Source organism: Prunus avium, chromosome 1 (assembly GCF_965620075.1).
Source record: "Prunus avium chromosome 1, drPruAviu1.hap1.1, whole genome shotgun sequence".
In the NCBI taxonomy this organism is placed as follows: Eukaryota; Viridiplantae; Streptophyta; class Magnoliopsida; order Rosales; family Rosaceae; genus Prunus; species Prunus avium.
The window spans coordinates 61,441,602-61,684,638 of NC_142284.1; the positions used below are offsets into that span (position 1 = coordinate 61,441,602).

Here is a 243,037-nt window from a genome sequence, read left to right on the forward strand (position 1 = left end):
TTGGGCCTGTTTTATTTGTTGGTATTGGGCTGCATTTAATTTGAGCTTTCCTTTGTAATGTTTTCCTTTAATGAATAGAGTTCCCTGACCCCAAAAAAAAAAAAACAACTAGCTGTCATGATCATAAAGTATTAATTAATTAACAGTTAATTGACAAGTAAAAATTTAAAAGTAAACTACTTTTGCAATTTGTTATTGCAAGAGGCAGATCCACAAAGGCGCAAGTGCTTGACAAATACTTGAATATTAAGTTTGTAAAGAATATAATTCCTGCTTTTTATTCTTTTATCATATTCTCTGTCTATGACCAAAAAATATCATATTCTCTTTATTAATTGCATTTTGATTAAAAAATTAAAGTTAGGGAGAACACATTATGTACAACATTGTGTACCACCTCTCTAATAAAAATAGGTCTCACCAATATAAATAAGTCTCGCCTCTAATAAAAAGATGGTACATAATAGTAACATTGTGTACCACATCTCTAATAAAAATAGGTCTCACCAATATAAATAAGTCTCGCCTCTAATAAAAAGATGGTACATAATAGTAACATTGTGTACCACCTCTCTAATAAAAATAGGTCTCATCAATATAAGTAAGTCTCGCCTCTAATAAAAAGATGGTACATAATAGTAATACGGGTAGAATGTTTATTTTATGTGAAGTATTCGCTAGAGAAGTAGCATCCATCAAGCAAAATTTTCAAACATTTCAAGCTCCTATTCGTTATGTTGGGCACAACATCAATGCCATCTGCTTCCTCTGGGGATGAGCTAAGAAGCACGACATACCTACGTACCTACTGACAAAAAAGGAAAACAAAACATTCAGCCATATAAATTATAATGCATAAGACTCTCAGTTCAGCCATGAATGATGTTTTAGTTGCGTCAAGCGTTTAGTTCCCACGAGGCCCACCTAGTACATAAAGCTTTCAAGCTTTTAGACCAAAGCCCTATATTCTACCAAATTCTGCAGCCCAAAGAAATTAAAAATTCGTTACTTCAATTATTTTTACAGGTTTGTTCCACTCTATTCGTATTATATGCATTCACAAATCTTAAAGTTATATGTAGATGGTTGAAATTTTTTTTATTCCCCACATTGGACAAAATTATGGGTCCGCCACTGCTGAGAAGACACGACGGACCCAAGGGGTATCAATCTCAAAATAATAAAACTAGACGGGTTCATAATTCATTACTATAATAATAAAACTTCATGAGCCAACATTAATTGTAACCATGTTGTATTTTGGATGATATGTACCTGGATTTTAAATATTTATATAAAATTTAATACTCATCTAAATAATATGTATCTGAATAAAAATTTTGGGAAGCCCTACCCGTTTGGTAAACCATGAGAAAATCACTTATTGTTAAAAATTGTTGTGAGAGAAAGCTATAAGGGAAAGCAGCTAATGAGGTGCTTTCATTTTCTGATTATGCAGAAATTAGTTTTGAAGAGGCACTGAGTTTAATGATTATGCGGGAATTATTTTTTGATTATGCGAGAATTAGTACCAACAACACTTTTAACAAAAAGTTTACCAAACGCCAAACTGCTTTCTCTCACAGCTGATTTCTCTCACAGCAAATTTGACAGCGATTATTTTCACAGCACAGCAATGCCAAACTGGCCCTAAGAATATGGAGTTGGAAGAATTTCTTTTTGTATTTGGTTTATGCCAATATCAATTCTAAAAGCTTAAAAATTCAAACCATCACCAAATAATTGAAAGAAAGAAAATAATAAAACATATGAAAGGATCAAAAGAGAAGTGGCGAAGCTCCCTTCGTGTAAATCTCTAAAAATCCATCAAACGTCATGAGTTTAAAAAAAAATATTTATAATTGAAAAATTTATTAAAAAAGAGGATAAAATGATAAAAAAAAGTTGGTAATTTTATTTTTAATATTCAACGACACGAACAACATGCCATATAAAATGCAATGCATTATGAAATCAACAAGATCAAAAGATTGCTATTTGGTACGTAAGGGTTAGATTGTTCAACCAATGACAGAAAAACATGGTTATCAAGAAGTCTCTTATATGAAGTGAAGTGTTGCATATAAAGTCAATTAGTCAAGCATCTACAACTTCTCACATAATATCAAGTTTGGTTGGACACAAGATCCAAAGGATTGTGTGAGACAAGTGGAATGACATGCAAATGACCAAGTAAGGTGCATATACATGACAATGTATTCAGACTCCATAAAGCACACACGGATTTTGATGCTTACTGATTCTTCTAGCCATATGCCTTGGTTCACTCCTAAGAGTTTTGCACCTAGAGACTCACTTATAAGTAACTCTCAATTTTACACTATGCGCTTATGTGGTATGTATGATGCATGTAAGTGTAGTAGTATCTTCAACAGTTTCAGAATTCTAAAATAGGTGAGTCACGTAAGAAAAACTCTCTCTAACAACCACTTCAACCTCAATCATCAAAGCTACTACTCTTTCTCTCTTTTCATGACTGATAAGTTGACTTTGACTCTTCAAACATTGAATTTTACTTTGGAAAAACAAAACTTACCTTGAAATTATTAAAAAAAATGCATTTTTTTTCTTTTAATATAATAAATACGTAGACATTTTTCACATCCTTTCATATTTTTCATTATTTTTCATAATATTGCATTAATGGAATTGAAGAAAAGAATCTATTGGAGCAAAAATTATTTAAGTATCCAATAAACCTTTTCAAATTGCTGGTCAACAAACTTTAGTTTGATTAATACATTTTCTGATTTAACAAAAATAAGCTTTAAAATTGCAAATTATTACACCACTGACCATTGAGTCAGTTAACCATTTTCTCAGCTCTCTCACCATCGTTCAGTTTCTACGACATCGGAGAAAAATTACAAGGAAAAACGAAAAATGGCTCCGAAGAAAAAGCAGACGACGAAGCAGAACAGCAAGCCTAAAACGACGTCGTCGGGCCCGAGGCTCCAGATTTCGGCCGAGAACGAGAACCGGGTCCGCCGACTCCTGCTCAACTCAGGCCGGTCCGCGACGCCAGCGGCTCCGGTCGACGAGTCCCTTTCGAAAGCTCAGAAGACGAAGAAGCTAAAAGCCGTGTACGAAAAGCTTTCCTGCGAAGGCTTCACCAATGATCAAATTGAACTCGCTCTCTCTGCTCTCAAGGTAAACATGATTCTATATTTATTCAATTTCAAACCTGTTTGGACGCCAGTGAATAATAATAGTTTGTATAGTAATAATCGGTCCTTGCAATTTTAGTTGAATGCTATTGATTTTAGGTGAATTTTAGGGTTTTGCATAATACTAGCATTTTAGAGTTATTGCTTCTACTAGTTTGCTTATGCATATTTTTGAACTCAGTAGCTTGTGGGCATTGTATTGAATGTAGGAAGCTGCTACATTTGAGGCTGCTGTAGACTGGTTGTGCTTAAATTTGACTAGTAATGAGCTGCCACTGAAGTTTTCTAGTGGGACTTCTCTGCATGGAAATGAAGGTACGTTTAAACTCATTCTTGATTTGACTTACTGTGGCAAATGTGCTATGGTGGGTATAGAAGTTGATTGTAAATTTAATTTTTTGGGTTTGATGCTACGGCCCTGTGAAAATGTGATATGTTAGGTGGTTCTATTGGCATCATATTGACTTCTCGGGATGACTGGACTCCCTCGGTGGATACATCTACCAAGATTGATGAGGATGCACCGGGAATTTCTATCAGAACCAAGGGACAGTGGGATGATAAGACTCTTGATTCGTTTCAACCGTCTCAGGCAGATTGGATCAAACAATATGTCGAGCAACAAGAAGAGGTAACATAGATAGAGCCACTAACAGATTCACCTCCTTTTTCTTTTTATTTTTAAGAAGAAACAAACTTTGTCAATACTAAAAAAATAAAATTACACCCGGTGGACAAGGAGTCCACCTAGAGAACAAGCATGAAACAAGAATGCTAACAGACAGGTTATCAAATCGAATGTAGAATATTTTTTTTATCCAAAACCATCCTAGACTTCCTAACTGTTCTGCTCTAACGCACTGCAGCATTCCAATCTAGTAGAATAGCAAGGAGAGAGCTATCTTTAAATTATGTAGAAACTGAAGCCAATAAAAGCTTACCAAAATCTGGTCTCTTCCTAAAGATCCTCTAGTCCGCTGAAATATTAAAAAGTTATTTTCTTTCCATCCATACAACCCAAAGGATGGCTAACACAGTGCATCGCCACACAGCTTTGTTTATTTTTTATTTTTTATTTCCACCTTTGAAATATGTCTTTCATGTATCAAAGAATGACAGTCTTTTGCAATTACCCAGCTCACCCCAAACTCTCTAACCCGATTTATCCACAACTTCAATTCTATTGGGCAATGAATAAAAAGGTTCACAGTTGACTCCCAATCATGTTTGCACATGATGCACCATTGTGGAGAGAAGCACACCGATGGTCTTCTTTTCTAAAGCATCTCAAACAAATTGAACTTAGCATAGGCTACCAACCAGCCTAGTATCATTACCTTCGGTGGGGCCCTAAATTTATAAATTACTCTTGCTGCTTGAATATCTGAAGCATCTTCATCATGGCAAAATTTTCATTCAAAAGAGAAAGTTCAACAGGGGATATATTGCATCCTTCACTAGATGATGCAAAAGGTCTAATGAGTAATGATTTTCAGGATGAGTCAACCACGTGGGAAGATGATGCAGCTGATGAAAGGGCAGAGAAGGTATTTCATTTACTTGTGGTAATTTTAAGTTTATGAAGGAATGGAAGTTTGCATAATTTTTGTCAGCATTAGTAAATGATTGGTCTGCTTTGTTAATAGTTCTTTATGCTCTCTCTCTCTCTCTCTCTCATGCGCTTATTAAGTAGTCATCAAAGACATTGTAATAATTGAATGGTGAGTGATAATAATTGGGGATTGAAGGAATTTTGTGGCCCCAAGATTTCTGCCACAGTGTGCAATAGGAGGCAGGACTGAAGATTCCACCAACACTAACAACCAAATTTTGGATTGAAAGAGACAAACAACAATCTGTGAGCGTAGTCATTTTCAGCTTGGTTAAAATAGCGTCCAGCAGCTCTTTTTTTTTTTTTTTTTGCTTTTTCTTTAAGACGGCAAACTTAAAAATCAAATTCTTATGATGGCAGGCCTACATTAAGAAATAAAGAAGCATAGCCTGGAGTAGCATTGGCAATTAAGTTTTCTTGACTGTAAATGATCTGGGTTTAGAAGTTCTGTTCAAAATTTTATATATGTTATTTTTTAACCGGGTGTTTGTTATTCGGCTTGCGTCTCTTTGCTTGGTTGTATGCATATTTGTTCTAACTGTTTTTCGTGTAAGAATTAGTGTTCCTTCGACACATAATTTTTTTTTTTAATCTCTTGTCCTGCAGCAGTTTTTTTGTTTTTGTTTTGTTTTTTCAAAATTTAGAAACAGTTGTGAGGTTTCTACAGTTTTTGGTTTACTGGTGGAGTAATTGCAAGCATGCTCTTTTCATCATGATGCTAACAGTTCTGGCCAAACGTCAACTATTTTAATAGGTCCTTAAACCAAGGTCTTATGATGTTATTGCCAAAGAGTATCATGCTGCACGGTGGGAAGCTGCAAATGCCAAGCAAAAAGGGGACAAGAAAAGCCAGGAACGGGCAGGCAGCATCATCCGCAATCTCAAGCAAGAGTTATCTGCTCTAGGTTAAACTTTCACTTTTCTTCTGATTCAAGTTAACCTTTCTGGTATGTTATAACTTCTCTTATATACTTCTTCAACTGATGGATCAGGCTTATCAGACGACATCTTGGCATCAGAATTTGGGAAGGATACTGCTTTTGAGGACACATACACTAATCCTTACAAGCATTCTGAAGAAGTCCATGCTGATGAAATAACAGTTGATGGAATTGATGTGGAGAACTGCAGCTCCGTTCATTTTCCAGTCAATTCTACTCTTTCAAGTGAACCTGCACAGGAAAAGATTATTGCAGAAGAAGAGACAATAGATATAGAAATTGGTAATTTCTTCTTAGAAGATGGGCCATCTGGAGAAGTTCTGCCTCCTGAAGTTTTGGAACTACAGAAGAGAGAAAGGATGAGAGAAATCTCTAGTGAGAAAAATTTGGAGAAATTAGATGGTATTTGGAAAAAGGTAGTGCTTACAATAATTTTGTTAGACTTATAATAGTGCACCTACATTGCTGGTTAAATTATGCAATATCTGATGTCTTCCTTTTCTTATATTTCTTGTTTTTTGATTTGACTTTTTATAGAAAAAAATCTCAGGAACATCTAGAGTACAATAAATTGTATGCTTATCTTTTTGTTAAATAATTCTGAACTGTGCAATACTGAATTCATAATTCCTAAGCATCTGCATTCAAATACTTAATGTTTTCCGTTGTACTTTTTATGTGGCTTCATAATGTATGCTTATTATTAGTATTATTATTGTTTTTTTAAGTAGGAATCATGTGTTGCTGCTATTAATAGATGGCTGAATTGGTACCCCATGTTATGCCATTTCACGATATGGTCTTATAATTACAGGGGGACTCTCGAAAGATTCCAAAGGCTGTTCTTCATCAATTATGTCAAAGATCAGGGTGGGAAGCCCCAAAATTTAATAAAGTGCGTGGAAAGGAAAATAATTTCTCTTATACTGTCAGTGTTTTGCGTAAAGCTAGTGGAAGGGGTAAAAGCAGAAAGGCTGGGGGCTTAGTGACCCTTCAGCTTCCTGATCAGAATGGAACTTTCGATTCGGCTGAGGTAATCACATTCTCCTTTTATATTTTATAATTATGCACTTTCTTGAATAGAATTAGTAGATGTTGAGGTCGATAGTTATGAAAAAAATATGTACAGAAACATAGGACAAGAAATCTACTGCACTACAGAAATCCTAACAAAAGCTAGAAAACGAAAAAGCAGAAAACAAATCCAGTATAACAGAAAAATCACTAGGAAGCAGCAGCTCTCGAATAAATAAAGATAGCAAAGAAAAAACTGGCCCTAAACTCTGAAGATACCGAAGCCCAAATTTGAGCCCTCTTCGACAAGTATTCATTCTCCTCCCTGTAGAACCATCAAACACCCTTCTATTCCATTCCCTCCAAAATAACTGTGAAAACAGCAATTAAGGACATATCCCCAGGACCACTCCCTCTTGTGCCTTTGACATAATAAATTTTGTTGTATGAATCGTGAATATTGACCTTTAATACCCTTTAGTTCCCTTAAATCATGTTGGAAAACATGTCTACCATGTGTTATTTAATTATTTTCTTTTATTCATGTACTTTATTACCCTTTATTATTCTTTGACATTTAAGGGAATGTTGGTTTCAGTCATTCAAATATATTTTATATTTTTATTTATGTTCTCACAATGAGACAAGTTTTAACCAAAAATTACTTACGCCACTTTCAATTAATTACATGATTTTTGTATCATAGGATGCTCAAAATAGAGTGGCTGCATTTGCTCTTTGTCAACTGTTTCCGGATCTCCCAGTTCACCTACTAATTATTGAGCCTTATGCTTCTCTGGTCATTCAATGGAAGGAAGGTGACATAATTATGGGTGTTTTTCCATGTTCTCTAAATCCTAACTCATTTATCTGATGATTCTGTTGTAGTTACAATTTTCCATGATGTCTAAACTCAGGAGAATCATCAACGACTGTAGAAGACAGTCAGGAAGATCGAAGGGCTACTTTTGTGGACTCTCTATTGAGTGCTGATGGTTCTGCTTCAACTTCTGCTGCTAATGTTATGTATGATATTCTCCCAGAAGAGGTTCAAGAACTCCATGTTGAAGAGCCTATAAGTTCAGGTGTTGCTCGCACTGATCCAGTAGCTCAAAGTATGTACTTTCACTCCTTTATTTGTTGTATTGTTGAACAAACCTCGAAAAAAGTGTAATTCTATCTACTGTTTGATTTTCCCCCGAACTTTTTTCATTTCTATATTGCAGGAGTACATCATTTCAAAGAAGTGGAGAGCTCTTATTTGAGACAAGAACTTGAGAATAAACTGAAAAATCCGAAATTCAAGGTTATTATATTTTTGTTGCATTTTGTTTCTTTTAAAAGAGACTGGCATTCATTTATTAATTTATGTTTGTCGCCTGGGAATAGGTGGTCACTGGTGTCAGTATATCACTCGTTAGAAATAACTGAGGTTTGGAGTGGGCCCTCATTTGAATAAATAGAACTGTTCTTTAAGTACTTAACTGCTGTTTTTAGTATATCACGGACCCATCAATGGATGAACAAATTTGGTGACCCTATTGTTTCTTTTTTGGTTCTGGTAGAACTGTTGTTTAAGTTCTTAACTGCTGGTTTACCTGTTCTAGGACATGTTGAAAACTAGAGCTGCACTTCCCATTGCTGGTCTGAAGGGTGATATATTGCGATTGCTCCATGAAAATAATGTTCTAGTTGTTTGTGGTGAAACAGGTTCTGGAAAAACAACTCAGGTGGAAATTTATCTTTCATTGGTTTTTTGAAAACTTTTTAGTTACGTTTTAGCATATTGTTTACATACATTCTAATTACTTTTGAATTTCTAAGGTTGTGTATTTCCTCCTTTTTTGATGTTCTTTTATGTTTTTCTTTTAGGTTCCGCAATTTATATTGGATGACATGATCAAATCAGGACATGGTGGACACTGTAACATTATATGCACGCAACCAAGGAGAATAGCGGTGGGTACATAATCTTTTTTTTCTTTTTTTTTTCAAAGCGGGTACATAATCTTCTCTGCTGGAAAGTATGGCACTGCATTAGGTTGCTTGTGTTTAAACTTTAAACCAAGATTCATGTGACATAAGCGGGATGAATATCACTTGCACTGCACCAGAAGAATTATTTTTTCATTGCAGATCTAAGTAATTATCATTAGGCTCCTGGGTTCTCCTGTTTTTTTTTTTCACACTAGGCTGCGCTGCAAATATATCTGTCTTGTTATCCTAGGATGTTTCTAAAACAAATGAGGTATTATTCTAGTAGTTTGTCCAGAATAAACATTTGTAAATGGGCAGATAGATCTTTAGACTAAAATGACCACAAATATGGACATTTTCGCTGATAATGTCCATCGAGATTCCTAAGTTTCCATTGAAGTTTCCGTTTTTTGAAGCCACTGATATTGATTATAGGTGGAAGGATTTCACCGAGGAGTTGATTGACTTTTGTGTCAATGTCTTTTGTGTTGGATAATATTCCTTATTTATAAGATTTTAATCTATCCATTTAGGATGAGTGTCAATGTTTCATGAAATTAACAAATACAAGTTATGTTTTTATAAAGGAAAAAATTGATAGAGCTTGAAAATCAAGGTCAGTAAAAACATGAATTTCCTTCATACAATTAGTCTGTATTTTCAGTGGATCCTGCTGATACCATGTTGTGGAGCTGCTGTGGCAAAATTTAGAAGATATAATGGTTCTAACCACTTGCTAATGTGAGTATGCTTTGTTTCTTTGTATTGTAGGCTATTTCCGTGGCTGAAAGAGTTTCTGATGAGCGCTGTGAACCTTCACCTGGTTCAAGAGGTTCTTTGGTTGGTTATCAAGTTCGTCTTGATAGTGCAAGGTGTTCATTTTTGTGACTTGTTGCTTTCAAATCCTCTGCTTGTATGCCAAATTTTCCATTTACTTTAATTTCCTTATTATTATTTGTATATTGGTGAGTCTCTGTCTTATCACCAACATTTGCATTCATGTTTTATGTTATCTCAGCAATGACAAGACAAAGCTTCTGTTTTGCACGACGGGCATTCTTCTGAGAAAATTGATGGTAAGACTGTTTATTTTAGTTTTCTTATTTAGTATGCTGCTGCTCATGTAGCAAACTAGAGGACGGTGACTTTCATTGCAGAATATAGTTTTCAGTTTCTTTGACATTATCTGAGATAAATAATTATGTACTGGTTCTAAATTCTTGTTACTTTTCCTGGTGTTCAATCCAAGTGCATTATTATTATATTTGGTTCTGGTTTCTAATATTTAGTATTTGAGATTTAAAGTAAAATTTTTTGGTACTCCAAGAAAGATAGTTGTACTTTGCATTTGTTTATGTGTGTAATTTCATGAGTGTGCGTGTGCACTGTGCTTGTATGTGTGTATGTTGGCTTTCCAAAAAAAAAAGGAAAGGATATAACAGAAACCCGTTCAGTTTGTTTCAAATGGGATTTCAGTCTTGGATCCAAAAAGGATCCCGCAAAATCATGGGTTTGGTTTCACAACTGAAACCTTTCAAGTCAGATTTGAAGGGCTTTGGTTTGGTTCGCATATGTGTGAAAAGTGGATTTTGGTTTGGCCCTCAAATTTGCAAACAGTCAACACCCGCCTAAGAGATTTTTTGTTTATGTATGTTTGAATCCTACTTTTGTCTCTTACTCGTCGTGACTACTAAATCAATGGTCACCAATAATAGGTTCAAAATCCAGTGGCTTATTTTAAAAATCCTGATAAAGTACTTGTATTTCTGGAATGAATGTCAACTGTTGGATTTTGAACCAATGGGTCATTGAGCATTTCATGCTCATTGGTGAGTGCGACATGATGATTATTTATGTATCTTAAGCATTACACTTATTGTGTGGCATGACTTGTGAAACTTGTTTTCAGTCAATGCTATATCTGTTGGAACTCTCATCCAAGGAATCTAAGCAAATCTAATCCTTCTGTTTTTTCATTTACAGGGAGATAAAAACTTGACAGGTATTACTCATGTCATAGTTGATGAAGTACATGAGCGGTCTCTTTTGGTGAGTTGTAGATTTAGTATTTTACAGTCACATCCGTGGGCGTTTTGAAAAACATTTGTTGGCATGATGGAATGCAGGAATATTCTGTGGCCAAAAAAGAAAAGAAAAGGAAAAGATGTGTTATAATGATTTTATTTTATTTTTAAAAAATATAAAAAAAAACAAAAATTTAATAGAAAAGAGAAAGAAAGTACAACAGAGGCTCGTCTCTTGGCTCCTGTGCTATAATTTCTTTTTCTTTTCAATGAAGATCTTTGTTTCTTATTAAAATGTACAATAGGTGGGGTGGGGAAAGGGGAGATGAATGATGGATAGGTGTTATAGAAGAGAATATTTTCATTTTTTTAGTTTTACTGGGTTTTACAAATCTTTTTCCCTTACTTACAGTGTTGCAAGAATTTCATCTCCTGGTAAAGGGGTTAATTAAGAAATAAGGACTAACAGATAGCATTGCATATATTTTCTACTTCCTAAAAACAGGGTGATTTCCTGCTCATAGTTTTGAAGAATCTGATTGAGAAGCAATCAGCTCTTAGCACACCAAAACTGAAGGTTATTCTGATGTATGTCTGTTCTTCAATTCCTCGAGTTTGTATACAATTTTTTTTTTTTATATGTATAAATACTTTTAAAAATAGTATTAATTACTTGACCTCCTATTTGTTCAGGTCTGCAACTGTTGATTCAGATTTGTTTTCAAGATACTTTGGTAATTGCCCTGTGATTACTGCAGAAGGCAGAACACATCCTGTCACAACTTACTATCTTGAGGATATATATGAAAGCATTGATTATCGGATTGCTTCGGATTCTCCAGCTTCCTTGGGATATGGACCTTTGACCAAAGAGAAGGTGACCCAAAGTTGTACAGTTCTCTTTCGCGCTGTTCTGTGTTCTATTAGCTATATGAGAAGCTTCTGTTTTTACCAAATTTATCTTTTGTCTTTAATTGTCCTCCTATGAATTTGCATGCAGTAAATTCTTAGAATATTTGAAATATCACATATTACATAGCTATTTGGGTAAATAGGATCCTCTACTGATCCTTTTGGTGCTAATCTTGTGCTTACGATCAAAACAACATTGTTTTGGGGTTTAAGGGTTAAGAATTTTGGAATCAGGGTTTAGGATTTAGGATTTAGATTGGAAAATAATTATGTAGAACAATGTTGTTTTAGACATAACCACAAAATCAACACAGGATTTGAACTCCTCTTTGGAAACCATGTTCACAAAGCTTTAGGTGACTTGGTTATTGTCATTTACTATTATTTGATTAGGAGTATTTTAGTCAGTCGTCCAAATATTTCTAATATTAATATTTACACTTGGTCAAGTGAAATAAATGCAGCCATATGATTCCACAATTGTTTTTTGAATGTCCTTGAGATTATTCTATGGTTAAGTTAAGCAGTGACATTTTGATATTCATTACCTGATTTTCGTGCATTTTGAAAACACCAGGCTGGTGCTGTAAACAACCGCAGGGGAAAGAAGAATCTTGTTTTATCTGCTTGGGGTGATGATTCTCTACTCTCTGAAGAAAATATTAATCCTTACTACGTTCCAGATAGTTATCAATCGTACAAAGAGCAAACTCGACAAAATTTGGTAAGTGCCTTTGAGATTTTGCTTCTGAAAGTAGCGTGGTTTTTCTTCATTTTCTTAAGGGGACCCTATAATATGGTAATCAAAATTATCGTACAGAAAAGATTGAATGAAGATGTCATTGATTATGATCTTCTTGAAGACTTGGTGTGCCATGTTGATGAAACTTGCGGTGAGGGGTCTATACTTGTCTTCTTGCCTGTAAGCCCATCCGATAGTCTCTTCGCTTTTTTTAGGCATGTTTGCCTCACAAATAATAATAATATTGTTCTTCTTGTACTTAAATAATGTATAACAGGGAGTATCTGAAATTTACACATTAGTTGATAAACTAGCTGCTTCTTACCGATTTGGTGGACAAGCTTCTGATTGGATTCTTCCACTACATTCATCTGTTTCATCAACCGATCAAAAGAAGGTGTTTTTACGGGCTCCAGAGAACATACGAAAGGCAAGTTTTTCAACATAAGTTGTTGAGTCTATTGCTCTAACTTTTCAATTTATTCTTTTGTCCTTTTGTAGTTATACATTTTTGTAGTGGTTCTTCATTCGATTATTGTGTATTCAACACTTCTATTTTACATGCATGTAGTTGTTATAGAAAATTGCATGCAGTTTTTTCAGAAACCACCATTTAAATTCTGCATAAAAGCTGAAAAGCATTTTAAAATAAGGTAATGATGGTTGAACTGTATGTTAAAAAGATTTTTCACATATACCCAAGCGAAATTTCTGTTTTCTCCTGGATTGACTGATACCTTACTCTCATAACTGTGGATAGCTCTTGGATATTAGGGTTCTCTGGTTTTGGGAACTTGGTATTATATCTCTTGCGCTATGGGATTGTAAATTCCAATGGGGATGTGATATGGAATGAATTTTCCTTTTTTGTTAGTTAGCATAAAACTTTTCAGATAGACTAAGTTAACTGGATCTTTTCATTAAAAATTGGATGACTTGATGTGGTTATAAAAAGTTCCTCTCCTACTGCAGATAATTCTGCCACCCCCTGAATCCAACCGAAAGGATAAGAAAAACTTAAGGCGAACCCCTTTTCATGGAAATGGGAATTTGAAAGGAAACTTGAAAAGGAATAACATTAGAGTTCAGCGCTTATACCCTGCAATAGCTTTTCGCATTGTAATGCATAAATCCTTAATGTTTCAGGAGTGTAACCCAAGTAATTAAATTAGTGGAGAGAATGGAGTTGGAAAAATGATTGTGGGTGAAAAGTTTGTGTTCATTCATATAGGCTTGCTGATTATTCCTAATGAGGAAGGCAGATGTAGATGGATCGTTTCACTTAGATTAATTTGCTCTTTTTTTTCATATAGGAAATTGGAACTTTATTATTGAAAAAAGAAGAGTTACAGAAATACAAAAGGCAGTCAACCTAGGCAAAGCCTGCTATAAACACATAACAAGCTAAACAACAGTTAACACAGAGCGCTGGCTCAGGCAAGATGAACAACAATAAAAGTCTGTAAAAGGCTTACATCAATTTACTCATGGATAGATAGATATGTACATAATTCCTAGTGCCTAATGTTTTTGCTTTTTGTTTGACTTCTTGCAGTAAATTTCATTGGTATTTTGTTTCAATATCTTATGTCCCAGGTCATTGTAGCCACAAACATTGCAGAGACCAGTATAACAATAGATGATGTGGTATATGTTATTGATTGTGGAAAGCATAAGGAGAATCGTTATAATCCGCAGAAGGTTTGTGCTTTTAGTCTCTCTAATGAATGATAACGTGGTACTTTTCATCCTTTTCATATAGGCTGTGACTGCTGTAGTATTTATAATCAGATAAACATTAGGGCTTTCTCCATATAGTAATTTCGGCACTCTGTTAGATCCATACTTTATTGTATACTTGTTTCTAGAAACTTAGTACTGTATGGAAGGAACAAATATATATATTTTTTTTCACGCTGAACATTTCCATTTCCATGGAGAACGATTTATACATTCTAAGATTATTGGAATAAGTTCTGTGTTTTCATAGACATCGTTGCTAACCTTGAATTTTGAGACTGAATAGAAGACATCTTTACTTGTTCGTGTTCAAACTGTTATTGCAGTTATCTGATCTTTAATACTTAAAAAGAAGAATATTAATAAGTTGGATGGTGACCTCAAACTTTTTCTTTCCAGCATTCTTGTGAAAATCCTTCTTTTTCTCTGTTCCAACCGTCATCCATGATTTGAAAGGCTACTGTACCTCTATACCTCCTAAGGTACAAATACATGCTTGGATAATTGCTCATGGAAGGGCTAACACCTGGGACTTGATTCATAGGAGAAGAATAATGTTTGTCTGCCCCCCTCTTGGTGTATTATTTGGGGGCATTGATCATTTGTTCCTCCATTTCCCAATAGCTTTAAAATTGTGTCGGTGGCTGTTTAAGGATGCTGAATTAATCTGGATAGTTCCAGCGAATGCATGGCTCTATTTTGTGAAAAGCACAAGGCTTTTGGTGGGGGGATGAAGGCTAAAGTTTTATGGAATGTATGTTTTAATGGTGTTTTGTTTGATTTGGTTGGAGAGAAATAAAAGGATTTTAAAACTATTGTGGGGAGGGCCTGCACATTTGCAGTGCACATTTTATGTGACAAAGTCAGATCTTGGATTATGGGCATCAGTTTCTTCTAATTTCAGGTTATACCATTCTTTCATTTGGCAGATTGGAAAGCTGCTGCTTGCTAGGAACGTTTGTACTTACTTTTTTCTGTTTGAGGGACAGAGTATTGTTCTATTTTTATTGATGTATTGTTGAAGTGGCCATCTTGCCCACTGTGATTGTTCTCTATTATTTTTAGAAATAATTTTTTTCTATAAAAAACAAAAAAAACACACACACACTTGAGTGACCTAGAACTTCATTGCACCCCTTCATTGTATGTTTGTATGTCCACCTGATTTATCAGCAGTTACCACATTGTAGATGTTAGAATACTTTTGGTGGTTCTGGGTCTAATACTTGGATTGGTAACAACTGCAGAAATTGTCAAGCATGGTTGAAGATTGGATTTCTAAAGCAAATGCTAGGCAACGACGTGGAAGAGCTGGACGTGTGAAACCTGGAATTTGTTTTTGTTTGTACACACTTTATCGATTTGAAAAGCTCATGCGCCCTTTTCAGGTACTTCTGCCCAAAATTGAATTTTAAAACGGGCAATTTTCATGTGTTTTCTACTGTTATTCACTTGATCATTGTTTAATGTTTTATATATAAGAACAGTCAACTATCACTTCATATAATTTCTAATTGTTATGAATGCCAAGGTTCCAGAGATGCTTCGGATGCCATTAGTAGAGCTGTGTTTACAAATTAAGTTGCTTTCTCTGGGTTACATAAAGCCATTATTATCCAAGGTAAGTAGTGTTATATTTGTATAACATGTTTTTTAACTTATGATATCATCTGGTCGGTTTGGTTTGTTAACTTTCTGTTTATCAGGCTTTAGAACCTCCAAGGGAAGAGGCTATGACCACAGCAATTAAGTTATTGTATGAGGTATAGTTTTTTCTCTTAAAATAAGAACCACAATGCATTCTGATGATTGAATGTATGAATAATTGCCTAAAACTCTTCTTTTTGTATTCATATCTTGCTTTCTAACGTACAAACACTATCAACTTTATCTTGGTTCTACAATGATGTATTATTTCATACTGTTGAATTAGAGATAGAGAGGAATAACAATCTCTAGGCCATAAGGTTAGCAACCCCCCAAATAGGTGAAAGGGCAATGCGTGAACACGTGATCTTGTTAAGAATTTTAAAATTCTTTGTCCAAGACCGTACAATACCAACAGAATAAAGATGAAGAAGAACAATAATAAAAACACACAAATTTGTTAACGAGGTTCACCTCAAACTGGGCTACGTCCCTGGTCAATGATGATGACGACGCCCCACTAAGAAGGTATCAACTCTACAATGAAGAGGAAATAGTCTCTTCAATCACACACTTCAGTAATTTCACTCCTCTTAACCCCTCTCAATAGTGAGTCCCCAATACACCCTGACACTCACAACTCAATCTCTAAAGTTCGCCCCTTAGTTGGTCTATCTCAACCCTCAAACCACACAGGAGAAAACCACGGGCCTGACCAACTCCACTAACCCCTCATTGGTTCTCATGGATCAATATTGAGTTCATTGTTTTCCTTTTCTCGTTTTTATTTTATTCTGGAAATAGGTCAATCTGTCATTTTCTTTATCTCTTTTGTTGCCATTGATATGTCTTTCTCTGTGCTCTGTATATTGATATTCGCAATGAGACTCTTGTATTTGTCATTATTCTTCATACTCTTTTTTTTCTTCTTTCTATAGGGAACTACTATGTTTTCATTATTCTGTATATCTGCAATGAGACTCTTGTATATTTCTTACTGTGTAACCACGTTTTCAAAAAAAATATTTTATCTCTTCAGTCTTTTTTGTTTGATTGTTGTACTAAACTGAACACTACAAGTTTCTCTTTGTTTGCGTTCATCACTGTAACAGGATAATCGGCCTTTGTGCATATGGTGAAATTTCTTACAGTTTATCTTTGTGTAAGCTTGTAATTATGCTCATATACGTAGAAACAGCAAGAAGGAATGCCAACTTTACACAGTAAGCTGATTCTGTACAACCGGGCTTATTTTATAGGTTGGTGCTCTTGAAGCGGATGAAGAGTTGACTCCTCTTGGGCATCATTTGGCAAAACTCCCTGTTGATGTATTGATTGGGAAGGTATGCATTTGATAATTTTCTTTTCCTTCTCAATTGGATGCATGCAAAATAGCTGCAGCCTCAAGATATTTTTTTTGTGTGGAAAAGATACGATTTTCGCAGCCTCAAGAAATTAAATATTAAAATTATCAGTAATACTTGTGTAGTATTGGGCTTGCCAGTTTTTTGACTCCTTCCCAGGATTTCAATACTACTTGTGTTGCCTTAATTCCTTAAACAGATAGAAAAAGCAATTAGATTGGCATTTACATTTTGTATTTGTCTCCCTTCATTTAACATTTAGCTAATGGGGTGTTGGCACACGTACATGTGCAAACCCTTCATTAGGTTAACTTTCTTAACATTAGACTGCTGAAACCAAGATCTTGTGAGACCAATTTATCATGCTGCTTTCTTTGAAACTGCAGATGATGCTATATGGGGGAATATTTGGTTGCTTGTCGCCCATTCTCTCCATTTCAGCATTCTTGAGCTACAAATCTCCATTTGTCTATCCCAAAGATGAGGTCCCTCTTTCAGTGCTGAAAATAAGTTACTGTTTATTTAATATTTCTAAAGAAGAGAAGAACTTCAGTTACATACTTATTCTCTATCACTACATTTAAATTACAGAGGCAAAATGTTGAAAGAGCTAAACTGGCACTGTTGACTGGCAAGCTAGATGGCCCAAGTGAATCACATGATTCTGACAGGCAATCCGACCATCTCATAATGATGACTGCTTACCAGAAATGGGAAAAGATTCTCCGGGAGGTCAGTCATCTATTTCTTTGCGTGCAAGCACTCAAGTATGCATGTGCACACACACACACACACACACGCGCGAGTAACTTGGTTCATGAGGCAAAGACTAATTCCGATCATATGTTAAGATACTATTTGGTTGTTTCATGCCACTATCATACCCATATACTTGTTACAGTCTGCCTAAAGCAAGTATGTATGCGAATTCATGCTTTCCATCAGAACGCACCGCATTGTGCATTCTTATACCATTACCAGTGCAACAAAGTTGTTGAATGTATTGTCACAATTGTTATTGGAAGAACACAATGTTTACTGATGTAGAAAGTTTGATTGTTGCAGAAAGGGGTTAAAGCTGCGCAACATTTTTGCAATTCGTATTTCTTAAGCAGTTCAGTTATGTACATGATAAGGTGCAGTTTCTATTCTCTAGATCTTATGTACCAATGAATCTGTAAGTCAATGTTGATTATGACTTAATCTGGAATGGAATATGATTAAATTCTAATATTTGATTTTCTTATAGCACTGCCCCTCGAGGAATATCCCATCATAGTGGAAATAGTAATTTTTATTTCCTATGGTCATTTGATTAAATGGTGATCATGGATCCATTGGATTCTTGAGATCAGTGAATTTTTCAATTATGATTAATGGGAGGCTGGGAGGGAGATTTAAAGCTCTAAATCTTAATGGGATCAGTGAAAATTTCATTTACTTTTTAAAATTTCACCTTGAAAACAACTATATCTGAAAGTGTGTTGGTGGACGTCTTGAAGATAAGATTTTGGACTCCCTAGCTAACAGCCTAGAGGAGTGGTTTATGAGTCCTCAGTTTTTAAGAAATTGTTGGTTGGCAATGAGACTAAAATTTGTTTTTTTGGAAAGCATTTGATAGATGACTCATCCTTTCAATCTTTTTCATGTCTCTACTAGTCTTCTTTGAATGACCATATGGTAGTCTCTCCTAGCTTTGTCTACACTGTTGAGTTATTTCTTGGAATTTAATCTTTAGAAGGTAACTGAATGGTTAAGAATTCAGAGTTATCAGATTTATTGTCTAAGATAATAATATCTCATTGAATCCTGTTCAGTTCAACAAATGAAACCCCACCACTATTCATGTATCAAGGATCTTTTCTTGTATAACCTTTTTTGTATCTATGGTTGAGAACCCAAGTCTTCCTGTGTTCCATCTGTAGAAGATGTGGAAGACTGGTGTACTTACAGATTCTTTCTTGGCTTGTGGCACATTTGAAATCAATTACTTATGTTGCACTACTCAAAAGAAGAACTTATGCTTCCTGCTAGAATATAGAACAGTTGTTGCCCACATCCTAACGACTTAAGCTTTTAGGAATTGTGGTAAACCTAAAAACTTTATCATGTCATTAGAGCAAGAGATCTTGTGTTCGAAATTGCATTCCCCTGATACAAAGTAAAATTTCGCATGTTGGACTCTAATACTTGGAGAGACCCACATGTGCGGGGGAGTGTTAGGATATAAAATTGGTTGTCCATGTCCTTTCAGCTTAAGCTTTTATGAGGAGTGAACCAGAAAACGTTATCACTTCCTAGCATCATAAGTTTTAAGAATCATTTATACCGTACGGAGAATTGAGATGTATAATGTTTTTGGTCCCATTGTATAATGTTTTTGATCAGATATTCACTCAATTTAATCGATTGATATTAAATCAGAAAATAAAAAACAAAAAGACATGACTGGAATATTCATTTTAGTATTCAAACTTCAGTTCAGTTAAAATTCAGTAATCTAGTTGATTTCAATATTTTGAACAATATTAGATGACCCTCATCATGAAATCGTTGCAGGTTCATATGCACCATGACATCTATTTAAGGACCTTTTATCATCGTTTGCTCTCCTTTTTCTTCTTCTTTGTTTGGTGTTAATTATTTTGTCTTTAATTTGTCATAATTCATCAACTCTTTTCTGCTTATCCTTGATTTTTCAGAGACATGAGGATACAGTTTGGAACTTTGCTAGCAGATATTGGGCTCATTGCTCTTCCAAAACAATATCAGGTAGTTTGTGTCATTCATTTAATGTCAATTATTGCTTCACTTAGTATTCACATCCTTTGTAATTCAGTAGTCACAGACTTGAATGATTTTCTCTCTATCTTCCTCTCTAAAACTCTGCTTATAATAATCTGTCTTCTTATTCTATTACCATTATTCTATCTATTTCTCCTTCTTCCCCTTCTGTTCTTCTTCTCTGGAGCCCTCATTCCTCTTCTATTCTAAATCCCTCGCCAATTTCTAGATTCTTGTTACTTGTTTGTTCTACATCAGTTTCCCTCCACCAAAAAAGCACAAGGTTTCTTGAAAAATGAAGAAATACATGAAGTTGGAAGTGATCCAATTCAACCTTGAGTCACTAAGTAGTTTGTCCCACTATCTCAAATCTATGGAACAGTCTTTCTCTATAAAACTTCAAAGTTCTACTGATGTCAAGATGTAGATATGTTCTTCAGCCTGTAGGCTGAATTGTGCTCCCATTCACTGATTGCTGCTATGCAAAGTCACTAGGTTTCTATGTACAAAGGTAAAATAGATAGTTATAGTAATAGATATCTGCCAGCCAAGGGTAGTGTATACTTGTTTCCTGTCAGAAACTAGAGTTCTTTCGAACTTTTGAGTTCAATCGTGGAAATGTGTTCTTATTTCAGGTTGATGGAAGAAAGAAAGAGAATCTTGACACTTGGTTTTCAGATGAATCACAACCATTCAATATGTATTCAACCCATTCATCAATTGTAAAGGTAAAACTCAATGGCTTTAAACGTATGTGATTTCAATGAAGTTCTTTCTGGCTTGATTGTGAGAAAGTGATACATTGATTTCTGTCTGCTTACACATTGATCTGCACTGTCTATGGTAAAGTTTGGTCATTGCATCGAAACTTTTATCATAAAACCAGTAGAAGATTGTTTGACACTCCTCACTTCATGTCATATATCATGTTCTCCTTATTATTGTAACTATTGTTATTATGTCGTTTCTGTCTTGAGTGTGATTTCAAATGATTCTTAGGGACTATTCACTGATTTATTTCAACACTTAATCATAATTCAGGTTTACAGAGCCGTACATCATTGGAAATGAAGCCTCATAACATTTGTAAACAAGCAGGACACTTGGAATATAAAAATCATCCTTTAATTTCATAAGATTTATCTTTAAACTATTTTTGTTGGAGTTAGAATTTAAAGTCTGACCCTACTCACCCTACGTAACTCCATTATCATTTAAGCTAAGGCTTGTGGTGAAATTAAATTGAACTTGTTAGACTACCACTGTACCCAAAAGCTTAACCTGCTATGGGATAGGCCGACAATATATATCAAGCGAACAGGCTCCCTCACAAGCAGTCTCATCACGTGGAGAATTATATACATCATACATGCAAGAAGAAAAACATTGTGCAGCCTATCTGATACTGCATATAATTAACAAATAATTGGGAAATGGAGCTGAGTAGATTCAACCCCAGGTCCTCTTCGAACGAAAGCTCTGAAACAATATTAGACTACCATTACAGACCAAAAACATAAGCTGGTACGAAATTGGCTAAATCTGTAGGTTAAACTAACAAAAATTGTCTCAACATCCTGCAGATTTGTTCCATCCTATGCTTTTTCCTTCAATACTTATATGCAGTTGTAAGATCTTATTAGTGAGATTTTAATCTCTGTTATATATGCAGTCCTGATACATATAATGCTATTATCGTTATTCAAGTGACAATCTGCAGTAAATTATTGCCTGTCGCATAGATAACTGAGGAGTTCATATCAAACATCCGATTTTAAATTGATTGCTACCACTTTTCCCTGTTCGAAATAATGAATCTAAAAGTATTTTTGCAGGCAATATTATGTGCAGGTTTATATCCCAATATTGCAGCCACTGGGAAAGGCATTGCTGAAGCAACTCTTACTAACCTTAAACAATCTGCCAGTCTGGTAACTAAGGAACGTCCAATCTGGTATGATGGAAGAAGAGAAGTTAACATACACCCTTCTTCTATCAACAGTACTTTAAAAGAATTTCAGTACCCCTTCATTGTCTTCCTTGAAAAGGTTTGTGCACTGTTACTTGTTTACCTTTTCTCACAACAATACGATGATGGTGATGACAACAGCAACAAAAGGAATAAACTAATAATTAATATTTCATCCCCTTGTCTCTCACTAAGAATTACCAACTGCAAAAGATGGAGTAGAATAAAGAAACAACTATTTACCGTGTGCTGTGGTTGCAGATAGGAAAATAATATTTTTTGCCGCATACCTTTCTAATTTCTCTATTAAGTGTAGTGGCACACAGTAGAGATAGATATAGAAAGTTATGGATTGATGCAAAGTTATTACATAACTTCGGAACTTTTATTGTTCAGCCTACTAATTCATTATTCTTAGGATGTCAGTTTAATATATCTTATTCACAGGTCGAAACAAACAAAGTATTTCTCCGAGATACAACAGTCATTTCTCCCAACTCTATTTTGTTGTTTGGTGGCTCCATCAACATCCAGCATCAGGTATCTTTTTTATTTTTCATGTCCTCCGAGTATAAAATATGTGCATTTCAAAGCCATGCATTTGAAACGTGTGCATCTGAAATGTAAATGCTGCCAACTGTTGTCAGTTGATAGGCAAGTGTTCTTTCTGACCTTGTCTAATAACATAGTCTTCTTGTCTATTTTATGCATTTGTCTAATTGAACCAAAGTATAAATGGCCAAGTGATCCTTGTTCAAAGAAGTCCTGGCTTCTATAATCCAATAAATAATCATTCAGAAAAAGTCCTGCCAAACATTCCCTTTGTTTTAACTTTTAATAACCACCTATCAAAAGAGAGTAAAAGAAACAGAAAAAGAAAAGGAAGGGTGCAAAAAACAAAGCAGTACCGTTAGGCATTTGTATGGCTGGCTTTTCTCTAACCGTTTTATCTACTTGAAGGGAAGTTTATGCCTACATCCTCTGAGGAAGTGATGTGCATAATTTGTTAACTATTGTATCAGGTTGTTTAACACGACATTTACAGTTTGTGCTTGATGATTTTGATGTGTTCATGTGGATCTGTCTTCGTATTCCAATTCTTACTCCTAGTTCTTGGCTATCATTATTAGGTTGCAGAAGAATTAATACATTTGCTACAAAATGAAGCATAAGCAGACCCAGTTATTGTGTTATATATTGATGTTTCTTCTTGCAGACTGGACTTGTTATTGTTGATGGATGGTTAAAACTGACGGCACCAGCACAAACTGCTGTCCTGTTCAAGGAACTCCGATTAACTCTTCATTCCGTTCTGAAGGAATTGATAAGAAAGCCAGAGGTAACTTTCATGTTGCTTCTAAGTTGCAATAATTTTTGACTTGTCAGTTGCTACAAATGTATCCTTAGCTTATTTATATCTTGTCGTGTCGTTACTTTTAACTTGTCTCTAACATGCTTCTCTGATGCATCAAGAATGAGTTGTATGTCTGCAGCTGGATTTCAATGTCCCATGATACCAAAAACGCATTTCTCTAAAGTCAAGTCATAGCATCAATTTAGTTTGATTTATGCTATTGTATATTTATTATTGTAAAACAGTTGATCTTAGAGCTGCTGCCCTTGAAGTGCTTCTTCTGTTAACCAGAATATTTTTGGCATCTCATTCTTTGTTATTTTGCGTGAGACAGATGTCAACCTATAATGATTTGTTTTTGCATTTTAAACTGTTTCTCAGAACTCCACCGTTGCTTATAACGAGGTTTTAAGGTCTATTATCCATTTGTTGTTAGAAGAAGATAAGCCCCCACAGTAATATGTTGACAGCAAGGTATGTCTTAATGTCCTTTCTTCAAACAGTTGATCGATCGTAGATACACTGTTGGGATACGTGCTTTTCTCTTCATGATTTTGTGGCTAATTCTTTTCTGATTTGCACAAGGAGTGTGCTTGACTGCTCGTCACTCAAGTAGTCAAATGTGTGTCCTTTAGCACTTTGTCGATGTTTGGTGTTCCCATCCTATTCGGCGGGTATTCACTGCATCTCTGGGTTTATGCATCATTGCAAGGTTGGTTCTTTAAGGACAAAGAATCTGTTAATTGACCTTAAATGTCTGGCTGAATATTATGCTCAATAGTCATTCAGACAAGGAATGTTGCCGTCGACTTTGACGAAGTGTTAGGCTTTACTCTTATTATATGAACAGGTTGATTTCATTTTTGTTCCCTCCTATATATACTGTATGTAATGTGCTAATATGGTTGTAGTCAACGGTAGCTGATTTGGCCTTGACTAGGGCCAACACAGGAAAATTCAATTTTATATGTAAAAGTCACCTTTGGCCTTAACTAGTTATTGTCGAATGTAATGATAATTTGCCACATAAACTTGCCATTTCTTCTCGAAGATGTTCCTTCTCTGCACTTGGGACATTTACTGCTTCCATTGTAGTGTTTTTGGATGGAAAAAGGAGCGTGTCTTATCAATGGATAATTCTGGGAATATTTCATTTTTACCGAATACGTCCAAAACGTTATTTTAAATGTTTGAATTCTTGGCGTGTAACAAAATTTATTAATAAATAAGTAAATAAATGTGGTCGAGTGAATAAATGAGTAGAGCCCTAATTATGGTTCCAATTATACGGAAATAAAAGGTAACAAGCTTCTGTTATGAACACATGGGTCTAAGATTCGTACCTCTATGGCACCTTAGTAATATGTGTGAGAATGCCCCTATTCCTTCCTAACTTTGGCCAATAAAAATAAAAATACAAACAAACTCAATAAATTGAGATTACAAACAAAAATTAACTCAAAAGAAAAATAAAGGTGAAATTATGAAGTTATAACAATTATTTAAATAATTAATAAATTTGGGATATATAATTTTGGGACAAGTGATAATTTAAACTATACGGGAAGGGGGTTTCTCACCACGCTACTAATGCCACAGGGGTTCGAGTATGAGACCGCTAATCTACAAATCAAGTCCCTTTTTCACTAGATTAGACCCTATTGACAAAAGTGTCACATATTTGCGTATACATGAATAATTGTATTTGAGTTTGGCATTTTTAGAATTGTAGGTGGTGAGGTGATCATCAATCCCATTTAGTATAGGCGGATTTTTAAAGATTCGAATCTTCTGCTATGATTTTCTTTATATGCTTGACTTTCATTCTTCACATGTCCTCTCATTTTACAAAAAAAAGTAAAAAATTTGAAGTTATAACAATTATTTAAATAATTAATAAAACTGGGGATTTAAATTTTGAGATTGCCAGATTAGGGAAAAAAACTCACATACTTATATACATGAATAATTGCATTTTAGTTTGACATTTTTTTTTTAGTAGTGGAGGTGGTGAGGTCATGATCAATTCGATTCGGTATAGGTCGGTTTTCAAATCATTATTTTGCGGTTCAATTTTATGGTCAACCAAACCAAAGAGTCTACTACAATTCGGATTGGCCGGTTTGATCAGTTGGACCGGATTGCACTCCCTCGTATTTTTTTTTTTACAATAATAAAAAAATTCTAGTTATTTGATTCCTCTTTCGTTTCTAACTCGCGCACACTTCGTCCCTTCCCTTCCTTCATGTAGGCTCTGCAGCAGCAACAGCTACCAGCAAGCAGCAGCATGGCCTCACTCTCTCTCCTTCCTCTCCTCTCTCTCTTCCTCTCCCTCTTCCTCTTCTCCCATCTCTCCTTCTCTCCCACCGTCGTCTTCGCCGACTCCCACTTCGAAGGCTTCGAAGACGCCGACGGCATCGACGACGCCGACGACGAAGACTCCTCCCTCCCTCTCTCCACCCTCACCCGCCCTTCCCAAACACCCCTCACCACCACCCCCTCCCAGCCCGACTCGCCTCCCTCCCCGGATCCCTCCCAACCCGACCCGGATCCCAACCCGACCCCCAATTTGGACCCTCCGCCCACCGATCTTCCCAAACCCTCCTCCACCAGCTTCGAGTATTGGGACGAGGACGAGTTCGAAGGCCTGCCCATCCAACCTGAGCAACCACTTCAACAACCGCCCCTCGACGACCCGAAAATTACCGAAAATGCCACTCCCTCCTCCGATTCCGATCCCAAACCCTCCGGCGACCCCAAACCCCCTGCCGCAACTAGATCGTTCGTCGTGGAGATTGCGTGCGGAGGGTTCCTGATCGTCTTCGCTATCAACTACTTCACGGGAAAGCGGGTGAACGAGAACATCGCCCTAGCTTGGGCTGCGAAATTCGCGACGAAAGACTCGATCTTCGAGAAGAATTTCAGCCTTTTGGGCGTCGGAGACGGCGACGACTCGCCGTTGCTGTTAAAGGAAGGGCAGAACGTGTTCAAGTTCTACGCAAGTGGGCGGAGATGCTGCCAGGGACTTTTGGCGACGATGGAGCTCAAGAGCCGCCACGATTTGATCTCCTCCATTTTCAACTTGGTGGTGCCGAGTAGGGACGAGATCAATCTCGAGGTTTATATGAATGATGATGCGATGGACCACGTGGTTTTCGCCGTGGCGAGGAAGAAGTCGGCCAAAGCAATGCAGAAGGAGGTTCCCGACTTGCAGAAGTTTGCCGGGATCCTGTCGCCGCCCACTGGAAGGAAGTGGGTTGCTGAGGACTTGGCTGTTATCTCGGAGTCGAAGGAGGTAGCTGGGGATTTGATCACCGAGGCTGTGCTTGATCAGGTTGGTTTATTTTCTTATTCATGGCAAATTTGTTATGGTTTTTTTATTAATCTGGTTTATCCTTGCGTTTAGATGTTATTTGGTTTGAGTGGTTATTGTTTAATTTGGGCTTTGCACTCTTACTTGCTTGCAATGAGTGTGCTTTCAAGTGTTTAGTTTTCTTGATAGTATGAACTGCATTCGATCAAGTGATTATGTGTTTGAATATATTGGGTAGGCTGTATATGCACATATATACAGGTAATAATAAGATTCTGTTTTACTGCAATGATAATGCTGAAGACCATATAAACTGCAAAACTGAAGAATCACAAACAACTTATGCTTATTATAACAGTTGTTTTTGGGTTCCTTGTGAATGGCCAACCATAGGATTGAAGGCCCATGATAGGCCACTATCCTGAGTATTTCGCATGTATGGGGTGGTCGCGGGTTAGTTGAGTCCTTAATTCTTATCTACTGTTCAGTTCATGAACTCAGTTGTTAGTGTTAAGTGTTAATGTCTCTAACTAGTGGTAGTTATTGTTATATTTGTATGTATATATATATATATATATATATATATATATATATATATTTTATTCGTTTGGCCCAGTTCATTAGGCCAATGATTGATTACTCTCTATCTGATTACATTTACAGTTTTCTTTGTCAGTGATTTTGTAAATTGTTTAAGGATTTTCGACCATTTTGCCCTGTTTGTCGGGCTTTAATGTGTTGTCTGGCCATGAGTGAATGAACTCTGTTTTAGATTGCTCTCATGTTGATGCCTACTTTTAATAGAAGTGTGCTCTGAACTAAATGTTTTATGCATTATGTGTGGGAATGCATAACTGTTGCAGAATCTCTGGATAGGTATTATTTCTCCTTTAAGGTTTGATATCGTAATTAGTACCGATGAAGGTGGAATTTGTTTTGTTGAGTCAATTATGGTGGCTGAGAATTATGTAATGCGGATGAGAAAGTTGTATTACTTTTGCATTACTCTCACAGAGTGTTGGATTAAAAGATGGTATCTAAGCCAACCTTTCAATATAATGGGGGCACAAACTGGGTGCTTGTATAAGTGTGATCTGCTGGCGTTTCCAAAATCGGATCAATCTTTTTAATCTAGCGGCAGATGAGAGATGCGCAAGTAATGTGCAAACTCTTATATGTCTTAGAGAAATTCTGTTTGGTTGTTAGTCACATTATGCTTTGTTATTACTTGCAACTTTTGTTTGTAATGTGGGGTGCATTCCTCATGGGCCTTTGTAGGAGAGGCTGTGAGAATGATAAAACACCTTTCCTCTATCATAATTGCTATGGAAAAGTGCTGTTCTTTATTTATTCTTCTCTCGTAATCAAATTTGTTTTAGTTCTCTCTCTCTCTCTCTCTCTTATGTCACTGCTGGTTTGCACTTAACAGGTTTCAAATCAAAGAAGAAGATAATACTCTAGGAACAAAATAAGCCCCAGTCATTTTCCCCTTTAATGAGTCAATCCCCTCTCTTATCATAGTTTTAGCCTAAGATCCAATTCGATCTTCCTGATTTCTAGGAGATTGAACCTGGATCCACTTTGAATCCATATTTGAGTCTTGATCCGGCAAGATTACAGGGCAGGGCAGGGCAGGGCAGGGCAGGGCGCTCTAGGTGCCCTAATTAGCCAGTTCAATCCCATACCTAGATGCAATTGGGAAGAAAGGAGTGTTGCATATTTTCTCGGTCCTTTTATCATTAGGTTTTCTTGTGCACTGATTGACTTCTGTATATTTTCTCGGTCCTTTTATCATTATGTATCGCATGATCAGGTTGCTGGGGAATTTAAAATCTTATTCAACCATTTAACCAGAACATCCAAGTTCATTATGCTTCTTAGCCCTATAACATTGTGCCTCTTAAGTCCCAATTCCGTCTGAGTTGTCCATTCTGTTTCTTGATTCCCTAACATTTACCTTTTGATGTGTGGTTTCTTGATTAGCTGTTACATTTCTTTCCATTCATTCATTGTTTAGACATTGTGTTGTTGATTCTAGACTTATACAATATTTGTTGGATCAATCAGAGAGTCGGCAGAAATATTTGATACATCTGGTATTTGCAGGTTTTTGGTGAGAAAGCTTTTCAGAAATTCGGAAAGGGGTTCGTCTACATGCATTTTTCAGATCAACATCCAGGGACACACAAGAAGATGCTTTTGTTCAAGTTTGCCCTACCAGATGCCAGTAACATGGCGGATATGACTCGTTTGGTGGCTCTGGTACCTTATTATATTGATTTGATTGGGCGCTACAAACTAAGTAGTCAGGTTGGTCAGCTTCCAGTTATATTGTGGAATCAAAGTTTAGAACAAAAGTTGCCATTTGGTCTAATTTCTAATTCTGAAATGTTCTAATGCAGGCTCGATCAAAAACAGAAGCAATCAGATCAAAGGCTGCTCAAGAGGCTTACAAGGAACTCCAAAATGCTAGGCAAGAGGCCTTGCAAAGAAAGAAGGCAGAGAGGAAAAAGATGATGGAGGAGGCTGAGGCTAAGCTCAGCGCAGAGAGTATTCGCAAGAAAGAAGCAAAAGAGCGAGCTCGTCAGATGAAGAAAGCAATGCCGAAAATAAAAATGACCCGTGCTAGTTGATTCTTGAATTTTACTTGTCATTGGTTCCTCTTCCTCCTCATCTTCTATTTAATATCCTTGTGATATTTAGCTGAGTCTTGCCTGCCATAAGTTTTGGTTCCGCACCCTTGCAGCCTTGTACTTTTAATTGTCTGAACAAGTTTGCCTCTAACGTTATCACATCAATAGGTTTTGAATGTACCAAAACTCAATGCCGCAAAACTCCCAGCATTTCTTTGTTGACATTTTTCGGAGCCACTCATCTTTGTGGGTTAACAGTGTACCCAAGTTCATTGCTGCAGACTCTTACGAAGGTCTTTCTTTACTGAAAATGTTCATTTCTGCACTCAAATGCTGATGGTGGCAAACAGAGACCGACGACCAAAATTTGAGATAATTTTGTGTCAAATTTCCTGCTACGAGGGAAGAAGAATAACTGGATTGATTTGATGTTATCATCCCTTTCCCAGCACAAAAAACAAATAAACTCAAAAAATTGAAATCAATCAAACTGCAAACCACCAACGTTCTACAAAGGAGAGTGCTCTCGGGGTGCAGTTCAAATGGGCGTCAAATATGGGTAATTTGAAGGTGGACCTACGTATGCTCCTTTCCTTTTCTCACATGGGTGCATTTTTGCTCACCACTTTAATCATAGGTGGCTCCTCACCACCATCCTCAATGCTTGACATGTGTCCATAGACATAATCATGATTCCATAAATACAAAGCAAAAGTTAACTATGGTTATATCTATGGATACGTGTCAAGCATTGAGGATAGTGGTGAGGGTACACCTATGGTTAAAGTGGTGAGCAAAAATGCTCCCTTTCTCACATTATGATATTTATGAGGTATTGTTGCGCGGCTATACTTTTGAAACCCTTGAATATACTTTTGAAAATTTCTATTTACAAAGTATAGCCCGGCTAGACTGTTGAAAATTCTATTTATGGCATATAGCCGTGCGGCTATAGAGATTTGTTTTAAAAATAAATATAAACTTAGTATCTTTAGGTCAATAGATTTTTTTTTTTAAAAAAACCTTTCTTTTTATTAATTGAATCATATCTTAGCCTTATTTAATTACTTTCATAAATAATTATGTTTTAATTATTATTTCTTTAGTGAATAATTAGTATCAAATATTTTAATTAACTTCACAAATTATATTAATTAATAAATAGTAATTAATTTTTTTTAATTTAATAAAATATTTAAATACTAATTATTCATTAGGTAAATAATAATTAAAACATAACTACTAATTAAAGTAATTAAAAAAGAGAAAACCACATTATGATATTAACAGAGTTTAGCCACGCGGCTATACTCTGTAAATAGAATTTTCATAAGTATAGCCGCGCGGCTATATGCTGTAAATAGATTTGAAGTGTAGCGGCCCGGCTATACTCTGTAAATAGAAATTTTCAAATGTATACTCGCTCGGCTGTACGCTGTAAATAGATTTGAAGTATAGCCGCGCGGCTTTACGCTGTAAATAGAAATTTCCAAAAGTATAGCCGCGCATCTCTACCCTAAAAATATCATAATGTGAATAATTAGCATTTTTGCTCACCCATTTAAAGGGTGCATACTCACCAGTCACCACCACTGAAGCTTGACACATGTCCCCTAGTTAACTTTTATATGTAAATTTTAAAAAGAAATCGAAAAAGAGCCCACAGCCCGATTCTCTCCCCCTTTGTCCTCCTTTGCTTTTTTTTTTTTTAATAAAAAATTTATTTCCTCCTCCTCCCCTGACCCTTCTCTCTCTTCTCTGTTCTCTCCTCTTTCCCTCACTCACTCTGTATCTCTTTCTTCCTCTGTCTAAATTTTGATTACAGAGTCCTTCATGGTTGATCTTATTGAGGTTAAGCTTTTTGTGATCTTAGTATGATTAGATTGATCAATGAAATTTAAATGCAGATTAGTTCATATAATTAGGAACCAACGTAAATCAAGTAAATATGTAATTGCTAATCGAATACTATAAAGAAGTTGCATATGGATTTCAAACTGGAAACAAAATACAAAAGCTTCGCTGTACTAATGGAGTCTCCAATTTCCTTCCACGATACTAATAGTAATTAATTATTAAATTGAAAAATTAAATATGATTACAAGAAAAGAAAAATTGCAATACAGCTGATGATGAAGAAAAAAAAATTAAAGGCGGATTCTGGAAATCCGAATGGAAATATTCAGGCGGAGAGTGGGGAAGAGGAGGAGAGAGAAGAGAAGAGAAGACTCGGGGAAGGAGGAGGAAAGAAATAATATTACAAAAAAGGAAAGGAGAAAAAAGGGGGAGAGAATCAGGATGTGTGCTGGGCTGTGGGCTCTTTTACATTTTTTTATTTTAAATTTTCATATAAAAGTTAACTAAGTTTAACCATAGAACATGTGTCAAGTTTTAAAAGTAGTGGTGAGTATACACTTAAGTTCAAGTGGTGAGCAGAAATTTTCCCTTCTCTATAATGTTGCTCCTTAAAATCCCTCAGAAATTTCCTTGCTCCTAATATCACGTGCAATAATAGTACACCGACTTGCATTCATGTATGGGGTCCCTTTTTCGTAAATGAAATTAACTAGGAATAGTTTAGACTATCACTTGTAAAAAAAATATCACTAATTATTCCAACTTTCCATTAGCAATTTATGTGCGACATAAAATGATAGTTCCTTAGTTAATGGTTATGAATAATGGAATGATAGTTTTTAAGTGTTACTTTTCTTTGTTCCTAATAGTGGAAGATGTTTCAAATTTGAATTCGCAATTCTAAAGATGTCCTAAATTTGAATCCGCAATTCTAAGTAATTAGAAACAGAAGAAAATAAATGAGATTCAAAACGACTCAAATGAAATATGGCCCTTTAAATTTTTGAATAGTTCAAACTATTTGGCCTTGGTTGGCGTAAACGAAACTCCAATGTGTTGTGTTTTTTTTGGTAACATCTTTTGGACAAGAGACTCGAGCATCGCCCATTTTGAACTCCCCTAGACAGAAATAGTTACCACCGCCACCGGACCAATCAAACTGGAAAGAAGCATAAAAAACCGTACCCCCTTTTTATCTTTCTTTTTTATTTACGGGCCCACCTTGAACACCAGTAAAATATAGAAACCATATCAATTCCGTCACTGCAACTCCGAAGCTCAACATGTCTCTCTCCCTCTCTCTGTCTATGAAATAAAACCCAAAAAAAAATGCTTGATGGCAACGAAGAGCCCTCGAAGCCCAACAAGGCCGAGAGCCCACCACAGCTCAAGAAATCCCGGACCGTCATCACCACCGCCACTGACGACGCGGGACCCACAACCCCAATTTTCCCAGGCCCACTCTTTCCCGCTGTCCGACGCATCTCCACCGCCGTTGCCTCCCGCCAGTGGCCGCCGCCCGATCGCCGCGCCTCCAATGCTGCCGCGGACCACCGAGACTTCTCCGACCGCGACTGGGTCTTCCCTTCCTTCGTCGTCCCACAGAACACTTCCAAACGCGGCAAGAAGCTCGCCTCCTCTGATTCGCGTACGGCTGCGGCGCATGGTAGGCTTGTCGACGCGTCGCACCGGATCGCGTCCCAGTCTCCGCCTGCTGCATCGGTGCCGAAGCCGGAGGCTGAGAGGAAGAAATTGAAGGTGGTGCCAAGTGGAGCTCCGGCCTCTTCTTCGAGTGAGTTGGCTCGGCCAATTTCGAGGCGGCCTGGGGAACGTAAACGTTATTTGTTACTAGTTGTGGTAAGCCATTTGATTCATTTTCAGAATTTGCATCAATTTTCGTTCTCTCTAACTTAACTCAGCTGAGCTCAACTACTAGATTTTCTGATTTCTGTTGAAACGAATGTAGGCTTTTGTAATATCTACGATACCGTTTTTCAACTTCCCCTAGATTCTAGGAAACAAATGCTTTAAAAACAACGTTTTTTATGTTCTCATATACTACTATTTTTAGGGGAAAAAAATGCATATCCACAATTCTATACTAATTTATGTTGAAGTTTACGTATGTATAAGGTTTTCAATCGGTTGAATGAGCTACTTAAAATAACATAATGCTAATTTATTTATGACCCAAGTCCTTCCAACAAAAAAGAGAGAAAAAAAAAAACTTTAGTCCTTGCAATCACACTGTTCCCATTTATGCTGCAGTTGTATGTTCGTTTCATCTGCTGTTTACGGAAAGAAGCTGTTTCTGTATTAAAGTTACCGAAAATGCTAAAATACTATGAGGAGAAGTGATGTGCCTATGTCTACGTCATATAATAAGATATACTACCATTGTCTTATTCTTGAGTTGTTTAGCTGCTCACTGATTACGGGAATTTTTGGGATTTTTAAGAAGTAAATAGTAAATGATGTTAATTTATCAGCACATCCTTTGCCTTTCTTTGTGCAAAATCTATATAAACCAGATATTGCTTCTGATGTTGTACTTTTGTATTGTTGAAATTACGAGTTTAATAATTTTGTATAAACTTCTTCTGTTGCAGCTTACTTTCACTTGTATATTACCTGTAACTTATGTATTTTATCTGCGGCAGAGAGTTGCACAACTTGAGGTATGTTTCATGGCTTCAACCCTATTTTGGTTCTTGGTTTGACATTCTCTATAGCAGTCTCCCTAATAATCAATTATGCTGCTTTCAGGAATGGTGTACCGAAAAAGATATCAGTTCAAATAGCAGCTTTAGTCTTTTTCTGGCTGAGAAGAATCCCTTTTTTTTCCATTTTGCTAATGCTGAAAGAAGAACTGTTGCTTTGTATGCTGTGGTCATTATACTTACTATGCCAATTGCATTGTACAAACATCTTGATTATCTTTCCCAAATAAGGAATCTCTCAAAAAGGATGAAGAGTAACGAAGAGGAGGTTCCCATAAAGAAGAGGATTGCATATATGGTGGATGTGTGTTTCTCTGTCTATCCATATGCGAAACTGCTTGCGCTTCTGTTTGCAACAATATTTCTTATAGGGTTTGGTGGATTGGCATTGTATGCAGTCAATAAAAATAGCTTTGCTGAAGCTCTTTGGCTCTCATGGACTTTTGTTGCCGATTCTGGAAACCATGCCGACACAGTAGGCCTTGGGCCAAGGATAGTTTCTGTCTCTATAAGTTCAGGAGGCATGCTAATATTTGCAATGATGCTTGGGCTTGTTTCTGATGCTATATCAGAGAAGGTTGATTCACTGCGGAAAGGGAAGAGTGAAGTCATTGAAATGAACCACATCCTAATTCTTGGATGGAGTGACAAACTGGTAAACTCTCGACCATTTTTAAATTGGATACACCTCTATCTAAAATTCATGGTTTATATTCAAGTGAAATCTCAATCTTGCTTTCCCTTTAAACTTTTTTCTTCTTTAGATCTCTAATTTTGTTTTAGATTTGGGATGTGATTCACAAATTCTGGGATGCCATACGACTTGAATTTCTTCAAAATTGTATTGTTGGGCATTTACTGCATGATGTGAAACATGAACTTAGTTGTTAACACATACCAAAAAGAATAGGGAACTTAGCTGTTTGCATGACTATTAGTCTTCAAGTGATATCTCCATCTTGCTTCTTGAATATGCTTTTAGATTTGTACTTTTGGCAGTTAGTACTGTATGGGTAATTATAGTTGTCTCTAGGGACTCATTTTAAGTTCTTTGTTGTTTCATTTCTTCTGTATTCATTTTAACTGGTTTCACAGATAGATTCTTGCAAGTTCATGTTTCTCTTGCAATTGAAAAACGATCCTTAAAGGCCCCTAAACCTCTCTTTCCTTATCGTCTATGAAACTAAGCACCATTTAATCTTATAAAAGAAGTTCTCTGTGTGAGCTTTATAGTTAAGGACTCAAACAGGAAAGAAAGAAGGGGAATTCAAATTTTCGTTTTTTGCTGCTTCAGGGTTCACTTCTAAAGCAGCTAGCAATAGCAAACAAGAGTGTTGGTGGTGGTGTTGTTGTTGTACTTGCTGAAAGAGACAAGGAGGAAATGGAGCTGGATATAGCAAAGCTTGAATTTGACTTCATGGGGACCTCTGTTATATGCAGAAGTGGCAGCCCTCTTATACTGGCTGACCTGAAGAAGGTACGTTGGGTGTCTTTGATATTCCTCTTATATACTACTAGTACTAATGATTGTAGTTTTGTTCGTTGAAGGGTTCAATACTATGTATTTCATTTTCTCAATTGCTGGTAGTATTATTTTGATTGGAACATATATTTTTCAAGATAGTTATAGGTGCTTCATCCTCTTTTCATATTGTTTTTGTCTCTCTCTCTCTCTCATGGTTGCTGATTCAGATTGGGTTTTGTTTTGTCATTTGCAGGTCTCAGTTTCAAAAGCACGTGCTATCATTGTATTGGCATCTGATGAAAATGCAGATCAGGTTATTTCTTATTTCAGATGTCCTCTTACGTTTCTCAAAGGTTTACATTATTGCACATCAAACTTTAGTTACATTGGTTGTATTATGTTTCCAGAGTGATGCACGTGCTTTGAGGGTTGTGCTCAGCCTAACTGGGGTGAAAGAGGGTTTGAGGGGTCATATTGTTGTAGAGATGAGTGACCTTGACAATGAGCCTCTGGTGAAGCTTGTTGGAGGAGAACTCATAGAAACAGTTGTAGCACATGATGTGATTGGAAGGTTGATGATACAGTGTGCTCTGCAGCCTGGTCTTGCACAGGTAACTCTAGGGAGCTGAGCTTTAATTACGCTTCTTAAAACTTGTGCAAGTCATATAAGACTAGTTCTTTCCTTCTGTGATTAAGTTTGTTTTCCTGAGTTCTGATAATATTTTAATTCCATTTAAGTATATATTTGTCTGGTGAGACAAGGTTCACTGGGCTGAGTAGGGCTGGAAAATGGCCCAGGGAACAGTGTGCCAGCCAATTTGGCCCATGTTTTGGGCCATGAATCAGCATGACCTGGCCCAAAACCTAGCCCGAGGCTCACACTTTATACTTAAATAGTTTTTATTTTGTTTTATTTAATATTGTTAAATATTGCTTTATTATTTGCATGAGTTATGTATATATTTGGTAAGAGCCTAGTTACATTAGGGGTAGGAGTAGCTTTCTACAAGGAATTGATATAGTTTACCACAACGATTCTACTCCAAATAGGAAACATTATTTGTGCAGAACCTGTCAATTCTTGCCACATACTGAAGAGTGAAACCTATGTGGAAAGGGGAAAACCCAAGGAAAAAGTAATGCCATTTAATGAGCATTTTAGGAAACATTCTCAATTATCAAGTTTACAGTTGCTGATCATTCCAATTGTATGGCTGAAAATCACTCTTTGTTGAGAACAACAAGAAATATTTTGAAGAGTTGAGAGAAGTACAAAACATGATGGAGAGGGATTCATCAGAATCACGTAAAGATGCAACCAAAACAGCAAGACCCCATACCAAACCAAAGCAAACAACCCACAGAGTCTAAAATGGCAGACCAATCCGAAGGATAAGGCAATTGGAGTGCAGAAACAAATGGTTCACGCTTTCTGCGCCATCTTTGCACATCACATACCAATAACATTAAGGAAGAAGACAATGAGGAGTTTTTATTCCTTGAACCTTATAACAAGCTGTAACCCTAACATGAGTGACCATCTGTGCTAACACCCAAACCTTAGGAGGTACTTCCGTCCTCCAAAATGCATTTGAGGGGATGACAGGAGAAAGAGAAGGGTTATCCATCAAATTCCTCAAGTAGGATTCATGCGAACATAGACAATATCTCTCTTACATTATTTAAACCTTGCGATTCTATATTATCTCTTTTGCATATCCAAAAACCCATATATGCTTTATATTTTTCAATAAATTCCTTTTTTAACTAATTTATTAATTTTCTTTGGTCAGATATGGGAGGACATATTGGGGTTTGAGAATGCTGAGTTTTACGTCAAAAGGTGGCCTCAATTGGATGGTCTTCGTTTTGAAAATGTGCTTATTTCATTTCCTGATGCAATTCCTTGTGGAATTAAGGTTGCTGCAGATGGTGGGAAGATAATCTTAAATCCAGATGATAATTATGTTCTGAAAGAAGGGGATGAGGTTCTAGTTATAGCAGAAGATGATGACACTTATGCTCCATGCCCCTTTCCAGAGGTTATCAATATTTTCTTTATGTGCCAACAATATACTGTAAAAATTGGAAAGTTTCAAAACTATGTTTTGTGCTATACTGCTACTATTATGCTGATAATGATATCATTCTCAGATTTAATAGTGAAGTAAGCAGTTACATTAAGCAACTCACTCGTTTGTAGAAAATATTTTTGATTCGTAGTTGATGAATCCCCATTATACAGGATTAACAACTGAACAAGAAATTTTTAAGGATTAACAATCAAACTAGGTTATCTTTGTTTGCTCTGTCTCTCTGTCACTCTTCCCCCTCCCCCCAATTTGTATGGGTTTTGGGTTCACCTATATGACATGCACCTGGCATAGTTACTAGGTATAAATTTGCTGGTTTAGAAGCACAACCAATGGATTGCTGTTTAACAGGAAAGCAAATGGTTAACTAGGTCCATACACATTCACTGTTTTCTCGTTATACTTCTTCCTTTTCTTTTGTCGTCAGACCCGCATAGCTTTCCAAAAATTAATGTAAAATTATCTGCTAAGTTTACTGGATGCCTTGGATGCCATTATTATATTTGCCTGAATATGTATAAGAAAATTAGGAAATGATGACATTTGACATGCATGAGCTCATGTTGTGTCCTTTGTGCAGGTATGTGTGCAGGTATGTGCAGGCTCTTGTCCAAAGACAGTTGAACCTCCCAAATACCCTGAGAAGATATTGTTTTGTGGCTGGCGTCGTGACATAGACGATATGATTATGGTAACAAAGTTAATATTGTCTCATAAACATGATCTTTTCTGGTAAAAAAAGTGTAAAAAGCAACTGTACTAGTCAACAAAAATAGCATAGTAATCAGCAATATCCATGGGGAATAGAAATTAACTACATTAATTGGCGTTCGGCGTACAAAGGGAACAAATTTTTTTTCATTTTACTTGAAACATGCAGAAGTTTTCATTTACAACAAGACTGACACAAAACCTATGTCGAATCTTGATACCTCAAAGTTTCAGTTGAAAAGGTGCCATTTAGAACAGTTTCCTTAAAAAATATGGTGCTTCCACCAAAATTGTGGTGTTTCTGTGGATTCAGTGTATTGTTCTACTTTATCCGGGGAACGATTAGTGGCAGAGTTGAAATCTTAGCTGGATTGGACAATGCTGACTAAAACAATCACACATCTTCCTCTCTCTCTCTCTCTCTCTCTCTCATTTTTCTCTTTCCTGCCTCTTATTAGTAACCTTTTCTCACTTTTGGTTGGGCTGTCTGGGACTTTTGGACTATAGGAATGGTTTCGTCTGTTCCTTTTTTTTGGTGGGGGGGGGGGGGGGGGGGGGGTGGCGGGGTGTGTGGTGGTGTGGTTTCTTCTTTCCTATCTGTTAATTATGAAAGCTCACTAATAAACTAGTAATTTGGAATCTCTGCATAATTCAGGTTTTAGCTCCAACTTGATTTGTTGCTGAATTCTGCTTCTCAGGTTCTAGAGGCATTCTTGCCTCCAGGTTCAGAACTTTGGATGTTCAATGAAGTTCCTGTAATAGAAAGAGATAGGAAACTTACAGATGGTGGACTGGATGTTTCTAGATTGGAGAACATAAAGCTTGTCCACAAAGAAGGAAATGCTGTTATCAAACGGCATTTAGAGAGTCTTCCTCTGGAGACTTTTGATTCTGTAAGTTTGAATCTCTCTCTCTCTCTCTCTCTCTCTCTTGTCTGTATTTTCTTGTACTTCTTTTTTCCTTTCTGTAATCAAAGTTTATATTTCTGATGAAAAAAAAAGATAGAAAATGAGATATCACATCTCATATTTCAGAATTTGGCCCTGACCTTCAGAATGTTTTAAGCTGGTGCATCACTGCTGAATCTAAATTTATTGGGGAACGTACTTCGTATCCCTTGAAACCTAGTGATCTAATAGGAAGGACTTCACTAGAAAACTTCTTTCCCCTAAGCCACAATGCCAACTTATTTGAGTTAACATAATTTTTCGGAAGAAACATAAATTTTATTAAGAATAATAAATCTGTACAAAGGGTGGGGCTGGACCAGAAATCCACCTGAAAGAAACAATACAGAGGATCTGATTCTTGACCATAATGAAGACACAGCTTCCCTCCAAGCTAATTCAATATTAGAAAAAGAAAGGTCATCAAATTATGCTGTAATAGTAGCCCAAGGAGCTACTTTAGAAATTCAATAGAATTCTATTTTGCTTGGACAAAATGAGTCGCTTTGAAACTTTCTTGTGTAGACTTTCTTCTTCAACTGGTTACTAACTCTAAGTGGACAGATATTAATTCTTGCAGATGAATCACTAGAGGACTCTGTTGTTCATTCTGACTCAAGATCCCTTGCGACTCTTCTCCTTATACGAGATATACAGGTGACTTCAATTGCTGCATCCTGCCTAGGCGTGTAAGAGTGGTGATAAAAAAATCTGTCATCACTGATGTACGTACATGCATGTATGCATATGTAAGGGAAAGTTCAGACAATCAGGCATAGACTGAATCAGCTCTAGTCCTGATGACTCTTCAAAAATTGATTATCCATCACCACCACTTAAATTAACTCTTGCATCTTCATTCTTCAGAAATTCCTCCCTATTGATCTGAATTATTTTGTCAAGGTTTTAATCCAATTTGTAAACCTGTCATTCCTAGTAATCTAATGCTTTGGGACATTCTTGCTATTTGAGATAAATCCTGTTTTCTTTTGTTCTCTTTTCCTTCGTTTGTTTTGGTCTTTAGGTTGCTGTTTACTTTTGTTTTGCTCTTGTGGATTCCTTATCCACTTGCTTGTTTCTTTGTTTATCTCTGAGGGCAGTAACATATCAGATTAATCCTCATGAAGCTTATTGATTTTAGGATGGTCAAGGGTTTTCTTAGGCTTAATTACACCTATTCCTTCTGAACTATTACACCTCTTTATGCCTCATTTTATGCCTTAACTTGTCCTGGTATTTTAAAATGCTCCATTCGTCAACCTCTGTCACTTTGTCCCTTGTATTGCTGATGTGGCCCCAATGTGGCTAACATTTTGGTGGGCTGGGACCTGTGTCTCACACAAACCATTTTCCTATCTTCCGCTTTTTTCTTCTCTTTGTGTCTCCCTCTCTAAACCTGGAGGTATAGCTTTGGAGCTCTCTCTAATGGCAGATCTTTAATTTTAACCGAACCACTCGTTGAGCACCTGAACAAATGAAAAAGAATGAAGCCCCACAAACTCGCAGTACCTCTGCTCTAGATGCTCCTTCCTAAACGTGTACCCAACAAAAGTCTTAACCTTCATTCCGGAGCTTTCATCATCAAAACAAAACCAGAAATGCTGGATTTCTAAAAGAATAATCTGAGTTCTATTTTTTGACCTGATCCATCTGAGTGCTGATTCTTTTATTTTAACATTTCCTGACTTCCTCAGACTCAACACTCAATTAATTGTGGTTGCCAAGCTTTGATTTTAGATTTCAGATATTATATGTATCTCCTTTCTTTTGTTCATAGGAAAAATCAAAGTATTCGCTGTTCTTGGGTTATGAATCTGGTGCATCTGATTTTGCATTATGGTTAATCTTTTAAAATTTCATGTTTTGGTTATGATTTTGGTGCATAGAATTTCAGATCATGGCCTTTTCTGTTTAGGGATTGGATTTGCTTTAGATTTTAAGTATGATTATGTGGAAGTTGGATTATGTAAATTTGGCATTGAAGATGTTGCAACTCAATAATGACTACTAATATAAGCTACTTCTTCACTTTTGGATTGCAGTCAAAGCGTCTCCCTGACAAAGATACAAAGCCAACTTCTTTACGGTTGTCTGCATTTTCACACAGCTCTTGGATCCGTGAAATGCAGCAAGCTTCAGACAAATCAATAATAATTAGTGAAATTCTGGATTCTAGGACTAGAAACTTGGTCTCAGTGTCTAGAATCAGTGATTATGTGCTATCAAACGAACTGGTTAGTATGGCACTGGCAATGGTGGCTGAAGACAAGCAAATCAATCGTGTCCTTGAGGAGCTATTTGCTGAAGAGGTATTCTTCATACTCTGTTTTATGTCATTATAAATGTGTGATGAATGATTTATAATTACATTACAAAGTAGGGAGCAGTTATTGGCAATCCAAAAGAGTCATCACACGCTCCTCCATTCTAAAAACACAAGGGAGAAATTGCACTTGGAGGACTGTAGGATGATTATTTTGGAGTGCCAATAACAGTTCCAAAAAATATAATTATAATTTATGTAGGAAAGAATGTAGATATTCTATGTGGGATAGATGAAGCAAATAGGATTTGAATAGAAAGAAGTTATCAAATATAATTTGGCTGGATTTGTCTCCTTGAATGGGACCTTAGAAGTATACAGTTCGGATGAATCACATTGCAGGATAGACCACGATACTGGTCTTTTCTTTTCTTAAAAGAAGGATCCCTCTTCCGAAGTTTTATCACCCCCGCCCCCTCCCCCACCCACACACATTTTCTTGACATTATAGTCTGGATTTTATTCTCAACTCTGCAATGCTATATTATATGTAGTGTGTATTGGTCATATGGAACGCTGAGCTTCTGAGAGGATATAAATTATTTGTGCTAACTTCTGTAGAAGAGGTGTTTTTCCAGAGTATTTACTCTGAAATTCTAATAGTTATTATTATTTTCAGATATGTTTCTATTTTAATTAGTGATTGAAATTAAAAACTAAAAGACTAAAGCTTCAGGTTCTTTGTGCTTGGACAGGGAAATGAGATGTGCATAAAACCAGCAGAACTCTATTTATATGACCAGGAAGAACTCTGCTTTTATGATATAATGCTTAGGGGTCGTCAAAGGCAGGAAATCGTGATTGGATATCGGCGTGCAAACACAGAGCGGGCCATAATTAACCCATCCCCAAAGTCAGAACGAAGAAAATGGTCCCATGATGATGTTTTCGTGGTCATCTCCATAAGTCAATGAACCTAATTTAACAAGGGAGTGCTAAACTGGTCTACGCTTGACATCTGCAGTAATCAGGAGTTGCCCTTCTTTTCCCTCCCCAACCTCACTAATATTACCTATGCATGGCATTAATAATTGTGTGCTATAACTTAGAAATATTTTGTATTCATTGGGGAAGCGGATTCAGCCATGATTCCGGGAAAGTGCTGGTTCTTGCTGAGGAGGATGACATCCCTTTCCACCTGAAAAGGTAGTTGTATTGTATCAATGGGTGCCTGGTGACTTAAATCAGAATATGAAGTTAGTTGGCTGGATGATTAAATTATGATTTTGTAAATTCAATTAAGTTTGACTCCGAAAATGAGAATTCAATTCATTACAGCAAGAGTTAGTTCATGTCAGTTCAAATCCTTTGTATTTATTTGGATACATTTTTGTAAGTTTTGATAATCCATTATGTGTGGTTTAATCATATCTGAGATTCATGCCAGTTCAAAAACAGCATTAGCTCTGCCCTTGTTGTATGGTAGATCAGGAACGTGTTCAAGTCGCACTTCTTCCAATTATATATATATATATATATATATATATATATATATTATTTTTTTTTGGTCAAAACACTTCTTCCAATTATATTAATAAAGAAAGAGGTAATTCCCCAAAAGGAGATGGTGGGCCTCTTTTACTCGTAGCTAGATTTTAGGCTTGATAAAAAGAACAAAGGAACTTGTTTTTTTCTTTTTTAAAAGGAATTTTCTTTAATTCATTTTCTATAATTAAATTTGAAAGGATGGATGCAAGTGATAAGCAGAGGCTATTATTAGTATGTAGCATATCAACAACCGAATCAAAAAGAAAAAAACATACGAAAAACAAAAGCAGAGTATAAGCCTCCTGTTACTCACCATTCTCTCTCTCTCTTCTCCTTTAATAGGCGACACAAGGAGAGAGATAGAGAGAAGAGAGCAATAACACGATGATAAATCCTTCTATCTCTCTCTTTCTTTGATAGGCGACATATGTAACATAAGAAGAGATATAGAGAGAGGAGGGATATGCCGTAGAAACTTGCATATCACGAGTTCATGCAATTCTTTTCTCTCTATCTCTCTCATCACGTAATGAGCTTACTATTTGCTCATCCTAGAAGCTAGTCCACCAGCTAGTATTACTGCTAGGGCTTGTCTAATTCTAGCATTTAGGTTGTAAATGAATATTCATTAAAATAGAAAGTTCCGGTACAAGGCCCAAAAGAGGCAAAGTCCAAAAAAGCCAAGGCCCGAATATAATTGCCGACAACAAAACAAAGCATTAATATACAAGCAAACCCTAGCAGTAAAAGATTAAAATAATAATAATTTCACAGCCAACGTTGACATCTCCGTAATAAGGGAAGCAATCGATGGCGTTTGCAGAAAGAGGAGGGCCAACAGAGGAATCTCGTAACAGAGCACCACAAATACACCCCAAATCAACCAAAACAAAATCCTAACAATGCAACAATGCTCTCACATGGAAATGTTCATGACGTCCATCACTAAGCCTTCCATCATCAGCGTCGCAGCTTCTCCAGAACAGCTCATCTCTTGTCTTTGTTCCCCTGCATTTTCTTCTTAATTTTAGCACTTTTTATGATGAAATGAAAATTACCTCAACCGTTGATTTAAAGACTCTTATTACAGTCAGGAGATTATGTACAAGGGTTTTCAATTTAAAATACAAGCGGGGAAGGGGAATCAAATCTAGGCACCAAAGTAGAACTTCACCCAAATTACGAAGACCAAAAATCATATACCATATTAAAGAGGCAGACCTACCATAAAAGGATGATGATGATGATGTATGGTTTGCGTTGGTGTTGGTAATAAGCTTGATAGGGCATGAGGAGATTGGAAGAACTGGGAGATTTTGACAATTGCAAATTTCAACCATGTAGCCGTCTGGATCATGAAAGAAGAGCTGGTCCACAATAACACCACCTTCTTCCACCTTGGCTGTCACATACTCCATCTTCATCTCCTCCATCTTCTGCATAACCAGCCCCATATCTGAGCACTGGAATGAAATGTGGTTGTCCTTTGGGTTGATCTTGCCTTTCTTTTCTGGGATATTTTTGTCTGACTCTAGCAGATGAATACCAATTCCATGGTTGAACAACCTGAGATATGATGATGATTCAATTAGCATTAATCTTATATTATTAATTATGAAATAGTAATTAGGAAAAGAATAAGCTGAGCAAAAGTTCCACACATGGAAATAAGAAAAAAAAAGAGGTTAAAATGAAGGGTGAGTGAAATAGAAGAGAGGTTAATTAGTGGGACAAGGGTAAGGGCGGCGTACCAAGCTCCCTCAAAGTTGAAGGAAGAAGGGCGTTTAATGAGCACAAAACCTAAGACTTGCTCATAAAACCTCACAGACTTGCTAACTGACTTGCAAACAAATGACACGTGATTTAAACACAGCTGAGGCAGCTTTGAAGATGAATTCCACCTTTCTGTATCCTCAAACTCTCCTGCATTCCTCATCCTCTCTCTCTCTCTCTCCCTCTCTCTCTCAGAGTTTATTGTGGTGGGGATATATGTTATGAGAGAGTATACTGGGCTTATATAAAGGCAGTTAAGCAGAGAGGGAGATGGGGTCCATATATAATTGGAAGGAAGATTCCAGAAATTCAACGAAAAATTGAAAAACAAAACTGTACCTTTCTTTTTTCTGATAGGTGAACAAGCATTTTTATACATGAGAGGGAATACGTACGGTACAGTGTAGTCAACAAAAACGAAGATAACATGAGAATATAGCATGAAATGACCAAGATGCCCTCCAACGTGACACAACTTTATTTAACGGCATTTTGGATTAAAATACTAGGACTCTGACAATGGCTAGATTGATTGAAAAAAAAAATAAAAAAGGTTTGGAGATAAATTCACACTATCGAAATAGTGTGAATTTTCTTGCTTGAAAAGGTTATTCTTTATAAATTGAAGAATCGGACATCTCTGATCACTATGTATTTAATTTGTGTATATAATATGAATAATGCTACTCTTACTATATTTGTATACCACATTCACATACTATTTTATATGGTAGATGAGGTGGACAGTTACATCAATTAAAATTAATTTAACATTTTCTTTTCTTTTATGATTTATTGATACTTTTTAATTGATGTGACTGTCTACTTCATATGCTATATAAGGTGATATGAGAATATAATATGCAAATGTAGTAAAAATAGCATTATTTAAATTGGAAAATACATATATACTGAGTAACATGAACGTTAATTAATTAACTAACATTAATGCCATCACGTACAATGGCCATTAACTGTTTGAGATGCAATCTCACAACTATTTTCAAACTTGATTGACTTAATGTAACGAATTATATGTGATAAAAAAAACATCTAGCAAAATATGATAGCATGTGACCCTCATGTCAATTTGCGTCAAATAAAACCAATCGAAAATAGACCACATGGTGGTTGAATAGGCAATTCGTTTTTAAAAGGAGAGGTGGGTACGGAGTTCATCAATTCGTTTTTAGAATTTTTGGAGGACCCTACTTATATCTATGATGAATCCCATTAAGTAGAAACTCAGAGATATTTTTATTTAAAAAATTGTACTCTCGTATTCTTTTAGGTGGGGGGGTTTTGGTTTTCAATCAAGAATGGTTCCTGAATTTTTTTTTTTTCAAGTGTTCGTTTCAGTCCTCAAACTTTTTTCGAATCAATCAATGTGACCCTTAATTTTTTCATCAACACATCAATTAGTCACACGATGACAGTGATCAACTTTAAAAGGATGTTTTTATTAAAATACAACATATTTACCCATGACAAAAGTAAAGCTTGCGTTTTTTGCTTAACGTGGCTATCTGCTTTTGTTGACCCTAAATGGTGAATAAATAACCTTATTGAGAATATAAAAAACATACGTTTAAAGACTCAAATGAGTTATATTTTGATGAAAATGCTTGTTTAAAGTTGGTCAAGTGATGACACATAACCAAGTTTAACAAAAAATTAGGGACTCAATTGATGTTTAAACCAAAAGATTAAGTCACATGACCGAGTTTAACGAAAATTTAGAGAACTCAATTGATGTCTAGACCAAAAGATGAAGAACTATAGTGATCGATTTGAGAGTTAAAAAATAAAATGAAAGACTTCTAAAAGAATTCGGGTATCATTTGTCATACAAACCCTTCTTATTTCACAACAGTCTTTTATATTTTTCTGGTTATTTTCCTATAAAATGTGAAAGGACAGATGATAGTGAGACAAAAACCAGCACGTCTGGATCCAAGAGCCAAAAACAAACAAAAAAGACAGGGTAGGGTAGCATGTGCAACTTGGTGGGGTTGTAGCACGTGAAACAGTCCCAGAAAAATAAATAAGCACATGTTTGGTGTAACACCTGGTAAATACTTGCCACCTAAATTCTTTAAGTAGAGAGAGACAGGTGGGACCTTTTCTTTGTTGAGAGAGAGAGAGAGAGAGAGAGAACAGCATTCACATAAACATTTCCATTAAAAGTAGGTTTCAAACCTACTCTTCTACATTGCTATTAATTGTAAACGTTTTAATCGATTGGAACGTTTACTCTCAGCCACAGATGCTTTTGTTGACAATTAAAAGTAGGTTTCAATCATTTATCCAGAAATTCTCATGTGCGTGATATTTGTTGTAGGATATCTTCTACTCACATCCCCGCAACATTTATCCAGAAATGTTGCTTTATCTTCTTGAAAAATCTTCTTTCACATCTAAAGTCTTTTTCCGGTGGATTAGTGCATCCAGTGTATAGTGTGCCTATAGCCTACTACATGCTCATCCCAGCCAAAATGCTGCATGTTACAATGTTTCTAAGTTAGAATCTGACCTCGTTTATATATCTTTTTACCTGGTTCTATCACCAGTCGGGCACCGTCCAGCTTCACGTTTCAACCTAGTATCAACTAAAAAACACAACAAAACAATCTCGTGTTTCACTTGTGACTGATTATAATAGCTTAGTGGACCGTATGAACAAAGGAAGGGGAGGGCTCAAGATTAAAAAAAAGGCGACGAACACCCGAGTATGGTTCGTAAACTGTCAAAACTTGCTTGCAAGTTTCAAGTCACAATAATGTGCAGACGTGAATCAATTCTATGCACAAAAGGAAAGGTTTTGCAATAAGAATTGAGTGAAAACCCCATGAGCTTCTGCACCAAAATGTTGGCAATTTAAAAACTTCAAGTCTAGAAACTTGTTATAATTTATAAACTGTTGCATATGAACTTCAAATTTCATTCCCAAAAGTAAACACGGTAGGATAGTTAAAAAAAGGACTTCAAAAATCTGATTTCTAATACTTGTACTACCCAGTACCCACAGAAGATATGACAAGAGGTAACTGAAAAATTAATCATTATAATGAAATCCAAACCTTAGCATACACAAGGCAATCTTTTTTAAGACATTTTAACACAATTTCATTTGTTGGCACAGTTAAAATTATTAAGGTGATAAAGCATCTGAACAAAACCATGTCAAGGAGCAGAAAACACTAAGAAATACAATCATCGAATTCCAAACCAGAGAACACGTAAATTCAGATTAGGCAGAGATTTAACTCCAACTAGACAGAGACTTAAAACCCTTAATGGAATAATGTGACAACCATGGGAAAAGAATGCAAATGGTATGCAGAAAAAGGAAACAAGAAAGGAAGAAAGAAAGATTCAAATTGATGCAATGTCGATGCTTATTATAATGCCACCTGCCACTTTTTTTGGTCAAGACACTCACCTTCCACTATTACTCGAAACTAACTGCTGAATTTCCAACAACTCACATCCTCTCACCGGAGGTAATACCAGCTTGGCTTGCATGAGATCCCGATCAGCATTTCTTACTTCTATATATTATCCAATAGATTAACTCGGCTTCTCAATCAAAATACTCAGTTGCCTTTAGCAAAACATCAAGCCTCCTAAGAATTATACTGATCACATCAAATCTCCCTACAACCTCCCTCATATTTCCATATCATCACAGCATTACAATAATCTTAAAACGCAGCATCTGAAGAGCCATTCCCACTCTGCTCTCCTAGTTCTTCTTCTATACCGCCACCATCAGCAGATGGAAATCTGTTTTCAACCACCAGAAGGCGAAACAAGAGTCGCTTCATCCCTTCTTTGCATCTTATTCATTAGGTGAACGTATCGATACCGCATACCCATTAATGGGTGCTTCTCAATCAAGAAGTCCTTCCTATATGCCTCCCTTAGGACCACAGTTTGTGTCCTAATTTTATTTGAAACATAGAATATTCCTGGGTGATGCACCACAGCCTTTTTTAACCTCGACCTTTCGAACCCCAAATACTCTCCCAAAACAAACAAATTTTCCCTCTCCGTCTTCTTGGAAATCATAAGCCAAAGAACCTCATGAAGCATTGCCACCATCCACTTCTCCGCCTGATCGCTATTTGGTGAAAGATGGGTTGCATTTTCATATGGCGAAATGTATGGCAATGCCTGCCATTCCTCAACCCAATCCTTCACCCTCTTCTCCAAATCAAACCCTTTGGGAAAATTCATTGGAAACCCAATGTGCTTCGATAATTTTGCATTCGGGGCACAGCCCATTATTGGCCTTCTCTCCAATTGAGAGAAAGCAAGCTCCTTTCTCCAACAAACAAGACCCAAAGCAATCTCTACTTTACCAGTTACTGCATCCCCAACTTCACAAGCCTCAAAGTAGTCAGGAAAATCAGCAAGAAGGGTACCCACAATATTATGAGGAAGACCCAGATCCCATTTCAACCTGTTAATCAGGTGCATGGGCAATTTGGTCACTCCAGCGAGCATCAAAAGCTTAGCAAGTCGTTCAGTGGCGTTGTATTTGTTAGACATGGAGGTATGAATGGTTGACTCCTTTTTGTGGAGAAAGAGGGTTTGTGGAGTGAGCTTGACATGGGGTGGGAGACCAGGGGAGGGCTGGAATATGGAGAAGAATGAGGGGTATTTCTGGAAGAATTTGGTGGATGTGGTAGGGAGGTTGAGGTGGGGTTTGAGCAAAGAGGCTGCAGAGAGAGGGAGGGACTTGGAAGGGTTGGAGATGATTTGGTTCTTGAAGGAAATGACTTGTTTAAGGTCTTTCTCTCTTTCAACTGCGTAGTCCAAGTATGGATCTCTGACCCATTTTACCTTGGCGTTTACAAAGGCCCTGATGGTGTTGAACCGGTGGGGAAGCAACCTAATCAGAGGCAAAGCCATGACTGTGAATCATCAAACCTAAACATCAAAGCCCATATCAGAAATAACTCATACAATAATTTATTTATTTCTAAAAGCAACCATCCATAAAATACAATAGCCTACAATTGAAATATAGAACTCATATTCTCTCCTTGGCACTGATTATTATTCTGCCTCCTTATTTTCTAATTTAAATCATCCCATATTTTTAAGAAGAGAATCCCAAGAGTGAAAATGCTTCATACAAATCACACCAACTCAAGAAAACAGTCTCTCCACTCAAACTCAACCACCAAATTTTCTAAGATTCCATATCATTTTCCCTGTATTGCATTGCAGCAACCACCCAAAAGACAATTCTAATTTTACTTGAAAAGAGTGAAGAGAAATGCCAAAATTAACACTCCAACTGAGAAAACACGTAATGTAGAGCAAACCAACAGCAAACCCCCGAAAGGAAACTTTGATCAGAAATATAAACATAGAGGTTACTGCATAGGAAGTTGCTTACCCTGCACATGGAGGAGCAGAGCTGTGGTCGTCACACCTTCCACTGCCTTTAAACTTATAAAACCTTCTGTTAACAAATTAGGTGAAGATGGATCAAAGTCAATTCTCATGTATACTTTGATATCCCAGATTGAAAAAGAATCTTACACTAAGCAAAATACAAGTTATGACAAATGGTGGCTATGCCAATAAGCATTTGATGAAAATAACCTTAGCAACAGTAAAAGAACAAAAGGCAAATACATATGGTTCGCCCATTCCTCTCAAATTCAGTCATAGTTCTCATTGCATATTGAAAATACATCCTATCACTAGTATAACTCCTGTTTCAAACGTCATAACATAAGAAGGATGAATAATAGTATATCCCCTCTAAATTTCATGATGGGCAACATTTTACATAGCAATGGGTATTATAGTCAAGCAAACATGCCTTCATTGGTAACAAGCATAAAAAAGAAATAAAATTCATCTCATGCTTTCTGGTGATGGTGTTGGAGTTTCCATACAGGTAGAATTTTTCACTCTCTCAAAGTGACCGGGAAGATGAGCTTGTTTCAACTTTCCAGAGATTTCAAATTTTGTACCAAACAAAAAACTACCAAGCCTCTCTTTCAATATAGGAGACAGTGCATCACAAGAGGTCAAGACATCAAGTGAACGGATCACTCCTTTCTTTACACATACACTAAATGATGATGACACACCTTTAACTAGGATATCATAATGTTCCACATCATAGTTGTCCATCAAAAGGAACAGAAATTCGAGAAGGGTGTGTGTTATATCAATGTATCTGGGTATAGAGTATACCATTAACAGCATTGCAGGTTCAATATTCATAATATTGTCTACTCTTTCTTCAAAGAATAGCCAATCATAAAGTAGAGCCAGTTTCGCATTAGCCTCAACATAATTCTTCGTACAAGATTTCAACAGCCAACCTATAACAGCCCATCTTGGAATGACATCTGACTGAATAATTTCATTTGGCGGGTGGTGTGCACAACATATAAAACGAACAATGTCGACTATGAGAGTCTCTCTGTTTGGCTCACATAGAAACTTCTTGGCAAACCATGCCTGGTGACGCTTATGACTCCCAAACTTCACATGCGTGAGTAAAAATCTCAACTGCGCCTCCATTTCTGGAGTAATCCGAAGTAACATATACTGACTTGGAGTCCTTGTGATATAGAGCTGTGCAATACCAGAAAATCCCAGAGTCTTAAACTCGCCCCGGTTCAGTACTAAATCCTTCCATATAGCTCTAAATTTGGGTAAATGGACCAAATCTTGTAGGAGTCGAACAAGATCCCTGCCAATCTTCAAACACAAAGGAAACTGCTCCTTTAAAACTTTAATACAAAAGTCAATCTCCAATTGCTTTAACGCCTCTAATTTTGGATTACTTAACTGCCTACAGTGATCAGCTAATAACCGAAGATATGCATACAACCCACTCGTCAAGATCATCGATTCTACTTCTAAAAGACAATCCCATTTGGTCAAAAGTATGTTCACCATCTCAAAACACAGCCACAAATTTCCATCACTAAAATCCCCACCAACAATTTGCCTCAACAAACAAACCAACAAACCATCAACGCCTACTGCTAGAACATCAATCAACTCCTTAGTAACCCAAACGAGTTGGCACTTCTGTGGTTCAAGAAGTTTCACATACAATTCATTCACAACCTTGGTAAGGAAACTAACAAACAAGCCATACCCATCAGTAACAATGGCATGCAAGTGCTTAATATGTGTTTTTCCGACATGGCATTCATATAAAACTCCATAAAGTATCGCTTTGTTGAGCACCGAGTATTCTTGTGGCTTTGGAATTGTTAATGAAAACGGGGGTCTTAGTTTTGGTTCAAGAAGCTCAAAGGCTTGCCTTAGAGAGAGCTCCGTTGGGTTTTCGGCTTCATGGGGAGCGATTTGCATTAGTTTCAAAGCCATGTACGGTTCATAGGGTACAGCTATAATGAATTTGTGTGTGTGATTGAGGCAGGTATAAATGGTAGAGAAGCCTTTCTGCTTATTTTCAAGAACCCACCTGCACGACTAGAAAGTTCACTTGGGCATTGGCTAGCGGTCTCTTGGGTGGCGCCATTGCTCTTAGTAGCTCTGTACCCACCTGCACGAGTAGAAAGTTCACATAAGAGCTATCCAATGAACTCCACCACACTCCAATTAGTCAGGCAATAAACCAGGGTGCCATATCCGGTACAGATACTACGAGTTAAATTAAATTTGTACCGCTCTTTGTATTATCTTTTATCTTTTTGATTTAAAAAAAAAAAACTTGCAACAGAAAGCAGACTACCAAAAATACTTCAGACACTACAGCATTTCAATCAGACCTCTCCCACAAATTATGCACCTCCTGCCCTCTAACATCGTAAAAAATCCTTCTATTTCTTTCCCATCTCAACTAACCATCTTCTTTGCCATCTCTGTAATAGAGGTGCACAACATGATGAGTTGAGGTGGTACAATTAGTTTTTTTTATAAATTAAATTATGCGATTATAGATGCAATTTATGATTATGACAAAAGAGGCATTTAACAAATATAGCTAAAATATAATCTCTAAGAACAAATTTATTCAATCCTAAATTTACCATAACCCTATAACAGTGTAGTGTCTGTGTACAGCCTCATTGATGTTTTTCATTATCAAATATTTAGAATCCTATATTAATAGAAGTAAATGAAAATATACATTATATGAGACACCAATTTATAACGCTAATTATACAGTTATGTATTGAGGAAAAAAAATAAAAACACCCAAATTCAAAAACCAACGAATTTTTTTATTTTTATTTTTTCCAATTTGTTGGTTTTTTAATATGCAGAGAGAGGGGGTAGAGAGCGGAGAGGAGAGAGAGATACAGACCGTCAGATCTCGCCGAAAAGCGTCGGGCGACGGCGGGAACGAGCTCTGGAGGATGGAGAGAGAGTGGTTGGCAAGCTGAGGTTGGTAGGTGGGGACTGGAGTTTGGGGTCGGGGCAGGGGGAGAAGAAGTCGGGGGAGAAGGGGAGGGAGTCTGATTGGTTGCGGGCTGGGGGGTTGGAGGATGGCTAGGGTGGTGGTCATGGGGAATGAGGGGTAGAAGAAAATCGCAGGGGGTTTGGGGAGGATTTTTCCCTTCTCATTTTCTGGAACTTTTTTCCCAAAAAAAAAATATTTTAATCCATTTAAAATTAATAAAAAAATGAAAAATGTGAGACTCATATTGCCACGTAAGCAACAGTCATATTTGATGAAAACCCTAAGAGGGGAATCACACAAATTTAAAAGATCGAGTATCTAATTATAAAAATTGAGAAAATATGGACTAATATGTCTTAAGATATAATCATAGGGTACTAAACTGTAATTAACTCATTAAATTATCCTTGGAAACAAAACCCACCAACATAACATAATCCGACAACAGCAAGCACAAATTAAACCCTAGTCCCAATTCAATTTCACACAAAACCCTAATTCAGTTTTATGTACAGGCTACCAATAAAACTAGGCTATAAAGCCTTTGAAATTAGCTCAGAAAACTCCAACAGCCCCATTAAAACTGAGATTGAGCAGCTGCTGTTGCCGCGCGTCGTTGAGTGAAGAAGAATAGTGGCGGAGTGACGCAGAAGTCACTTAATCGGGTGCGGCCGATTTTATGCAAAATAACCGGTTGAAGCACCAATCCTAAAGCGCCACGTGTAATAAAATTTAAAAAATATATGTATATAATCATGCCGATTTCCTAGAAATTCGTTCATCAGTTGGTCTGTTTTGTAAAGTGATTTTCCCTCAAATTTGTTCCGTGAATCAAACAGGGCCCAAGAACTACTGCACTACGCCTGGCCTTCGGGGTAAGGAAAGGGGGTATTTTAGACTGTAGCCTACTGTTTAAGGCGAGTTCAGCAAAGGATAAAAAACAGCAAGCACATGGCTTCCTAGCGGTGTTGCAGCGTTTTTCCCAGGCCGTTGCCTATGGACAGCTCTTTATTTAGACAATTGCCTTGCTACCATCCGGGGGAATTTCTCACTACTGACAATTGAACAATGACAAGCTCACCCCGTAAATGCCATAAGCACATCTTATGGATTTCTATTTTTGAAACCCAAAGGCATTGAATATGCATGGGTCAAGTTTCAGATTGGCAAGCGCATTGAATTGCATACAATTATATTGGATTTTTGGCTCAGTTTAGGTCGCATATTGGTGTCCCCATTTTTTCACAAACATGATCCAATTGGTATTTGGTACAACAAACACAAGCAACATATACAAGTTTTGGCATGCAGCATACCAAATTCACAAAACGTAGGTGGGGATAAAGGGAACCAAGGTCCCAAAAAGGAGTTGTCCAAAAGATGCAGCTCTCCACAAAACTCTCGTCTGGGAACTTCGGGGATTTCTGTTTGTGAGGTAAAATACCTCTTGGCTTGGACTAAAGTACAAATGACCGAGCTGAGCTCTAATCCAAGTGGTCGGGTTGAGTTCGATATCAATGGACGAAGTGGGCTTAAGCCTAGTCGCTATGCATTTTCTCCACCTTAGCTCAGGTGGGCTTAAGCCTAGGCGTTTAGATTTAACTTTTCTGGTATAATTTTTCTCAAGACTATAAACAAAGAAGCAATTTCATCAGTTCTCAATTAGTTGTGCAGTGGCTATATGTCTCCGGAGTATGCCATGGGCGGGATGTTTTCTGAAAAATATAATGGCTACAGCTTCGAGGTCTTGGAGATTATTAGTGGCAAAAAGAATACCAACTTCTATTGCAGTGACCAACATATAGGATTCCTAGCTTATGTAAGCTCACACTCTAAATCTTAATGCAAAATCGCATCTTTCATACAGCTTAAGCAACCTATATAAAGCAAAATGCAGCACAGTTTAACAATTCTAGCTAACATACATGAAATTTTGTCAGGCATGGCACTCATGGAATGAAGGCAGGGGTTTGGAGTTGGTTAATGAAGTATTGGCAGATTCATCTTCACCTTCAGAATCTCATGGATTTCTATTTTTGTAACCTAAAGGCATTGCATATGCATGGGTCAAGTTTCAGATTGGCAAGCACATGGAATTGCATACAAATTATATTGGATTTTTTCCTTAGTTTAGGTGCACATTGATGTGCCCATTTTTTTCACAAACATGATCCAATTGGTATTTGGTATAACAAACACAAGCAACATATACAAGTTTTGGCATGCTGCTAGCATACCAAATTCACAAAACGTAAGTGGGGATAAAGGGAACCAAGGTCCCAAAAAGGAGTTGTCCAAAAGATGCAACTCCCCACACAATAACAAACACAAGCAACATATACAAGTTTTGGCATGCTGCTAGCATACCAAATTCACAAAACGTAAGTGGGGATAAAGGGAACCAAGGTCCCAAAAAGGAGTTGTCCAAAAGATGCAACTCCCCACACAAAACTCTCGTCTGGGGACTTGGGGGATTTCTATTTGTGAGGTAAAATACCTCTTGGTCGAGCTGGACTACAAATGACCGAGCTGAGCTCAGGTCCAGGTGGTCGGGTTGAGCTCGATATCCATGGACAAGCTAGGCTTGAGCCTTGGGCAAGATGTCTCCGAAGTATGAGTGCATGATAACTTTTTTAGAGTTCCAACTGTTCACTTTTTTTTTAATAAAAAATTTCAAAGAAATATTTATCACAATAATGAGTCTAGCATAAGGAACAGGCCAGGAGATTTTATAAATTTCAGTTTGTGTTTAAAGTATTAATAGAACAACATGTCGAGGCAATATGGAGAATTGGAGAAAATTTCAAAAAACACCATTTATAATATGATTCATATTCCTCCTCAAATAAAAATACAATCTATATCATAAAACATATAATTTTTTATTTTTAAAAAAACATAAACAACATCTAACTGTATATATAGCCAGCCAATGAATTGGTAATTGTGTAGGCAAGAACGTAAGGTATATAAACCCTAATATCCCCTCAACACGAGCCTTGATTAACTGACCTAGGAGAAAAGTATCCTAAACGTGAAGGGAATGGTAAAAGTGAAAGTTTATTGCTTTCATTCGACTCGTTGTTTACAATTGCCTCATAATTGTCTTCCTGTTTTTTAGAATGAAGGACATAAGGAGAATTGTTGATGATCCTGCAAAAACATAAGTCATGTGTAAAGTGCTATGTAAATTGATAAATTATAATTAAATATCTTATGTGTTTTGAAAGAAAGAAAAAATCAAATATTTTGTGCCTTCAGAATAAAGAAATAGAAACCATGTTAATCTTAAATTTTTATTCTAGGGCTACAATGAAAAGGCAAACTCTAGCTATTGATGCCAATCAATTTGCTCATTATATCTCCTTTCATATTTTATTTTTGGGGGTTTCACTAAAACACCCAAAATGGGGGCTGAAATTATAAAAAAACCCAACACCCAAAACACTTTATAAACACACCCAAAACCCATCATTACACACACTCAAAACCCATTTATAAACACACCCAAAAAATATATAATTGTTTATTTTAGAATTGATTTTGGGTGTGTTTCTATATTTAAATAGTGTGTGGGTTTTTTTATAAATACATGCCTAGAATTGGGTTTATTTATAATAATCTATTTATTTTTTCCTTTCTTTTCTTCTATTATTTTGTCTTTTGTCAAACAGTAAAAAATTTTGTTGACCATCAATTATTTGTGCAGGTATAGTGAGCAAATTTATGGGTACCAACATTGTTTTCTCTATGATTTTGGCACTGTAGTTTGGATGAAGTTCCAATTTGGTAAAAGTTTCCGTTCTTGCGATATAACACTATAGTTTATTACAATCTACGTACAAACAAAGACATCTTTACCTGCCACGGCGCTTTTCAAGAAAACACTGCAAGGAATATCTTCTTGCCATTGGAAGTCCTGAAATAGGTAAAGAAAAAAACTAGTTAGGGAAGATCTGTTCAGGAAAAACTAGAGCAAATGTGATTAACATTCCTTTTGTGAAGACTAAAGATCAACTAGTAGTCATTTGAAAAAAAATAAATAAATCAACAAGTAGATGTTTTTTTTTTAATACAAAACATATTGGGAGAGTTGGGAATCGAAGTTAGGACGATGGATGCAGGGGTAAATGCTCTTAACAACTTGAGTTACAAAGCCCTTACAACTTGTAGATATTCTAAATAAAGCAATGTAAGACGTTTTACAACTCACTTGTGACGTTGGGCATTGGAGATATTTATACACCAACTTGAGGAGGAGTGTTGGCATGTGATTATAAGGGATTTGTTATTTTTTTGTATAATTGACCTATATTTGAGTGTAATTAATTAGGTTCTAATTAGCTTTTGTTAGGCCCCCAATGTAATCCTATATATTTGCCTCTGCAAGAAAGAGAATACGTATCATAGTTTTACCCTAACTTGAATATCTTATCGGTTTCCATATTCTAACCCTTCAGGACAAGGATGATTTTGCAGGGGTGGGTAAATTTAGGAAACTGGGGTATTCTCATTGTAAATTGTTCTCTTTTAACCTTTTTTTTATGGCAAACCAAAAGTCACATGATATATGAGCAATGTTGAGTATTCAATACGCAAATTTTCGGGTATATGGTGAATGCGCATAACTAATTGAGGTACATCTCGAAATGAACTACTCATACCTGCTCTTATTTTGGAAACTAATAGTGATTTGGGTTTGATAGGTGGTTTTTGCCTGTCTATTTTTAACCTTTCTGCAACAAGAGGTTTGACCGACGAGTTTTCACTGGCAAGACGCATAATCGCTTGTGCCTACAATGACAATATCTATGGGAATCAATATAGCAGATAATTTTGTATAATTATTCACAATTTGGTAAGATATAACATTATAATAAATTGTTTGAGAAAATTATTTTCAGGAAAAAGAAGTTGAACAGTCAAATATGGCAGTCACAACATAGACTTCATGGATTTCAAGCTTTGGGCACATTATTATTTGCTGAAAATTAAAAATTTGTATGCAACTGTTAAAACTATTCACCTTATCAGCAGGAATATTGTCATAGACATTGATAATCCCATCATAAAATATTGTAAGTTGTTCTGAAGTCCTGTTGGATTGATCATCACATCTGTGTATGTACACACACAATAAAAATTCAAGAGGACTAATTTCAAAAGGGAAACTAATGTTATAACACATGAAATAATTAGGGTAACGATTTTGGCACTCCTTGTTTAGCTTATAGAAATTCAATTTAATTCCTTTTAAATACTCTCAATGGACGTTCCAGAAGCTTAAACGGAGAGTGCCAACATCGCTACCCAAACATAATAAGCATATATAACAACGAATATAAGGAAAACATACCGCAATCCAGGAAGCAACTGTTGCTCTAGCAAAGATAGCCGGTGTCTTGGAAAATTATTACTACCAAGAAATTTAGGTGGTAATAAAGTGCGGGGTGATGATTCAAATTCAGCTTCCATGCTGGTTTTAACCACGTTATTTTGACTTCTTGTAAGAAGATACTTTCTGAAGAACCAAACACTTTGACACATATTATTCTCTTCATCCATTGATCTTAAGCTGATGTCTCTTTGCTGGTCATCTGGGGTCCTTGCAACTTTTTCAAAACCATAACTATTTTTATTTTTATCTTCTCCATACAGTTCTTGGTCTGTTTTCATGAAGAAGTCCTTTGTTATAATTGGAGTGTATATATGTTGCTCTCTCCCAACTTATTCCCAAGAAGCGAAGAGAAGTCTTCAAACCTATATATGTATATATATACACACATGAGAAAGAAAAACAAAATTGCTGAACATCGAACCCATATAAAGGAAATGAAAATTTTATATATATAGCCAAATTCCCATCATCCCATGACTAGCACAAAACTGAAATGGTATATATCTCAAACGGGCCCTAAGGATATGAAGAAACAGTTCAAAAATGCATACCAAGTTATATAGAATATGCATATATCTTGAAAGAGAGCAGATGTGTACCTGAAGAGGTTAGGGCTGGTTTATGAGTATGTGCATAAGCAAGCTCAGTTGATGGATATATATATATATATATATAGAGAGAGAGAGAGAGAGAGAGAGAGAGAGAGAGAGAGGCGTCTAACAAAAGTTGCTTATTGGGGGTTGATTGGGAATAACGCCTTGGTAGACTTTGTTAGTAATTTACAAATCAAGCAGGCCAGGCTTTCGATGCACACGAAATCAAATTTAACCCCCACACATGTTTGGACATAAGTACTGGAAATCCAAAATTTGAAGTTGCTGGCAAAAATGAGTGCATGCCTTTTCCATGCAACTCAGAGAGCTGCTGCCGACACAAAAATTACCTATTTCATGTTCTTACATATTTTATCTATATTTACCTATATGCTTCTTCTCTCCAAGAAAATTTACTGAAATTTTCCTATATCTAATGATGCCAATATTAGCTTCACTCAAAACATATATATTCATATATAGTAAGTGGTTTGTAACTAGAGTTATAAAGAGCATTTACTCTCTTGTTCGCTTGATATATATGTCTTGTGTTCGATTCTCCCGTTCGCTTGATGTCTTGTGTTTGATTCTCTCGTTTGCTCCATGTCATGTTTGATTCTATTTCCTGTAATAGTTTTTGTATCAGGAAAAATACATAATACTAATATAGCTCTATTTTATGAAAACAGTGAGAAAATACATTTTCAAGGTACATAAATTCATCTTATCTTAACGTTGAAGCTCCAAAAGACACAACTTTCATGCATTTGCTGGTCATATTGCAGCAATGTTCTTGTCATTTTGGCTACAACCCTTGCAAATGGAATCAAATGAGGTTGGAATTTCTTGTCAATTGTCACCATCCATAAAAAATAAAAAAGAGAAAAACAAACATTCTAGCAATTTTTTTATAAAGCATACACGCACGTGTATTGTGATGTATACTCATGTGCTTTTCATGGCCCATAAAAAAATAGACCAATGAGAAAGACACCTTCAAATAGACCAAGAGACAATTACAAGTATTAATATTATGTAGTTATAACATATCAGTTAAAAAGGAAACAACAAAATCTCTCTCTATGACCAATATAAAAGCACAAGAAAATAATGCCGGGCATTGCAAGGCATGTCATTAATTTATACCAATTTTTTAGAAACTGTTATTCACACTCTAAGAAAAACTCGGCATGCATTCTCTTCTGCAAGTGCAATTTCTGTATCTTGTCTTTTTATTAAGCAGGTACGATAACTTTTTTAGAGTTCCATCTAATAATGTCTTACATTTTTTTTTTTTCGAAAATTTTACATTAATGTTTACCGCAAATCTATTTTATTAATGTTTACCACAGATGAGTCTAGTCTAGCGTATCATGAATATCCCAGAAGATTTTATTTGAAGACTAGCATTGCTTTATTTTAGTAGTGTTTAGGTTTAAAGTACTTGGTTTATTAAGTTTAATGACTGAAGTCTCAAGTTATTATCTTTTTAATTTTTGCCACAGTTAGGAAGGAAGAGGGGTATATCGAACTGCATATTGCTAGCCTGCATGCCAACATCTCTACCACTGAGCTAAGACCCCATTGGCAAAGTCTCAAGTTCTTATCACAAGGCATAAAAAGAGAAATATGCTTTTGCCTGGCCACTGGAGAGAAACAACCAAAACAATGTCCATGGAAAAAAATTTCAACAGAGGCGACAACAATGGAAATCCAAATGGTTGGTTGAATGTCGGCAAAAGCCATGGCCTGGCTATATTGATAAGATTGAGTTCCTAAGAGGGTTCAGGAGCCCTGGTTTCACACTATTTTCCGTAGAAGAGTTAAAATATGGCTAAAAACTAAGCACCACAAGATGCTAGAGGAAAGACCATGAGATTCTAGAGGTACATAACATATTAATGATAAAATAGGATGCTTATTCATATTTGAAGTATCAGTGTGACCTCAAACGACATTGTTTTAGACTATCAGTTAACAATATCTTCACATAAAAAATAAAACAAAGAATCTGAACTCCATAAGTATGCCGCGCAGCTATACTCCTTTAACAAATCCCGACTATAGCCGCGCGGCTATACCAATTGTTTAAAAAGAAGGACCCGCCTAGCTACAAGCGCTCAACTAGCGATTCGGCGCCACGTGTCAAAGAAGTATAGCCGCGCGGCTATACTGCGACTTTTTATTATAAAAACAGTGTAGCTGCATAGCCGCGCGGCTATACTCTTTGAGTATATTATATTTAGAATGCGTATAGCCGCACGGCTATACTATTTATTAAAAAATTAAAAAAAATCCCGAGTATAGCCGTGCGGCTATACTATTTTCAGTGGAAGAGTTCAAAGTCGGCTCAAAACTAAGCACCACAAGATGCTAGAGGAAAAGACCATGAGATTCTAGAGGTACATAACATATTAATGATAAAATAGGATCCTTATTTATACTTGAAATATCAGTGTGACCTCAAACGACATTGTTTTAGACTATCAGTTAACAATATCTTCACATAAAAAATAAAACAAAGAATCTGAAATCCATAAGCATGCCAAGAAACTTAGAAAAGGCTTTTACTGTCACTTAACATCAACTGTTGGAGACCTAATGGAGCCAAAAGGATACATATCTCCAAGGACACCCAAACTGCTGCTGCCCATTGTATTCATACTCACAGCAGATATTGCCGGGTTAGGGAAAACTTCAAAAGGGTGCTATAGTTGTCACTTAAGATCAACCGTAGGAGTCTCCTTGGAGTCAGAAGGATCTACATATCTCCAAAAGAATGCCAGACTACTTCCCATTATATTCATAATCACAGCAGACAATGCTGCGGGTAATGCAACCATCGGCGAGGTGAAATGAGAAGTGGCCAAAACCACACCCAAAGAAGAATTTTGCATACCAACCTGCAAGTGTCAAACATGTAAACGAAGGTTTAGTGTTGCATGCCCACCAAAATTTATGAAAGTTTCAACATTTCAATCTGAGTATAAAACAATGAAGATCTTCTATGGACTTACAATGAAGTTTAAGAAGAGAATTTTTATATCTTTATTACCAATTTGACCGAAGCCGAAACAAAACTGGAACATAAGGATTCACAGAAAGCCAGATCATGTCTTAAGGTTTACATTCTATTTGATTAATACCTCAATTGATATTGCTCGTCTTTGTGCTTCTCTAAACCCGCAAACAGCTGCTGATATATACCTGCAAATTAAGACTCTCCTTGATCAAAAAAGACTCCTCAAGTTGCACATTTGCACCGCAAAAACTCCAAAACAAACTAAACAAACAGTCCCAGCACCACAACCTTAAAGAATATTTGTATGAGTGCAAACTCTGCCAACAATGCTCGTATACAAAACTAGCTTCTATCTTCATATTTGACAAAGAAGATTGAATATATTCTTTCTTACTGCAATAGCTTTTATGGCTATGAAGTCATAATGACAGCAAACTAAAGTTTCTCAACTGTTGCTTACAAATTATGAATAGTTCGTTTTTTCAAAGTATACTTAACTTCACTCTATAATTTATATATCAAACTTGACAGAAGCTAAATCAAACAGCAATAATACATTAATACAAGGCTACAACGTAAATTTTTAGAATTTTTGAGCTAAAATTAGAGTGAATCTTTACATATACATACTGAAAAAAAATGTATACCTTGAGCTTTTTCCACAACAACACACTTAACAATAAAAAGTCACCAACAGTTAAAGGCAACTTACCCCACAAAGAAACCAGCAATATGTACTAACAGCACAGAAAGAATAACCACCCCAACTTCTCCAGATAAAATTGTCTGAGCACGAGCCATTAGAGACAGATCAGCTGGCAGTGTTACAGCAACCATTGAAGCTTTGAGTCGGACAACATTCTCAGAGAATACACTGGCCCACAAAATAAAATCTAGTAGTGTGAGAAAGAGAGCATATTTGGAAGGAACCACAGGCAAGACAATCATATTTTACATATAAGTAATTAAAAAGATATTTATATGCATAACAAATGTACCTGCATGCAAGCAGTGAAGAAGCTAGAACAGCAAAAAGTGGTGCAAAAGGTATCACAATTTTAACCACTGCAGGAAATGCACTCTGCATATAAGAACCTACCAAAATTGGAGCAACAACGACCTACAGATGACAGAATAGAGACCATAAGCCCCAGCTGATGGATAATATAACATTACTGAAGTTTATTATATTTAACTTAACCTGCATGGTGCTGATTGACAGTTTGGCAGCATCCACAGGGACGTAAGTCCCTGCCAATATCTTTGTTAGTAGAGGAGTCAGGGCTACTGCCCCAAGAGTTGTGCATACCGTCATTACAATAGACAGAGGAACATCCCCTTGAGCAATTAAGGTCGCCTGAAAAGCTATCATGAAAAGCATTGAATGGAGTATCTCACAATTTGAAAATATTAACGCATTGTGTTAAACAACACTAGATCCATAACTAATTTCAAGTCTATATTAAAAAGAAATACAAAGTTTCTTTTGGTAAGATTGCATTTCCAGTTTAGAATCACTTTTGTATTAAAAATAAAAACTAGAGAAATTTGTTCAGAACATAAAGGTATTGTTCAAAGATTAATGTCTTTTTCTACTAATGGTGATTAACCAGTAAGGGAGTGACCACAAAGAAGCACAGAACTTTGAAAAGTTTTCATTCAGCAAAACAGGAAGGGGGAAGGCAATGACTGAAAAATATAATAAATAAGAAAACCCTAATGATGCAGAATGCATATGATTAGTTTTCCTAATTCTATTTGGATGAATTATTATTAGCTTTCCTTATTCTATTTGGATTAGTTATTACTTCAGTTAAGGATTCCTTGTTGTTGAAGGATCTCCTATTAGTTAATTTGCTTTCCTATTTCTTAAAGTTTTCTTTTCCTTTTCCTAGAGTACAAAGGGTTGTGCCTCTGTAAATAGAGCAGTTTGTAATCTTTTAAGGCAGACTTGATTAATGATAAATTTCCTTACTTTAAACTCTCTGATTCCTTCCCTTTCCCTTCGTCCCTTCGATCTCTAATTCTTCTCCTCGATCTCCCTTATCCTAGACGTTCTACATTACCTAAATTAGGAAAGAATTTAGAAAAACACAAAAACCTAACCTAATTGGCCACCTGGCATGCAGTCTGTCATACCACCAAACACATGATTTTAGGTAATCAAAATTTTTTGCACAAACCAAGCACAGCCGAGACTATGATTTGTGATGGTCGGTAATGGTGAATTAGAACGGAAGTTAATAAGTTAGAAACAGAAAGAGTTGAGGAAGAGATGGCAAAATCGAAAACGGTCAGCCTGATAATTTGACTATACAAAATGGTACTTCTGGGAGTACATCAGAAAAAAAATGATGTCACCAGTTTGTCATCGTTAGCAGAAATGGTGAGAATAAAGACCATTAACCATTGTGAGCAAAAAGATGGTACCTTAAGCATTAAAGCATGTCCAAGGTAGAGCAAAACAGGAAACCGGAATTAAGAACTGAATTGTACAGATTTCTGTGTCATTGAAAATGCTTCTTCTTTTTTTGGTCCCTCTACACCTACTTGGGGGAAGAATTCATTCATTATATCCAGAAAATTTAATATACTTCTAATAGTTATAGCATACCTACTCATATCATTTGACAGATTCAAATAATTAAGCCTATGTTGATATAAGCGGTAGCAACTATCTCTAAATGTTACCAACCAACTGATCATTCTTTTGGCTTTAAGAATCCTTAACCTTGCTTCAGTAAATTGTAAGCATTCAAGTTCAGGAACAAATTAAGAGGAAAATAAACAAGTTCATTGCCCTCTAAAAAGAGAAGTTAAAATGCTAGAAAAGTTTATCCTGCTGGATATGCTCCTTAAAGACAGAAAATCATAATGAAAATAAATCTATTAAATGCAACCAAATACTTTTACATTCTGCACGAAAATAAGATGCATCGTCACTAACTACATCGAATTGGAAAATTACTAATAGAGCCATATCATTGTCAATCAGAACATCAAGAACTCTGGAAAATGTGCTTTATATGAGTTAGGAATGGATGTAAGCTGAAGAAGAAACAAAACTTACCACATTGGAGGCAGTACCTCCAGGGCAGCAGCCAAGCAATATTAAACCAACTGAAAGAGACGGTGGAAGCCCAAATATTTTAGCAACAAGTGTTGCAAACAAGGGCATAATAGTGTACTGAGCAACACATCCAAACAATATCTGAACAAAAGTGACAGATAAGAAACTATTAACAGGAGTACACATTTATATTAGCACCTCTTTGTGGAGCAAAGATAGAGTTACACTTTCTTCATGAGCAACACAATTTATTTGACAAAAACCAATATTGGCAGAACCATCTTAACTAAAAAGTAATTAGTCACTTGAATACATAACTCACAATAAATATGTTAAAGCATCAATTGCAAACTGGGAAAAGTCAATTTGTTAACAAAGTTTCTAAACATAAAATTGAACTGTATCTGATTAAAAAGAGAAAACAAGGTCCACATAAAATGCCAAAAGGTAAATGAAATGCAAACAAACTCTAATAGATCTTGCCACAAACACATGTGTAACTTCCCCCAGTAAAGCATTCCCATTATCAAATCAATCTACCAAGAAACCCCAAATTAAAATGCAGTTCTGTTCAAGACAAGACTTACTGAAAGGGGCCTTTGGCGGAACAAGCCAAGCAAGTCCTTATACTCCAAAGTGAGACCCATTGACAACATTATCAACCCAAGAGACAAGCTATATGAAGCTGGGCCTCTCTCAACAAACCATGAAAAAGCAGAGGGTTTGAGGCAAGCAACAACACCCCCAGCAGTCACATAGAAAGGGTACAAGCTTGCTGCAGTGGACAGAATGTTTTCCCATCTGGGCTTTGCTGGAGACACAGCAAAGTGTTCAGAATTTTCTTGAACAGCTCTGATTGTTGGTAAAGTTGTGAGCTTTGGTGGTGGAAAATGTGAAGGCGTTTTGGGTCTAACAGAGATTCTTTGGTGGGTTAAGTTTGGAGGTGAAGTGAAGCAACTGAGCCTGAAAGCGAGGGACATGGTCAACTTAACGTTATGGTTAATCGATCACTCAGTCTATAGACTAATTTTGGAAGAAAAGAAAGAACAATGTGGTTCTAGTCTTCTTCTAGATTTTGCATTCGGTGATTTTTGGTTGTAATTCTTCAGAGTAATGATTTGTGGCACTCACAATCAACGGGACAGGCAAAAAGGCTGATTCCTGCTTCTGTCTTCCTGGTTATGGCCGTTAGTGGCTTGGTGGGCTCCTCTCTGTTTCTTATGCGTGTGATGTGGGTTCATTTGGGCTTTGTACATTAATTTCAGCTGGTTTGATAATCATTTCAATTTTAATTTTTAAATTTTTTTTTTTTGTGCTATAGTATAGAGGAAAATGAGAGTGATAATGGGAGTGACGATGAGAGGGGTTGATGGGAAGGAGAAATAACAAAAGTGAAAAGAATTTCAAATAGATTTCAGATTTTAATTTTTGTTTTCACTTTGGTTGCTCCTCCCACCATCATTTCCTCTCATCTTCCTTCTCAATCTCATATTCGCTCTTATTCTTCTCCATTTTTTTCCCCTATACTCTAGCACAAAAAATGAAAACTAAAAACTAAAATTGAAATGATAATCAAATGGGCCCTATAATTTTTTAGGAGGCACACGTGTCTTTCGTTCTTTATTTTTCTTTCTCAAAATTTTCTTCTATTTATTATTATTATTTACCATTGAGAAGTACTAGAGATCTTTTTTTCTTTTTTCCTTTCTTATAGGTCCGTCCTTTCCTACAATTAATTTAATTTTGTGCCCTTGAGGGTTGAAGTATAAGCCATTTTTTACCAAGTATATAGGTCATTCTTTTACTTTGGTATATGTCCTTTCATCTATAATTAATTACATTGTGTATTTTTTAAGGCTTAAAAGTATACTTTATTTTGCACACTAGCCTTGAAGTGTAGGCCTTTTTTTTATTTTTAACTTTGGTACAAAGTCATTTCATATAATTAGTTATGTTTTCCACCCCTGAACCCGAGAATATTTCATTGTTCAACCCAACACTTGTGGCATATTGGAATGTTTCCCACCCTCAAGTTTTTCGTTATATAATTTCGCTTGCATGGCAGATTGCACATTTTATGCTGATGCAGACAATAAATTTGCACCAAATGGAAAATTAAATAAAATTAAATCATAATGAAAGGCCAACCATTCTTATCCAAAAGTGACTTGTTCAAATGGCTAATTACATAGTGAATACCAACTTTGCCTGGAATGGTAGATAGCAATTATAATTTACCAAAAGTCATGCAACTTCTGAGATGCCTTTAAAAGTTGACCCTTGTTTTTTTTCTTTGACCAACAACATAGAGATGACAAAAGGAAGCAGTTGCAATAGTCTTGAAGGAATCAAATCAAACTACACATGTCATTAGTTTATTCATGATCTGCCAAAATGGACAATTGTACATGTTCCTTGCACTTTCAGCTAAACTTAATTAATAATTCAATTAAGAGAGATGTCAACAAAGACTAAACAACCCTTCCACGCAAAACAGAGGGGTAGACGTAATTAAAAAAAAAAAATTAAGTTAAAATAACAAAACCAATGATAATTTATTTGCCAGAAGTAAGAGGGTATCCAATTCCATGTCTTTTGGTGGGGAAGACCACAAACAGCAAGCTGCAAATAAGCCCAATACCAACTGGAACAATGTTCAAAACCTCCTGAGTCTCATGCCCAGGCGTAGGGTAGAAGCACCCCACAACATTCTTGTCCCTCATAGCCACAGCCCCAAACACAAACACAGACAAAACTGCATGAACCAAATCCATGAACCTTATCTTGTACTTGCTCAAATCAGGCAGACCTGAACCTGAGGCATCCGGGTAGTCAAACAAAAATAACCCCTTGGTCGTTGCCAGGCCGTAGTAGACTTGTCCATCAGAGGCCTTGACGCTGTCGGTAAGGGACGCGACGAAACACGAGAGGGCAAAGAGGAGGAGGAGGATGAGGGTCATGGGGCGCGTGGCGGAGTCGCAAGAGCCGTTGCTGGTGAAGATTGGGGTGAGGAGTTGGAAGGCGAGGAGGGTGCCTGTTGGGAGGAGGTTGGCTAGGTTTGCTGTGCTTGTTAGGGTTTGGGAGATGGCTCGTTGGGAGAGGGTGGGTTGTCGTAGCTGAGGGCTTTTCAGGGTGTCAGGTTCCGATTCGGAGCTGGTGGTGGAGGTTGGTGGGTTGGTAGTAACGGAAACTGCATCTGATATCGATGGTTGCTTGGTAGGTGTTGGTCTTGGTCTAAGAGACATGTTGGACTGTGGCAGCGGAGGTGGCGGAGGTGGTGGTGTTGGCGGCGGCGATTGTGGTGGCTTTGAGAATTATTAGTATTTAGAGGAGAGACGCTTGGCGTTTATGGGGGGGGGGGGGGGGGGGGAGATTAATGGTTTTGGTGATGGTTAGGGAGAGCTATATTATATAGAGAGAGAGAACTCTGGTTAGGTGGATGGAAAATGATAAGAACGTTACGTTAGTTGTTGTTGCTTGTCTTGGAAGGTAGTTGTTTCCATGGAGTTTCCTGTTAGGTTAAGCTTTTGACATCTTCAATGTTCAAGGGCTATATATTCTCACACGTTCATATGCGTGACGTTATGCATCTGAATGTCATTTTAGTCATGTTCACCAATTTTGACAATTTATTTATACAATCTTGACAGGTCATTTCCCATCTTTTAATTAAGCTAGCAAGGAACCTTCTGCTGTATATTATCTTAATATAAACTTCGTGGTCATTAATTTTTTTTTTTTTTTTAAGGAAGAGGATACCACTTGATTACAACTCAGAAAAAGAAAATTAATATCATGGCTTGTTTCTTGCAGGATCTACTTCCATGTATAATTGTGCTTTCACTAATCTTAAGGAAGTATAATTAAAGGGAATTTTTTTGAAATGTCACTTGAACTTTTACACCAATTTTAATTTGTCACTTCAAAGAAAAATTTAAGAGAAACATCACTTTAATTTTTCAAAATCCATGAAATATCATTTGACACTAACATACCATCCAATTTTTCATCCAAAATTTTGAATGTGCAAAGGGCCGACATATTAAACTTTTCAAGACCCAAACCTTATTTCAAGCTCCTTATTCGAAAAAGAGGGTTGAAATTGGGGATTGAGGCATACCGATTCAATAGTGAACACATTTACCCTAGGGTGAAATGAGTAGACAGAAAGAAAGTGGTGACTAGTCTCACATCGAATACCATTTAAGGTGGATAGAAATGTCCAATCGCTTTCCATTTTGGATATTTTGAAGATGTAGACCTTAGGAACAAGTTTTATGAAGACACTTCAACAAGAGAGGAGTCAAAACTGCCATGCAAGGACAAATTCGTGCATAACACAGAACACAAGGTTGTGATGAACAGCTTTCACTCAAACTGTATTTGAGGTAGCTATACTTCTTCGATTGGGCTAATTTTTGGATATGTTCTATTAGTCCCGATGAACAAGTTTGAAGAAGAAAGTATTTTGTTTTGATTTGAGGAGAGTGGGGTTCTGAAACAGTCAAAAAGACTGATGTGAAGAAAGAGAGTTGGAGCTCTCAACTTGGAAGAGAATGAGAAAAGTGTTGTGTTGTGTGAGAGTTATCAATGGTCAAACTTAGGAATCATAAGGAACATATGTGGGGGACAAAAGATTAAAAGCAACCTAGAGGCTGCTTTTAAAAGCTACTATCAGAAGATCATTGCTTTTAAAATAATAAACATATTTTATTTTTATCAAACACCTTAAACTGTTTATCTTTAAAGTGAAGCCAATTTTTAGAGAAAAAGGCAAATCCCAAATGGGGCCTAAATGATCCATGTTCTAATTTTTAAATACTACTTTCATTAATAACTTCAAAATTTTAAAAAGAGTAATGCTAATCTTATCACATTTGTATACCATATTCTCATACCACTTAATGTGGAAGATGAAGTGGACAACCACATCAATTAAAAAGTGTCACTAAATCATAAAAAAAACATTTGTATAACACATTCTTATACCACCTTATGTGGCAGATGAGGTGGACAACACATCAATTAAAATTAATTTAACATTTTCTTTTCTTTTATGTTTATTGACATTTTTTAATTGATGTGATTGTCTATTTCATTTGCCACATTAGATGGTATGAGAATGTGGTATACAAATGTGGTAAGAGTAGCATTACTCTTAAAAAAAAATGTATTATTAGAAGAGTCAACAACTTTCAATTCCTAATACAACACAAAAGAAAGTGACATTTCTTAATACTCATTTCTCAACATTCCAAACATGAGAATGAATATTTCCCATTTCTATCTCGTGGGATTAGACATGTGCGTTTTATTCTCAAAAAGTTCATTTTGTGAACCAAACAGGCCCTATGGGAGAATCGAATATAGGACATTAATCCATTAATAAACACTTAGTGCCTGTTTGGCATTGCTTATTTTGGGTGATAAGTGAAAGTGAAAGTACTTTCTCTTTTATTAAACACTTTAACAAAAAAACAATTTCAACATAGTGCCTTTCTTAGTCATTATACATAGCTCACCGCACTTTCATAAAAAAAATTTTTACTAAACAATTAAAAACTGATTATTGTACCAACAACACTTTTAACAAACAGTTTACCAAACGTCAAATTGCTTTCTCTCAAAGCAAATATGACAACGATTATTTTTACAGCAAACCAATGCCAAACTGACCGTTAAGCCCTACAATAAGCACTTCCATCTTTAATGACAATAATGTTGTTGGTTGGTTACAAAAAGTAACCATGGTTATTTGCCTTTGGTGGCCACTATGGTCGCCGCATTACCATGGTCAAGGAAAATGCAAACTAGCATTTAGCAGCGGCATGTTCCGCACACACTTGGAGCCACGAGTCTGTGTGCTAGTCCCTGCAAACCAAAATCCCAGTGAAAAACAAAGTAATCAAAACCCTAATCCCTAAATGCCCAACTATTCCCAAGCCTGATCTCTACGATCCATTTGATTCCAGCAAAGGTAACTTTCTCTGTCTCTGTCTCTCTCTCACTCTCACTCTCACTCTACATACACATGTGTCTTCGATCTTTTTGCTTCAGATAAAGGAAAATCGTTATATATCTATGTGTTTGTATATTTGTATGGGTGTGAAGTGAAACGGCTGCGGTTAAGCTTATTATATGCTGCTCCATTGTGACTAAGATAATAACTTTTTTGGTGACAACAAGAGTTTTTTCTTTAATTATTTTTTCTGACTGATTTTCGTTCTCTTATTTGAACGAATTTAACAAACTTTGAAGCTTGTAAGCATATAATTACTGCTTATATTAAATATTGTAGTCTGTCTTACTTAGAGAGCTTTTCGAGTAACCCAGTTTGCTCTGACTGATTGGTTTTCTTTTTTAATTTGTGAAGTTTGTTAGTAGATCATGAGGCGCAAACAAGCATGCAGGGGAAGGGGAAGGCCACGAAAAAAACCCAATGTGGTCAGTGAGAGACTGGTAAGTGAGAGAGTGGTCAGTGAGAAGGTGGTCAATGAGAAAGAAGGAGCGTTCTTGAATTTTGTGAGTCAAAATATTGAAGGAAATGATATTGTGTGGAATCAATCTGATGACGAAGACCATAACGATGAGGAATTTAACCCTGAAATGGAGATTGATTCAGGCAATTCTTCTGCTTCTTCAATGGGGAGTGACTGGTCGTACGGGGATCAAAATGTGAGCTCCGTGGATAGGACAGTGCAGAGGTTGATTAGGAAGTATGGTGAAGTGAATCTCCAGATGGAAAACTCATCCAAGAAGATTGATGTTGCACAAACTAAGCCATTGCAAGTCTTTGGTTCTTGGAGTAGATTCCAGCATGAGCAAGAGGCGCCTTCTCATGATCCTCGCTGTAACAAGAAAGAATTGAGTGCTTCTCTGTCGGTATGATGGAAATTCTGTAATTGGTTTCTGTTGTGACATTTTAGTTTTAGATTTAGGTTCTGTAGTCTTTTGTATATTCATAGGAAGGAACAAAATGTTTTCGGTTTTCGTAAACAATTGAAGTGCTTTTCTAACCAGACATTTTGTTGCGATAGCTTTTCTGACCATATTATCCATAATGTGATTGAACTTACTGCTGTTCTCGAATTATTTCACCTTTCAGGTTATTAAGAGGGTTATGAGAATGGATGCAGCTGTACCTTTCAACATTCCTGTGGATCCAATTGCTCTGAGATTACATGTGAGTGTGAAATATGCATATTTTCTAAATATTTTTCTTGAGTGATAACATGATATGGTAATCGTTATGATGCAGCATGCTCCAGAATCTGTCTTATTGTTCTTTGTAAAAAGAGTAATAATCCCTTATTTCTTTTGCGGGCTTCTAAGAGGGGATTGTGGGTTCTATCTTCAAGTTTATCGAGTTACAATGTCAAACTATTTCTTTTGGGGTACAAGCTTGACTAGCCACTAAGCTTGTAAATTTAGTGGAAAAATGACTTGGTTGAATTCAAACATCATTTTTTTTTGTAATAATGCGAGTCTTCTGCAATGAACTGTTATATATATGTAAATATTTATATTAACTTTTTAATAACATACTATAGTAGTAATTCCAAAATTTTAAGGTGCCCTTCATGTCCAGAAACTCCTACCATATATATGGTATAGCTGTTTTATTTTGATGATCTTATTTTTAAATTCAATTCTCTTTTGATCTGGACTAGAGAACAAAGATCTGTTATCATCTTATTATACCTATCAGTTCCGGTTTTAATCTATACAAAGAAGTTTTGTGCATATTTAATTAGGAACAAACTCTGCTTTGGTTTTAAATCCATAGCTTTCAAGCTATATCTATATGTTGTTGGGTTTGCTGTATCTGTTTGCACTACGATTAGTATGCTATTTTGCAATTTGCAATACACCCAGACTTTGGATTTTAGTGAAAACAAAACCTTTTATTTTCATTCACACACACACACACACACACACACACACATATATGACTTCATTTAAAAAGCTAGTAAAAAACCTGTTTTGTTTTCATTTAAGTATATATACACATCACTTTTGATTATATATGTAATTGTATATACATATATTATTCTACTTTGTCTATGTTGCAAAATATAAGTAATACCTGCTGCATAGGACAAACGTTACAAAGCCAGGGTCAAAAGTACCAAAAATGACCCTGCATTAAATGCCTGAAACGCACTTTATTCTTGTCGCAGATGCAATAGTGTGTTCATGGAAGATTTGGATATTCTATAAGGATTGTACGTCTCTGTTTTTCATGTACATATATATATCTGCAAGTTAATGCACATTTGGTTTCATATCATGTTCTGGACATTCTGTAGCATATCATGTATTTGAAAAGGAGAAACAAAGCCTTTATGTTAACTTCAAGGTTTTAAGGTTCTGTTATGTTTCCTGAAACAATAAGTTGGAAATATTGAATTTCTTAGGGATGATTTTAATTCTTCAGCTGATCTAATTAGACAGTTCCACAATGCAACATTGCTGTCATAGATGTCTTATCTATTCTGAAATGCATTGCTATGTTCCTTTCATAATTCTTCTCTCCCTAACTGTTTTATCTTCTACTTTCTTTATTTGTTTTTTCCTTTCTGGGGTGTGTTGATGGTTGGAACCAGGATTACTTTGATGTCATAGATACACCAATGGATTTTGGAACAATATGCAACCATCTTGAAAATGGTACTAAGTATACGAACTCGGAGGATGTATTCAAGGACGTCCAATGCATTTGGAAGAACTGCTGCAACTATTACAATGAGGGTAACTTTGTTTTGGACCTTATGGAAAGGGTGAAGGAGAAGTTCATGACATATTGGACAGCTGCTGGTTTGTGCAGTAAAGAACCAGGGACAAGTAGTGGTAAGGGTTTCACATTACTTTTGTTTTGTTTCTTCAATTTGATAGTTGTTGTGCTAAACTTGTTGGTGATAAATTTTCACTTGGGAGGCAGTTAGCATAGATAAACTTGATGGATGTCATTTTTGCATACAATACATGCCTACTTGCCAACATATCAAGATTTTGGCCACCAATATAGATAGAGGGGGTGAAACCATTTCTTTCCTGTTCCCAGATATCTTGCCACTGATATTTGGACAGAATCAGTGACAATTTGCTGAAACTGAAAGAAGAATAGATAAAATTCCACTCTAATCCATGTTAAAAATGCTGATTAAGTCAAATCATTTCCGTCATATACAAGAGTAACCCTCGATAACGGTATATGTAGTTCAAGTTTTATTTTCACATACATATCATTTACTTATCATAGGCGTAGTATACTATAAAATATATTTGTTTATTAAATGCTGTAGTATATGATAGACAAAGTATATTATATGATTTAACATTTCTTAATGTTTCATTTAAATTTCCATGTTTTAAAGCCGATATCCGTCATTTTCATTGACAGTCACTGATATCGGAATCTACATGGAAATATCAGTCAATATATGTTTACGTTTAAGTACGATATTGTTTGCATGGTTGATTATATCATCCTTGGTTGTCCTTGTATGTAAGATATTGGTTTGCCTTCTCATATTTCATTTTGTCTCTGTTACTGTGCATTTCAGCATGGCCTCTTTTGATTCTGTGATCACCATCAGGAGTGAGGTTTTGCTGTTATTAACCAAAGAAAAGAATTCAAGAGTAGGTTCTATATCAATTGGTAAAGTTACCAAGATCCCATTATGGTTGGGTTTGTTGGGTACTGGGAGGCGGCATGCTCCTATTCCCAGTATGCAGTACTTTTAGAGTTACGCCTAATTTGTTTGTTTGTTAGGTTATAATTTGCATACATGGGTTTCTATGCACGGTATAAAAGAAGATCCATTCCTGCATGCATAAGCACTTACGAACAAATAGACTAAATTAAAAGATTACAGAGTATTTGAATCAGCACATATTTCATCTTGACTTCTCAAGTTCTAAAATTGTTGGCTATGAGGTATTCTTTAGTTTCACCTTTTATTTTTCTTTCCTATCTCATATATCTTAGATTTTTATCCCTTCTTTATGTGATGATTAAGAAAATCTTCCTATAAAAAAATAGTTAAGAATATTCAACCACTGAGTGTTCGACAACGGATTGGAAAGACTTGTGATCTCGGGGTAGAGGCAGGTTGCTAGAATGTCTAGAAGAGAGCTGACCGTCTTCCATAAATAATCGATAAACTATGCATTTCATACATACATTGCCTTCGATGAGTTTGAGCTCTGATAAGCTTATCAACGAAATAAGTGGTCTTCAAATGATTACAAGACTTTACAGTTGCTCGAAGCACTTATCAAGAAAGACTGCATTTATTGAATTGTTCTATAAAGTCCTCATAGGTCTCGTGCTAGAACAATAACTCTTTTGTCATTGTGTGTTTCATGGTTGTGGTTTAGATACAATACGTATTGGCTTTGATCAATTCTTCAAAGTTCAAACGTTGGCCTTAAGTATATGTGTACAAACAGATTTATTGTTTTTCTTTTGGTTGTAAAGGAGCCAATAGGGAAACCATATTGTGTTGGATTAATTCTTCTTTTCACTGCCCTTAAGATTGCAGTATCTTCATAAATCCTTTGAACTTTTGTATGTATCATTATTCAACTTTTTCATAATGTTGTTCTATTAAGATGATAGTGTTTATGATGAAAAAAATTTATATTTGAGTTTATTTTATTTGTTAATAATTATTATTATTATTTAATCATTTTTTTCTGAATCAGTATCTTCAATGCATTTGAATTTGTTTAGGCAACTAGAGGTCTTTTTTTTGGGGGTATTTTCTTGTAATGATTTATTAATAATTCATATATGCTTATATGTGTCTCACTTATTTTCAAGAGAAAGTAGAGGAGTTTCCATACACTGGTGTATGAATGGTGAGCATATATACTTCGAAACTCAAATTGACAGCAAATCTTTTAATTTTCCATTATGATAGTTCCTTAGGATGAGGCCTGCATATTATATTTTTCATCATTAGTGTAGGTTACTTCTGATTTCAATTTCATTAAGTTTTGGTTTTTTTCTTTTTTAGTTTTAACAAGCTCTAACATGGGGAAAAGGAGAACACGAGGGCCCACCCGTAACCTTAAACTAGCTCAAATTCCGATTGGGGAAAGATTTGAAATCAGCTGGAGGAACCGGAGAGCTGTAGGTGAAAGCTCCACGTTTTTCAAAGCAGAGTGTACAGCCCTTGTTAGGCAAACCCAGGACCTACCCCTTCAGGTCAAGTCGTGGAAGGAAATCCCATTTGATATTAAAAAGAAGGCATTTGAACATATGTTGGTTAGTACAACAAAAGATTTTGAAGGAAGTAGTTCCCTTAAATCCTCATTTTTGCATGTTTATTTTGTAATATTTCTTCATACATGTTCTCAGAAGCGTTTCAAAGTCGAAGATCACATGACATGGGTATTGGATCAGATTCATAGATCCTACCACAATTATCGGCATCACCTCAAGAAGATGTGGTATGAAACGTGTGAGACAACTGAGGAAGCACGGAAAAAAGTACCACCAAATGTTGTGGATGATGATTGGCAGTATCTTATAAACCTGTGGAGCTCACCTGAATGGCAGGTACCATGAAATGTTGCATATGAAAGAAAATATTGAGGATGAAAGAAACTTTACATTTTTTCCTATTTTCCTATTTTCCTTTCAGTTATCTCTACTCTGTTTTCTCCTTAGATTTTTATACATTCATGGTCTTCCTTGAATGCAGTTAATGAGTCAGAAAAACAAGGAGAATGGTTCCAAAAATAACATAATCCACACATCTGGTTCCAAGAGTTTCTCGCAAATCCGCGAGGAAGAGGTATGACTATTTACTTCTTGAGTAATATTTTATTGTGTTTCTCATCATTCTTAGTTTTTTATGTTTGTCCCATGGTAGAGAAAGAAAACTGGAAATGACCCTGGACGTACCCTCCTATGGGAACTCACCCATGTGCGGCCTGATGGACTAGCTGCAAATCCAGCTTCACAGGAGGCATTGGTATATATTGATCCCGAAATTAAATTGAATATGCAAGCGCACCTAATTTTCAGTTAATTTAATAGCATGCTTCTCTTAAAAATATATATAGTTTTGGTTCTCTCTCTCTCTCTAAGTTTTTTTTTTCATTTACCTATTGGTTCCATTTTCTGAATGCAGTCAAAGCTCAAGAAACTCTATACTCAAATATCTGCGGAGAACTCACAGATGACTGAAGACGAGATTTTTGTAAAGGTTTTTGGACCTGAGCGTTCAAGTCGGGTGCGTGGTTACGGGGATGGTGTAACCCCCAAAGAGTTGTGGGGCCCATCATCATCATCATCATCTACTGTTAATGAACTCAGAAGGCAACTTGAGGAATCAAAGCAGCGACAAGAGGAGTCTGAACAAAGAAGTGCTGCTGAGGTACAGGGCTTGAAAGAGCAACTTGGTCGGGTTGAGGGTTTGCTATCAGCTCAAATGAATCGCTTTGAAGGTTTGCTAGTACAGTTGACGAGTCATATGCACTCCCCGGCCCAGATTGAGAGGCGTACTGAAATTTCACCCTCCCAAAATGGTATGCATCTTTGATTACTTACTTTATAAAGAATTCTCATATAGGGTTTTTGGAAAAATGGAATTACAATCTTTGAACAATTTATATTGAAGTGTGACTCATTTGAATTGAGAATTCTGCGTTTGTCTTGTTTGGTAAAAGTAGGGAAGAAGAATATGAGTCAGGCACCACAATATTTTGACTGTTTCATAATTCTTCATTGAGAAAGAAGTATACCCAATGCTGGGGCCTCAATGAAGGTTGAGTTTATGTGTGTTGTTTTGTTCAATGATCTCTTTATGCGGAGAAAAAGCCTTTCGAGTTGCAATGTATTGTGGTTTTTGTCCATCATAACTTTTGACATATATTTACTAATAGCTATTGGTCCATGAATAACTCACCCTCCTAGAATCAGTGAGAGCGGTGATAGGAGGTGTAATTGTCATCATTTTCCACTGTTTGCTTCCTCTTGTGTAATTAAAAATGGAAAACTTTCAATTTCTGATTTGGTTTAACAAATACCATAGTTCGCACCAGCATGTGCGTGAAGAAAATTTGGCGGTGTATACTCTGTCTTTATCACTGTGCTGTGTCTAAACTGCATGAAGATTTGTCCCTTACTGTCTCCGTACATTGTGAAATCAAATGGAAGCAAATATGCCACTAGCTTCTTCTTGATGCACCCTCAAATTAGTTTCATGTTATTTCACTTGGATCAGGATTGAAGATATGGTAATTCTAATAATGTCCTACTCGTTGTTTGGAGGTGTCTGAATTGGTATTACTAATCTTTTAATACAAAATAGGTATTATTTGATCATGTGGGTATTTCAAATTCCTGCTAATTTCCCTCAAAGGCATTTGATTATGTGGAAAATTGAACTATAAATATCAATGTTATTGCTTCTTTTGGTCCAATTCCCTTAGTGTTGGATGTTGTAACTATTATGTTTTTTGTTCGTTTTCAGGCCGCCCACGAACGACCCGACCTAGAAGATGAAGTACATATCAGCTATGTTTATGTTTTGTTTTTCGGCAAGAAGTTGATATTTGGTTGGTAGTATTATATTACATTTGATGCATCAAATGTGTTGTGTGAATGAATTACATGGACATATGTTCCACTAGTAACTGATAAACTCAAGGGATATAAGAGCATCGGAGCTTCTCCAGTACGGAGTCCAACAATGCGAATTGGTTACGGAATTCTATTTTTGACCGTGGGATGATTTTAACGCTTCGGATTGGATATCTATTCTTCTTTCTTCTTTTCTCCTCTCCCCGAGTTCACTCCTCTTTTTCCTTTTTCATTTTTATATTTATTTTTTATTTCCGTTCCTTCTCTCTTATCTCTCTCTTTTTTTCTTCTTCTTTCTCTTCGCCAGTTTTCTTCTTCCTCTTGTCATGGGGTGATTTTTTTCTTCTTCTCAGCAGGAAAAGTGGGCGTTTCCCCCCCCTCTCTCTCTCTCTCTCTCTCTCTCTCTCTCTCTCTCTCTCTCTCTCTCTCTCTTTTTCCTTCATTCTCTGAGAATGATTTGGCCACAGTATGCTGGGGTTGGGGAAAATTGTCATGGCGTCGACTTCTATTGGCCTCTTCTTCTACCTTATTTTGGAAAAAATTGAAGAAAAAGAGAACGAAAAAATAGACACAGACCCATTCGCTCCCCCCATCCCCTCTGTTATTTCCCCCCATGGCCTAAAGAAAAAAGAGAACAAAAAAACCCACTGTAATAATGTGTTTGTCCTCCTTTGTAAATAGTCTGGGGTCTGGGGTTTTTTTTGGGGGCCAGAGAGGTTGTTGTGTTGCAGAGCAAGGTAAGAGAATGTGAGTGAGTGAAACTAACTGGGACACATTCAGAAAATGAATTGTAGCTCAGATTGAGCCTGTAAAGCTTTGTAGAGTTTGCAAGACTATCTGGGATTTTGTCAGTGAGAGAGTTGTTGCTAAGATCAATGGTCTGAAGCAGAGGACTTAAACCCAATGAAGTAGGGATTGAACCAGAGAGCCTATTGTTGAATAGTTGAACTCCTCTGAGGCTTGGAAGGATGCCCAACGACTGAGGGATCGGACCCTCAATCTGGTTGTCGTGGAGGCTGAGCTTTCGAAGCGCCTGAAGTTGGCCCTATTTTCTCTGTGTGATTCTGCCACCCAATCCCTTCAATCCCAGATTTCGCTTCTGACTGGCCGCACGGTTATACTGCGGTCCCTTTTTTAATTTTTTTAATAAATAGTATAGCCGATCGGCTATACGTTAAAAAAATATTAAAAAGAATTGGTGGCTTTGCTGTCAATTTAGGGATTGGGCAGGTTTTGGAAGCAGAGCTGTGGGGGTTGTTTTTTGGTCTCAAAGCTGCTGTTGGTAAAGGCCTTTCAAAGATAATTGTGGAAATGGATTCTGCTATTGCTGTCCATCTCATTCAGCAGCCTGTTTTAGCTACGCTCCATCCGCTTGCTGGTATTGTGGCTAGTTGTGGTAAGCTCATGAACCAGTTTGATAGTTGTGCAGTTATACATATCTACAGAGAAAAGAATTGTGTCGCAGACGGATTAGCTAATTGGAGCTATAACATGGGTCTTGGCGTGTGTTATTTTGATTTTGCTCCAAGTTGGATAGGTTCTTTAGTTCTTGACGACTTGATTGGGGTGTCTCGTCCCCGTCTTGTTTGTGTTGATTTGTTGTAGTTCTTTTGCTTGGGGTTTTCCCCCCCAATTCACAAAAAAAAAAAAAAAAAAAATATTAAAAAGTATAGCCTTGCATACGTCGCGCGTGTTATGAGTTACCGTGTATATATATAATAATAAAATTCTTCGGATAATCAACCAAATTCTAGCCCAATTAAGGCCCAGTAGCAGCAAGCAACATTATAGTTCTCATTGCAATAATCTCACCGCCTCTCTCTCTCTCTCCTCTCTCTCTCTCTCTCTCGCAGACACCAAAAAGGCTCGCGCTACACTCGTTTTTCAAAAGTTTCTCCGGAACAAAACGACAACGAAACGTTACCTTCAATCAGCGGTACGTACCTCTTTGCTTGTCTAAAGTTTAGTTTTATTTTTTCGTTTTCTGTATTCATGGCTAACCGATTGCGATTGCATTCGATTTCCGACGGACCATTCAGTTCTCGCTTAGCAAGATATACCACTAATACTTTCTTTGTATAAATTAATTCCTTGGTGTTGATCAATCTAGGGTTTTCTACCGTTGTTTGTTTGCTTTTTCAAGGAAGTTTTGTTCTTTGTTTTACTTGTTGTTAGGGCTTAGAAAATTGCTGAAAAAAGAATAATTTTGTCCTTCTTAAATTATTGAAATTCTTGGAAAATTTGAGTTAAATTAAGAATTTGTTTATATCGCAGACCTTTTACATTTTTATTGTTTTTTTTAGTTGATCAAATTGTTGGGAACTCTGGTCATTTTGTTTTCTTCGGTTGTAATTTAATTTATGGGGGTTCGTTTTGTCAGTGTATCCAAACGGAGACTCGGGTTGTTTATTAGTTTTTTGTTACGACGAAATGTCCCACATTGGAAAAATAGCATATCTTGGGATGGTTTAAAAGACCCCCTTCTCTTACAAGCCGGTATCCACCACGCTTCTGTACTCAACCTTTGAGGCGGCTTCACTCATCTACGAGTATTTTAATGACTCAATAATGTGCCCATGGATAATACTGATCATCTTTACCCAGGTACCCCCTCTCGCAGAGTTTGGCCCAGTTGCATGGCCAATGCTCTGATACCAATTGATAAGAGCCCATTTGTAGAACTTGCCCCTAAAAACTGGCTTGTAAAGTAAGAGTGCTCTTAAACCATCATGAGATATGCTATTTTTCCAATGTGGGATATTGGGTCCTCAAATTTATGCTTAAAATTTATGTTTGTTTGTTGCTTTTAATTTTTTATTTTTCATATGAAAATATTTCATGACCTTTATTTTCTTTCATGGAATGAATTGGAATGCAAATTTAAGTACTTCAGCTTACTTTTGTGGTTACAGGCAGTGTGAGGTGTTCAGAGTTTAATTTTAGGTTAGAAAATGAAGCGGAAGCGAAAGAACAAGAAGGGAAAGCCTAAAGGGTCTGTGGCTGGTGGAAATGAGGCACTTTCAAGTGGGGTTATTGTAAATTTGGAGGATGATGCAAATTTGGATGAAGACGGTAATTACGACAATAGATCCGAGTCTGCAATGGAGGTTGATACCCCTTCTTCAACTGGGACAGATCAACATTGCAATCTTGCCAATATTAATCCTGATGGTTCGATTGATAGGGGGGCCGGGAAATCCATGGGTAGAGTTAAAGTGAAGCTTAGGACTTCGAGAACAATGGAATCTCAGCCTACTTCTTCTGATGCATACACACAAAGTGATACAGATAAGAGTAGCCAACAAATTGGTTTGGAAAAACAAGGTGTGGTTTCTGAGAAAATGGAGGATAGTGCCAATTCATTGGCTGAAGTAAAAATTGGTGCTTCTGGGAATGTGTCAAAGAAAGTTGGGAGTATAAAGATTAAATCATCGAAGGCGTTGGGCTCTAGTGTTAACCATAGTATTGATCCTGTACCTGCACGGAGTGAGAGTCCATATGACAGAGAACCAAAGATGTCTGATCAAGATTCTCGATATAATAGGGAAGAATTAGATACCGCACTGATGGTATGTTGAGAATTTTGAAATGCATCTTTGTGATTATTTTGGGTCATGTAAATCTTTAATCTAGTGTCATGCGTTTCTGTTCAAAGTGTGCTTAAATGCCTGCGTACTTATATTTATCTTCATTTATCACTTCACAGATAATAAAGAAGGTAATGAAAATGGATGCTGCTGAACCCTTCAACGTCCCTGTGAATCCTGAAGCTTTGGGAATACCGGTAAGTACAAATTTAGCACGTGCATGCATGTTTTTTGGTGCAAAAAATATGTTATGCTATCATTGTCGTTCCAAATAAAAAACAAATTTTCTTTTCGTAGAGGAAGAATACAAAGTAAAGAAAGTGAGACCATTAGCCCATCCTAGGGTAACAGAACAATGGGAATGAAAACGATGCGATGCCACACATTAAGGAAAGGTAAAAACAGTAACAACACTCTTCCAATTCCCAAAAGAGAACTAAAAATTCCTTCATAACCAGTTGGGATTGAAGCTCATAACAAAGCCAAATTGATGCAGGACTTGTAGGACCTAAATTTATTAGTTTCCTAATGTATTTGTTAGTTTCCTAGATTCTCTAGTTTTCCAAATTCTAGTAGGATTTCTACTTTTCCAGATTTCCCAATTTCTAGTTTTTAAGTTTCCTATTTTATTTGGGTTAGGATTTCTGTTTAAGCAAGGGATTTTTATCCTATTATGTCTAGGTTTTAGTTTGCTATAAATACCTCCATGTAGTTCTTTAAAATTGAGATTTGAATGTTGAGTAAACCTTTTCTAGAACTCTCTGATTTCTGTCCCTTTGATCTATATTTTCTTCTCCTTGATCTCTGATATTCTTCTTGTTCTACTGTTCTGCCCTTTCTTTTGCCTTTTTGATCTATATTTCCGTCTCCTCGATCTCTTATATTCTTCTCTGTTCTATTGTTGAAGTGCTTAATGTAATACATACGGGCTGTACTACATCAATTGGTACATCACAAATACATAATTCTCCTTCAAAGTATTTCTAAATCTTCTTCATTTTGTTCAAAATTCAATTATTTCTCAGTCCACACGACCCATAACAATGCTTGCTCTGCACTTTTCCATAAAATTGAACCCCTCTTGGTCTTTGCAAAACCTCCAAAATCCATGCTGAAAATATGGGGAGCTGATTGAGATAAAACCCATTAGTGAAACCGCATTCCGACAGCTCATGATGCATCCCCATGTTTCTTACAAAGTGTGGACCAATGGAGAGATAAAAGATGTTTCGCCTTCAACAAATCTTATGTCAATTTCCTTTTCAAAAGGTTCCAATTTGCTTTAACGCTCTATGCTTTTCAATCTCTTTGCTTTTTTCATACCTTTTTTTTCTCCCATGAAGTAGGTTTTGTAAGTTTTTTTTTTCTTTTCTTTGTTTATAATTTTTGTGATGTCAACGGCTCTTTAGAGGGTTGTGGCACTAGATGCTGTTGCCTTGGCTGGAAAACAATTTCTGTTGTGTTATGACTGAGGCTTAATTCATTTCATTTGGTCATTACTGGAATGTGATTACAAGTGGGCATGATGGAGCTCCAACTAAGAAATGATTTTGTATTTAATATTGTCAAAAAAAAAACCATGCTTCCCTAATATACAAAGCATATGTATACCAAAAACTCAGTTGAATTGATTTGGCTCTGCTCTCAGTGCTTCCTAGACTTTATGAGACTCAATTATATGTTTGTGATGTCCAATATACTATACAGATGATCACAGGACTCCTAAAAGTTCATGCTGCTACTGGAGTGCTTCATTATGAGGAGCTTTTTTTTTTCATAAGAGTTTTGGGAATTGATTGTTTATGTTTATTGCATGTGACTCTTGTCACTCACGCATTGAACAAAGATGTGAGCTTGAACAGTGCCTCTTTTTTTCTTTTTTATGTTTGTTGCATGCTTTACTTCGTCTCGTTGAGCATTTATATCTGTATGTTATGCTATAAATGTTGCATCATGCCTATTTTGTTTGTCTAATGTTTTGATTCATTACGTGGTTTGTCTGGAGTCAGGATTATTTTGATGTGATAGATACACCAATGGATTTTGGAACAATATGCAGCAATCTTGAACAGGGTGTTAAGTATTTAAGTTCTGAGGATGTATTCAAAGATGTTCAGTACATTTGGGACAACTGTTATAAGTACAACAATAAGGGTGACTACATCTTGGATCTTATGAGGCGTGTAAAGAAAAATTTTACAAAATATTGGACAGCAGCTGGGTTGTATAGTGGACAACCAAGAGGAACTAGTGGTGAGGGTTTTATAACTTTGCCTTTTTTCCTTAGTCATACATTTTAATAGTCTTTTCTTTCCTGAATTTGACAACCAATCTCCTGTTTTGATGTGAATACTATAGCCTTCTTTCGGAATTTATCCATTACCTGCACATGTATTATTACAAGATTTCCTAGAGTCAATGACCAATCAGTAATTGAAAGAACTACAAGATGCACTTACGGCAATGGTTGTGTTACCTTATTGGAAGAAGGAGATGGAAATAGTGAGCATCCCTTGATGGGACACTAATTATAGGTTGATGTTTAGAACCACTTTTGTTGAAAAATATATTGTTTAAGTTGAGCATAAGGGATGCTTAATGTTGAAGTGTTTTACTCTGACTCTAAAAATTTATTAAAATTTAAAGCAAATCATTTACCCTGGAAGTTTATACATAGTTGGTTGTTTCCTCTGCTTGTCTTATGGAAAGATATGCTAAGTGGTGCATTCTGATTCAGATGGTTTCTTTTCTGAAAATGCTGGTTATACCAGATTATCACCTGAACTTGAGTGCTTATGCAGCTTGTTCAGTGCTTTATTATGGCTTATCATGCTCTTCCCTTGCTGTTTTGGACTTTGGAGATGCTAGTGTCCATGTTTATAACATCAATCTAAGCATTGTATCTTCTTCATGCTAGGTGTTGAAAGCACTCAAGATACTATGGAACCATCTGATCAGGGAAAAGTACATCTTAAAGGTAGCCAATTAAAGCAGAAAACACGAAAGGGTCATGGGTATGTTTTTGCATATTAGTCTGTATCGATTTGTTGTTTGAACTCTTAATCCATATAGTTTGGAAATTGTTTTGAGTTTCTTTTCATTCCATAGACTCCCGTGTTTCAAATTTTAGAGCACAGTTTGTAATTCCTAAAATAGAAACATTAATCAGGAGAAGGAAAGGGATTTTGCCCATATTATTCTATCTAATTACAAGTGAATATTGAATGGCTTTTATACTAGCAGGCAACCACCATGATAGTTGTTGGCCAGTAGGTTTCCGGACCTCATTTACTGGTATCTTTATATTGTAGTATAACTAATTAACTATGAGCCTCTTCTTTTCCGAGAATTAGTTAAGGCTTTCAAACCCTTCCTTCAGCTAGTAAATGATTTCCCCTTGTTAAGTTGGGTTAACCAAGTATTGTGGAAGGGGGAATTTTTTTTTAGCTGATGATGATGACATTTGCTTTCTCATTAACTTCATAACTTATTTCCTTGTTTCATTTTCTTTTCATCTACAAACAATGATTTCTCTGTGCATTCGTGCACTCAAGTTTACGGTTAATTTCGTGCTGATGAGCTTACATATTTGTATCATTTTTTGACTGCATTGTTAGTCTGCAAAAATACCATGACGTTTTTATTAATTTCTCTGTGTTTTAAGGCAGAGGGATTTGTATGTTTGAGAATTGATAAGGTGTATTCCTGAGTGGAGACATTCTCCATATGATGAAAGTGCCCGGAAAGTTGATCGAAACTGTTGTAATTGCTTGTTCTTCACTCGTGTACATCTGGCTAGATAGTGTATGTAGGTACTATATTCCTCAATGTTCTATATTACAAGAATTTTTTTTTTTATCTCTGTTGTTTTTTGTTTGAATGTTGACCTTTAGAAGCGAACATCATATCCTGTACTTCCCCATGCAATCAGCACAAACGCAGATAAATTGCATGTAATGTTACAACTTCAAGATGACAAATGTATATCATTTCTTCGTGCCTAGAATTTTTGGAAGTTTTTGTGCTTGATGCCGCATGTTTGTTGAAACATGACAGAAGTATGTGTTCCACAACACACATCTTTTCATTTTTGGATTAGTTTCTCCTCGAAAGCATTTAATCTAGATAGCTCTCGCATTTCTAGTGTTTTAGTAGAAAATTTGTTCTTATCTTTGGGGTTTCTTCAATTTGCAGAAGGCGTCATAAATCCGATTGTTTATGTGCTATTTGTGTTCTAAAGCGCCGTAGAAGGGAGCGCGAGGAGAATGCTCGAATTGCAAAGAGCCAGCATGGAGCTAGTGATAATAACCTTACTCATGAGTTAAAGCAAGAGGTAAATTGGAAGTTTTATCCAATGATTCTATTGGTCCATTTGGAAAATGATTATTAAAGTAGGTTTTCACTTTGAATTCCTGCAATCAGATGCATTGCTCAGCAAATTATTAACTAAATTATAAAAACATAAAGACGATGAGAGAAATTTTAGGAGATTGCATGAACTAGTAAAATCTTTTGCTAATTCACCGTGAGCTCTTTGTATAACATTTGAAATTTAAAATGCAATTTTCTTTTAGAGTTAATACTGAGGTCTTATGTGAAAAAGACTGCCTTAAACAGTGGCTTTTACTTGTGAAAAGGGCCTTTAACTGTTAAATTTGCATGTTTGGTTAACCTAGTTATTATTACTATTGTTATTTTTGTTGCTGTTACTGTTCTTATTGTTACTCGGGAATCTTCTTTTGATGAATAAAAGTGTTCTCTCTTAAGGAAGCTTCACTTGGGGAAAGCCCATCTGGTGAGAATTCCTCTTCCGATATGGATGGATCTTTGGACCCCAATCCTGATGCTGAGGTAGAAGATAAAGGAGAAGAGGTGAAAATGGGGGTATCCAAACAGCAGTATGGCCCTTCAGGGGAGAAGCACGAGGAAGAGGATGATGTTGATGAGGGGGATGAGGAGGAAGACAGTGACACAGAGATGAAAGATGAAGGTAATGGTGAAGCACTAGAGAAGTTTGACAAATCCAGAGAGGAGCCTAATAGACAATCACAACCAATAACAGCGGAGAAGGTTGCTGCCGGAGACCAAACTAATAGAAATGAAGAGAATGTGGTGATGCAGCATGAGGAAGAAACTGTAGCAGATAAACCTAAGGTATAACATCTTTGGCATCAACCATGTGTTTTTTTTTTTTTTTTTGAAGGGGGGGGGGGGAGGGGGGATAACAATGGGTATTTTGCTATAATTAGATGTCACATCTTGCATATTCCTGACGTAGGGTGGGCTTGGTTATAACTTATAACTTATCAAACTTTTAAATTTTACCATATTTACAAGAGAAACTAGCGTGCCCAAAATTAAAATTGAGTGAAAAATGATTAAATTTCAAAGAAATATTTTTACATAATAGTAGATAGTATAAGAATATCGGAGAACTTTTTCATAACAATCTAACTGTGGAGTTTGACAAATTTCCTACTGCAAAAGGTGCACGTTTGACATTTCATATTTTTATGAGGTTTCAGATGTGTATGTGAAACTTTACTAACTTAATCGCCTAATTTAGTCGCAGGAATCTCAAGAGAGGCATAAGAAAGTTAAAGCTTATGAACACTTGCAATTTGAAAATCCCATGCTATTGGATCTATGTGGGACTCTCTTCCCTAACAATAGTAAGTCTATCTGGAGTGGTCCCCATTCACTGGTTCAGCGTCGCAGCTCTCATACCAGTTCCATTCACACAGCTATTAACATGCTCATGAAGTAGTTCCCATCTTAAGTACCTGCTCATGAGGTAACTTAATATGTCTTTACTCTTTTTATTACGCAAGGACCCATTTGATGTTTTTATTTTTGTGGTAGAAATAAAAGGGAATTACATGGGAGAAATGAGGGATGAAGAGTAAGTATGGTTGAGGGATGTAGAAGAAATGTATATGGGTACACAATGAAAATTAAAAACCGAAAACTGAAACTATTCAAAGTTTTTTTGTTTCATACATCATTTCTTCCTCCATCCCCCCTTTCCCCCCATATACTTTCCTCGAATCTCTAGCATAAAAAATGGAAAAGGAGTTTGAATTTTGATTTTCTTCTGTACCAAAACTACCTTACAAAACACATAATAGATTTTTGCAAATTCTTATACACATGCATGCTTGTGCACAAATGCAGTGTTTAATCGTTACCTATGTGTAATCTCAATCAAGCAACGGATGGAACTCGGCTTTATGGACAAATTGCCTATATTGCAATCTTCCATTTCCGGTGATTCTCTACTTTTGTTCTGGTTGTGTTTAGGGAGTAAAGAGATTTTACCATTGTATATTTTGGTCAGTTCTTTGTCAACAGAAAGGGAAAGGTTTATGGTTCTTTCCCATAAAGGGTGACAAAAACCAAGCCATAGAACTTATACTTTATTTAGATATGTAGTAGCAAGTTACTTCAAGGAGTATCTGGAAATTCCTGTTTCCTTTGTATATGTATGTTTATTTGACATCGTTTGACACTCCATCTAGTGGTTCTAATAAAGCAAATTAAGTAGATTCAGAATGTAGACATTGTTTGTTTGTATGTTTGTGGGTTTTTTTCCTGTAGGGAGCAAGAATCTTCTAGCTTCTATCACATGCAAACAATCCAGAGAGAAATACCACTTAACCAATAGCTACTTGGTAAAATCAGTTACATAGCTTCAGTTCCGTTTTCATAATACTGTTTTTTTGGTTACAAGTGATGAAGAATCTTTACACGAATGGTTCGGGGAATTTTTACAAGTCTTCATTTGCGTGGTTCAGTTTTCAAATCAGTCAATGTAAATCTTTCGGTCTGCATCAAAATCTTTCATCGCATTTCGTCAAAATCTTCTATTGCATTTCGTCAAAATCCTCATTGAGATTATAATGGATTTTAAAGTAGTTAGTATGGATTTTATTTGCCTTTCTTGAACTCCATTGAATTTCATAAGAATTTTGATGAAATTTGTTGGAATCTTATCAGAGTTTGATACAACTACTTTCTTTCGACACTTGAGCAGTAATCTTGCAAATATCAAACTTGCAGTAGTAGACCTCCCCTACCATAATTTAGGGTCCTTGTAGGAGTAGATTTCCCCGCCTTAATCGGATTAGTTTATGATCACTTGAAAGTTGAGTCCTAACCCAAATCTAAGTGGCATGTCGGGATTAAGATTCCATCCCTTGACTTTTGCGGGCTAAAAAGCCGACTTGGATTGAGTCAACACTCTTATTATTGAGCTGATCTGGACCTTCCCCGCAATTAAATGAGGGCAAACTAGTATTTTCACTCACTTTTTGTTGACGTGGTGGCAACCAATTGTTTATCCTCCCACATAAAATACGTAATCTTCCACAAGTATTTCAAATTTTGTAGGGTTTAGCAGGCAGCTCGGCTACAACAGAATCAATAGGTAAATGACATAGGAATTTTTTTACTTCATCTCTCTACAACAAGATACAAAAGGATGGTGAATGTTGTGGCCAAGGCAAGCTAACGATGCTGCACATTACTAATAGTGGTTGAATGCTGGAGTAGCAACTATAATTTGTCTTTTGTATTGCTTGTTGATTGAAGCTTTATTTTATTCACAAAAAGGTGATTGGTACATGGAAAGCAGATTTTCTGGCATTGTTGTAGGTAAAAGCAGGCCAGAGTCCATTTGGGTGCCTTCATGAATTAATCATGAACTCCGACTATACCTTGAGGTCATGTCCCTGAAGAACACAATGATTTAGTATGATCAAAGGCTCACAACGCTTTGGATAAAGGTGTCAACATGCTCATCATTGAAATGGACTCTGCACTTTGTGTCCAGCTAATCCAGCAAACTGTGGCATACCGCTTTCATCCTCTGGCTGGCCTGCTGCATAGCTGCGGTACTCTCCTAAGGCAGCTTGAGAACTATCAGATTCAACATGTCTACAGAGAGAAGAATTATCTTGCTGACTGTCTTGCAAGATGGAGCTACAATCTTGACTTGGGCATTTGCTTTTTTGAAAATACCCCCGTGTGGGCTAATGATGTACTCGTTGATGACTTGATAGGGGCCCCTCGAGCCCGTCAGATTCCTATTGATAAAGTTTAGTTGTTCTTTGGGGTTTTTTCCCCCCCATTTCATCACAAAAAAAAAAAAAAAAAAAGGCTCACAACGCTTTTCATGAGATCAATGTGGAATGGTTGCAAATTGTATTTTCTGATTGGTGGAAGATGAAAAGTTCTAAAACCTTGATTTTACATGAAATTGTTTGTTTACATGAATCAAATTATTATATTGCAATTGGTTCGGTCGTGGTGTTGAGGTGAAAATGATCCAATCCATACTGTGCCCACCCATGGGATTCTCGAATTTAAGAGGGAAGGAGGGTCAATTTTTGGTTAAGTCTATTGGGGTTTAGGGTTGAGTAAGTTTCCTTATTTAAGTTACTTCACCTGTGGTTTTTGGAGTACAAAAATGTACAAGATGATCTTAACACAAAGTTTACATGCAACCAAAGTACAAAACAGGCAGCATGTTTCTTTGTTGCGCCGACGCTGATAGTATTAGCAATGGCAATCCATACTTTTGGGACATAAAACATAGTTTACCTGCAATTGTTTACAAATTTCCAACCATTAAATTGACATCTACCGCTTACAAATGCTTCCGGTGTTTACGAACTCAGTTGAGAAATTTGAATCACCAATGTCTACTGTAGGCTGTGAAGTATTGGCGTAGGGTATAACCCTTGAAATTTGGATCACAAATATCTACTGTCTGCTTTGAAGAATTGGAGCAAGTGTCCGTCCCAAGAATACTGGAACTGGTTCAAAGATAGAAAGTTTACCCTGAACACAAGCCCTGATTACGCATCTTCTTTAAGATTCCGCAGAAGTCCATTGTAAACATCTGACAGAGTTACAGTTTTCCTCTCAGGGCAAATCGTATTTTACATGTCCAAGATATAGACCACAAGCAGGCGCCATGGGACTAGCAGCAGTCACTGTCTTTGCATTCAAGATTCTCTCAACTGAAAATTCCATTTTTATCAGGAAAGAAAACTGTTAGTTCATTCATCACAAGAAAACAATCAAAATACAAAGAATTTAAAAATAATAATAATAATTTGATGCACCCCACCATCAGGTACTTTTAAATCTCCAGTCCCAACAGCTTTCAGTACACCAACAAGCAGTCTAACCTGCATAAATCTCAACAATCTCAGTAAAAGGTCCAGAACGACTTGAACTGAGGGTAGGACGACGGACTACAATAAGACTCCAAGATGAATTTCCAATTACTTAGAGCTACAACTCTGAATTTTAGTTCGCATCAGTTGGAAAGAAAAAAAAAACCTTGTTCCAAAAATAATTGAACCGTTGAAGCTAATTTAGACGTTTCTGTAGAATTCATACCACGGTGCCAAATGGGGCACAAATACCCCAAAGACCAACTATGAATGCTCAAAGTTGCATAGGCATTTACAACATAAAAAACTAGAGAACTCAGGAATGAGAAAAGGATAATGTTTAAGCCAAAGTAAACAAAATTCTATTTAGATGTATACTGCAATTGAAACCCTGTTAATTATCTGTTCACAAGTCACCTAATGAAAAATTTGTAGGTAATTTTACGGGGTATGGTGGTACAGTGATAGGGGACCTGAATACTATAAGAAGCTATAAAGTATAAACTCAAAAGTAACCAAAAACAAAACAAACTCAAAAAACATGACCGTCACCCTAAGGGCGGAAATCTAGAGAACGTACTGCAGGCCATTAAAATAATCATTAAAAATTTGACGTTTAGAAAGCAGAACCTCGACCTGGTGATATAGAAAAGCGCGTGCTCGTGCTGTTACCACAAAGCAACGTTGTTTTTTTCTCAAGCCAAATCCTAGATCAGCCCCTCCATTGAAACTAGGGGGTGGGTCAGTCTCAGATTTGTTCGTGCTGGCATGAGGATCTTCCTCTAAATTGTTTTGTTTCCTCTCCATTATTGATGGAAAGCAAGGAGTTGACACTACCTCAGACACATAAAGTTCATCTAATGTTCTGATTGGTGATTTTGCCTGTAAATAACGTAGTTTTAAAACATTACAAAAGTCTTTTCCTTATAAAATAAAATAAAAAAGGATATTTAGAGAATGTCCAACCGACAGGCAATAAAACCAAAGAATATGCAAGACAAGCTAGATTGAGTATGTTATGGTATAATGTCAAAAGCAAGGCAGCCAACATGCGTTTAGATATATATAAAGATGTCAACTCATAGAATAACATCACCAACAAGAACAAGGGGAGAAAAATTATTAAATCCTAACTAATTAGGAGGTAAGGAACAACCTGACAACCTGCTGCCCTAAAGGAACTAAAATCATGATGTCCAACCAGAACTTTGCATGCTTCCTGCATAAATGAAATTGCATTGGACATGATAATCTAATGACCAGATATATTTGAAGCAAGCATAATATTTTGAAAACTGTTAATGAACCTGCATAGCTCGAAGATTCAGCTCTTCTGGTACATGCCATGCCCGGTCTTTTTCAAAGGTTGACAAAGGCTCTGCCCCAGACAGCAAGCGGTAGAAGTACCTGAAGAAAATTCGAACGAACCAAATCAAACAATTTCCCTATATGGTTCATTAAATATGATCATACATAAAGCAGGCCTAACTACATCATTATTACTGTCATGTTAAATATTTTAACAGTAATAGCTTACTGTAACTCAACCATTGGAAGGTAATGATTCATTCTACAGCATTTTCTCTGGTGGATACCACCATGCTGTGTGAAATGGCACCTAGCTGCAACCTAGTTTACATTTACCAGACTAACTTCAAAGTTATACACTCAAGTCAAATGTGTATAGAAAAATCTGCATGCGTACCATTAATAACACAGATATGAGTCCAGGACCTTAGATTGTACATTATTTTTACATAATTTTAGATTCATGAGTACCTACGTGCGCTCTTGGGCTTTATATCGAGCATGAAAATTAACTGGCACACTTCGAACATCAATCACCATTACGTCACCTTCATTCTTCTGATGGAACAAAACAAAGTGTCAGAATCTCATCATTAAAGCAAAACTTCAAGTATCAATTGGCTGTGGTTTCAGATCCGCAATTCCAGATATATAGTCAAACTGAGTTTCCAATCTGATATTTTTGTGTTTCAACAAATCAAAACAAACCACACCTGTAAGAAATGATTCACAGCTCTTTTGACTACTGCAGGTTCATGGGGTTCTAACTGCACTTCAACAGAAATAAAAGTAACTTTTACAGCAACCAGAAGTGTTCAAATACAACATCTTCATAATTCTTCTACCTTATCCGGCAGACACAAACTACAAAGAAAATTTAAATTTTTAAAAAGTGACCTGAAATAGAAAAGAATGTTTAGCAAAACTAAACTAAAATCAACTTAAGAACGAATACAACAAAAAGTCTTCAAAATGCTTTGAGATTTCCTTGTGGATGCATGTAAATTCATACAAACGATCATATCAAAATACAAAGCCGTTGGTAAAGTGATTCAGGCAATGGCATAAGGAGAGGGACACAATAGGACAATTCAACAATCTTATATCATGGCAACAGAGCCAAGAGAAACTAGAGAACAAATGCTTCAAAACCTTATGTTAAGTTGCCAATAACTTGGAAATCTGACTATAATAATGTCAATTATGTAAAGTGTTGTTGACTCATAATATAATCACGGTTTTTGTTGTTTTGATTTTTCAGAGGATGAAGAAAGCCTGCAGGAAATATGAGTAAAAGTCTCACATAGGAAAGAGAATAAAGATGGATTAATTTATAAAGTGACACCTCATACATGTGGTACTCATGAAATTTTGTGTGCAGTCAATTATAAATATTTGATGTTATCACCATGTGAATGCATGATAATGCCGGATCAATATTGTGACCGTCAATTGGACTAACCCTTGTGGCAAATTGGACAAAGGCAACAGATTGTGATCATGAAGATGATCTGGTGCTTGAGATCAAATCAAGTTGGGATTTGATGAAGGATTTTTTTAAAAAAAACAGGAGATTAACTAACGATCTGACTGCCAATCATCTTGAATTTCGAGACTCAAACTTTAAATGATAACCACAGTGACTAGCTACATATTCAGTCGTGAAATAATTTATCTTGTAGTAGAATGTTGTAGTGAACTAACTGAAGGACTCAAATCAAAGCTACATCTACCAATCAAGATTCAAATGAGATTTGAAAACCAAAATAAATAGGAGTGACGTTGTTCAAACGTAGAATCAGTTGCATGAGGAATTGTAGTGTTAAAGTGCACATAACCCTGTTTAACAGGTACCAAAAGTCTATATGCCCGTAGAACTCCCCATTGCAACACATCCTCAATCAATTCTCACTCTCTAGTTCATAGAATTAAAGTCAAAGGCTCTCCTAAACTACAAAAAAAAAAATGCTCGAAAGAAAGGTTCCCTCTGGTCCAAAAGACACGATATGCAAAATGCCTCTAAACTACCCCATTGGGACCTGCACATTCTCAAACAAACAACTATTTTTCCTTTCCTTTCCTTTCCTTTACACAAGGGAGCCATGAGCCAACAATATCTAAACTCCCTACTAACTTTGTAAACCCTGTAGGACCATGAGAAGTCTCTTGTTGATCTAGGAATGACCCACCACACCATAAAAGGTAAGGAAAGAACCCCACAATTCTATGGTCACCTGGCAGTGTAACATGAAGTGGTGAACTGATTCCTCTGAATTTTACCAGATGCAACAAAATGATCCTCCCCTTCTCCAGGTTATCAGAGGCAAATATTCTACCCCAAGCCGAATACCAAAATAGGGATATTAAAAGACAAAAACTATCATGTACACACTTTCTTCAACTAAAAAGTCTTTGAAATTTACGTGCAATTCATAAGTATGCTGCTTCTGTAACAGATTGATCAGACAACATCAAATTTAACTGTGACCTCAATGGAACGAGACAGCTTCACCACGAAGTGATTATATCACAGACCTTCAAATCAAAACCACCATTTGAATCTTGAAGGTAAAAATAAGAAAGAAATGGGACTTCTCAAATTGGTTAACTCAAACTTTATTTTTCTTTATTTGTTAAGAAGAGGAGTTTTACTATTTCCTCACTAACTCCATAAATCTAAGAAAAAGTTCAAACTTCATTTGTCCTATGATACGCAGTGCATAGATAATATAATATACTAGTTTTAAAAAAGACATACCACTTCACCAGGCTTCCTTTTGCTTATGCGCTCAACATCTACATGACAAACATTCGACAAGGCATGGACTCCTGCATCCTACAACAACAAAAAACAGAATGCATCCACCTCATTTCCCACTAAATGTAATGCATGCTAGAAAACAACCGCAACAAAGTGGCACTTAATACTAGTAATCCTATATACTTTAATAAGATTAAAAGGAGAAGAAAACAGTGGTAATACACCCCAAATACAAGAAAGTCACCAGTAAATACAAAATAGACTTACAGTTCGACTTGAACAGAATATTGAAACCGGCTGGCCAATAAATTTGTGAAAAGCCTCCTACACAAATAAAAGAACCACTTGATTTGGAATAAAAATAGCATTTCGAATAAAGCATAAACCGCAGCTCAAGGATCCCATTAGTTGCAGAGACAAGGAAGGAAATGAAAGGACAACAGAACTCAAAAGTAACGAAATTTCCACTAGTAACCAAAAACATAATATTCATAAATGTAGTTTTCTAATTTATTTTTTTCGTATTTTCTATCATCACCCAGACGGAGAAAATAAAGTATCATAAATATTAAATACCTATGTGTTTAACTTCCTCCATTTTCTCACCAACCAAACAGAAATCAGAGCACATTATTATTTCATGAACTTCTGTCTGTTGATTTTCTTTTTGCAAACAAAGATAATAAAAGTCAAACTTCATTGAATCACCTCAAGAACGCCAACTACTGTACGGCAATTGGACTGTTGCTGAGACCCCGAGAAGCGAGTCCCAATGTACTCTATTGCGAGTAGATACCGTTGAATTCCAGGGCGTTGGCTCATCGATTCGGGTTGTTGTTGTTGTTCGTCGTCGCTGAGATCGTCGGTGGTTTTGGAAATCTTTGAAGGCCTATGCGGAGAATGGGAGCTACTAATACTATCTAGTGGGTGCTTCAAATTTTCTGTCATTGATTTTGGAGCAATTTCTCAGGCCCCGAACAGTAAATTGAAGTCTGCTAGGGTTTTGCGAGTGTGAAGTTTCGAACGTTAGGAAAACAGGGTTTAAGGGCTTTTAGCTACTGTTTGGATGGAGGACTATATCAAACCAAAACCAGGATTGACAGTAAACAAGAAACCAGTTAATTTCTATAAACAAACCCAAAAAATAATAATTGACCCTATTAAAATTAATTTTGATTATTAAATTACTTTGATGCCCTTAAAGTGCAACTAAAACTATAAATAAACCATACACCATTTAATTTCTATAAACAAACCCAAAAAATAATAATTGACCCTATTAAAATTAATTTTAATTATTAAATTACTTTAAATTTTAATTATTAAATTACTTTGATGCCCTTAAATTGCTTGTATTGCATTGGACTGGAGATGATAATACTAAACCAATCCAACAATGTGTTCGGTGCTCGAATCACTCAATTGGGGGCGAGTCCAATATGATTTGGGCTTTCTAGCCAAACACAAATCGTTATGCGGTTGGAGGGGCGTAAATTTTGAGATTCAAGATACGGTCATTGTGAGACGAGCAGTTTGTCAAGTTCAACTGCAGTAATATTAACTCAGATAACCACCAAAAAGGAATCAAGAAAATTAAACTCAAATGGTTGTGATTTATAGACATCCATTAATTATGATATAGGAAAAACAAAAACGCAGACACTTCAATTAATCTGTTATAAGAGTGAGGGAAAAAAGACAATTGTTCACCAGAAATTTAACTTGAATCACTACTACTCACCATCTAACTGACACAAGAAACTAAAAAATAAAAATAAAAATAAAAACTAAACACGCACACCAGCTAGATAGAAAACCAGGAAAGAAAAATATAACATAGACTGAAAAACAAAACAAAAAAGAGAACCAAGGAAGAAACAAAATCTCTAGACCTAAGGTGCTTTGACTAACTCACAAAATGCCTAAGTGCAGACAAGGAATGTATATGCAGTCCTTAACCCATTCTTCATCCATCATGGGCAACCATTGAGGGATAGATTTTTGGTGAGTGAAATGAGAGATCCTCGATCGGAAGCCATCCTTATTCCAGCTGATTCATCATCAACGTTTCTCCCTCCTGCATTTATATGTTTCTGCAAAATGTGGCAATGAAGTTAGAAATTCAAACTCTACTTTAACAGCTATTTAGATGATAAAGAAAAGTAGGAACATTTAAGCATTAACCAAAAATAGTGAACAAAAGAACATTTCACTTCCACTATTTTTTGTCTGAGTGGTATCTCCAAAACATCTTTTAACTTTGGAGGAAAAATATCTCAAAGTGAAAACGCGCTATTGTTCTATCGTTCACTATTTTTTGCGGATGAAGATTTCATCACTAACCACAACCAACCGAACAAGCCCACCCCTTAAAAACATCGGCAAAATACCATTCAACCCTAATCTACCTTTTTTCTATATCATTTTATTTTATTTTTTTATTGATGAATGGTAGCTTAAACCTTAATCTTCAATATAATTGGAACAGCCTAAAATATGCCAATAAAATACAAATCAACCAAATAATAGTCATACGACACATAAGCATAAGCAGTGTTTACAGTGTCCTGGGTTTAGTGCATTGCTTGCAAATAAGAAAATCTAATGAAGGATGTAGATGTAGTGCCCAATATTAAACCAGGAAAAACAGAACTTACATTAATATCATTATTGTCATAAGTTTCCATCTTCAAAGTTGCAGGCTTACTGCTCCTCTTGGCTTTCAGAGACTTTTCTCGATCCTCATAGAAATTAAAATCATCTAACAATGATGTTTTAGCTGTGTAGCTTTTAAATATGTTCAGCATTTCCAAACCTTGCTTCAGTCCAATCTGAAAATTATAAAACACAAAAGAACAGTGTCTAAATTACAAACACAACAAAAACAATGGAGCAAAGAACAATCTGAACATCCAACAGAGAAAACAAGGAAAACAAAACATAATTTACACATCATGCGTATAGCACAACCTTGACTTAAGGACAAAAATGCATAATTTAACAGACTTGTAATCAATGTGAACTATGTTTCAATGCACAAAATAAAAAGAAACACTAAAAAACAAATCCAAAGCAAGACCTGAACGAAACATAATTTACACATCATGCGTATAGCACAACCTCAACTTAAGGACCAAAAATGCTTAATAATTTGACAGACTCGTCATCAATGCGCATTATGTTTCAGTGTTTCAATGCACAAACTAAAAACAAAATAACAAATCTAACCAAAGCAAGACCTAGCAAACTTTCATTAGTATATAACATAAAGTTATTTAAAATACAATGTAACCAATGGAAAACAAAAAACAAAGTAGTACCTCTTGAGTGTCCCGGGTAAAAGTTACAGGTCTGTTATCATTATTTTCAAGGATAATATGCCGCAATTGAGTGTTAGGTATGTCCTTTATTACATGCCATTTTACTGGGAAGAAACCACTCCACTTGTCAACTTGCCAGAAATCCATATCTTTATTGAAATCCACCTGGCCAGCCATCTCAGCTAGGCCAATAAACTGTCCACTTCCATTTACCTGAGAATGAGAATAAGAGTTCAATCTCATTGTATTACCGAGCATACCACATAACAAAAAATTCAATAACCCAAAAAAGCAAGACATATTAATGTGAAAATGTGTGACATGGATCCCACATCCTACAATGTCAACTCATATCAATTATTGCATATATCAAACTCACCGAGAAGAAGAGGAAGATGGGGCACTGGGTGCCTGTCTCCCTAGATTTTGATTCAGCATCACGAAATGACGCATCTAGTTTTTTATTGCCGTTTGGAGTGCTGGCCCAAACATCATATTTAATGGACTTATGGACGTCATCCTCACTGTAAGACTTGATGACATAAAACTTCGCTTTTTCATAACCAGTATGAAAATCTGGTAGATTATATTGATCTCTATGGACTGTAAACGATAGTTCGTCCTTCTCAATTGCTGAATCTAAAGGAGGACTCTTGTTTCGGGACCTTGGACCACGTGTCAGCTCAGTTGAGGATTCAAAATCTTCATTCCTGTTATAGTTTTCCCTGGACTTAAATCTATCATTTCCATTCAAAATTCTCGCATTAGATTTGTAGTTCAGGTGACCATTTGGAGGAAAAAGACCATACTTCTGGTTAGCAAATGATGAGAACCTTCCAGCTGGGTTGTACCCCTTCAAAAGACCCGCTGAGAAATCATTGCCCAAATGAGGTACCTGTAGAATAAGATTCAAAAGTTCTATATCAACATTTCGAAGGCTATTCATGTCAAGCAAATACAATACAACACATAACATCCTATTAATGGTCTAAAGCAAATGCAGGAATCTTCTCTAACACTTACACAGCAAAGCCACCCACTACAGTAACAAATAAAGTGAAGCAATAAGTTGAGTGATAACGTGAAAAATTATCAAAACCATAATGTTACCGAATCAAAGTTGCACAGAAAAATTATGCAAACTGCAAACCTTGTTTAATGATTTCAAGGGTTGTGTATGAGGGAGAGACTTGGAAAATCTGCTAGGAAGATTGCCATTGGTTTTAGTTGAGATAAAGCCACCCGACTTAGACAAAGCAGCAGAACCTGGACCGACCTTTACATTTCCAAAACCAGAATTCGCTGCAGTAGAGACGTCACCAACAAATGTTGTATCCCATGAATAACAAGGCGCAGCTTCTGAACCATAGGAAACAGGAGGTTGCATATACCCTGAGGAAGGAAAATACTGCTGTTGACCAACACCTTGGCTGTCAATTCCCATAAGAGTTCCCGGGGCATATGGGTTATAACCCGGAAGATAATAGACCATTGAACCATTGTCTGACTGCACACCCTGGATCAGCATAAAGGTGATAAAAATAAAATCATTTCATGTTCAACCACAAAGGACAGATTCATGATAAAATTTGATCTTCCAAAACCTGATTGACATATAGAAAAAGGAAGAACATACCGTATGCTGATTATTAGCGTGTAAATAACCATGATCATCCATCTGTGTAAACGATCCATTATAGCCTGCTAAATATACAAGAGTCTCATTTTTTTTTCTAACGAAAATGAATATACAATGAAGAATTCATAGGTAGTTTAACTAAAAGTACAACTTTAACAAACAAAACTGTACTAGATGCACTCTTCTTAAATGCTTTCAAGTTTTTTATTGCATACACTTCCCAAAAAGGTTTTCATGTTTTTTATTGCATACACTTCCAAAAAAGGTTTTCATGTTTTTTACTGCATACACTTCTAATAAAGGATTTCATGTTTCTAATGATATATACGACTTGAGAGTTTCAACAAACAAGAACTGTATTACATACACCATTCATAAAGGGTTTCATGTTTCTACTGTATACTTCAATCTCAAACTGATAGCCTTGTTACACTAGTCCAGACTAGTAACAGCCAATTCACCCCTTATCACACCCCAACCTGGGTGGGGGAAAATCTGACTGAGCATCCCAAACTGTCCAATACGAATATTCAAAAAAGTATGCCAATTGACCTACTGATATTTACCACCCTGTCTAAGACAAAGTTTACTCTTCTGCCAAGAGTAGATATAGGGGGATAACAAAACACCACAATTTTTAGTAAGGTAGTATAGTGTTCCTTTAAAGGAACATATTTTAGTATAGCAAGAAAAAGATTATTTCGTTTGCATGCCATAACTACAATGCTCTTTCCATTTATTGACTTGAGGTTCAATTAGACACTAAATATTTCTTTTTTCAAAGGAAATATACAAATTCTCGAGGCTAACTAGAACTATATACCATTATAAAAATCAGATTAAATACAAAAAATCATTTTCACATCTAACCTGGGTAATAATAATTGTAACAGCTAGTAGGTTGATAGTAAACACCATGCTCTCCAACTGAATCTTGATCAGTCTCACCTTTGATGCTAGAGGTGGAATCCAATAGAGAAGACATGGAGGGGATTGAATCAGATGGTATTCCGTCTTTTCCAGATACCTGCAAGAGAAATACAAGAAGAACAATGGCAAAGAAAAAAATTATAGTTGAGCGAAAGTCCACACATTAACTTAAACATGAGCTCTCACCGACAAAAATAAAAACAAATATATATAAGGAAAAAAAAACTATCTTTTTGAATGAGATAGAACAATCCAGAAGAAAAATCGATACACAAACCCAAGTCAGGTCAGTTGTATTCAGACCCAGACCATAAAGTATGCAAGAAAATCCAAATAAAAAAAATTCAATCTGTTTGGGTTCATTCAGGTCTTCAGGTACAAAAGATTAAGAATCCCAGATGGCAGCTTATAATCATTTAAGCCAACAACTATACTTCCAACAACCAAAAGTAAACTCTTCCCTCTAAAGCTCTACCCTTCTCTATAACACAGAGAAGAGAACGAAGTTTCAGCACCATAAGTATAAACATCCCGACTTACAGTCTGAAAATTTCATACTTTAAGCCTGTGAAACACACTTTCATGCACATCAATGACTGCAATCTTAGCAAAGTTGGTACTAATGGACAACAACATCAAATCAATTTACGAAACAGTAAGCACAGCTAGAAATAACGGGAAAAGATGGAGGGGACACACATGATCAGACAGAGAGAGAGAGAGAGAGAGAGAGAGTGAGAGAGAGAGAAAAGGTGAAAGTTAAAACACTAAGAAAAGGAAGATTTGACATACCACTTCTTGCTGACTCAATCCAGTAACAGAATCTGCCGTCAGTACAGTGGATATAGGCTCTCCTGAAAACAGACAGTCAAGAAAACAATACAACTATAAAAACAGAACACTTGTTGCATCCAAAGGAATATTTCTATCAAGTACGCAGAAATTGAAATCAATTGGTCCATCATACTGAACAAAATTTCAAACCAATCATCACATTGCATAACTCTGGAAAATCAAAAACCTGATATTTTAGTACAGAAATCATACGAAAAAGACATTCAAGTGTTAGCATCAATGCACCAGAAGATTGCAATATGATAAACAAAAATTGCAACCTTGCAACTGAGGGAGAAAAACAACTGTTTTTTTTTCAGCAGTACCAATTAAATACAACTGTCGGAGCAAAAGAGAGTTCTGCTGCAATACAACAACCAATGAACTTTTTTTCATGAAAGCTCATATCTACAGCTTTGAAAATTATTTGCAGCAAACACTTCATTGAATGAACCCCGGAAATTCTTTCAACCTAGGAACTATGCAAACATGACTCTCTACCAAAAGTTCAAACAAATTGCACTAAGGACTTGGTGAATAAATAACTAAAAGAACAAATAAAATACCTTTCTCAATTTTCTTTTCGCCAGCCATTACCAATCCTTAAAACACAATTCAAACCTAGAACCGAACAACAGGAAAAAAAACAAAAACAAACAAACAAGGGTTAGTAACAAGGGAAAGCACTATTCTCTCCTCCTTGTGCTTATAGAAGCCCAGCTGTGTTGCCCTAACTGATTAAACTTTCCAATTAAAAAAATAATAATTATTGTAATTATAAATTCACTATGAACTTAACCCTTAAGTTTTCTTTATTTAAAATTTGACCGAAAAATAATATATTTCAAAAGAGATTTAAAAAATGTGAGGGGCAACTTATGCAAGAGGCGCACAGTAGCAAAACCAAGAAATATTCGATTTGCCTTGGAAAACATTAGATTCCCCTTTTCCTTCAGATAACGACATGTGGGTCGTCTTCCTTTATTTTTTTTTTTAAAAACAAAATTGGAAGTTTTACCAAAAAAAATCTCAGCGGAAAGTTACGAGGACAAAATAATTAGATTTTTAAACGAAATATCTCAAAGTGAAGATATTTTTCAGAGAAATTCGGAATTCTTGTTTTCCAAGATTTGCTAAAATCAATACAAATAAGAACAGAAATTTTCAATTTTTAAATATTTCTTTCCTTCTTTCCCAAGAAAATTTGTTCGGTTTCGACGATACTACAAGCAGAAAAGCCAAAAAGAAAAAAAACACTAAATTAGGTAAAAAAAGATCCAACTCTAAATAAAGATATATAATTTATCAAGAAAAGCACCCAAAAAAGAAGCGAAAATGATTTATGACAATAAATTTTCCTGAAAAAAAAAAAAGAGATATGCAGTCGAATTTAGAGGCTTCCTTCATCTGTTGAAACGAAAACTGAAACTAGTTCCGAATTTCATAGAGAAACAGACGCTTATATGATTCAGAACGGCAAGCGTTTTGAAGAACCAAAAAACCTTAAAAGGAACTAAAAGAAACTAAGTGAGAGAAGAAACGAACCTAAGAAACGCGGATCGAAACAGCAGAAGCCGATCTGCGATAAAGGAAGAACCGCTTTTGCGATTGAGAAAAGCGCCGCGGTTTTTCCAGAGAGTGAATTGAGTGAAAGGACTGTGTTTGTGTAGAAGAAGTGGGAGGGGAACCGGCACTGACGCACTGTGTGTTGTAAGCCCTTAAGAAATAAAGGAAAGATCTGACGGTCACGATTAGTTCCTAGTTTTTTGAAGAACGCTTTTGGACCGTCGGATTAGTGAGGTCAAAGAAGCGGGTGCCGACGTTTTGGGAATTGGGCCTTCTCATTAATTTCCCGTTTGTTGTTTGGAGGGATTTGAAAATTTGTTACTTCGGGTCGGTTTAATAATTTCTCTTACTTCGGGTCTCCATTTTTAGCAAGGCTTGCCTTTTGAACCCAAAAATTTGATGTGATCCTTTAACTCAAATTTGTTGTCAACAAAAATTCTCAAATTTTAGCAAGGCTTGCCTATTGAAAAAGGCGATAGTATACTAAACTCACACACACTACACGCATGCTAAGACTTGAACCCAGAACTTTGTCTGAGGGAGCCAATTTACCTTTACTATATGAATACATTTAAGATACGACGTAATAACTGTTTTTGCAATTTAACATTGAAAAAAAAAAGGGTTATAGTTCATACTTCCGTAAACTTATGAGTTGCACCAAATTTTATTTATTTATAAAAAGACTTCACTATTGCTTTGCCTCCTCTACTATTTGTCAAATCTTTCTTTACTCGTATACTTTAGAGAGTCTCACTTTACTCCCTATACTTTTTACTTTGTGTCTCAGTTTACACCATTTCGATAACTATGTCAATGAAACTGTTAACTTCTTGTTGTGCCATGAACATTTTGGTAATTATGGTCATTGAAAAAATAATTAAATTAAACTCATTTGGTATTAACTTAAGTAATATTATTTCATCATGCATATTACAAACTTAAGCACTTATATTAAATCAGTTTGAATAAGATCTAAAGTATATTCGGAGAAATTTCATTAAGTATGCAACAACTTATGCATAAAAATGTGTGCGATCGCAAAACTGTACTTTAATAATATCCATGGAGTTTGATACAAAATTCCATATTTTTCTTATAAAATCCGTCTTGTGTTTTGATACAATAATGTTGAGTTCCGTTATTTAATATTTTATACCTTACTCTTAGTTTAGCTTTTTTTTTTACTTTTTGCAATGATAAGTTAATATGTGTCATCCAAATATCTCAAGCCTCTATATTTAGCATCGGTAAATTCATACGCATTTAAAAGAATCTTAATCATTTGATTAATCTTATGGCTAAAATTAAACCACATCAACAAAATTGTATTAAGTTAAAAACTCACATTATCTATTGTATCAATCACCCATGTCATCAAGATCGTCCAGCAAGCATGTACTTATGCGTAATCTGAATATAGTAATTCTGATTAAGTGCTTGACATGATAATTTGGCTTAATATGTCGGGTCAGTCCGAGGCCCGTCATGGGTCGTGCTGCCTTAAAGCCCAACGAGCCAGCCCTATTAAAGGCCATTGATAAAATTATATTTGTTTTAGAGAAAAATAATACATAATATTATTATATTTATATCTTAAATTCAAGTCTATTTGTTTTTTAGGTTTCAATTTTTAAAACCCGAACAATAATCTAGCTAAAATCTATTTAAATGTACTTCAAATAATGTTATTGAACTTTTTTTAAAACAAATAATAAATATTGTTAGTATGTACAAAAAAGATTTAAATGAAGTTGTACAAAAAAGATTTAAATGACGTTGTAAAAAAATTTACAAAAAAAAAAAGAAGAAAAAAGCAATACATTCAAATTTGGGGCCCATTTAGTGGCCTAACACGAGCCTAGCATTGTTCCATATGGGTTAGGGTCGTCATCTTAGGCCGGGATTGATGATTTTCATAAATAGGTTATCCCGATACAACTAGTTTATTAAAGGGTCAATTCTAAACGTGTTAGCCCGGCCCGACACTACTGGTGTGACACCTCTAGTGTCGAGTGAATCGTTGTGAATCTGTAGAAACTTTCGAATTGGAGATCAGAGGTCATGAGCCCCACATTGGCTCAATAAAGACAAAATGGTTATGAGGTGTTTCTGAGTGGCTTTGGTTTCTAAAGGGTTTTAATTAAATCTTTTGCTTATTATTACTTGAGTTGGTTGAGGATTTGATGCAATTAGATTTCTAATAAACATGTTATTTGTTCCATGTAAAAGTTTTTGAGATGTTATTATTGGTTCTCATACTTATGTCTTAGTTCGGGATTTGATTTGAATTACTTATGAAGGTTTTTCGATTTTATTTAATTAAGTTACCTATATATATTTATAATTTATGTTGAAAGTTGGAGAAATGATTGGTTTCGGTCTTTAATACGTTTAAGAGAAATGAATGGTTTTGCTCTTCATTTGTGTGCATGAGCTTTATGTGAATTTTGAAGGAAATATTAAAAGTGTTTTATGAGCTTGTTTGTTTTTATATATAATTTACGCAAGTAAAATATAAGTTGACTTATGGATTTGAGGAAATTCCTTGAGCAGCCTATTTATTTGCAAGTATGAAATGCTTTGAGAGTTGGGAAAGTTGGAAAGCATTGCTTTAGAGTTTGTGAATATTATTGAGCATATCACTAACATGAGAACTTGAATTGATTTGCAAATTACATTGAAAAATAATAATAATTGATAAAGATATACAAGTGCAAATTAAAAAAGAGAACGAACATTGAAAACTAGTTTTAGTCAGAATAATTTATGTTTTCAAATGTCATGCTAAAAGAAGTTTAGCTTTTCGTGGAGAGAATGAGAAAATGTTCAAAGATAATCATGGTAACTTTTGGGGCTGCTTGAATTGATTGTATAATTTGATGTGGTAATGCAAGAGCATTTTAGACGTATTCAAAATAATGAGATTAATTATCACTATCTTAGTCATAAAACTCAAAATGAGTTTATTGGTACGTTAGGCTCTAAAGTTAAAAGTGCTATAACTGAAAAATCAAATAGGCAAAATATTTTTTATGTAATACTTTATTGTACTCCAGATGCAAGTCACCATGAGCAAATAACTTTAAAATTCGATGTGTAGATATGTCAAATGCTCCAATAAAGGTAGAAGGGTATGTTTTAGAGTTCTTGAAAGTGATGATACATCTGGATTGGGGCTTTTTAATGAGTTACAAGTTGTATTTAAAGTATTTTAAACTTGATATTGATAATGTAAGGGGCTTCTTTCAAGATCATGTCCACGGATTAACTCTTAAACCATTGTCAACAACAAGATGGGAAAGTCATATTAATAGTGTTAGAGCCATAATAACCCAAATTGATGATATAAGACAAGCTTTGTTTGAATTTTCTACAGTTAGTGAAGATGCCAAAACAATGATTGAAGTTAAATCTTTAGCAACATATGAACTTGAAAGTTTTGAATTTTTGTTGGGCATGACTATATGGCATAACTTTTTGAAAATAATTTGACTTTGTTAGTCAAAAATTGCAATATGAGGATATACAGATGTTGCAATAAAAAATTTGAAGGGCCTTGTTTCTTATTTTGTAGACTATAGGGAAAATGGGTTCACATCTTCCTTACTTTATGCAAAATAGATTGCACTTAAGATGGAAATTGACCCTGTATTTCTTGAAAAACGTCAAATTTGTAGGAAAAAACAATTTGATGAAAATGATCATGAAGAGACTTTTCAATCGCTGAAGAATATTTTAGGGTTAATTATTTTCGTGTTGTAGTTGATACTGTTATTTATTCTTTGAGGAGTAGATTTGAAAAATTAGAAATTTTTTTGAAGGTTTTTTTGGTTTTTTGTTTGATCTTAAAAAGTTATTAGAAATGAATTATAATAGATTGCATGAATGTTGTGCCAATCTTGAAGCTGCTTTAACATATGGCAATGAATATGATATTAATGTTGCTTATTTGTTTTATGAATTGGAAGTGTTACAAATGTATTTACCAAAAGAGACAAAGACAGTCATTCAAGTTCTTGAGTTTGTAAAAGTTGTGGATTGTTTTCCAAATGTCTTAGTTGCTTATAGAATTATATTGACTGTGGGATATGCATAAAGAAGTTTTTCAAAATGAAAATTAATAAAATCTTACTTGCGTTCTACTATGTCACAAGAAAGGTTGAATGGATTGACAATCTTATGCATTGAAAAGAATATGTTAGAAAAGCTTGATTTTGAAGACGTTATTGATGATTTTGCTTCTCAATATGCTAAAAGATAAAGAATTTTTCGGTGATCATTTGTACTTTTTAATGTTATTGTTTATGTTTTTTGGTTTGTAGATGGTGCAGAGGAATTCAAAGCAACTATTTGTGTGCAATTATGCATTGAAGAGCAACTGAGCCACGTGAGAACTTCTATCAAAGAATATGTTATTTTGTTGTCATGTTATAAGCTATTTGGCTAATGGACCTAAATATGGTTTTTGTTGTTTATTGTTCATGTACTTTTGTTTTGTTAGTTGAATGAATTATTATTTTTAAACCAAAAAGAATGAATGAGAAAAAAAAAATTCTTATTATGCTTTATTATATACTAAAGGAAGGGCCTCATTTAATTTATCGCCCTAGGCCACACAAAAGTAAAGAAAGGGCCTTATTTAATTTGTTGCCCACGGCTTAGGCTACCCAAGAGTCAGGGTCAGTCCTGACGAAAATAAGAGATTGTTTAATCATCTAATTGTAAGAAAACAAATGGGCGATTGCATTATGCATGATAAAATGTTGAAATGATTGTGAAATGACTAATGATTTCTATTCATAATTCAATTGTGTGGTGGACCGTGGACCTAAAAGAGTGATTAGTGTGGAAAAAGGTGAAATAATACTCGTATATGCACATATACACTTCATACAAATTTACAAATGTAACTAAAAATAATCTTTAATAAGTGAAATAAAAAGCGATCATATTAATCATATGTAAATACTATATATTATGATACAAAGAGCCTGATATGGCTCCATTAAGCATGCATGCGCTTTTCTCAAAGTGCATACCCCTTGAAAAGAAGTGCATCCTTTAATTATTCTCCTACATTTGTTAATTGACCAGCGTTCCCTTCCTAAATGTAACCAAAATAATTAAACCAAAAAATAAATAAAAAAAATCTAGTTTCCACATAGCACGGCCACAACAAAATCGAGCCGCTTTAAGACACCATATATTAATTAAACTCTAAAAAATTATGTAGAAAAAAAAATAAATTCATGTTTGCTTCATATTAAACCAAAATATCTTGTTTGAACTTGGCACGTTTTGTGTCTTTCTCAGTATTCTTGGATTGTTGGGAAGTGGCTAAGGATGAGGAGGACTGGAAGTAGTCCGGGGAGTGGCGAGGAAACTCCGATAGCATTTGAACAACTTCTCTCATTGTTGGCCTCTCCACACTGTGTTCTTGGATGCAAAGCATTGCAATGAAGAACAAGTGCATTGCTTCATCTTTGGGCACAGATATTGCTAGCCTTGGATCAACAATGCTTGTAACATCTTCTTTTCGACAATTCGTCGCTTTCTTTGACCACTGCACTATGTCGACGCCTTCCCCGAACTCTCCCACTGGACGACGCCCTGTTAGAAGTTCTAACAGAACAACCCCAAAGCTATATACATCGCTCTTCTCATCCACCTTCAGTGTATATGCGTACTCTGCAACACATGCATAATAAACATCAATTAATATGACGCACTGCAAGATTTAATGGTCTGAAAGAATGAACAGCAAAAGAAGGCCAAGGTCCAAACTAGTTTTTGAGCCAGCTAAGTGAAAGCCCAAACTAGACAAACCGAGCCATAAAAAGGCGATAGGTTTAGGGATGCAAGTTGCAAGGAAGAAACCAAAAAAAACAAGGGCGAAGCAGCTGAAAAAAGAGAGAGGGAGGTGTTTCTCTTTCCACGTAAGACCAAACCCACTTTGTTGCTCTCAAACAAAAGCCAAAAAAGATTGCAGTGGTGGTGGTGGGCGTGTCGGGTTAGCTTTCACGACACTCAACGCTCGTTGTGTTAGACATCACTGTCAGACTGTTGTGTTTTGTGTGTCATATTGACCTCTCATATTTCTGATATCAGAATTGTACATACAGCATACAATAAATTATTAAATCAAAAGTTTTGAAAAACGATAAAAAATGGACCCCCACAATAAGCTGAGGATCGAGAAGTCCTCCAGGCACAGAATTTAGAGGCAGTTTGTGTGTTTTGTGGTTACCAAGAAAATTCCATGCATCATCATCTTCTTTGCTTCTCTCTCTCTCTCTCTCTCCTCTGTGGCTGGCTCAAATCATGGTGGTTTTTTTTGTTGGCATGTCATTTTAGCAAATTGGATTTTGTGCGTACTGCAGAGAAAATCTTGGTGCATGGCTTATGGTTATGGAGTTCAAGAGATTGTGTAGTGCAGGGCTTTGTTTGTGATATATATATATTACACATTTACCAAAAAAGATAGATATTAGGGAATCACAACTCAAAAATCAATGTGTCAATGGAAGCAATACATGAATCAATCAATAAGATTTTGTTATATGTACTGAGATAAAAAATACTTTTCACATTTTGTTTTGCTTTCCAAATTCTTTCTGTATGGAGAGAGAGAGAGAGAGAGAGAGAGAGAGAGAGAGAGAGAGAGATGTAGTAATAATTTATAAGCATAAACAAATAGTAAAACCATTTTGTTATATTATAATTTTTTTGGAGATTAAAAATTTGCAATGAATTAAAAATACTCAAGGCCAGCCACCTCAGTGGACCCATATACTTATTCAAATGATTACACAGATATGCATATTTCTTATAGAAATGATGAAGCCACATAAAAAGAAATCATATTCAAAGGAATTTTTTAAAATTATTCTATAGAAAATAGAAGACTAGTACTAGGCATGATAGTATTTACTAGCCAGAGTTTAGAATCACAAAATTTATAACATGAACCCGAAAACTAATTATGTTTGATTTTTTTTTCAGCAATTCTTAAGTTTATGTATGGCTATTTTATGATTTTTTTTTTGTTACAATGACTATTTTCATCACCCTTTTTTTTTTTGGGAGCTAGATTGACACCATCAGGCTACTTTGTTCGTCTGATCGATAATCTGAAACATAAGAACTGAAAACTGACGGCTATGATTGTCTAATGTCATGACCCCCAAAGTACCAGAAATTCACAGATTAACTAACTTAACTACCATACCAACTAACTTCTGACTCTACCCAACCTACACCAAAAAGCTTGGAAAAAAATTCACAAATTGGTAAAATCTATAAAGAGGGAGAAATAATGTACGTACCAGGTGCAATGTAGCCATAAGAGCCTGCAATTGCAGACATACACTCAGATGTTCCACCATCAATCAAGAACTTAGCGAGCCCGAAATCAGCAACGTGCGCTTCGAAGCTCGAATCGAGCAAAATGTTGTTTGATTTTACATCCCTGTGAAGTATCAATGGAGAACAATCATGGTGAAGGTAGCACAGGCCTTTGGCAGCTTCAATGGCAATTTTGTACCTCAAATTCCACCCCAAGAATCCTCCCTTTTTCCCATGCAATGCCTCCCCCAGGCTTCCATTTCTCATGTACTCGTAAACAAGAAGATTGGTTTCTTTGTTTGAGCAAAATGCCAGCAATCTCACAATGTTTCTGTGCCGAATGTTGCCTAAGGTTTGAATTTCTGCTCTGAAGCCGTGATCATGGCTGTTTGGTCCAAAACCAAGGAGTTTTTTGACAGCAATTTCAACCCCATTTGGCATTTTTCCATGGTAAACAATCCCTGCTCCTCCTCTTCCAATCACATTCCCATCTTTCACGCATTCGAGGATGTCGAAGATTGTGAATTCCAGCTTCTGGAAGGAAGTCATTTTCCATGAATTCGGGCCGTTTCTTTTGAATGATTTGGCTTTGATTATAGCAGCAGCAGCAAACACCAGTGAGCATATTAGCAGGCCTAACGCGAAGATCAGCTTGAAATCCGCGGGGGGTTTTCGCGGTGTGTTTGTGATTGCAGTGAAGTTGCAAGGATTGTTTAGGAGTGAACCGCAAAGATGGGGATTGCCCGCGAAAGCAGAGGCATTAAAGAAGGCGAACTGCCCTGATTCGGGTAGCTTTCCCGAGAAATCATTGAAGGAAAAATCAGCAATTGTGAGGCTCTTCATGGTGCCTATTGATCTGGGAATGTTTTGGTTCAAGTGGTTTCTTGATATGTTCAAGTAATTCAGGATGTGAATGATGGAAATTTCTGGTGGGATTGAGCCAGAGAGGTTGTTCTGGCTCATGTCAAGGTAGGTGAGATGGAAACAGTTTCCAATTTCTGGTGGGATTTCACCAGAGAGTGAATTTCTGCTAAGATCGAGTTTTAGTACTTGATGGAGTTGGCCTATTGAAGGTGGGATTGGACCAGAGAACTGATTTCCACTAAGTAGGAGGATTTGGAGGGAAGAGAAATTCGAAAGCGAGTAGGGTAAAGGACCGGATAGGAGGTTGTCTGCCAGATTAAGCTGGCCTAATTTGGCCGGCTCCAATGAGCCATTTGAATTCTCTAGCAACATTCCAGATAGGTAATTGTTTTGCAACTCTACTAAGCTCAGCAGAGGCAAGTAAATTAAGCCATTTGGTATGCTACCATTTAAGTAATTCTGCCCCAGCCTCACTCTAGTGAGACTAGAACATGCCCCTAAGGCTTCAGGGATTGGTCCAAAGAGAAAGTTTTTCAAGAGAATTAGTATTCTCAGCTGATTTGATGAACACAAGTTTGGTGGGATTTTACCGGTGAGCTTATTCGATGACAAATCGAGCAGTTGAAGCTTCCCATTCTGGCCAAGCTTCTGTGGAATTATTCCAGTGAAGTTGTTCATCCACAGCCCCAGAGTTTCCAAGTTAGGCAAATCTGCAACGTAGTCTGGGATTGAGCCATGCAATCTGTTCATGAAGAGGTTGAAAAGCTTGAGTTGTCTGAGATTGGCAAACTCAAATGGGATTTCACCAGTCAGTGCATTGTTGGAGAGGTCAAGATTGACCAAGTTTGTCAAGTTGCCTAGCTGCCTTGGGATTGAGCCTGAGAGCAGATTGATGTGCAAGTAAAGCGTGTCGAGCGCCTTCAAATTCCCCAGCTCCCGGGGAATTGGCCCGTCTAATTCACAGCTTGAGAGATCCATGTGAACCAGATTGACCAATTTCCCGAACTCCTTTGGAATCCCACCTTCAAAAACGTTGTAGTAGCCCAAGTAAATCTCTCTCAAGTTAGTGAGATTGCCCAAGTCACCTGGAATTTCTCCATTCAGATCATTGCCTGCAAGTGACAAGTACTCCAAGCTGGCCAAATTCCCATATGATGCTGGGATTTTTCCATTGAAAAAATTGCCTCCAAGATCCAAGTACCTGAGCTTCTTCAAGCTAAAAATCCCAAGTGGAAGAGCAGCAGTGAAGTTGTTGTTATAAGCATCAAACACTTCCAAGTTGGCAATGCTTGAGTAGTTCCAATCCAAGCTCCCACTGAATTGGTTGTTAGATATGTTGAGGAACTGAAGGTTTGTGAAGTTGGCAATGGCAATGCTGCCTGTGAAGTTGTTTCCTGCAAGAGAGAGGTCGGTGAGCCGGTTGAGGCCTGAAATCAGTGGAGATACAGAGCCAAAAAGATTGAAATCTGTCAAGTCCACTGCAACAACTCTTCCTCTATAGCATCGAATTCCAGCCCATGAACAAACTGATCTTGGAGATGAAGAATTCCAAGTGCTTAAAGCCGGTTCGGGGAATTGGAAGCCGTGCTTGAGTGTGACCAAGACATGAAAATCACTGACCAAAGAAGAAGCAAAGCAAGAGGTGCCAAGAAGAGAGAAAAATGTCAAGACAATGAAAGGAAGGACCATGATGGTTTTTTTCTTGGGAAAAATATTCAAGAAAATTGGGTTTGGAAGTATTCAAAGAGAAGATGAAGGGATTTAAGCATTTGGGTAGTTGTGGATTTTCCGGAAAAGGAAGGAAAAGTAAGAGGAATCTGAGAAACTTCAAGTGAGTATGGGGTTAAGGAATCAAACATCTTCACAAAGAAAGAGTCTTCAAATACAAGGAAGAAACTATGCCTCTGCTTTTCTCCTTTTTCTCTCTTTCTTTTCTTTTCTGTTCTGTTCTTTTCTTTTCTTTTCTCTCTCTGAGAGAAGAGAGGAAGATTGAAATTCTGCTGGGACTGGACTGGTGTGTATGTGAGCTCCCTTTCTATATTTCTCTAAGTTATTAGCCTTCTTCTTTAGACAAAGCTAAGATAGAAAAGTGGAAGAAGGTTTGATCAAAACATTATTAAAAATAAAAATAAAAATTTGACAATAAGATGGAAAATAAGAAGGCCGTTGGATAACAGAAATTTAAAGTTAAGATTTGGGGAGGAAAAGTAAAGTTGATGATGCTCTCTCTTTCTTTATTCATATGACAAAATTGCCCTTTAGCTTTAATCAAAGAATGGTCTTTATTGCTTTGAATGAGACGAGTGGCAATGGAGCTGCACTTTCAATCATTGAAAATGGTTCCATTGTCTTGAAGATTTTGGTGACTATCAGCTGGTAACCTCATTTTCCAAGCACCATGATGTACTTGTGAGGGGAAAATGAAAGGTGAGGAAAGCATTTAATGCCTGCCAATACTACAAATGTTGTTTTTTTATTGCCTCGAAGATGCAATTTGATTGAAATTTGAGGCTATACTTCTTGCCTTGTTGGTTTATTTGGACCAAAAAATAATCAAAATCTTTGGTATTGAGATTTCTCACTCCGATGAACAGGATATGGACGCTATGTATTTTCTATTACCCCTCTCTGCTTTTCTCGTTGTTTACAATGACATGCACATAATAATAACATGTGAACATCTGGATGAGAGACTTTAGCTTGTTAAAACCTCATGGACTATAATTTTTTGCATATCACTTTTGCCACCATATAAAATAAAAGATTTCCAAATTGCTGTCAGGATGTTTTAAGAATGTAGAAAAAAGTACTGTTTGGATAATTTCCAGAAAGCAATAGTACAGCTAGGTAGCATCTTTTGTTGTTCATCTTGTTATAAAATTCAAATGTGCATCAGTGTGCCATGCATATAAACACTTGGGCCATGCATAAAGAACCCATCAAATCAAATAGTTATAATACAAATACAATGTATCAGATATATAGCAGTCCTGCTCGCCTCATCATGTCATGACAATCTGTAATTGTGTTTCATCAATCAGTCAAACCCAACATTGGATTTAAAAGCTGCAGAATATACCATTGTGGATTTGTGATGTGTAATTTCTTATCCTAAAAACCAACCCAAGAAAAAAAAAACTAAACTAAAAACAAAAAGAAGGGGTAATTCCCCATATAGACTGATTATCTTGAGGTTGGAAACATGTGCCTGCAAGATGTACAGTGGTTGTAAGAAGTAAAAGATGAGTGATTATTAATATATCATTACCATGTTGTTGTTGAATGATCAATATATAATTATGTTGCATGGAATATGAAACCACTGGAAGCTTTTTTGTGCAGCTTTATTCCTTCTCCTTCTTTGCCCTACAGAGGCTGCCTGGGACCATACTCTCTATGTTAGATGGTTTTTAAGGGCTTTATTAGAAGATGGAATAGTCTTAAAGAGAGGGCTGAAAAGTAAAAGCAGAGATGTATAATCTGCTTTTGATCTTCCACTTCAAAAGAAAAGCAAATTAAAGAACAGAAAATAAAGGAAGAAAAAAATAATCCATGACCCCTCCCTCCCTCCTTCTCCTCCTCCAAATTCACATGGAAAAGAGTGCTATTGTATTAACTTGAAGAACTCATAATCTCTCTCTCTCTCTCTCTCTCAAAAAAGAAAGAAAGAAAGAAAAATCCATGGCCCCTCATGCATGGGAAAGAGCGCTCTTGTATGAACATGAACTCTCTCTCTCATGTGGGCTTTGTCATACAAATTATAATACAATAGTGTCTGTCTTGGCTTCATGGCAAGGAGGGGGCTGATTGGGTGGAAGAAAGAAGAGTGTGTGCTCTTTTTGAGGTGTCTCAATCTGTCTTATTAATGGGCAGGCCTGCCCTATTGAAGGGTCACTATCTTGTGGCCTTGGCTTTACAATAAACCCTAATGTGGTCACGCAAATGTGTAGCTTGGTAATGGCATAGTTGGAAGTTTCATGTTTTCTAGTTAAATTCCAAGAGGGAACATCTCAGTACTTTGCTTTTGTCTATAACCTTTAAATTTTTAGAGACAATAATACTAAGATCCAACAGAGGGATTTCATTGGTAATCAAAGATTTGCACAATATTGAGATACTTTTTTTTGGTGATAAATTCAGTGCCTACCGTCGATTGGAAGACTATGGGTCCATTGGTACATCACATTTGTTAAATTTTGTCAATATCTGAAAGGAGGAGTTACATTTATCAAATGTTTTTTTTGTATCTTACCGATTAAGAAAATAGATAATTCAATTTATCCGAAATAGTTACATGTTATAATTTGATTAGAAAGAGTATTTAGAAAGTTGTGTAACGATTTATCCAATATAGTTACATGTTATACTTTTGGTGAATTAATAATACCAATATAGCAGTGCTACCGTCATATATATAAAAGTATCTCAATGATTGTTTGTGGAATAACAATATAGAGTACTTAGAATAGATAGAGCAGCTCCTATATAGCAATAATAACTGAGAAGAAAACGTGGGACTGCAAATTTTCTGATAATTGACTTTCTGTGGCACTACCAAATTGCCCAAAAGAAAGAATCATGTTCTCTTCTTTCCTTTACGGAAATTTAGTAGCTTTGTTATCTCATTATCTAGCTGAAAGAATGTATCTTTGTTCTCTCATTTAATTAATGTTTTTTTAACAAATATAAGTTATAGTTGATTAGGGTACTGTGTCTACTCATTTGCACTCAAGTTTTGAATTCCTTATGACGTACATTATGATAGTTTAGAGTGGTTTAGACTATCATATATATAAAATATAAAAAGCTAGACTAGATCCTTGGCTATATTCTAAAACCCTAGCCCCCTTTTCTCCTAAAAAACACTCTAGAGTCGTTTTCACTTTGAGGGGGGAGGAAGCCACTGTTCTTCCTCCCCTCTCCCCTCCTCTCTTCCTATCATCTCCCTTCTCATCTCTTCCCCTATTTCCAAAGGCAGAAGGTTTCACCTATTTGTCCTCGCTTTATTGCGATTTTCCTCCACCCATCACAGGCGATTGTGTCTCAGCGTCGAATCTCCACTTGCATTTTAGTGTAGGATTTCTACCACCATCCTTTTTGCGGTTTCTTTAAGTTTGGAATAAGTCGCAAAGACTCGTTGAATTTTCTGTGTAGTTTTCACATCTCCTTTTGTGAGAGTTTTTCACCTCTCATTTTGTGAGAGTTTTCCACCTCTCTTTTGTGAGAGTTTTATTTGTATTTTTATGGTTTGGTTTTTTCAAGTTTTATCCCTTTTTGGTTGTTCTAAGTTTGTAATTTTAGTTGGGATGCCTATGCATCAGTTCTTCAATATTGTGTGATCGTTAGTGGAGGCGCACCAAATTATCTTAATTTTAAAATTTCACAAAATACTCCAAAAATCCTATAAAGATTTTCTAATACCATTTCCAATATGGAGGGTCCTCAACTCAAATTTTGGGACCCTAAAATAATGACACAAAGGGTCCTAAACAATGTTTCCTCCAACCCAGCAGTCCTAAAAAATTTGGGATCCTAGCTTTATTAATGGTTTAAACTTTTTTTTTTTTATCGATGAACTCTTTTTTGAGCCAATTTCAGTTTAATTCATGTAATTTATTTTTACATTTTAACCAAAATAAAACACAATTTCTGAAATAAAATTTATTTCATAAAACGAGTACAACAGCAAAGTAAATAAACACGATTAACAACAAGCGCAAGATTGCTCGAAAAGATATATAATTAATTTACTTCTTTTTCGACGGACACACAATGTAACCCTTTGTTTACCTCGTCAAACAAAAGAATAAACTTTAAAAATATATATATTCAAATGAGCAATTAGATTAAACCAAATAGTGAAATGAATTAAAGTGTTTGGTTAATTAACTCTTATTTTGAGCAAATTTGATAGATACCAAGGATGGTAAAACCAAAATTATTCCGAGTCAAAGAAGCACCTGAGATTTTCTTGTATTAACACTGAGATGAAGAATATGAGAAAATGATTGAATATATATATATATGGGGACAGTCAAAATGGTTGAAGTTGGTGCCAAGTTGAAGTTTGAACTAAATAAGGGTACACGACAGCATGATTACAATCTCACATATGAAACCAATGTTGGGACGGAAAGAGCATCATTGTCCTTTTTGACTAGGAGGGAGGGAGGGAGGACCCAATTCATGAAAGCCATGGCAGCAGCAATCTTTCTTCACGCTTGTAATCCTTTCATTGGATTTGGAAAAACCACTTTGGCGATGCCCCAAAGAAAAGAGCTTTCCTCATCAAAAGATAGCGATCTTGTGTTTTACTTAAAGGAACATCTTCGTTATAATGGGGCAAACTTGTCCTGTGGATCGCTTGTCTGCATTTTCCCTTAATAAAGGAAATTCAAAATTAAAGGGAGAATAAAGAGAATAAAGGGGAAAGATAAAATGGGAGCTAAAACATCTCTGGCCTCTTTTTACACACTGGATAGTAGCTAGTAACTTCAACAGTGGAGAGAATTTTGAAGGATAAAGATACCGCGGCTGCTCGTTTATCAAGCAATGACATGAATGTGGCTCGTTGTCGACTATATTTAGAGCAACAACGCTAAATACGATTGACAACGAGTAATAAAAATGAGTGAAGATTTGAAGTTTAGAACTAGCTAGGGTTACGTAAAAACTCTGTAAAATCATATATATATATTGAAAACCAAATATGGCAAAGACATATTTACATTGAAAACCAAATTAAAGACTCCATTAACATGCCAAGGATAAATTGTGTTGTTTTATTGCTGTTAATTTCTTTTATTAAATTTTGTTTGGTATTAATTTATTTTTATTCTCCAACAAGGATCCTCTCCTATAAAAATCTCAAAGGTAGAAGCCAATATGAAAAATTTAGTGGAAAAGACAAAAAATTATGTACGTGGGGGGAGCTCTTTCGGGATTTGTCACTAACATCCTCAAGCACATGCAAGCAACAAACTTAATATGAGCAGAGCCTTTGATGGTTTTTTATAATCAATATTAGACAATTTCAAGGCCCTGCCATTACCCCAACAAACGACCAAGATTATGTAGCAAAGATACGCAAATTTCTTTATGCAAGATTTTGTGCAAGTTTTTTGTCCATTGCATGGAAAAGTTGCTTGTTCTTAGCGTATTCAATTGATATATGCATGCAAAAGCTGTACGCGCAAAACCTCTTAAATCTGCAAAATTTTGTCTTCATTTGGTTAAGCTTGCTTTAAAAAGGTTTTGCTTTTCTTTGTTTTTATCGATAACAGTACTTTCAGGACCAACATCACTAGCTTGGAAGGTTTCAAATTGACTAGCTAAAGTGAGTGGGATATGTTGCCCGCACCTCTCTCTCTTTCTCTCTATGTATGTGTAATATATATATATGCTTTGCATATGAATGATAAAATCTGATCCGCACTCGTTATCCGATCAGATCCCGAGTCTTTATGTTTAAAATTGGGATTTTTGTAGAAATGTCACATGAACTTATATATCAGTCATATTGACGTACTAAAAAAAATACTAAACTATACCAAGTCAATGATTTTTGTTTGAGTAGATTGATAGTATGACAACATAACAATATTTCATATAATTAGACAATAATTAAATAAAAATACTATAAAACCATTCCCTTATAATTCCTTTGAAAGAATACGCCATTATAAGATTCTGAGCAATTCTATATATTGTTTGTATATGTCATTTAGGATGATACATGAATAGAAGGAGGGATGAAGGTGGAAGGATATGGTAGAAACTAGAAGGTAGAAAGCATTTATCTTCTTTTGAGTTTATGATACTTTATAATGAAAGTGGTAATAATATAAACAACAACAACACTAATAATAATAATAATAATTAATTAAGAGATATGCGCATGACATATATACAACTTAAACTTTATAATTAAATTTGCCCCAAAGTCAACTTGCATGATAGTGAAAGTGAATACAAAGGTTATATTCTTGAAAAACAACTACATAACATTGTAGTGTGATAACATAATGCCAATTGCCAAAGTAATATCCTATGTTTGAATTGGATTGGCGTTGAATACAAGTTACTTCTTATTAGTCTCGTTTTTTTAGATGAAATTTGTAAGATACAATAAGTTAGATTGTTGTTCAATTTATTAAATCGAGTCCTAACATGCCGAACAGCGTTCATGACACTTATCTAAATTAATTGAAATAGAAGTTAATTTGACCAGTCAAACATAGCCTAGTCAAAGGCTTTAGCCATACCTTGAAATTTACAATTCTGATTGCCATTATTAATGTCCACTTTCACGAGAGGCGGGAGATTGAATTTGATAAATTATTATTGTTGTGGCTGAAACAAGTGCTATTCGTGTCATTTAAGTTGTTAATCATATGTGTAATCTTATCGTAATATTCGTGTCATTTCCAAAGAGAATCTAGTGACATAAGATTTGAAAAAGAAATAATTAATTAGCCAAAAGAGGGAGGATGTAGTCACTGACATAGATTAGCTAGCTAGGTAGCTAGTGGATGACATATCTATGACAACGAAATGAAAGAAAAGAAGCCGAACCCTAATAATAAATTAATAATAAAATATTCAAGGTCTGCGCCTAGGTGGATCATGCGGTTCATAATAATTATATTTCCCATTTGGAATTTGACATCATGGCTTTGGATTGGGGCTCTCTTCTTCTCTCAACCTGGCGTGGCACTGGTGGAATTCCAAGTCATATTGAAATGGATTTAACCATCTTTGTCGTCTAGATATCATTGCCACTCATGCTGGCTCCTGTGTCAGTCATGACTCATGCATAAATATATATATATAATCAATCTGACCCTATGCTGAAAGCATATATTCAACGATCTCCCAAAATTCAGATTTGATTACTTCTTATTAGAAAGTTTTAGCAAGTGGACACCTCCAGTAAAGCAATTGTTTGTATTTTGCATCTAACTAGAGATCACCATAAGACCAACTCCAATATAAATATGTAAATTTGTGATGTAAAAATGACATTTACATCTCATGCATTTTTCTTTTTTTGAAGGAATCGACTTAAAAATTTCGATAAGGTATAATTTTCTCCGATATGAACCATTATATCGTAAAGTACAATGGATACAAACTGTTGGTTTCTGATCACAAATTTGCATTAATTTTGAAATTCCAATAAAATTTCATCAACTAATTAATTGTTGTAGTGCATAAAGTATACTTAATATCATTATTATCTCATCGTAAATCGTTAGATTAAGTTGTCTCATCTCCATCTCAACCCTTGGATTCTTATATTTGACAACATCCCCTTATTCACAATCACTCAAGTAAAATCATTCATCTCTTATTTGAATACTCTTATCCTCTACCACACTACAATGAGCCAACAAAACTTGTTTGAGTCCGATTCGAAAGATTAAAGAATATTTTTGTGCCACTCTTGTGTATAATCTATATATAAGTTTCAAAGCCAATTTTGAATGAGACCCTTGTTGTTCAATCGAATCCTGAAAAAAGTCTTCAATTTCAACCGTTACTTCTAACAACGACCAAATGCTCCTTGGAAACCTTGGTTTAAAACCTAGGCCCGGTATAGCCCAACTCATTTGGGTATGACTAAACTCAAGCATTGGCGGGCTTGGGCCGACGTAATGAAACCCAAGCACGGTCCAGCTCAGCCTTAAAAGAATGACTAATACCTAAAAGTCCAGCCCAAACCCAACAGTTTAGGGCCGGGCCTGCACAGCAAAGAACCCTAAGTCAACCTTGCTAGGTCTACATTTACCATTTCTTGCCTTTCTTGAGAGCACAGATCCGACGGATTTAATCATATAATCAATCAAATCGTAGCCGTGGGCTTCACTTTAAAATCAGTGCATTTAGGGTTTCCTAGTCTCACTGAAACCAAAACATTCCTGGTTGCGGCTCTTGGTCTCTGCTATCTTCCCTCTCTTATCTCGTTCCATAGGTAACATCGTTTAATTCCTCTGGAATTCTGAGCACAAACTTACTGAATTACTTCTTCTTATTGTTTTGCATCATATAATTGTTCTTATAAATCATTAAGATGGGAGTTTTTAACTCATTTTTATTTCTCTCTGTTTATTCCGTACACTGAATTTGGGGTTTGAATCTTAACTTAAATCGTATATACATAGATATATGATGTAGTCAAGGAAGTTTCATATGTGTTAGATGTGATTTTGAATTTTACTTGTTGCCCTTATCCTTGAATTGAGCGTGTGTGAAATACTACTATTTTTCTCTGTTGGTGTTGTGAGATGGCTTCCCCACGAGAACATTGTGAGTAATCAAGGCTGGAGTCTCGAGAGGGCTCTATTTTTGCCAAGACCCTAATTTGGGTTTTGGAAAGAAATACCACGGAGCCCGAGAATTGGCATTGTTTTGGTGCCATAGGCCTTTGGTTGTGGGGGGCATTTCATGTCATCTACCGAAGAAGATGGTAGTATTTTACATCGTTTTCAGTTTAGTGGTACTTGAACAATTTTTGTAATGACTGTAAAAAATGATTTGATCCTTTTTCCTTTTAAAAGGGTTTTTAATGGTAACAATCCTTTGGATAGTTTATTGCGGTTGATGTCTCACATCTCCCCTCAACATCCAATCAGAAAATCAAATATTGCTGCTATGTCATTATGAGTTTTGCTTTTTGATATTTCAAAATATTTGATTAATTCTTTCAACTTGAAGATCCTTGAATTTGTTTGCACCATGGTAAGAATATCTGAGGTTTTGGAGTTTTGTAGACCTTATTTTAAAGAGGAAGCATGTCTCATCGCAAGTTTGAACACCCAAGACATGGCTCTTTGGGATTTCTTCCAAGGAAAAGAGCAGCCCGCCACAGAGGAAAAGGTTTATACTGCTTTAGCAGCTGTTATTGTGTTCTTCAATAGTTTTATATCCCTATGGAATGCCATGAATTACCTTTATCATATTTTAAATTTTGTTATGCTAAGATTACTATTATGTGACTGTATAGAGTTGAAGTATAGAACTCATGTGGTGTAGTATGGAGTAGAATTTAATTAGAACCTAACTTGACGACTTGTATCTTAGACATTAGATCAGATATGGATATATGGGATTCATGGTGGGTAATGACGGGTAATATTCCCTGTAGAAGTTCTAAGTTCCTCAACATGTGTCCACATTGGAATGCTACTGTAGGCATAGTTGGCTGTGTTTGTCGATTAGGTGGAGGAAGTTACATAATGAAATTTTGCATCTTCTGATTTTTTGTTTTTGTTTGTGATAACAGTTTTCCTTTATGTCACTAGTCTTTGTGAAATTATAAGATCTGATTGACCAAAAGTTTTCACTGGGATTACATGGTTACTTTGCAGTGAAGGCCTTCCCAAAAGATGATCCAACCAAATCTTGCAGTTTGACTGCTTTCCTGGGATACAAAGCTGGAATGACCCATATTGTGAGAGATGTTGAAAAACCAGGATCAAGTTAGTTTCCTTATCATTTTACGATTGTGATTTAGCCCCCAAATGGGTTACTCTGAAGAAAAATTTTCTGATGAGAAATGTTAGAATATGATGCTAACATTTTTCACCATTTAATGTCTGAAAAGTGCATTGTGAATGGATGTTTGATTGGTACAAGAAGCATTTATTTGGAAAACGGAAATGACATACACATGCCCCCTGGAAAATAATGCATAGATGCCTTATTTATTCATAGTTTCTATTTGCTTTCAATTTTCTCGAATTGTTGTCCCTTCTTAATGTAAAGTATACACACTTTTTGTTTTGGAAATGTAGTTTGTAGTGTTTGAAATCGAAATAAGATATACATGCCTCACAGAATGATGCATGGATGTCCTATTTGCTGTTTTATTATCTATTTTCTATATTTGATCATGTTATCTTTTTTCTGTATTTATTCACGATTACACCTCGTATACTAAAATAAAGTATCATAGTTCTTTTCTCTTTCTCTTTTTGGTTTGAAATAGTGTTGTGACCAGTTCTTTGGTTAACGTTACAGCGTAGTAGATTACTTTTGCCCATTCATCTGTGGCCTACTTATATTTATCTGATTTATCTATAGTGCTTATGTTCTGAACCCACCTTTCCTTGTAGAGCTACACAAGAAGGAAACATGTGAAGCAGTTACAATTATTGAAACACCGCCAATGGTGGTGGTTGGGGTTGTTGGTTATGTGAAGACTCCCCGTGGTCTCCGTTCTTTGGACACAGTGTGGGCTCAGCATCTGAGTGAGGAGGTGAAGAGGAGATTCTACAAGAACTGGTGCAAGTCTAAAAAGAAGGCATTCACCAAGTACTCAAAGAAATATGAGAGCGAAGGTGGGAAAAAGGATATCCAGGCTCAGTTGGAGAAAATGAAGAAGTACTCCTCTGTGATTCGTGTTTTGGCTCACACTCAGGTAATGAGTTTTGATATTTACTTGGCTCATCTTATGCTATCTTGGAAAGTGGATGTGATGTGACTACTTATTCCAAATAGAAAGGATGTGACTCTGTCGGAAATTTACCACGTTCATATGAATTTTGCTGAAATATGTACCGTTAGTTGAACTAATCTTTGATGGCTGTCTTTTGTAGATTAGAAAAATGAAGGGATTGAAGCAGAAGAAAGCCCATCTGATGGAAATTCAGGTGAATGGTGGAGACATTGCAAAGAAGGTTGACTATGCTTACAGTTTGTTTGAGAAGCAGATTCCTGTTGATGCTGTTTTCCAGAAGGATGAGATGATTGACATTATTGGGGTGACCAAGGGGAAGGGTTATGAGGGTGTGGTGACACGTTGGGGTGTGACCCGGCTTCCACGTAAGACCCATCGTGGGCTGCGGAAGGTAGCCTGTATTGGTGCCTGGCATCCAGCTAGGGTTTCATTTACTGTTGCCAGGGCTGGGCAGAATGGTTACCATCATCGTACTGAAATGAACAAGAAGATTTACAAGCTTGGAAAGGCCGGGCAAGAGTCACACTGTGCAATGACTGAGTTTGACAGGTTGGTGCTTCTTCCTTTACATTTTTCTTCTCGGTGAAGATTTTACTAGGGTTGAATCTGGAATAAACCCCTTGTCCTTGCAATTGTTCTATTGTAATGGTTAGTCTTGTCCAATCTGCAATATTTAAACGTCTTGCACATTATCATTTTCTGATCAGGACTGAGAAGGATATTACACCAATGGGAGGTTTCCCACACTATGGTGCAGTGAAAGAGGATTATCTTCTAATGAAGGGCTGCTGTGTGGGTCCTAAAAAGCGGGTTGTTACCTTGAGGCAGTCACTTCTGAAGCAGACATCTAGGGTTGCTTTGGAGGACATTAAGCTCAAGTTTATTGATACGTCATCCAAATTTGGCCATGGTCGTTTCCAAACTACCCAAGAGAAGGCTAGGTTCTACGGCCGGCTGAAGGCTTAATTTGGCATTAGTGATAGATCAACAGTTATCCCTTTTTGTTTGTTTGATCATTAGTTATTCAAATACACAATGCTTTTGGTTTAGTTTCCAAGTTTTGTGAGCATTCAATTTTGGGAAAGATTTATTGGCTGTTTGTTCCGCTTATTTGACATTGTTCAAGTCCGATGTGAGATTGAGTTTTTATCATAAATAGCTAAAATTTGACCCTTACTTTTAGAAAGTGTCGGTTTTTATAAAAGGGATTTTCGTAGAAATATCACATGAACTTATACATCAGTTTCAATCTGTCATCTTAAAGAAAAATTTAAGTAAAATGTCACCTTAAGTTTTCAAAATCCATGATTTGTCATATGACTTTAACATCATCTAATTTTGACATTACAATACAAAAGGTCAACAAGATGATCTACAAAAGAAAATAAAAATAACCATTCATTCATTAGAATTCATAAATGTAAACAGTAAAAGGTTATTCCAATGTGTCTACAAAGTAGGATGAAGTGCTACTGGATTCTTGCAAGTTTGTCGATAATGACCAGTTGTAAAACTTACAAGTTGATGATTCTTTCGCCTACCGTACCTTGTTTGTGTAATTACAATTCTATCTTGTACATCATCAGGCCACTGCCAGCAAAATTATCAAGTAACAGGCATCTTTTGTAACCACCAAACAAAACTAAAACAGATTGAAAAACTAAAATGCAAAACAAAAACGAGAAGAAGTCAGATTTTTACCTTAATCAAGCCTCAAAAAGCTCTTTTGCAAGTCTCCAAATACAGATGAATTCAATTAAAGCTTGAGCATCAGTCTCCCTCCTTTTGAAGTATTTACATCAAAGACCATCCAAGTCTAAAGCTGCATTAGTCTCTGTCTGAAAGGGGGAACCCTGCTGCTGCTGGCATATGCATATATTTATGATGAGGTTAGGGGTGTAGCAACCTATGCCCATTTTGGTGAAAAAAACTCTGTGCTTTCTGCCACTGCCATTTTGGTGAAAAAAAACTCTCTGCTTTCTGCCACTGCCATTTTGGTGAAAAAAGCTTTCAATACTCTCCCCCTCCCCATCTCTTTATTGTCTTCTGGTTGGTTGGCATTGTTGCCGCTCAGCTCAGCTCAGCTCAACTCACTTGAATTAAAACACCCCCTTAAAATTGAAACCACAGCTGCCCTCTCTAGAATAATAGCTTTGTCTTGAACTTTTTCAAGTACTTCCTCCTACAATGGCTGCAAAGAAAATTCCCCATTTCATGAAGACGATCACGAACACGAATGCTAGAGACAAAAGACTTGTAAGCAACCCCAACTCTACCTTTAACTGCTGCTCTATGAATGAAATAGGAGGGCTTTGTTTTCTATTTTAACCCGTTGTGCTCTGTCTGAGATAAGATCCGCTGTTTCATGCTACTTTTCTTGACCCATTCAATCCATGAAAGAGGTCGGAGGCCTGGTAACTCCAGAATGCAGAGAAAGACAAACGCCTGCAGAGTCTTGTCCTAAAGTCCCACACACGCCTGCTCTTCGTAGAGAGAGAGGATTCTCGGCATCCTGCCTTTAAAGATTGTTGATTCAACATTGATTTTGTGCTTGCGGGTTCGAGCCCCGTCAGTCCCGACCTAAGATCCGATGAATCGATCTTTCCTAACTGGGCTTGTTTTGGACAAGTTTAAATGAGGGGCTTAACTTAATTAGCCCAGCAGCCCAAAATTGGAAGTGCGAATTCGGACTTGGGTTTATTCTGATTAGTCGAATTTGGCTCTTGCAAAATTGAATGGCTTTGTGTTTGGGTTGATTTTACATTTCCTGCAGTAAGGAGTAAAAAAGTGCACATCTTCCCCTTAGTCCCTCTTAGTCCAGCATCCCACCAAACATAGGATAGGACCTAGTCCAAGCCAAGCCTATCCTTGTGATTAGTCCTAGCCTAGCCTATCCCATGTAAGAAAACATGCTGCCCCGCCCCTATTTGACTTTAAAAGAACGAAAAAAAATGGAAACCCTGTGTTTTATGAGCAGCAAAATGTTTTTATTTTATTTTATTTATCATGCCGACCTAGTTAGCTATCTAACTTACTGTGAATGACTTGAATTCTTCCTTTGTTGTTGAATATTTTATGAACAATTGAGTATTTTATATTTTGGGATTTATTATTGTGATGTTAACAATCATATTTGATTATATTGGATTGATTATTACGATTGCATAAGAATTAATATTACAATTTAATTATTTAATATTTTTAATATTAAAATCAAGAAAGTATTTCAGGAGGCCTACGCCTCAACGCTTTAAGACTTACTTATAAAACACTTCTCTGCACTACATATAGGGCTTTGTTTTTCTATTTTTTGTTTTGTTGGCTATGGAGAAGTTCTAGATTGCTTTATGAAATAGCTCGTTGACAAGTTTTTGTTTTGTGCAGAGGGTGCCAAAGACATTTATGGACAAACATGGAGAGCATCTATCAGATCAAATACACCTTAAGCTTCCAGGTGGTTTGGAAAGTGAAATAAAACTCAGAAAATGTGTTGGTGAGTTTTCGTTTGAAAAGGGTTGGCCAGAGTTCTCTAAGTTTTGCTCCCTTGATTTTGGTAGCTGCTTAGTCTTCCGATATGAAGGGAAATCCAAATTCCACGTCTTGATATTTGATGAAAGCGGCACAGAGATTGAATATCCAACAATGCCCCATATTGAAGAAACCGATGAAGAAGAAGATGATGATATGTCTATAAAAGAAATTTTAGAGATTGAAGATGATGAAGAAGATAATGATAAGTCTGTAGAGAGCTTAGAGATTGAAACTGATGAAAGTTTGGAGATTTTACTAATTGATGAAGATGATGATGATGATGTTAAGTCTGTTGAGAGTTTTGAGTTCTTTCCTCCGCCTCAAGAGAAAAACAGAAGAAAGCCACGCTCTTCATCAAAGGCATCATCTTCTTCATCTTCATCTTTGAGGGCTACTGTTAAAGCTGCCAACAAGTTCGTCTCAAGCCACCCATTCTTCAAAATCACTTTGGGGCCATCCCGTAAGGCGGTAAGGGATTTATACAACTTCATTTGGTTCAGACACTGATTTATAACATTCTACATGTAGCACTTTATTCAAAGTCTAGCTCTAAATCATCTCCACTATATATCATTGAGCCATATTTACCATATGTTATATCTGCAGCATGTTCCAGCTAGTTTTCGAAAGCATTTCACTCCAGGGAAGAATCAAACCGCGAGGCTTCTGGTCGGACATAGATCGTGGCCTGTGACTTTGATTTTTCATCCTCGAAACTACCTATTTAGTGCTGGCTGGGGAGCATTTGAAAAGGCAAATTGGTTAAAAGAAGGAGATACTTGCATCTTTGAGCTTATGGACAGAAAGAACCTTGCACTGGAAGTGAACATTTTTAGATGCTGATTATTATTGGATACTATTGGATATGTTAGTTGTAGGTTGTCTTATGAACTCTGTGACTTGCTGGGCTCTCTAGGGATCTTTGTTAGAACCATTTGGTAGGCCTTCTAGGCCAGGTTGTTGTATGGAGCTTTTTTTATTTTATACATTTGGTTCTTGGTTTAATTTGTTTTATGGGGTTGATGGTTGAATTTGGTTCTTGCCTTCTCATTAGATTAGATTTGGGTCAGGAGTAGATTTTTTAATCCTTATTTGCAAGGCTTGCAGAACACTGGAGAGAAGCCCAAGTTCTGCTTAAACAAGAGTTGTGTTGTATAGGCAGAAGAAGCTGCTATAATTTCTCAACTAGGCATTAACCTATAGAAATGCTTTCTTGCTAGACTGAGAATATTTTTGTTTGACTAAAATATATGTGACAACCTTTTTTATAGAAGCACTCTTGGCATAAGTGCTACTAGTATAAGCACTTCCAAACGAGCCATAAGTAGATTATTGCCAACATGAGTTTAAAGAAAACACAAATAAGGGTGCACCATCTTTGTTTCTTTTTTATCCTTCATACGTTTCCTTATGAAGATCATGAATAAAGTGGGGGTCATTACTGAGTATGCCTAAAGTAAAGAGAGAAAATAGCAAAACTTATGAAGGTGATATGAAAAAGCAAAACAAGTTGTTTCAACTCTTTTCCCATGCAAATTCTTTGTGCATTCATTTCCTTTTGACTGTAGACTCTATGGTATGAGAAGATAATTTTAAATTGTTTTGCTTGCTAAGTCTCCAAGGAAAAGAAAAACTTATGCGTTTCAATCTATTTTCAACTGTGCTTCAGTGTGCTTTTTCTTCATGGGGGTCCCTTTGCTTTGCTTTGTGGAAATGTCTTACATGGAAATCAAAAGTAACCATCTTTCATGTGATGAAATGGGTAATTTCATTAAAAAGGGAATCATACTTCATTTCTCTTTTTCTGATTTGACATGGCATTTTAGCACACTTTTAATTTAACTGGTCTTTGAATTCATAATTTTATCTAATTTTGTTTATTATAACTTATAATTAAATTGCGAGGAAGATGAAGAGTTTATCAGCAGACCTTGGATAAAAAGAGTGAAAAAAATCTAGGTAAGCAAGGGGCTCCCTCACCCACCCCAAGTCCTTTGTTCGAATCCCCATATTCCAATATTACTTGTATAAAAAATAATAATAATAAAAAATAAAAAAAAAATCCGGCCAGAAGGTTAAGTTATTGGAATTAGTTGTGCACTTTTATTGTTTGCTCTGAAACTTTTATGCACTGTTTAAGTTAACAAGATGTTCACTTTATACTGTTGTTGTTTGCATTTGATTGTTTTTAGATAAAAATGATGGTTCCTTTCTCAATATTAGGAATATGAAAGAGTAGTCTAGATAGCCTTTCACATCATTCTCAGACATGGTGATGGCCTTGTTGACAAAAGCCTCGCACTCAATGGGTTCACGGCAACAAACAAAACCCCCCTACTACCAAGGCAAAGCTTACCCCTCTTCCTTTTTCTCTGCATATACTTTAATATATTCTTTATGTGTAATATGTATGTATGTATGTATGAATGTATGCACTCTCTAGGCTTACTTTTTTCATTATATTTTGATTTCTTCACTTCCAGATTTTATTTCTATTTTTTTTTGGGTAAAGCATTCTTGGATTACAGGTAATTTAACAAGCCCATTTCCCCGTAAACTTATAAACTAGTTCTGATTCTTAGTCTGATGATAATGTTGAAAGAGATTTTAAGTTCGAGTCCTGGTTGTCTAAGTTGGATTATCGTTTTTTTGTGATTGAGAGAGTGACTATTTACTTCAAATTTAGCTTTGAGTGAGACAGTATGGTCCTTTCCTGCAAAATTTTGCTTTGAGTGTACTGGGATTTTGCAAAGAATACAGGTATTGGCTTTAGTGATTCTGACAAAACAAAAGTCATGGGTTTAAGAAAATATGATGAACAAATAAATAAATGTGGTATATATCACCTCTTTTCTGTAGCTCTGTTCTTTATGTTTGCTATGCTTACCCCTCTCACCCCATTTCTTTCTTCTCTTGAATCATTCCTCATCTGGTACAGCACAGCTGTAAGTTATCCAACATTGATTCTCTCTCCACGTTTCTTTCTTTCTTTCCCACCCACCTTAAATATTTATTTCATTTCGAATTCTTTCTCTTTTTCTGGTATTTTCATAACCTCTGGCTTTGTTAGGTGTGTGTGCTTTAGCCCAAAACCCTATTCAATGCCAATTTGGCAAAGCCATCTAAAAATCAATGCCTATGTCTTCTTTCTTTCTCTTTGCAAATTGCAGCAGCCTTTAGTTGCATATAGGTTGTTTTAATAATCTGTAGCAGCTTTTTCTTTCTTTTTATTTCTCTCTTTCTTTTATTTAGTGGGTAATTATTGGAGATTATGTGAGATATTGTCACCTTTCCATGATTACATTCAAATGTTAATGTTGGATTTGAATTGGGTTAGTCATTGATGCTATCTCTGTGACTTTTGAACCAAAAGAAAAGTTCATAAAATTGGTTCCACAAAAATGAGTAATTTTTTATCAACTCTAATCTTTGTCTAGCTGGCCTGACCGTGTGGATTTTCTCCTATTTGTTATGTTGAATCTAAATGATAGTTAGAAACTTAGAATGATCATATGTGTGCATTGTGCATGATGGTTAAGCACTTGATGCATATAATCTTTTACTAATTCATAAGTTTATGAAAAGAGAATGCAGTTAATTATGATCAGAATGGCTGAGAAATCATAGCTTCTCTGCTAGTTTCCACCAAGAGGCAGATGGGTTCATGTGGGTTAATGAGTTGGGGTTAGAATTACAAATTGCGACCTAAATGAAGATTTAGCACTTAAAAAAAGTTGTCAACTTTTAAAAAGCACCAATGTGCCCCACTCTTGTTTTTGGCTACACAGACAGGGAGGCCCATTCTTTTGATTTCTTTAAGTTTGCTTCTTCAGACAAGGTATAGTATCCATTAAGCTAGGCATCAGGATCATCAACATCAAACCATAAAAAAGAAAAGTTGCGCCAATGGGATTTTCATATAACTTTGTCTTTACATTTTCTATGAGATATTATAAAGCTGGGTGAGCTGCTTCCTTTAAGTAATGCATTGAGAAGTGTTGGTGTCTTGTTTTTTCATAGCAGCAAAGCTATGGAATCGTAGACTAAGATTATGGTTGCTGCTATATGTATGAACCAAAATCAATGGCTTTAGTGCTTCTAAGACCAGGTAAGTCTAGAGGACTCATTAAACATCAACTTTTTGTTGTTGAAATTTTTTCTTGGTATGTGTTATTTTTTTCTTTGTGTTGATCTCATTTGCATTTTTAAGCCCAGCTTATGATCTATAATTTCTTATACCCTCACCTCACTTCACTCATTTAACTTAACTTGCTTCTCCATTAGCTTCTCAAAGAATGAAAATTAGGAACAAGTGAGTGAAAATGGTGTGCTGGGTTCACTCTTGTCTTCCATTTTAGAACCCAGGTCTGTTAGAAATGAAGTTGAACTGATTTTTACCTCATATTATAAGCAGAGTACACTCAATTAAGTCCATTTTTAGAGTCACCCTTTCTGCAATGAATATTTTTGTGTGTACATTTCTTATTTGGAGATGATTGTGATAATTGCCTTCTTTCTACGAGTGTCCGGAAGCAGGCTTGCTTTGTTTTAATTGAGTAGGCTGGTTATTTGGGTTCAATGTTTTTGGACCAAGTATAAATCTTGCCAAACACTTCTATGAATTGGTTTTTAAATTTCAACTGAAGGAAATCTGTCCTTTTTCTTGGTGGAAAAAATACTCAAAAAGTGTTGATGATGACTATCATAAAACGTGTACTATTTAAGCAGTTTCCAGAATGCTACTCAACATTTTTTCTGTCCAAACTGTACTTTTCATTCTCCTTCTTCCTGTGCCCTGAAGCAGTCAAGTGCCTTTAAGTTAGCAATTGACACGTTTAGACTTCTTCGTCTGTTTTCAGGTTTTCTTTGACCTGTTTTGGAGCTTAAGCATAGTATTGTTTTCAGCTGAGTGTCGTGAAATTTTTCCCCAGAGAAATATAAGAAATTTGAAGATACATTGACAGTCTGGTGATCGTGAAAGGCCTCATGGTCAATTATCTTTTTAAGCGTACAAATATCACATGTTCCAAGTTATGAAAGATTATTTGTAGCTTAAATTCATGATATCGACTTTGAAGAAATCCTTAAACCGTTTGAACTATCATACAATATTCTTCCAGAAAATGTTTCAATTCTTTGCTTATTTTACTGCTTTATGAGTGGTTGTCCAGAGTTCCGAAGTTGATTTTCTAGATCAGAATGGTAATGTCATAATCTATGTGGATTGCCTTCTTCACTACTCATCCCCAGGAAATATAACCAATATTGTGCCTTTAATGGTACTTGACATAATCAATGCATTTGTACGAGTCTAGAGCTTCTCTTTTGTTGGTATTTAAAGAGGCAATAGCTACATTTTTCTTTTCTTTCTATTTTCTACATCTTTACTGTGATTTCTTGCAACATTGGTTTTGAATCATCCTTATATCAGAATGTTAAAGGTCTTTTTCATGTTTTCTTTTTCAGCTTGAGGCGTCAACATACATGTGCAAAGAAAATCTTATAGAAGAATCAAAATGTTAGCAACATCTGAATTAGCTAGAAGCCTGCATTTGATCACTCTCACCAATTAGTTCTTACAGCATCCATAGCAAATACCCCAACCCTCTTTCACCCCAAAATTAGCTTTAAGGAGGGGAGAAGCAAAAACCTAGTGAGTGGGACTATGAACGAGATTGGTTCTGCAAGAGCAAAACCATGGAACATATATACAAGTTCAGACTCAAGCCCGTCTCAAGCAGGAATTGATCGGCAAGTGCAATGGAAAAGCTCTGGGACATCCATGAATGCCATTTCTTTTGGATTTGTTGCCACAGCTATCTTGATATCTATGTTTCTTATCATGGCCATCTTTGAACATTTGTTCAAGCCAAGTCCTTCCTTTTCCACACCTGAAGGCGCAACTCATGGTTCCCTAGAGTCGGGCACTTTTAAGAAGCATGGAATTCCACAAACTGTAAGTTCCTACTTCATATTGCTCTTGAAGTAATTACATAAGAGGAATTTTATGTTGTGTTTAATATGTTCCAATCTGATTTCAAACCCTCGTATTTTTAATGTTCTCCATTCCCTTTTAAGTACTAGTTTTACTTCCATAATTGGAAGAGAAATCTGACTTCTAATTTTTCTGATGCAAAAAAAAAGAAAGTGCTTTCTTATCATGAATGACAAAATTGCTAGCATTCCAAGTTGTTATATCTTCACCTGCATTTCACCTTTTTTTCTTCTACAAGAACAGGGGAGTTTTTAGATTGAGTACTTTTTGCACTGTCCTTTCTCCCCAAGTTATGCCTGCTTCTGCTAGATCTCTGTACTTCAAATGATTGAGATTTCTCAATTTTCTGAGCTCAACCTAGCCTTAAAATGTGAACTCTTCTAATTACTTCATCTACTTGTTTGAGCTGATCTTGATTGTTCATCTTACAGGTTTCGACATCTTATGCGCCCGATTTCTCAGTATTGATGCCAGGACAGCAGTATCCTACCTACCTTGCCCAGCCCGCTCCTCTCCCCTCCTGCTCTAGGGAAGGGATTTGTTGGCCTTCCCATGAACATAAATTTGTACTTCCTTAGGACATACATACTTCCATTGCGGCATTATAATTACTGGGGCTGTTTGTATATCTACAAAATGGTCATATTTCTTCAGTTCCATACTAAATTTTTCTATTAAAAGCCGTCTTCTGCAAGAACATACTATCCTTCACCAGATAATCAGCATTCAACTATGGACTGTTGTCAAAAATCAGATATTTCTTGCTGTATTCTGTGGTTTCCCCTTCTCTTTCCGAAGAATATTATTGCTCACTTCAAATTTGTGTGGCAAAATAGTTGAATTAGAAGGAAGTAATTGCATAATTGAAAAATTAAAACTGGAGTCCAAGTGCGCAGAGTTTGATTGAGATATACAGATAATGTAAGATACAAAAATAATCCACCTGGTATTCTGTAATGAGGGCCTTAGATGAGGTTGTATCTATTAATCATTGGATTAGACAAAGATAAGACCCTCACTACAGAATTCTTGGTTTTTATTAAAAAGCTAGCATGCTAGAAGAGGGTCAATGGATCAAAACTGAGGCTCTCAGCACACTGAGCAGCCAAGCTTTGGGCCTTTTTTATGAACCTGACTTTTTCATTATAAGCCTAAAGTCGCACGAGGGGTGCACAATATTGTAGATTTATCCAAGAAATTTTTGTAGAAACACAAGAATTGAAAATTGTCTTGCGGAATAACTCAAAGGCGTAACTGATTTAGGAGCTTAACTTGTAAAATGAGATTATTTTCAGGAATGTCAATTCCATGCAAAAATGGATTTTGATTCACTTTCCCTATATGTTTACAAGGAAGACAAACCCCCTCTTCTGTTATGGTAAATTCATCCAAATCTAGACACCATGGCAGAAGCCTACCCAACCCACTAACCATTGAAAGCCGAAAGCTCAGCTCATATACCCCACCCAAAATTTTACATCAGATAAATTTGCAAATGACAGAACCCTGCCCTGTTATGAACTTGTGATGATCAGAAAAATCTACATTCAAAACAAATGACATCAGAGGTGAGAAATGAAATATACACGAATCCTAACCCTCCGATTTCGAATACCCTCACCCTCTCACATCCACACTGTTCTTCCTCCTCTTAGTAACCATACATCTATACCATGTAACTTCTTTTCTTCTTTCGAACTTTTCCATTTTAATTTGACAAAAACCAGAATGAGCTAATGTCCCTCCAACTCTTCATCAGGTACTATCACAGTCAATAAAGAATACTTCACACGGAGTGATATCCTGCCCTTTTCAACCACTAGCCTTGCCCCAGAGACAACCCAATAACCTGGAGTCTCTTGTGGCCCTCTTGTCATCTCTGTTGTATCAACAAATTTCCGAAGCTTTGGAGCTTGGATGGGAACCGGAGGACCCCCAGGGTAAACAGCAGAATTTATGTTCACATCTGCTGGCCGCGGAGGTGGCTTTTGAACTGTTGTAAAATGATGGCTGATTAGTGTTGATATGAGTCCAGATTTATGTGCCAAACCTGGTGATCCATCCCATTCAGGATGCTTTACAACTGTAGCCCCGAAAACAGTAGAAAACCGGAGTCTCAAGAAGAGGATATTCTTTATTCCATAATTCTCAACCTGTAACTGGGCTCCGGTTACTATTGAAAGATCCTCATCAGACTCCACAGGCGCAGTGCAGACATGAGAGAAGTTCTTCCATTGGACTTTCTCGTAGTATTTACGATCATAGGAATCACGACGGAAGTTTCCATTTGGATCATCTTCGAGTTGGAAGATTTTTGGAAGAGAGGATAGGTGTTGTAAGTGGATGGCCAAACGGTTGCTTCTTTTGCCTTCTAGGTACAGCCGCAGACCAGTCACTGGCCTCTTTCCTACGTCAACCTGATATCAACGTATAACAAATAATAATTGCCAGAAAGAAAACTGTTTTCAGCATGCCAAGTACTCACATCACATTCTCTCTCTCTATTTTCTGCTCAATAATCAGATGGTATAGTTTATGTCATGGAATTAGTGGAGCATCATGACAAATGCGAAGACAGTAAATCACCACTCAAACAGAGGCCATTATCAATTCAGAGAATTGCAGAACTTATATACGAGAACAGGGATTGACCAAACAAACAAAAAAGATATGAGAACAGGGTGACAAAAGTTTTCTATTACCTTCTGTTCTAAAAATAGACAGAATAAAACAGTTTCTAGAGTTAATGGATGAATGACTGGTTTAACTTCAACACGATAAAAAAATTGTCCCATGAACATAAAAAATGTATTTTAAACCACTCAGTCGCAACAGATTTTTTCTTTTCTATCTTTCTGAAGAAAAAAAAGGTAAGCATGGGGATACTTTACCAGACTGGTGTTAACGTAAAGTTTGGGCCCCATTAAGCTAAACTGTAGAGATGCATTGCTTTGTTGCTTCCGCTGTGGACCAAGAGGAAGTTCACTAAAAACTGGTGCCCACTGCCTTGGCAGCTGGAATTCCAAAAACTGATGGAGCTCTTCAATTGGTGGTTTATCTGCAAGATAGGAGCAGAACTGAAATTTACTCCTGTTTCTTTTCTTTATTAAAAAAAAAGAAAAAAAGATGATGTTTTGAATCTGTTGCAAAGCTAAAAAATTATCCTGTAATATTGTGGACCAGCCCTACAGATTATAAACTGCTTAGCTCCAGAAGGTGTTTCTCCATTAATGGAACAATTGTGCTAAGTTACTCTTAAAACTTGATTCCTGTTTGCGCACGCTTTCATAACAGAAATGTGCAATATCCATTAGAAAAGCACAATCGGTTTTGGAAGGTGTAATCTCCTCTTAGTCAAAACAAATTGGCCCCAATATTCCATTGTAGTCAGTATATGCATGGCCACTACATTCATATGCTAGAGTGCTTCATCACTTAAACAGACACCTCTTTTTTTTTTTTGGCATCAAATTTCCCAATAGCTCATATTTTATTCTTCTAAAAGTAAAGAAAACAAAACATGGTGGAGGATACTTTCCTGGAAACTACAAATAAAAGGTTTTAGAAGCTACACATGAAAATCTGAGATAGTTTCACTTTAGGAAATGATGCTTTCAAAAACTCAAAATCTCGGTAAATTAATGATCTATATTTAGTTTCTTTCACAAACTATAAAAAATTACAAATCAATACCAAACAAAGTGAATTTTTTTTTCCAAGAAAGTCATATTTAGAAAAACGTTTAGGAAAGACAACTGCAGTCTTAGAGATTTGGCTGGGATGGAAAAAGAATTTAGCTTGGGGCTTTTAAGGGCTGTAAAGAGTGCCGATGAAGTTAAGTTGGCTACTTGTAGATTCTAGAGTTTTTGAATAGGCTGACTCACAGTTTTTAAGGTAGGAATTAACAGTTCGCGGTGACAGGAAGTTGGAGAATTTGCATAACTTCGTCTAGTAAAATAGATAGAAAACCACTGACCCTTGTTAAACAGCAGTGCCTTTCCCCTTAAGAGGGAGGTTGTGGATTTGAGTCCTAGCACCAGGGACGGGCAACGGGTATACAAAGGTCACACAACCGTCACCATCACCGCCACCAATTCCTAACACAAAATGGGTACCCATTGCCCATCCCAACCTATGGCATCTCAGATTAGGATTGCACATAATCTTGAACAAGCATCAAAGGCTAGAAACCTGAAATTAGACCTACGGGTCACAACAACAGCCCATCTCCAGCAGAAGAACTCCCGACTCCTAAAACTTAACAAACCATAAATAAATGTAAATAAGCAGCTTCCTATGGCATGTGCAAACACAAGTCCATGTTCTCTTTCCAAATATATGACATGCTGCCACACTGTGAATCTATACCATGCATCCAAACAAGATTCTGCCTCATCAATTATTTGGACTGAAACTCTGGCAACCTAACATACCAAACTATCTATAGATATGATATGCACAAATGAGAGTCAAAATTTTTAAATGCAGTAAATAGAAAATCAAATGCAACAGTGACGCAAACAGAATAATTTTTGCTTACATCGTAAATAAAGATTTATGGCATGGCTCAAGAATCCACTCCCAGGAACTCCATTCAGCAGAGAGGTAATTGGTATAAATGACATCGCGATTACATCAGGTTCAAACTGAACAGTTTGCAACCATTCATTATGCGATAGATCTCTCGTATCACTTCCACCCCTCCTCTTGCAAATGCTTACAATATCCTGCAACTAAAGTAATTTAGTGACAAAATACAAAGATGCACAATTTAAAAAAGTAAGATTTACAAAGATATCTGATAAGATAACCAATGAATTCAGTCAGACAATGAACGAGGTTTAATAAAACGCACTTCCTTGCGTGAATAAGAACTTGATGGACTAGTATCTGCAAAGCGCAACCTCTGCTCCCTGATTTCAAACTGAGAAAAAAAGAAGAAGATAAGATCTCCTTTTGAAGGGGAAAGAAGGATACGTAACTAATTCAGACAATAACTTTTTAAGGCAATCCATTGTTGATAAAAAGAATTATATTAGGCAATCCAAAATCAAATCCCACAAGGACAAGGAAACAATAAATCCCCGCCAAAACAAAATAGCAATAACTATTACTTCAGCACCTATGCCTAAAAACACCACAACTCCCATCAACTTATGCTTCCATATAACCTAAATCATCCAAAAGAATAATTTTATTCAACAATAATGACCATTTTGCAAATCTTTGGTAATCCAGTTTCAACAGGCTTTTTCTTCACTGAATAATGTCACATGTGTCACACAAATGAAAACTTTAAGAAAATGAAATAGATTTTCAAGTCATAATCTAATATGAATTACTATGAAGGTTTTCTTTTCAACTCATTATATCAACTCAGGAATTTTGACACATCTAGGAAAGGATACATCCTTGTATCTATCCCACATATAATCACTCGAAACTCTGGAGTACCAAGATTCAAAATTATCCAGAACAAAGGATATTAACCTTTAACCTTCAAATACTTTGTAATCCATTCTTTTTATAAACAGGTCAGTAGATTCAGAACTACTTCATGCCATCTACTAAGAAAAGCAATTTTATTGTCTGACCAAACAGACAGGAATCCTTTGAAAGAATTAAGAAATAAAACTAATAGTTATTTAGCAGTCCAAAGACCAAACTCACTGTAAGGAATCAGATTGTAGGTATAAATATACTACTGATTGAAACAATTTAGATGCTAAAATTAAAACATTGAACTAAATTAAGTACCATAGATGCATTACGAACCTTGTAATTCTTGTAACCTTGTTCCGAAGGCATACCATACTGACCATTTGCATCTAAAAACCTTTTATCTGCCATATCCTTTAATTTTTTCTGTATATCGGCTGGTTGAAGAGTTGAAGAATGCTGCTGCTTCATATATATAACATCCTTCCCACCCATCTTCACACCAACAACAATATGGGTTCCAAATGTCTCTATAAACCTAGAATGAACATGAACTATAAAAAAACACATTCCAGTTTTCAAGTTTGAATACAGTAGACTTGGATAAAATAAAACTAATAAAAGAAAGAAGATATATCATAACATTGTGTTCATCAAGAGACATAGAGATCATAACTCTCGACGGTAAGAAGACTCAACCCCACCTATTATGCATTTTACAGATGCCATACAGATCAAACCAGTAAAAACATCAACATGAAAATTGGTTATTTCACTTGACAACCGTGAGGAATATGCATGACCATGAAACATAATTAAGGTCCCTTGCATTGGATGCAATTTAATTTTGGCAAGTCTTTTAATGAGGTGTTTCCTTGGCAACGTGAATACTAAAGTTATTTCTTAGTTCCAGAACATAATCTAGATCCTCGGGCAACAGATGCTCATTAATGTAAAGAGGTTCTTGCATTCCCTAGACAATAAAAGCTCTAGACATAAACGGCAATAAATAAGTCAAAAAAGAAAGGAAAAGTTTACAAAGCTGTTGACACCTCTGGTTATACATGAGAAGATTGTTAAGAAGAGTTCTTTAATAACAAAGCACACTTGTTATTTCTTGAAACAAAATGTTTGCCATGCAAAAATATTTCCTAGCTGGCACAGAACCAGAAAGAAGAATCTTGTCAGTTATTTGCATCATTGAATATGACCAACCCTAGTGTCCACTTTGTTACCACATAACCAAACACTGAAGTGCGGGAGTATGGTACAAGTACAACAGAATTCTGCTAAAAATGAATTGATGAAGTATGGTTCTTACCCTAAATATTTCACAAACAAATCAAATTCACTTGCTTGGAAAAACTAAATAAATATTTTGGACAAGCCTTATGAGCCATGGTTCTTACCCTTTTTCTCTTTTTATACCTCCTTATGCAAGGCACGTATGTGCATGGCATAGGCAAATCAAATAGCATTTGAAAAGTACATTACAAAGACAAGCTTCCTATCAGAAGTCAATAAACTGTAGTAAGAATTAAAGACATGAAGCTTTAAAGACTGAGCTTCGCGTAGATCAGCGCTAATGTTATCATTTGCTCAAAAACTCTGTAAACCCAGCATGTAGATAGACACTAATGTTATCATGTAATTCACCTTGCTAATGCAGCAGGTTCCCATGATGATGGGACTGCTTTTTTAACGTTATCAAGTAGTACCATCTGAGATTTTTCCAGTGCAACGGTATAGAGAGTGATGAACACCCCATCGAAAGCAAGTGTCTTAGTGTTAGCTGCATCTTTCTGCCAACAGCCTGAGAATTCAAACATAGAATTGAAAAGACCTGAGGGTATTTTTCCAGTCAATGAAATTTCCTGGTTGAACTGCTCTGACATCTGCAAGGGAGAGAGAAAACGAGAGAGATAATAAATAAATAAAAGGCAGCAAATTCACTTTCTGCTCTACGACTTTACATGCTTAAAGCAAAATCACAATAGACAAATAAAATTTACTTAGGAGAATCTAATGCAGTATCTTAACATAGAAGCTACTCTGGTACTTTTAAGGGTATGCAACCCAGCATTCAAATATTTGTTCATTACTGGAAATCCAGCCTAACACCACCCAATCCCCATGACCAAACAACAAGGAGCCTGGATTTCGCACTAGGACTTTTTTTGTTCCTTTCTTGGGGCAGGGAGGACTGGGTAATCAGCATTCAGCTATCTCATGGTTTTGTCCATTTTTGTGTTAGTTAAACTACTATAATCATCAAACGAGCATAAAAGACTGTATACAAATAACATTTTTGCTAGATTGTATTGTATCCATGTGTACAACTGTTTAAAAACAGGCCACACATATGAAGATTAGACTTTAGATTTTAGATAACAAAACTACAATGGTGGTATGCACACCGAAACATGTGAGAATTGGGATTGAGAACAACTGAAGATACCTGTTGGAAAGAGAGAACATCGGACCTGAAGCGTGTGCGTTCTCCTTTATCGCATTTTATCGATTTGGGAACATTGGGGATTGTAATCCCACCTGGAAGAACAATCTCACGACCCCCATCGTCATCGATTTCAATCAATCTAGAAGTGTACGACTCTCCTTTGCAGTACTTGAGCCTTAAATCGATGGATATATCATATCCATGCCCAATTGATGCAATCGCAATCTCAGCAGCTTTTGGAGCTGGAACCTTAAGCGCCATCACTCAGCACATCGCTATTTTTCACCAAACAAAGATCCAAAGTCTGCATTTTTCACAATATAAGTTTATAAAAACTCAACATACAGCTTCGCATATGTCCTAATCCAGAAGCTATCATTAAAGTCCATAAATTCAGCTCAAAAGTATTGAAAAGTTGACAAATTTTACACAGAAACCAGATCCAAGCTGAAAATATAGCTCACATTAAACAATTCAAGTTCGAGCTAACCAAAAAGTGTAATTAAATGAGTAAATGTATGAATATTTTGCAGAAATTACGCGGATGCAATACATTTTTTTAGCTCAAACTAGAAATGGAACTAGCAGGAAACAGAGCTGAAACGTAGTCGTTCTACTCGGAATTCTTGCGAATTGTGCAATGCCAGTGCGAGATTCGGCTTCGATTATACAAAACCCTGGCTCGAGGACTAGGGTTTCGGAACCCTACTCGGAGAGAGAGAGAGAGAGAGAGAGAGAGAGAGAGAGAGAGAGATGTATGTCAAATGTGCGAAAAGCACGGGAGTGAGTGAGGGCGAGAGATAGAGAGAGAGAGTTTGTGTTGTGCGGTTTGACCGAATTTGAAAGATTTTTTTTGACTCGTGAGTTGTTGTTATGAGAACCAGAAAATGTATGGGGAAGGAACAGTGGGCCCCCAATGTATTATTTTTTATTTTTTTTTGGGTCAAGAACTTTTAATTGCTAGTTGACCAACAAATACAAATAAATTGTCCAAATCTCAACTTGGCACACTTTCTATTTATATTTTCACCAAAATTTTAATTTTAAGAATAATTGTCACTTTAAGTTTTTTGGGACAAAAAATTGTCACTTGCCTGAAAATGAGTATATTATAGAATGGTTTCGATGGTATAATCTTTCACCTTCCTATATAATTAAATGTTTTATTGTTTGCTGGGAACAAAGCAATCGCCTAGTCTTTCAAAATAAGGCACCACAAATACGTGAGGCATTTGGTTTGTAATCAAATAGGGCTTGCCTTTCTTCTACTAATTCAATTTGTATTTCTCTCTCCCTGCATTATGTAACTCCACTTATTGAGTTCGATACTTGTAGATAGGCATGTAAAATGGGCTCGTCGAGCCCTCTTGAGGGTTTGCTCAAGTTTTATCTAGTTACGGGCTTCTTTGGCTCTAAGGATTGAACATGTTAGCCCTATCTAAAATAGGCTAAGCTTAGGCCCTACCCAAGGGTCAAAAAATTTCGGGCTCAAGAACGGCCCTATATGGCCCTATCAAATAGGCCACATATATAATTAATTAAAGTCTAAATGTCGTCAGAATACGAAGTTAATATGAAAAAAAACCTAATGTAATAAGCCCATAATACCGAGTTGGGCCAGCCCATAGCCCAAAAAGTAGGGCCTAGTTTAGACTAGCCCATCAGGCTTGGACAATTTTTACAAGACTAGATCAGACAGCTATTAAGGACCCTCATTATAACCCCTCACTATAACCCTTCATTCTAGCCTCCCTACAAATGTAATACCAATGGGGTGCTAGTTGGATTAGCCCAGACCCTTGGTGCGCTCCCAAGTGGTCCTGGATTCAAGCCTTCATGGTACCCGTATGTGTGAGTTTTTTCCTTTTCCCCTTCCTAACTTCGGAAAAAAAGAAAAAAAGAAAAAAGAAATCCGAAACCTAATCACCACCATATTGCACCACCACCAGTCACTCTAGATGGGATCTTTATTGGCAACTCATCTTACCCCAATTCAACCTTTCACAAATTCGTTGAAGCATCAAAATAGTTGTAAACAAAATTTTAGGTCAACCATTCACTTCCCATTTGATTTTGGTAAAAGGGAAGGTTCTTCATCATGATTTCTATACCTAAAGCGAGTATGAGAAAGAGTTAAAAAAGAAAAAAAAAAAAAAAAAAGACATCGCATCTCGTCGATTGAAATGGATGAGAAATGATTTGTTTGGGCATACTTTTGTCAAGTCTTCTTTGGTTAGAAATATGTCAAAAAATTGTTAAAAATCAAAGTGTATACTGGATAAGTATTTTTAAACTCGGAAGTACTTTTAACTGTTTCAGCTAGACGCTATTAAAAACGTTTTTAGCACCAAAAAAGCATTCCTAAACAAAGTCAAAGTCTAACCCAAAAAATAAGATAAAATAATAGAACAGCCAAGATGACTTGGGCTGATCTTTAGCCCTTCTTCGGCTTCATCACTTTTAAATTAAATATTCTCTCAAGATTTATCAATTAGCTTTATCTATAGTTTTAAATTGGATTGAACATTAAACCATGAGTCGTTTCAAACCTTCCAATCTTAAAGGTTTTATGTTGTTTTTGTAATGTATACTCCATTAGATTCTAACAACCGTTCAACCCTGACTATAATGCCAAACTCATTGACAATTGGGAGGAGAAGCTGTGAAAGTGTTTTGTGTGTTTAGTTGGGGGAATCGAACCTAAGATCTCAAACTACAAGTCCTTACGGTTGATGTTGTTTTTAATTTAAGTCATGTGATACTCGTTTTCATTTTCAACGTTGTTGTACGCGTTTTCATTTTAAACGTTGTTGTACTTGTTTTCATTTCAAGTGAAATAAAATTATGTTTTTGGAATTTCAACTTCTTTAAGTTAAAATGTTATAAATAAAAAAATCCCAATGTTTTTTTTTTTTGGGGTCAAAGATCAAGATGGTATAAATGCATTGGAGATGGTCCAATACCAAACTTCCTACACTATTTATCATAAAAAGAAATGCACTGTTTTACATACATAATAATAATAATAATAATAATAATAATAAACCTACTATCAATATGTTGCCAAATCTGACATCTTTCACTTTTGAATGCACACCAGATGGTTAGGAATCTACCCTATAGCTATTTTCAACTCACGAGTCTTCTCATCCACATCATGTCTCCAGTTTCTTCTCACCTTCTATACCCCATCCTTTGGACCTTCCCACACTCTCAGGCCCCACTTTCCAAAGCTCCATTGTCTTTATAAGCAAATGCAAATTACCATCTACCTCCGCCAATTCAAGCTCTACCTCTAACTTCTCTTCTCTTCTCTTCTCTTCTTCTTTCTCTTCTCTTCTTCTTTCCTCTTTCTGGTGTATATACTTCTAGCTAGCTAGCTAGCTATCTGTATTCACAAGCCACACCTCCATTTTCAACACACACCAAAATGGATAGATATTCCAAGATCAACATCATGAGGCACTCCCAAAACTCAAGATCCATAGACTTTTCAGATCTTGTATCATTTTCCCCAACTCAAAAATCCAACACCACAAACCCCACCCAGAAAACCCAAGAAACCAATCTCCAGATCAAGAAAAACAGCACAACCCAAGATCAGAAAGGAGATGAAGATGATGAACAACAAGACAACAGTGTTGGAGAGAGCTTTGGTAGTGTGGTGGTGTTGAAAAGGAACAACTCCATCTCCTCTTCTTCTTCTTCAGCTGCTTCTGGATTTCAGTCTGCATTCAAAGCAGCATTCTCAATGAGAAGATCTTCTTCAGTGTCAGAGAGGTATTGCAGGATCCATGACCAGTCTACAACAACATTAACATCATCACCCATTGATGATGATGAAGATCAAGCTGCTGCTTGGGGGACAACAAGATCTATGAAGAAAAAGCACAAAGGAGGCAAGATCCTTAAAGCCTGTAAGCGCTTTTTTGGACTGTAGTTTATATTAGCTTGTAGCTCACTTTCAGTCACATACATTATTAGTAACAGACACATACACCCACCAGTGCAATGCGTTCTGTTTCTTATTTTTTTGGTTGAGACTACTCCTGAGATCCTCTTATTATTTAATTGTTTGAAGAGGAAGAGTGAATTTTGGATGCTGCCATTATTGGACAATCAGAGCTTTATATATTATATATAACACCACTCTACTTTCAAATTTTCAATTCACTTTTGTATATAATTCAACCCAATTATTACCTAATTAGTGGCCTTTGAGGCTTTTGACTCCAACTAACAAATGGGAGACAGAGGGGAAAGAACACAAGCAAACACCTTCCAACTTTAATATTCATTAAAGAGATGAGATGAAATATGAATATATAATTCTTTGTTTATGCAATTCATGCGTTGGTATTGTACTTGACCCAACACTATCACCATGTCGTCTTCACTATGTCATATCGATTTGCAGGGACCTTGCCCCTAAAACCCTAAAATTGTCATTTTGAGTCCAACCCCTAGAGTTTTTCGGAGTAATGGTTCATCAACTTATACATGATTTACGTTTTAGTCCTCCAACTTGAATATTGGCTCCTATAGTCCTCAACTTCACTTTCTCTCACACCGTCCAGTTTTTGTTAAATCTAAGGCCAAAATGTTCATTTTATATAGTTTTTACTTCCCACCGGCTTCCCTCCCAAATTCGTTGCAATCCTTGACAAATTGAACCCTAATTCCTTCCCCATGTCCAATTGATTATGGTTTCAATAATAAGCATCAACCTAGTGAACTACCCCACCCACTAACGACAAGCCACCCTCCCCTCCTTATTCCCAGCTGAGCTGATTTATCAGCAGAAATAATGGATCTATGGATGAAGTTTGAAAATAGGGGAGAAGGAGGGAGGGTGGCTGAGGTGTAGGGGGCAGGAACAACTCCTATGTACGGATTACTTAGAATTTTCCAATGTAATCAATCCTAATTTCAACTAAATTTATGTTCTTATTGCCCTAGATCGTTGAAGGCATAAAAAGAACAATCAAGCTTAGTCAGTTCCTCCACTCAGATCATAGCGGCTTGGTTGGTAGTCAGGTTACTTAAAGCACAAGTTATTATTCATCTTTCTATTAGGCTCTTTGCAGTACTAATAGTGGCAAGTTTGCAATTCGTACAATCTTCTAGTCTGTTTTTGGGGCTGGTGAGATTGTGGGTAAACATGCTTATGAAGTTATGATTAACAAGCCAGATTTGCATAAGCACATATCCAAGGGAAAAGTTAAAAACATATAAACATAAATATCTTGTAGTGACGTACATGGTGATTCTAAAATCATCGACAAGAAACAAATATTCAACCAAAACCAAGCTAATAAAGTATGTAGGGTTGGTTGCATGCATTAATTTCACATATTAAAAGAACTTGTATGAATGGAGCTCCTGGTTCGGGCACGTCACCACCACCAATCTCCGTCTCAAAAAATAAATAAAATAATTCTGATGCACGCATACATGGGGTAGGGATCTCATTACGCAAGAGCCTTTTGTGCTTTATTCTGTTTCAATTAAATTCAATTATGTAAATAAAATCCTACTTGTTTTTTATCTAATGATAATTGTCCCCACTTGTTTGAGGATATCTCATGTTCGATTTCCATGAATGCGAGAATGACGTATATATGTGGTAAACTTGATATTTAGTATTGGCTAGTCCATTTTAGCGGCGCTTGACAAAATTGACTAAACTAATGAAGTGGAATAATGCATGATTGAGAGGTAATTTCACCTAATTTAATTTTATCCAACTTACTCTCTTACATGAATCTTACTTTCTTTTCTCACACTCACGCTGTGTTCATCTAGTTCATTTGAATGAAAGTAATTAAAATGATGGATTTTGGTGTAAAGTGCTTTACTAGAATTTAGAAAATATTATTCTTGGACTTCATGATCCTGCATTGTCCTGGTCATATGGTGAGGTGGATCTTCATCTTCAAATGTCACGTTTTAGGTCTGGAGCTGATGGTAACTGTCGTTTTTCGCGTCAAATGGTCAACTTTAGACATGCTTTTAACCTTTACGAGACGAGTCACCAACTAACTCTTGATCTAGTGATATTAATCTTCCACGATGTTGCAAAGTGCTTTAATGACATGGTCACGTGGCTATAACGCTGCTTAACCTTATGTGCTTTGTACTTGACTCCAACTAAAGGTGTACAATCCATTGTCACTACACAAATCTCACGAGCCTTGGACAGAACAAAAAAAGAAGAGCCAAGATGAAAGCAAAACACCTTCCTTTCAAATTCTCTTATTTCAGTCGCTGAATCAAATTGAACCAAGGAGAAAAAAGGAATATCCTAGGAAATCTAGTGGATGACGGATATATATATATTGACAATTAATCTTTCTGTACATTTATACAGTAAATGCCTTTCAAAGTGGCCAATAGAAGATGCCCACCCCTCTTGTTTTTAATAACATGGCGAAATTGAATTGATATGCAACCTACCTATGACATGGTATTGGCTTGTGGAACTTTCAAATACACACAGATATGAAGAAAGTGCTCAGGGTTCATTAAGTTGTTTGCCACCCAAGAAAATGGTATCTCCAATTTAGGCTGAATACCTTGGATACGAACTAGCTTGATTTCAGCATCATCATGTTGATAGCAAGACGTGATATGTTCGCTTGAGTTTTCTACTTCCTCCTCGGCCTTTCTACCGCTGCTTGCATCTTCAGAGGAAACTCTTTGTTCATGCTCATCACCTACAGTCAATGATTCTTCATTGGTCAAGGATTTGTCAAGAAAATACTCCGGCAGAAGGCTCTTCACTGCATCATGTAAAGTGAAGCATCTACCTGCAGTGCAACATAGGTGAACCTGGTCAAAACTTAAAAGCTTAGAAACCCTAATATTATTTGTCAGACATGCTTAGTGGTGCCAATTTCATAAATAAATTGACGAGGCCACCAATCCATTTATACCTTGACCTGATGTACATTCTCCCTATCTAAATAAGTTAATTCAATCAAGGAACTACAGCTACCAAAGAATAAGCCGCAGTAGCCAGGAATACATATAGATTTCCGTGTAAGGCACCTTGGAGTTCTTAAGTAGGAAATACTCATAAATAAATAAAATAAAGAATACAAGACCCTTTGATTCATGAACTTGTATCACAAATAGAGTGCTTAAAACCAAAAAACAAGTATCACACAGAGTAACAAAGACATCTTTCTTTCTCACTTGTTCAGATATATATATATATATATATATATATATATATAATGGTGTAGGGAAAAGGCTTTAGTGATACCATGATCGGCATAGCAATCACAAATCAGATAAACCCTGCCAGCTTACCCAGATCAGACATGAAAACTAAGAATACAAGATGTGGAATGCAATTCCAAAACAAAACACGTCATGGGAGTACTGCAGAAACACTATAAAGCCTTCCACAAGAAAGTTGATGAAAGGTTTCCTTTCTATTTTTACAGACCATATTAATAGGTAGCCAAGTCTATTTTGTCTTGATGAAAATATCCTTGTCTCTTACTAGAAATAGCATTGAATTAATAAAAATTAATAGGCAAAAAAAAAAAAAAAAACAAAAACCATGAATTTACCACACATATTTCTGAGGTAGGTTCATATGAGAAATAAGAAAATTCTCTTACCTCCTTCTCCTCCTTGTATCTCAACAGGCCGGTTTATGTAAGAAACTTTATCCCAACTATCAATCTGAGGTGCATCTTCTAAATCTTCAAAGTCCTCACTGACACTCCAAACGTATAAGCGAACTGGAACTCGGCCTAGGAAAGCACCATCATTTGAAATTTAATTGCAACATTATAGGTGTATCCATATACATAAGTAACTATTTCAGTTCAATTCAAAAGTAGGAAGCTCTTTTGAGGATTTCGTCATCCAATTTTAATTCGAGCTGTCGGACAAAAGGAAACTTAGGTGAAAGGCTACAACCCCTATATCTACGTGAGTCTTTACTTGATTAACACTAAGCCATAACCAGAATTGCTTCAAACAACACAAACCAATGTTTTCGTACTGTTCTCAGCCCCAGATTGTCTCCTAAACTGTCAGTGATACAGGAACATGTAAGAAGCTTTCCAACCCTAAGTGGGCGGCCCACTAGGCAACTTGGCTTGGTTCTAGTTAGTTTGGGTTTATATTTGTTTCCTTGTCTTTTATTTTTCTTGTTTGAACTTTATGTCATATTCACTTTAGCAGTTGATTGTTATGTTCTTGGTCTTTTTAGTGAGGTATAATGCCAGGGCTGCTGTCACCCTAGAATAAATATTCTTTTAAGAGTCTTTCTATGCAGTTTTATGCAGTTATTTCAGAAATTTCAGATTGAGTATCCCTTGGGTCTCTTTGCCCTAAATGAATTATTGACGTTCCACCCATCTGTCTTTAAACCATTTCGACACTAGGCCCTACAAATTCTCCTAAGCCTTTGAAAAGCCTAGAACTCCACAATTTTCCTAAGCAGAACAAGGTAAAACAACCTCTTGCTGTATCTGAAAGCTAGAACGGCAACACATCTGAATTTGACATGGGCCAGCCCGAACAGAGCCTGTATATAAAAAGTAAGGAACTGATATCAGCCCTTTTATCAGGACAGTGGTGGAATTGATGCTGGGCAGTACCTTTAAATAGGGAATAAATCTCTGTGACTGAGTTTGGGTGGGCTAGAAGAAAGATGTGGGCTGAGTGACTAGGGTTTAAGCTAGGAAGACAATATGAAGTTATAAAGAGATTTGACAGGAAGATGTGGACACAATTATCACAAAAACAAGCTACAAGATTAAATAATTTGCTAACCTGCCTTCACTTGTCCAGAAAAATCAGTTTCACCACTTAAATTCAACTTTGCTGCATATTCATCCCCAACTGTCCCAAGCTTAAGTTTAGTAGACACCCGTCGGTAGGGTTCCAAATTACCTGCACCAAAATGTGTGTTGGAGAGTGATTAAGCACAGAAGGTTCATTGATACAGTCACATTCACAGCGGAAAAGAGAAATAAGATAATAACTACAACCCCAACACGATGAAACTAAGGTAAAAAGAAGGGAGGAAAAGGCTGCATGGGGCAATGGGGTACCCATACATAAGCCACAAAATTACTAAAATACCACCTTAACTTCCATGTGTTTTCACAAAGAACCTACATGCATGCATGAAACTCTCAATGCAAGTTAGCGTCATGTAAAAACTTAAACTTGATACTAATATTTGATGAGGAATGCTCAGAATTCCACTCCGAAGCAAAGTTTATCCACTCCGGTGCAAAGTTTATCCACATATACAAAATGTTAAACTGATAATATCCGCCGAGTAAATGTTTTCCCAATGTAAGAACAAAACAGAAGTGTTGATGATTCTGTGATGAGAATAAGCTGGATTGGTTCATCTTGGAAATTGTTATTTCATGACTAAAATGAAAATTGATGTGAAGTAAATCAGACAGTCATATTCCAAATATAACTACATGTGGACTCAGATAGTGCACTCAGATATATGTGGACTTTTGTATATCCCTTCCGAAACATAAATAAGAAGCTCTACTAAAAGTTAAGGGGTTATAAGAGCATGGCAGAAATCCAACTCAGTAAACCACACACAAAAGGTATTTCTTGCCATGTATTTGGCTGATCATCTATGCTTCACTGAGTATAAAAAACAGGCTGGCAACATAACCGGCCAAATTGTCTGGAAAGACAGTATTATTTCATATACATGTTATCTTTTTTCCTGTATCAATACATACATGCATTCACATTTTTTACTCTTTATGAAATGATCATAATAAATCTTATTTTTCTCTCCATGTTGAAAGAAAAATATGGCAAAATCCAAGTGTAGTTGAAGATACTCTAATAGCTAGTACAAATGTACAAGAGTTATTTATCAATCAGCATGTGACCACGCAACTTCAGATGATTAGAAAGATAATTATCATAAATAATGGTCAGCAACATCACCTATCTTTGCATTGCCTGATATTTAAGATTTGAAAGGATTATATTCTATCTACCTAGAGATGATTGAGAACTGCCATCATATTTACATTATTTACTTGCTTCTTGGCTTTGCAGCTGAGGCTCCATTAATAGGTATTTTTTTTCTTCTGGAAGTAGTAAAGGAACAGGGTTTGGTATACAGAACATCATAATTGCAGTGGATAATGGAGGTTATTAATGGCTAACGATTGAAGAGTTAATCAAGAACATTATCTTTGTTTGGAGGACAGAAGACTACGTCACAATCTCATTAGGTCCTGATCAGAGGCAAGGCAGCTAACAGTAGTCATTGAAAGGTGACCACCAAGTTGACAGAGCTTAACAGAGGAACATCATACGTGATACATTGCAAAATATACTTGCTTGTATTAAGTGCAAGATGATAAAAGTGACATTGGGAGGAAGGAAAGATGGAACTGTGCAGTGGTATGCAAAACAAAAAATGTACAAGACTATATTTTATTTTTCACAAAAGTTATGTTTCCTATCCAAAATAAAAATGAACACCCATTTACATCTTATAATGACTGTCAATCAAGAAACATTTTGCACAAGATAACTGAAATTTTCTTTTTAGCAGGTATACCATTTAAGACAGAGCGCCAGAGCTCCACCTGATCAGGTTGAGACATGTTCATCACATTCTTGCAATTCCCATTAATTATATATGCAGCCTGCAGTTGTAACAGATACCATTAGAAATTATTTAAACTGACATCTACATTGTGAGACAAGCATTTGCAATGAATATTGTCACCAGATCCCAGATTAAGCAGTAAAACCAAATTGAGTCTCATGTGATATATGGCAAGAAATGAACAGTTTTATCAAGAAAGATATGAAACTAACAAAAAGTAAGAACCCGACCTCTTTCAATGAATTAATAAAGCTCCACTTTACGCTATCTTCACCTTCACAAGGAATCAATATGTTCCCCGGATATCCTGTAAAATGCACCTGTACAAAGAACCAAAAGTTGACTTCCAATCCACAAATGTGTAATGTAAGAAAAGGAGATCGATCAAGAGCACAAGAGTCGAAAGATCATTAGAAACTATTCATAACATCATTCAAGTCGATGTATACTTTGACATCATAAAATGCTTGTACAGCATTTTACATGGTCCAAATCTCATCCTCCACACCCAAATACATAGTTTGGTGTATGGGAATCCTTTATCTAGTTGAGATTAATTAACATGTTAACCAAACTAGTTTGTTAAACTCAAAATTTTAGAATTTAAGATATAACCTTTAGAACATTTTTCTTTTTTGATACCCAGAAATCCACCAATCCGCTTCGCAGACACAAGTTTGAAACTGGGGTTCCCCGCCACACCCTACAATCTTCAGGAGGCAGGAAACACTAGCATATAGCTAGGTAGGTACCTTTTGGGGTTTTGAACCACAGACCACATGGGAGTAAACCATGGGCCTGACCCATTCCAACTAACCCCACGTTGGTTTATAACCTTTAGAACATTACTCCGACCAAAATAATAGAGCATTACCCAAAAAATTTGGAACATTACATATCATATAAATAAAATCTTGTAAGTCTTAATTAAAAAAGCGACTGTGGTGTCATTGGTGGTAGAGTGGCATTAACAGCTGGTGATGGCAGTGCTAGCAACATGGTTGTGGTAGTCACAGTGGCTTAATGGTGGTGATGGTAGTACCAGTCACAGATACAGTGTAGCAATGGAAATGCTGGTGATGGCACCAATGGTAAGTGGCAGATCAAAGGGGTGGCAGTTGCAATGATGGTGGCAGCATGGTAGCAGCGTAGCACTTGTGATGGTTGTGGGATGTTGGCACAAGATGAGATTAGGAAAAAAATAGGGCATCATAGAAAACTGGATAATGCAAACCAACTCTTTCTAGGTTTGTTTTTGAAACAGTTTGGTCTCAAGTTTGTTCAAACAAGAATGGGGATTTTTCATTTCATTACAAATTTCAAAGCAGGCCCCACAAAACACGGCTGACCAATTGTTGAGATTTTCCAAACACCCCATAAGCAAAACAAAAGACACATTCTTGGTGCTACATAGCAGCCTAATAAATTTTTGTGAAAGTAATTTCTTATTTATTAAGTTTGAATTAAATTAAAGATTCCAGAATATTCAACCTTATTAAACTCTACTTCTGCATTAAAAGCTCCAATGTCCAAAATTCTTTACAAGAATAAATTCTGAAATAAAATTATGCATGTAATTGGGCAAGACTACATCAACCAGAAACAAGTGAACATCACGATTCACATACTAGCTGCTGTACAAAAAGTACCGAACTTCAATGGAAACTTTTTTCTCCTAAGCTCCTAACTCCAAGAAACTAATTGCAGTCTCATCAACTTGAAAAATGGAGAAAAACAATTTTACCGTCAGATTCCAAGGCCTTTCTGGTTCTGCACATAGAAGATCAAATAGAACTCCTGTTGGTATATACCTGCAAGAAGCTCTTGCCATATTATGAAACAAATAAAACTAACAAGGACCTATTAAAATAGGAAAGTACCAATGCTATTTATTCACTATTTTACTCCATCAGTTACATCACTGTGAATTCTAGATACAAACGTTTAGGGCTAGCAAGATCATATATTGAACAAAAAGTGGAATACTTAGAAACAAAACTGAAAATCTACTGTACACTACACTGGCACATAACATCCAAATCAAGTGGCAGATCATCACACTTCGTTTTATAGACAAATATGCTAAAAGAGGGCATGAAAAAGCACCCATGATGAACAAAACAATAGAAGAAATAGGTGCTAATGCAGTTGATTAAGGTACAATAGAAATTTCCGTTATTATTTGAAGTTGGGTTTTTAGAGTTTGACAAGCCATTCAGTGAATGATCTAATCAAGTGTGCTGTGATGGAATGAGAACAGTGTTTGATAATACAGAGAAGCATTGAGCATGAAGAAACCAGTGCCTACCCTTGTAGTCAATACAAATCTGATGATCATAAGAGCATATTACATACCATTTCAAGGGCAAGCCTTTGTACTCGAACCAAATAGTATCTAGCCGAGGAGGAAGTGCACTACTGAAGTGAGATTTTAGATGCGATGCCAACAATGGTAGGTACCCAATTCGAGGTGCTAAGATCTGAAACAAATTACAGCAACAGTCACGGTAAATGAGAATTGGGTCGCATAATTTGAAATTAAAGAAAGAAGGAGAGAGAGAAAGAGAGAGACGTATAAGTTTACCAGGGCTGGTGGGGGAGCAGGGAGAGTGGCGACGTCGGATTCATGGAGATGAATCTGCAAAGGAATTGCTCCGTCCCATACGTACCTCTGTGCTTCCATATCCATTCTTCTTTTCTTCGCACAATTCCCTTATGTCGTTTTGCTGCAGTCGAAACTGAGAGACTGAGCTTTGACGATATTTGAAACCAGGCAATCAGCCCCAGCGAGATTGCGGGAAGAAGGTGGAGTCCACACACAGGCCACTCCCTGTATTCTTTTGGGCTTGAGCGAGAGAGGGCCTTGGGTTTGCGATCAGCCGCGCAGCTATACTCGGGATTTTTGTTTTAAAAAGGCATAGTATAGCCGCACGGCTATACTGTTATTGACACGTAACGCCAAATTGCTAACGGGTCTTTTTAATAAATAGTATAGCCGGCTATACCATTTTTGACACGTGGGCAACGAATCACGGGCGAGTCTTTTTTTTTCAAAGAACAAGTAACGCCGTGCGGCTATACTCGGGATTGTTGTTTTTTTATATATTTATAAATAGTATAGCCGTACGGCTATACTCCTTTTAAATATAATATATTTAGAGAGTATCGCCGCCGAGCTATACTACCCTTTTTAAATTATTCAAAAATAGTATAGCCGCCCGGCTATACTGTTATTGACACGTGGGCGCCGAATCGCTAGGCGGGTCCTTTAAAAAAAAAATTGTAAATAGTACAGCCGCACGGCTATACTCGGCATTTTGTTTTTCAAAAAAGAGTATAGCTATACTCGGGATTTTTGTTTCAAAAAAGAGTATAGCCGCGCCGGATCCCTAGGCGGGCGCAAGAGTTGTTGATTGGATCAAGGGCATTATTGGGTCAGTTTGAGTCTCTGCCTCTCACACCAAAATCTAGTTGGACTAAAATTGAACGATAGCTAAATGTTAACCGGAGAATAGAATTATCTGAATTTTTTTTTTGTACAAAAGGTCAAGGTGAGTGAGTGAGGAAGAGAAATGTGTGTACCAAACAGAGACATTTGAGGAAATCCGTACAAACAGCAAAACCTAATTCAATTCAATCCATCAATAAATAAATAAACCCCAACCACAGCAAATGCCAATTCCCCTCCTCCCTTATTTCCCGCTATTTTTGGATTATTTTCCACTCTTCAAAGAAGAAAAAATCACTCCCAATTTCATCCTTCTTCCCCTCCTTCTCTTCCACTGCGGCTCCCCGTCCGTACAAGTATTCTCTAAAATCAAAAGAATAAATATCTATCGTATTGGGTTTTTGAATTTAAATTTAATATTAAAATTGGATTTTATGTTCGACGTGCAGATTGAGGGGACTTTTCTTGACAGTGATTCAAGGTCCCAGAGAAAGAGAGGGAGGGGGCTGCAGTTGCCAAGTCGTTGAGCTAGTTATCATTTTCATTATACAATCAGCTGCTCATCATATATGACACATTTTGATATGAAAAATGGCGGGTGAAGTTGGCGGTGCTGGTGGTGGTGAAAGCCGCACATCATCACCCAAGAGCAGGGTGAAGTTCTTGTGCAGCCATGGTGGGAAAATCCTTCCCAGGCCCGCCGACGGCCAACTCAAGTACGTCGGCGGCGAGACTCGAGTCGTCTCCTTGTCTCGCGACATCTCCTTCTCCGGTACGTATTTGTGGGTTGGTTGTCTTGTTATTAGAAGCACGTTTATAATAATGTTGAAATTTTTGTTAAAAATCGCTTAGATGCGTTTTTTGGAAAAACATTTGAAAGCACTTCTTGGAAAAGCACTTCCTGAAGAATAACGCGCAACCTAAATGCACTTCTCCAATAAGCGTTTTTATAACCTGTATGCGCTTTTAAGGGCTCGTTTGAGATTGCTTCTCTAGGAAGTACTTCTGCTCGAAACATTTCTAACAAAAGCACTTTTATTATAAATATCTTGAATTTTCATAATAAATAAATCAAAGCGCTTCTAAACTTTTCCGTCAAAAGTTGTCAGAAAGCACTTTTGGCATTTCCAAAAGCACTCCCAAATAAGAACTAAATTTTTCTGTCACAAGTGTTTTTGTGGTTAGAAAACACTTTTACTCCTTCACAAATCACATTTAATTCAGCAGAATGTTGTAAATGAAAATGACATTAATTTAAAGAAATTAAAATATTTAGATCGTGGGTTATTGCTCGTATAAAAAAAATGAAAATATGTGTATGTATTTATTAATGTTACATTGTGTTATATATGTAATACATTACAGAGTTGATGAAGAAGCTGAGCTCGTTGTTTGATGGGGACATGGTGTTGAAGTACCAGCTAATGACAGAAGACCTGGACGCCTTGGTCTCCGTGAAAAGCGACGAAGATCTAAAGCACATGCTGGACGAATACAATAGGCTTGAGAACGAAGGGAGCTCTAGGCTAAGAACCTTTTTGTTCCCCTCAAAGCCGATCATGATCGAGAACCAAACGGCGGCGTTGGAACACCAAATGCTGGAGCAGCGTTACATCGACGCCATCAACGGCATCGTCCGGTTGTGGCCAAAGATGCAACCCCAGCAGCAGATGATTCTCGCTCCTAACATGATCATTGGAAGTAGCCCCATGGCCAGCATGAGTATATCCTCTACATGTTCGTCTCCGAAATCAGCGTCCCAGGAACAACAGTTGGTGTTGGCGGACATGAACATGGCGGCTCATAGGATCACGGTGTCGCCTCCGATGCAGAAAGTGCACAGCTCTCCTAGTATTTGCAGCAGCAGCTTTAATATTCAACAGACGTACCAAAACCATGTCCAGGGGCGTCACCCTTACATTAATAATTTGCAGCACCATCATGCCAACCAATCTTCATTTAGTGCAAGAGCACACCACAGAGGGATTAGGACTCCGCCGCCTTTGTTGTCACCAGGTAGGTTGTCGCCTGGTAGGTCTGAGTCCGGGACTGGGAGGAGCTCGTTGATGGGTACAACTAGTACTGCCCACGTCCAAAACCATTACAACAACAACAACCACCACCACCACCACGCTGCTAGTGGTAATAGTAGTCCTAGATCAATATCATCTCACCACCGAGTAAGTGGAGGCGGCGGAGGGTATTGTAGTAAGTGCTGCTGTCACGACGAATGTCCACCCTATGCTTGTAACAGGGCTGAGAGTCTTCCTCGAAGTCCTAGATAGATGGTGTTTGTTGTTACCACCAAAATAATATATCCTACTGCTCCTTTGTCAACAATACATTTATAATATATACAAATTTCTCAACTTTGCTCATGGTTTGATCTTTTTTCTGTTGAATGTACATGGTGCCTCTTTCTTTTTCAAAGGGAAAGTAGAGAAAAAAGAAGAATGAGATACTAATCAATTGCAAATCGCAGTCGAGTTTTATAAACAAGGGAAGACAAGAGACTGCTTTGATGATATGGTTTTCTGCTAATAAGCTAAAGATTAGAGATAAATGACCATCTAACACGGTAACACCAAGATGACTTGATCAAGAACATATAACGACAATGTCGAAAGAAACATTCTTTCCTGGGGAAAAAAGGTACTGGATCAGGTTCATTGCTCTTCTGCATTTTTATGAATTGATGCTTCCTGGTTAAGGCAGCGATGGCATCTTTTATAGCTGGAGCTGTACCCCCTGAAATAGCTTCCTTGGGCTCTCCAAGTTTTGCCTCAGCCTTCTCTTTAACTGGGGCTCCAAGCTTGTCTCCCAGCTCTTTCAACTGATAATCAGCCTGGTTCTATGTGTCAATGGTATCTCTCTTCTCTTCTCCTTGTTTAGGGTAATCACCGTAACGCCAAAGAACGTAGCCCAATTTTGTGGGTGAGTGTCTACATGTTGTATGTTTTTTTGTGCTTGCTTGTTTCTTGATTAATTTGGTTATTCATTGTATTCATTCTACTTGTTTGGTTCGATCTTGCTGTGAGGAGGAACTATGAATGTAGACGACATAGAAAAGCAGGTCGACAAGTTCGACGATACAGATTTTGTACTTTGGAAGTCACAAATAATCGACTATTTGAATTTCAAGAAGCTTACTGCTCCTTCGGCTGGTAAAGAGCCTGATGGGAAGAGCAAAGAAGATTGGAAAGAGCTGGACAAGATGACTCTTGAACTGGTTGACAAAAGCTCCATTTTCGTCCAAGCATTTGAAAGATTTTATAAACGTTTATTCTAAACGTTTTTCTTAGTTGTCACTTGAATCACGACATGTTGTTCAAGATGGCTAAGAAGGAAGAAAATATTGGATTTTCTGCAACCTTTTATTCTTACAAGACTTGAGTGTCTTGACATGATGTCAATGCATCGACAACAGTTACAGAGGGACAACTATCCTTATAAAACTATAAAATGGTAATAACCCCACAATAATCTGTATAATTCTTTTTGAACAGAGAATTATTTGGTCTGAAATTGAGCATATATTATACATGTACCCCAATAGAAAAAGATTACCCCTCAAACTTTTCCAGCAAGCATAAAAGCCTTGTAAGTAAGAGTTCTGACCAAATCAACCCCACCCCAAGCAGTTTCAAGCTCTTCAATAACCTCTTTTGATAACAAATCCACACCTTGACCCTTAGCTGCAGTGACTGCGGAGGAGGATCTTAACATCCTTAAGACCCCTTCAAATGACATTTCCTTTGGTATGTCTAGTGGCAGAGGCTCACCCTCAGAACCCAAACCAACACTTTGAAATGGAAATGGAAGTGTCCTATAACCTTCCCATAAGTACTGCCTCTTCCGGTCCCAAAAGGGTTTAGATGTTTCATAAAAACGCTTAACTACACCATCAAGCGTAGGGCTTGTCACACTAGCATTGTAGCCCCAAACAGCGATTATGCCTCCTGGTTTACGCAGAACTCGCTTCACGAGTGAGTAGAACTTTGGGAGGTCAAACCAGTGCACGGCCTCTGCCACGGTTACCAAATCAACTGAATTCTCACCCCCTAATAACGCAACCAATTCGTCATCAGACATGGAGACCGGAGTGTGAATGTAACGAACTTGAGGATGTTGAAGTGCCTGCTTCAGTTGGGACTCACTTATATCAGTTCCTATCACTTGCTCATAATGCTCTCCAAGCTGTACACATACAGTACAGAGATTAAATTTAAAACATATTTGAGAGATGGCTACAACAATAAACCTGCCTAAAAACAACAAGTAATTAATTAATAGTTGAGAGATATGGATGAAGTAAGAGTGATACTAACGGAGAAAGCAGCTTGGCCATTGCCGGTGCCCACGTCCCAAGCTAAAGAGTGTTGCGGGGTAAGAGCTGCCAACATTGAAAACCATTCCTTGGGATAAGTTGGCCTTGCCACCAATTAATCATCTACCTGCTTGTCGAATAAACCTGCCATTTTTTTGCCTTATATCTCTCTACAAGAGTGAATTTTTGTGGGGTTTTATACACAGATGTGGAATCTGTGAATATCTCTCCTAGTAGTCCTAAATTCCTAATTTTCAACTGCATGCTTTGCAGTTTTCTCCAGTCCAAGGCCAAGAAAAGATAATATGCTTGTAGAGTTTGACAAGGAAAACTAATGTTAGAAGCCAAGTTCAATTTCGTTTCAACTATTCAATTTGAAGGGTGCAAGAAAGTAAAAGCAATTCTCTTTTCTCTTTGACTAGTCTAAGGGGTTTATGCCCCAAAAAAAAGAATTAATGCCAAGGGGTCTGCAGACTTTGTCCTGCAACTTGTGCATACAACTGGTAAGAGAACAATGTTGCATGAAGATTGATTTTATAAGTTTCTTTTTATTAAACTGTAAATAACATTTTTTGAATTATAATGGCTTTCATGAGCCAATGCCATTGCTCTGCATTGAAAGAAATGCATAGAATAATAATAATCCACCAAAACAGAGTTTTTATTTTTCGGATAGAACCACCAAAGCATAATTAAAAATAAAGAACAATCAATCCTGCTTCATGATGGATGGTGTCATAATTTTGGACTAGTTATTGCTGGATTGGACTGGACTTGAACTGTTATATCACAGGCTTGGCAGCCGAACTTTTCCAGCAAGCATAAAAGCCTTGTAGCTGACTGACCTTACCAATTTGGAACCACCCCAAGCACCTTCAAACTCTTTAACCACCTTTTCAGGTAACAAATCTACACCTTGGTCCTTGGCTGTAGTGACTGCAGACCATGACCTCAGCATCTTCAAAAACCCTTCAAATGAAAGCTGCTTTGGAATGTCCAGTGGCAATGGGTTCCCCTCCGATCCGAAACCGACACTTTCAAAGGGAAATGGAAGTGTCTTATAGCCATCAAACACATACTGGATGTTCTTGTCCCAATAGGGAAGTGTTGTGTCATGAAATCGCTTCATTATAGGATCAAATGTTGGATCAACTTCAATGTCATTGTAGCACCAAACAGCAAATACACCTCCTGGCTTCTTCAAAACACGTGAAACAAGATTGTAAAACTTTGGTAGGTCGAACCAGTGCACAGCTTGAGCTACAGTCACCAAGTCAACTGAATCTTCTCCCCCTACCAAGGCTATTACTTCATCGTCAGTGATGCTTAACGGCGTGTGGGCATATCGAACCCGAGGATGCAGCATTGCACGCTGCAGCTGGGATTCACTCACATCGGTTCCAATTACTTGTTCATAGTGCTCAGCAACCTGTTTAAGTAACAATTAGTGTATACATCTATATATACGTTTGTTCATGAATCACAATGTTCTCTTGTTAGATGTTGACATGCTATGTTGTTAGACTGCGAATTTAGACAAAATATTCATTAACCAAGATTTACGGGATCAATGATTAAGTATTATGCTCCATTTTGATGAAGAGATGCCAAATCTATGAATTTAGATGACATTATGAGGTATAATTATTTGTCTTAAGACCATTACAATCTATGTATGTCAAGATTTGGACAAGAAAAAAAAGAAAGAAAACAATGAATTTCAAATGATTCCTGGTATATAATCATTCCTAATGAACTATATCTAGTTATTTCAAATACTTCAATTTAACATTGTTCTTGTACTTTGTTGTCAAAACCGAATAATTTCTTTCTAATTCCTCCATCCAAATCCAAATGGAGCATTAATGTCTTAATTTTAGAATTTCTGTTTGAGTTAAGAAAAAGAAATTGATTTTCTATTCTGTTCTATATAATCTTAGATAGTGTTGAGTAAACAAGCTAGAGAAATTAAAAACAATCCTCCAGAGAGAGAGAGAGAGAGAGAGAGAGAGAGGTAGTGATGTAATACTGACACTGAGAGCGGCTTGGCCATTGCCCGTTCCAACATCCCAAGCGAGAGTGTGGTGAGGGGTGAGAACTGCTAATTTGGAATACCATTCCTTGGGATAAGTTGGCCTTGCATCCAAGTACACATCTGCTTGCTTGTCAAACAAACCTGCCATTTCTTCCTCTCTGCTCTGCTGATGATCTCTCTCTCTCTCTCTCTCTCTCTCTCTCTCTCTGTGTGAAACAGGAGAATCCTTCAGCAAGAACAAATAAACTATAAGAGAAGAAGAAGCTTTCTTTTTTAACTCACTAAAACCTGACGCATATACATATGTCATCTTTCTGTCTTAACTCCCCACTCGTGAATTCTCTAAACTTTCTTGTTGGACTATCCTACTTCTATTAATAATCCATAATTAATTTATTCAAACTTCAACAATTATAAAATATACTATCTCTCTACATAAAATTTAAAAATTAATTTTTTTTATATTGATTGTAGAAACAGGTACACGGAAATCCTGACAACACCAATTAATTTTGTTAATTTATGAATTTGTTTTTTCATTTCTTTTTTGGGTTGTTACTACTGACAAAGACTTATAATCTACTTTTCCCATTGTTTTAGGAACTTTAGAATTTATGGTAATACTTAACCCACCAAGTTTCTTTCCTATGCTAAAGAAGGTAAAAATTGCAATTTTTCGGAGTTCTTTCTCTTACCAATAAAAGAAAGTGGGTTATGACATATAGGCCTCATTTGTTAGGGAGGGCTACTAGCAAAATGTCTACATTTTATGTGCATTCAAAGCATAATATGGATATTGTTGTCTAACTTGCATGATTAAGGAGGACTATTCGTATGAGTTTGATAACTAAAACTTATCCCTCCTAATCCCACAATTTTCAAGGGGATTAGAGGGGATAAGCTTTAGTCATCAACCTCTTATAGATAGTCTCCCTTCATTTTCCATGTTAGACAACAATATCCATATTATGCCTTGAATGCACATGAAATATAGGCATTTTGCTAGTACCACACGTGATAGTGATTCATTGGAGTATGTTGTGGAGCCTATTAAATATATTCAAATATTTTAATAGTATATTCGTGCGGCTATACTTTTAAAATATATTAATATTAAAGAGAATATTTTAACAGTATAGTCGCACGACATGGATCCAACAAAATTTCTCCGTGAAAGATCTATCGTGACATATATTCGCCATGACAGAAGTTCGTCGGGGTTGTTCTATCCATACAAAATTCGTTGAGATGGGTCTAGGTTAGGTCCGGTTACGTCATACTAACCCAAGACCCGAGTCTATGAATATTAATTATTAATTATTATGTATATATAATCCAAGCCCAATTAAAAGGTGAAGCCCAAGTTCCACTCTACTAGGCCCACCTTCCATATAGCACGTGAGGGAAGACTCCCACTTACAAAGAGTAGAGACTTTCTCTTCTTTTCCAATGTGAGACTCAAGTTTATGTATTTCATTCAAATTCCAACAAGTAGTTAATATTATTGAATCACGTTATAACTTGGATTAAGGGTTTGGAGGCTAAAAATCGGTTATGAAATACTAAGGACTCGATTAGGCTCGGACTTGTAAATAATAATAGTCAAGCATATCCAAACAGAGAAGAGGATCCGAATCCATAAAAAATTGCACAACACTAAAAGTTTATAATTATTTAAGTATATAAAAAGCAGCATAATAATAGAGGTGGATATTTGACTTGTATTTGGATGTTTGGTAATTGTATAAAGAACCTAAAAATTACCTTTCCCTTTGTTCTATTTGGTCAACCCAACCGAAGTGCGTAAGAACACAAGGTACTCACTAGCTAAAAGCCAAGTATGCTCCTAATCATTTTCATGTGTCTAAACTATTTGTTTTCTTCAAAAAACTTTGTTCAACATCTTTTTTGTGGAAATTAATTATACACTTCAACAGTTGGACTTGGTATTCTGTTTGTAGCAATAGCATTTCCATAGTTTTGAATGATTATTATGCCTATGAGATTGACATATTCCACAAAATGAGCCCTCGCGTATGCATTTTTTGTTGCAATTGTTTGAGTTTATACATTGTCCATGAAATGTCTTGCTTGGACGCGCGCATTTTGGATTGCTGAAACCGCATTTGAGCCAGCCACGTGGCCCATAAGAGCTACCTGCAAGTTAATATCCCAGTAGAAATTAATCCTTTCTTACATCGAAATTATTAACTAGACGAATTCTTATTTGAATATGTGATGCTAAATTCATAAGATATATATATATATATATGAGAAAACCTAGTTTCAAGGAGAAAGACTTTCATGAAACGGAAATATCATTATTTTGCCATCTCCGACTAATAATTTTACGACACGTGTAATAACACTTCCACGCATTAATTATGTTACATATGTGTAATTTGTCTACGACATACATACGTCCATGAAGTGAAAAGTAAAATATTTCATGCATGTCCTGAATTGAATATATAAAAGGCTTATTATCATAAAACGTCCCTGACGTTTGCGAAATTATCACATTGCATCCCTAATGTTTTTTTGTATCATTAATGGTCCCTAACGTTAATACATGTACTCTTAAATAGTCCTTCTGTCAAAAGAACCGTTAAATCTAGGGGTATAATCGTCAAATCAATCCAAAATTATAAAAAAAAAATTTCTTCCCTTCTCTCTCTCTGTTTCTCTTTTTTTTTCTCCTCTCTTTCCTCCTCTTTTCCTCTTCTTTTCTCTCCCTTTTTTTTTTCTTCTTTCCTTCTTTGTTCCTCATTTTTCTTCTTTACTTCTTTCTCTCTCTTTTTTTTTTCTTCCCTTCTCTCTCTCTGTTTCTCTTTTTTTTTTCTCCTCTCTTTCCTCCTCTTTTCTTCTTCTTTTCCTTCGCTGTTTCTTCTTTTCTCTCCCTTTTTTTTTCTTCTTTCCTTCTTTGTTCCTCATTTTTCTTCTTTCCTTCATTCTTTTTTTTTTTTCTTTTCTTTTTTCTCTTTTTTCTTCCTCTTTCCTTCTCTCGGGGTGGTGATTTGGGTGGCTAGAGTGCTGGGTTGGTGGGCTATGGAATGGGGCAGGGAGAGAGTTGCAGAGAAAGTACATAGAGGGGGTGGTTATGGAGGTCGAGGTGGTGGTTTGGGTGGCTAGAGTGGATGGGTTGGTGGGCTGTGGGAGGGGGCAGGGAGAGAGTTGCAGATAGAGTGGTGGCTTTGGTGGTCGGGGTGGTGGTTTGGGTGGCTAGAGGAGACAAAAAGAGAGAGAGAGAGAGAGAGAGAGAGAGAGAGAAGGGAAGGAAAAAAGAAAGAAATAAGAAGAGTGAGCAGGGCCAGGCGGAGAGAAAGAAGAAAGAAGAAAGAAAAGAAGAGAGAAGGGAAGAAATTTTTTATTATATAGTTTTGGATTGATTTGACGATTATACCCTTGAATTTAACGGTTTTTTTTGACAGAGAGACTATTTAAGAGTACATGTATTAACGTTAGGGACCATTAATGATACAAAAAAACATTAGGGATGCAATGTGATAATTTCGCAAACGTCAGGGATGTTTTGTGATAATAAGCCTATATAAAATTAGTTGCTAATTAATGTGTATAATTTACCAACTTTAAGCTTTAGATGGACTTGAGAGGACCTAGTAATGCCAATGTTTAATTGAATATTTTAAATTAAATCCATGCCCATTTGGCCCAAAGTCTAAATCCTACTCCAACCCCATAGGCCACAAACCCACTACCACCAACGAGTTCAATTTTCTATGTGTCCACATGTTTCCTCCTTATTCTTTTGACATATGTCATTTCACTTAACAGAACCTTAACTCTGTTAAGTCTATTAATTTGTATTAAAATTAACTATAATAATTACACAAAAGTGATTTCTTCATCTTCTCTACCACCCAGCGGCGACCACCACTGCCCCCACCGCCCCAAGTCTCCCTTTCTCTCTCTTAAAATTGCCAAACCAAATCAAGATTGTTGAACTAAGACACCTAATCTCCACTTCGAGTGCATCATCAACCGTGACCCTTGCTTTCTCTTCCTCACCAAATCAAAATTTTCTCTCCAAACGACCACATGCTCTCCGCCTTTTTAATTTCAATTATTTTTAATTCAATGATAAGTTAACATAGTTAGATTAATGATAAGTGAAAAAGGATAGGTGTCACAACAATAAGGAAGAAACAGGAAAAATGAACTCCCCCACCAACCCATATCAATAGCTTTAGTGGGGTTCCATTCCACGGCCAACCATTGCAATTATGTGCAAAGCCAACAAAATCATTCTCTCTGCCTTTTGGCGTCGGTGGAAAAGTTGACAGTGATTGAGGACAGGAGTCAAAGTCCAAGTGTATAAGGACAAGGTGTCAGCGTAGATGTTTTTGTACTGCGTGCGTTTCATCTTTTTCATGGTCGGGGAATAACCATCTACAATGCATTTGGACTTTTAAAAAGAAAAAAACTTCAAAAAATTTCGAAACATAATTTTATTATTACCTTTTCATCTTGTCTTGTCTGTTTCATGGTAGGGTATCTTTTTTATCTCTTGGTTAAATTTGTCTCCAGAAATATCTTGTTTTTTTTATGGATTTGCTATTGCCCCTTGTCTTCTTTGTATTATTTCTGACTTGTAAGTTGTAACTCATCTTTCTTTATTTTTTGAGTGAGATATAGAAAGGCTATTATCCAATTATGAGTGGAGAGGCATATGAATCCTTTTCTAAAAAGCTGCAGTTAAATCAAATTTAAACCCTAATAGGGTTCACAAATTATTTTAGCAACCAAAAGATATATGAATCTTCAAAGGGATGCTAGAGCGTTTTCCTCCACATGATGGTAATACAAAAAGGAAAATGCTAGGGAGACCAACTTGGGATACCAACTCTCTAATAGAGCGTGAGACCCATTGTATTGGTGGGCTCCATCTCTATTAGAGAGCTGGTACACAAGTTGGTATCCCAAGTTGGTCTCCCTAGCATGACCCATAGAAAAATTATGGTTCTTTTAAGGTAGAAGATAAGGAATATTATTTCTTCAAAGCATATTATTGTAATTTGCATGGACTGATACAATACAATAGTTAATAAATGTTTTGGAAAAAAACATAGATGCATGAGGATACATGTCGGTTCCAGGCAGCAAAGTGATCAATAAATATAATACAAATAACGTTATTTATATAATAATAATCCAACCATAAGGATAATTAAAGATATTGAAATACTTAAAATAAAAAGCTCACACTTCATAAGAAGGAACTAATTAACTTATTAGATTTCTGCGGCCACGCGCTTGCACAAGTGCGAAGGAAGCCTTGGTGTAGGCACGGCTTGCAATGGGGTTGTCATGTAAGTGACAATCCCTGGATTTTCTGACATCTCAACTTCCTTTGAATTAACTCCTTCAGCTAGAGCCCAACTGAAATGGTGCAATAAATGCCCCAACATGGACGCTACCAAATTCACACTAAGTTGTGCTCCGGGGCATACTCGCCTGCCGGCTCCAAACGGAAGTAGTCTGAAATCATGCCCCTTCATGTCAACATCCTCCTCTAGGAACCTTTCTGGTCTGAACTCATGCGGGTCTTTCCAAACAGCCGGGTCACGCGCTACGGCCCAGACGTTTACATGAACACTTGCACCCTTGGGGATGTCGTATCCACCGATCTTGACATGGGAATTGGCTCGGTGGGGGAGCATTAGTGGCGTTGGAGGGTGCAACCGCAGCGCTTCCTTTGCTACACAAAGGAGGTAAGGGAGGTTTGGGAAATCGTCTTCGGTCATGACCCGTTCGAACCCAATAACCCGGTCTAGCTCCTCTTGTGCCTTTTCTTGCACCCTAGGGTTCTTGATTAGCTCGGCCATAGCCCATTCAACTGTAATAGCTGTGGTGTCTGTACCTGCAGTAATCATGTCCTGCATGCACAAATATTATCAAACAAACATGATTATGTGCTTAGATTAGTTTAGTGGTTAAGATTTTTTTAAAACACCGATGCTAAATGTAAAAGGCTCCGGAAAATACTTACCCAGAGAAGTCCGATAACAGTGTCCTCACTAAGGTCATACTCGTCCTTCAATGTAAGCAATGCATCGACGAAATGTTGCTTGGCATCGCCAGTCTTGGTGCGAGCCTGTGTGTGCTCTTCCATGATTTCCCTAGTGAGCCGGTCTCTTCGAGCAAAATGTTGAACAAGGGCCTTTTCCTGTTGAGGGAACATCCAAACCAACCAGGGAATGTACTCGGTAATTGAAAGAGATCCCCCCATCTGCACTCCATTGGAAATAATTTCTTTGAATTCTCGGCCTTGCTCATCGATTTCATCCTCTGAGTTAGCATAACGTTTTCCAAATGCTAGCCTTGTTATGTTGTTGAATGCCACTGTTCCTAAATACTTCCTCACTAGCAAACTTTCCCCACTGCTTTCTGCTGCATTATGGTAATTAATTAAAGTAGATTAATAACAAAATGGTAATTAATTGGGATGAGCACGGTTGGAACATATAAACTCCTCTATATATATGCATGCATGAGTTGCCATAGTTATCAGCTGCAGCAACAGACTTCAAACAACACCAAACCATGGCAGTGAGATAACAAATATATATGCATGCATGAGTTGGAAACATATAAATGCATACCATGATTGGTGCAGTCATTGAAAATGGACTCAACCATGGCAGTGACCTCATCTTCCCTAATGGGTCTGAGAGCTTCAATCCTCTTTGCAGAGAAAAGCTCAAGAGTGCACAACTTCCTGACCTTAACATAGTGGGGCCCATAGTCAGCCCAAATGAGGTCTTGACCGTCCCTGCTAAACATGGTGGTTGATCTATTCCTATGCCTGTCAGCCAGTTTCTGGTCATGCTCTTTGAGCACCTCCTTTGCCAATTCTGAGCTCGACACTACTACGTTCAGTGTGTATCCAATCCACACTGAGATGATGGGCCCGTAAACCTGGGCCCACTCTGCGTAGCACCGGAACCTCACGGGCTTTATGTGGTAGAGGTTTCCGAGGACCGGCCACGGACGTGGACCTGGGGGAAGCTTGAATCTCAGCCGCTGGTAGAGCTTGTAAGCAAGGAAGATGAGGATGAGAAGTGATGAGATGGGAAGTAGTAGTCCAGAGAAAGCCATGTGTAATATTAGAAGAGAGGATTACTATCAAATAAGGTTATTGGAATGGAAAGAGCCCTTGTGTGTGTGTATATATATGGGCCTCGGTCAATAAAAACAAAAATTGATACATCATAGATATCTATAATAAAGAAGAAGATATTTTAGATCTAATATATCCAAGAACTCGCTGTTAGGTATGAATGGTGGTAGAATTATTTTCTGGAAGTGCTCGCTGTTATTAACTCATTATATCCAAGAACTCTAGGGAGAGGTTAGGTTGCACACGTGCTTATCTGCCCCCAAGCCTGATTTAGGTAAATACGTGCTTAACAAGTAAACCCTACTCACTATATTTAACCGTAATTAAAGGTACGTAGAGAAGTTTCAAATTATTTTAAGGGCCTTGATGCTTCAAAGGCTTAGAGCTTCTTTACAAATATGGTAAAAGACAAGTGTCGGCATTTCTCCATGTACTTGATCCTTCAAGATGCAAAAGATGGGCAGCCATATTTGAATGAAAAAGTTTGTTCCAGTCTGACTTCTTAGCTCAACAGCATCCATACAATAAAGTTAAAGTGGATGACTTTAAAATCCCAATGTATAAACTTTTCTTCTAACTTAGAAGCATCCAAAATTCTCAAGGATTTCGGACCAGTGATGATGCAGTTCACTAGTAATTTGACAGAGATGTTTGAGTCCTCTCCACATATTTCGAAGGAGTTAGAAAATCTACTCCCACAACATCTTACGAAATTAAAGATTTTGATGCGAACCCAAAATCTGAAAGGAGGGCACGACTTCATGTAAAAAGAGAACATGGTTTAGGATTGGTATTAGGGTGTTGTGTGATAGAGTGTATTAGGGTGTACCAGGGGTATTTTTGGTAGTTAAATAGGATGTACTTAGTTAATTTTATATTTTGATTAAAATATTAGGGTGTACTTAGATCATAGGTTGTACTCAGTTAATTTTAAGGTTTATTTAGCTGCATTCTTAAAAAAAAAATAACACAAAAGAAGCTTTCCCTGAAGATAAAATATGGTTATATAAATTATGAAGCTTGGTTATATAAAATGGATGCTTAATTGCCAATGTGCGGGAAAAGTTGAGTGACTGAGAATCGATCTTCTTTGTGCTTTTTTCTTGTACGTGTTCGGTTTCCAAGTCTATATCAAACTTTGAAAGTTCAAAATAATAATAATAATAATTTCAAAACATAATTTTATTTCACTTTAAATACCTTTCCATCTTGTCTACTTTGAATTTTTTTTGTAAGGCATCTTCTTTATCTCTTGGTTTATTTCCAAAAAAATCTTTTTTTTTTTGGACTCCCTATCGTATCATGTCTTATTTTCATTATTTCAAACTTGTACCTCATCTTTCTTTATCTTTTGAGTAAGACATTTTTTTCTTTGTCTTTTTCCCACTTGCACTGGGTTATAGCCCCTTATAGCCTAAGCGTAGTTCCGCCACTTGTCACAAGAAAGATTAAATATCAAATCTTACATTCAGATCAACTATGTCAAAAGAAAGATTGAATGACTTAGTTTTTTTTTTTTTTTGGTTCGGAAAAATGGCTTAGTTATGTTATATAACATTGGATATATCCATTCAAAAAGACATGGTAGAAAAAACTTTGATTATGTAAAGTTAATTGATAGTTTGTATTTAAAAAAAATGTAAGATGGGTAATATTTAAGTGATGTTTTGATGCTTTTATAAAATTGTTATGTGGATTACATATTGTTTTTATTTTTTTTCAAGGTTAGAATTGTGACTTTGAATTCACACGTCTTGAAATCAGTATGTTTTAGAATGATCTGATAAAAAAAAAAAAATTTGACATTATTAATCACGAGATGTGCATGGTTAGGCATGATACCATACTTCAATTGGATTGCAAAGAAACATACACGCCCTGAAGATATTATAGATATAATATATTAAAATATTTGACGGGTTTTTAGGTCTAATAGTCCCTGAATTTTGACCCGATTCTCATTTTGGTTCATCAATTTCAAAATCGTTCCCGTGGTCCTTCAACTTCACTTTCATTAGGACAAATGGTCATGCCGTCAATTTTATTATCTTTTTTGTTAAATGCAAGGGCAAATAATATTTTTGTATATTTTTAATTTATGCACCCATTTTCTTCCTCTTCTCCCTTCATCGTTCATCCTTCTCATCCATTCCTATTTCTCAATTCGTAAAAATTATGCAACTATGTTACTCTCTCTTTTCAGTCACACCTATTGATTTCTCCTCTTTTTTTCCCTAATATATTTAAATTGAAGATGAAAAGTGATAATGGAATGGCTCAATATGGAGAGAGATTCCTCAGATCTTTAGGAGAGTGAGTGACGCCGGAAAATTTTCTCCCCCAAAACGCACTCCTCGACAGAAGTTGAACTCAACACAGTCTCTCTCAACCACACTATTTCTAAATTTTCAAAAATTTCCCAATACATAATAAAATTTGAAGGAAAAAAAAGGAAACAGATTCCTTAGATCTGATGTAGGACGTTGACTGTGGAATCCATGTGACAGGGAATTTTTTCTCCCAAGAGTGAAGCAATTTTTTAACCCTCAATAGTACACCATGTGCCATGCACGTGCTCAAATTTAACAGAAAAAGTTAACAAAACTAACGGCATGATCATTTGTCCTAATGGAACTAAATTTGAAGGACCACGAGAATGATTTTGGAAATTGAGGAACCAAAATGCGAATCGGGTAAAAGTTCAGAGGCCATTGAATCTAAAAACTCAATATTTGACCTTTTCCCTCAATATGTAAACAAAACCACTAACCCGATTAAGTGATGAAGAAAAATGAAAATGACTTAGGTCTTCTACTCTCTACCACTTCACTCAAAGTATTTCAATGGATTTTTTTTTAATTTTTTTTATAAACAAAAGGAAGATTGTATTCATAAATCACGTCAAATTGGAATGGAATCCTAAGATTCAATTGAACTTTAAGTTCAATTTGTATATTTGACTGTTGAGTATGCAGAGAAATTCAAGTAGGCTGCTGTAGTTTTGCTTTGATGTTGACGAATGCTCGAGGAATGTGGAGAAGAACTGATGACATTATCTTGTTTATTCATTAAAACGTATCCGAATTATTTTCATATCTTGTTTATCCATTAAAATGTATCTATCCGACTTATTATGAGATTTTGAGTTTTTTTATTAATGAAGTTTGAATTGATATAATTTATTTTTCTTGAATGTTATTAACTTTGCATGTTAAATGAGCACACAAGTAGAAGAAATTTGTTTTTTTATGGTAGAAAAGGGCCTTGATTCTTCTCTTTCGCCCTAGGCCCTAAAAAATTCAGGGCCAAAACTGATCAACAATACCTCACATTTAATTTTTCCTTTTCTAAAAAGCTGCAGTTAAATCAAATTTAAACCCTAATAGGGTTCACAAATTATTTTAGCAACCAAAAGATATATGAATCTTCAAGGGATGCTAGAGCGTTTTCCTCCACATGATGGTAATAGAAAAATTATGGTTCTTTTAAGGTAGAAGATAAGGAATATTATTTCTTCAAAGCATATTATTGTAATTTGCATGGACTGATACAATACAATAGTTAATAAAAGTTTTGGAAAAAAACATAGATGCATGAGGATATATGTCGGTTCCAGGCAGCAAAGTGGTCAATAAATATAATACAAATAACGTTATTTATATAATAATAATAATAAACAGTCCCATCTTTTCAAATACTCCAACCATAAGGATAATTAAAGATATTGAAATACTTAAAATAAAAAATTCACACTTCATAAGAAGGAACTAATTAACTAATTAGATTTCAGCGGCCACGCGCTTGTACAAGTGCGAATGAAGCCTTGGTGTAGGCACGGCTTGCAATGGGGTTGTCATGTAAGTGACAATCCCTGGATTTTCTGACATCTCAACTTCCTTTGAATTAACTCCTTCAGCTAGAGCCCAACTGAAATGGTGCAATAAATGCCCCAACATGGACGCTACCAAATTCACACTAAGTTGTGCTCCGGGGCATACTCGCCTGCCGGCTCCAAACGGAAGTAGTCTGAAATCATGCCCCTTCATGTCAACATCCTCCTCTAGGAACCTTTCTGGTCGGAACTCATGCGGGTCTTTCCAAACCGCCGGGTCACGCGCTACGGCCCAGACGTTTACATGAACACTTGCACCCTTGGGGATGTCGTATCCACCGATCTTGACATGGGAATTGGCTCGGTGGGGGAGCATTAGTGGCGTTGGAGGGTGCAACCGCAGCGCTTCCTTTGCTACACAATGGAGGTAAGGGAGGTTTGGGAAATCGTCTTCGGTCATGACCCGTTCGAACCCAATAACCCGGTCTAGCTCCTCTTGTGCCTTTTCTTGCACCCTAGGGTTCTTGATTAGCTCGGCCATAGCCCATTCAACTGTAATAGCTGTGGTGTCTGTACCCGCAGTAATCATGTCCTGCATGCACAAATATTATCAAACAAACATGATTATGTGCTTAGATTAGTTTAGTGGTTAAGATTTTTTTAAAACACCGATGCTAAATGTAAAAGGCTCCAGAAAATACTTACCCAGAGAAGTCCGATAACAGTGTCCTCACTAAGGTCATACTCGTCCTTCAATGTAAGCAATGCATCGACGAAATGTTGCTTGGCATCGCCAGTCTTGGTGCGAGCCTGTGTGTGCTCTTCCATGATTTCCCTAGTGAGCCGGTCTCTTCGAGCAAAATGTTGAACAAGGGCCTTTTCCTGTTGAGGGAACATCCAAACCAACCAGGGAATGTACTCGGTAATTGAAAGAGATCCCCCCATCTGCACTCCATTGGAAATAATTTCTTTGAATTCTCGGCCTTGCTCATCGATTTCATCCTCTGAGTTAGCATAACGTTTTCCAAATGCTAGCCTTGTTATGTTGTTGAATGCCACTGTTCCTAAATACTTCCTCACTAGCAAACTTTCCCCACTGCTTTCTGCTGCATTATGGTAATTAATTAAAGTAGATTAATAACAAAATGGTAATTAATTGGGATGAGCACGGTTGGAACATATAAACTCCTCTATATATATGCATGCATGAGTTGCCATAGTTATCAGCTGCAGAAACAGACTTCAAACAACACCAAATCATGGCAGTGAGATAACAAACATATATGCATGCATGAGTTGGAAACATATATAAATGCATACCATGATTGGTGCAGTCATTGAAAATGGATTCAACCATGGCAGTGACCTCATCTTCCCTAATGGGTCTGAGAGCTTCAATCCTCTTTGCAGAGAAAAGCTCAAGAGTGCACAACTTCCTGACCTTAACATAGTGGGGCCCATAGTCAGCCCAAATGAGGTCTTGACCGTCCCTGCTAAACATGGTGGTTGATCTATTCCTATGCCTGTCAGCCAGTTTCTGGTCATGCTCTTTGAGCACCTCCTTTGCCAATTCTGAGCTCGACACTACTACATTCAGTGTGTATCCAATCCACACTGAGATGATGGGCCCGTAAACCTGGGCCCACTCTGCGTAGCACCGGAACCTCACGGGCTTTATGTGGTAGAGGTTTCCGAGGACCGGCCACGGACGTGGACCTGGGGGAAGCTTGAATCTCAGCCGCTGGTAGAGCTTGTAAGCAAGGAAGATGAGGATGAGAAGTGATGAGATGGGAAGTAGTAGTCCAGAGAAAGCCATTTGTAATATTAGAAGAGGGGGTTCTTATCAAATAAGGTTATTGGAATGGAAAGAGCCTTTGTGTGTGTATATATATACACACAGACACTGTAATGTACACATGGGTTACCATAAAATGGGCCTCAGTCAATATGCAAACAAAACCACTAACCCGATTAAGTTATGAGGAAAAATGAAAATGACTGATCTTCTACTATCAATGACTTCACTCAATGTATTTATTTTTTAATTTTTTTATATATTTTTTTACAGACGAAGATTGCATTCATAAATCACGCTAGGCAACCTTCATCGATTTTTCTAAGAAGTTGAGTGATCAAGGAATTCGATAGCCCATAAACTTCAAATTTATTAGCAAACTTAATTGGACAACTGCTAATATCGTACTTATATTTGAAGTTTGAAAGTCATTAATAAAAGTACAATCAGTGTAAGCCCACAACTGTTTTAGAGAGGTTTGGTATGGAATTCATGGATGCGGTTGAACCAGTAATAAAGTACGATTGAATGGTGGGTGAATTATTTTCTGGAAGTAAATATACGGACAAACATTGGGGTCCAAAAACAGCCACGTTACACTGCTGTTATTAACTTTCCAAAAACTCTAGGGAGGTTGGGTTGCACAGGTGCTCATCTGCCCCCAAGGCAGATTTAGCTAAACACCAGGGGTGGAGCTACACTGGACCAGTGTGGTCACGGGCCTCCACTTAATTTTTTTATATTTTAAAAGTAATATACTGTTATGTATTTCTATATGTATATTATTTCAAATGCTTTATGTTTTGATATGTATCCACATGTGTTGTAGCGGACCTAGTAATGCACAAGTAAATATCTTTGTCTTTTTACTTTCATTTATTTTTATATTATTCAATTTACTTAAGTTTACAATGTAAATAAGGAAGTACCCCCTATTTGGATTCAAATCAAAATACTAGAAAATCAAATTCTCACCAAATCAAAATATGAAAAATCGGTTTTAGTGCAAAATACAATTTAGGCTAAAAATGATGACTCATTAAGGCCCCGTTTGGGATTGCTTTTCTTCGCCAAAAACCTGCTTCACTTTAGGGGGGTATATCCAATTCTAACTTTTAAAGACTTTTTTTAAGTGAGGGACTTTCCTAGAGTTGATAGATTCTTAATGACTTTTACATACTTTATAAAGTTAAAGTGACAAACTTTCATATACTTTTGTCATAGTGTTTTATAGACTTTTAAATACTTATTTTTATATTTATTTTACGAATATGATTTATCTTTTAATATGTTGAATTAACTAGTCGGCATACATGGAACTCCCAATTGTATTGGTAAAATGCATCCAATGCACCTTTTAAATTTTTATTTATCAAATCTAATCACATAGATAAGTAACATATTCTTATCAAATGAAATAAATAGTACTCAATCATCAATAATATTTCATAAACACTCACAAATCAATAGAACTGGTCATATTACAAGAGTCTATATTCCAGCAATTCTCCTAGCCCAATACGTGATCAAATTGAGAATATTATATGAAAAAATTATCCACCTAACGAATTATGGGTAAAGAAACAGTACCTAAATAATAAATTAATAGGTTTAGGGGCAAAAAATAATATAATAATATATTGTATGCAAACATAGCATATGAGAAAATCAACATAATAAAATATTTATATGCAAACATAGCTTTGTGATGACATATTGATAAGCCTTATGATGCAAGTATGAGGAAAAGAATAGAAGAAATATTCATCAATAGAGGGAAAGGAACGTGTGGATGAGAAGAGAAGAAAAACAAAATGGATTTTTTACTAACCTGGAGGAAGTGGAGACAAGATGGGATGCCAAAGTTGAAGAAAACATATCTATTTGCTTGCTGGTTTGATATAATGAGGGAGGAAAGAATTGGAGACGTTTTGTTTCTAGCTTCTCAACTTCCCAATACGATATAAAGTCTTGTGTAAATTACCAAGACTTTTGGTAGTAAGAATTAGCTTTAAAAGTATTGAAAAGTCATTTATTTAACAAAGTCTTTAAACGTCATTAACATTTTGGATACCTCAAAACTTTTAAATACTCTTTAAAACTTCCAATTGAATACAACTAAACTTTTAAAGACTATTTAAAAGTCACAATTGAATACCTTCAGACTTTTAAACTCAGTAAAAGTTAGAATTGGATACACCCCCCTAAAGTTAAGCAGTTTAAGGTGTTTGGTAAAAATAAAATAACCCGATGAGATTTTAAAAGTAGTGGCCTTTTGACAGCAGCTTTTAAAAGCAGGGTTTGGGTTGTTTTTCAAAGCTGCTTTCAAAAGAAGTAGAGATGAATCTTTAATGAATTTTTTTAATTCCCAAAATACCATCATTCATTTTAAAAAATGACACCACCTCCACTTCTTCATCCAACTCCACCACTTGCACCACCACATTCACTACCTGCACCGCCATCGCCACCGCCACCACCACATCCTCCTCCTCCTCATCCTTCGACACCACGACCACAACCACCATCTCCTCCATTTCCACCACCACCACCACTACCACAACAACCACCTCCTCCTCCTCCAAAACCTCCACATCCACCACCACCTCCAAAACCAACACCACCACCACCACCACCTCCACAACCACCATCCCCACCACCACTACCATAACCACCAACTCCACATTCATCACCACCACCACCTCCACTCCATCACTACCACATGATTAGTACATAACACTTTTAACATCATGTTTATTTTAGTCATTATTCACAGTTACAACAATTTTATATTAAAATTTACCAAATGGTTTTGACATTGCTTTTTGTACTAACAACACTTTAAAAATATTGTTTACCAAACATGGAATTGTTTTACTTTACAGCTAATTATTTTCAAAGCATAGCATAAGCAACTTTTTTTAAAAGTGACAGCAATCCCAAACTGGCCCTAAGTCAATATATACTTCATACCAAAATCGCATAAAATCAAGTTTTCTTATTCGATGTGTAAGGAATAAAAGCCGCCAAAAATTATCTTCAGAAAATGATTATTCTGAAAAACTATTTTTCATACTTAGTCAATATTTTTACATAAAACATTTTTTCATGTATGATATGAATGCATGAAGGGACCTAAGGTTTTTTTTAGTTTGTGAAATTTTGATTTTTTTTCTTTCTATTGGGTTTAATTTTGTGGGGGGGGGGGGGGGGGGGGGAGGTGGGGGGGAAGCTTTAAAGAAATTGCTACTATTTGTCTATCTCTTGTAATTTTTCTTGCTTAGAATGTATTTTTCTATCGAGGACAATTGTGATTGTAACCAATAAGCAATATAATTCTTGACATATGTGATATATATATATACACTATTTTTTGTATGTATTGTGGGTTTGAATTTTTGATTCTTTATAATTTGTAAGAGGCCCCCACACACATGAAATCCTGGCTTTGCCACTGGTAAACACATAGCTATTTTTCTTTGATCAACTTGTATCATTGATATAATTATTATTTCATACATTTTTATTATCTTTCTCTTAGATTCTTGCTATGTTTTTGAATGAGCTTAATCCATTTTTACTTGGTTTTGTGTTTTACTAGGTTTGAAGAGTAAAGATGGAAAAGCAAGAAAAATGAGCAATTTTGGGATTGAAATATAATGTGAAATCTTAGGAGCAGAATGTGCTGTGCAGATCAGACAAGTTACAGAATATACTGTAATTCCTTAGAGCAAATCAGATGTTGAGCCTTATATCGTTGGAAAGATATGGATGTCAGCTTTCTGTAGAATTTTGCGGTTTGTGATTTGGATGTGTGTGGAGAGAATTGTGGCCGTTTTAGTACAGACAGTTCGGGCAGAATATGTTCTGCTGGTTTTGCAAAATAATCCTTTTGAAGTCCAATTTATGTCAATTGCATTTGAAAAGTGTCTACAAGAATGTCGAGTTATTTTCTAAAGTCTGATCCTATATCTAGTAGGATTTTGGACGTCAACTCATCAAAAGACAATTGAAGCCAAACTAGGAAAGCATAGTTAACAAGTCAAAAGAGGATTTGTTCTTATTTATAGAAGACCAGAAATTAGGGTTCTCTTATGCTGGAGTTGAAGGAGAGTCAAAGAGTCGCTGCCATCGTCAAGTTCTCATGCATTGTCACAATTCATAAGTTTTATTTTATCTTTTCTAGTTTTTCAATTATGTTTTCTTTGAACATGAGTAACTAAATTATTCTCTAGGGCGAGGATGACGCTCGAGCATGGATAGTTATGATTTTTAATGTTATTTAATGGATTCTAAGTTTCTTTTAGATGAATGTTTAATCACTATTTTAATTGTTGCTATTTGTTTAAGTTCTTTGACTGATCACCTTAGGACTTTGCATCTAGTAAATTGGAAGATGAATTTGAGGCAAAACTCGCAATATAATTCAATTAGCTTCTTGTGATTAAGTGTGGTAAATTACATTATTGCGTGACGAAGAATAATGGTTTGCTTGTTCTCTCGTTTTCTAGAACGTAATGAATCCAACTTGTTAAATTTATGCCTTAACCAGGATAGATTGTAGGATTGGATATACGATCTTTGTCTGACCTAGAAAAGGATCTTACACTTAAGCAAAACTATGATCTGAGTGCCTGAAAAGGACTTAGATACGGGAATTATCATCTAAAGAATCAAAAGAATCTGTTGAATGCATTGAAATCTAACTTGGATTGCTTGTGGTTGATTCCGAAACCCTAAACCTTCATCATTGTTTTTCAACTTTAAAATTCAACCTTTTTATTCTCAATTGTTTTTATTAATTTCTTGTTTGTTTCATAAACTTTTACAACAACAATCTCTACAAATTCACTTGCATATTAGTTTGATTTAATTTAGTTATTTGAATATTAGATTAATTTGGAACCCTCGTGAGAACGATACTTGGACTTGTCAAATGTTATATTATATCATTTTTGTGCACTTGCAAGGACAGACCAGTCATCCCAGTGGTGCGTTTGGATGAGGGAAATAAACTTGGGATTTTAGCAAAACTCAGGATTTCTAAATTGACATGAACGAATTCCCGTGTTTGGATAAAAAAACATAGAAATTTAGAAATTCCGCGTAGGAAAAAACATGGAATTTGGAGATCATAAATCTCAACTTTAAATTCCGTGTTTTAAATTCGTCACCCAAACAAGAAACTTTACAAATTCTAGAACATTAATTTCCGTCATTTTAAATTCCGTCATTTATGAAATCCTTTGTACTTTTAAATTTCCTCATTCAAACTCTAGGAGATACTAAAAATGAAGTATGAAACATTAAACAACCAATTAATGCTTTTCAGTTTTTGACCCAAAAAAATAACGCTTTTCAATTTTTGAGGCAAAGAATTTAAATTATCAAGCTTGGTCATATAAAATGGATGCTTATAATTGCCAATGTTGAATTTTCTCGTCTTTTCAAGTTTAATTGGCAGGTTCCATCCCGTACATAAAATAATGATTTCGTGAATTTAAAGGACCATTTGTTAAAATAACCCATTATGTTATTATCCAAAAACCCTACGAGGTTGCTCATTTAGTTCCCAAGCCAACTTAGTACAGTCCTAAACACATATCTATCTTTTTTGGTGAATTTGTCATACTAAGAAATTTGAGAAATTAAGTACGAAAATATTCAACAAGCAATATATGCTTTGCAATGCAAATATTGAAAAAAATATATTTAAATTATCAAGTTTGATTAATTATGAAGAGGAATATTACATATGGCGTTTGCTAAAGGAAATCCATAAAATGGATGCTTTTTTTTTATTTTTATTTTTTCCAAATAAGCAGGAGAAATAAACAGTCCCATCATTTCGAGTAATTTTTGAGTGTTCCCGATACACCACGTGGTTGGTGTACCATCCAATAGACGGAAGACATATGGAATATGTCCAATGCAATCCGCCACATGTCATAAGAAGAAATGCAGTAAGTTGTATAATAATTCCACATGTTCTATGTTTATTGGATGGTACACCAAACACGTGGTGTACCTGGAACATTTAAAAATTATTACTACAACCATAGGAATAAATTTATTCTTTCAATAAAGATACTGAAATCCTTTCAGAAGAAACTAAAAGGTACATTACATATCTGCGGCAACACGCTTGTACAAATGCGAGGGGAGCCTTGGAGTAGGCACGGCTTGTAATGGTGTTCTCATATAAGTCACAAGCCCTGGAGTTTCCGACATGTCAATCTCCTTTGGATTCATCCCTTCAGCTGGAGCCCAACGGAAATGGTGCAATAGATGCCCCAACATGGACACCACCAAATTCACACTAAGTTGTGCTCCGGGGCATACTCGCCTGCCGGCTCCAAACGGAAGTAGCCTGAAATCATGCCCCTTCATGTCAACATCCTCCTCTAGGAACCTTTCTGGTCGGAACTCATGCGGGTCTTTCCAAACCGCCGGGTCACGCGCTACGGCCCACACGTTTACGTGAACACTCGCACCCTTGGGGATGTCGTAGCCACCGATCTTGACATGGGCATTAGCTCGGTGGGGGAGCATTAGAGGAGTTGGAGGGTGCAACCGCAACGCTTCCTTTGCTACACATTGCAGGTAAGGGAGTTTTGAGAAGTCGTTTTCGGTCATTACCCTTTCGAACCCAATGACCTGATCTAGCTCCCTTTGTGCCTTTTCTTGCACCCTCGGGTTCTTAATCAACTCAGCCATAGCCCATTCAACTGAAATAGCTGTGGTGTCTGTGCCCGCAATAATCATGTCCTGCATGCACAAATGGTATAACTAGGTTCAAATGTCGGATCCTTATATATATGTATAGTGTTTTCAGAAAGGTATACGCCCTCCAAGGTAGGAAGCTCGTAACTAAGAACATTAAAAAGGAAATATGAGTAGTTGGCAACAAGGTTAGAGTTGGAGGGTTTGTCCAAAACTTAGATTTGGGTTCACACACGCGATCTAACATGAAAATACTTCAATAAATTTTTTTTTTAATAATGAAGTGGTGCCATAAAACAATGAGCGTAATGAGCACAAGGAGCGTAGCAAACCAACTTTAGTTGGCACACAGTTATGAAAGTATGTATATACATATGAAAAGCGGCTCTCAAAAATTGGGGGCTCTATGCGTTGGCACCACCCCTATCTGGCAATGCTTAATTCTACCATATATGGTTGTATCCCACATAATAGGATAAATAACTCTTCTTTTTGAAATATCAAATTGAAAAGACTGCATGTATGCATTACTTACCCAAAGAAGTCCAATAATTGTGACTTCACTAAGGTCATACTTGTCCTTCAGTGTAAGCAATGCATCGACAAAATGCTGCTTGGCACCGCCACTCTTGGTGCGGGCCTGTGTGTGCTCCTCCATGATTGCCCTAGTGAGTCGGTCTCTTCGTGCCTCATGCTGAGCAAATGCCTCTTCCTCCAGCGGGAACATCCAACGCAGCCATGGAATGTGCTCGGCCATCGAAAGCGATGCACCGATCTTCACTCCATTAGAAACAACAGCTTTGAATTCTTGGCCTTGCTCATCCATTTCATCCTCTGAGTTAACAAAACGCTTTCCAAATGCTAGCCTTGTTATGTTGTTGAATGCCACTCTTCCTAAATACTTCTTCACTAGCAAACTTTCCCCATTTTTTTCTGCAATATGGTGATTAATTAAAGTTAATCACAAATATCATATGTAACATTAAATATAACAATAAATATGGTAATTCATGAAATTCAATACCAATCAATCAACCTGAAGTACTTCCTCTCAGAAAACTCAACTACGATTATAGATATGCGAGTGTAATATGAATTAATGAATGATGAAATAAACACGTGGTATAATATGAGTGAATTATATTGGTGTAGACAATTAAAAAAGTACAAACTGCAAATGACATTTGAAAAACTAGCATAGGCAAGCAATTTGGGAACATAAAATGCATACCATGAATGGCACAGTGTTTGAAAATGGACTGAACCATTGCAGTGACCTCATCTTCCCTAATGGGTCTGAGAGCTTCAATCCTCTTTGCAGAGAAAAGCTCAAGAGTGCACACCTTCCTGACCTTAACATAGTGGGGCCCATAGTTAGCCCAAATGAGGTCCTGCCCATCCTTGCTAAACTTGGCGCTTGATCTACTCCTTTGCCTATCAGCCAGTTTCTGGTCATGCTCTTTGAGCACCTCCTTTGCCAATTCGGAGCTCGACACTACAACGTTCAGTGTGGATCCAGTCCACACTGAGATGATGGGCCCGTAAACCTGGGCCCACTCAGCGTAGCACCGGAACCTCACAGGCTTTATGTGGTAGAGGTTTCCGACGACTGGCCACGTACGTGGGCCGGGCGGGAGCTTAAATCTCAGCCTTTGATAGAGGTTGTAAGCAAGGAAGATGAAGATGAGGAGGAGTAGTAGTCCAGAGAGAGCCATGCATGTGAAATGAGAAACACTGAGATAGAGAGTTTGGTGAAGTGATTTTGTTTTGAGTTGTGGATGTGTGGAGTAAGGAGAGACAGAGAGTCGAGAGAGAGAGAGAGAGGATGGGTGAGCAATTTAAAGGCAAGGGGAATGCAATTGGACGACGTGATATTTACTCAACTTAATTATGCAAATTGTACAATTATTGGTACGGACGACCTCAACTTGGACAAGACTGACCCTACAGTGTGGCCAGAAGAAGCATCGCCCACACACATTCTCAACCGTCATTAAAAGGAGACGTGTCAACCATCTCAACTACATGTCTACAAACAACCACCGATATCCTCCCCTGTCTGTCTATGAACAAGGGACTTCAGTTTAAGAGTTGACTGAAAAAAAAAAAAAAAGGAATGGATTCTCTTTTTATGGAACACAATTACCAATTATTTTTTTTAATTCTAAAATAAATTTAATTTTGTTAAAAAAAAGCTTATCGCAAGCACGAAAGCGCGTGCGGAGAGACTAGTGAGAAAAAAGGTATGAAACATTAAACAACCAATTAATGCTTTTTAGTTTCTCGTCTTTTCAAGTCTAATTGGCAGGGAACATTCTTTTTAAGTCTAATTGGCAGGGAACATTTCGTACATAAAATAATAATTTCGTGAACTTAATGGGGGTAATGATTTCCCCACTCTCTTTTTATCCACCCACTTACACTCCTTTTAAGTTATAAAACAAAGTGTAAGTGGATAAAATTGGAGTGGGGAAATCACCACTCTTTAAAAGACCATTTGTTTAAATAACCCATTATGTTATTATCTAAAAACCCTATGAGGTTGTTACTATCCCAAGCCAACTTAATACAGTCCTAAACACATATCTAATCTTTTTTGGGAGCTTTTGTAATATACCCAAAATAGGAGCTGAAATTATAAAAAAACCCAACATGGAATGCACTTTAGAAACATACCCAAAAACCATTTACTACATACAAAATGAGTGTTGAATTTCCTATAAATTACATGACTGCCACTGACTAACTTAAAAGAAGCCCAATACAAAAAACACAAAAAAAAACCCAAAACAAGCCCAACCCAGATTTTTTTTTTAAAACAAACTTAAGTATTAAAAAAAAACACGAAAACCAAGGGCATGTCTCCACGACCCTTCCTTTTCCACCAAATCTGTACAAACCATGTCATTGTTAATACCATGTCATAGAAGTACATTGTTAATACCATGTCATACAGGTACATTGTTAATACCATTTCATAGAAAAACATTGCTAATACCATTTCATACAAAAAGAAAAAACATTGTTAATACCATTTCATACCAAAAAAAACATTGTTAATACCATTTCATACAAAAAAACATTGTTAATACCATTTCATACATAAAAACATTGTTAATACCATTTCATACATAAAAACATTGTTAATACCATTTCATACAAAAAATACTGTTAATAACATTTCATACAAAAAACCCAAAAAAGCCCAGCAAGACATCTGATATCCTTTGCAAAAACCACCTCCAATTGTCTGCAGTTTCACCAGGTACAATCGCAAAGGCAAAAGGAAATACATCTACAAGAAAAAAAGTACACTGTTAATACTGTGTCATAGAATTATATTCCTAGTAAAAATCACATCCTGCATATCATAAACTTCAAGTGCACAGCTATATATAGAGAAAAATATAAAGCATGCTTTGTTATTGAAAATCTGTTAATACTATCTCATAGAAGTACACTGTTAATACTATGTCATAGAAATCAATTCAGTTGCAGGGTATGAACAGTATAACAACTGTTCATACCACTTACTGGAAGTTAACAACTACATCATTTCATTTGCATAATAGGTACAATAAAAGTTTACAACTTCATACCACTCAAAATCAACTACATCATTTCATTTGCATAATTGATTGATCATTCATCACTCCACATACCATAAACATTGAATCGGAGTGGCTCCCACACATACTTCTCATGATCATTGTGCTTGGTTGTAACAATGACCTTATCTGCAACAAGATAAGCACCAGCAGCCAAGGCTTCCATTAATTCCTTGGTGCCACCCTTGCAATGGTACCAAGGTTGTTCACCAAATCTAACAACAAGAAATAAGAACAAAATAATTAAGCACAATAGAATAATTGGAACAACACAGATAACAATCATAAGCACAAAGCGCATAACTGATAAGGTGAAATAGTATATAGAATTTGAATAGTCTGCTATTTCACTACAAACTACAAGGATAATATGAAACCATTCACTCTCCGCGTCAAAATTTCAATAGATATATGCTGAACCAATAAGAGAATAACATAGATTTTCTAAATTGAACTAAGAAATCCATATTCATATTCATAATTCGAATGACCACCAAAGATTTAAGACACTATGGTCAGATATAATATATGCTGACTTAAATAAGGGGAATATATATCGATAGAGAAAGAGACGGAGAAAGTATGCGTATATGATAATGCAAATTACATCATTGCTATGTCAGCTTCTCAGTTATGACAAACGTTTGTTGTAGAAATGGAAGACTATGAAATATGAAACTAGCATATGTGTGAAATATGGAGATAATCAAGCAGAGCAAACATATCCTCAACCAGTTAGAAAATTAGGAATAGTAAGGTTCAAGCCATCACATACAAGGCACCACAAACGGAAAGGTAATATTGTGTTTGTAAGTACATTGAGAGAACAAGTCAGACAATATGAAAGCCCTCTAGTGGAATATATATATAAATGTAAAATTCAAACTTCCAGGATATCATACCGAAAATAGTCAATTTGATCATCCAAGAAATTAATATAGGTCTTTGCAGTCATCAAATAAGTTCATGTGTATAACAGATTCTAGAAACTTATTGCTTCAAATGAGAAATTGTTTTGGTTTCAAAACGCAGAAAACAATTCCTTATAGCTAAATCTTACAGCCAGAGATAGAGAAAAAGAGATAGAGAAATTGTTTTTATATATCCATTTTCCACATTTAAACCAAAGATAGAGAAAAAGAGAAAACACAAGCTGTAACCTCCGTTACCACCACCGCTGCTTCCACAAGACTGGGCCTCGTTGATGGTGATGTTACGACCGTCGAGGTTCTGGTCGTTCATGCCTTCGATCGCGTCCCTCATGGCCTTCTCGTTGCTGAAGGTGATGAAGCCGAAGCTGAAGCCCCTGGATCTCCCGGTCTCACGGTCATTGATGATCTGGAAACACAAAAAGAAACCAAATCTAATCAGATCCGTCCATCAAAACCAAAACGCCGGAGTATAATCAAACAAATACCCAATAATAAACAAAAATGAAAAGGAATCGATCGATCTTCAATCTTTGGGAGAGAAAGATCAAGTAACATAGAGAAACAGAAGATCAAGTCGCAGAGAGAGAACCTGCGTCAAACGGCCCTTCAATGATCTCACCGAACGGAGAAAAGGCCCTCTCCAGCACATCATTGTCGGTGGTCCAGGCGAGCCTTCAAACGAAGCTTAGAATGATGAGGTTGAACAAAAACTGAGCTGGAAGAACAAAAATTGAAAATTGGGGTTGAAGATGAAGATGAGAGACTGGAGGTCGTGAAATGAGTTCTGATCTGGTGTTGATTAGAACTCCTATTTTATGTTAAAAGGGTAATAAAAGTATTTCATCTTAATAATTAAATTAAAAAAATATACAGCTGTCGATTTTTTGGGTTTATTTTGGGTGTGTTTATATACATTAAATAGTATAGGGTATTTTTATAGTTTTATGTCTAGGAATGGGTATTTCACTAAATTTCTAATCTTTTTTTGGTGAATTTTTCATACTAAGAAATTTGAAAAATTAAGTATGGAAATATTCAACAAGCAATATATGCTTGGCAGTGCAAATATTGAAGAAAAAAAAATTTAATTATCAAGTTTGATTAATGCTGAAGAGGAATATTACATATGGCGTTTGCTAAAGGAAATCCACAAAATGGATGCTTTTTTTTTTTTTTTTTTTTTTTTCAAATAAGCAGGAGAAATAAACAGTCCCATCATTTCAATTACTACAACCATAGGAATAAATTTATTCTTTCAATATTCTTTCAATAAAGATACTAAAATCCTTTCAGAAGAAACTAAAAGGTGCATTACATATCTGCAGCAACACGCTTGTACAAATGTGAGGGGAGCCTTGGAGTAGGCACGGCTTGTAATGGTGTTCTCATATAAGTCACAAGCCCTGGATTTTCCGACATGTCAATCTCCTTTGGATTCATCCCTTCAGCTGGAGCCCAACGGAAATGGTGCAATAGATGGCCCAACATGGACACCACCAAATTCACACTAAGTTGTGCTCCCGGGCATACACGCCTGCCGGCTCCAAACGGAAGTAGTCTGAAATCATGCCCCTTCATGTCAACATCCTCCTCTAGGAACCTTTCTGGTCGGAACTCATGCGGGTCCTTCCAAACCGCCGGGTCGCGCTACGGCCCACACGTTTACGTGAACACTCGCACCCTTGGGGATGTCGTAGCCACCGATCTTGACATGGGCATTAGCTCGGTGGGGGAGCATTAGAGGAGTTGGAGGGTGCAACCGCAACGCTTCCTTTGCTACACATTGCAGGTAAGGGAGATTTGAGAAGTCGTTTTCGGTCATTACCCGTTTGAACCCGATGACCCGATCTAGCTCCTCTTGTGCCTTTTCTTGCACCCTCGGGTTCTTAATCAACTCAGCCATAGCCTATTCAACTGAAATAGCTGTGGTGTCTGTGCCCGCAGTAATCATGTCCTGCATGCACAAATGGTATAACTAGGTTAAAATGTCGGATCCTTAAATATATGTATAGTGTTTTCAGAAAGGTATACGCCCTCCAAGGTAGGAAGCTCGTAACTAAGAACATTAAAAAGGAAATATGAGTAGTTGGCAACAAAGGTTAGAATTTGAGGGTTTGTGCAAAATTTAGATTGGGGTCACACACGCGATCTAACATGAAAATACTTCAATAAAAAAAAGTTTTATATATAATGAAGTGGTGCCATAAAACAATGAGCGTAATGAGCACAAGGAGCGTAGCAAACCAACTTTAGTGGGCACACAGTTATGAAAGTATGTATATACATATGAAAAGCGGCTCTTAGGGGCCTTGTGCGGTGGCACCACCTCTATCTGGCAATGCTTAATTCTATCATATATGGTTGTATCCCACATAATAGGATAAATAACTCTTCTTTTTGAAATATCAAATTGAAAAGACTGCGGCATTACTTACCCAAAGAAGTCCAATAATTGTGTCTTCACTAAGGTCATACATGTCCTTTAATGTAAGCAATGCATCGACAAAATGCTGCTTGGCACCGCCACTCTTGGTGCGAGCTGATGGGCATATTTTATATTATATATTTAGCCCCATTCTTAGTATATTTTGGTTGATATTTTGGAAGAATTTTGATGCTTTGAATTGTATTCTCAATATAGGACTTTCGACTTTCTCTGGAGCAAAACATAATCAAAGGGATGAATTTTGGAGTAATTCCAGTTGGAGGACGTTCGTGAGTCACTTAGCTTGATCGAATAAAAATTTCAGACTTTTCTACCAAGCGGTTATTTTCTAACGATAAAATAAAGGAGCAGTGTGCAGTGCTGGAAAGTGACGTTTTGGACTTTTATGGCATTTTTGGAGCCCGAGATGACCTTTGATGGATTCGTGGCCTTCTGGAGAAGTGTTCAGAACGTTTTTATCTTTAAAACAAGCTATCTTGGGCCGGATTTGGAGTAGATTTGAGGCCAAAACGTGGCTGGGTAGTTTAAATGCAGATTCTCCTAATCCAATTTGGATTTTATATCCTATGATTATTTTATTTTAACTGAGTTTCCTTGTGGGGATGGGGCAGCTACGTTTTAGGAAGTATTTAAGTTCTTTTTCACAACAAATTTAGACCTCTCTTTTGGCTTTTGAACGCGACTTTTGCTAGGGTGAGGCCACGAGCCTTAGCAAGAATATGTAGTTTCTGTCCAATTTGCTTATGATTATATGCATGCAGGTTTTCGAATTATTCATCACTGGGTTAAACTATCTAAGTGTCTTGATGCTTGATCACCATTAGGATGTTTAGAAAAGTAATTTGATGCAGTTTTGGTCGAAGGTCAGTCCCTGAAATTGACGAAGGCTTCTTGTGATTAATATGTGCAAGTGTTGCATTCCTAAAAGGACACAAATTAATGTGCAAACAACCAATTAAAAATACCCGCAAGTGCACGAATCTAATGAAGTAAAGATTATGTAAGTACGGGGTCGATCCCACGAAGAACTTGTCGGCTTCCTATAAGTTCTAGTTTGAGTACGTAAAGAACACTAATTTAACACACCACAAATGCACAAATGCAAATTGGAAACTAAAAATGAGTAAAGAAATGTAAAAGAAATGAAACAACAAAAGAAACCAAAGAAAAACAGAAACAACACTTTCTATCACCCTTTTATCACCTATTTATCACATGTGAACAGTGCCATGAACAGTGCGGTGAACAGTGACGACCGGTCATGAACAGTGACGACCGGTCGTTTTTGGGCAGATTCATGTGCGACCGGTCGCCTGAACAGTGACGATCGGTCGTTTTTGGGCAGATTCGTTTATCTGTTTTTCCAGTTTCGACCTCTGTCCAGTGTTTTGCCTATAACTTTCCAACCGTTTATCCAAATTTCACGTTCTTTATACGGTTGGATTCAGTACACAAAAACGAAGAACACAACGCGGACCAAAAGTCCAAAACAGTTACGAAAATAAACAAAATGTTGTAAACAAGACACACAACGTATCAAACACACAACTCACACACACATTGGGGGGGGGGGGGTTTGGTTTGGTTCAAGTGACCTATTTCTATTGCATGAAAGTAAATGAACTTTGAATTTAAATGAGAATAGCAGAGATGAATTATCACAATGTGAAATAAAAATGTAACAAACACTAGGGTTTCGGAATCCACCCTAAACAATTCTACTCAAGTTCATGAATACTCAAGTGATGAACTCTAAACGTGTTGTTGAAGATGTTCGCAATCAAGACCAGTACGAGTGGCTCAAGATGCATTGATTCTCTCTAATGTACGTAAAGTGCAGTACGAGTGCTACAATACTTGTGCCTTCCCTATAATCGAATCTAGGTGTGCTTAGTACTTTGATTCAATTACAAGAAAAACCCATTAAGTTCAAAGAGAATATGAACATCACAAGAATCCTAATAGCATGGTGTTTACATTAGGTATTCAAGAAACCAATTCACATGGATGATTCTTACTTCACCCATTTATTTCTTAGGATAACATGAAGATACACATAATCCCAACAACCTCAAGAAACATGCTTTCAAAGGTGATCAATCAAAAAAAGAACATACATCAAGGATAGATTAATTTGGTGAATTGGAATTCATCAACAATATCTAGAAATTCATACACTCAAGCATCAAAACAATAAGGTTTTCATGTTTAGGGCTTCAACCTAAGCCCTAGCTAAATAAGAAGTTACATTGAGACTAAGAAATTACAAGAAACAAATAAAATGAAAGAAACTAAGAACAAAGAGGAGAAAGAGAATGCATCTTCAACCCCTTGGATCCTTGCCTCAAGGCTCCCCAAGGTTCTCTCTAATTGTTATGCCATTCTTCCCTCCCCTTGGTTGCTCCTTGCTCTCCTCCTTCTTACTCTCTAGCTCTCAAAATCTCTGCCAAGTTTGGAATTATAGAATGAATTGCTTTCCCACGTTCAAAAGCCTCTCATACTTCAGATTGCACTCACCTTTCCCTTGCCCATCAATTTACAGCTCACACTTTGAATATAAAATTCATTCTTTCCTCCAAAGCCTTCACCCATTGTCCCCTTGCCATGATGAAGCTTTGTCCTTGAAAATATGCTCTTTGCCTCAGAAAATATCTCTTTCACTAAGGTAAATTCTTGTTACCAAGTGTTATGGTAACAAGAAGAATCAAGTGACACATTGGAGGTAAAAGCTGGACTACTTCGGATTTCTAGAGCTGTGGTAACATGCTGGATTGGTTGGATAGGCAATACTTGTCCAATGGAGCTCAAATTTGGATATGTTGTAGTTAACATCCATTGGAACAAGTTTCATGCAGATCTTCACCTCATCCGAGCACCAGAGCATGTTGATCCCAGGCCAAGAAGTTGACCTACGAAAATGAACAAAAACAGAATTTATAACCAATAATGCACTTTTAGTTCATTTTCATTATAACCAAGGTAAAATCTAAGAAAACACAAAAAGGAAGTAAAAAGCTATAAAATGTCAAGAATTAACTCAAAATAATAGGTGAATAACATGAAAAATCATGTGTAAAAATGAACCGAACAGCAAGTTCACTTAGGATGAATACCACGTCTTAAGGGTTGCATGGTTTTTCAAAAGGTTCCACAGAACTTAATGAGTCAAGTATGTTTAGATTTGATCTGAATACCATAGACGGATTGCATGTGTGATATACGCTCTATGTTGGGGGTCCAAGTAGGCATATATTAGGAATACCTAACCTTTGAAATATGCATGTATAGGTCATAAGTAATTGGGAGAACTATATAGAATTGTTAAGGTGACGGCGGATCCCTAGTGCTTTCTTAATTTCATTTCTAAAAACACAACTGTTTCTCTTGCCCTTAGTTTTAAGCATGCATATTGCCTTATTTTTATTAGTTAAATTCGTTTTAATTTAAGGTCTTCAAATCAAACATCTCAAATTTCTCTTTTACAATAATTAATTAGAATTTGGTTTGATACGAGTTATTTAATAATCCCTGCGGAGAAGAACCTTGCGAGAATCATTTATACTACAATAACCTTGTCATTCTTGCAAGTTTTGTAGGAGTTTTAACCCTGTTTGCGCAGGTACTAAAAAGCCTATCACGAGTCTGTGTGTGCTCCTCCATGATTGCCCTAGTGAGTCGGTCTCTTCGTGCCCCATGCTGAGCAAACGCCTCTTCCTCCAGCGGGAACATCCAACGCAGCCATGGAATGTGCTCGGCCATCGAAAGCGATGCACCGATCTTCACTCCATTAGAAACAACAGCTTTGAATTCTTGGCCTTGCTCATCCATTTCATCCTCTGAGTTAACAAAACGCTTTCCGAATGCTAGCCTTGTTATGTTGTGGAATGCCACTCTTCCCAAGTACTTCTTCACTAGCAAACTTTCCCCCTTTTTTTTTTTTCTGTAATATGGTGATTAATTAAAGTTAATCAAAAATTCACAATTAACATATTTAACTACACATTAAATATGCAAACTAATAAAGTAGTATTGAATCCAATCATATGTAACAATAAATATGGTAATTCATGAAAGTCAATACCAATCAATCAACCTGAAGTACTTCCTCTCAGAAAACTCAATTACGATTATAGATATGCGAGTGTAATATGAATTAATGATCTCCAACATCCATCTCTCTCCTCCATTCCTGTTTCTCAGTTCGTAAAAGTTATGCAACTCCGTTACTCTCCCTCTCTTCAGTCACTCCTTCATCACCTATTGATTTTTCCGTTTTTTCCCCCTAATATATTTAAATTGAAGATGAAAAAGTGATAATGGAATGGCTCAATATGGAGAGAGATTCCTCATATCTTTAGGGGGGGGGGGGGGGGGGAGAGAGAGAGAGAGAGAGAGAGAGTGATGCTGGAAAGTTTTCTCCCCTAAAATGCACTCCTCGACACAACCTGAACTCAACACAATCTCTCTCAACCACACTATTTCTAAATTTTCAAAAATTTCCCAATACATAATAAAATTTGAAGAAGAAAAAAACGAAACAGATTCCTCAGATCTGATGTAGGATCCTGACTGTGGAATCCATGTGTTAGGGAAGTTTTTCTCCTAGGAGTGAAGAAATTTTCGATTTTGACCCTCAACAGTACACCATGTGCCATGCACATGCCCAAATTTAACAAAAAAAAGTTATCAAAACTAACGGCATGACCATTTGTCCTAACGAAACTAAAGTTGAAGGACCACGAGAACGATTTTGGAAATTGATGAACCAAAATGCGAATCGGGTCAAAGTTTATGGACCATTGGACTTAAAAACCCAATATTTAACCTTTTCCCTGAATATGTAAACAAAACCACTAACCCGATTAAGTGATGAAGAAAAATGAAAACGACTTAGATCTTCTACTCTCTACCACTTCACTCAATGTATTTCAATGAATTTTTTATTTTTTATTATAAACAAAAGGAAGATTGAATTCATAAATCACGTCATATTGGAATGGAATCCTTAGATTCAATTGAAATTTAAGTTCAATTTGTATATTTGACTTACATTTAAAACTAAACTACACAAACTGAAGACATAAAAAATAAAGATGAATATTTAGAAAAAATAATGACCTCATTTTCAATCCAAGATTTTTTGGGTTCATGAGATCTTGATCTTGCTCATTTCTAAATAATAATAATAATAATTCATCTTATTTGCTTATATAAGTTTAACTAAGCTTGCATGAAGGGATGGGCTAATATTTGTGGGAATAAGGGGAGTTTATTAAAATTTGAGTGATAAAGGCCCATAAACTTTAAATTTATTAGCAAATTTAATTGGACAACTGGTAATATCATACTTATATTTGAAGTTTGAAATTCATTAATAAAGTTCAATCAGTGTAAGCCCACAACTGTTTTAGAGAGGTTTGGTATGGAATTCATGGATGCACCATTAGGTATGAATGAATAGTGGTTGAATTATTTTCTGGAAGTAGATATACCTACAAACAATGGGGTCCAAAAACAGCCACGTTACACTGCTGTTATTAACTGATTATATCCAAAAACTCTAGGGAGGTTGGGTTGCACACGTGCTCATCTGCCCCCAAGCCAGATATTTTTTTGAGAGAATAGCGATAGGATTTTATTGATAGGAAGGGTAACTAGTACAAAAATCAGGCAATGTCATCGTGAATTAGGTGAGTTTCTCTACACATACGGGCTCGAACGTCAATCTAACTGCAAGCAGGAGCAAGAACCCAAGCCAGATTTAGGTAAACCCATAGCTATTTTTCTTTGATGAACTTGTGTCATCCTAGGAGATATGAGAAATAAAGTATGAAACATTAAACAACCAATTAATGCTTTTCAGTTTCTCGTCTTTTCAAGTCTAATTGGCAGGGAACATTCTTTTCAAGTCTAATTGGCAGGGAACATTCCGTACATAAAATAATAATTTCATGAATTAAAAGGGGTAATGGTTTTCCCACTCCCTTTTTATCCACTTACACTCTTTTTTTAGTTATAAAATAAAGTGTAAGTGGATAAAATTAGAGTGGGAAATCATCACTCTTTAGAGCATCTCCAGCATTGGCATCAAACCGGGCAGGAGGCCCCCAGGTCAAGCCCAGCATGCCTCCAGCACGAGAGAAGAAGCCTGAGCAAGCCCTGGGTCCCACCAACCTGGGCAAGCCCACAGACAAATCCTGCCTGGGCTTCAGGCCGAAGGCGTTGACGTCAGCGTGATGTTATGCTGACGTCAGCCTTATCTTAGCCTTCATGGGTGGACATGCTCTTAAAGGACCATTTGTTAAAATAACCCATTATGTTATTATCTAAAAACCCTACGAGCAGTGGCGGATCTACAGAGGCGCAAGGAGGTGCAGCTGCACCTCCCCTCGCCGGAAAATCACTTTGAGAAGCTGGAAATGCCCCTCTGCTACTGCCCACCAGTTGTTCCATTATTTGCTCCAAAGAAGCTCCAGGCAGCAGCTCCTTTGCGCAGGCTGCAGCGCTCAGGGCGGCTTGGCTTCTTTTTTTTTAAGTGATATGTCCAAAACGCATAGTTTTGGTCCAAGTGAAAAAATAATAATAATAATTAAAAAAAAAGGGCCACCACTACTCACACCGGCCAACTCCCCAACCACATTCCTTTTTTCTCAATCCTCCTTTGCCTCCATCATCCATTAGCTTCTCTTTGTGCTTTTTTCATTATCATTGACTATCTCTCACTCTCTCAAATTGGTACAACTAAATTCCATTACATTCATTCAGCAACGAAACCCTGAAAGGATCTCTCTCCCTCTCTGTATTAATTCTTTGATTCATTTGGTAGAAACCCATTTGTTTTAGAGGCAAAAGAAGGGTTGTGAAGTGGGCATAAGCCATGGCAACTCCAAAACCAGAAGAGATAAGCCATCCACCAATGGACCAACCCTCCACAATTTGTTTGGAAAATTAATTTCTCTCCCAAATTTCAAAGTTATTTCTCTTTATGCTTTAATTAATTAAGATGGATTGTTGGGTTTTGGTTAATTGAATGAGTTTTTGTTTTGGTTATTTTGTATAGATTTTTTTGAATTTATTTATTTGCATATATTTTTAGTTTTTAATTAATTAATAAAGATTGTTGTGGTTTGATATGATTAATATGGTGAATTGGTTAATATTTCAATGTGGTGTTTATTTGTATATAATTAACATGGTGAATTGGTTAATGTGATAAATATAGTGTTTTTAGCCTTTTTAAATATCGTTTAAATTATCAAGGTATTTGGTTGTTTTTTTCGTTAAGCTTTTAGGCTTTGAAATATTGCCCCTTCCTTGAAAATTTTCTGGGTCCGCCGCTGCCTACGAGGTTGTTATTATCCCAAGCCAACTTAATACAGTCCTAAACACATATCGAATCTTTTTTTGGTGAATTTTTCATACTAAGAAATTTGAAAAATTAAGTATGGAAATATTCAACAAGCAATATATGCTTTGCAGTGCAAATATTGAAAAAAATATATTTAAATTATCAAGTTTGATTAATGATGAAGAGGAATATTACATATGGCGTTTGCTAAAGGAAATCCATAAAATGGATGCTTTTTTTTTTTTTTTCCAAATAAGCAGGAGAAATAAACAGTCCCATCATTTCAATTACTAAAACCATAGGAATAAATTTATTCTTTCAATATTCTTTCAATAAAGATACTGAAATCCTTTCAGAAGAAACTAAAAGGTACATTACATATCTGCGGCAACACGTTTGTACAAACGCGAGGGGAGCCTTGGAGTAGGCACGGCTTGTAATGGTGTTCTCATATAAGTCACAAGCCCTGGATTTTCCGACATGTCAATCTCCTTTGGATTCATCCCTTCAGCTGGAGCCCAACGGAAATGGTGCAATAGATGCCCCAACATGGACACCACCAAATTCACACTAAGTTGTGCTCCCGGGCATACTCGCCTGCCGGCGCCAAACGGAAGTAGTCTGAAATCATGCCCCTTCATGTCAACATCCTCCTCTAGGAACCTTTCTGGTCGGAACTCATGCGGGTCTTTCCAAACCGCCGGGTCACGCGCTACAGCCCACACGTTTACGTGAACACTCGCACCCTTGGGGATGTCGTAGCCACCGATCTTGACATGGGCATTAGCTCGGTGGGGGAGCATTAGAGGAGTTGGAGGGTGCAACCGCAACGCTTCCTTTGCTACACATTGCAGGTAAGGGAGATTTGAGAAGTCGTTTTCGGTCATTACCCGTTCGAACCCGATGACCCGATCTAGCTCCTCTTGTGCCTTTTCTTGCACCCTCGGGTTCTTAATCAACTCAGCCATAGCCCATTCAACTGAAATAGCTGTGGTGTCTGTGCCCGCAGTAATCATGTCCTGCATGCACAAATGGTATAACTAGGTTAAAATGTCGGATCCTTATATATATGTGTAGTGTTTTCGGAAAGGTATACGCCCTCCAAGGTAGGAAGCTCGTAACTAAGAACATTAAAAAGGAAATATGAGTAGTTGGCAACAAGGTTAGAATTTGAGGGTTTGTGCAAAACTTAGATTGGGGTCACACATGCGATCTAACATGAAAATACTTCAATAATAAGATAAATAACTCTTCTTTTTGAAATATCAAATTGAAAAGACTGCATGTATGCATTACTTACCCAAAGAAGTCCAATAATTGTGTCTTCACTAAGGTCATACTTGTCCTTCAATGTAAGCAATGCATCGACAAAATGCTGCTTGGCACCGCCACTCTTGGTGCGAGCCTGTGTGTGCTCCTCCATGATTGCCCTAGTGAGTCGGTCTCTTCGTGCCCCATGCTGAGCAAACGCCTCTTCCTCCAGCGGGAACATCCAACGCAGCCATGGAATGTGCTCGGCCATCGAAAGCGATGCACCGATCTTCACTCCATTAGAAACAACAGCTTTGAATTCTTGGCCTTGCTCATCCATTTCATCCTCTGAGTTAACAAAACGCTTTCCAAATGCTAGCCTCGTTATGTTGTTGAATGCCACTCTTCCCAAATACTTCTTCACTAGCAAACTTTCCCCATTTTTTTCTGCAATATACATTAAATATGCAACCTAATAAAGCAGCATTGAATCCAATCATATGTTACAATAAATATGGTAATTCATGAAAGTCAATACCAATCAATCAACCTGAAGTACTTCCTCTCAGAAAACTCAATTACGATTATAGATATTCGAGTGTAATATGAATTAATGAACGATGAAATAAACATGTAGTATAACATGAGTGAATTATATCGGTGTAGACAATTAAAAAAGTACAAACTGCAAATGACATTTGAAAAACTAGCATAGGCAAGCAATTTGGGAACATAAAATGCATACCATGAATGGCACAGTGTTTGAAAATGGACTCAACCATTGCAGTGACCTCATCTTCCCTAATGGGTCTGAGAGCTTCAATCCTCTTTGCAGAGAAAAGCTCAAGAGTGCACACCTTCCTGACCTTAACATAGTGGGGCCCATAGTCAGCCCAAATGAGGTCCTGCCCATCCTTGCTAAACTTGGCGCTTGATCTATTCCTTTGCCTATCAGCCAGCTTCTGGTCATGCTCTTTGAGCACCTCCTTTGCCAATTCGGAGCTCGACACTACAACGTTCAGTGTGGATCCAGTCCACACTGAGATGATGGGCCCGTAAACCTGTGCCCACTCCGCGTAGCACCGGAACCTCACGGGCTTTATGTGGTAGAGGTTTCCGACGACTGGCCACGGACGTGGGCCGGGCGGGAGCTTAAATCTCAGCCTTTGATAGAGTTTGTAAGCAAGGAAGATGAAGATAAGGAGTAGTAGTAGTCCAGAGAGAGCCATGTATGTGAAATGAGAAACACTGAGATAGAGAGTTTGGTGAAGTGATTTTGTTTTGAGTTGTGGATGTGTGGAGTAAGGAGAGACAGAGAGTCGAGAGAGAGAGAGGATGGGTGAGCAATTTAAAGGCAAGGGGAATGCAATTGGACGACGTGATATTTACTCAACTTAATTATGCAAATTGGTACGGACGACCTCAACTTGGACAAGACTGACCCTACAGTGTGGCCAGAAGAAGCATCGCCCACACACATTCTCAACCGTCATTAAAAGGAGACGGGTCAACCATCTCAACTACGAAAAAAACTTGCCTGCACCGGTAGTCCTATCCCCCTCCAATCGCAGCCCGCCATGTGTCCAATTTTGTCAGAAAATGAACAAGTGGCGGGCTGCTATTGGAGGGAGATAGGACTACAGTCCTATCCCCGGTGCAGGTAAGTCTTTCTCCTCAACTACATGTCTACAACTACCGATATCCTCCCGTGTCTGTCTATGAACAAGGGACTTCAGTTTAAGAGTTGACCGAAGAAAAAAAATAGGGGGACTTCAATGGGCTTCTTCTTTTTACTTCTGCACACAAAAAAAACAAAACAAAACAAAAAAACACACACAACACAACCACCAGAACTCAAATCACACCATTTTCATCTATAGAAAAAAGATTGTTTGGTAAGGAAGGTGTTGTTGGATCAAAAATTAAAGTAGAAACGATCCCATCATAGATTCATAGGTGGGAGGAGCGAAATAACAAATATGATTGTTAAGGCGATGATAACCTTCCAAAGTTGAGTTAGGACTATGTTGCCACATTAATTCAGTATGCAGACCCGTCACACATGGTGTGCGGGTTGGGTGACCGCACAAGACCTCCTATAAAACCATGTAGTCCAATAATTATATAAGCAAAAAATGCCTTTTCGGTGTGTGATTGATGCTTTTTGAGCTTCATGAAGAATTTTTTGGGTGTTTTTATTTTTTTTTAATATACTGGGCCTATTTTATTTATTTATTATTTTGGTATAAAGAGAATCCATTCATAAGGAAAGAAATAGCAAATATGATTGTTAAGGCGATGGTAACCTTCCAAAGTTGAGTTAGGACTGTGTTTAATCCAGTATATATGCTGACAACAACACAAAAGACCAAAAGCCCAAACTAGACTTAAAGCCTGGTCCACACCAACCACAGTGTTTCTGTCAAACCCCAGCCCCGCCATAAGTACCATGGCTGGTGCACCTTGACCACCTACTTCTTTTACTTCAACTAACCAACTTAGCACCTAAAAGTCAAACTTTTTTTTTTGGTTGACGCACGGTTATGACCAAGGCCGATATTTTGTTTGGGCCTCATCATTTATGAGCCCAAGGGTCTCATTATGCCAAGGCCCACTGCCAAAGTCAATTGGGAAAGGCCTATAAGAGGCAAGGGTGTTGATCACTCTCTGGGATCTCTCTCAAGATTGCTCGGCTGAGAACCATCAACTCTCTCCTCATCTCCCAAGCTCCATCCTTCTTATTTACTAAGGCTCTCAAGCCTATCTCAATGTAATATAACTCTCTACACATATATACAAATACAACAACGAGTGAATGTAGCCCAAGTTTATGGGTGAACCACTCAATCCCTTTGTTTTACTCGTATGATTGTGATATTACGGCTATCCCAAGTTTATGGGTTCAACAATTTTTATTGTTGTGCAAAAGCAGCTTGTTTTGAATATAAAAGGCCCTCAACTTTCATTTATGTCTAGGGCCTACAAAATCAATGAACCGATAGTATGATTAGGATCCACAAAGCCGAGAAGGAAATAATTGCTCAAACTAGGTTATACCTTAACCTCCTCCTCAGGGATGTCCTCATACTGAGATAGAGTTGGTGAATGGACTTTTGGATGAGTGGATTAAAGAGAGGAAGAGGAGATACTTGAATGCAAATTAGGAATCATATTTTTCTTGAAATATTCTTGAAGGAATAATAACAAACATATTTTAATGTAAAGACCATAATGGCGGAACATGTTTTGATTCGTTATGGGACTTAATGACCCAATAGGGATAGAGAGATAACAAAACTTGAAGAAGAAACTAAAAGTTACATATCTGCAGCCACGCGTTTGTACAAGTGCGATGGAAGCCTTGGAGTAGGCACGGCTTGTAATGGGGTTCTCATGTAAGTAACAAGTCCTGGATTTTCCGACATGTCAATATCCTCTGGTTTTGCCCCTTCTGCCGGGGTCCAACTGAAATGGTGCAGTAGATGCCCCAACATGGAGGTCACCAAGTTGATGCCGAGTTGGGCCCCCGGGCATACCCGCCTACCCGCCCCAAACGGAAGTAGTCTAAAATCATGGCCCTTCATGTCAACGTCCTCCTCAAGGAACCTCTCGGGCCGGAACTCATACGGGTTTTTCCATACCACCGGGTCACGCGCTACGGCCCAAACATTCACGTGAACGTTGGATCCCTTGGGGATGTCGTAGCCACCGATCTGGACATTGGCATTGGCTCGGTGGGGGAGCATTAACGGGGTTGGAGGGTGCAACCGCATGCCTTCCTTTGCTACACATTGTAGGTAAGGGAGGTTTGAGAAATCGGTTTCGGTCATGACCCGTTCGAACCCGATGACCCGGTCTAGCTCCTCTTGGGCCTTTTGTTGCACTCTTGGGTTCTTGATCAGCTCGGCCATGGCCCATTCAACGGTTATGGCTGTGGTGTCCATGCCTGCAGTAATCATATCCTGCACAAAAGTTTGAGTGCTGATATTGTTAAATTTCTACCATATTAATTGGTTTTATTTTGTATCCCAAATAATAATTTTTATTCGTCCATAAATAAAAAAAACTAAAAAAACTAAAATATTTTGTATGTTACTACAGTACTTACCCAAAGAAGTCCAATAATAGTGTCCTCACTAAGGTCATACTTGTCCTGCAATGTGAGCAATGCATCTACAAAATGTTGCTTGGCACCACCACTCTTGTTTCGTGCCTGTGTGTGCTCCTCCATGATTGCCCTAGTGAGCCGGTCCCTTCGTGCCCCGTGCTTGGCAAATGCCTCTTCCTCGAGCGGGAACATCCATCGCAACCATGGAATGTGCTCGGCCATGGCAAGCGATGCACCAAGCTTGAGTCCATTGGCTACAATGGCCTTGAACTCTAGCCCTTGCTCATCTATTACGTCCTCTGAGTTAACGAAACGTTTCCCAAATGCTAGCCTTGTTATGTTGTTGAAAGCCACTGCTCCCAAATACTTCTTCACTAACAAACTTTTCCCATAGTTTTCTGCAATATGGTAATTCAAGTCAATAACAAATTACAATCATATCATTTAAGATGTAACATTAAGTACTGCTCCCAAATACTTCTTCACTAAAAAAAAATTTCACCAAATTGTGATGAATATTTTCTATGCATATATATTACTGTCACACTAAGTACTATAATTTTGTTTAATCAAAATTAACTATGTAAGTTTTTCTATAAATCAAAGTTTTATTCTGTTGTGTTTATTTTTTCCGGGAGAAACCCTTTTATTAAAAATAAATAAATAAATTGCCGCAAAATTTGCAGTTAAAAAAAAAAACAATTATTGCCACTTAATCAAAATGGCATTTGCAAACATAAGTTCGGCCAAATTAACTATAGCGAATGTGCTACTCATTCTACACCAGCGTTCAAATTCTCCTTCTCATAATTTAGATTAAATTAAAATAGAAGATCGAAGCCGCGGTATTTATTTCACTCAAGATACATATCCAAATGGCATTTGGCATATTGTTGAAGCTCACGGAAAGGACAAACGTGACAAAGCACATATATACGCATAACTTACAGCAAGACAAAACCAAAGTGGACAAAATAGGCTTCAAGAATCAAAATAAGAGCTTATTATCGTTGACTTTTCCTTTCCTTTGTTATCTTTTACACCACCTCCTCCTACATAGTTGGCTAACTTTTAAAAAAAAATCCTCATAAAAAGAAAAAAAAAATCCATATTTTATATCTCACTATCATTACCATTTAATTAATTAATTAAATACGTACCGGGATTGGTGCAGTGCTTGAAAATGGACTCAACCATGGCAGTGACCTCATCTTCCCTAATGGGTCTGAGAGCCTCGATCCTCTTGGGAGAGAAAAGCTCCAGAGTGCACACCTTCCTCACCTTAACATAGTGGGGCCCATAGTCAGCCCAGATGAGATCCTGGCCGTCCTTGCTGAACTTCGCTGCTGATCTGCTCCTATGCCGATCAGCCAGCTTCTGGTCATGCTCTTTGAGCACTTCCTTTGCCAGTTCTGAGCTGGACACGATGACGTTTAGCGTCGACCCCGTCCACACCGATATGATGGGCCCGTAGGCCTCAGCCCACTCTGCGTAGCAGCGAAATCTCACTGGCTTTATGTCGTAGAGGTTTCCGACGATCGGCCATGGACGCGGACCGGGTGGGAGCTTGAATCTCAGCCGTTGGTAGAGCTTGTATGCGAGGAAGATAAAGATGATGATTGATGAGATTGGAAGGGCTAGTTCAGAGAGAGCCATGTTGATGAAATGAAAATTGAGGAGAGCAGCGTTGAATTGGGCAAAGGTTGGAGTTGGAGTTAGAGGGAGGTTGATATATCATATATATGAGAGACGATTGGATGGAGTTGGTGAATGGATTTGTATTGTAGAGAGAGAGAGAGAGAGAGAGAGAGAGAGAGAGAGAGAGTGTGGGTGACCCACCAAGCATATACAATTTGGAGGATTAGAGTTGGTGAGAGTGGAATGTACCAACTCATGGGTGGGAGGAGAACTGGTTTTAGGAGATGGTTTACCCTTCCCTTTGGTGGTATATGAATACTTTAAGCTTTGAGGTGGGGTCATTAATTAGTATACTTACTATAAAATAAGTGGGCAACAAGTTTACTTCATAAGAAAAGAAAAGAGACTTAGGAATGAGAAATTATTTGTTATTTAAAGATATAATTGCAAGCTAAACTAAATTTATTTACAATTGTTGTACTAACCAAACATGCGAAAGGAAATAAAATGATGGTTTCTTGTTATTTTCCCAATATTACCAAACATGAAAAAATAATCTTCGATTTTTCTTACCATGAAAAACTACATGAGGATTAATTTCTCATCATTTAATTTCCGTGAACCAAATAAAATCTTAATATAAAATCATATTTAGCTTCTCGTCATTATCCACGCTTTTGTGATTAACAAATCTTCATCGTACGCATATCATAATCAAAACTATTCATTTACTAAATCATCATTCAAATTGGAAACTGTTTAATCATCTATATATATATATATCACATGGTTCATCTAAGGATCTTAATATTACTTTAAACGATCCTCACTTTGATTAATGTATGGACAAAATCCTAAAATATAATACTAATAGAAAAATATACATGTTTTATTATAATTAACACAAACATTGCACTAGTACATGATTTTGTTTGCAAAATTAGCATTGGATGGGGCCCACCTTTGTAGTAACTTAGTAATAAGCAAAGGATATAGTTGTGAGTGTGGTGTGTGGGGAAAAGGTTTTCAGTTAGTCTTTGGCGGTTGGTGAAGATTTTTTATTTTTTATTTATTTTTTGTTGTTGGAGGCGGTTGGTGAAGTTGGAAATGATGATAGGGACTTTAGCACAGCGTAGGGATGAAGGAATCAAAAGTTGGTGAGGATGTAACCCGAAAAACTAAAAGAACACAAAATCAAAACAAAAGTTTTTTTTTTTTTTTAATTTTTATGGGGCAAAATATGTAAGGTTGGTGAGGAGGTAGGCAGTCCAGAACTTCGGTGTACAATAATAAAAGGTTTATTTTTACCCGTTAAATTTAAATTTTCTCACTTAACCCCCTGAATCTCTAAAAATTGCTGAAATTTTCTCACTTTACCACTTTCATTCATTTTCATTCACAAAACTATTAAGTGTGCTGACGTAGCATGGGCATTCTCGTAACAAAGAATATTTCATACAACCAAATTGACCACGCATTTTACAATACAAGACACATCAGGTTGTTTAGCATATAAACAGAATTTGGAAAGATTGATATCACTCTTCAAAATGAGATCTTATTGAAGACCAAGATGTGCAAAGCTTAAAACGTACCCGAGCAGCATGAGCCTCTGCTGACTCTCTGTTTGGCCGTCGGCATATCTATGGTGATGAGCATCAAGAATATAATCAGAGGAAGCAGATCCTTTAAAAGATGTGCTTCGTCCAAACCGGTTTCTAGCAGTATTCATCTCCATGTTGCTGCTTTCAAGCTTCCTCCACAACCCATTCAGTCTTTCTAGCTCCGTCTCTTTCAAATGGATTTCATTGACCAGGCCTTCTGCTTGTGCCTATAAATATAACCAACCAAAAAAAGAAGAAAAGAACTCTAAATTTGACCATAAATTTCTTCCTCATCTGGAACATGATTTGAAAACTCCCTCCCCTTTTCTTTTTCAAAATTTACCCTTTTTAATTCCGTATAAACTTTCTTTGGTGAGGAATATACAAAGATTGCATAGAAAATTGTTTTTAATTTTCTTCACGAACTAAAACGAAACAGAGCAAAAACAAAAACAAAGGAACAAGAACAGCAAACAACTCTTCCCTAAGAAATTAGGAAGACGAAGAAAAATTATCTCCTTCAATAGTGACGAATATACAAAGATTACAACACTAGGAAACAAATCTCTAGTTATAATAGGACTTACAAAACAAAAGCAAAGTAAAAATACAGCAGATAAATTTTTCAATTTCCTAAAGGAACCAGAAAAAAAAAACACCTCGCACAACTAGGAACATCTTGAAAAAACTTATAAATATGAGGCCAATTTTAGAGAGACTTCACGATCGCAACAAGGCGCAATGGCAAACAACCTCACTTCGGCTTTCACTTTTGCTCTCATCCTTTGTGTTTCAGCTCTTTCACTAATTCCACAGACCACCTCATTATCATCCTCATTCCAATTCCCTCCAACCCAATCCACAATCCTCCCTGACCCTTCAAGCTTCTTCTCTGCAAACCTCCTCACCACCCCTCTCCCTACCAATTCTTTTTTCCAGAACTTTGCTCTCAACGATGGCGACAAACCCGAGTACTTCCACCCGTACAGCATCAACTCATCCTCATCTTCTCTATCTCTCTCCTACCCATCTCTCTCCTCCACCTCTGCTTTCATCTCCCAAACCTTTGTACCTGACCTCACCATCTCTGCCTCCCAAACCAGCGCCAACTTAGCTACAGCAAATAACAGCGGCCGTGTAATTTCTGCCTTCACTGATCTCAGTGTCACCTTGGACTTTCCATCCTCCAACCTTCGTTTCTTCCTGGCTCGAGGAAGCCCCTATGTCACCTGCAATGTGTCTAGCCCCACTGCGGTTTCTGTCTCAACCATTCACGCAATCCTCGAATCCTATTCGAGCAACTCAAAGACCAAGTTCATCGTCCAGCTTGACAACAATCAGACATGGGTTATGTACACCTCCTCCCCAGCTATTTTGACTAGAAGCAGCCCATCAACCTTAACTTTTGATGGCTATTCTGGGACTATTCGGATTGCATTGGTGCCGGGTTCTGATCCAAAATACATGGCAATCCTTGACCGGTTTAGTTCTGCTTACCCTGTTTCTGGCGAAGCTATGTTCACAAAGCCATTCACTCTGGAATATAAATGGGAAAAGTATGGAAGAGGAGATTTGCTTATGCTAGCTCATCCTCTCCATCTTCAACTTCTGTCTAACGCTACTGTTTTGGAGGATTTCAAGTACAAGAGCATTGATGGTGATTTGGTTGGTATCGTTGGCGATTTGTGGGAGTTGAAATCCCATAATGTATCAGTCACTTGGCATTCAATCGGAGGTGTTAAACAAGCCTCATACCCTGAAATTGTTTATGCGCTTCGTCGTGATGTTAAGGCTCTTAGGTCGACGCCAATAACAACTGAATCTTCATACTTTTATGGGAAACTGGTTGCCAAAGCAGCAAGGTTGGCTTTGATTGCTGAGGAGGTGGATTGTCTTGATGTGGTTCCAGCAATTAGGAAATACTTGGCGGACGCCATTGAGCCATGGTTGGATGGTACTTTTAGTGGGAATGGTTTTTTGTATGATCCTAAATGGGGTGGACTTGTCACCCAACAAGGATCAACCGATCGCGGTGCAGATTTTGGGTTTGGAGTTTATAATGATCACCATTTTCATCTTGGATATTTTGTTTATGGTATTTCAGTGCTTGCAAAGATTGATCGTGCATGGGGGAGCAAGTACAAACCTCAAGCTTACTCTCTTGCAGCAGATTTCATCAACCTAGGCAACCAATCGAATTCAAACTATCCGCGGTTGAGATGCTTTGATCTGTACAAACTGCACTCATGGGCTGGAGGACTAGCTGAATTTGGAGATGGAAGGGACCAAGAGAGCACAAGTGAGGCAGTGAATGCTTACTACTCAGCTGCATTGATGGGCTTAGCTTATGGAGACACCAATCTTTTCGACAGTGGATCAATGCTTACAGCTCTGGAAATTCAAGCAGCTCAAATGTGGTGGCATGTAAGAGAAGGAGATACACTTTATGAGGAAGAGTTCACAAAGGAAAATAGGATTGTGGGAATTTTATGGGCAAACAAGAGAGACAGTGGACTTTGGTTTGCTCCTCCAGAGGCAAAAGAAATGAGGCTTGGAATTCAGTTGCTGCCCATATCTCCAATCACTGAGATCTTGTTCTCTGATGATGGCTTTGCTAAGGAAATTGTGGAATGGGCATTGCCAGCTTTGAGTAGAGAAGGAGTTGAGGAAGGATGGGAGGGTTTTGTCTATGCCTTGCAAGGGATTTATGATAAGGATGGTGCTTTAGAGAAGATTAAGAGCTTAAAGGGTTTTGATGATGGAAACTCTCTCACTAATCTCCTATGGTGGATTCATAGTAGGAACTTAGGTTCACAATCTTTGAGTTAAGTTTTGTTAATTAGTCTTTAGGTTGTGTTTTTTTCAATTTTTTTTTAGTTGGTAGCATGCATATTTAACACATTCTTATGTATGTAACTTAACTAAATCAATTAGAAGTTCAATTTATAGCAATGGTCATGAACTATACATCTACCCCTACCTAATCAAACCCTCCTCCTCCTCTCTGTCTCTCTCTTACACTTCTCGCTTTTCCAACTCTGCTTTCATATACCAAAATTTCAAAGCTAACTTCACTATATATCTATGCGACGAGCAAGACCAAGCCAAAACATTAACATCTGTATAGCTTTTCAATTCCTTTTCATGCCAAGAAAGATGTGTTCCAAATAACAAGCTACAATGTTTTGCTTAATCTGATGTTCACTCAGGAGAGACGTGTGCTCACAAGGAAGCATTATCTTTAAGTTAAAAAAAACCACTAGTGTGTTTTCACAGCATAAAAAAATAACTGAACAAAAATGCCATTGTAAAGAAAAAAGGTCTCTATTTTGATAATCTCATGTACAAAAAGTTCTTTATCTTTAAGTTTCAGACACGTAGTTTTTTCAAGTTCATGATTTTTATATTAAATATGAATCTCTCCTGTAAACAATATTGTCGGGTGTAATTGATCAATACTCGTTAAGTCTTCTAGAAAGTCTCTCACACTTAATCTTGGGTGGGCGCAGTCCAACTTTGGTTGAATTAAAATCACGGGTGAAATCAAACTAAACTAAACCAGACCACTATTTGGCAGCAACATGAAATGCTGTATCTCCTTGCAAATTAGTGATTCGAAGTAGTTTGTTAGCTTCACCATTTGGTCCTCTTTCCTCGTCAGCTCGTTCCATATGCAGAAGTTTCTTTGCGTGTTCAATGAGGAACTGTACAACTTCATCACAGCCTACTCTCGCAGCTACGTGGAGAGGAGTGTTGCCCTTCTTATTGTCAGCCCAAAACAGCAAGGATTGATCATCAAATAGGACATCTCTGAAGAAATGTAATTGTTTGTATTCAGCTGCAATATGAAAAATATTTTTGTGAGCGGGGGTTTTCTGATGGAGAACTGATACATCACCATGTCTAGCTCTTCTGAAAAAACCAACATCGCCCGATTCTGCGGCCTCATACACAGAAGGATCCATGGCTAGCTTCCAACTTATTTTCTCTCTCAAAAACTTTCTCAAAGTGGAATTGTATGAACACTATGTTTAAAGACCCCTTAATTATATATAGATGTTAGAGAGGAGATGCCAAGTTTGCAAAATTTCCTCACCCCATTGATAAAAAAATAAAATAAAAACTTTCTCATTGTAATTATTTGCCAATTTACGTCAAGGTACCAATAGTCTAATATGGCTTATTATTAAACTCTTCAGTCAATGGGCTAACTTAAAGGGAAACTTCCTTTCAGTTTCTTCCCATTGCATGAATTCCTCTTCTTGATCAAGTCGCTTTCCCTCGAGGAGAGGACATCATCTTCTTGGCAAATTCTGGTGGGACTATATTTTTATACCATTGAGAAGAGAAATATCGTAATTAAGAGCCAGTTAGTCCCAAGTTATATCATATACAGGTCATGTTCAAACAATGTTGTTAACACAAATGTAACACCTTTGAGGCCATTAAATCAAAGCACTTTTCAAGATATGAGTTATTGGTTACTCTTATTAGTAAAAGAATTTAATATAAGATCGGAAATAACATAATCTCTACCAATTTTCTTTGTGTCTCCTCTCTGTTCCAATTTTCTTGGTTATATGGTTCAGTACATTGGTGGAACTAGGACCAAAAAAAATAAAAAACCAAAACAAAAGATCATCCTCTGCCCCTCCCATTTATCCGACTCCACAACACATACCCAAACCCTTTCATTCCCAAATTAATATCTCACAACCCCAGGAGCCCAACCTCCCAACCTCCACCACTACCTCTCTGCCGGCGCTAACCACCACCTTGTGCCGTCACTGTCTTTCTATTTTTTAAGTGTTATTTTCTTCGTAGGAAAAATTTCGACACTTTTACACCAAGACCCCTTGGCCCGAGAATCTTGGATCCGCCATTGAATGTGCTTATGCATATTTCGATACACCCGCCCGAAACCCTAAAAAGAAAAAAGCATTTATCTTCTTTTCCTTTCTTTTACTAGACTCGCCCCAAATGCATTGATTTTTCATTCTCTTGAATCCCTCCCTCACACTCTTGCAAAAACAAATTACGCCACACAAATCATGAATACCCTTCTTGTCACCATTTTCCTCTTGGTCATCCCCATCTTCTTTCTCATTACGAGAAGAAGAAAATCATCGAAAAGGCTTCCTCCGGGCTCATTGGGACTACCCATAATAGGACAGAGCCTTGGCTTTCTTCGAGCCATGCGCAACAACACTGCAGAAAAATGGCTTGAACAAAGAATAACCAAGTAGTCTCTTTGGCAAGCCAACAGTATTCATTCATGGACAGGCTGCAAACAAGTTTGTATTCAACAATGATGGCACAACCATTACCAGCCAACAACCTGAGTCTACTCGAATGATTTTAGGTGACCGGAACATATTGGAGCTGAGTGGCGAGGATCACAAGCGAGTTAGAAATGCTCTTATGGTCTTATGGTGTTCTTGAAGCCTGAGTCACTGAAGCAATATGTAGGAAAAATGGACGAAGAAATCAGGAAGCATCTTGAGTTGAATTGGCATGGGAAGCAAAAAATAACAGTAAGTTATAGCGCTATAAAAAGCTTTTGAGTCAATTACACTTAACACTCATATAGGTTGGGACCATACCTACTGCAAAGGCGTTTAGTTGGCCAATCAGTTTAACAGATATGTAAATCTGCACTTATTCGCTGAATTAAAATTCACATTAACAAAGTTTTTCCGTTGTTCATAGGTCTTGCCTCTCATGAAGAACCTCACGTTCAACGTTATATGCTCACTGCTTTTTGGGGTTGAACGAGGACCTCGCAGAGACGAACTCATTGAGTGTTTTCAACGAATGATAGAAGGAGTGTGGTCAGTCCCTCTAAATTGCCGTTCACGCGTTTCAACTGCAGCATCAAGGCAAGCAAGAGGGTTCAAAACATGCTTAAGGAACTAATTTGTGAAAAGAGGATGCAACTTGAGCAAAAAACTGCTTTACCACTCCAAGACCTTATCACTTGCTTGCTTAGCATTCGAAATGTTGACAATGAAGAAGAATTAACTGAAAAAGAGATCTTGCACAATATCATAATAGTTATGGTTGCAGGATATGACACTTCATCTGTGGTCATTACTTTTCTTTTGCGGCTTCTAGCTAATGAACCTGCTGTTTATGCAGCCGTTCTTCAAGGTATGCATAATCCCCCTACTCATAAAATTCTACACGACGTACGAAAAATGTGATAAACAGAAAGAATAAGGATTGTCTACTGCTCGCTTTTCTACCCTCGTGTCCAAGCTTCCGGTTCGTCCCCCACCGTTCAGCTTGCGGGGGTGTGATAAACAGAAAGAATAATTGACTGACCAAGAATAATTGACTGACCACTTTATTTAATATTTCATAGTGCTGTATATGATGGTGTCGGCTAATATTCCATAGTACTGTATATGATGGTGTCAGCTAGTTGTAGTGTTATTATAGTATCTGTCTTACAACTCAAAAGCTAGTTTTAATATTCTGATCCTCTGATATAAAAGCATCTCTCTGTAATCGTGTAAGTTGAACAGTTTTGAATAAGAGAAAACATTATTCCTGAAGTCTCTTTCAAAATGAAGCGTTCGAGTTTACCTTATTCCATTGGATCGCTAACGAAAAATGAAGCTAATGTGATTGATGCTTGTTCATTTGTGTTTGCAGAACAGGAAGAAATAGCTAGAAGCAAATCCTTTGGGGAACTTCTGACATGGGAAGACCTTGCTAAGATGAAGTACACATGGAGGGTAACAATGGAAATTCTGAGGACAACTCCTCCTGTTTTTGGTGGCATGAGGAGGGCTATGAAAGATCTTGAGTATGGAGGATTCCTCATCCCTCAAGGGTGGCAAGTAAGTTCAAATTTACTATAAGCATATATATATTTACAGAAGTTCTCATTCTCATTCTCTTTCAAAAAGATAGAAATATTGATGAAAATCCTAACATCAAATATTGCTAGATATTCTGGGTTATTCCTATGACACACAATGACGATAGCATATTCCCTGAGCCATCAAAGTTCGATCCAAGTAGGTTCGAGAACCAAAAATCAGTTCCACCCTACAGCTTTGTTCCATTCGGAGGAGGAACACGAATATGTCCAGGATATGAGTTTGCCAGGATTGAAATCCTTGTTGCAATCCATTATATGGTAACTCAATTCACATGGAAGCTATGCGCAGACAACAAGTTCAGTAGGGTTCCCATGCCAGTACCTACTCAAGGACTACCTATAGAAATCATGCCAAGGAAACAAATGTAATGTTAAGATGTTTGATCAACTTCAATACTTATCATGCTAGCTATACGAAATGTCTCGATGTGGAACGATATTATATGCTATTCGTGCATTTAAAGCAATCAAATTCTATCGAGCAACCTCTAGAGATTGTATATTATGTTACACGAAAACGTGCCACGAGAGCGTTTATGAGATTTATGGGCTCCTGTGTGCAAAAATTGAAAAGAAACCATTCTAATCTGTCTCTGTGATTTTAGACTAACCTTTCCAACTTAGTTCCAGCTATATCAAGGGAAGGGGGGGAATTCGAACTTGGAACCTTTTAATAACAAAAAACAAAAGTTCTAGCTATATGTCAAGTTTTTCTGTCTGGTTAAATAAACAAAAACAATGAGGGAATAATTCCAGAGAACTTGGACACCTTATACTAATTTCTTTAATTTATTAAATGTATAGAAACAGTGAATTATACAACACATGATGTTGAACTGTTACTTATTATATTACAAGGCATACTTTGCATTCTTTGATAGAAGTATAAGTGCACTTGTAAACCAAGAAGTTTGGTGGGGTTTTGTTTTCAGAGTTCTAAATGGAATAGTTGACTTATAGGCACATGAGATACCCTCCCAGAAGCCAACAAAAACATATTTAGCTTTCCTTGAATTGCATTGAATTGAAGATGGATTAAACTCCTGTTCTTTCACTCCACAAACAAAGCCTCACAAATCATGGATGTCCTTCTTCTCATCACAGTTTTCCTCTTCCTCATCCCCATCTTCCTTCTCCTTGCAAGAAGAAAAAAGCCATCAACTAGGCTTCCTCCAGGCTCACTCGGGCTGCCCATAATAGGCCAGAGCCTTGGTCTTCCCAGAGCCATGCGTGCCAATACTGCTGAAAAATGGCTTGAACAAAGAATCAGAACGTACGGTTCAGTTTCGAAGCTAAGTCTCTTTGGGAAACCAACAGTCTTCATTCATGGACAGGCTGCAAACAAGTTTATATTCACCACTGATGGCAGCACCATTACCAGCCAACAGACAGAGTCTATTCGTATGATTTTGGGTGACCGGAATATACTGGAGCTGAGTGGAAATGATCACAAGCGTGTACGAAATGCTCTTATGTTGTTCTTGAAGCCTGAGTCACTGAAGCAATATGTTGGAAAAATGGACCAAGAAACCAGGAAGCACCTTGTTGTGAAATTTGTTGCAAGCGCACAATCCGCACAAGTAATACAGTGAAAAGTGAAATGTCGTTCCCACGAAGAGTGATTTAATTTACTAAGTACCAATTGTGATTAACCCAAGACTTTATTTGAACAATTGAATGATGAGATTTTGATTGATTAATTAACTAAAACAATGAATAAAAGCAAGCTTAGAAAAATAAAATAGTGAGATTCAAGTTATGAGAGCACTAGAGCTTCCGATTTCACCATAACCAATTCTACCCAATTCCCTTAGCATGTTAATCCTAATTATTCTCCATGTTGACAGTTGATTTTCCCTACTTTATTCGATACTCCATCCCTGGTTATACCAAAAGTATTCTTATTACCAACCCACTCTATCCCTAGTGATGGAATTAAGATAATAAGAACCCATTAAACTCCTTGGAAAATCTGTAAAACAACCACATAAGTCATGACAAACATCCCTGTCTAATCATGTAACTCATGGCATCTATTACAAGAAGCAACCCTAAATTGGATATCCCTATCGTCAATTTAGCATCAAAACAATTAAATGTTGGCCAAACATTCAAAGTATTAAGCATGGTAAAAGATACTCAACATGGAAAAATACTTGGAACTAACATTGACTAAAGTAATTGAGTATTCATGGCTAGGCTACATCGTAGCCCTAGCAAGAAGAAATTAGTTCATGACAACTTTAATAAAAACCATGATAAACAGTGTCATAGGAAAGAAAAAACCAATTGAAGATTTGATCTCTGCACAACAGCAACTCTCGCTTCAGGTCGTCTTCTTTGTCTCTCCAAAACTCTCTCTCCTTTGAGTGTTTTGGCTATGAGTCTGAATGTGTAGGAATGTGATGGTAGATGATGGGGGATCGCGGATGGATAATGGGTAATGGATCCCTTGAACAATGACCTAAACTCTCTATTTATAACACTCCTAGAAATCCTACCTAAGGTATAATTACAATTGGTATAAAAATAGGATTCCTTCTAAAATAAGGTCTTCTTTATTTCTCCTTGTTTGACTTGATAAGACTTGAACCCTCTTGAACTAGGAAATTAATACAACATTCCTTGCAACAAAAGGAATGACTTGGCTTCTTTTTTAATTAAACTCCAATCTTCATCTTCTTGCCCTTTTTTTTTGCCCACTTTCTCCTATTTCACAATTCCTTCACAAATCTCACAAAACCAATTAAAACAACCAATTTAATTCAAGGAAATTAACAAATAAATAAGCAAAGGAGGCATAAAATATATATAAAATATAGGCTTATCAAATACCCCCAAACCTATCTTTTGCTAGTCCTCGAGCAAAACTGAAAATCAAAAATAAATTAAAACAAACAAACTAAACTAAACCACTTTCGCAGGTAATTTCGATGGCACTTAGCATGTGCCACAAGCCTTTAAACCTCTAGGTGTCCCTAGTAGGAGGAGTTGTGTCTCCTGAGGGTTTACCAGTCACGACACCCACAAACGCTCCTTTCAAAACAAATTCATTAAAGCAATACTTCCAACAAACTAATAATAACCAATGAATGCCAATCACAATTCAAAAACTAAAGTTATGTCATTACAAATAAAATGCACCATAGTGTAAAGTGTAAAGCCAATACTCCACGCACTCTAACTTAAAGATAACCACACTCGGCGTGTGTACAAATTCGCCTTGACTCTAGGCCTCACTGGATAACTCTCAATTTTCTCACAGAACCTAGGGTTGCACTCTTACCTCGCATATGTGAATGAAGTTAGGTGAAGAAATCAAAATATAAGACACATACGCATCCAAGATGAATAAAAGGCAATTTCTGAAAATAGATCTCATGGAAAGGAAATCAAATACTAAGAACCACAGATGAAGTACATACCTCCACTTTCGAGTAAGAAGTTCCCAAAGATCCGTTTAGGTCTTTACTATGGTTGTAATGTAAGGCTAGGTTATGGGTTATGAAAGAAAGGATAGGAAATACTAGAACTTGAGACATACCAAGGAATTTATCGTATTATACGGCTTGGCTCTTCAAATTTACTTCATAAAGGCATCCAGGATTTTTTATATGCTTTATTTTTTTCTTTTCCTTTTGCAATAGAATATATTTCTCTTCTTTTTTCTTTTTTCTTTTTTTTTTATATTTTTTTTAAGCACATATTTCCTCGGTACATGCCACATCTTTTTGTTGATGTAGAGCTTAACCTTCATCCTTATCTTCATGTGCTATGGTATATCCCAAGTTATAGGGTATGGCTCAAAATAGGGTAAAAACAAGGTAAAGAAATATTGTGGGTGATGAAAGAAAAGGCTAAGTGTTTGGCTTCAAAGGGTTGATGGCACACACAATGGGTAGGACATGAGGCTTTATTTGGTGGTTAGAACATGCATAGCCTAACATCATCTCTCAAGGTCCATCCAACTCAAAAGTAAAAGCATAAGATGATTCATACAAAACAGAGATTAGTTTTTAGTATTCAATTCAAAAGCCTAATTGAGATCAATCTAAATAAGAAAGAATGAAAATAGTGAATAAGAATAATCCCCAAATACTCTCTCAATAAATGGCAATTCGGCTCAAGTATCTCACAATGGTAGTCTCCACTATTTCTCCACAATCATCCAAGTATAGCTACCTTGTCCATCAAAAGACTTGAAGCATGGCTAAGTGAAGTGCTCTAATTATGATGCATAAACTTTCATAGCAACGCTCTAGTTAAAGAAATATGATCAAACATCACATAAACATCACTATTAGTAAGAGAAAGTAAAAGCTTTAACAAATTTTTATTTTTTCAAAAGTGAAAGGAACTTTGTGAGTTTGCAAAAAAAATTATGCATGAATTTATGAGTCCTAATTGCTTAAGAATAGAGAAATTTCATCAAAAGGAAGAGGACACACCTGGAATAGCTCCTAGAAATCTCTGATTGCAAATGGAATGGATTTGAAATGATTTGGAATGAAATAAAAAAATTCTGGAAATTTGACTTTTAGCGACGAAAAATCTGATGAACACCGTCGCAGAAAACCTTTAGCAACGCAAAATCTGATGAACACCGTCGCAGAAAAGTCAATTTGTGACGAAAAATCTTCATATTCTGGGCAGATTGCAGCTAGCCTTTTTTTTGGTTTTAGGCCCTTTTTTAGCTTCAAATCTTCCTAAAACGTCATGTAAACTACTTGAGACCCCCAAACCTGTTTTAAAACATCATAATAATCATTCTAAACATGTTGGTGGCTTCAAATTTACATGAAAAACATCAACAACAAAAATAGGCAAAAATTTTGTTTTTGACCAAAATAAGAACATAATAACCTCTTTTGCTATTTTCTGGGTTTTAAAGTTATCTAATGATCGAAATAACTTCTGTAACACATCTGGAACATGTTTCAATCATCATGTGGCTTGAACTAATCGAGAAATGTTCTTTAAAACACAAAGTTCCTTTCTTTGGAACACAAAATCTGTTTTTTTCTTTTTCTTTTTCTTTTCGACTCAAAACTCAAACGACAACAAACAACAAAATTCCACACCCCCAAACCTAAACTCAGCATTGTCCTCAATGTTTAAAGTAAATGCATGTAACAATTAGTAAAGGCATAGAAGGATGGAAAATAAAGAGAGAAAAATTAAAAACAAGGAACGAAGGTACCTAGTTGGGTTGCCTCCCAACAAGCGCTTGGTTTATAGTCCTCGGCCTGACTTGCGAGGTCATCACTCTGGATCATGCAAAGTAATGGAAGTCCGTTGTTGATCAAAATTGACTTCCAAGTATGGCTTCAATCGTTGGCCGTTTACTTTGAAAATGGTGCCTTTTTCGTCATGCCTAACTTCAATAACTCCGGAAGGAAACACTTGCAATATTGTAAATGGTCCAGACCAACGCGATTTAAGCTTCCCAGGAAAGAGTCGGAGGCGGGAATTAAATAGTAGAACTTTCTGACCAGCAAAGAAATCCTTCCTTAGAATATGCTTATCATGCCATTTCTTCGTACGCTCCTTGTATATCTTGGCAGTCTCATAAGCTTCATTACGAAACTCATCGATCTCATTCAATTGAAGTGCCCGTTTTTCACCCGCAGCAATTATGTCAAAGTTGAGTGTTTGGAGTGCCCAATATGCCCGATGTTCTAGCTCCACCGGTAAGTGACAAGCTTTCCCAAAAACTAGACGATAAGGAGACATGCCAATTGGCGTTTTGAATGCCGTTCGATAAGCCCATAATGCATCATCCAATTTTAGTGACCAATCCTTTCTTGAAGCACTCACCGTCTTTTCCAGAATTCGTTTTAATTCTCTATTGGAGACTTCAACTTGTCCACTAGTTTGTGGATGATAGGGAGTAGCAACCTTGTGGGTAATACCATATTTAGCTAAAAGAGAATTAAATTGACGATTGCAAAAGTGTGTACCTCCATCACTGATGATGCTACGCGGAGTCCCGAATCTGGTGAAAATATTTTTTCGGAGAAATTTGACAACACTCTTGGCGTCATTGGTAGGAAGAGCGACGGCTTCAACCCATTTTGACACATAATCAACAGCCACCAATATGTACTTGTTCTTCCAAGATTCAGGGAAAGGTCCCATGAAATCTATTCCCCAAACATCAAACAATTCAACCTCTAGAATATTATTCAATGGCATTTGATTTCTGCTAGAAATATTTCCAGTGCGTTGGCATCGATCACAAGCAACTACAAATGCATAGGCATCTTTGAACAAAGTTGGCCAGAAAAATCCGGATTGTAATACCTTGGCAGCGGTTTTGGATGCACCAAAATGCCCCCCACACGCCAATGTGTGGCAATGCCGCAATATGTCTTCCATCTCTTCCTCAGGCACACATCTCCGTATAACTTGGTCAGGGCAATGTTTCCACAAATACGGATCGTCCCAATAATAATTTTTAACCAAGGAGAAAAATTTCTTCTTCTGATGAAACGATAAATCAACTGGAATGATAGTACTAGCTAAATAATTCACAAAGTCAGCATACCAAGGAGCTGTAGATGATCGAATAGCATATAACTGTTCATCAGGGAACGTCTCCATAATGGGTGTTGCATCATCACTCACCTCTGCCTCACTGACCAGCCGCGAAAGATGGTCAGCTACCACGTTTTCAGACCCCTTTTTGTCTCGAATTTCAAGATCAAATTCCTGGAGCAATAGTACCCAGCGAATTAATCTTGGTTTTGCATCCTTCTTCGAAAGTAAATACTTTAAAGCTGAGTGATCGGTATACACTATCACCTTTGCTCCAATCAAGTAGGATCGAAATTTATCCAAGGAAAAGATTACTGCTAACAATTCTTTCTCCGTGGTGGTATAATTCCGCTGGGCGTCATTCAAAGTACGACTGGCATAATAAATTACATGAAGTAATTTATTTCTTCTTTGACCCAAGACTGCCCCTACCGCATAGTCACTAGCATCACACATAATCTCAAAAGGCAAGTCCCAATCTGGTGCGACGATGATAGGTGCAGAAGTAAGCTTCTCCTTCAAGATATTAAATGCCTCCAAACACTTCATATCAAAATCAAATTCGACATCTTTGAGAAGGAGATTGCATAAGGGCTTAGTGATTTTGGAAAAATCTTTGATAAACCGCCGATAAAATCCAGCATGACCCAAAAAGCTTCGAATCCCCTTTACTGTAGTGGGCGGTGGCAATTTCTCTATGGTATCAATTTTTGCCTTGTCAACCTCTATGCCTTTAGCTGAAATTTTATGCCCCAGGACTATCCCTTCTTGCACCATAAAATGGCACTTCTCCCAATTCAAAACCAAATTGGTTTCTTCACATCTTTTCAAAACTAATGCCAAATTATGTAAACAAGAATCAAAGGATGAGCCAAAAACAGAAAAGTCATCCATGAATACCTCAATGAAGCGCTCCACCATGTCTGAAAAGATGCTCATCATGCAACGTTGAAAGGTCGCGGGGGCATTACATAATCCGAAGGGCATGCGCCTGTATGCAAAAGTACCGAATGGGCATGTGAATGTCGTCTTTTCCTGATCTTCAGGTGCAATCGGAATCTGATTATACCCAGAGTATCCATCTAAAAAACAATAATGTGAATGCCCAGCAAGTCTTTCCAACATCTGATCAATAAAAGGCAAGGGAAAGTGATCTTTTCTTGTCGCTGTGTTCAATTTCCTATAATCTATGCAGACACGCCATCCTGTAGTTGTTCTTGTCGGGATCAACTCATTCTTATCATTTTTCACCACTGTAATACCCCCTTTTTTCGGTACGACTTGAACTGGGCTCACCCAACTGCTATCTGAAATCGGGTAAATTATTCCAGCATCTAATAACTTTAATACCTCAGCTCGCACAACTTCTTTCATATTCGGATTTAATCGGCGCTGATGCTCAACTGACGGTTTAAAATTATCTTCCATTAAAATCCGGTGCATACACATGGAAGGGCTAATTCCCTTAATATCTGCAATAGTCCACCCTATTGCCATTTTATGCTCCCTCAAAACTCGTAGTAATTTCTCTTCTTCTAGTTTACTCAGATTTGAAGCAATAATCACAGGAAGAGTTTCCGAATTACCCAAGTATGCATATCTTAAGTGGGATGGTAGGGGCTTCAATGTGAGGGTTGGTGCAGTAATGACACTGGGTTGTGGCTTGGAGGTTGTGACGCCAAGCTCCTCAAATTCGCACCACCTTCCAGGAGGGCGTGGTTTCATCGCTTCCAAAAAATACACCATCTCAGAAATTTTTGGATCCTCATGCTCAGTAGCAAAGGAATGCACAAGGCAAGCCTCCAATGGATCACCTGGATTTTCTGCTTTAAATTTCTCAGAGACAGCTTTGTCCACTATATCCACTCGGAAACAAGAGTCTGATTCCACTGGGTACTTTGTTGCTTCAGAGACATTGAAGGTCACCTGCTCATCAGCCACTCGCAAAATTAATAAACCTTTGTCCACATCAATTAATGTCCTCCCGGTTTTTAGGAAGGGGCGGCCCAAAATAATAGGGGTTTCGGCGTCTTCCTCCATGTCCAAAATCAGAAAATCTGCTGGAAAAATAAGCTTATCAACTTTGACTAAAACATCCTCAATTATGCCTCTGGGATATGTTATGGACCTATCCGCCATCTGTAAAGAAACAGTGGTTGGGTTAATTACCCCCAACCCAATATGTTTAGCAACAGAAGAAGGCATTAGATTAATACTAGACCCTAAATCACATAAAGCTTTTTCAAAATAAGTGGTTCCAATAGTGCATGGTATAGTAAAACTCCCTGGATCCTTTAGCTTAGGTGGTAGCTTCCTTTGCAAAATAGCACTGCATTCTTCGGATAATTTCACTCTCTCATGTTCACCCAATTTCCTCTTCTTTGATATAATGTCCTTCATGAATTTGGCATAACTCGGCATTTGCTCCAAAGCATCGGCAAAAGGAATATTTATTTGTAATTTCTTGAAGATATCAAGAAATTTGGAGAATTGTGCATCCATTTTGTTTTTCCGAAGACGTTGTGGGAACGGAATTTGCTGTACATATGGCTTCATAGGGGCAGCAAGTTGAGGTAATTTCTCTACAGTAGCAGGTTCAATTTCTGCAGAAATTTCAGCATGTTGTGCAGCGGGTCCAATGGTGGTAGATGACGACGGCGACGCGCTAGCAATTTCTGATTTCTCTGCAATTTGCTGCTGGATATTCTTTTCTTCATCCAAGTCTACTGCTGTTTTTATTGGCCTCCCATTCCGAAGAGTTATCGCTTTCGCATGTTCTTGGTTTTTCGGATTAATCTCAGTTTGGCTTGGCAAAGCCCCATTTACTCTTCCTGTCAATACATTAGCTAGCTGGCCCATCTGAACCTCCAAATTTCGGATAGAGGCAGCTTGGTTTTGAAGGGTCGTCTCGGTTTTGCTCATAAATTGATTTGTATTGACGGAGAGAGTGTTGACATTTCCAGCAAGTTGAGTAATTATATCCTCCAATCCATGCTTCTTTTCTTGAGGTGTGAAACCAGGTGGTCCCTGTACATTTTGGTTGTTACTCCATGAAAAATTCGGATGGTTCTTCCATCCCGGGTTATAAGTGTTGGAGTAAGGGTTATTCCGTTGTCGGTTAAAATCAGAGACTTGGTTCACTTGTTCAGATGGTGATGTGAATGGACCAGCTCCACACTCATTGCCATGATGAGCTCCTGCACAAAATTCACAACTTAAATTAGTAGACTGAATAGCATTAACATTTAAAGTACCAAGTTGTTTAGATAGAGTAGAAATTTGCGCAGTTAACGCAGATATGGCGTCAATCTCATGAATTCCAGCTTTCTTTGGTGTTGATCTCTCACTAGGCCATTGATAGTTATTAGACGCCATCTCTTCCAGCAAGTTATACGCTTCAGTTTCTGTTTTTCCCATCAAAGCTCCTCCGGCTGCAGCATCAATTGTTGTTTTGCTTGTATTGTTCAAACCATTGTAGAATGCTTGAACTTGCATCCAAGTAGGTAGCGCATGATGTGGGCACTTCCTTAGCATATCCTTGTATCTGTCCCATGCTTCATAAAAAGGCTCCATGTCATTCTGAGCAAATGACATGATGTCATTCCTGAGTTTTGCAGTCTTTGCAGGAGGAAAGAATTTAGCTAAAAATTTCTTGGCCAAGTCGTCCCATGTAGTAATTGAATTAGGTGGTTGAGAATTCAACCATGACTTTGCCTTTTCCTTTAACGAGAAAGGAAAAAGCCTTAAGCGAACAGCATCATTGGAAGCTCAATTGCACTTAAAGGTGTCACATATCTCCAAGAAATTAGATATATGGCTATTAGGGTCTTCTTGAGGTAAACCACAAAAGATGGAGGATTGCTGAATCATTGAAATTATGGCTGGTCTGATTTCAAAATTATTGGCATCAATGGTTGGACGACGAATGCTCGATGGTGATGCCACCACAGATGGGACATCATAGTCTCTTACTGGTTTTGGTTCCTCAGCCATAGTTGATGGCTTTTCCAATATTGTGTCCTTCCCCCGGTTGAGTTTGTGAAGTGTCCGCTCGATCTCTGGGTCTAATGGTATGAGCTTAAGACTCTGCGAACGTCTCCCAAAACTCATGCACTAGGTGAAGTACCTGAAAAACAAAACAAAAACAAAATTCAAATTAAAATCCGAATCAATCTATATCGATATTAATAAAATTGAAAACACTCCCCGGCAGCGGCGCCAAAAACTTGTTGTGAAATTTGTTGCAAGCGCACAATCCGCACAAGTAATACAGTGATAAGTGAAATGTCGTTCCCACGAAGAGTGATTTAATTTACTAAGTACCAATTGTGATTAACCCAAGACTTTATTTGAACAATTGAATGATGAGATTTTGATTGATTAATTAACTAAAACAATGAATAAAAGCAAGCTTAGAAAAATAAAATAGTGAGATTCAAGTTATGAGAGCACTAGAGCTTCCGATTTCACCATAACCAATTCTACCCAATTCCCTTAGCATGTTAATCCTAATTATTCTCCATGTTGACAGTTGATTTTCCCTACTTTATTCGATACTCCATCCCTGGTTATACCAAAAGTATTCTTATTACCAACCCACTCTATCCCTAGTGATGGAATTAAGATAATAAGAACCCATTAAACTCCTTGGAAAATCTGTAAAACAACCACATAAGTCATGACAAACATCCCTGTCTAATCATGTAACTCATGGCATCTATTACAAGAAGCAACCCTAAATTGGATATCCCTATCGTCAATTTAGCATCAAAACAATTAAATGTTGGCCAAACATTCAAAGTATTAAGCATGGTAAAAGATACTCAACATGGAAAAATACTTGGAACTAACATTGACTAAAGTAATTGAGTATTCATGGCTAGGCTACATCGTAGCCCTAGCAAGAAGAAATTAGTTCATGACAACTTTAATAAAAACCATGATAAACAGTGTCATAGGAAAGAAAAAACCAATTGAAGATTTGATCTCTGCACAACAGCAACTCTCGCTTCAGGTCGTCTTCTTTGTCTCTCCAAAACTCTCTCTCCTTTGAGTGTTTTGGCTATGAGTCTGAATGTGTAGGAATGTGATGGTAGATGATGGGGGATCGCGGATGGATAATGGGTAATGGATCCCTTGAACAATGACCTAAACTCTCTATTTATAACACTCCTAGAAATCCTACCTAAGGTATAATTACAATTGGTATAAAAATAGGATTCCTTCTAAAATAAGGTCTTCTTTATTTCTCCTTGTTTGACTTGATAAGACTTGAACCCTCTTGAACTAGGAAATTAATACAACATTCCTTGCAACAAAAGGAATGACTTGGCTTCTTTTTTAATTAAACTCCAATCTTCATCTTCTTGCCCTTTTTTTTGCCCACTTTCTCCTATTTCACAATTCCTTCACAAATCTCACAAAACCAATTAAAACAACCAATTTAATTCAAGGAAATTAACAAATAAATAAGCAAAGGAGGCATAAAATATAGGCTTATCACACCTTGAGATGCATTGGCATGGCCAGCAACAAGTAAAAGTAAGTTATTCCTATCAAGAACTTTCTGTGAGAGAATTTTCAAAATAGAAAGAAAGTTGGAAGGGGTTTTGAAATGATACATAACTTTACTTCAAGTGACACCATTTGGTGAAAGAAGAGTTTACCCTGATTTTCAACACTTTTTTTTTTTTTTTCTATCAGATCTTTTCAACCATGTTTTTCTCATCATAGGAATTGTGGGAGCCAAAGCCATTTTTTCCATCCACCTAAATGCATCCTGTCCCTAGAATGTGTGAAACAAGAGTTACCTAGCAGAAACCTCCCTGTATGCCTTCTGCTTCTGTTTTTTCTTTTAAGATTAAAAAAGAAAAGTAACTGAAAGCAACAAATAAAGATCAATATCAATTAACGAAGGTTTCTATTGCTTGATAGGCCTTGCCCCTGATGAAGATCCTCACGTTCAACATAATGTGCTCTCTGCTTTTCGGGCTTGAACAAGGAACTCGCAGAGATGAACTTGTGGAGTGTTTCCAACAAATGATGGAAGGAATGTGGTCAGTGCCGGTTAACTTGCGGTTCACGCGTTACAACCGCAGCCTCAAGGCTAGCAAGAGGGTTCAAAACATGATCAAGGAACTCATATCCGAAAAGAGGGCGGAACTTGAGCAGAAAACTATTTCTCCACTCCAAGACCTTGTCACTTGCTTGCTTAGCATCCGAAATGATGACAACAAAGAAGTTATAACAGAAAAGGAAATCTTGCACAATATCATGCTAATCATGGTTGCAGGACATGACACTTCATCTGTTGTGCTTACTTTTCTTTTTTCGGTCTCTAGCTAATGAGCCTGTTGTTTATGAAGCCCTTCTACAGGGTATGCATATTAGAGGCAAGATTTTCAAATTTCCTGCATAAAAGGCACTGATCCAATGCAACTGATTCCTTTTGATTTGTGGCTTGCAGAGCAAGAAGAAATAGCTAAAAGCAAATCCCCAGGAAAGTTTCTGACATGGGAAGACCTTGCCAAGATGAAGTACACATGGAGAGTAGCAATGGAAACTATGAGAATAACTCCTCCTGTTTTTGGTGGCTTCAGGAAGGCCTTGAAAGACATTGATTTTGATGGCTTCCTCATCCCCAAAGGGTGGCAAGTAAGTTCAAATGTACAATAAAGTGCTATTAGCATCTGTGTCCCATTTTCTTCCAGAAACATACAACTGATCATAATATCCAATACTGTCAGATATTCTGGGCTACTTCTATGACACACATGGACGATAGCGTTTTCCCGGAGCCGTCAAAGTTTGATCCGACTAGGTTCGAGAACCAAGCATCAGTTCCACCCTACAACTTCATTCCATTCGGAGCAGGGCATCGAGTATGTCCAGGATATGAGTTTGCCAGGATTGAAATCCTTGTTGCATTTCATTATATGGTCACTCAGTTCACATGGAAGCTTTGTGCAGACAACAAATTCAGTAGGGATCCCATGCCTGTACCTACTCAAGGACTGCCCTTAGAAATCAGGCCAAGGAAACCTTGTTAAGTATTAAAATGTTTTGTCAACTAAAATAGTTATCATGCTTTGTTTAGAAGGATAACATGTCTTAATGTAAGTGATGTATTAGCTATCCATATATGCCTTTGAAACAAGGTCTGCAAAGCTACATTTGTGAATATTAAGTTACACTGAAAGTTCTGCTTATAGAAACAAATGAAAATGATAACTTAACCAGCACAGATTGAACAATACATACGATCACTCCCATGATTAATTTAACATGTATTCAACCTTCACCTAAACACCTTATATGCATGATTAATTTGCGAGCTGTTACACGTTTTCCTTGTTACCCATGACAATTAATGCAAGAGACTGAAAAAAATATGGGATATGTAAACAACCAAAACTAATGTGTTGTCATCCAGATCTTTCTTTGTCCTAAATTATGCGTAGTTGGATCGCTAGAGATTGAATTTTTCTCATATATGCCCCATGTTCTGCATTTTCTTCAAGATTAGATGCGGCGGATTTGACGGAAGCGCTGCTTCAAGTGGTGGTGGTAGTGCTCATTTAGGCTTATTGATTGTTTTAGTATTTTAGATGGTTTTGGTCTAGTGGAGTTGGCTTGAGATTGTTGGAAAAATGGCTCACCTAAAAGGATACAAAGTTTTTTGGCGCTCAAAGGATGGTTTTGAATCTGCCTAAAAGCGACCGGTCGCTGGACATTTGCGACCGGTCGTTTTGAAGCAGATTCGAAGTCTCGTAAGAAATCGACGAGCGAAGCGACCGGTCGCAGGAACACGAGCGACCGGTCGCTTGACATTTGCGACCGGTCGCTTAGAAGCAGATTCAAAGTCTGGAGGAAAAATTTCTGGCGACCGGTCGCCCATTCCTGACGACCGGTCGCTCCAGTCGTGCTGTGACGTTTCCTTACGTGTTTTCAACTGTGTTTTCGATGGCTATCGCTTTCCACATGATTTCAGAAGCTTTGTGGGTCACTTCTGAGTTAAATGAATGTTGACTACGTGCTGGATAAGTTGGGAGAGCACTCATGGCTAATTGGTTATCTTGTTTTGAATAATCTCCACTCCATTTTCTGGGTTAATGGAGGTGGCTGAGTGAGATTACTTTACCTACCTGATCTGACCCTTAGTCTAAGTGGTGACTAAAAGGAAAGAACGTGGAGGACAATCAGATATCCTATCTCTTGTCCATTGGCTTGTGTAGGTAATGGGATGAAGTAAGATAACACAAGAGGAGAAAACAAGTTGGATAATTAGGAAGTGGCTGGAGCAGAAGTTAGTTTTCTGTGAGAGTTTCAGAAAAGCCAAGGGGGAGAGCAAGAGAGTTCTCTAAGTGTATCAAGGTGTTGAGCAAGGGTGTGAGAGAAACAGATTGTGAGGGTAGTGTTCTAAGGGGGTTTCCTTTGTAAACCAAAGTTGTAACCTATCTTCATTAGTGAAATTTCTCAAGGTGATCACCAAAGAGGATGTAGGCAATTTGCTGAACCTCTATAAACACTTGTGTCATTTGTGCTTGGTTAATTTCTGTGTGTGTGTGTAAGACTCATCCATCATTGAGTTCTTTGTCTAAAGTCCATCAACAACAAGATCTTTAAGGGCAGTGAGTTAGTCATTAATTCACAACAAATGGTATCAGAGCTGTGTTTGGCAGCTGGTGCTAGTTCTTCTCTTGGAGTGCTAGTGTGTTGAAGATGGCAAGTGACATGGAAGCTGAGAGTGGTAGCAGTTCACAGCATATGAAGCAACCACAAGTAGCAAGCATGAAGGTGGAGTTAAAGCCTTTCACAGGGAAGGAGAACTTCACTCTTTGGCAACGAAGGATGAAGTCAGCTCTTACACAACAACAACTCCATGTTGTGTTGGTTGGCAAGGAGAAGAAGCCAGCAAGCATGACGGATGATGAGTGGGGAGTTCTTGACGAGTTAGCCAGAGGTGCTATCGAAAACTATCTCTCCGATGAGGTGCTCATCAACGTGATAAAGGATACAGCGAAGCAAACATGGGAGAAGCTCGAAGAGATGTTTGCAGGGAAATCGTTGTCCAACAAACTCTTCCTCAAGGAAGAGCTCCTGAATCTTAAGATGGAGGAGGGAGGAAATCTAATGGAACATCTAAGTAGTTTCAATAGATGTGTTGCTGACTTGCAGAGAATGGATGTGAATTATAGTCCGGAGGATAAGGCTCTCATGTTGTTGACATCCTTACCTTCGTCCTATAAACACTTCCGAACCACTCTTATGTTCGGAAAGGTTACTCTTGATTTTGAGCCTGTGGTGCAAGACATCATGACACACCATAGGATGACTCAACGTTCGGGAGAAAACTCTCAAGGTGAAGGTCTAGTTGCAAAGACCGGAGAGAGAGGCCGTTCAAAGAAGCGTGAAGGCAAGAAAGGCAATGGAGGAAGGTCCAAATCCAAGGCGAAAGATGGTTGTTTCGAGTGTGGGTCAAAGGAGCATTGGAAAAAGAATTGCCCCATATGGAAGGAGAAGAAGAACAAAGGGAAGAATGCAGCAAACACAGCGGAGGATGTCACGGAAAGTGATGGTGAGCTTTTGTGTGTTAATAGCAATGTTAAAACAAATGCATTGGCTAATTCTTCAAGGTGTTCCTCTTCCGATTGGATTTTGGATTCCGGATGCTCATATCGTATGTGTTCAAACAAGGAGTGGTTTGACACGTATGAGAAAGAAGATAGCAGTGAAGTGATGATGGGGGATGGCTCAATGTGTAGAGTCAAAGGAACCGGTACAATCAAGGTGAAGATGCATGATGGGGCTGTTAGGACGCTTGGAATGGTAAGGCACATTCCAAAGTTGCGTAAGAATCTCATTTCCCTTGGAACTCTTGATAAGAATGGTTATTCATTCAAAGCTAATGGAGGGAAACTCATAGTCTCAAAAGGTTCACTTGTGATTATGAAGGGAGAGATACAACCTAACTGTCTATATAGGTTGTGTGGTACAACAATCATAGGTGGAGCAGCTGTATCTACAAGCAAGGACTCGGAAGATGAAACTCAGCTTTGGCATTTGAGGCTAGGGCACATGAGTGAGAGGGGCATGCAGGAATTACACAACAGAAAATTGTTGAAAGGTGTTCAAAGTTGCAAACTTGAGTTCTGCAGATTTTGTACCATGGGAAAGCAATCAAAAATAGCTTTCAAGCAGCGAAACAAAGAGGAAGAAAGCACGGGTGTGCTAGATTATATTCACACGGATGTATGGGGGCCATCACCGGTTAAATCGAAGGGTGGAGCTCGCTATTTTGTGACTTTCTTGGATGATTTTTCCAGGAAGGTTTGGGTCTACTTCATGAAGGAGAAATCTGAGGTCTTCACCAAATTCAAAGAGTGGAAGGCGGAAGTAGAGAACCTAACCGGAAGAAAGATCAAGATCCTAAAGAGTGACAATGGTGGTGAATATAAGGACAGCAAGTTCCTTGAGTTTTGCAAAAGTGAAGGCATTAAGAGGCACTTTACCGTGAAGAAGACACCCCAACAAAATGGAGCTGCGGAGAGGATGAACCGAACTCTCATGGAGCGTGAGAGATGTATGAGAATTCATGCAGGGTTGCCCGAATCTTTTTGGGCAGAAACGGTTAACCACGCTGCCTATTTGGTTAACCGATCGCCTTCAAGAAATCTTGAGTTCAAGTGTGCAGAGGAGGTATGGTCTAATAAGTCAATCGATTATTCGAATCTTAAGGTGTTTGGGTGCAGTGCATATGCACTTATTCCTAGTGATGAAAGATCCAAGTTGAAGCCAAAGTCTCTTGAATGCATTTTCATTGGATTTGAGAGTGGTGTGAAGGGCTACAAGCTGTGGGATCCTGTGAACCACAAGAAGATACTCAGCAGAAATGTTGTGTTTGATGAGAAGACCATACCTATGAACAAAGTCAAGAATTCAGAGGCAAAGGAGGATGTTGTTGAGAAAGAAACAACCATTGAAGTTCCACTCAAGAAGGTGTCAAGAAAGACTTCACGGAAACAGCCAACTGAAGACGTTCAGGAGGAGGTGGAGTCTGACATTGAAGAGGAAGAAGCTGGGCAGCATCAACAACACACTCAAGAAGAAGAAGAGGCTCAAGAACAGGTGGAACCATCATCTATAGCTCGGTCCAGGCCCAAGAGAACCATCAAACCACCTCAAAGGTTTGGATGGGAGATGGATGCAGTTCACTATGCCCTAAATGCTAGTGAAGAAGAACCAACCACGTTCCAAGAAGCTGTTGAGAACAAGGAACGGGAAAGTTGGATGGAAGCTATGATGCAAGAGATGGAATCTCTACACCAAAACTCAGTTTGGGAGTTAGTTCCTAAACCCAAAGGTCGCAAGGTTATTGGCTGCAAATGAGTGTTTAGGAAGAAAGAAGAAATGCATGAGAAGGGTGCCACCTTATTCAAAGCTCGGTTGGTGGCAAAAGGATTCTTGCAAAAGGAGGGAGTTGATTATGATAAAATCTTCTCTCCGGTGGTGAAACATACTTCTATACGACTACTACTCTCCATAGTAGCACAAGAGGACATGGAGGTGGAGCAAATGGATGTGAAGACTGCTTTCCTTCATGGTGAATTGGAGGAAGACATCTACATGAGCCAACCTCAAGGGTTCATTGAAGCAGGGAAGGAAAATCTGGTTTGCAGGTTGAAGAAGTCTTTGTATGGACTGAAGCAATCTCCAAGGCAGTGGAACAAGTGCTTCGATTCTTACATGATGAAGATTGGGTATAGAAGATGTGAATCTGATTGTTGTGTTTACTCTCATGCATTCAAGGATGGTAACTTCATCCTTTTGCTTCTTTATGTTGATGACATGCTAATTGCATGTAAGGACATGTCAAAAATCCAGAATTTGAAGACATTGCTTGGAAGGGAGTTTGACATGAAGGATCTTGGTGCTGCACAAAAGATCCTAGGAATGGAGATAAGGAGAGACAGAAAGGAAGGCAAGTTGTGGCTGTCACAAAGCAAGTACATTTCCAAGGTACTTGAAAGGTTTAATATGATGGATTGCAAACTGGTGTCTACTCCTTTGGCGGATCATTTTAAGTTAAGTGCAAAAGAATGTCCTTCTACGAATGTGGAGAAGGAGGAAATGAGTAAAGTTCCATATGCAAGCTTGGTAGGGTGTCTCATGTATGCAATGGTGTGCACACGCCCCGACTTAGCCCAAGCCGTTAGTGTGGTGTCAAGGTATATGGCGAATCCTGGAAGGCAACATTGGACAGCAGCAAAATGGATTCTCAGGTACTTGAAGGGCACCAAAAGGCTTGGGATATTGTTTGAAAGACAACAAGGAAAGGCATGTGTGTCGGGGTATGTAGATTCTGATTATGCAGGAGATTTAGACAAGAGGAGATCCACCACAGGATATGTCTTCACTTGTGGTGGAGGACCGATTAGTTGGAGAGCAGTGTTACAATCGGTTAGTGCCTTGTCTACTACGGAAGCGGAGTATATGGCGTTAACGGAAGCTTCAAAAGAAGCGGTATGGCTGAAGAGATTGGCAAAGGAATTCGGGATAGCTCAAGACTTGGTGGTGATTCTAAGTGACAGTCAAAGTGCTATTTGCTTAGTGAAGAATCAAGTGTTCAAGCACATTGATGTGAGATACCACCGGATAAGGGATTGGGTGAATGATGGAGACATCACAATAATGAAGGTTCATACAAATGAGAACGCTTCAGATTGCCTAACAAAGCCAGTCAAAACAGCAAAGTTCAAGCATTGTTTGAGCTTGCTCAATCTTGTTACATGCTAAAGATTGAGGTGGAGTTCTTGAGAGTTATCAGGGCGATTCTCAAGACATTACAGATGTCCTGGAAGGCAATGATGTCCACAAGGAGTATTAGGCTCGCCATGGTGGAGATTGTTGGAAAAATGGCTCACCTAAAAGGATACAAAGTTTTTTGGCGCTCAAAGGATGGTTTTGAATCTGCCTAAAAGCGACCGGTCGCTGGACATTTGCGACCGGTCGTTTTGAAGCAGATTCGAAGTCTCGTAAGAAATCGACGAGCGAAGCGACCGGTCGCAGGAACACGAGCGACCGGTCGCTTGACATTTGCGACCGGTCGCTTAGAAGCAGATTCAAAGTCTGGAGGAAAAATTTCTGGCGACCGGTCGCCCATTCCTGACGACCGGTCGCTCCAGTCGTGCTGTGACGTTTCCTTACGTGTTTTCAACTGTGTTTTCGATGGCTATCGCTTTCCACATGATTTCAGAAGCTTTGTGGGTCACTTCTGAGTTAAATGAATGTTGACTACGTGCTGGATAAGTTGGGAGAGCACTCATGGCTAATTGGTTATCTTGTTTTGAATAATCTCCACTCCATTTTCTGGGTTAATGGAGGTGGCTAAGTGAGATTACTTTACCTACCTGATCTGACCCTTAGTCTAAGTGGTGACTAAAAGGAAAGAACGTGGAGGACAATCAGATATCCTATCTCTTGTCCATTGGCTTGTGTAGGTAATGGGATGAAGTAAGATAACACAAGAGGAGAAAACAAGTTGGATAATTAGGAAGTGGCTGGAGCAGAAGTTAGTTTTCTGTGAGAGTTTCAGAAAAGCCAAGGGGGAGAGCAAGAGAGTTCTCTAAGTGTATCAAGGTGTTGAGCAAGGGTGTGAGAGAAACAGATTGTGAGGGTAGTGTTCTAAGGGGGTTTCCTTTGTAAACCAAAGTTGTAACCTATCTTCATTCGTGAAATTTCTCAAGGTGATCACCAAAGAGGATGTAGGCAATTTGCTGAACCTCTATAAACACTTGTGTCATTTGTGCTTGGTTAATTTCTGTGTGTGTGTGTAAGACTCATCCATCATTGAGTTCTTTGTCTAAAGTCCATCAACAACAAGATCTTTAAGGGCAGTGAGTTAGTCATTAATTCACAACAGAGATCATGCTTAATTTTGTGATGTGAGTTTTGTAGCTGTTTGTGTGGCTTTTGTCCATTTTACTTTTGCTTTTTTGGGCTTGTTAGTTGTTGGAATTGATCTAATAATGTTATTTTGCTTACGACAACAAAAGTGATATGTTTATTGAATCAAATAGACTCTGTTGTGCTTATCATATTTTGGTGTGCTACACTTTTCTTTTTGCTGGAAATTTTGGTGTTACATTATTATAGGTAGGAGTGTTTGTGTTAGCTAGTAGATGGTTATAGAGCTGTAGGGTGGCTACATTAGAGAGGGTGGCTGCATTAAATGAGGTTGCTGACCTTGGGGAAGCTGCTGCAAGTTCCAGGAATTAGAGGCTCAAGGAAGTAGCTGCTGCCTCCACCTACTTGTAATTAATATTGAGCTTGAATAGCGAGCTCCCTCTTTGTGTATATATTCAGCTGTATGTATTACCGGAAAATTCAATGAGAAAGAAACCAATTACACCAGAAACTCTCTCATCTTACACTCTATTTGGCATGGTATCAGAGCAATCGATTTTGGTTGCCTCTGCATAACCTTGTCCTTGCCTAATCTCTACTTACCCTTGCTCACACTTTGCTGCTATATTGCTCCTACCTCTACCCTTGCCTTGCCTATACTTACACTTGCTCATACTTTGCTGCTATATTGTTTCTATCTCATACTTTGCCTTGCCTTAAAATTGACTGTGATCACAATTCTTTATTTTTTGTGCTCTTGTTTGCTGAAGTTCTAAGCTATCTTCCGCTGCATCTCTTTACCTTCTTCCAGCACCAACTTTCCAATTTTTCCCTTTCCAGCACCAACTTTCCCCTTTCCAGCACCAATTTTCCAACTTTTCCCTTTCCAGCACCAATTTTTCCCTTTCCAGCACCAATTTCCTCTTTCCAGCACCAATTTCCAGCACCAACTTCCTCTTTCCAGCACAAATTTTCCAACTTTTCCCTTTCCAGCACCAACTTTCCCCTTTCCAGCACCAACTTCCTCTTTCCAGCACCAATTTCTCCTCTTTCCAGCGCCAATCTCTTCATCTATTTACCTCATGGATGACACTATCAACTCCACTGCCGACTCCTCTAAGATCGACTCCACCAAAATCGACTCCACAACTCCACCACTCCGGTCCTCTCATGATTACTCTCAAATTACTCCTGATAAGTTGGATGGGTCTAACTACCCTGCATGGTCTCGTAGTGTTCGCTTGGCCATCACTGCTCGTCGTATGGTTGGTTTCATTAATGGTAAAAAAATTGCACTTGCCATTGATGATCCTAGCTATGAAGCTTGGGATGAAGACAATTGTTTGGTGCAGTCATGGCTCCTCAACTCCATGACCAAAAATGTACGTGCCTTATTTGATCACTGCTCAACAGCTTATGCGGTGTGGGACGTAGCTCGGAAGACATACACTGTTACTCAGAATAGCTCCAAGTTGTACCAACTCCGTCGTCAGTCCGTCACCACCTCTCAAAATGGTGAACCCGTGAATGTTTTCTATGAAAAATTACACGTAATATGGAAGGAAATCGACAGCCTCCGCCCATGCAAACATACCAATCCCGATGATGTGGCTCTTCACCAACAAGCACTTGAAGTTGAACGTGTGTACGATTTTTTGGGAGGACTCGATCCCAACTTTGATTCCGTTCGTAGTCGGATTCTTGCTATGAACCCGCTTCCAACAATCATTGAAGCTTATGCACTTGTGGTAGAAGAAGATAATCGCCAATCCTCCATGTTTGGCGGTGGAAGTGCAATGTCGGTCAAGCCCTATCGGCCACCACAACGTATGTCCTCCGGACTTCCCCCCCGGGGTCCCAAAACTGACGATACGAAGGGAACTCATAAGTGCACGCATTGTGGTGGTAATCATCTTGTTGAGAAGTGCTTTAAGCTTCATGGTTATCCTGAATGGTGGGATGCCCTCAAATCCCGCAACAAAACACCCAAGGCAGCGTGTGTTATAACCACCAACGCTTCTCCATCTTCCACCCTACTCTCCGACTCCGAATCAGGTACACGACCCATTACATGGATAATTGACACAGGTGCCACTGATCATATGACTTTTGACTCTACTATGTTTTCCACATTATCTTCTAAGTCTCGTCATCCTTACATCACTAGTGCCAATGGAGTTCCTTCTAATGTTGCTGGAGAAGGAACTATATCACTTTCCCCTTCCTTATCTTTATCTCATACACTACTTGTTCCCTCCATCAATTGCAATTTGCTGTCTGTTGGAAAATTGCTTGACTCACATAATTGTTATGCCACATTCTATCCTTCCCATTGTATTTTTCAGGACCTCATGACTCACGTGACGATTGGGCATGGTAAACGAAGAGGGGGGTTGTATTCCTTGACAGTCTCTCCACCACCAACGGCAGCTCATACTCATGGTTCCAGCTCACACGCTCGCAATCAACACCAGATTTGGCTCTGGCATCGTCGCCTAAGACATCCATCCTTTGGCTATCTTCAACGTTTGTTTCCGTCTTTGTTCCGTGGTTTAGACAATCATCAGTTTCGGTGTGAAACCTGTGTATTGGCCAAAAGCCATAGAACTGTTTTTCCCTTAAGTGATACTAATGCAGAATTTCCTTTTGATTTGGTTCACTCTGATGTTTGGGGTCCTGCTAAAGTTTCTTCCAATGGAAAAAGATGGTTTGTTACATTTATTGATGACTGCACTCGCATGACTTGGGTATACTTACTAGCTCATAAAAGTGATGTTTCCGCTGCAATCCGAGAGTTTCATGCTATGATTACCACACAGTTCCAAGCCTCCATCAAAGTATTCCAGTCTGATAATGGTGGGGAATATGTAAACAATGTCTTGGCACAATTCTTCCGGGACCACGGCATCATTCATCAAACCTCCACCTCTTTTACTCCACAACAAAATGGTGTCGCAGAGCGAAAGAATCGACAATTACTTGAGGTTACTCGTGCATACATGCTGGATAAATCAGTCCCTCACTACTTATGGGGACATGCCCTTCTTTCTGCAGTCTACGTCATTAATCGTGTGCCTAGTAGTGTTTTGAAGTTTCAAACTCCACTGAACTCCTTGGCTCGTCATGTCTCTCTTCCTACAATCCTCAAGCTGCCTCCTCGCATATTTGGTTGTGTTGTATATGCTCATGTTTCGTCTCATCAAAGAAGTAAGCTGGACCCTTGTGCCATTCGATGTGTGTTCGTTGGGTATGGATCAAACCAAAAAGGATACAAGTGTTACCATCCTCCTACTCGCAAGCTCTTCGTCACCATGGATACCACATTTCATGAAGATTTATCCTACTTTGAAGCTTCTACACCCCCTTCTCTTCAGGGGGAGAGGAGGAGTGAAGAGAAGGAGGAAGAAAATCTTCAAAAAATTCAGGACTGCACAGAAATGACCGGTCGCCAGATAGAAATGACCGGACGCCAAGCAATCTGCCTAGAAGCGACCGGTCGCCAGATAGAAACAACCGGTCGCCAACCAATCTGCCCAGAAGCGACCGGTCGCCCAGATCCCAACGACCGGTCGCCTCGCTCCAGTGATGTCGAAATGGGTTTTTTGGACAGAAATTAATATACTCAAGAAATGTCGCTCTTATTCAGTGAAGACCCCGGAGGAGACAATCCAAATGTCTACAATGATCAACTACAAACTACAACCCCTCCTTCTCAACCATCGGACCAATCGTCTCGTGATGAAGAAATACTTGAGGTAATTACTGAACCATCTAATGTTATACCATACACTCTCCCACCTAGGACCACTAGAGGAAAACCAAAATCTCAATATTGTCCTGACCTTACTGCCAAATCAAAATATCTCATTAATAACCATGTTTCAACTCATAGATTGTCAAAGTCATATGCATCATTTGTCAATCAATTATCTACTGTATGTGTTCCAAATAAGTGGCAGGATGCGATAACAGATTCTAGATGGGTGGAAGCAATGGCAATTGAAATGGAAGCTCTGGAAAAGAATTCTACATGGGAAATGGTTCAGTTGCCACAAGGGAAGAAACCAGTTGGATGTCGGTGGATATACACTGTTAAATACAAAGCTGATGGATCCATAGACAGATACAAAGCTCGATTAGTGGCCAAAGGGTATACACAAACATATGGAATTGACTACCATGAGACATTTGCACCTGTTGCCAAGATCAACACTGTTCGTGTTCTCATGTCATTGGCTGCAAATCTTGACTGGCCACTACTGCAGTATGATGTAAAGAATGCATTTCTTCACGGGGACTTGCAAGAAGAAGTGTATATGGAACCACCACCAGGGATCTCTATGTCATTCGGTCCCAACACCGTTTGCAAGCTGAAAAAATCATTATATGGGCTAAAGCAGTCACCACGAGCCTGGTTTGGAAGATTCACCGATTCCATGAAGCGCTTTGGGTACACTCAGAGTAACTCAGATCACACTTTATTCTTAAAACGTCGTGGTAACAAACTGACGACCCTTATCATCTATGTTGATAATATGGTGGTTACCGGTAATAACAATGAAGAAATGAAGAATCTGCAGAAGCTCCTTGCTAGTGAATTTGAGATGAAGGAATTAGGTGAGTTGCAATATTTTCTTGGCATAGAAGTTGCTAGATCAAAACATGGCATATTTCTATCCCAACGAAAATATGTGTTAGATTTGTTAACAGAAACTGGAATGCTTGATTGCAAGCCAGCTGACACACCTATTGAGCAGAACCACAAGTTAGGGATGTATCCAGATCAAGTACCCACCGACAAAGAAAGGTATCAAAGATTAGTTGGGCGACTGATCTATCTATCACACACACGCCCCGATATAGCTTATGCTGTGAGTATGGTGAGCCAGTTTATGCATCAACCAAGTGAGGCACACATGAATGGAGTAACTCGGATTATGAGGTACTTGAAGGCTGCCCCTGCAAAAGGATTAATGTTCTCCAAACATACACATATGGACCCAGAAGGATACACAGATGCTGATTGGGCAGGATCCATCACAGATAGACGTTCTACTTCTGGATACTTTACATTTGTGGGTGGCAACTTAGTCACTTGGAGAAGTAAGAAGCAAAAAGTTGTGGCTAGATCAAGTGCTGAAGCAGAATTTAGGGGAATGGCTCAAGGAGTGTGTGAATTGCTCTGGTTACGGAGATTACTGAAGGATCTTGGAGTTAAACCATTAGAAGCTACAAACTTGTACTGTGACAATAAAGCTGCTATCGAGATAGCACATAACCCAGTGCAACACGACCGTACCAAACATGTGGAAGTCGACCGACACTTCATCAAAGAGAAACTTGAAAGTGGTATAATTAGGTTTCCGTTTGTAAACTCGGAAAACCAACTTGCCGACATTCTGACAAAGGCCGTATCAAGTAAAGTTTTCTATGACTCACTTGACAAGTTGGGCATGCGTGATATCTTTGCACCAACTTGAGGGGGAGTGTTAGCTAGTAGATGGTTATAGAGCTGTAGGGTGGCTACATTAGAGAGGGTGGCTGCATTAAATGAGGTTGCTGACCTTGGGGAAGCTGCTGCAAGTTCCAGGAATTAGAGGCTCAAGGAAGTAGCTGCTGCCTCCACCTACTTGTAATTAATATTGAGCTTGAATAGCGAGCTCCCTCTTTGTGTATATATTCAGCTGTATGTATTACCGGAAAATTCAATGAGAAAGAAACCAATTACACCAGAAACTCTCTCATCTTACACTCTATTTGGCAGTTTGTTGGTTTAAAACCGACAAAATTCAGTCAATCCACACATGTGATGCAATCCAATTAGAGCTTAGGATCCGATTCAGTCCGATCCATTTTCTATTGGATTGATTGGATTCGATGATCGGTTTTAGTTTCATCAAATGACTCGATTTTAAATTTTAGATATCCAATTCGAGCGCCAAACCATCAAAAAATTGACCAAAATTAAATTGAACACCCTTAACTATAGGCCAAAATTCAACTTTATTCCGTCTATATCTTTCTCTTTTTATCATTCATAAATTGGGCTGATAGTGTGTTGGCGACACCCCTCTTGTTATTAACGTCTATCTATATTTTCTTCAGACAACCTGAGTTCAAAATTCAAATGATGACAAGATCATGTGTCTTCATGTATTTGACAGTTACGATGCCTGACATCTCTCTTGACAAACCTAAATTTGCAGTTTGATTAAACAAACGAAACAATGATCGAATAATTCCCCTGAACTTGAGCCACCTTACTCGACTCGACACTTGTCTTTTGTTTTGTCAAATGTTTACGCGCATCCAAAAAATACTTGTTAACATATACCTGAGAGAAAAGCACACTTACATCTTTAATAGAAAAGCATGGCCGAACCAGCAATTTGTGAGATACCCTAGACTGACAGATAAACCTGAGAGAATCATGTAAACAGAAAAAAACTAAGAGCATCTCCAAGGGAGATGTCAAATACCAAACATTAAATTTAAATTTGATGGTTGATGTGGCAATTTGACATCTTACACAGCTTTACACTCCACCCGATCTGTCAAATTAAATTATTATTTTATAATATTTTAATGTTAATTTATTTTTAATTAAAAAGAAAAGAAAAGAAAAAAATAATAAAATATTCATTTAACAGCCACATAAAGTGGTCAACTAAAGTGGTCAATGTTGTTCTCTAAATAGCATTGCAACAAAGGCTTATTGGTATGTACGGTATAATAATGTGAGATTTTGTAAACCTTATGAGTATACTTGTGAACTTTTTATAATGTCATTTTCTTGAGTAGCCAAGATGAAACCCGTGCATACATCTTCATTCTTCTATGCAACGCAAAAGGCAACACACATCACATACCATGTCTTATTTTGCACTCGTTTTGTGAATGCTTAGTTTTAAAAGAAAATAGAATTAGAGAGATCAAATCAGATGTATCATATCACTCATGATAAAGAAAGTTTGATTAAATAAATTGAATCCTTAACATAAATTGGATCATTAATTCAAATATCCTTAACAAAAACAAAAGATAGCAATATCAACTATGAACAAAAGATAACAGCCAATAAGAGCCTAGATGACAGTAAAATGCCTCAATACTATCAAATCAAAGACGTACGGATGCCCTGTTCTGCTCCTCAGGTACTTACATTACAGGTTGTTTTCTACTACCTGTAATCCCACCTTCTTCTTTTTGGTTACATGTAATCCCTCCTTCCATCCGCTTTTTCTTTTTCTTTTGTTTTTAATTATTCCGTTTGCTTTCTTGGGTTTATTCTGGTTTGCTTTTTCATGATGCATGAAGGCTACTTCATGTTTGGCTTCTTCCTGCAAAACCCAATTATATTATGTGAGAAACTAGATCCAAATGCTAATAAAAACACTTATAGACATGCAAACAATTGAGTCTCTTGATTCATGGTCATTAAAGAAAAAAAATCAATTTCATGTAAACACATTTCTTTTACCTCATGCATCAAAGAATTCTCATCCAAAGTGGTTTCATCTTCTTGTTTTGGCTGCTTCATGCTTGCACTCTTATCTTCTTCGGGTTCATAATCCCCGCACTCTCTGAGAGTCATAGTCATTGTAAACAATAAAATCCAACGTACAGATTAGTGTTACGATGAAAACACGAGAAATGTGAAGAAAACTTACGGAGTAAAGCCGAGTGTAAGCATGAACCAATTACGGACATCAATTTTCACACGAAGAACAGTTGAATGTAAGGTCTCGATCATTCCTTGAACAATTTGAAACGTGGTGATACAAAGATGCTGAACCTCATCACATTCTTCGTTAGTGCCAGTCTTAACATGAACGAAGTCTTGGTTCCCCAGATGAACCAAATAGTCAGTCATAAGTCCATCAAATTGCAAAGGTGGATCAGCAATGTCAAGGCCGTCCAATTTAAATTGCTGGACTAGTGAATATGCAATATCACCGTCATCAACTACCTTCCTCCTCAAGGAGTATGCTATAATCTCATCCGTCCTAAAATAATTTAAGGCATATATAGTCTCACCTACAACCACGGCCCTCCCTTGGAAAGGAGTACAAGTGCCAATTTCAACTTGTTTCCAATTCTTTCTAACCACGTGATAAGCAACGACATCAAAGTTTCCATGCAAGTCAGACAATGTATACAAAATAACACCATAACCAACAACATAACCAGTTACCTCCGTAGTAAACTTATAAGAAAATGGAAACGAAGGCATTTGCACCCAATCGTTCTTATCAGGGTTATATTTCGCAAAGAATAAGGCTGAATCTTGTACGAATTCCGTTTCGGCTTCAAGAAAATAAAGTGTCCCATATGCCGACACAACTGTTCCATGTTGCTTAAACTGTACGGTAGAAGGTGTTAATTGATCTAATGCCCTAGTTTTCGTATCAAAGATATACCCTCCAAATGAATTAACGCGAGGTTTATCCCAACCCTCCTCTGAAAACACATATAGTTGGGAGCGGTCGAAAATCCTTGCACCCAAATGGGTAGAACCACTGAACTTGGCTACACGTGCTACTCGTGCACCCATATCATCAACTTCTCCTCCAAATTTGAATTTAACTTCATAGATGGTATCAGTGTATTTGCCCCTAAGGAAAGTTACCATTAAAAACAAAGATCTTTCCTCCCCTTGATTTATCATCGTTGATGCATTCTCAACCATGGGAAATCTGGACAGAGAAGAGAGATATACAAAACAAGTCAAGTTAATATTCTTTCCAAACCACTTCCGACCTAGAGAGAATTAATGAATGAAACAAGATCAAAGCTACACAATCTACTTTTGTAAGCATATATACATACACAGCAAGGTAAACATTTTGTGTTAAATATATAAAGAAAAAACAGCGATGAACCAAAATTAAGAAGATGAAATCCACTACTAAGCCATGCACTGACCCATGTTTGCGACTGTCCGCCTTACTGCGGCGTAGGCGAAGCTCCTTCGAAATTAATTTCTTCAAATCGATCAGTTGGACTTTCTGGGCCAAAAGCGCGGCTAGATATTTCTCGTTCTCCCCCAGTTCGCGCAGAGACTTCTCCATCGCCCATATCTTGCGCAGAGATTTCTTGATCTTCGATGTCTTGGCAAGGAGCTCATCCTGGCTTGAAGCCATCGTCAAGGCATGGTCTTGACCCGAGGTGAGCTCAGCGGCCATGATATTGGAATGCTAAACTGAGGCAAAAGGGAATTTAGGGTTGGTTGTGTGTATGAAATATATATAAGCTAAAGCGTGAATTAATTCAATTGATCAATATGCTTTCCATTCATCCGTAAAGTCAAGTATTCATATAATGAGCAGGAAACTTTAAAAAAAAAAAAAAAATTATTTTAAGGAAGAATCAGGAAACTTTTATTAATATTATTTTAATGAAGGAAGAAACAGGAACCTTTTTATTTTTGACCAAATAAAACACAGGAAACTTTTTATTTTTTTGAGAGAGAAAACAGGAAACTTATAATTATTTTGAATATGCGTATGGTATATATATGTACGACTTACTTTTCTTTTTGGTTTCCCGTTTTAAAATTCCTAGTGTTACCTGTTTGTTTATTTGTTACCCTTTTTATGATTTTTTGGGGTTTACTGGTGAGATTGGGTTTTAGGGCCAATTGAGGAAGTGGTTTAGTTCAAAGCCCTATATAATTTACCTTCTTCTTTAATTTTATTGCTTCACTCTCGTTAATCAAAGGTGCTCGTGGACTGGATCTCTCTCTGACACCATCGTTTTTGCTCCATTGTCCAAGATAATCAAAGCAGGTTACCTCATCTCATGCTTTTTCAGTTATATTTTAGTTTTAGTTTTCTTTTCTTCTGAACAGTGTAGTATAAATTTTTTCTATTTGGTTAGAGTTGTGCATCTCAGTTTTCTTAGGATGTACACTGCTGGTTTTTTTTCACCTTACTCTTCTTTTTGAGCTCAAGTGTTTTCTAAGGGTACTGTTTGCAATGTGTACTTTGTTTGCTGGCTAATTAAAAGTTGCTGGAGAAGATGCAATGTGTTTTATTAATTGTTTGTTTGTTTCTATCTTTTCTTGCAGATTATTTTGATTGCTAAGAATTCTTTTCGGTAAAATGGATGACCAGAGAGAGTTACCTGACTTTGTTCGACGGTTGCTTCGTGCCAATAATTCACAGGACATGGTCATTGGTTCTGAGCTTTGTTATTACGGTTTCAAGTTCGATAATAGAATTTCTCAAGAATTGTATGAGGGGCGTTTGCTTACATCTTCTGATCCTCGTGGGGCACCGATAGATGTGGTGTTTGTAAAAGTTGCTCGACGAGAAGATGCAAAAAAAATATTTCAAAGGACTGCCGCAGCTAATGATGGTGTTGTTTTAAAGCCGTAGAAGTATTTGTTCTCCGGACAAAAGGAGTTTCGCGACTTGCCTAAGGATGCAGAGTTGAGGACGGGAATCTGGACTCTATGTTATGATCGTTTCGAACACAATCTTAAAGATTGGACGAATATGGTGAAGGGAAATGTTGGTTATTATGATAAGCTTAAACTGCCTATCAAGACTAGCGATGGTTGTCGTCTTAAGAAATTTTGGCGTGATTCTATAAGGTAGTTGGTTAGATTTTGTTAAAATTATTGGTTATAGTTTTGTTTTAATTGTATTTGACATAAATTCTTCCTACTGTTTGTAGGGAGTTGATTGTTGGTGTAGGTCGCATACATTCTAAGGGGTTATATCATGGTGGGTTGGGTTCGGAGAGTAATTATGTATTTATTGACAAATGTCTGAAGGTAATTAACATTGAGGGAGATTTGGATGAGTATGAATTTGATGAAGACCGTGAGGAGCAGAAGAAAGCAGATATTACGGACCTTTTAGGGATGTTGGACAACTGGTTCGAATCGATACTAGCGGGGGGCAAAAGAAGTTGGTTGGAATG

At 37.1% G+C, this 243,037-nt stretch overlaps 34 protein-coding genes, 1 long non-coding RNA gene, 1 other non-coding gene and 3 pseudogenes across 58 annotated transcripts; 16 read left to right on the forward strand and 23 right to left on the reverse strand.

Moving 5' to 3' along the window:
• Window positions 1–2,804: 2,804 nt before the first annotated feature.
• On the forward strand, window positions 2,805–24,299 carry LOC110765677 (RNA helicase family protein). Of its 4 annotated transcripts, none has more exons than XM_021968868.2 (35): window positions 2,805–3,171; window positions 3,398–3,503; window positions 3,629–3,819; window positions 4,685–4,735; window positions 5,555–5,705; window positions 5,793–6,157; window positions 6,556–6,774; window positions 7,462–7,573; window positions 7,673–7,870; window positions 7,982–8,061; window positions 8,363–8,485; window positions 8,628–8,714; window positions 9,504–9,604; window positions 9,751–9,808; window positions 10,716–10,781; window positions 11,262–11,344; window positions 11,450–11,633; window positions 12,246–12,392; window positions 12,489–12,590; window positions 12,688–12,840; window positions 14,007–14,111; window positions 15,398–15,538; window positions 15,682–15,771; window positions 15,857–15,913; window positions 17,057–17,140; window positions 17,548–17,646; window positions 17,753–17,893; window positions 18,227–18,297; window positions 19,864–19,936; window positions 20,581–20,673; window positions 21,781–21,993; window positions 22,362–22,454; window positions 23,131–23,253; window positions 23,650–23,742; window positions 23,854–24,299. In XM_021968868.2, the coding sequence occupies exons 1-34, from the start codon at window positions 2,905–2,907 to the stop codon at window positions 23,725–23,727; spliced, it is 4,305 nt and encodes a 1,434-aa protein (XP_021824560.2). In that variant the 5' UTR covers window positions 2,805–2,904; the 3' UTR covers window positions 23,728–23,742; window positions 23,854–24,299. The 4 variants fall into 4 exon arrangements, with proteins under 4 accessions (XP_021824560.2, XP_021824561.2, XP_021824559.2 ...); XM_021968869.2 differs by having other exon boundaries at window positions 23,857–24,299; XM_021968867.2 differs by having other exon boundaries at window positions 23,650–24,299.
• Window positions 24,300–25,461: 1,162 nt separating this feature from the next.
• LOC110765674 (uncharacterized protein At5g49945-like) lies at window positions 25,462–29,438 on the forward strand. The gene is made up of 3 exons (XM_021968863.2): window positions 25,462–26,602; window positions 28,688–28,891; window positions 28,984–29,438. The coding sequence occupies exons 1-3, from the start codon at window positions 25,556–25,558 to the stop codon at window positions 29,212–29,214; spliced, it is 1,482 nt and encodes a 493-aa protein (XP_021824555.2). The 5' UTR covers window positions 25,462–25,555; the 3' UTR covers window positions 29,215–29,438.
• A 2,848-nt stretch (window positions 29,439–32,286) lies between these two features.
• On the forward strand, window positions 32,287–42,711 carry LOC110765679 (ion channel protein). Of its 2 annotated transcripts, XM_021968872.2 has the most exons (12): window positions 32,296–32,928; window positions 33,681–33,749; window positions 33,838–34,446; window positions 35,086–35,268; window positions 35,510–35,569; window positions 35,664–35,867; window positions 37,050–37,298; window positions 37,930–38,040; window positions 38,759–38,953; window positions 39,572–39,664; window positions 41,050–41,316; window positions 42,026–42,711. In XM_021968872.2, the coding sequence occupies exons 1-12, from the start codon at window positions 32,401–32,403 to the stop codon at window positions 42,242–42,244; spliced, it is 2,787 nt and encodes a 928-aa protein (XP_021824564.1). In that variant the 5' UTR covers window positions 32,296–32,400; the 3' UTR covers window positions 42,245–42,711. The 2 variants fall into 2 exon arrangements, with proteins under 2 accessions (XP_088102585.1, XP_021824564.1); XM_088246459.1 differs by lacking the exon at window positions 39,572–39,664 and having other exon boundaries at window positions 32,287–32,928.
• Window positions 42,712–43,423: 712 nt separating this feature from the next.
• Window positions 43,424–44,848, reverse strand: LOC110765799 (glyoxylase I 4). Its single transcript, XM_021969037.2, has 3 exons — window positions 44,570–44,848; window positions 44,044–44,384; window positions 43,424–43,826 (listed from the first exon to the last, which is right to left on the reverse strand). Exons 1-3 carry the CDS (start codon window positions 44,752–44,754, stop codon window positions 43,735–43,737), a joined length of 618 nt encoding a protein of 205 aa, XP_021824729.1. The 5' UTR covers window positions 44,755–44,848; the 3' UTR covers window positions 43,424–43,734.
• Window positions 44,849–47,946: 3,098 nt separating this feature from the next.
• LOC110765717 (uncharacterized) lies at window positions 47,947–53,186 on the reverse strand. 5 transcript variants are annotated; one of them, XM_021968923.2, is made up of 4 exons: window positions 52,909–53,172; window positions 52,063–52,143; window positions 50,002–50,067; window positions 47,947–49,526 (listed from the first exon to the last, which is right to left on the reverse strand). In XM_021968923.2, exon 4 carries the CDS (start codon window positions 49,506–49,508, stop codon window positions 48,384–48,386), a length of 1,125 nt encoding a protein of 374 aa, XP_021824615.2. In that variant the 5' UTR covers window positions 49,509–49,526; window positions 50,002–50,067; window positions 52,063–52,143; window positions 52,909–53,172; the 3' UTR covers window positions 47,947–48,383. The 5 variants fall into 5 exon arrangements, 4 of the variants coding, with proteins under 4 accessions (XP_021824615.2, XP_088102895.1, XP_088102894.1 ...); XR_002528065.2 differs by having other exon boundaries at window positions 49,386–49,526; window positions 50,814–52,143; window positions 52,909–53,185; XM_088246769.1 differs by lacking the exon at window positions 52,063–52,143.
• A 2,664-nt stretch (window positions 53,187–55,850) lies between these two features.
• Window positions 55,851–59,948, reverse strand: LOC110765719 (uncharacterized). Of its 2 annotated transcripts, none has more exons than XM_021968924.2 (6): window positions 59,516–59,948; window positions 58,361–58,764; window positions 58,031–58,121; window positions 57,669–57,798; window positions 56,866–56,923; window positions 55,851–56,157 (listed from the first exon to the last, which is right to left on the reverse strand). In XM_021968924.2, exons 2-6 carry the CDS (start codon window positions 58,678–58,680, stop codon window positions 55,992–55,994), a joined length of 765 nt encoding a protein of 254 aa, XP_021824616.2. In that variant the 5' UTR covers window positions 58,681–58,764; window positions 59,516–59,948; the 3' UTR covers window positions 55,851–55,991. The 2 variants fall into 2 exon arrangements, with proteins under 2 accessions (XP_021824616.2, XP_088111873.1); XM_088255747.1 differs by lacking the exon at window positions 59,516–59,948 and adding an exon at window positions 59,002–59,215.
• A 1,461-nt stretch (window positions 59,949–61,409) lies between these two features.
• LOC110765720 (putative sodium/metabolite cotransporter BASS2, chloroplastic) lies at window positions 61,410–66,264 on the reverse strand. The gene is made up of 7 exons (XM_088250596.1): window positions 65,675–66,264; window positions 65,088–65,228; window positions 63,219–63,374; window positions 63,016–63,137; window positions 62,730–62,891; window positions 62,142–62,202; window positions 61,410–61,898 (listed from the first exon to the last, which is right to left on the reverse strand). Exons 1-7 carry the CDS (start codon window positions 66,065–66,067, stop codon window positions 61,713–61,715), a joined length of 1,221 nt encoding a protein of 406 aa, XP_088106722.1. The 5' UTR covers window positions 66,068–66,264; the 3' UTR covers window positions 61,410–61,712.
• Window positions 66,265–67,605: 1,341 nt separating this feature from the next.
• Window positions 67,606–68,444, reverse strand: LOC110765721 (transmembrane protein, putative (DUF679)). Its single transcript, XM_021968928.2, has one exon. The coding sequence runs from the start codon at window positions 68,330–68,332 to the stop codon at window positions 67,643–67,645; it is 690 nt and encodes a 229-aa protein (XP_021824620.2). The 5' UTR covers window positions 68,333–68,444; the 3' UTR covers window positions 67,606–67,642.
• Window positions 68,445–70,895: 2,451 nt separating this feature from the next.
• On the forward strand, window positions 70,896–78,862 carry LOC110765722 (uncharacterized). Of its 2 annotated transcripts, XM_021968929.2 has the most exons (10): window positions 70,898–71,064; window positions 71,461–71,969; window positions 72,193–72,270; window positions 73,694–73,937; window positions 76,112–76,362; window positions 76,456–76,656; window positions 76,802–76,894; window positions 76,973–77,074; window positions 77,234–77,630; window positions 78,578–78,862. In XM_021968929.2, the coding sequence occupies exons 2-10, from the start codon at window positions 71,475–71,477 to the stop codon at window positions 78,607–78,609; spliced, it is 1,893 nt and encodes a 630-aa protein (XP_021824621.2). In that variant the 5' UTR covers window positions 70,898–71,064; window positions 71,461–71,474; the 3' UTR covers window positions 78,610–78,862. The 2 variants fall into 2 exon arrangements, with proteins under 2 accessions (XP_088103043.1, XP_021824621.2); XM_088246917.1 differs by having other exon boundaries at window positions 70,896–71,064; window positions 76,112–76,656.
• Window positions 78,863–80,430: 1,568 nt separating this feature from the next.
• On the forward strand, window positions 80,431–90,318 carry LOC110765723 (uncharacterized). 2 transcript variants are annotated; one of them, XM_088246789.1, is made up of 9 exons: window positions 80,431–80,623; window positions 81,600–82,256; window positions 82,394–82,471; window positions 84,284–84,527; window positions 85,192–85,288; window positions 86,469–86,607; window positions 87,042–87,428; window positions 87,841–88,068; window positions 89,928–90,318. In XM_088246789.1, exons 2-8 carry the CDS (start codon window positions 81,639–81,641, stop codon window positions 88,039–88,041), a joined length of 1,764 nt encoding a protein of 587 aa, XP_088102915.1. In that variant the 5' UTR covers window positions 80,431–80,623; window positions 81,600–81,638; the 3' UTR covers window positions 88,042–88,068; window positions 89,928–90,318. The 2 variants fall into 2 exon arrangements, with proteins under 2 accessions (XP_088102915.1, XP_021824622.2); XM_021968930.2 differs by lacking the exon at window positions 89,928–90,318 and adding an exon at window positions 88,449–88,832 and having other exon boundaries at window positions 80,432–80,623.
• A 395-nt stretch (window positions 90,319–90,713) lies between these two features.
• LOC110765595 (Pseudouridine synthase family protein) lies at window positions 90,714–96,625 on the reverse strand. Its single transcript, XM_021968741.2, has 10 exons — window positions 96,234–96,625; window positions 95,793–95,849; window positions 95,523–95,600; window positions 93,478–93,531; window positions 93,240–93,322; window positions 92,764–92,863; window positions 92,613–92,675; window positions 92,093–92,338; window positions 91,408–91,468; window positions 90,714–91,297 (listed from the first exon to the last, which is right to left on the reverse strand). The coding sequence occupies exons 1-10, from the start codon at window positions 96,471–96,473 to the stop codon at window positions 91,200–91,202; spliced, it is 1,080 nt and encodes a 359-aa protein (XP_021824433.1). The 5' UTR covers window positions 96,474–96,625; the 3' UTR covers window positions 90,714–91,199.
• Window positions 96,626–97,164: 539 nt separating this feature from the next.
• Window positions 97,165–103,951, reverse strand: ECT11 (evolutionarily conserved C-terminal region 11). 4 transcript variants are annotated; one of them, XM_021968876.2, is made up of 10 exons: window positions 103,794–103,951; window positions 102,815–102,869; window positions 102,207–102,268; window positions 101,433–101,511; window positions 100,482–100,546; window positions 99,996–100,361; window positions 99,225–99,740; window positions 98,846–99,058; window positions 98,183–98,356; window positions 97,165–97,618 (listed from the first exon to the last, which is right to left on the reverse strand). In XM_021968876.2, exons 2-10 carry the CDS (start codon window positions 102,840–102,842, stop codon window positions 97,499–97,501), a joined length of 1,623 nt encoding a protein of 540 aa, XP_021824568.2. In that variant the 5' UTR covers window positions 102,843–102,869; window positions 103,794–103,951; the 3' UTR covers window positions 97,165–97,498. The 4 variants fall into 4 exon arrangements, with proteins under 4 accessions (XP_021824568.2, XP_021824567.2, XP_021824566.2 ...); XM_021968875.2 differs by having other exon boundaries at window positions 100,482–100,549; XM_021968874.2 differs by having other exon boundaries at window positions 101,355–101,511.
• A 4,788-nt stretch (window positions 103,952–108,739) lies between these two features.
• On the reverse strand, window positions 108,740–114,100 carry LOC110765777 (uncharacterized). The gene is made up of 2 exons (XM_021969008.2): window positions 111,143–114,100; window positions 108,740–109,505 (listed from the first exon to the last, which is right to left on the reverse strand). The coding sequence occupies exons 1-2, from the start codon at window positions 113,712–113,714 to the stop codon at window positions 109,081–109,083; spliced, it is 2,997 nt and encodes a 998-aa protein (XP_021824700.2). The 5' UTR covers window positions 113,715–114,100; the 3' UTR covers window positions 108,740–109,080.
• A 7,752-nt stretch (window positions 114,101–121,852) lies between these two features.
• LOC110765780 (large ribosomal subunit protein uL3y) lies at window positions 121,853–125,661 on the forward strand. Its single transcript, XM_021969010.2, has 6 exons — window positions 121,853–121,998; window positions 122,798–122,903; window positions 123,395–123,505; window positions 124,142–124,446; window positions 124,625–125,034; window positions 125,193–125,661. Exons 2-6 carry the CDS (start codon window positions 122,819–122,821, stop codon window positions 125,449–125,451), a joined length of 1,170 nt encoding a protein of 389 aa, XP_021824702.1. The 5' UTR covers window positions 121,853–121,998; window positions 122,798–122,818; the 3' UTR covers window positions 125,452–125,661.
• Window positions 125,662–125,870: 209 nt separating this feature from the next.
• LOC148298136 (uncharacterized) lies at window positions 125,871–127,269 on the reverse strand. The gene is made up of 2 exons (XR_015832887.1): window positions 126,762–127,269; window positions 125,871–126,676 (listed from the first exon to the last, which is right to left on the reverse strand). It is a non-coding gene; the product is annotated as an uncharacterized LOC148298136 (long non-coding RNA).
• Window positions 126,657–129,047, forward strand: LOC110765631 (B3 domain-containing transcription factor VRN1-like). The gene is made up of 3 exons (XM_021968798.2): window positions 126,657–126,741; window positions 127,870–128,484; window positions 128,623–129,047. Exons 1-3 carry the CDS (start codon window positions 126,673–126,675, stop codon window positions 128,857–128,859), a joined length of 921 nt encoding a protein of 306 aa, XP_021824490.2. The 5' UTR covers window positions 126,657–126,672; the 3' UTR covers window positions 128,860–129,047.
• Window positions 129,048–130,203: 1,156 nt separating this feature from the next.
• LOC110765617 (multidrug resistance protein) lies at window positions 130,204–134,691 on the forward strand. 5 transcript variants are annotated; one of them, XM_021968779.2, is made up of 3 exons: window positions 130,204–130,361; window positions 133,483–133,972; window positions 134,443–134,691. In XM_021968779.2, the coding sequence occupies exons 2-3, from the start codon at window positions 133,682–133,684 to the stop codon at window positions 134,587–134,589; spliced, it is 438 nt and encodes a 145-aa protein (XP_021824471.1). In that variant the 5' UTR covers window positions 130,204–130,361; window positions 133,483–133,681; the 3' UTR covers window positions 134,590–134,691. The 5 variants fall into 5 exon arrangements, with proteins under 5 accessions (XP_021824471.1, XP_021824472.1, XP_088103268.1 ...); XM_021968780.2 differs by lacking the exon at window positions 130,204–130,361 and adding an exon at window positions 130,393–130,544; XM_088247142.1 differs by lacking the exon at window positions 130,204–130,361 and adding an exon at window positions 130,575–130,776.
• Window positions 134,692–135,296: 605 nt separating this feature from the next.
• On the reverse strand, window positions 135,297–142,758 carry LOC110765689 (MAC/Perforin domain-containing protein). The gene is made up of 8 exons (XM_021968889.2): window positions 142,462–142,758; window positions 141,909–142,212; window positions 141,107–141,345; window positions 139,787–139,988; window positions 138,867–138,935; window positions 138,552–138,738; window positions 136,903–137,069; window positions 135,297–136,428 (listed from the first exon to the last, which is right to left on the reverse strand). Exons 2-8 carry the CDS (start codon window positions 142,167–142,169, stop codon window positions 135,745–135,747), a joined length of 1,809 nt encoding a protein of 602 aa, XP_021824581.1. The 5' UTR covers window positions 142,170–142,212; window positions 142,462–142,758; the 3' UTR covers window positions 135,297–135,744.
• Window positions 142,759–145,166: 2,408 nt separating this feature from the next.
• Window positions 145,167–146,077, forward strand: LOC110765616 (uncharacterized). Its single transcript, XM_021968777.2, has one exon. It carries the CDS (start codon window positions 145,339–145,341, stop codon window positions 145,846–145,848), a length of 510 nt encoding a protein of 169 aa, XP_021824469.1. The 5' UTR covers window positions 145,167–145,338; the 3' UTR covers window positions 145,849–146,077.
• A 2,120-nt stretch (window positions 146,078–148,197) lies between these two features.
• Window positions 148,198–155,401, reverse strand: APG5 (autophagy protein Apg5 family). Its single transcript, XM_021969045.2, has 8 exons — window positions 155,126–155,401; window positions 154,897–155,021; window positions 154,286–154,352; window positions 152,772–152,861; window positions 152,491–152,578; window positions 150,705–150,824; window positions 149,540–149,674; window positions 148,198–148,717 (listed from the first exon to the last, which is right to left on the reverse strand). Exons 1-8 carry the CDS (start codon window positions 155,228–155,230, stop codon window positions 148,365–148,367), a joined length of 1,083 nt encoding a protein of 360 aa, XP_021824737.2. The 5' UTR covers window positions 155,231–155,401; the 3' UTR covers window positions 148,198–148,364.
• Window positions 155,402–156,129: 728 nt separating this feature from the next.
• Window positions 156,130–158,367, forward strand: LOC110765796 (uncharacterized). Its single transcript, XM_021969034.2, has 3 exons — window positions 156,130–156,345; window positions 156,439–156,761; window positions 157,355–158,367. The coding sequence occupies exons 2-3, from the start codon at window positions 156,581–156,583 to the stop codon at window positions 158,272–158,274; spliced, it is 1,101 nt and encodes a 366-aa protein (XP_021824726.2). The 5' UTR covers window positions 156,130–156,345; window positions 156,439–156,580; the 3' UTR covers window positions 158,275–158,367.
• Window positions 158,368–159,431: 1,064 nt separating this feature from the next.
• Window positions 159,432–160,804, reverse strand: LOC110765782 (uncharacterized). Its single transcript, XM_021969013.2, has 2 exons — window positions 160,318–160,804; window positions 159,432–160,186 (listed from the first exon to the last, which is right to left on the reverse strand). Exons 1-2 carry the CDS (start codon window positions 160,390–160,392, stop codon window positions 159,560–159,562), a joined length of 702 nt encoding a protein of 233 aa, XP_021824705.1. The 5' UTR covers window positions 160,393–160,804; the 3' UTR covers window positions 159,432–159,559.
• Window positions 160,805–160,956: 152 nt separating this feature from the next.
• On the reverse strand, window positions 160,957–162,606 carry LOC110765781 (uncharacterized). The gene is made up of 2 exons (XM_021969011.2): window positions 162,350–162,606; window positions 160,957–161,745 (listed from the first exon to the last, which is right to left on the reverse strand). The coding sequence occupies exons 1-2, from the start codon at window positions 162,497–162,499 to the stop codon at window positions 161,104–161,106; spliced, it is 792 nt and encodes a 263-aa protein (XP_021824703.2). The 5' UTR covers window positions 162,500–162,606; the 3' UTR covers window positions 160,957–161,103.
• A 4,871-nt stretch (window positions 162,607–167,477) lies between these two features.
• Window positions 167,478–169,623, reverse strand: LOC110765625 (cytochrome P450 98A2). 2 transcript variants are annotated; one of them, XM_021968791.2, is made up of 3 exons: window positions 168,975–169,623; window positions 168,362–168,759; window positions 167,478–168,248 (listed from the first exon to the last, which is right to left on the reverse strand). In XM_021968791.2, exons 1-3 carry the CDS (start codon window positions 169,468–169,470, stop codon window positions 167,604–167,606), a joined length of 1,539 nt encoding a protein of 512 aa, XP_021824483.2. In that variant the 5' UTR covers window positions 169,471–169,623; the 3' UTR covers window positions 167,478–167,603. The 2 variants fall into 2 exon arrangements, with proteins under 2 accessions (XP_021824483.2, XP_021824482.2); XM_021968790.2 differs by having other exon boundaries at window positions 168,362–168,762; window positions 168,975–169,618.
• Window positions 169,624–173,133: 3,510 nt separating this feature from the next.
• Window positions 173,134–175,167, reverse strand: LOC110765626 (cytochrome P450 98A2-like). 2 transcript variants are annotated; one of them, XM_021968793.2, is made up of 3 exons: window positions 174,645–175,167; window positions 174,030–174,427; window positions 173,134–173,916 (listed from the first exon to the last, which is right to left on the reverse strand). In XM_021968793.2, the coding sequence occupies exons 1-3, from the start codon at window positions 175,138–175,140 to the stop codon at window positions 173,272–173,274; spliced, it is 1,539 nt and encodes a 512-aa protein (XP_021824485.1). In that variant the 5' UTR covers window positions 175,141–175,167; the 3' UTR covers window positions 173,134–173,271. The 2 variants fall into 2 exon arrangements, with proteins under 2 accessions (XP_021824485.1, XP_021824484.1); XM_021968792.2 differs by having other exon boundaries at window positions 174,030–174,430.
• Window positions 175,168–177,615: 2,448 nt separating this feature from the next.
• LOC110765705 (putative glycine-rich RNA-binding protein 1) lies at window positions 177,616–187,598 on the reverse strand. The gene is made up of 4 exons (XM_088249867.1): window positions 187,591–187,598; window positions 186,983–187,054; window positions 186,611–186,813; window positions 177,616–177,821 (listed from the first exon to the last, which is right to left on the reverse strand). Exons 1-4 carry the CDS (start codon window positions 187,596–187,598, stop codon window positions 177,616–177,618), a joined length of 489 nt encoding a protein of 162 aa, XP_088105993.1.
• LOC110765629 (cytochrome P450 98A2-like) lies at window positions 180,817–183,685 on the reverse strand. Its single transcript, XM_088247378.1, has 3 exons — window positions 183,074–183,685; window positions 182,378–182,775; window positions 180,817–181,887 (listed from the first exon to the last, which is right to left on the reverse strand). The coding sequence occupies exons 1-3, from the start codon at window positions 183,555–183,557 to the stop codon at window positions 181,243–181,245; spliced, it is 1,527 nt and encodes a 508-aa protein (XP_088103504.1). The 5' UTR covers window positions 183,558–183,685; the 3' UTR covers window positions 180,817–181,242.
• LOC110765706 (cytochrome P450 98A2-like) lies at window positions 187,466–195,281 on the reverse strand (annotated as a pseudogene). Its single transcript, XR_015834325.1, has 4 exons — window positions 195,163–195,281; window positions 192,467–192,768; window positions 188,818–188,921; window positions 187,466–188,336 (listed from the first exon to the last, which is right to left on the reverse strand). The product of XR_015834325.1 is annotated as a cytochrome P450 98A2-like (transcript).
• A 1,182-nt stretch (window positions 195,282–196,463) lies between these two features.
• Window positions 196,464–198,776, reverse strand: LOC110765628 (cytochrome P450 98A2-like). The gene is made up of 3 exons (XM_088247118.1): window positions 198,173–198,776; window positions 197,477–197,874; window positions 196,464–197,195 (listed from the first exon to the last, which is right to left on the reverse strand). Exons 1-3 carry the CDS (start codon window positions 198,654–198,656, stop codon window positions 196,551–196,553), a joined length of 1,527 nt encoding a protein of 508 aa, XP_088103244.1. The 5' UTR covers window positions 198,657–198,776; the 3' UTR covers window positions 196,464–196,550.
• Window positions 198,777–200,576: 1,800 nt separating this feature from the next.
• Window positions 200,577–203,371, reverse strand: LOC110765627 (cytochrome P450 98A2). Its single transcript, XM_021968794.2, has 3 exons — window positions 202,696–203,371; window positions 201,536–201,933; window positions 200,577–201,389 (listed from the first exon to the last, which is right to left on the reverse strand). Exons 1-3 carry the CDS (start codon window positions 203,189–203,191, stop codon window positions 200,745–200,747), a joined length of 1,539 nt encoding a protein of 512 aa, XP_021824486.1. The 5' UTR covers window positions 203,192–203,371; the 3' UTR covers window positions 200,577–200,744.
• Window positions 203,372–205,512: 2,141 nt separating this feature from the next.
• Window positions 205,513–207,729, forward strand: LOC110765624 (glucan endo-1,3-beta-D-glucosidase-like). The gene has a single exon (XM_021968789.2). It carries the CDS (start codon window positions 205,519–205,521, stop codon window positions 207,604–207,606), a length of 2,088 nt encoding a protein of 695 aa, XP_021824481.2. The 5' UTR covers window positions 205,513–205,518; the 3' UTR covers window positions 207,607–207,729.
• A 614-nt stretch (window positions 207,730–208,343) lies between these two features.
• Window positions 208,344–208,742, reverse strand: LOC110765709 (protein ACCELERATED CELL DEATH 6-like). Its single transcript, XM_021968914.1, has one exon. It carries the CDS (start codon window positions 208,740–208,742, stop codon window positions 208,344–208,346), a length of 399 nt encoding a protein of 132 aa, XP_021824606.1.
• A 993-nt stretch (window positions 208,743–209,735) lies between these two features.
• LOC110765807 (taxane 14-beta-hydroxylase-like) lies at window positions 209,736–210,910 on the forward strand (annotated as a pseudogene).
• Window positions 210,911–211,321: 411 nt separating this feature from the next.
• On the forward strand, window positions 211,322–212,166 carry LOC148298137 (beta-amyrin 28-monooxygenase-like). Its single transcript, XM_088247440.1, has 2 exons — window positions 211,322–211,622; window positions 211,733–212,166. Exons 1-2 carry the CDS (start codon window positions 211,347–211,349, stop codon window positions 212,033–212,035), a joined length of 579 nt encoding a protein of 192 aa, XP_088103566.1. The 5' UTR covers window positions 211,322–211,346; the 3' UTR covers window positions 212,036–212,166.
• A 579-nt stretch (window positions 212,167–212,745) lies between these two features.
• LOC148298138 (taxoid 14-beta-hydroxylase-like) lies at window positions 212,746–213,258 on the forward strand. Its single transcript, XM_088249877.1, has one exon. It carries the CDS (start codon window positions 212,746–212,748, stop codon window positions 213,256–213,258), a length of 513 nt encoding a protein of 170 aa, XP_088106003.1.
• A 7,497-nt stretch (window positions 213,259–220,755) lies between these two features.
• LOC148298139 (uncharacterized) lies at window positions 220,756–222,313 on the reverse strand (annotated as a pseudogene).
• Window positions 221,709–221,815, forward strand: LOC148298140 (small nucleolar RNA R71). Its single transcript, XR_015833263.1, has one exon. It is a non-coding gene; the product is annotated as a small nucleolar RNA R71 (small nucleolar RNA).
• A 1,392-nt stretch (window positions 222,314–223,705) lies between the features above and the next one.
• On the forward strand, window positions 223,706–225,399 carry LOC110758150 (beta-amyrin 28-monooxygenase-like). Of its 2 annotated transcripts, XM_088247375.1 has the most exons (5): window positions 223,706–223,744; window positions 223,907–224,030; window positions 224,138–224,580; window positions 224,670–224,857; window positions 224,950–225,399. In XM_088247375.1, the coding sequence occupies exons 3-5, from the start codon at window positions 224,499–224,501 to the stop codon at window positions 225,250–225,252; spliced, it is 573 nt and encodes a 190-aa protein (XP_088103501.1). In that variant the 5' UTR covers window positions 223,706–223,744; window positions 223,907–224,030; window positions 224,138–224,498; the 3' UTR covers window positions 225,253–225,399. The 2 variants fall into 2 exon arrangements, with proteins under 2 accessions (XP_088103501.1, XP_021815643.2); XM_021959951.2 differs by lacking the exon at window positions 223,907–224,030.
• A 13,815-nt stretch (window positions 225,400–239,214) lies between these two features.
• LOC110765809 (uncharacterized) lies at window positions 239,215–241,349 on the reverse strand. Its single transcript, XM_021969048.2, has 4 exons — window positions 241,015–241,349; window positions 239,779–240,788; window positions 239,589–239,691; window positions 239,215–239,448 (listed from the first exon to the last, which is right to left on the reverse strand). Exons 1-4 carry the CDS (start codon window positions 241,291–241,293, stop codon window positions 239,272–239,274), a joined length of 1,569 nt encoding a protein of 522 aa, XP_021824740.2. The 5' UTR covers window positions 241,294–241,349; the 3' UTR covers window positions 239,215–239,271.
• Window positions 241,350–243,037: the final 1,688 nt, after the last annotated feature.

Coding starts and splice junctions, on each gene's coding strand:
- LOC110765677 (XM_021968867.2), top strand. CDS start 2,905: ATGGCTCCGAAGAAAAAGCAGACGACGAAGCAGAACAGCAAGCCTAAA. Junction 11,345..11,449: donor AAACTGAAGGTTATTCTGAT/GTATGTCTGTTC, acceptor CTATTTGTTCAG/GTCTGCAACTGTTGATTCAG. Junction 14,112..15,397: donor ATCGTTATAATCCGCAGAAG/GTTTGTGCTTTT, acceptor TAACAACTGCAG/AAATTGTCAAGCATGGTTGA.
- LOC110765674 (XM_021968863.2), top strand. CDS start 25,556: ATGGCCTCACTCTCTCTCCTTCCTCTCCTCTCTCTCTTCCTCTCCCTC. Junction 26,603..28,687: donor CCGAGGCTGTGCTTGATCAG/GTTGGTTTATTT, acceptor TGGTATTTGCAG/GTTTTTGGTGAGAAAGCTTT. Junction 28,892..28,983: donor GCTACAAACTAAGTAGTCAG/GTTGGTCAGCTT, acceptor GTTCTAATGCAG/GCTCGATCAAAAACAGAAGC.
- LOC110765679 (XM_021968872.2), top strand. CDS start 32,401: ATGCTTGATGGCAACGAAGAGCCCTCGAAGCCCAACAAGGCCGAGAGC. Junction 34,447..35,085: donor TTGGATGGAGTGACAAACTG/GTAAACTCTCGA, acceptor TTGCTGCTTCAG/GGTTCACTTCTAAAGCAGCT. Junction 38,954..39,571: donor CTCTGGAGACTTTTGATTCT/GTAAGTTTGAAT, acceptor CTAAGTGGACAG/ATATTAATTCTTGCAGATGA.
- LOC110765799 (XM_021969037.2), bottom strand. CDS start 44,754: ATGAGGAATGCAGGAGAGTTTGAGGATACAGAAAGGTGGAATTCATCT. Junction 44,385..44,569: donor TTCAACTTTGAGGGAGCTTG/GTACGCCGCCCT, acceptor ATCATATCTCAG/GTTGTTCAACCATGGAATTG. Junction 43,827..44,043: donor ATCATCATCATCCTTTTATG/GTAGGTCTGCCT, acceptor AAGAAAATGCAG/GGGAACAAAGACAAGAGATG.
- LOC110765717 (XM_021968922.2), bottom strand. CDS start 51,965: ATGGCTTTGAAACTAATGCAAATCGCTCCCCATGAAGCCGAAAACCCA.
- LOC110765719 (XM_021968924.2), bottom strand. CDS start 58,680: ATGAAAACAGACCAAGAACTGTATGGAGAAGATAAAAATAAAAATAGT. Junction 58,122..58,360: donor CAGTTGCTTCCTGGATTGCG/GTATGTTTTCCT, acceptor GTACATACACAG/ATGTGATGATCAATCCAACA. Junction 56,924..57,668: donor AGTTTCCAAAATAAGAGCAG/GTATGAGTAGTT, acceptor TACCTATTTCAG/GACTTCCAATGGCAAGAAGA.
- LOC110765720 (XM_088250596.1), bottom strand. CDS start 66,067: ATGTCCCTCGCTTTCAGGCTCAGTTGCTTCACTTCACCTCCAAACTTA. Junction 62,203..62,729: donor ATTGCTGGTTTCTTTGTGGG/GTAAGTTGCCTT, acceptor CTTAATTTGCAG/GTATATATCAGCAGCTGTTT. Junction 61,899..62,141: donor GACGAGCAATATCAATTGAG/GTATTAATCAAA, acceptor TGACACTTGCAG/GTTGGTATGCAAAATTCTTC.
- LOC110765721 (XM_021968928.2), bottom strand. CDS start 68,332: ATGTCTCTTAGACCAAGACCAACACCTACCAAGCAACCATCGATATCA.
- LOC110765722 (XM_088246917.1), top strand. CDS start 71,475: ATGAGGCGCAAACAAGCATGCAGGGGAAGGGGAAGGCCACGAAAAAAA. Junction 71,970..72,192: donor AATTGAGTGCTTCTCTGTCG/GTATGATGGAAA, acceptor TTCACCTTTCAG/GTTATTAAGAGGGTTATGAG. Junction 73,938..76,111: donor AGAACCAGGGACAAGTAGTG/GTAAGGGTTTCA, acceptor TTTCTTTTTTAG/TTTTAACAAGCTCTAACATG.
- LOC110765723 (XM_088246789.1), top strand. CDS start 81,639: ATGAAGCGGAAGCGAAAGAACAAGAAGGGAAAGCCTAAAGGGTCTGTG. Junction 82,472..84,283: donor CTGAAGCTTTGGGAATACCG/GTAAGTACAAAT, acceptor GTCTGGAGTCAG/GATTATTTTGATGTGATAGA. Junction 86,608..87,041: donor CTCATGAGTTAAAGCAAGAG/GTAAATTGGAAG, acceptor TTCTCTCTTAAG/GAAGCTTCACTTGGGGAAAG.
- LOC110765595 (XM_021968741.2), bottom strand. CDS start 96,473: ATGACAGAAAATTTGAAGCACCCACTAGATAGTATTAGTAGCTCCCAT. Junction 92,676..92,763: donor TGAATCTTCGAGCTATGCAG/GTTCATTAACAG, acceptor TCATTTATGCAG/GAAGCATGCAAAGTTCTGGT. Junction 91,298..91,407: donor AGATTTAAAAGTACCTGATG/GTGGGGTGCATC, acceptor TGGAATTTTCAG/TTGAGAGAATCTTGAATGCA.
- ECT11 (XM_021968873.2), bottom strand. CDS start 102,842: ATGGCTGGCGAAAAGAAAATTGAGAAAG. Junction 99,059..99,224: donor CCATCTTCCTCTTCTTCTCG/GTGAGTTTGATA, acceptor TCTCATTCTCAG/GTAAATGGAAGTGGACAGTT. Junction 97,619..98,182: donor ATGACAATAATGATATTAAT/GTAAGTTCTGTT, acceptor CACATTTTGCAG/AAACATATAAATGCAGGAGG.
- LOC110765777 (XM_021969008.2), bottom strand. CDS start 113,714: ATGGTCCTTCCTTTCATTGTCTTGACATTTTTCTCTCTTCTTGGCACC. Junction 109,506..111,142: donor TTATGGCTACATTGCACCTG/GTACGTACATTA, acceptor CATGTGTTGCAG/AGTACGCATATACACTGAAG.
- LOC110765780 (XM_021969010.2), top strand. CDS start 122,819: ATGTCTCATCGCAAGTTTGAACACCCAAGACATGGCTCTTTGGGATTT. Junction 122,904..123,394: donor AGCCCGCCACAGAGGAAAAG/GTTTATACTGCT, acceptor GTTACTTTGCAG/TGAAGGCCTTCCCAAAAGAT. Junction 124,447..124,624: donor GTGTTTTGGCTCACACTCAG/GTAATGAGTTTT, acceptor TGTCTTTTGTAG/ATTAGAAAAATGAAGGGATT.
- LOC110765631 (XM_021968798.2), top strand. CDS start 126,673: ATGGCTGCAAAGAAAATTCCCCATTTCATGAAGACGATCACGAACACG. Junction 126,742..127,869: donor ATGCTAGAGACAAAAGACTT/GTAAGCAACCCC, acceptor TGTTTTGTGCAG/AGGGTGCCAAAGACATTTAT. Junction 128,485..128,622: donor TGGGGCCATCCCGTAAGGCG/GTAAGGGATTTA, acceptor TTATATCTGCAG/CATGTTCCAGCTAGTTTTCG.
- LOC110765617 (XM_021968779.2), top strand. CDS start 133,682: ATGAACGAGATTGGTTCTGCAAGAGCAAAACCATGGAACATATATACA. Junction 133,973..134,442: donor AGCATGGAATTCCACAAACT/GTAAGTTCCTAC, acceptor TTCATCTTACAG/GTTTCGACATCTTATGCGCC.
- LOC110765689 (XM_021968889.2), bottom strand. CDS start 142,169: ATGGCGCTTAAGGTTCCAGCTCCAAAAGCTGCTGAGATTGCGATTGCA. Junction 138,936..139,786: donor AAGGTTACAAGAATTACAAG/GTTCGTAATGCA, acceptor TTTTTTTCTCAG/TTTGAAATCAGGGAGCAGAG. Junction 138,739..138,866: donor GTTCTTATTCACGCAAGGAA/GTGCGTTTTATT, acceptor CTTTAGTTGCAG/GATATTGTAAGCATTTGCAA.
- LOC110765616 (XM_021968777.2), top strand. CDS start 145,339: ATGGATAGATATTCCAAGATCAACATCATGAGGCACTCCCAAAACTCA.
- APG5 (XM_021969045.2), bottom strand. CDS start 155,230: ATGGATATGGAAGCACAGAGGTACGTATGGGACGGAGCAATTCCTTTG. Junction 152,579..152,771: donor TTATTAATTCATTGAAAGAG/GTCGGGTTCTTA, acceptor TTACAACTGCAG/GCTGCATATATAATTAATGG. Junction 149,675..150,704: donor TTCTGGACAAGTGAAGGCAG/GTTAGCAAATTA, acceptor GTGCTTTCCTAG/GCCGAGTTCCAGTTCGCTTA.
- LOC110765796 (XM_021969034.2), top strand. CDS start 156,581: ATGGCGGGTGAAGTTGGCGGTGCTGGTGGTGGTGAAAGCCGCACATCA. Junction 156,762..157,354: donor TCGCGACATCTCCTTCTCCG/GTACGTATTTGT, acceptor AATACATTACAG/AGTTGATGAAGAAGCTGAGC.
- LOC110765782 (XM_021969013.2), bottom strand. CDS start 160,392: ATGTTGGCAGCTCTTACCCCGCAACACTCTTTAGCTTGGGACGTGGGC. Junction 160,187..160,317: donor ATGGCCAAGCTGCTTTCTCC/GTTAGTATCACT, acceptor GTATGTGTACAG/CTTGGAGAGCATTATGAGCA.
- LOC110765781 (XM_021969011.2), bottom strand. CDS start 162,499: ATGGCAGGTTTGTTTGACAAGCAAGCAGATGTGTACTTGGATGCAAGG. Junction 161,746..162,349: donor ATGGCCAAGCCGCTCTCAGT/GTCAGTATTACA, acceptor TTACTTAAACAG/GTTGCTGAGCACTATGAACA.
- LOC110765625 (XM_021968790.2), bottom strand. CDS start 169,470: ATGGCTTTCTCTGGACTACTACTTCCCATCTCATCACTTCTCATCCTC. Junction 168,763..168,974: donor CAATGACTGCACCAATCATG/GTATGCATTTAT, acceptor ACCATAATGCAG/CAGAAAGCAGTGGGGAAAGT. Junction 168,249..168,361: donor CTGTTATCGGACTTCTCTGG/GTAAGTATTTTC, acceptor TTGTGCATGCAG/GACATGATTACTGCAGGTAC.
- LOC110765626 (XM_021968792.2), bottom strand. CDS start 175,140: ATGGCTTTCTCTGGACTACTACTTCCCATCTCATCACTTCTCATCCTC. Junction 174,431..174,644: donor CAATGACTGCACCAATCATG/GTATGCATTTAT, acceptor ACCATAATGCAG/CAGAAAGCAGTGGGGAAAGT. Junction 173,917..174,029: donor CTGTTATCGGACTTCTCTGG/GTAAGTATTTTC, acceptor TTGTGCATGCAG/GACATGATTACTGCGGGTAC.
- LOC110765629 (XM_088247378.1), bottom strand. CDS start 183,557: ATGGCTCTCTCTGGACTACTACTCCTCCTCATCTTCATCTTCCTTGCT. Junction 182,776..183,073: donor CAAACACTGTGCCATTCATG/GTATGCATTTTA, acceptor ACCATATTGCAG/AAAAAAATGGGGAAAGTTTG. Junction 181,888..182,377: donor CAATTATTGGACTTCTTTGG/GTAAGTAATGCA, acceptor TTGTGCATGCAG/GACATGATTATTGCGGGCAC.
- LOC110765705 (XM_088249867.1), bottom strand. Junction 186,814..186,982: donor GGTGAGATCATTGAAGGGCC/GTTTGACGCAGG, acceptor GGATCTGATTAG/ATTTGGTTTCTTTTTGTGTT. Junction 177,822..186,610: donor CAGCGGTGGTGGTAACGGAG/GTTACAGCTTGT, acceptor GATGGAGTGGAG/GTGGTGGTGGTGATGAATGT.
- LOC110765628 (XM_088247118.1), bottom strand. CDS start 198,656: ATGGCTCTCTCTGGACTACTACTACTCCTTATCTTCATCTTCCTTGCT. Junction 197,875..198,172: donor CAAACACTGTGCCATTCATG/GTATGCATTTTA, acceptor TGTATATTGCAG/AAAAAAATGGGGAAAGTTTG. Junction 197,196..197,476: donor CAATTATTGGACTTCTTTGG/GTAAGTAATGCA, acceptor TTGTGCATGCAG/GACATGATTACTGCGGGCAC.
- LOC110765627 (XM_021968794.2), bottom strand. CDS start 203,191: ATGGCTCTCTCTGAACTAGCCCTTCCAATCTCATCAATCATCATCTTT. Junction 201,934..202,695: donor CAAGCACTGCACCAATCCCG/GTACGTATTTAA, acceptor ACCATATTGCAG/AAAACTATGGGAAAAGTTTG. Junction 201,390..201,535: donor CTATTATTGGACTTCTTTGG/GTAAGTACTGTA, acceptor ACTTTTGTGCAG/GATATGATTACTGCAGGCAT.
- LOC110765624 (XM_021968789.2), top strand. CDS start 205,519: ATGGCAAACAACCTCACTTCGGCTTTCACTTTTGCTCTCATCCTTTGT.
- LOC110765709 (XM_021968914.1), bottom strand. CDS start 208,742: ATGGATCCTTCTGTGTATGAGGCCGCAGAATCGGGCGATGTTGGTTTT.
- LOC148298137 (XM_088247440.1), top strand. CDS start 211,347: ATGAAGCGTTCGAGTTTACCTTATTCCATTGGATCGCTAACGAAAAAT. Junction 211,623..211,732: donor TCATCCCTCAAGGGTGGCAA/GTAAGTTCAAAT, acceptor AAATATTGCTAG/ATATTCTGGGTTATTCCTAT.
- LOC148298138 (XM_088249877.1), top strand. CDS start 212,746: ATGGATGTCCTTCTTCTCATCACAGTTTTCCTCTTCCTCATCCCCATC.
- LOC110758150 (XM_088247375.1), top strand. CDS start 224,499: ATGACACTTCATCTGTTGTGCTTACTTTTCTTTTTTCGGTCTCTAGCT. Junction 224,581..224,669: donor TTATGAAGCCCTTCTACAGG/GTATGCATATTA, acceptor TGTGGCTTGCAG/AGCAAGAAGAAATAGCTAAA. Junction 224,858..224,949: donor TCATCCCCAAAGGGTGGCAA/GTAAGTTCAAAT, acceptor CAATACTGTCAG/ATATTCTGGGCTACTTCTAT.
- LOC110765809 (XM_021969048.2), bottom strand. CDS start 241,293: ATGGCCGCTGAGCTCACCTCGGGTCAAGACCATGCCTTGACGATGGCT. Junction 239,692..239,778: donor CTTACACTCGGCTTTACTCC/GTAAGTTTTCTT, acceptor TATGACTCTCAG/AGAGTGCGGGGATTATGAAC. Junction 239,449..239,588: donor AGAATTCTTTGATGCATGAG/GTAAAAGAAATG, acceptor TGGGTTTTGCAG/GAAGAAGCCAAACATGAAGT.